The 286,884-nt window shown below is 38.0% G+C and overlaps 20 protein-coding genes, 6 long non-coding RNA genes and 1 pseudogene across 34 annotated transcripts; 17 read left to right on the top strand and 10 right to left on the bottom strand.

The window, feature by feature from the left end:
- Positions 1 to 10,210: 10,210 nt before the first annotated feature.
- On the top strand, positions 10,211 to 11,120 carry LOC112179049 (protein P21). The gene has a single exon (XM_024317364.2). It carries the CDS (start codon positions 10,266 to 10,268, stop codon positions 10,947 to 10,949), a length of 684 nt encoding a protein of 227 aa, XP_024173132.1. The 5' UTR covers positions 10,211 to 10,265; the 3' UTR covers positions 10,950 to 11,120.
- A 20,026-nt stretch (positions 11,121 to 31,146) lies between these two features.
- LOC112175361 lies at positions 31,147 to 32,318 on the top strand. 2 transcript variants are annotated; one of them, XR_002926421.2, is made up of 4 exons: positions 31,147 to 31,472; positions 31,766 to 31,857; positions 31,962 to 32,064; positions 32,294 to 32,318. It is a non-coding gene; the product is annotated as an uncharacterized LOC112175361 (long non-coding RNA). The 2 variants fall into 2 exon arrangements; XR_005804198.1 differs by lacking the exon at positions 32,294 to 32,318 and having other exon boundaries at positions 31,148 to 31,472; positions 31,962 to 32,156.
- A 6,492-nt stretch (positions 32,319 to 38,810) lies between these two features.
- Positions 38,811 to 39,695, top strand: LOC112179572 (protein P21). Its single transcript, XM_024318032.2, has one exon. The coding sequence runs from the start codon at positions 38,849 to 38,851 to the stop codon at positions 39,536 to 39,538; it is 690 nt and encodes a 229-aa protein (XP_024173800.1). The 5' UTR covers positions 38,811 to 38,848; the 3' UTR covers positions 39,539 to 39,695.
- Positions 39,696 to 55,265: 15,570 nt separating this feature from the next.
- Positions 55,266 to 56,210, top strand: LOC112179571 (thaumatin-like protein 1). The gene has a single exon (XM_024318031.2). The coding sequence runs from the start codon at positions 55,313 to 55,315 to the stop codon at positions 56,054 to 56,056; it is 744 nt and encodes a 247-aa protein (XP_024173799.1). The 5' UTR covers positions 55,266 to 55,312; the 3' UTR covers positions 56,057 to 56,210.
- Positions 56,211 to 68,999: 12,789 nt separating this feature from the next.
- LOC112175903 (elicitor-responsive protein 3) lies at positions 69,000 to 70,601 on the top strand. Of its 2 annotated transcripts, none has more exons than XM_040509876.1 (4): positions 69,000 to 69,303; positions 69,397 to 69,523; positions 69,624 to 69,738; positions 70,056 to 70,280. In XM_040509876.1, exons 1-4 carry the CDS (start codon positions 69,171 to 69,173, stop codon positions 70,143 to 70,145), a joined length of 465 nt encoding a protein of 154 aa, XP_040365810.1. In that variant the 5' UTR covers positions 69,000 to 69,170; the 3' UTR covers positions 70,146 to 70,280. The 2 variants fall into 2 exon arrangements, with proteins under 2 accessions (XP_040365810.1, XP_024169408.1); XM_024313640.2 differs by lacking the exon at positions 70,056 to 70,280 and adding an exon at positions 70,437 to 70,601 and having other exon boundaries at positions 69,004 to 69,303.
- Positions 70,602 to 87,049: 16,448 nt separating this feature from the next.
- On the top strand, positions 87,050 to 87,892 carry LOC112175426. The gene is made up of 3 exons (XM_024313100.2): positions 87,050 to 87,114; positions 87,225 to 87,706; positions 87,840 to 87,892. The coding sequence occupies exons 1-2, from the start codon at positions 87,067 to 87,069 to the stop codon at positions 87,693 to 87,695; spliced, it is 519 nt and encodes a 172-aa protein (XP_024168868.1). The 5' UTR covers positions 87,050 to 87,066; the 3' UTR covers positions 87,696 to 87,706; positions 87,840 to 87,892.
- An 882-nt stretch (positions 87,893 to 88,774) lies between these two features.
- LOC112177499 lies at positions 88,775 to 90,704 on the top strand. The gene is made up of 6 exons (XM_024315792.2): positions 88,775 to 88,968; positions 89,310 to 89,363; positions 89,708 to 89,752; positions 89,873 to 89,950; positions 90,140 to 90,256; positions 90,538 to 90,704. Exons 1-6 carry the CDS (start codon positions 88,834 to 88,836, stop codon positions 90,664 to 90,666), a joined length of 558 nt encoding a protein of 185 aa, XP_024171560.2. The 5' UTR covers positions 88,775 to 88,833; the 3' UTR covers positions 90,667 to 90,704.
- A 15,832-nt stretch (positions 90,705 to 106,536) lies between these two features.
- On the top strand, positions 106,537 to 107,854 carry LOC112176486 (elicitor-responsive protein 3). Of its 2 annotated transcripts, XM_024314427.2 has the most exons (5): positions 106,540 to 106,707; positions 106,822 to 106,881; positions 107,083 to 107,206; positions 107,314 to 107,437; positions 107,558 to 107,854. In XM_024314427.2, exons 1-5 carry the CDS (start codon positions 106,638 to 106,640, stop codon positions 107,582 to 107,584), a joined length of 405 nt encoding a protein of 134 aa, XP_024170195.2. In that variant the 5' UTR covers positions 106,540 to 106,637; the 3' UTR covers positions 107,585 to 107,854. The 2 variants fall into 2 exon arrangements, with proteins under 2 accessions (XP_040365851.1, XP_024170195.2); XM_040509917.1 differs by lacking the exon at positions 106,822 to 106,881 and having other exon boundaries at positions 106,537 to 106,707.
- A 1,509-nt stretch (positions 107,855 to 109,363) lies between these two features.
- LOC112176055 (elicitor-responsive protein 3-like) lies at positions 109,364 to 112,531 on the top strand. The gene is made up of 5 exons (XM_024313871.2): positions 109,364 to 109,522; positions 109,635 to 109,694; positions 111,759 to 111,882; positions 111,981 to 112,104; positions 112,233 to 112,531. Exons 1-5 carry the CDS (start codon positions 109,453 to 109,455, stop codon positions 112,272 to 112,274), a joined length of 420 nt encoding a protein of 139 aa, XP_024169639.1. The 5' UTR covers positions 109,364 to 109,452; the 3' UTR covers positions 112,275 to 112,531.
- Positions 112,532 to 122,899: 10,368 nt separating this feature from the next.
- On the top strand, positions 122,900 to 124,240 carry LOC112175980 (elicitor-responsive protein 3). Its single transcript, XM_024313729.2, has 5 exons — positions 122,900 to 123,056; positions 123,162 to 123,221; positions 123,446 to 123,575; positions 123,680 to 123,803; positions 123,945 to 124,240. The coding sequence occupies exons 1-5, from the start codon at positions 122,987 to 122,989 to the stop codon at positions 123,996 to 123,998; spliced, it is 438 nt and encodes a 145-aa protein (XP_024169497.1). The 5' UTR covers positions 122,900 to 122,986; the 3' UTR covers positions 123,999 to 124,240.
- Positions 124,241 to 124,529: 289 nt separating this feature from the next.
- Positions 124,530 to 131,942, bottom strand: LOC112175979 (methyl-CpG-binding domain-containing protein 13). Of its 2 annotated transcripts, none has more exons than XM_024313727.2 (8): positions 131,694 to 131,942; positions 130,556 to 130,693; positions 130,378 to 130,479; positions 129,744 to 129,914; positions 128,472 to 128,567; positions 128,202 to 128,354; positions 127,198 to 127,261; positions 124,530 to 127,078 (listed from the first exon to the last, which is right to left on the bottom strand). In XM_024313727.2, the coding sequence occupies exons 1-8, from the start codon at positions 131,775 to 131,777 to the stop codon at positions 124,767 to 124,769; spliced, it is 3,120 nt and encodes a 1,039-aa protein (XP_024169495.1). In that variant the 5' UTR covers positions 131,778 to 131,942; the 3' UTR covers positions 124,530 to 124,766. The 2 variants fall into 2 exon arrangements, with proteins under 2 accessions (XP_024169495.1, XP_024169496.1); XM_024313728.2 differs by having other exon boundaries at positions 129,807 to 129,914.
- Positions 131,943 to 132,793: 851 nt separating this feature from the next.
- LOC112179845 lies at positions 132,794 to 137,016 on the top strand. Of its 3 annotated transcripts, none has more exons than XM_040511708.1 (6): positions 132,829 to 132,945; positions 133,626 to 133,772; positions 134,256 to 134,499; positions 135,613 to 135,744; positions 135,845 to 135,961; positions 136,355 to 137,016. In XM_040511708.1, the coding sequence occupies exons 3-6, from the start codon at positions 134,257 to 134,259 to the stop codon at positions 136,694 to 136,696; spliced, it is 834 nt and encodes a 277-aa protein (XP_040367642.1). In that variant the 5' UTR covers positions 132,829 to 132,945; positions 133,626 to 133,772; position 134,256; the 3' UTR covers positions 136,697 to 137,016. The 3 variants fall into 3 exon arrangements, with proteins under 3 accessions (XP_024174099.1, XP_040367642.1, XP_040367643.1); XM_040511709.1 differs by having other exon boundaries at positions 132,850 to 132,945; positions 133,606 to 133,772; XM_024318331.2 differs by lacking the exon at positions 133,626 to 133,772 and having other exon boundaries at positions 132,794 to 132,945.
- Positions 137,017 to 137,506: 490 nt separating this feature from the next.
- On the top strand, positions 137,507 to 140,644 carry LOC112175383. Its single transcript, XM_024313055.2, has 10 exons — positions 137,507 to 137,674; positions 137,774 to 137,885; positions 138,227 to 138,354; positions 138,615 to 138,754; positions 138,882 to 138,950; positions 139,079 to 139,214; positions 139,433 to 139,495; positions 139,578 to 139,621; positions 139,985 to 140,086; positions 140,166 to 140,644. Exons 1-9 carry the CDS (start codon positions 137,578 to 137,580, stop codon positions 140,069 to 140,071), a joined length of 876 nt encoding a protein of 291 aa, XP_024168823.1. The 5' UTR covers positions 137,507 to 137,577; the 3' UTR covers positions 140,072 to 140,086; positions 140,166 to 140,644.
- Positions 140,645 to 153,117: 12,473 nt separating this feature from the next.
- Positions 153,118 to 157,876, bottom strand: LOC112177498 (F-box/LRR-repeat protein At3g48880). Its single transcript, XM_024315791.1, has 3 exons — positions 157,556 to 157,876; positions 157,209 to 157,349; positions 153,118 to 153,468 (listed from the first exon to the last, which is right to left on the bottom strand). The coding sequence occupies exons 1-3, from the start codon at positions 157,874 to 157,876 to the stop codon at positions 153,118 to 153,120; spliced, it is 813 nt and encodes a 270-aa protein (XP_024171559.1).
- A 2,561-nt stretch (positions 157,877 to 160,437) lies between these two features.
- On the bottom strand, positions 160,438 to 166,100 carry LOC112178606. The gene is made up of 8 exons (XM_024316768.1): positions 165,883 to 166,100; positions 165,706 to 165,792; positions 165,053 to 165,099; positions 164,723 to 164,770; positions 164,443 to 164,489; positions 163,764 to 163,828; positions 162,775 to 162,829; positions 160,438 to 162,661 (listed from the first exon to the last, which is right to left on the bottom strand). Exons 6-8 carry the CDS (start codon positions 163,797 to 163,799, stop codon positions 160,623 to 160,625), a joined length of 2,130 nt encoding a protein of 709 aa, XP_024172536.1. The 5' UTR covers positions 163,800 to 163,828; positions 164,443 to 164,489; positions 164,723 to 164,770; positions 165,053 to 165,099; positions 165,706 to 165,792; positions 165,883 to 166,100; the 3' UTR covers positions 160,438 to 160,622.
- Positions 166,101 to 166,655: 555 nt separating this feature from the next.
- LOC112178605 (probable DEAD-box ATP-dependent RNA helicase 48) lies at positions 166,656 to 171,492 on the bottom strand. Of its 3 annotated transcripts, XM_024316765.2 has the most exons (10): positions 170,531 to 171,491; positions 170,339 to 170,445; positions 170,135 to 170,190; positions 169,817 to 170,041; positions 169,522 to 169,728; positions 169,313 to 169,399; positions 169,007 to 169,102; positions 168,713 to 168,928; positions 167,482 to 167,664; positions 166,656 to 167,257 (listed from the first exon to the last, which is right to left on the bottom strand). In XM_024316765.2, exons 1-10 carry the CDS (start codon positions 171,394 to 171,396, stop codon positions 167,027 to 167,029), a joined length of 2,274 nt encoding a protein of 757 aa, XP_024172533.1. In that variant the 5' UTR covers positions 171,397 to 171,491; the 3' UTR covers positions 166,656 to 167,026. The 3 variants fall into 3 exon arrangements, with proteins under 3 accessions (XP_024172533.1, XP_040366875.1, XP_040366876.1); XM_040510941.1 differs by lacking the exon at positions 166,656 to 167,257 and having other exon boundaries at positions 167,497 to 167,710; positions 170,531 to 171,492; XM_040510942.1 differs by lacking the exon at positions 166,656 to 167,257 and having other exon boundaries at positions 167,531 to 167,664; positions 168,669 to 168,928; positions 170,531 to 171,492.
- Positions 171,493 to 178,997: 7,505 nt separating this feature from the next.
- Positions 178,998 to 179,461, bottom strand: LOC121050292. The gene is made up of 3 exons (XR_005802571.1): positions 179,428 to 179,461; positions 179,287 to 179,345; positions 178,998 to 179,141 (listed from the first exon to the last, which is right to left on the bottom strand). It is a non-coding gene; the product is annotated as an uncharacterized LOC121050292 (long non-coding RNA).
- A 29,636-nt stretch (positions 179,462 to 209,097) lies between these two features.
- LOC121050506 lies at positions 209,098 to 209,881 on the top strand. The gene is made up of 3 exons (XM_040510639.1): positions 209,098 to 209,509; positions 209,603 to 209,779; positions 209,865 to 209,881. Exons 1-2 carry the CDS (start codon positions 209,099 to 209,101, stop codon positions 209,639 to 209,641), a joined length of 450 nt encoding a protein of 149 aa, XP_040366573.1. The 5' UTR covers position 209,098; the 3' UTR covers positions 209,642 to 209,779; positions 209,865 to 209,881.
- Positions 209,882 to 213,533: 3,652 nt separating this feature from the next.
- On the bottom strand, positions 213,534 to 215,275 carry LOC112177497. Its single transcript, XM_024315789.1, has 2 exons — positions 214,024 to 215,275; positions 213,534 to 213,937 (listed from the first exon to the last, which is right to left on the bottom strand). The coding sequence occupies exons 1-2, from the start codon at positions 215,273 to 215,275 to the stop codon at positions 213,534 to 213,536; spliced, it is 1,656 nt and encodes a 551-aa protein (XP_024171557.1).
- Positions 215,276 to 228,571: 13,296 nt separating this feature from the next.
- Positions 228,572 to 230,516, top strand: LOC112176138 (short-chain dehydrogenase/reductase 2b). The gene is made up of 5 exons (XM_024313963.2): positions 228,572 to 228,676; positions 228,774 to 229,017; positions 229,136 to 229,198; positions 229,415 to 229,573; positions 230,010 to 230,516. Exons 1-5 carry the CDS (start codon positions 228,642 to 228,644, stop codon positions 230,388 to 230,390), a joined length of 882 nt encoding a protein of 293 aa, XP_024169731.1. The 5' UTR covers positions 228,572 to 228,641; the 3' UTR covers positions 230,391 to 230,516.
- Positions 230,517 to 245,161: 14,645 nt separating this feature from the next.
- Positions 245,162 to 245,884, bottom strand: LOC112177496 (protein disulfide-isomerase-like). Its single transcript, XM_024315788.1, has 2 exons — positions 245,834 to 245,884; positions 245,162 to 245,674 (listed from the first exon to the last, which is right to left on the bottom strand). Exons 1-2 carry the CDS (start codon positions 245,882 to 245,884, stop codon positions 245,162 to 245,164), a joined length of 564 nt encoding a protein of 187 aa, XP_024171556.1.
- A 2,944-nt stretch (positions 245,885 to 248,828) lies between these two features.
- On the bottom strand, positions 248,829 to 251,335 carry LOC112176140. Its single transcript, XR_005803812.1, has 3 exons — positions 251,269 to 251,335; positions 249,077 to 249,141; positions 248,829 to 248,919 (listed from the first exon to the last, which is right to left on the bottom strand). It is a non-coding gene; the product is annotated as an uncharacterized LOC112176140 (long non-coding RNA).
- On the bottom strand, positions 249,459 to 250,781 carry LOC121050765. Its single transcript, XR_005803810.1, has 3 exons — positions 250,193 to 250,781; positions 249,799 to 250,091; positions 249,459 to 249,563 (listed from the first exon to the last, which is right to left on the bottom strand). It is a non-coding gene; the product is annotated as an uncharacterized LOC121050765 (long non-coding RNA).
- A 1,810-nt stretch (positions 251,336 to 253,145) lies between the features above and the next one.
- On the top strand, positions 253,146 to 255,432 carry LOC112176137 (annotated as a pseudogene).
- A 1,557-nt stretch (positions 255,433 to 256,989) lies between these two features.
- On the top strand, positions 256,990 to 257,771 carry LOC112176139. The gene is made up of 3 exons (XR_002926817.2): positions 256,990 to 257,109; positions 257,382 to 257,480; positions 257,618 to 257,771. It is a non-coding gene; the product is annotated as an uncharacterized LOC112176139 (long non-coding RNA).
- Positions 257,772 to 259,736: 1,965 nt separating this feature from the next.
- LOC121050766 lies at positions 259,737 to 262,928 on the bottom strand. The gene is made up of 4 exons (XR_005803811.1): positions 262,895 to 262,928; positions 260,500 to 261,739; positions 259,976 to 260,247; positions 259,737 to 259,876 (listed from the first exon to the last, which is right to left on the bottom strand). It is a non-coding gene; the product is annotated as an uncharacterized LOC121050766 (long non-coding RNA).
- A 12,769-nt stretch (positions 262,929 to 275,697) lies between these two features.
- On the top strand, positions 275,698 to 277,633 carry LOC112177495 (short-chain dehydrogenase/reductase 2b). The gene is made up of 5 exons (XM_040511852.1): positions 275,698 to 275,802; positions 275,900 to 276,143; positions 276,262 to 276,324; positions 276,541 to 276,699; positions 277,127 to 277,633. Exons 1-5 carry the CDS (start codon positions 275,768 to 275,770, stop codon positions 277,505 to 277,507), a joined length of 882 nt encoding a protein of 293 aa, XP_040367786.1. The 5' UTR covers positions 275,698 to 275,767; the 3' UTR covers positions 277,508 to 277,633.
- The last annotated feature ends 9,251 nt before the right edge of the window (positions 277,634 to 286,884 follow it).

The following is a 286,884-nucleotide window of genomic DNA, read 5'->3' as shown; positions in this document are numbered from 1 at the left end:
TTCATTACGAAGCTGGGTGCTGATGCATGGCTTCTCTTGGCAGATAGTGCAATTTTTATTTTTTCTTCCATTGTTTTGCTTTGCAAGCTGTTTAATTATCTGGAAGTTGGGAAAATTTGAGGTTCTGCTTCAATTTTTTCACTTCCTTTTGTCTTTCTTTCTAGCTTTTGGGGTAGTCCCCCCCCTTCTTTAGGTTATATTTTATTTTTATTTTATTAATAAAATAAAAATAGGGGGACAGGCGGTGAGTTCCCAGAGTGTGGCAAACCCCTCTCCTTTGAGATAGAGGGTGGGACTTGTTCCCTACATCGTTTGCCTCCGATGAGCTAATACCGCCTAATCCCTTATTCATTAAAAAACAAATGCAGAACACCGGCCAAACATGTCAGATGTCATATCTATATTGATATATGAGAGCTTTCCTATACCTATACCAATAAGACCACCATCATTTCAAGTAAGAAATTGGCTGGAGTGATGTAAGAGGTAACGAATCCAAAATGTTATCAGAAAATGGCCTGCCCTACTCCCTTATTTTAGGACGTTGAAGGCTCTACTGACATATTTGGCATGCGTTAGTTCTACTTTTCTTAGTGTAACGATACTGCTTAGAAAATTAACTTCGCTGGATAGCTTTAGGGGAGCTGGCACTTAATATGTGCTGTGGAATATGGTGACCAGCCCACCAATCAGTCCTAGTAGAGTTGGATCAACTGTAATTAGATAACAGAGTCACTATGTTTTCTATACTTGATGCATAACTCTATTGGTCTTCATTACATATAACATGTTTTCGTACTTTCTTATCACTAGCATCTTGGAAGCATTTTATCAAGAGGTTCAAACATTTTACAGCAGACTATAACACGTAGTGAGCGGTAACTTCTAGTCCTCTATAAGCTTGAACGAATTGTTCAAAGACATCTTTTTCTAATTAGGTTGTTGCGATTATGACCTTGTAGTTGGGTTAGAGTCAATGAGTCTCGGAGCTTCTTGAACTTGACCCCATCAACACCATGCTTGCAAATGACACAAGAACTTGGTTCTCAGAGCAGCTTTTGAAACACTTGGAGATAAAAGGTCCACTCCATCAGGCCTTAAAGCAGGAACAGCTTAGCTCCCCCACTGGATAAACATGCCAATCCCGCAAAGCGGTGACACCAGACATCCAGCCCACTGCTTCTCGGTCGGTGTTCCTAGCCGCTTGCACCATAGTGACAGTTTCAAGTAAATAAACTTGCTTTTTCTCCGTTCAAATTGCCATAAAAAGAAGAGTGGCTCTAGAGACATCAAAATATTATACCAAATTTCAATCCCAAATGATGTGGCATTGCCACCTCATTCATAGTTATTTCAAACATGTAATTATGTCAATTAATTTTCATTTATATAGTTTCCATTATATATGCAATTACTTAATATTATATTAAATGAGAAAAATAATATTTCCCTGCAATCCCAAAAGTTGATCTTCAAATACCAGGGATATTCTCATATACCACCTGTCATCATCATCCTCATCTCATGCTGCACCAAAATTTGGAACTCAAGGGACGAAAAATCATCTAGGATTTGAATAAATAAAAGGTCTTGGCGTATGAAAATCCAAAATAAATAAGAAGATTATGAATATAGCAACCACAAGGCATAAATTGGCTTTGTAAATCACAATCACAAGGGATTATGATGAAAAACTGTCAGTTAGCTCTTAATAAAAGATTAAGAAAGATACAAATCAATACAGAAATTAATTTAACCAACTTGTTTTGAAATTTGAATCCACTAGATTGGTTCAAGAAATTAAAAGAGAGAACAACAAATTTACTTATTCTTCTTCTTCTTCTTTTTTTTTTTTTTGTTTACAGTAGAACAAAGAATTTACTGGTTGTGGATAGATGGCTGCGATATATGGAGGATGAGTTTTGCATTTTTTAGGGTTTATCAAGACATGAGTTTGCGCCCTTGTTGGGTTGATTAACTTCACCGAATTTTCTTCTTCCGTTTTTTAATATGTTAGAGATAAATAAACTAATTTAAATACATATTTTAAATATATAAAAAAAATGACAACTTGAATATTTTGAGGTTCATTAGGGCTGATGTGGTCAATGCCATATCATTTGGGATGGTTTTTTTTGTATGGAATTTTGAGATCCAAAGCATTTTCCTAAAAAGAAAGGAAAGAAAAAGAAAAAAAAATCGAAATTCCAAATCGAGTGTAGCAACAGCGCCAGCCTCGTTACCATTTCAGCAGCAAATTCAGCAATCAAATACTAATACAATCAATAATTGCAAACACATTAACTCGAATTCACACAAAATCAATCAAATAGAGCATTTCAGGTGAAATTTAAGGAACCAAATACTAACAAAATCACTTAAATGAACAAACTGCAATGATCCATCCAAAACCAATTAAAGAGAGCAAGATAGTCTTCATGCGTTGAATACCAATGCGATCAATTGAACGGTTAAGAGCATTTCCCATGGTAGGCTAAAAGCCAAATGGTTTTAGCCTACCAAAAATTTTAGCCTACCAAAAACAGAATATTCCCTCTAATATGCTTTTTTAGCCTACCAATAAAAAACAGTGCTGCCACCGTAGGCCAAATTCTGTTTGCCAAAATCAAATATCATCACATCTAACGACTATAATTTAATTTGATAATGACAAAAAAAACGGCTATTTTTCCCAGCTCAGAATATATTTCCGAGTATGGTTTCGTTGAGGCTATTAATAAAACTAGTCGATTTAGTTAAATCAAAATAAGTATATCATAAAAATTAATGGTTACACATTTATTTTAAAAATTCTAAACATATCAAATATTGGGATCATATTAAAGATCTCAACAAGATATTTACAATGATGTAATTTTAATATTTAGTAACATTATAAATAACCCATGTATATAGGAAAAATGATTTTTCTTAAATGTAAAATTTATGTTCTTAATGAAACAAAAACAAAAAAAAAAGTCAGCATGGCCCACCATTTGACTAACCAAATCTGAGCCCAAATTTGAGAAGGCCAAATTGTTTTCTTGGTCCTTGGGATATAGCTTACGGTGGGAGCATATTGTAGGCCATAAATAGGATTATAGATTACGGTGGGAGATGCCCTAAGAGGACTTTTGAACTTACAAGGATATATTAGAGGTGTCGGTGCGATGGATCTCGACGGATCTTTCCTTCGATGGCATACTGAATCCGGTGATAACTACTGATCGAAAACAACAACAAATCTTGTTCAACAAATCGATGCCAAACAAATCAAAAAATTTGCGGACACGGGTCCTAATCCCTTTCCTCAGTTTTCAAAAGGTAAGGTTGTAGAAAATGCTTTGTGATTGCTGATAGGTCAACGAGGAGAAGGACAAACGGTATGACTCTGGAGAAAATGGTTTGTGGTTTGTGGATAGACCAATGACGACAAGGAGGGAGGAGATGAAAAAATTGGGTTGTGGTGGCCGATGCGCCGACGAGGACGGTGCTAAATAAGTTTTACCCAAGAGAAATTTTTGTATGCTACCGTCAAGCCATGTCAACATATTGACATGGTTTGACGAGTAAATAAAATATTAACACGTGGGAATATTTATTAAAATGAGATTACACTTCATGAGCAAACTCACACACCGTTTTCCCAAAAACCAGTTTCAATCTCATTGCCTTCTCCACTCTTCCATCAATACCTTCAATTCTAACAAAATTCATTTATATCTTTTCTTTTCTTTTTTTTTCTTTATGCTCCCAGATCTAAACCCAACTCTCCAAAATTACCATCTTCATTGATTTTCTATTCTTATATTGATTTCATATATAGAATAACATTCAAATCGGTTTTGGGGTTTTGCACTTTTGTGGAAGGAGGAAGTTTCAAGTTAATTATTTGCAGAGAGAAAAAAAATGAACATAGCGAGTACCAAGATGAGTGAGAGATAGAAAAAGAAAAGAAAAAGAAGAAGGAATTAAGCAAATATAAACAGATCGATGAGGTGATTATATTCGTCAAGAGGCAAAAAGGTGGTTTTTATGAATAGAACACAATTATCCGGTCATTAACATAGGGTTTAGGAATACAATTAGATATAGGGTAAAACATTTGGATCTGGGTTGTGTTCATGAACAGACATTTGAAGACGTAGATGTGGCTATCAGGTTGGGAAGAAGAAGATGGCCGTCAGTTTGGTTAATTTTGAGGTGTAATTGTTAAAGATCTAAACTTACAGAAACACAAGGTTCACTCAACAATGACTGAATTACACCACTACATTAAATGACAACCAAGCTGGCTTAAATAGCCATTGCAAAACAGAAATTCAAAGTTGCTTGAACACGTCTCAACATCCCTGAGATCGTGCCAAAGACTCGGTCTAAACAAAACAAACTTGACTGACTCACTAACTCTCCTAAAACAAAGGAGTTTATTTTGACTAAATAAAAACAGTCCTAGACCAACAAGAACACATCTCAAACAATCCTTCCCCTAAACTGAAACTGCTGAAACCAGTTCAGTTTACTTCCTTCTTGTCCAGAACTCCAAGCATCTCTCGAAGTCTTTCAAAGGCTTCCAGCTTCAGAGGCTTTGTCAATATGTCCGCTAGCTGCTCACTGCTCCCACAAAACTCGAGTTTCACAACACCATTCTTCGTCAAATCTCGAATAAAGTGAAATCTTACATGGATGTGTTTGCTACGACCATGAAAAACCGGATTCTTGGCTAATTTAATTGTTGAAGTATTGTCACAGAATAAAGTAACACACTTACACTTATCATAACCAAGACTGGCAAGAACTCTTTGCATCCACACACACTGACAGGCACAAGCTGCAGCAGCCACATACTCCGCTTCTGTAGTTGACAAGGTTACAATAGGTTGTTTTCGTGACGACCAAGAAACTGCCCCAGCACTCAACATAAACACAAAACCAGTTGTGCTTCGAGAATCATCAATATTCCCAGCATAATCACTGTCACAAAAACCCACCAAGTCATCAAGCACTTCTCTTCTATAGTATATCCCCATATCCATAGTCCCTCTGAGATATCGTAGAACCCTTTTAGCTGCTGCCCAATGTGCTTCTTTAGGATGAGCCATGAATCGACTGATGAGACAAACCACGTACATAAGATCCGGTCTAGTGGCGGTCAAATACATGAGGCTGCCAATGAGTTGCTTGTATCGGGTTCCATCAACCTCAGCTCCACCACCTTCCTTTGACAACTTTGAACCTGGCACAATTGGATTTCTCACCGGATTACTATCTGCCATTCCAAATCTCTCGAGTACTTCCTTGGCATACTTACTTTGGCACAAATGTATACCTTTCTTGCTTTGCCTCACTTCTACTCCCAAGAAGTATTTCATCTCCCCCAAATCAGTCATCTCAAATTCACTCATCATGGAACTTTTAAATTCTTCAATCAAAACTCCATCATTGCTGGTAAAAATAAGATCATCAACGTAGAGACTAACGATCAGAATTTTACCTTCTTTTGTAACCTTCACGAACAATGTGTGTTCATAGCTGCATTTTTCAAAGCCTGCCTTGATGAAGTATCCCTCAATTCTGCTGAACCAAGCCCTCGGCGCCTGCTTTAGACCATACAACGCCTTTTTTAACTTGTAAACCTTCTGTTCTTCTCCTTTCTTTATGTAACCAAGGGGCTGATCCACAAACACCAACTCACTTAATTCGCCATGCAAGAACGCGCTTTTGACATCAAGCTGAAATACAGTCCAACCCTTCTGAGCAGCCAAAGCTATCACCATTCTTATTGTATCCCAACGAGCCACAGGAGCATAGACTTCATTGTAGTCAATGCCATGTTCTTGGGCATAACCCTTAGCTACTAGACGCGCTTTACACTTGTCAAGCTCTCCCCTTTCATTGAACTTAGTCTTAAACACCCACTTCACCCCAATTTTCTTTGCCCCTGTAGGTAGATCAACAAATTCCCATGTATCATTCTTGACTATAGATTCTATCTCCAGGTCCATTGCCTTTCTCCATTTGGCACTCTTAGTTGCTTCCTCATAACTCGTAGGATCTTCATTAGAAATAAATAAAGCCAAGTTTTCAAGGTCTTCAGCTAAATTCTCCACATCTTCTTCCTCTGAGAATCCTTCCCCACTTTCATAATCCACCATCCAAACTGGAGTTCTTCTATTCCTCACTTCTCGAACTGGTTCTTCTGGTGGACTTGAAGTGAGCCCATCTGATGAACCCCTAGTATTTGCTACTCCTTCATTACTATCAGCAACTACTTCTTCTTGTGTCTCACCTGCCTCACTATCATTTTCGATTTCTTCATCATCTCCCCATGTCAACACATCAAGCTCTACCTCTCCTTCACTTCTTCCCCAGTCCCAATTCTTGTTTTCCTCAAATACAACATCCCTACTGGTCACAACTCGGTTCTTAATTGGATCGAAGAGTCTATAGGCCTTTGACTCTTCGCTGACTCCAAGTAACACAGCCTTAAAACTCTTGTCTTCAAGTTTCGTTCTCCTGGCATCTGGAATATGCACATGACAAATGCAACCAAAGACCCTAAAATAATCGACATTAGGTCTCAAGCCACTCCAACATTCTTCAGGAGTTTTCTCCCTCACAGCTACGGTAGGACTTCGATTCAAGATGTGCACAGCCCACCTTGCTGCCTCTGGCCAAAACACCTTTGGCATTTTCTTTTCTATTAACAAACATCTTACCATGTTCATAATGGTACGATTCTTCCGCTCTGCTACTCCGTTTTGCTGGGGTGTGTAGGCAGTTGTGAGTTGTCTCTTAATGCCATGACTTGCACAAAATTCATTGAAATCATTTGAGGTGAATTCACCACCTCTATCTGTTCTAAGACAACGAATATAACATCCTAACTCCTTTTCCACCATATTCTTGAACACTTTGAACATTAAAAAAGCTTCACACTTTTCAGTAAGGAAATAAACCCAAATTTTTCTACTATGATCATCAATGAGACTCATTATGTACCTTTTCCCACCATTTGAAATAGGTATTATTGGGCCACATAGATCAGCATGCACGAGCTGAAGTCTTTCTGAGGCTCTCCACCGACTCTTTCTTGGAATAGGATCTCGATGCTGTTTTCCAACCATGCAGCTTGAGCACACTTTGTTAGCAGTTTTGAGTTGAGGTAGTCCATCTACTAGTTTCTTGTATTGCAAGGTTCGAAGATTTTTGTAGCTCAGATGACCGAATCTTTGGTGCCATAGATCCATAATGTCTTCAGTTGCAGTGTTGAGGCAGGCTGACTGTTGGTTTGCTATGAGAGCAAGCACCACAAACATTCGATTAGTTGTCATCTTTGTTTCCATGATAAGACCTCTTCTCTTGTGATAAACCTTGCAAGTTCCATCTCGAATCAAAATGGCTAGACCCTTCTCCTGTAATTGTCCGATACTAAAAAGATTGTTTGTCAGATCAGGAATATAATACACATCGGATATCACTTGCTTCATATCTCCAATTTGCAATCTCACACTCCCCCTTCCCATTACAGGCATTCTCATACTATTTCCAAGCTTAACTGAGTGTCTAAAGCTCTCATCTAGCTCAGTAAACCATTGTTTATTTCCTGTCATGTGATTGCTACAACCAGAGTCAAGAAACCACACACCTTCTCGACTTGCATTGTTGCTTTCAACATAGGCCATTAAAAGCAATTCTTCTTCTTCATCTAGCTCGGCATAGTTGGCTGCTTTCTCCCATTTAGGACACTCGTATTGAAAATGCCCTAATTGATGACATTTGAAACACTCGATCATTGCCTTGTTAAAGGCTCTGCCTCTGCCTCTTCCCCTTGCTGCACCTCCGCCTCTCATAATTCCTCGTCCTCTTCCTCGATTGCCTGCTTCATATGAGATTTTAAGTGCTTGCTCATCACCTCCATCCTTTCGAAACTTTTGTTCATGTACCAATAAGGAACTTCGTAATTCATCAACTGAGAGTCCATTGATATCCTTAGACTCTTCTATCGAGCAGACTATGTAGTTGAACCTCTCCGTGAGCGTTCTCAAGATCTTCTCAACTATCTTTACGTCTGGCATGTCTTCTCCGTAATTTCTCATCTCATTGGCTACTGTCATTACCCTTCCAAGGTAATCATCTACTGTTTCTCCCAGCTTCATCTCCAAGACTTCAAAATTCCTACGAAGAATTTGAAGTTGTGCTCTCTGAATCCTAGCATTTCCTTGGTATCTGATCTTCATGCAGTCCCATATCTGCTTGGATGTTTCCCTCTGTTGCAGGGTCTTCAGTACACTCTTGTCAATGGATTGAAGTAGGTAATTCTTTACCTTTAGATCCTTTAGCTTCAACTCATCTAGAGTTTTTCTCTGACCCGCTGTCACAGCTTCTCCTTCAGCTGGTTCTCTATACCCCGTCTCTATTAAGTTCCAGTACTCCCTGGACCTTAAGAGATTCTCCATGAGCAAGCTCCAATATTCATAGTCTCCGTCAAACTTGGGAATACTCAACAAGTTCTGTCCTTCGTTGGACATCTCTTTTCTCAAGACTTTCTTTCTACACTCACAGTGTTTCTCTTCTCTCAGCTTCAGGCCCTTTCGGGCTCTGATACCACTGTTAAAGATCTAAACTTACAGAAACACAAGGTTCACTCAACAATGACTGAATTACACCACTACATTAAATGACAACCAAGCTGGCTTAAATAGCCATTGCAAAACAGAAATTCAAAGTTGCTTGAACACGTCTCAACATCCCTGAGATCGTGCCAAAGACTCGGTCTAAACAAAACAAACTTGACTGACTCACTAACTCTCCTAAAACAAAGGAGTTTATTTTGACTAAATAAAAACAGTCCTAGACCAACAAGAACACATCTCAAACAGTAATCTCATTTTAAATAAATATTACCACGTGTCAATATTTTATTAACTCGTCAAACCATGTTAGCATGCTGACATGACTTGACCGTAGCACAGAAAAATTTCTCTTTTACTCAGATTAATAACGGTGAGTGGAATTGTCATTGCTGTCCCTCCGTCTTCATAGAAGTTGGCTGCGTAAGTTATTCTAGAATTCTCCATCTGTTCAAGGATCAGGACCTGTATATATGTCTCACTCTGAGCTAGGTAGGATGCAAAAAGGTTCACCTAGTATTTCTCTTCATCATTTTGTTTTTTGGCTGAAAATAATGATGCATGTGAATGAAAAGAGAGAACATCAAGGGTAACATGATCCAAAACCCTTTAAAGGAAAATTTAAAAGACAAAACCAAAACATATGCAAGACAAACTAGGAGTCAATTGAATCAGAGGTTAAGAAGCATAATTGGCCTCCGATTATGGGTTGCAAAACCAATATATATATTGCATTTTTCTTTATCATTTTAATTACTACTTCAAGACTAAAATTTGTACAAATTCAGACAATACGTGGAGAGGCCTAGGGTCGCACGTGCAAACAGCTCATCGAAATTAAGTCATGCAGCATACACGTACACTTCTGTCATACAAGGCCCGTCGAGGTATGATTGAGGTATAAATCCAAAGTCAAAACTCTAATGCCATCCAGGAATACAGACATCCAATTCAAAACCGACTAATTAACAATAGGTAAAGAGGTCCAAGATCTTATATCATTTACTTGCAAAGTTTAGAATATTCAATGTGAGGTAGAAACTGCGCTATAGATTTTGAGATTTATATGATAGAATTATCAATAAGCCAGTGGAAAGTTATATAAACCAAAATATCCTGTTACCCATGAGATGCCATAGACAGAAACCGCAGGTTATGCTGACAATTTCATTGAGACTTTTCTTCAAAGTGGACTGGAGAATATTCATTTTCCAATTAATCAATTATGTAACCCACAAATTTTTGCGTGATTACATACAACTACTCTATTTCTGTCTAACTTTTCTGAAAAGATTAGTACCACAAATGTTTGGTATTAACCGACCTAGTCCTCGATAGAGAACAAAGTCCTTCCAGTATACCAAGTTCCACGTACTAATTTCATGGAAACGTCTAATCTTATTTTTTCTTTGTGGAGATTAATGATCAAATGAAAATTAACGTTGTTCAGGAGTCAAGTCAAGAAAGAAATGTCATTTAGCGATTGGGAACACGTACCTGTCAAATTTGTCATGCATGCTTGTGTCTTGTATTGTTAGGCTCAATAGCTTACTTTGCTGCCCTATATAAACTCATCAAAGTCCTCAGAATTCAAAACACAGCAACGCATCGAAAAACCAATATTTTCACAAAATGAGATTCCACAAAAGACTCACAGTTTTGTCCATCCTATGGATCACCACCCTTTGCTTTGGCCCATCAACCATCAGTGCAGCCAGATTCGATATCCGAAACAACTGCCCCTTCACTGTCTGGGCCGCTGCGGTGCCAGGCGGCGGCAGGCAACTTAACGGGGGAGAATCTTGGCCCCTAGACGTGAACGCGGGCACTACAGGAGGCCGCGTTTGGGCACGAACTGGATGCAACTTTGATGCATCCGGACATGGCAGCTGTCAGACAGGTGACTGTGGCGGCCTCCTCGAATGCCAAGCCTACGGTCAACCCCCAAACACCCTAGCCGAATTTGGGCTTAACCAGTTCAACAACTTGGATTTCATCGACATCTCCCTCGTCGATGGGTTTAATGTCGCCATGGACTTTAGTCCCACTTCTCCTTGCGAGCGTGGGATCCAGTGTACGGCAGATATCAACGGGCAGTGCCCTAATGAGCTGAAAGCTCCAGGTGGCTGTAACAATCCCTGTACTGTGTTCAAGACTGATGAGTATTGCTGCAATTCTGGGAGTTGCGGTCCCACGGATTTCTCTAGGTTTTTCAAGGAGCGGTGCCCGGATGCTTACAGTTACCCTAAGGATGATGCAACCAGCACTTTTACTTGCCCTGGTGGGACTAACTACAAGGTTGTGTTCTGCCCATAGATCTTCGCTATAGTTAAGAACAAGATGTTTGGGATTGAATAAATTGAAGTTTGAGTGTGCTTGGGTGCACAAGTAATGGTGTGCATTATGTAACTCACAGCTTATTGAGTGAGTAGTAATAAATAATAATAACCGGGAGAGGATCCTCTCCTAACCTTCTAATCTTCCTAACCTACTTAAGCTTTTCATCACAAGATGCCACGTGGATAAAATCACATCTAATGGCTACTATTATTTGAACTCAATTTTGATTTTTTTTTTTCCACCAAAACTCAAATACAAAGTAGACTTGGTCTCTCTCTCTCTCTCTCTCTCTCTTCATTCATCGACGGCAACCGCTCCCAACCCAGCCATTCAGGAGCTGAGATTTTCGTCCAAGATATGGAGATTTTTGGTTTTCTAGCAATTAGTTGAAATCCACACAGATTCCAGCTTGATTTTGTAGAAAGATATTTATTTTTGTATATACCTGTTAAGTGTTTTGGATTGGAGAAGCTTTGATTGGGGAGAGTTGGATTAGGAGTTGAGGAGATTTCTCAGAATTTCGAAACTTTTCTGCATCGAATTGGCGTCGGGGTTTCTGGGTTAGGAACTAGTGTTGCAATTATGGGTGTGTAAGATTTAAAATTTTTGGGGAAATAGAAAATTGTTGGCTTGATTTGGATGCGGATAGTTTATGGGTTTTGTAATTTGAGCTTGGAGTGGTGATTATTCAATTGAAGAGTGTGGGTTTTGTGGTTGAGGGCAGAAGGTTGATTAGGTCGTAGTTTGTAGTTGGGGATATACTGCTTGAAGTATTGAGCTGAGAGAATGAAGACCAACACTTGCCGATAGTTAAGTGAAAGGATGAGAGGAAAAGAAAGAAAGGGAAAACCTAAGCCATTAGATGTTATATCTGGACACGTGTTAATTTGTTGTTCAAAGCTTAGGTAGGTTAGGAAGATTAGAAGGTTAGGAGAGGATCCTCTCCCATAATAACCATCCAACTTCAGGGCTTTGTGATCAGATTTACACTTTCAATCTTTTTGTTTCTTGACGTGGCTGTCAAGTAAAATCTCCTTCGCAATTGTGTCCTAAAATGTTAAAATATAACTTGTATTTAATTATATTTCACTTATATTTTAATTCAATCATTTCCTTTTCTATTAGAACTCAGTAAGAAAAAGAAAAAAAAAACACTATATTTGAGGCAAGAATCAAAGTTAGTAGAAGAAAGACATGAAATTTTGACGGAAAAATGCAAATTTATTTTTTCGTCCAGCTGCCACTCATGGAAGACCCGGCTCTTAGTCTAGCTAAGGAGAAGCATGGTGGTGGGAGTTCCCCACAATTTGAAATCATATTTCTCAATCCCCACATTTTTGGGGACATGATGCAAGAGATTTTCTCTCCCTTTATTTCCTAACATAGCAGATCTTGATTAATTCGTCACCACTCACCCCTTTTCTCTTCAATTTTAGCTCCATCGTTACTATATATACAACTCAACCTCCCTTAATTCTAAACATAAAACTTCATCTCCACCATTTCCCAGCACCATAACTCCACACCCCATCACTTCCACAACCGCCACCTCAACACTACAAACTATAACTAACTACTTTAGGTTTTATCATCACTACAACATTCAGTAGTTTGAGGACCAAGAAAGAAGAGACAACCAGAGGCGACCCTGAGGGAGTGCAGGTAGTGCCACCGCACAAAGCCTCCAAAAATCAGAGGCTTCCAACTTCGAGTTTCGAATACATATATATAGGTATAAGTAAATATAATAAATTTAGTTCCCGACATATAAACAAAAGCTTGTGTAGTCCAGTTGGTAGGCGCGCAAAGTCGCGCGTGGTTCTTTATTTCCTTGTCACGAGTTCGAGTCCCCGACTCTAGTTTTTAATCTTCTTTTTTCTTCCTTACTTTCGGTGTCCCTGATTTTTTTTTTCTTTATTTTTTTCCTGTTGTAAATATTATTATCTATGTGGATGTCTACGTAAATACTCATTAGTTATGTACTTTGATGTAAACCCTACCTCTATATAAAGGAGGCCAATGAGACTGAATGAGAACACTTCTACTTCCTCCTAACTATTTTCTCTCCATCTTCTCTCTATTTTATAACACGTTATCAGCACGCTGATCTATGAGTCTTATGGTGCAACTTTATTGCTTTTGACCATCTCTCACAATCTATGAGTTCCTTGTATTTAGATCCTTTCTCACAGCAAGATAATTTGCGAATCCTTTTATATATCTACTGTTGTTGTTCATTAGATTGTAAAGGATATAGATGTCGTGTTTTAGATATATATACATCAATCATACCTAACCCTCCCTTTGATTTCGAGATGCCATGCCATGTATATTTATCATACCATCATTCTGTGCCATATTCATATACGCATAATCCTTTCACATTATATATGAGTCACTGTTCATTCTTTAATACTCATATGGTCTTTTCTTTTATGCTCAATGATTAATAGAATACATGTAATTAGACTTGCACATGAATACCCTTCTATTTATGCACAATAATGGATCATTAGATCTTATACGTACTGTAGCAACGATTTCCTTGAAGCTACTAGATATTTCAAGTTAAATATTGAATGCAGGTATGATTTCCATTGTGTTCGAATTTGTGTTGTTCAATCTTGTCAATTTACTATGATTGTTAGAATAACAAATTTTTATATATAATTTTGAATTTTGTAATCAAAATTGATCGAGACTTGAAGTTTCTTGATCCGATTACAAGAGGACCTGAAGTTCCTTGAGAGTTTCATAATCAAAATTGTGACATGAAATTTTCTTCAGAACTTATGCAATTACGAGATCCTCAGATTTATATAATCAAGTATATGAACTCACATATTTTTTATCCCCAATAATTATAAGAGGGCCGGAAGTTCCTCAAAATGCTTGGGTATTGGGGTTTGCTCCTCCACACGACAATGTGAATTTGAAGTTCCTCACCTTATTTTGATATTATGTTCTTGTGCAATTAGAGGAGAGAAACAAGATTATCATATTTGTAAAGTTAAGAAGACCAGAAGTTCTATGTACTTTATTCATTCACAAAACCAGAAGTTTCCACTATTTATTTTTTTATTTCTCCTCGCTGCAATTTTCCTATTCTGTTATGTACTTTCATTATAGTACTTATCCTTAATTTTTTTTTTTTTCGTTATTCATATGGGCCAGCAACCCTATATCTTGAACATATGAATTTAGAGTGTAATATTTTGAACCAAAATTTCACAGTCGAACCTGAAGTTCTAACAGTAAAACTCAAACCAGAAGCTTTGAGTATAAAATATAAATTAGTTAAAAGTGAACTTGAAGCTTCACTTTACTCACCTCAAACCTGAAGTTTTGATTACCAAATTTATTTCTACCCGAAGTTCAAATTACGAAATTTTAGAACTTGCAGTTCATAGAAAAAATGTTTGAACCTGTGTTGGATCATAATTCATATACACATTTGTCCCCTAAAACATGGAAATTACTTGTTCTAAAGTACAAATTTAATGTTGACTAATCCAATTTCATTATTTCCCTAATCTTGTAGTTTTGCTTAATCTTTGTGTTTATTTATATATATTTATTATGTTTTCCGTCATGCTAGAAAATGATGGAGAAGAATGGAAATGCACTAAAAAGTCAACCTTAGCACATTTACTTACTCCGGCTAGGAGAAAGTGAGCTAGACAAGAAAGGAGGGGTAGCCGCTTGACCAAACGAATTCCTAATGAGTTGAAACTTTCCAGTTTCATCCTAGACATCCCAAGGATCATTGATTATGAAGAGTTCCAAAGCTAGTTTTGAGTGGAAAGCCTTCAAACAGTCAGTCCAATTTTCTGAAAAATTAAAACTGGAAAACCTGACCTGTACGTATTTCAGAAGCATTTACGGCCGAACCACAGTGACTTTAACTCTCAAATTTTACCAGGATGATCTCAACTCATGGAGGAACATTTTATATGAGGAAGTTAGAGGCCCATTCTGAATTCTTGGTGGAGATATAATTGAAGGACTAAAGGAGCAGAAAGTGAACCCATAATATCCATACTCCACCTCCATACTTCCACTATCATATTCCATCTCACTTATTCCACTTTCATTATTATTTCCACTATCATACTCCTCTTTCTCTTCTCTATATAAACATCCCTTCATCACACTCATATATGACCAATTCCTAAATCCATAACATCTTCTTTCTCTCTTCATCTCCTTCATAAAACCTCCATTACCACCACCACAACCTTCATCATATTTTCCATCTACTCATTCCATTTCATAGACAAAAAGCTTCACTACTCCACTATTTCACCACTTGATCATCTCTACATCTCATATTGTATCATCAACCTTTGAAGAAGAAGGAGAGGAGTCTAGCATCACATGAGTTCATCTACACCATCCTCAACTTGATTATCACTAGTCCCTTCTCTATCCCTATTTTTTAGTTTGATGTTCATAAACATGTTGAAGCTTATGTATTTGATTATGAGTGAGTAGTTAGTTTGTTGGGGCTAGAGTTGAAAGCCTTAGCCAAACTTGTAATGAATTGATGTTTGAGTCTTATTTGATGCATTCTCCATGATCATCTTCACATGCTAATTCCAGAAGTGAATGCTTGTATTTGAATCTAGCTAATTTGAATACTTTGTATTTGTCATTACATGAACAATGTTTAGAGAATAGCAATCTTTAGACATTGAAAGCATGATAGCACACTAGGTGTGTATGTGAGGGTAGTGAATTAAAATCACCTAGATCTAGGATTTGTTTGCTTGCTTGATTATCTAAACTCAAATCTTTATGCATCTAGGAGCAATGAATTGATACTTATCCGGTAATGTAATTTGTTCTTGGGTAGTTAGTTTCGCACTTATCCGGTGGAAATTGATAAAATAAAAGGAGTTTAGGCCTTAGTAGTCTTATCTGGATGCTAAGAGGGTAATTGGATATTTGGGATTGCATTACTTATAGTTTGAACTTCAACACATGCAAGGGAGACTATGGTGAACAACCTAAAGCTCTAACTTCCATCCATTTTATCACATCTAGTTTAACATAGCCTAGTTTACATTTCAAGTTTCACTTTGTGTTAATTTGATTCAAAACCATTTTCAAAGCCAAAAATCGAACCACTACACCATCTTGCATATATTCACCATGAACTTTGGTTCACTTGTGAGCTCTTGTTTATGACTTGTACATTTGCATATTCATCTAGCACCCTTTAGGTTTTCCTTAGCTAGAGTGGGTTTTCCGATCCCTTGGGTACGATATCCTCTACTCATAATCCCCTACACTATAACTTGGCCCTTATACTTGAGGGTGGCTATTTTGCTAACAACCTGAAGCTTCGATTACACATATAATTCATTCATAGTTTATTTGACTTTATATCAGCTCGAACTAGAAGTTTCAAGTAAATTTTTGTATGTCGATCGATACATTCTTCTTTGTGCTTGCTTAAAGCATTCTTACTATTTTCTTACATTAATTACTATTCCATAAGTTCACTCCACCTTAGAACCTGAAGTTCTAATTGTGCAGACTCGAGCCTTAAGTTTCGAGTGGATATATGGACAATTTATCGAAGAGTTTTAATCTTGGTCAACCTCAAACCTGAAGTTTTGAGGGAATATTGACACCAATTTAAAAGTAAGTAGATATTTAACCGTTGGTTTATGAAGAATGTGTATGAGTATACCCCAAAATTTGTGATCGTGACTTTTGTAATTAAAAGAGATCAAAACCTGTAGTTCCTTGATCCTTAATTACATGAGGACCTGAAGTTCCTCAATGATCATACTAACTAGATGACCATCTAAAGTCCTTCACTCATAAGCTATGGTCATGAAGTTTAAACTCGACATTTCGAGTATATTATTTTGGCCAGAAGTTCGAAATGCATTTGATGTTAATCTATATCAAACAACAATACAATAATTGAACGTCATGTTTTACCTGTATAACACGGACCAGAAGCTTCGTGTATATCCTATGAGATCCACTGTTCAATTCTTACAAATTTGATTTGTGTCACCTTCAAATTTATGTTTTGAATGACTTTCAGACAATGCAATTTATCCATGGTGTCCAGAAAACATTATTAAGGCTTATGCTTATGAGGCTAATATAACAATCATCTCAGATCTTACATATCTGATTGATGGCTCCAGAAGAGCACACATTATTGTCTTTTTGCATTCTGTGCCTCCAATATTACCTGAGATGTATAACGTCTCCCTATCATGGATCTCATTGTGTAGTAAGAAAGCTGATTGACATGGCTATACGATGAAATGCCACCAGAAGTAGATCATGGTAAGAGAGAAATCATGAGTCAATGTAAATACTGCCCTAGCATCCACACATGTGAGGAAATTGTAAATTAGGCGTGTGTCGCCTATGGTACACTATATGGTGGATGATTATCAAGCCACTTTTGAAATGGCACCGATCAAATTAAATTGCATTGACTAATAAGAACATTGAGATTCATTTCACATGTTTGAAGTCTTTTGCTTACAATAAGCAAATTGTAAGCATTATTGTGTTATTTCACAAATTTATTGTAACCTCTTCAGTTCCCATTGAAACTAAATGTTTCTTAATCCGATTGTCTAGGAACCTGATATTCCTTAAGAGGTTGTTATAAATTGAAAAAATTGAAACCTCAAGATTCTTGGATCTCTAATTATATGAGGGCCTAAAGTCCATCCTCTTTATGACTACACATTTATATGTGACACAGAACTTGAGGTTCTTTACGTGATAAAGTTACTCTATTATTATGGATTATAGTTTTCAACTTGAAAATTTTCGAATATAGGATTTTGGTCAGCAGTTCAAAATGAATTTGGTCCATTCCAATTATCAGTATTTCACAATTAATGTTTACTGAAGCTAACGTAACAACTTATATCAAGAGTTGTAGATCTTGATCTATGGCTCCAAATGAGCTACTATCATGTTACCAAATTTGAAATATTGACGCACTAAGTACCTTCAATATGGTTGGAGAAGATTTTTTTTTTTATACTGAGTCAACTTTTTACAGTAAATTGAGGCATATATATAATGTCATGAACCAGAAGTTCATTGAACCAAATACACTATTCGACATGATCGATTACGTCATATTTTGTCTACCATGTTGCATGGAATCACTTACAAGTTTTGGTGACTGCTAACCTTACTCACAAGCAAATTGCTTATTTACCACATATTTGCGAATTGTCACTTTAATGAGACAATCCTCCTGCCATAAGGGGGAGAAATATTGCTTCTGAAGAACGGTATGAATTGGTGGGAGACTTTTCCACCATGTCTCATCTTGAGCTTTGTACCTAAAGTAATAATGATATTACTTGCAAAAGAATTTACTTGTATTAAAATCCTTAAAGCATAACATGATTGCATAGACAATCTAGACCAACTATGCATGGTAGCAGACATGTTGGTCCAAATGATACAATCGTTTGAAAAGAATGACATAGACCAATGTTGGTCCCTTGTAAAATCGTTGTTGTCTTGGTGAGACTATTTATCAATGTAGTCTATGCTCATAAACTAAATGTTTTTGACCTAAAACTTGGTATGGGTTCGCCACCAATCAATAGATTTCTTCACTCTAAGGAAGTGATATTATCAAAAACATGTTTACAAGAGGTCACAATAAGAAAGTATCCCCGCCATTAGGGGCAGAGAAAACTAATGCTATTAAAAGAATGACCTGAATTTGTGTGGATTATACCCACTAGGTCTAAAAGTTTTAAGCTCCCAAAAAGGGAAGATCATACAAGCCTTATAGTGCTCGACATGAGATTATACGTAAAAAGATCCACATTCTACATAATTCATCTATGAGAGATGATTGTCCTGGAAGTGACAACGTATGCTCCAGAAGTGGCATGGGTACCCAATATCAATAAGCTCATTACAGCTAATGCATGCATATAAGAATGTGTGGGATCTATGATTAATGATCATCGATGATAATTTACATTTGGTAGCTACAAAAAATCATTAAGGGTTGTATTGACGCTATACCACATTAAATTATGAATGTCGACAAAGTATATTATTGGCCAAAATTGGAAAGAGGCAATTCCAATGAAATTGAATATTTGAAACATAATGAAATACTTGGACCTTTAACCCTACAAGTTACAAAAGGGTATTTGTCAAAAGTGAAGATAAATCACTATGACACAATGTCTATTTATAGAGATATGAGATTATGAATACCTTCCCTTATACGAATGACAATTTTCAATAAACACAGTGTTAATTTTAGTGACCGAGGGATCTAATTGACGTAAAGAATGAGAGAGAGCGAGACACAAGAAGTATAGTGGTTCGTCTCCTGCCTTAGCGTGAGACTACGTCCACTTGAATATTATACTATGTGTGTTTGGGCCTTGCGGCCCAAAGGGGATTACAAAGTGTGTAATGGGATGATGTTTAAGTGGGAGTAGGGGTCCCTTTTATAGGTAAGGGAACCCCTCTCCTTTACATTCTCTTAGATGTGGGATGCAAAACCACTATTCTAGTGTAAAAAGACCTATTATGGAGGCAACTTGGCAAGGCTGGGAAGGTGGCTTCCCAACGAAGTATTGGCCGTTTCCGACGACCATGGCATAGCTTGAACATTGGGCTACGGGATGCATGTCGCGGTTGGGTCCCACCTTGGCTCGTGGGCCCGCTAAGAGAGGGTTACTTATGGTTGATGATGTAACAAATCCTCCATAATATTGGAGGTATGTACATACAGTGTTACATATAGCTGTTATATTGACGAGAGATTTATGGCACATTGCCATCGTATATTATGAAGATCTTAAAGACACATTGCTAAAAGCAAAATCTCAATAGTAAAGTGTCATTATAAACGTATTGCTTATCAAATCCTGATAGGAGCGTAATTGTACATTATTTTTAGGATTAATTTCAGTTTACCCCTCTGAAGTTTGTGGGTATCATCATTTCACCCCCTTTACTTCAATTTTGAATTTTTACCCCCTAAACTTTCCAATTTCAATCAGCCGTGTCCAATTTCTACTATTCCGTCCAAATTGGATGTTAAGTTTGACCCTTGAGGACTAAAATGGTCATTTCAACATAAAAAATCTTTAAAAAAAAAAAAAATTCTTCTGTTTTTTAGTTTTTATTTTGTCTTCAACCTATACACCACAAGTTATAATAGGTTTATAAAAACAAAAAAAATACTCTAGGTGGTTGAAAGCTGCTCACTGGTCTACGATATTTGTGACATATCTCCGATAAAGTGAAGAATTTAGGATATATCCCCAATAAAGTGAAGAAATATCTGTAAAAAATAATTTTACACTTTATCTGTAAATAAATATCTATAAAAAATGATTTTACACATATATTTTTTCACTTTATTGGGGATATCTCCTAAAATTCTTCAATTTATTGGAGATATATCACAAATATCGTAGACCAAAAATGATTTTACACAGATATTTCTTCACTTTATTGGGGATACACAGATATTTACAGACAAAGTATAAAAATCATTTTTTACAGATATTTCTTCACTTTATTGGGGATATATCCTAAAATTCTTTCAATTTATTGGAGATATATCACAAATATCGTCGACCAAAAATGATTTTACACATATATTTATTCACTTTATTGGGGATATATAGATATTTATTTACAGATAAAGTGAAAAATTATTTTTTACAAATATTTCTTCACTTTATTGGGGATATATCCTAAAATTCTTCACTTTATCGGAGATATATCACAAATATGGTAGACCAGCGAGCAGCTTTCAACCACCTAGAGTATTTTTTTATTTGGAAAAAATTCTGTTTACTACCCTGTACTTTTAGGGGTTCGTCAGTTTAGTCCCAGCACTTCTAATTTAATCAGAAAAGTCCTCAAACTCTCCAATTTGATCAAATCAAGCCATTTCCTCACAATTCCATCAATTTCCACTGTTTAGGTTGCTGACGTAGAACTTTGCCGTCTGATATGTCAGATATGTGGGACCTTCCCACGTGCAAAATTCCCAAAGTACCCCTCTCATATATCTCCCTTCCTTTCCCACTCGAGTAGCCTAATTCCTCAGAACGCCGTTTTCAATTGCTGAAGAACCCAAAATTAGAACCCTAATAGAAACCGTCATCCCAAATTAGGACACCGTAATAGGGTTCTGTGAAGCGCAAATCTGATTCCCGTTTCCAATCTCGCAGCGAAGAACCCTAGAATCCTAAATCTCTCAAACTCAGAAGCACGAAACCGGGAAACCCAAAGCTAAATCCTCTTCCATTTGAGTCGAAGTTTCGAATCGAAGCTTCGATTGAAGACGTGGCCACATGGTAGGCAACGACCTTGACCTATGGATTCCAAGGGGAGCCGATATCGAAGCAGATGAGGTTCCCGATTATGGTGAGTTCTTTTTTAGGGTTTTGAAGCTTCACGGGTTTATGTGAACGGGGGCAAGGTATTTAAGCTTTCACGAGTTCGGGATCTACGGTTTCCATAAAAAATTTGGGTTATGGGTAAGGTTTTTCGATTTTGGGTTTAGGGCTTTGAAAATATAGCTCAGGTGTTTCCTTGTTTATATGGTTTCATGCTTTTGAAATTGCTGAATTGTATGTGCTCTCAGTTGGGGACAGATAAATAAATAAGTTTGGCGCCATGTGCAAGGTGGTAGTAAAGAAATAGGGTTGGTCTGCCATGTGCTTTCAAATTTGACATTGCTTTCTGTGTTGTAGTCCTAATGGGACCTAATATGCAAAGGAGGATGATTATTTTGGCTTTATTCTGTTAACTTTGGTTGTTGTAGAGTTTATGGCGATACAATGGTTGGTTTTTTTTTTTTTTTTTTTCTGTAAAGGGACCTTTGCAGAGGAAATTGGTTGTTGTAGACTGTATGGTGATCACGTTGTAGACTTTTATGGTGCTTACTAGTTGGTGTAATGCTTTTGTAAAGGGATGTTTGAAGCTAAATTGTTTTGCTCCTTGACTTTTTTGCAGGGCAGCCGGATTATTTTACAATAAAGGTGTTTCATGGGGGCTGTATAAGGGATAACAAGTATGTGGGAGGAAATGTGAATTTTTTGACTATGTGGATAAGGACAAGATGTCCCTCGTAGAGATAGACAATATGGTGAGCCAATTGGATCCAACATATGAACGGCAGAGAATAGATTATTGGTATAGGATTGGTTCCGAGGATGAAGAATTGACGAAGCTAAGTACTAATTTGGATGCCATAACAATGTGTTGCTGTGTACCTTCAATTAGGTTGGTGTTACTGTATTTAGATCATATGGAGCTGCATGGTGTGTATGGGGACAACTTGGATGAAGTGTATGAAATAGAGGACATCTTTTTTAGCCAAGCAAAATCTGGTGGGGTAGTTATAGAGGAACTGCCAGATAGCCCAAGAAAAATAGCAAAGAGAAATGCTGGGATAGTTATAAGAGAAGTCCAGGATATTGTGCCATTTCAATAGATGAAGGCTGCTAGTATTGGTCCAAATGACAAGGGTAAAGAAAAGGTTGATGAAAGGAGCAACCAAAACTCTAGCGGTATCGACTTTGATGATCTGCACGATATAGACATCCTAGATTTCATGCAAAGTTATGGTGGACAAGGGTTTGAAGATAATGAAGAGGATGAAGAAGATGATGGATCTGATGGGAATAATGATGATGATTACAACCCTGAGGTGGATGATGAAGATTATGACCCTTATGGTATAGATGATGATGATGATGTAGAGGGTATGGAAGGAAGTCAAGGAGCAGATGGTGGAAAGCAAACTGAAGATGGTGTAGGAACAAGCAGTCAAGGATCTGTATTGGGGAGCATAGATGCATATGCTGATTTGGAGGACAATGAGGACATGTTTGCTAATGTGGATTCGGATGAAGATAGAATGGGACCTGCCGTAAACTTTGATGGGGAGCCTGAAGATGAATTCCCAGAATTTAACCCGAACACAGACATGAAGAAACCTGAGTTCTGCAAAGGGATGATATTTGCTAATGTAAGGATATTAAGAGCTGCATTGAGGGAGAAAGCAATTCAAGGTGGCTGGGAATACGTGTACCTCAAAAATGACAAGCAAAGATTAAGAGTGATATGCAAGGAGGATGACTGCCCCTTCGAGCTTTATGCATCAAAAATGCAACATGAGAACACACTCATGATCAAGACATATGAAAGTGAGCACAAGTGCACAAGAAAGTGGAACAACACAATGGTAAGGTCTAGATATTTGACTGCAAAATTCAAGGACAAGATTCAGCTTAATGAAAATTGGAACACAGGTGAATATATACTTGTTTTTGAATTTGAATTGTAATGGTTTAATTGTGTACCAAACTTACTTCAATTATGTTTGGTGTGTTTGATATGCAGGTTCTCTTGCCCAGACCATGTCTACGAAGATCAAGGCAAGGGTATCAAAGCAAATGGCCTATCGGGCTAAAAGGGCAGCTTTGTTGGAATTGGAGGGCTCTATTAGGGAACAATTTGCAAGGCTCGCAGACTATGGCAAAGAGCTGCAGCGGGTTGACCCAGCAACCACGATAGATATCAAGTGTGATTTCTCACACTCAAGCAGCCAGCCCATTTTCAAGAGAATGTACATATGTCTGGGGGCCCTTAAGAATGGATTCAAGGCAGGTTGTAGGGCTGTTATAGGATTAAATGGTGCTCATCTAAAGAGTGATTTTGGAGGGCAACTCTTGACAGCCGTTAGGATCGATGCCAACAACACCACATGCGTCATAGCATATGCAATGGTGGAGAATGAGACTAAAGATTCGTGGATTTGGTTTATGCAGTTATTGGGAAAAGATTTGGATATCAATGATGGTGGAGCCGGGTGGACATTTATAAGTGACAAACAGAAAGGATTGATGCCTGCTTTTGATGACGTGGTCCCCTTAGCACATATCAGATTCTGTGCGAGACATATGTGGACTAACTTCACAAAGTTATTTCCGGGGAAACAGATGAAGGACCAGATGTGGAAGTGTGCTAAAGCAACCACAATTCCTTTCTATTTAAAAGAAATGGAAGATATGAAACAGTTGAACGAGAAGGCATATGATTGGATGAAAGGTATATGTAGTTTTGGCTTCTTATTTGTATTCAGCTTATGTATGCATGAATGTTTATTGACACAATGACTTGCTAACTGTTTTGCAGAACCTGAAAGGCCCCCAAAACATTGGTGCAGGGCTTTCTTTAACACTGCACAGCAATGTGACATTCTAATCAATAACTTGTGCGAGAGTTTTAATGGATAGATAAGAGACGCTAAGGGTAAGCCACCTCTGTCCATGTTTGAAGAAATCCGAGTGAAGCTAATGACAAGGATTCAGCTTAGAAGGGCAAAAATGCAAACTTACCATGGCAACATTTGCCCCAAAGCAAGGAAAACACTTGAAAAGAAGAAGTTGAAGGCCGCTACAGACTGTATTTCTACCTTCAATGGAGGTCACCAAGCTGAAGTTGAGAGCTTTGGTGGCTCTAAGAATACTGTGGACCTGAATCTAAGGACATGCTCTTGTCGAAGGTGGGACTTGTCGGGAATTCCTTGCAAACATGCAATCTCGGCTATTTTCCAGAAGAGGGAGGACCCGGATGATTATGTTGCTGAATACTACCTCAAGAAGACCTATATGGCAATATACAGCAACCTCATAATGCCTGTTAATGGTATGGATCTTTGGTTAAGAGGTGAAGGAGCAGCAATGTTACCTCCCCAATATACAAGACAGCCGGGCCGACCAAAAACTGTGAGGATTAAAGACTCTTCAGAGAAAGCTAAGGGATCTAGTACTAAACTAGGAAGAGTACATAAATCACTCAAGTGTGGCAATTATGGGGTCCTAGGTCACAATATGAAGACATGCCATCGGCATCTGCCACCAAAGGAGAAAAGTTCTGCCCTTAATAAAAGGAGGAAGCTAAACAACGGGGAGGGTTCTGAAACTCAGGTAATTGTATAACCTAAATGTTGTTTTCGATGATTTTTTAAGTGTGAGATTGTGCAAACCCTTATTGTTACTTTCAGCAGACCAAGAAGGGGAAAAAAACAACCTTGACAAAGAATGAATTGAGGAAGAAAGCCAAAGAAATAGCCGAGTATCAAAGGATATGATTAGCTCATTTTTTTCATTGTGTTTATGTGTACTCGACTCATTTTAGCTTAACTCAATTTCTTGCAATGAATTACCACATGTGTAGAAGAAGATGGCTTCCATGAAGGCCTCAAGAGCAGCAGGAACCAAATCTGCCCCAATTGGCTCAAGGAGTGTACCACCACCACCTGCCCCAACAAGGCCACCACCAACTGCCAGTTCAAGGCCTGTACAAAGTTCTCAAGCATCCAGCATCAAGGCTGCAAACCCAACTAGAACCTCGCAAAGAATTAGACAAAACTCCGGTACAGGAGGTGGGAAATAGTTGAACTCCAATTTCACATTAGCAAGCCCTGCAATTCTATTTTGTAAACCCTTTTCGTGCAATCTGTTGGTCTTTGCAACTCATGACATTTTTTTGTTAGATATGGTGTTTGAACAGATTATGGGGATATATTGTTGTAAGGCTCTATGTTTTTTTGCTTTTGTCAAGTTAGAGCTGCATTGTAGTGTTGTGTTCATGGGTTTGCTATTAGATGAAATTGGATGGATGACTTGGATGTATCTTTTGGTTATTATGAACATCAGTGGATGCATTTGAATCTATGAATCTATGAATTTATGTTGTTTTTTTTTTTTCTTTTGGATGCCAAAATTTATGTTGTTATGACTTTATGTTATGAACCCGTGCTTTGGTCAGTTGGTTCTATTTGATGAAGGGGTGGAGATATATGAGAGGGGTACTTTGGGAATTTTGCACGTGGGAAGGTCCCACAAATCTGACATATCAGACGGCAATGTTCCACGTCAGCAACCTAAACAGTGGAAATTGACGGAATTGTGAGGAAATGGCTCGATTTGATCAAATTGGAGAGTTTGAGGACTTTTCTGATTAAATTAGAAGTGCAGGGACTAAACTGACGAACCCCTAAAAGTACAGGGTAGTAAACATAATTTTTTCCTTTTTATTTTTATAAACCTATTATAACTTGTGATGCATAGGTTGAAGACAAAATAAAAAAATAAAAAAACGAAGAAATAGAAGAAAAAAAAAACTAAAAAAACAGAATTTTTTTTTTTTATGTTGAAATGACCATTTTAGCCCTGAAGGGTCAAACTTAACGTCCAATTTAGACGGAATAGTAGAAATTGGACACGGTTGATTGAAATTGGAAAGTTTAGGGGTAAAAATTCAAAATTGAAAGTAGAGAGGGGGTGAAATGATGACACCATCAAACCTTAGGGGGGTAAACTGAAATTAATCCTTATTTATATCAAATTCCTTTATATTTTCAGGGTTAGTTTGTAATATTTTCCAGTTATTTACTTTGTTTATATGTTTTGTAGGTATTTTAGAGCAAAGAAGAAGAAAAGAAGCAAAAGAGGGATTGAAAGCCAACATCAGCAAATCTGCATGTGCAGATCAGTCAACTTCGATAGAGTACAGAGAGCAGCTCAGGACGATCCAGATAATGATCTTTATATTGATAGAAAGCCTTGGATGTCTAGTTTCCAAAGCTTTTTACGGTTCATGAATATGATTTTTCTAGAAGAAGTTATGACCAATTTAGTATAAGGAGGTCAGGCTGCACGCGAATCTGAGTTCAAAGAATGAAAGATTGTTTCCTAGAGCTATAAGGGAAGAAGAATTAAAAGTCCTTCTTTAATTAGAGATCAAATTCCTTAGTTCTTGGAGGAGAAGAAATCTTGACACAATAACTATATAAAAAGGAGTCTAGGACATCATTGGAGACATCTTTGGACGCACAACATTAGTCCATAGCCGCCATCCTCTCATTCCTCTCTTTTCATGTTTTATTTTATTTCTTTTATGTTTTACTACTAGTTTTTGATAGTTAGGGGCTGCCTAAGCCCTAGACATGTGTAAACTAAGATTTTGGAGTTAATTTTATAGTTTCTTGGATATTGAATGTTTGTTAATTCATTGGTTTCTCATTGATAAATTCTGGTTTCGTTTATTATTGTTGCAAACGTAGTAAGCATGCTAGGATTTTATTGCTATGATTTCATATTTAGATCATCATGTCAAGCATGTTATCTAGAGTAGCACATGAGTGACTTGAGCCCCATTCATATGAATTAGCATCTAGGTAGATTAGGACAACATCAGTACCGAAATTGCCTAGCTTTATTCACAACCTTTTTGTTCTTAATGACTTTTGACTTGAGAGCTGTGCAAGAACATCACTCTAGGTTCCATGTTAGAATCTAGGTTAAGTTGAAGACATCATTCTCTTAACATATCAAGTATGAAAGGTTAATAGGTTGAGTTCAACACATCATTGGCTTAGCTTGAGTAAAGACATTCAATTGAAAAGAAGCATATAGGTTAACAAATCTTATGTGAAACATGGTCTAGTGGTGTATGGTTGTTCCTAACTATTGTTTATCTCATCTATTTTAAAAACCAAAAACAATTCTTTATTTTCCTCACTTTCTGTTCTCTGTTTTGTTTTATTTATTTAGTATAGTAAATCAACTCTGATTCCCCTGAAATTTTGTGCGAGTCGTTCTTAGTGTGTCTAGTTCATGTCTGTAAAATTTTATAATTTTTCGTTGAGTCTAGATAGGGTTTTTAATTTTATCTTTATTAGAGGTCAGTTTTAGTGTTTTGTCTGTTTTCAAGTCTAGCTAGATTTGCATATTAAGCACAATTCTCTGCGGGAGACCCCTTCTTTCCTATACCACGATTGACTAATCACTACTAGAATAATGTTAATAGACATCATGTCATAGACATCAGTCAGGAATTCACGCGATGTAAAAGAGATTTCTAACATCAGTTCTTGAAAATCCGATTTCTATTTGTATAATTAACATCGTTTATCATTTTGGACCGATGTCTGTGTTTTTTTCTAAAATTTTGAAAAAGCACGGAACGACTAAGTTACAAAATTGAGGGGCGGGGGAACACAATTTTTGTTGCCTCCAACACTTACTCAGTTCCCACTTGACTACACTCGGTCAATTTTCTCTCTCAAACCCTAAACACCACGACACCCGACGAACACCCGTCCTCCTCTTCCTCATCCTCCTTCTCCGCCTCCGCCTCCGCTATCCTCCTCCTTCTCTTCCTTTGGCACATCTGTTATCTCATCTCTCTTCTCAAATTCACCAGATCCGCCAAAGACGCAGTCCACCCTGGAGCTCCGCCTTGCCCTTCCTCTCAATTTTGCGCGCATTATCGCCATACATACTGTGGGTTTTAACGAAAGGACCAGCACGTCTGGAAAGACGTCGCTGCACCCACCCATTTGACAACCCCGAACCCAGTAGCGACTAAGAGTAACAACTAACAACAACAGTCCCAAAGAGAGGTGCGATCTCATGTTGGCCGCTCTACGCTCCCGATCGTCGTCCTCACTGCCTTCTTCGACAATGGAGGCCAGGGTTTCCATCTCTGCACTAGGCCTTCTCCTCCTCCGCAGCCAAGGAAGGCCTGCTTGATCTCCAGGAGGTCGAGATGGTTCTCAGTGAAGTCAAGGCTGACGACGTCAAGGTCATACCGACGAACAAGCACTGCGAGTGGGCCGATTTCATGGTCCTCGCCACCGGAAGGTCCACCTGGCACGGCAAGAACATCACCCAAGCCCTGATTTACAAGGCAGGTAATTCGGCTTCCAACTTACTAATTTTACCTATTTCCGATTGAATAGAGTAGAAATTGAAGCTTTAGTAGAAAAATTTGAGTTGTGAAATTTCCTATATGAATGACGAACTTGATCACTATCTGATTGGGATTCCACTTGTTTATACGAGTAGTCTAAGCAAAAGCAGAAAGGAGCTCAGCGCGTGGTGCTTCCCACTGTTGAAGGGCAAGAGGGAGGCAAGTGGATTGTCATTGACTCTGGTTTGTGCTCTGCTCTTTGGTGTATCATCGTTGTGGTGCTCTAAGAGCAATGTTGATTTTAAATTATGCACAACTTTGTTGGGTACAATTGCATAGACCTACATCAGAATAGTTGGAGAACTAAGAAGTTCATATATTCACATGGCAGCAATCTTTTCTGGCCATCGATATTGTGACTTTGAGATGGCATTAATAGGAAACAGTAGTTCTGTAAAGTGCATTCTAACTAGATATCAGAATAACGAATTCTATTTCTGTATTTTCTATTGTAAATTTCTAAAACTACTTTGAAATCTATAATATAGTGTTCACAATGAGTGCACAGTGATTAAGTCCCTCGCTGATGGGGGGCGATATGTTTTCTTTTTTTGGTTTTTTGGTTTTGTAATAGTCATCTTCACTTTTTCAGGGAAAGTGATAGTTCATGCTCTTGATGAGAATGCTAAAACTTACTACAATCTGGAGACTCTTTGGACAACAAAGCCGTCTGAGAAAGAACCAATTCAGGTATGGTTGAAGTTTACAAATTTGTTTTTTTTTGCAATATGTGCATCATATACTCATACTTTATACCATCCTAATCCATCTCATTACTGGAAAGCTCATTCATCGATCATGTTTTGGGAGATCAGATCACCCAATTAGTTTGAATTGGATATAGTGCTCCCTCAAAAAAGTCAAGTTATGAAGTAGCTACGCATGTTACTGTCATCAATTTGTTATTTGATGGTAAGTCCTCAGAAAGCATGCACATATTCAGTTCCACAAACCAATGGCATGCAGTAATAAACTATTATTTTCTCATTACCATTGGTGATGCAAATGTTTATAATGTTGCATTGAGGATGCAATCTATTTTTGGGCCGCCTTCGGAAGAATTATGTAGGATATAGTTTACTTTGTTACTTTGTTAATTTTCTCATTGTTGATTACAAATGTCCACTGGTTGTTTTCTATAGCCTGCATTTTTGGAGGATAAATCACTAATTCCTGTCAACCTTTGGATGAACAATGCTCAAGCTAGATCAAGCACTCACTATGATCCACACCATAACCTTCTCTGCTTAGTTTCTGGCTGTAAACAAGGTCAAATAATTTTCTCTAATCTTTTGAATGTATTGGGCTGCTTCCAACTTCATAGTCATTATATATGTTTATATAAAGAATGACTTGGATTGAATAAGAAAGAAGTTTGTTCAATTTTGCACAACTTTTGTCTATTAGAGTTCTCTTGGTTTTTTCTAAAACAAACTTGTATGCTTCACAGTGCTTCACAGTGAGCTTCTTGTTGCCAAACAAGTAATGTTTCCAGTTTTTGTGACTTGTATTAGTTTGAGATGATATAGTGGATGTTATACAGTTTGCAAAAAGCTTCATTTTCAGGGTTTGAAACTTTGAACACATTTTATTTGTTAGGAAGCAGATCTTGAGGATTTAAGAGAAGGTCAGAAACAGATGATGGCATTGTTCCATGAGTAAGGTTAGAATTTATTGGCTATCAGTTTGGGACTAATGTTGCAGTTTTTATGACAAGGTTGTTGCAGGCTAATATGCTGGCTGCTGGTCTTGATGCTTCCAATTTAATACTTTATGCATTTCTGTATACTCCATTAAAGCAAATTCACCCAGTAAATACATGGGTTGGCGCTGTTGTTGGTGCTATCCCACCACTTCTAGGGTAAAGTGTTCCCTGGTTCTATTTGAAATGTTCTTTCATTGAAATTCTTGCTCTGTTAGTAGCTTTAGTATCTTTGACTATTGAAAAAATGTGTTATGATAATGCTAAGTAGCTATAATCTAAGTGTTTGTGAGTGTGCGTGCACACACCTTGTGCAATTGCTTTCTGCTCTAGGTTGGGCCATTTACTTGTTAATCTCATTTTCTATGTTTCTTTCCTTTGTGTTCATTCAATTTCTCCATGCTACATTCTTATGCCCTTATGAAGTTCATGTGTTTGTTTCTTTTGGGCTCCTACTTTTTACTCCTACTTTTGATAATAGAATGATAGATTTTGCTTCGTATAGGTTGGGTACTGACGAGATTGTTAACATCTGATTTGGAGGTTCTCTTAAAAATGTTGTGAGCAAAAACATTTCAAGGGACTGCAGATTCAGGGCACTTACCGAGGCAAGTAACTCTACACCAAGCACAGGTCGACTTTATGTTTCCCATTTAAGCATGTACTACCTGATTTTGATCTCATGACATTCACTTAGGTTCACTTTTCACCACTACAGCGCCCAAAGGATCCTTGATATTCAGATTTACTTTTGACATTGTGTGATTGTTTATGGATGTGATTACTAGAATTATACGAATCAAAACTCTGTATTACAATATAGCACTTCAAAAGTAATCCTTTACAAAATTATCATATTTTTCATTTGAGGAATGACTTCTAAGGCATTGAGGTTTGAATGATCTCTTAAGTTCTTCCACTCCCTTGATTACTAATTGAAATTGGATGCTGGATTGGATGCATTGGGTGAGTTGGTAAGAAACCTCATTATCAAGTAATCATGTTTGCAGAACTTGGTGCACTGCTCTCTATGATCAGTTGTTGGGGTTGAAATTTTGAATGAATGGTGAAAAGGAAATTGTGTTTGGAAAGTATAGCTTAGGATTTTCATTTGTACTGGCACTGCATTATACTTTGAACTGGAGTGGCCTGAACACAGTTTCATGTGTGTAGTTTTAGGTTAATTTTTAGAATTGGATTTCCATATTTTGAATAGAGAAGATGGAATCGTGTATGACAAGTTTGGTTATTTTGATATTTCCCGCAGGTACATTCTCGATTCTCAACAAATACTTTCCCCAGCTGGGACCTTATTAGCCACAATGGAGAAATCAATACCCTTAGAGGAAATGTTAACTGGTAGGTTATGGAAATTGTTATTAAAGCATGCCTTCCATCGATAGCCCCCCTTAAGTTTTAAAATGTCATAAATGAATTCCTCACACATATATGAACTTACTCAGGATGAAGGCACGTGAGGGACTACTTAAGTGTACTAACTTGGTTTATCAAAAAATGAGTTAAAGAAGCTGTTACCAATTGTGGATGCCAGTTCATCCGATTCTGGTAAATTAGAGCACTTTCTGTTGCATGCACATAATTTATTGAAATTATATTGATGAGAACTAGTATGTGACCCTTATCGAAATAGAAGGAATTGGTTATTTTATTCATATCTAATGTGCATAAATTTAATTTTTCCTTTATCTGTATTCCCTTTATGTTTTTAGCATAGTGAGAACCACATTTGAAAAGAGATATTAAAGTCTTAACAAGTGTAATTTGTTTGAACTAGCTTCTCAAAAGATTTTACTATTCATTAGGCACACGACATACTTCTATTATGACGCCTCTTCAGATTCTTTTGGATGCCTTAAGAAAGGCATTCTTGACCATAGAAGCAGTATGCTTGATGGTTATGGATGAGTGCCATCGGGCTACCGGAAGCCACCCTTATACAAAGATAATGAAGGTTGATTTCGTTGTTGTGTTCCTCCCATTTCTTTGTTGTGATTTGTTAAGAGATATGCATAGTTATATCGTTTGTTGTCGACCAACTTGGCAATATTTTCTCTTTGGGTGCAGGAATTTATCACAGGTCTAATACTCTAGTATAAAGCCAAAAGTTTTTGGAACGACGGCTTCACTGTACTTCGGAAAGGTAATAAATTGCTATTATCTATTGTTTCTCGTCACTCTTGTTTCAATGTATTACTATGTTTTTTGTTAATATAGAGGATTGCTTTTTACATGTCCATTATTGATACAGAACAATACCGCTAAAATTTACGGATTAGGTGTCTCATCCACAATGGACTGTGAAGATCAAATATCTGAACTTGAAAGCATTTGATTCCCAGGTAACCACCTTTTTTTTTCTTTTTTCTTTTCTTTTTTTGAGTTGTCACTGTGAACTACTATTGATGGATCATATGTGGTGATTTACTGTGTTATAATTTGTTGTGATTTACTGTGTTATGACTTATGTTGTGTTATACATTTCTAGTGGGCGGCAAAGAGTCGGAACTCATATACCCAAGAGCAACTTGATGAGGTGCGCATTGAAGCGGCTGACTACTTGCAGACTTTGCTATAGCTAGATCTTGACAAGCAATATAATTTTGAGTAAGGCTAGATTTTGCTGACCATTTTGTAGTAGATGTAGTAATATCAGGATGAATTGTGAACAAATTATACTGCATGTAGTTATTGCAGTAGTGGTATCTTTTACACTAGCCTTAAAGTATGTTAGGGTTTATTGTGCAAAACTTTTGAAACTACCTCAAGCTCTAATTTTGGATAGAAATTAATACAATTCCCTAATATTTAAATTACATTTGAATTTCATGTTATTTGTCGATCAGCTTTCTAGTACCAAATTCAGCAGGAAAGGGATATGAAAAAAACATCAGTTACTGATGAAGAACTGATGTCAGAAAACAGAAATTACATCAGTTTGAAAACAAAAACCGATGTCAGAAAAGATAAAATACATCAGTTTGGAAACAAAAACCGATGTCAAGAATGCGAAAATACATCAGTTACCAAACAAAAACCGATGTCTAGCATTACTATGAACATCAATATATAAACAAAAACGATGTCTACTATAAATATAGACATCGAGATATAAACAAAAACCGATGTCTAGATCACTATGGACATCGATATATAAACAAAAACCGATGTCTGGTATAACTATGGACATCGATATATAAACAAAAACCGATGTCTGGTATAACTATGGACATCGATATATAAGCAAAACCGATGTCTAGAATAACTATGGACATCGATATATAAACAAAACCGATGTCTAGCATAAATATGGACATCAGTTCAAACTATACTACAGAATGTAGATTGAATGTCTAGTGAAATATTATGTACCAAACACACGAAAAGCTTATGAACCACAAGCAAAAATTTATGAGAACCGATGTGTAAAATATTATCAGACATCGTTTCTAAATCAGAAACGATGTTAAAATGGATAATTGTGTTGTTAGACCTATATTTCATTAAGCATCTAATGCCAAAATATGAAGGTTTGACAATAGCTAAACACACCAAAATGGTGATCACATTAACGTTTTTACATCGGTTCTGGACATTAAACCGATGTCTCGTTGCAAAATAGACATCAGTTGTGAACCGATGTCTTAGTTTTGGCGATCTTTAACATCACCCACTAAGACATCGGATTTTTTTTTTTTAACATCAGTTGTGAACTGATGTCTATGAACTTTATCCTAGTAGTGAATATTTGTGATTGCAGGGTTAAATTATTACTCCTATTTTAGGTGTATCAAATCATCAAGGGATTCAAATACATGAATAATTCAAATGCAAGTCCATGAAAGGTTGAAAAAGTCTGAAGCTCAGTACTCATGGAATCAAAGAGTCTTAAGCTAGCTCATATGTACTCATTCCGTTATAGTTAACACGACCCAAATTGGCTCGATGAGTACTATGACAAGACTACGAAATCGAATTCGAATTATGATTATAATGTTGCAACATATTCTAACTTTCGCAAAGTTATGAATTATTTAGAGAGCTTAGATGAGACGTATCAATACATAAACATATTGATATGTATGGCTAGGTATGCCATGATGATTTTTCAATATTTTAAACTATTCAAAGTTAAATGTGTCAATTTCATTATATTGTCTAGCTTTGTTAGTATTGCTTTAACTTTGCACGTATGAAAATTTGTGATGAGCCCCTATATGCAAAGCACACATGGTCTCACCTTAGTGATAGACACATCAAACCACTATACATGATACATGTAGCTTATCGCATACATAATTGAGGCTTGCAACAATCAGGGGGAGCATCCAGAAGTATGCTACCTATGACCATATGCGCGTTATGCTCTTTTTGTCCTTCAACCAGGGTTATTTTTGTCCCACTAGATTTTTGTTACCTGACAAGGTTTTTAACGAGGCAACTATAAGCGCATCCAATACCATCATTCATTAGTGGACATCTAAGGGAGAGTGCTGTAAATATTATTATCTATGTGGATATCCACGTAAATACTCATTAGTTATGTACTTTGATGTAAACTCTACCTCTATATAAAGGAAACTAATGAGACTAAATGAGAACACTTCTGCTTCCTCCTAACTATTTTCTCTCAATCTTCTCTCTATTTTATAACATTTCCTTCTCTTTTAACTTTTCGTGTCCCTGACTTTTTGAAAATTTATGTGTTTAACATTATTTGAAACTTTATTCGTTATCTTGATTAGCTGTTTGCTGAGTTTTTTTTTCCTGTTTTCCTTTTCTCTTTTAATCTTCATTTCTTTTTTTTTTTTTTTTTTAACCTTCCGTGTCCCTATTTTTGATACAATCCGTATTTAACATTATTTGAAACTGTATTCGTTATCTTGATTAGCTGTTTGAGAATAATTTTTATATTATTGAATGATCTTGTCATAACCTTTATTTTATTGTACTCATTCATTTTTTTTATAAGTCATTATGCAATAAACATAAGGACTCAGTCGAATTTTTGCACTGAGTCTCTGAATTCTCATGACCGGACCTGGAGACAACCACAATTACTACCACACTACGACTTAGGAGACCCATCTCCACCATCTCTTCCATTATCACTAGTCACTTCTCTTTCTCTAACTTTGTAATTACCATATCTAGAGGTTGTGATTATAGGATTTTGAACTCAAAATCCCTTAGCTAAAGGATTTAGTGGTAACCTCTATTAACCAGCCACCAAAGTTCCAAAAACTACTACTAGGCGTGTAGTGTCTGGAAGCCCTCAATTTAAGTCAATGCAATTACGAGCTAACTTATGTACTAATCAAGTTTACAAAATGAAATTCCAACTTTCAGACACATTGCACGTTAATATCGCATGTTAAGATCGTCTCTTTAAAATTTAAATAACGATCAGGTTATAATATTACTAAATTTTACTTATTTATCGAAGATATTATATCTATCCATTACAATTAGATGATCAAATGATTTATAATTTTCTTTTATTCTTTGCAAAGATTTTTGAATAACTTAATAAATGTTCCCATTATGTGGTGAAAATAAAAACTATTTTAAGTTTGTGTAGGGCTGATTTTCTTAGAAGAAACATCCTTATCCACTTCACATGTCCAACTTTTTCCTTATACTTTCCCTTACCATCATGGTTTTAGAGGAAGAAAAAATAAATAAATAAAATTTACTATTGACTTCTGCTGGCGCTTTAAACCAGAAGCAGACGCCCGGCATTGAAAAGTAGTGAGAAGAACTAGTCATTATATCCACGTGCAGTCATTGTCAGAAGGCTTAATCACATGATCAATTGGTCTCACTTCAGACTAGGACCAATGCCATTTAAATGTAAAATGCCTATCAAAGTCAAGTTCTATCATTAATTATGTCCACTACCTTTGGCACCAACCTATTCCCTCGTCTTTTCACAAATCTTATAAACTTTTACCCGTTCAAATGTACTTTCTTTTTCCTTTTATTTTTTTTTAATTCAAAGATGAAATTGAATTATAAAATTAAAAAAAGGGGGTGTGTATTAACAAAATAAGCTATGTAAATAGAGTTTATTTACATAGCTTTAAAAGAAAAAAAACTATGTAAAAAATTTCCCCTTTTCTTAAGACCAGCCTAGCTTTCTTGATTATATAACTTCATTTTGACCGCATTCGTGAAGCGTCTAAGATGAGAAGGAAGTTGCCCAGAGGGCACGTAAAGAATTAATGAGGGTAAGACTTCTTTATGGACTAAGCGAGCAATAGCGTCGGCGGCTGGATAATACAATAATCTCAAAGTATCCATTTCTTTGACTAGCTACAGTTATTGACCTTTATTGTTCTAGGTCCCATGTACCTTTACTGTTTTAGGTCCCCTGTGCCATTATGAGCTTATGAGTCAGGGCGGGAGGGCATCATCTGTTCCCTTTAATCTTGTGCCAATTCTGTCAGGGGGCCTTATAAGTTATAACATACCATCTGTCGTCTCACTTAACAGAGTTAAAGTCGTTTGATATTTCTGTTAAGGGCTCTCATATTCATCGATATTTATTTAAAATAATAACAAACAAAAAAGAAAAAAGAGACCTTCTGCCACCGTCCTCCACCTCGATTAATAAGGGTAGGACTTCGTTACGGTCAAGTAGTGGGCAACAGTCCAGGTTTTGCAGTCCTCCACTTCGATTGATCATTTGTTCAGGAGATGCAATTTTGCAGTCCAGGTTTAGTCTTATACTAGACTTGATAGTCCTATTAATTGGCATGGTTCGCTTATTGATTGGTTGGATTTTCTTAGTACGAGACCTACAGATAGTAAGGAGTCTTTAACTAATGCTTTAATGGTGCTTCGGTCTATTTGGAATACAAGAAATCAGTTTGTTTTTCAACAAAAAGAGGTTAATCCTGTTGCTACTTGGTTTCATGCCTTTAAGTTAGGATATCTTTACCACCAAGCTAACAGGCATGTTCACTTTGGTAATCGAGTTACAAATCGTAATATCAGATGGATACCTCCTAATAACAATTTTGTTAAATTAAATTTTGATGGTTCAGTTAAAAATGGGAAAACATCTATTGGCTTCATTATCCGTAATACTAATGGTAATTCTTTAGTTGCAGCATGCAAGGTATTGGGTTCTACAGAAATATTAACTGTCGAAGCTACTGCATTAAGAGAATGTCTTCATACAACTTATCTTCAAGGTTTCAATTGAATTATAGTGGAAGGTGACTCCAAGTTACTCATAGATTGCATATCTGGAAGGGTTACGATTCCTTGGACTTTGAAGATATTAGTCCGAGATATTAAAGATTTGGCTGTGAAGTTTCAAGACATTATCTTTCGACATGTATATAGAGAATCTAATTTTGTAGCCGATCATCTAGCTTCGTTAGTATATAACCTCCATAATTATAGAATTTGGTTTTTCTTTTTATCTATTTCGGTGTACCCAGCGTTCCAGTTGGATCAGCTGGGAGGGAGTGTTTTGCGTATTTTTTATTTTTCGTTGTAATTTTATTTTGTCATAAAAAAAATAAAAATAAAAAAGTAGTGAGCAACAGTGTCGATGGGTAGAATAATGCCCGAATCCCAAAATATTCTTTTCTTCAACTAGCTATGTTCAGTTATTGGCCTTTACTGTTCTAGGTCCCCTATGCCATTATGAGGTGGCCCTATGCCATTATGAGGTAGATGAGGCTCACCGCTCATAGTCCCTGCTAAGTCTCCGACCTAGCTTGCTCTTACTTGTTGAAACAAAGAAGATGGATGAATAATGCCCAGAATATCACTTTGGACATTTCTTCAACTAGCTAGCTAAAGTTATTGGCACTGGCGAACCCAGAGGGGGGCAAGTGGGGGCTCACGCACCCACTCATGTTTTGTAAATAATGTATTTAATCTAATAAGATAGTATTTTGTCTTCATATTTTGTAAACATGCCCCCACTTATCTGACTAAATCTAATACTTTAACAGTTATATATATATATATACTTTAACATACACGCCCCCATAGAAAAAGAATGATGGGTCCGCCACTGGTTATTGGACTCTACTACACTGCATGATCCCCAACATGCCATTGTGAGGTCCATAAGGCTCACTGCTTGACCGTACGTACCATTGAATTACAATCTCGATCTACCACCTAGCTTGTTCTTGTGGAAAAACAGAAAAAGAAATGGTCCTCCAATTTCCATGAACCTGATGTCATTTTGGGATGGAAAGTGATGTCATTCGGTGAGATCCCCAGCTCTATATAACCTCATGAACCACTTCATAAGATACACAACCACACTTAACCATAGCAATAAAATTGCTTATAAGCCAAAATCATGAGCCTTCTCAAAAACCTCCCTCATGTTCTGTACATCCTATGGATGAGTTCCCTCTACTTTGCTGCATCAACCGTTAATGCAGCTACATTCAATATTCGAAACAACTGTCCCTTCACTGTTTGGGCTGCTGCTGTGCCGGGTGGCGGCAGACAACTTGGCAATGGCCAAACATGGATACTAAATGTAAACGCTGGAACTAAAGGGGCTCGCATTTGGGCCCGAACAAATTGCAACTTCGATGGAGCAGGACGTGGAAGATGCCAGACTGGTGACTGTGGCGGTCTCCTCCAATGTCAAGGCTATGGTCAACCCCCAAACACCCTCGCCGAATATGCACTGAACCAATTCAACAACTTGGATTTCTTTGATATCTCTCTGGTTGATGGGTTCAATGTCCCAATGGACTTTAGTCCCACCTCTAACGGTTGCACTAGGGGTATCAAATGCACGGCGGATATAAATGGACAGTGCCCCGCTCAGTTGAGGGCTCCCGGAGGGTGTAACAACCCATGCACTGTGTTCAAAACTGATCAGTATTGTTGTAATTCTGGAAACTGTGGTCCTACAGACTATTCTAGGTTTTTTAAAAGTCGTTGCCCAGATGCTTATAGTTACCCTAAGGATGATGCAACCAGTACATTTACTTGCCAGGGTGGCACAAACTATAGGGTTGTGTTCTGCCCATGAAGCAAGTATGAGGTCTGGAGGCATACATAATGATATGTTTGTAATGCAATAAGAGTCTGAGGGCTTATAGCTCTGTGATCAGCACACGGAATAATGTGCCTTATTATGTAACACAAGGTTTTAGTACTAACCATCTAAGCAAACTATATTTCCTTAATTGATCTGTTGGTATTAATTACACTAACTTTCTAGCCCGCTTAAGTTTTTTGTGCTCGAATAAGTAGGGCAGTTTTTCTTGTTTTTTGTTTTCCTTATTGGTGTACTTAAGATGGGTAGTATGCCATTCTCAAAAAAAAAAAAAAAAAAAAAAAAAAAAAAAAAAAGATGGGTAGTATGAGAAATTTCTCTCAGTTTTTCTATTGATCCCTCATTAAAATTCAATAAAATAATTATTGACCATCGATAAACACTTTACTGACTCCTCAAGTATTGATCCTCGATAACTACTTTTTGTTGTTATCGAAAAAATGTTAAACAAAATTCTTATTAGGAAATCTAGAGATTCTATAAATTTATTGGGAAAAATTAATCTTTGTTCAAGGAAAATCTAATTTGTGTTTAGCCCAAACTCTAGGTTACTTGACCTAGTGGTAATAAGATTTAATTAGAAGGATCTAGAATCCTAATCAATGTAGAATTACTTTCCTTGTATGATTGAGATTCTATGCATTGTAATCCTCTATATAAAGACACCCCTATTATCAATGAGAATACATAGCGATTATCTCTCAATTTCTGATTTCCTAAAACACGTTATCAGCACGAGCCCTAACCCTAGCCCTAAAAACCAAAACTCTTCTCACCAAAACAGCTGCAAGCTCCTAGCCCTTGCTAGCCATGCCGTAAGCTGACCCTGCAGCCCTTGTGCACCCATGTGCCACCTACTGCCCATGCAGCATTGCAGCACTCCTGCTGCCCCTGCAGCATAGCAGCTTGCTCGTTCTTGTGCAGATCAGCCTGCTTGCACGCCCCTAAAAGTCTTGTTCGGGACCTCTGATCAAAATACTTTCTTCATCCAAGTTGTTCATCTCTATCTCCTCTATCTGACCTCAAAATTTCAGCCCTATTGGAGACGTTTTGAGACCTGTAAAGTATGTTGGAATTTTAGTTGATATTTGAAAATACACAACTATATGATGAAAGGTATTTGCCTTATTTTCTAAATGCCTCAATTTAAATTTTGGAGTTGTGAATTACAGTTTTGTTTTTAGAGCACTTATTGGGATTATAAATTACAAATGGACTCATATTAATATATATATTTATCATGATCATAACCCGTCTAGTAATTATTTCATACATGGGGGTTATAACAGTTACCCATTTTGTAACCCCTATATTATCAATTTATCATTCAATCTCTTTATGATTTGTATAATTATATTAGCTAGCAACTCTTTTATAAGCCAGAACACCACTTGCTCCAAAAGCGACAGATATTCTTTCTCTTTCATCATCTCTTTCAAAATTAGTCTTTCTCTCTCTCTCTCTCTCGAATTATTTTTTGTCGTAAAGTTTTGAGAGTTTTACTATTTTACATTTTGCCAAAGGAAAGAATCAAGCAGTTCTAGGATCCAAGTTTGCGAGTGTACGCTTACAAGGATTAACGGTTGTTGTACCCTGGAGGGTAGGGCGCCACAAACCTGCTACACCGAGACATTGTCTCCGAGGGGCGAAATCTACTCTTAAGGGCAGTGTTTACACGCCTCAACCTAAAACTCTTTTCGAGTAATGTGTCATTCGGAAGCCTATAAATTGAAGAGATAAGTTCTATAATCCTTGTTATTTTATCTATTATGACAATAATATTATGATTATTATTTGTTCCTAATATATTGTATTTTTGAGATCTTGTAGGAGGTGAAATCTGGAGAAAGAAGTAGCATCCATCGACCAAATTTTCCAACAAAGTATTCAAGGTGGGAGCTGTTCAGCATGCTCATTCCTGTGCATATCAGTCAGTTTGCAAGCCCCGAAACTTCTATTTCGGATTTTCAGATCAAAATTCTTCCTTCATTAAAGTTGTTCGCCTAGGTCTCTTCTTTCTGACTTCCAAATTTCAGCCCTATTGAAGACATTTTGTGACATGTACACCAATCGGAGTGGGAGCTGTTTAGAAGCGAATCTGCTCCGAATTTCAACAAGTTTGATTCGCCTAGAACTGAAGCTTGTTTGCAATCCTACAATGAGGATCGAATGCGATCCGCAATCCTAAGAGGTATGGTTTACTAAAAGTTCCCGTTTTTGAGTTTTTATTTCAATTTCTCTTCTTTTTCTCGGGGACTTGCAACCTCCATTCTTCTACCCCCCCCCTTTCTTCATTATAGGGGAGACCAAATTAAGCCGAACTGTGGGGGTTCGTGCTCACTCCAAGCTTAGAGATTATTGAGATCTCCAAACTTAGAGTTTGTAGAGAATTTATGATCGACCACTTACATCATTGTTTCGATCTAATCCAATATCTCTTGGAATCGAATTTCTTGGAAGCGACTACGCTCGGAAATTCCTAATTTCTTGGAAGCGATTACGCTTAGAAATTTAATATGTTTTCGTGGTCGCCTACTTCGCTCCAAAAATAACCCTAATTTCTTGTTCTCTTTCAGGATGAGTAGCCTGAACAAATTGGACTTTGCTCCATTGGGAACAACTGGCTCTGAATATCACAGGTGGGTTCGCGATATCCGCTAGAATCTCAAGGCCGATGGAATCTTGGATATGATTCTCGAGCCTAGCCAGGACGTGATAACTGTTGAGCAAGCTCAAGCTTTGGAAGCAAATAGAGCAGCCTTAGAGGCAAATAAGGCGAAATCCATCATCTTAATGACTCGTCATATGGATGATTCGCTCCAGTACGAGTATATGAATGAAGAAGACCCCAGAAGGCTGTGGGTCTCACTCGAAGAAAGATTTGGCAACGTCCGTGACTCCTTGCTTCCTGACCTAGAAGTGAGATGGCATAGCCTCCGCTTCTGTGATTTCAAGACAATCCTTGACTATAACTCGGAAGCACTTCACATTAAATCCTTAATGGAATTCTTTGGTAAAAAGATCACAGATGCGATGTTGATTGAGAAGACTCTCTCTGCCTTCCCCGTCTCTGCATTAATGGTTGCTAAGAACTATCGAATCGATGTAAATGCAAAACGGATCACAAGGTTTCATGTGCTCATTGGAGCTATGAATGTCGCTGAAAAGCATGATAATATCCTTGTGAAGAACTATAATTCGAGATCCATGGAAACAGAACATATTCCGGAATCCAATTATAGTCGCACATCTAAGAGAGGGAGCCAAGAGCGAAACCCTAATCTTAGGTATACTTCTGGACATTCTGATCCATATAATCGCTCTACTTAGGAAGGTAACCGCCAAAATAGGCGAACATGGAACCGAAGAGGTAAACGTGGAAAGAGAGAGGGAGGTAACGCCTCTGGCCATGTTGGTGGCTCCACCAACATTAAGAGCCATCTAAATGACGCTTTCAAAGTGCCTCAATCAATGGAGTTCGAGCAAAGAGATGTATGTTCTCGATGTGGAGTGCCTGACCATTGGGCACACATTTGTAGAGCTCGTGAAGAACTTGTCACCGCCTACAAAGTATATTGTGAAGCAAGAGAAGCTCACTATGTGGAACAAGAAGATCAAGAAGATGATCTAGAGTGAAGGGTTGAAGACTACAAATCTGGCTGGGATCAATAGATCGCCAATTCTGTTTAAGTCTTTATTTTCTAAGAGATGTAGGCGATTGCCATATTACTTTTTATTAGATTAGATTTTCTTTGATCAAAGAAACAATGATGTGCTCCGTTGGCTTATGAATAAAATTTCGATTTCTATTCATTATGACTCAATTTTGATTCTGAGCATATTACTTTGTGACTACGATGGCTGGGCCATCAATATTAATTCAAGGACATGGAATAGCCCAAGTTCCACTTCCCAAATGACACCTTGATTACTGCTGTCACAGAAAGTCTCTACGCTCTTAGGGTAAATCGTCCCTATGAATAGCCAACGAATTCCATGCGAACATGCATGTAGAGAACGGAAATGAGTTCCTTTGCATTACCTCTAATGATTACGAACATAGACGCATCTTAGAGAAGTTTATGTGTCTCTTTAGTGAATTCTATGTCACTATTCAAGCTATTAATCCAATAAAGTTATGAGAGAAGATCTCTTGGATTTAGACACATATTGGCTTTGTCACGATAGGATAGATCATCCTAGTCATGATATGATGATCCGTCTACAAAAGACTTCACATGGACATCATTTCTTTCGAGCGAAATGAAGCATGAATCAAAAGTTGATTCCTAGACTAAGTGTGACCGACGCTGTTGCCTAGGGCACCGCCTCTGTCCACCATCAGCCTAGGGCTGGCGTAGTCCATATCCATCACGCCATGGATAGCGTCCATCATGGTGATGGCGTCCCAGGTGATGTTGCAATCACCAACTTGCTTCACATAGCGTTTTGAACGCTCAGGCCTAACCAAAATACTTAATGGTTGATTCTAAGGCCTCTCGCTCGTTTTACAAAGCTCGTTCCTTAGGGAAACTAGGACTGAGACTGTGATGACCTGGATTTTCATTATGTAATTTTGGTAATTAATAATGGACTAGTTGTACGAATAATTGTTATTATGCTTTATTCGTAGGTTTTATGTGGAGTGGAATGATTTTCGTACGTATAAATAATTGAATTTCACAGTTTAGGGGGTCGTGTGAAGTTTGACTTTTTATATGTTGGGATTCTCGGAAAACCTCCTTCACGAAAGTTGTAGAGCGCGTCGATACGAGTTCGTGGACATGCGGAACGCGTAAATCGGAGTCCGTATGAGGAAGTTATGGCTATCGGAAGAAGTTTCTGTTTTAGTATATAAAGGAAAAATCAGAAAAATATTTCATTTTCCCCATTTTCCTTTTCCGGAAACTGCATACCCTCTCTCTCTTCTCTCTCGTCCGCTCCCTCAGTATCGAAAATTTCTGCCTGACCCGACCAGAACCCGGCCGATCCGACCCGACTTTTCCGGCCAACTGCGGCGGTCTCCGGCCTTGAAACTTGGCCAGCAGGGTCGCCTCCTCCGTCTGGTCGTCCCTCTGGTGTTCTCTTACGACGATTCTCCGTCTCGGTGGCAGTTCAAGGCGGTGCAGACTGGAAAAATCGGACCCGACCGGAAAACACAGTTCCGACGTCGGCACGGCTTCGATTTTCTTGGGTTGAGTTCAGAACAAGCTCCCTGGTCGATCCTTGGTGTTTGTTTCGACCGGTTTACGTGAAAATTCGATCAACTCGGATTGGATCACTGTTCACGGCTTGTGAGGTAGTTTTCGATCCCTTAAGCTTGTTTTCTGACTTCGATCCAGTTATGAAAGTTCACAAGCATGCTTAGATGAAGCTTTTTGATGTTGGGAGTTTTGTGAGATTTTGAGTTTTGGCCGGCGGCGGTGCGCCACCGTCTGTGGCGGCGTTCCTGCGGCGTTCCGGCCACTTAAGGAACTATTTCTGGTATTATATGTCTTCTACTTGTCGATACGAGCGTTTCGATATATAATATGCAAATTTTGGAGTTCGAATGGATTTGTTATGATTTTTGCCGTTTCATATCGGTGAATTTATTCGATCCGTGAAGATACGAGCGTCCGATCGACTTGTGGTTTGGTCACATCGATCGTGGACGTATTCTGAAGGCTTTGGGAGGTCTCGGATGTGGTTTTGCCTCGATTGGCACCACTTTGGGGATTTTAGTTCAAAAACAGGGGTTTCGAACTTAAATCAAATGTGAATCATTACTAAGTTGGAACCATATGTGATTAGGTACTTGACGAAGTATTCAGACGAGTGGTTGGTGATAGTTTTGGTTCGGTTCTGTATTGAAGACGCAGCAGGAGTTCAAGGTGAGTAAATCTCACAAGGACCTTTATGAACAGAAGTACCATTATTGTTTTGGCGTTAATTATTTAACTGCATACTATAGTTGGTATTAGTAGGCATTCCTGAGCGAATGACTACATATATATATTTAGATGAAATATATATACCCTTGTGAATGATTGTGATGAATAATAATATGCATGATGGTGTTCATATTATTGTTAAATGCGACTTTTCAGGAAACGATATTATAGAAAAGATGTTTCTATTGTTTGAAAAGTATTGAGCATTAATGTTATATTTTGAGTTAAGCGTGACTCATTTTAGATGTATTGGTCTTTGTACCAAGGGTCATAGATGGTGAGCAAGGACTAGGAAGGCCGAAGCTAGGTGCTTGTAACGTTTTTAGGTCAGATGCGACTTACTTAACGTTGACCTTAAGACCAGATAGGGTCTAAGAAGATCTTACGTCACAGATGGTGATAGATCATAGATAGTAACAGGTTGCAGATGGTAACCTTGATGTTTGACTTCATGACCAGATGGGGTCTGAAGATTATGAGTCACAGATGGTGACAGATGGTGATCAATGGTTGAGCTGAGACCAGATGGGGTCTGAAGATTATAGGTCACAGATGGTGATAGGTTGCAGATGGCGACCTTGATGTTGATTTCCTGACTAGACGGAGTCTGAAATCATATGTCTCAGATGGCGATAGATCACAGATGGTGATCAAGGCAGGAAATAGGTAATCACGTCCTGGTTAGGACGAGTGATTACAATTTTAATAGAGTTCTAGTTTACCTGCCATGATAGCTTATGGGAGTAACGGTCGAGGTTGCTTGAGACTCATAGGTATGCAGCTTAAAGGAGAGTTTCGATGGCATTCTTCTTTAATTGTCTAGATGAGACTTGAATTGCTACTTGATGGTTAAGTTAGCAAATAAGGCATGGTCATAGTGGTGACTCATGTTGTCTTCTCTGTGGAAAGGACATAGAATGTTAGAAGGAAATCATGGCTGCATGTTTCCTTAAGTAGATTGATGTGAGTTGTTGATTGATTTTCATGAGTTACTCATACGAGCTTGAAGAAGCTTACCGGGTTTGTTGTTTGGCAACCCCGGTGCACCATTGTAAATGGTGTAGGGGCTAATCCTGCAGGTCAGGAAAATCGTGGCTGAAGCTGAAGGAGCTTGTTGGCAGCAGAACGGGTAGGAAGCAATTTTTGTTGGCTTTGCCAATATATGACTTCCGCTATGCAGTAAGCTCTGAGGAGCATTTACGTTTTATTGTGATGACAATTAAATTCGTAAATTTGTATAATATATAACTCTGTGGAGCGAGTGTATGTTATCTTGGATGATTCAGTGTATCAGTAAGTACTTGTTTTAAGGGAAAGATGTTCCAGGTATTTGTATTGATGACTGAATATTCACGCATGTATAATTATGGGATTATATATATATCGATTTTTATTGTTGTAAAAATCAGGGGCGTGAAAGAGACAGTCCTATGCAAAGGATATGACAATACTCATTCTGTTCTTACAAAGAATCCGTAGGGATTTTGTGGATTAATTCAACCAACTTGCGGACGCTTAAATATTTTATGATGTTGGTTGACACGCAAACACGCCGGTCACGTGTTGTGCCATTGTCCACCTATAAATGCTGCTTATGCTACACTCCTAGCACATATCATATGACAACGGGCTCACTCCCCAAATCATCCTATTCAGTCAATTGGATTTGACTATGCTAGAGAGTTTACATCGAAAGACTTTCAATGGATATTGCAATGGACTTGATGTTGGACATCACATTTCCATGTACACACCCAATTGGTCTCGAGGAAATGACTACGATGGTAGTCCGAACATTGGTAATGCGCACCAATCTTCTTACATCTGCTTGGGATGATGCAATATCGCATGCAGCTATGCTAATTCGTCTACGACCTACCGCCACTCAATGTACCAATGCGTTACAGCTAGTGACTGGGTACACGTCTTTTGTACTTACGCACATTTGAGTGAGCCATTTATGTGCCAATTACGCCGCCACAGTGCTCTATGATGGGTCTTTACAGACGAATAGGCAACTACGTTGGATTTGAGACTCCAACAATCGTCCGCCACTTAATGCCCTTGCAAGGCGATCTCATTACCGCTAGATTTGAGGGTTGTCACTTTGATGAGATAGTCTTCCCGTCGTTAGGGGGAGATAAGAACACAGTTGTTCAACAGGAACGACAGGATTTGTCGTGGTCTGTTCCCACTATGTCTCATCTTGATCCCTATTAAAGTGACGAGATCACACAAATATGTTGCAAACATGCCTGCAAGGAAGGACGTCCCTACGAGAGGACGTAGCGCCACCCTACACGGAGGTAGGCATGGCGCCAATACCAAAGAGAGTGGCACTATGGCGTTACAGGCCATGGCCCCAGCTAGGATGCGTGGGAGGCCCGTGGGTTCGAATGATACTTTGGCACATTCCAATCCTTTGATCATCAAGACTCAAAATCCATCTAATGAGTATCTTCCGGGTTATGGTTACCGTTGGGGGACGCCTCAACATCAGAACCTATTCCTGAGAATATAGAGCTCTATGAAACTTACACTAGTGTACATGAGACGTGGGATAAAAACTCCATCATAATTGATGATGTAGTTGCACATTTCGTTGCGCATGAGTTTGTTGAGTCAGATGATATCGAACCACGCTCCGTTGATGAATGAATACCAACATAGAGAGTTTTTGGCCTAAATGGAAAGATGCGATCCAAGTTAAGATGGATTTTCAAACGAAGAGGAAGGTTTTCGAGCTAGAGATGCCAACACCTCCTAACATAAAACCTGTTGACTAATGGGTCTTCGTTAGAAAGCGTGATGAGAAAAAGATATGGCAATCTCTCCTTATGGCACAAGGCTTCTCACAAAACACCCTGGAATCAACTACGATGAGACATATTCTCTCGTAATGGATGTCATTGCACTCCACTACCCTGTCAGTTTGGTAGTTTCCGAATAACTGAACATGCAGCTTACAAATATGGTCACTACATATCTCTATAGGGATCTAGATACGGAATATACATGAAGGTTCATGGCGAACTTCATTTACCCAAGTCAAGTGGCTCTAGACCATGGAGCGCGTTTACAATAAGGTTGAAACGCTCACTAAAGTGACTACTGGATTGGGAAGGGATATGCCTATGCGTTTCTATGACAAGTTTCGGATTCTATTGCGGTTCATGTTGGACATGATCTTCATTAGAAGCCCTTAAAGAGTTAAGGGAAACCGCTAAACACTTGAAATCCGAGTTTGAGATGAAGGATTTTGGGAAAACACGATTATGTCTCGGTTTGGAACTTGAGCATCGTGTCGATAGATGCTTAGGCATTTTGACAAGGTCAAGCCTTCAAGCACACCCATGATCGTCCGTAGTCTTGATCCTGAAAAGGATCATCTTCGTCGAAAGGATGATGACGAAGATGTGCTAGAGGCAGAAGTGCCTTACTTAGTACAATAGGCGCATTATTGTACTTATCCCAATGCATAAGACCGGATATCTCATATGTTGTGAACTTGTTAGTTAGATATAGCTCTGCGCCAACGCGACGCCATTGGATTGGTGTAAAAGATATCTTTCGATACTTGAGATGTATGAGTGATATGGGCTTGTTCTATCCCTATGAAGAGATGATGGATTCAGACCCATCACACACCATGTACGTCGCCAACCCTGGCTTGCGTCCACTATCCCCATCCCAAAACGACATGTGTTTTGGAAGGTTTTGCTGATGTTGGGTATCTCTCTGACCCACACAAAGGTCATTCCTAATCCGGTTAAGTGTTCACCATGGGAAAAGACTGTGACATCTTGGAGGTCTACAGAATAGACCCTAGTCGCTATATCTTCGAATAATGCAGAGATCATTGCTCTTCATGAAGTGGTTCGTGAATGAATATGGATTGGATTCATAATTACGCATGTTCGAACAATTGTGGTTTGAAGTCTACCACAGATGAGCCTACGAGCATTTAGGATAATGCTACTTGTTTTGATTAAATGAGGCAAGGCTACATCAAAAGTGATAACACTAAGCACAATCAGCAACAACAGACTCTCCTCGAGATCAAAGTGAACTAGATTCAATCTGAGGACAGTAAGGCAGACTTGTTTACTAAGTCATTGCCCAAATCCACATTCGAGAAACATGTGGCAAGAATTGGCTTGCGGAAATTATCTGAACTCCCATGATCGTAGTCATCAGGGGAGACGCAGACATCAGGGGGAGATGTCTACATGTTCACCTCGAAACGTGAAGGGTGTGTTGTGCTCTTTTTCCCCTTTGACAGAGATTATTTTTGTCCCACTGGGTTTTTGTTACTCAGCAAGGTTTTTAACGAGGCAACGAGAGAAGCACCGCGTTTGGGCAACACAAGGGAGAGTGTTCAAGGAAAACCTAATTTGTGTTTAGCCCAAACTCTAGGTTACTTGACCTAGTGGTAATATGATTTAATTAGAAGGATCTAGAATCCTAATCAATGTAGAATTACTTTCCTTGTATGATTGAGATTCTATGCATTGTAATCCTCTATATAAAGAGGCCCCTATTATCAATGAGAATACACAACGATTATCTCTCAATTTCTGATTTCCTAAAACAATCTTAAAGAAATTTTAATTTGGAAAGAACTATAGTTACTTCCTTCATACGGCACGTTTATATGCCAGACCTCTTTGGATACAGTATGATTTTCTAAAGAGTTAAGAGTGGAGAGTGGCCTAACTTTTTTATTTAAGAGCAACTCCAACAGCTTCTCTATAATTTATGTATAATAGGGAAGCAAAAGTCAAAGCTTTAACATCTTTTTCTTGTCCAACTCCAACAGATTCCTTATTTTACAGCAATCTCTAAAATCTCCATATTCTTCCTTAAAATTTTAGAGATTGCTATAAATATAGGGAATTTGGTTTTCTCTTTCCTCACTTCCTCTAAAATAGGGATAGTTATAGGGAATTTGTTGGAGCAAAAGAGGCTTATTTTTCCCTAAATTAGAGAAAAATCAAAATATGGGGAAGATGTTGGAGTTACTCTTTAAATTATAGTTCATTTACCAATCTGAATAATAAAAGTAGGGGTAGTGACCTAATTTCTGGTGTTGACCAGATCATTACTAGCTTAATAAGATCTTCATAAATTGTATGCATGTCTCGATTTAGTCCACCCCTTCTCTGTCATTTTTTCCCTTTTCAACTTTATCTCAAATTTGCAACCAAACTCCGTCTTTAATAGTATACATAGTCATTAATGCATTTAATGGTGTACATGTCTCATAATGTACATGCAAGGGGGTGTTTTAGATATTCATTTTAATAAAGTAATAACAGGTTCAGCACACACTTAAAATTTTTTGAGTTTTGATTCGGCAGCCTTACTGCCACGTGGTACGTTTGCTCTATGTAAGAATTTCTCTGTGTTATATACACTATTCAAATATTGGAGCCGGGCGTGGAAGATGCCAAACTGGTGACTGTGGCGGTCTCCTCCAATGTCAAGGCTATGGTCAACCCCCAAACACCCTCGCCGAATATCCATTGAAGTATTGAACCAATAAAACAACTTGGATTTTTTTTATATCTCTCTGGTTGATGGGTTCAATGTCCCAATGGACTTTATTCTCATCTCTAACGGTTGCACTAGGGGTATGAAATGCACAGCGGATATAAACGGACAGTGCCCCGCTCAGTTGAGGGCTCTTGGAGGGTGTAACAACCAAAGTTTTAAATCTCTGCGATATTTCCGATATATCCCCCGATATCTCATTTTTTCGACGGACCGATATATCTAATGGGGTAAATATCTTATCTTTTACCGTTTCTGCAAAATTTCTCCGACATCATCAAATCTCCCCAATATATCCCCGATGAAGTGAAGAAATATCTGTAAAATTTGAGGTAAAAATAAAATAAAAAACTCAGTAATTCTCTAAATGAAAATCTGTGTGAAGAGAGATCTCCTAAAGGAAAATCTGACTATCTGAGTGAGGAGAAATCTTTTCAAGGTGAATCTAGGTGAGTAGAAAATCTTCTCAAGGCAAATCTAGGTGAGGAAAAAAAATCCCCTCAAGGCGAATCTTTACCCCGGAGAAATACCCACAAGACGATTTTGGGTGAGAAGTAATTCTCTAAAAGTCTAAATGCAAATCTGTGTGAAGAGAGATTTGGTACTATGTAGTCTATGACTATGTCTGTAACTCTGTATGTAGTTTGTAACTCTGTAATTGAATAATAGAAAGAAGATAAAACCATAAAGGTTCAATTATTCAAATGAGGCCAAATGACATTGCAAAAGGAAGTCAAGGAACCATATATGGATGACATGATGAGAAGATAATGCAGAGTATGGAGTATTAAATTTTAGCTATGCATCTTGAAAAAGTGAGGAATAATGAAGCTACTGTGTAGTTTATGAGTGTATAGTCTGTAGTTGAATAGTATAAAGAAACTAAAAGTTCAAATGTTAAAGTAACTATCAAATGGAATAAGTGAATAGGTATATAGATCTACTTCATGTTGCAAGCGAGCCGCTTGATAATGACATTGATCCACTTCATGATTGGATTATGCCTGCACACCTCGATGATGAAGCTGGGAGACCTCTTCCACAAGTTGTAGAAACTGCAACTAATGCTGGAATCAACGTAGAGAAAGTCTTATATGAAGAAGTTGTTAAAAACCCAGAAGATAATTCAGATAGTGATGATGCGTGGGGTGGTACAGCAACTCTAGATAGTTCTGATGATGGTGGAGAGGGTGGAAGCGGAACATGTGGTGGAGGTGAAAGATATGAATATAGACAATCTTCTGTAGATTGAGGATTCCAATTTACCTGTGAAGGTAATTTTGATCATGCCACGCAAGATGTAGACCACGGAGTGAGAACAGCTCGTCATAGTGCTCAAGAGAAGACCCGATATGGGAGGAGGACTAGAGGTGCAACTGATGATCAAAGTACCACATCTGATGTTTCTTCAATTGCCTTAAGTTTTGACACTATCAGTTTAGGCACAGAGCGCAGTGAGATCTCAAATGAATCTCATGAAGGCAACAATCAATTTGGTTATGATGCTTATGGATATAATCAATATGGAGAAGTATATGATCAGTCATCCAGTTGGGTTCATCCTTATTATCCCCTTATAGGGGAAATAGTCGGTAGCTCTAAAGAGATCTATAATTATCATGTTCATCACTACAATCACTATATGAGTCATATATCTTGGTCTAATTATTGCATTTTCGTAGACCAGCGAGCTGCTTTTCAACGGCCTAGAGTCTCTTTTTGGATGTAGATGAAGTTGACATTCATATGTATTTATATGTAGTTCTAAATTTCTAATAAATTGATTTTTTTCAAAAACGATATTTTCGTACCATGTATCCCCGATATTTTCGATATCTCCATTTTTCAAAGTACCGATATATATGAAGATACCGATATTTAAAACCTTAGTAACAACCCATGCACTGTGTTCAAAACTGATCAGTATTGTCGTAATTCTGGAAACTGTGATCCTACAGACTACTCTGGGTTTTTTAAAAGTCACTGCCCAGATGCTTATAGTTACCCTAAGGATGATGCAACCAGCACATTTACTTGTCGTGGTGGGATAAACTATAGGGTTGTGTTCTGCCCATGAAGCAAGTATGAGGTCTGGAGACATACATAATGATATATATGTTTGTGATGCAATAAGAGTTTGAGGGCTTATAGCTTTGTGATCAGCACACGGAATGATGTGCCTTATTATGTAACACAAGGTTCTAGTACTAATCATCCAAGCAAACTATGTTTCCTTAATTGATCTGTTGGTATTAATCAAACTAACCTTCTAGCCCGCTTAAGTTTTTTTGTGCTCAAATAAGTCGCTAGGGAAAGTTTTTCTTGTTTTTGTTTTCCCTATTGGTGTACTTAAAATGGGTAGTATGAGAAATTTCTTTCAGTTTTTTGATTCAATAAAATAATTATTAACCATCGATAAACACTTTACTAACCTTCAAGTTACTGACCCTCTATTATTGATCCTCTATAACTACTTTTTGTTGTTATCGGAAAAATGTTAAACAAAATTCTTTTTGGAAAATCTAGAGATCCTATAAATTGAATGGGAAGAATTAACTGTAAAGAAATTTTAATTTGAAAAGAATTATAGTTACTTCCTTCATACGGCACGTTTATATGTCATACCTCTTTCGAATATATAGGGGTACCAGTCTGATTTTCTAAAGAGTTAAGAGTGGAGAGTGGCCTAACTTTTTTATTTATAAGCTTTAGATTATAGTTCATTTACCAATCCAGAATAATAAAGCAGGGGTAGTGACCTAATTTCTGGTGTTGACCAGATCATTACTAGCTTAACAAGATCTTCATAAACTGTATGCATGTCTCGATGTAGTCCAGCCCTTTCTCTGTCTCATGTTTTCTTCCTTTCAACTTTATCTCAACTTTACAATCAAATTCCGTCTTCAACATGTATACATAGTCATGAATGCATTCAACGTTTTACATGTCCCATATTGTACATATATGGGGTGTTTTGGATATTTATTTTAATAAGGTAAGGATAGTTTCATAACACACTTAAAATTTGCTGAGTTTTGATTGGGCAGTCTAGTGGAAAATCCATAATGAAAATTTGGGGTGGGCTGATCCAAATCATGCTTATAAGTTTTTTTTTTATTCCAAGAAGAGACTAAATTTTAGAAGAAATACTAAATGGAGAATGTTGTAACTGTTTAAGAAAAACGAAATTGGGAAAGAAATTGTTGTGCTTTCATTGATAATAGATGTTTCTTTATATAGAAAATTACAAACATAGAATCAAAGTTGTACATAGAAACATAATTGAACAATGATTGGATATCTACGAATATCTCCGAGAATATTTCTAACATAAATCCTATTACAGCTTGCACAAGTAACCTAGAGTTTGTGTCAGACACATATTCTGGATTTACTTGAACACTCAACCTTATATCGCTTGATAAGTTTGCTCTATATAAGAATTTCTCTGTGTCATATAAAAAGAGTGATTAATAAGATTGCCCGTAGCCTTTTGTTTTTTTTTTCCTTTTCATATGAGGGGTATGGTTGTATGTCTCCCATGTGTGTATTTTTTTCATAAAATTTTAATCTTTAACTTACCCGATAATCGATCGGGAAACATTTTCCGTATGGGTTTCTTAGACTACGTACCATGCTTCCAATAATCAGCACAGTTATTGTTAGAGAAAGAGGAAGAAAGAAAGAAAGCAGAAGGCAAAAGAGATGAACATGTTACATGGAGAGACAATAATTTACTCTATCAGAGATGTTCCCCTGGACACTAGCTGACCAAGGATTATATGGTCAGTGACCGTCCGATTTCAATCGGACGGTTGACAGCTTTTATCTTTTAAAAAATTAGAGAACTGTCAACCGTCCGATTTCAATCGGATGGTCACTGACCATATAATCCATGGTCAGCTAGTGACCAGGTGAACGGGACATTTTACTCTATATGGCATCAGAAAATCAGAAATTGAGAAGACTAACGATAAGGGATGGCTGGTCCGTGTCAAAGGAAGACAGGAACAGCTGGTGTGCTATGTATAATATAAGGACTTAAGGAGCATATAAGGATTTGTCCTCTCTACATTATGATCTATTACAATATATAAAGGTTGGCGCAATCACGTGGCCGCCTCCCCCTAGCCATTCACTGAACATGTGCGCTTGTAATTATCTACATCAATACAAAAGCCGCCTTTACTTTATTTATCTATAAAAACTCCCTCGCATGTAGTTCACCAAAACACGAATTAAGCTTGATCTTGTAGCCACTATGAAGTCCTTGGCCAATTTCCAAATGCCCCTCATCTTCTTCTTTTTCGTGAGTTCCCTCTTTTTCATCATCTCCTCCAATGCAGCCACTTTCGTAATCCGTAATGAGTGCCCTTACACCGTCTGGGCAGCCGCCTCTCCTGGTGGAGGCCGTCGCCTGGACCGCGGCCAGAGCTGGACACTGAACGTTGCCCCGGGGACGGCCATGGCTCGCATATGGGGGCGTACCAATTGCAATTTTGATAGTAGTGGCCGCGGCCGTTGTGCCACGGGAGATTGTGGGGCGTTGGAGTGCAAGGGATGGGGAGTCCCTCCCAACACCTTGGCAGAATATGCCCTTAACCAGTTCGGAAACATGGACTTCATTGACATTTCCTTAGTCGATGGCTTCAACATTCCAATGGACTTTAGCCCAACCACCGGCAGGTGTAGGGGAATTCGGTGCACTGCGGACATCAACGGGCAGTGTCCTCGAGAGTTGAGGGTACCTAGTGGGTGCAATAACCCTTGCACTGTTTTTAAGACCAATGAATATTGCTGCACAAATGGGCAGGGGAGCTGTGGACCAACAAATTTCTCAAAATTTTTCAAGACTAGGTGCCCGGATGCTTATAGTTACCCTCAGGATGATCCTACTAGCACATTTACATGCCCTGGTGGGACTAACTATAGGGTTGTGTTTTGCCCCACAGGAAACCCTGGTAATTTCCCTTTGGAGATGATAACTGACAAGAGTGAAGAGTAATTTGACAGCCCAATATTTGTTGATATATTGGCCTATGAGTTTCCGTTTGGATCAATAATGTGTGTTTCTACTGTCTTCTTGTTGTTGTATGTTGTGGTACTTAAGTGTACTTTGTAACCAAAATGATTTCAAATAAACTTGCATATTCTACAAATTTTGATCGTCTCTGTTTACAGTTAGCTACCTCAATGTTGATGTATTTTTTACACACATGCATGTCGAAATGACTATCTTAAACGAGATATCTCTAGCTTGCTTGTTTAACCTTTCAAGCATGTGGTCTAGTCTCAGAAAAAAATGTTCGGAACAGATGAAAGAACTTACGCCTCGTTTGGTTCACGGAAAGGAAAGTAATTCCTTTGTTTTTCCCATGGGAAGGGAAATGAAATTTCCCAACAACTTTCCATTCTGATGTTTGATAACATAAAGAAAGTTATCAGGAAAGTTGTTAAAAAGTTTGTAAATAAGATAATAAAATAATATGTTGTGAGTAATAAATGTAAGGAAAAAAGGGAGGAAAGTGATTCATTTGAGATTTGGAAGGAATCACTTTCCTCCTTATTTTTCCTTTCTTCAGGAAACTATTTCCTTCCCTTTTGCATCCCAAACACAGGAAAGGAACAAATTTCATTTCCTGATACTTCATTTTCGTGAACCAACGTGGCCTTATGGTACTAACTACTAAGTGCAAATCCCACGACGTTTGAAGATTGAGTAATAAAGATCAATCAAGAGAAGGGTATTACTTCGCTAACTAGGTCTGCCTAGCTTAGGTTGACTACAGTCACTAAAGGACAGACATATGTCTATTTAAAATATTATAATAAATATATCAAACAATGATCGATATCCCTTGTTATGTCCGCTGAGCTGCAGATAAATTTGTTTAAATGGACATGTGTCCATTTTTTAGTGGCTGTGGTCAGTCTAAGCCAACAAGACCTGTTTAGAGCAAGTTCACCGGGCATCCTATTGCCCGGGCACCACGTCAAAAGCAGCAGAAATGGTGACCCAGCTCCACTATTCATGATTCCACCGGGCTTGGGGCAAAACCACAGTGGGAGGCCCAGGTCACAAACTCGGGTAGGAGGGTGACTGAGCCCGTGACCCAGGATGCCAGCGTGGCCCAAAAAGAAGAGGAGAGGGAGACGCGCTTTGGCAAGGAGTTGCTTTCCAGTTTCTTGTCCTCTAGCGGGGACAACCCAGCAGGCGCGTGGCATCCCTTTTTTGTCCTGTAGCGGCATCAGTCCACAGATCTGGACCATGGCTTTTGAATATGAAAATGGATCCTACGGTGAATAATTAAGGAGCAATTGAGGTGAAAAAAAAATCAGTTAAGAGGCAAAGGTTAGATTACAACGGTAATAAAAAAAATTATTACAAAATTTGCTCACCTCCTATTTTATCTCTCACACAAAAAAATATATCATTATATCATTTTTACTTCCTCATATTTTTTTGTTCCTCCTCCTCATAGCTTTCATCTTCCGAAATTTTTGTTTCCAAAATGTTCATCAATAGTATTTATTTACATCATACATTTCTTATTTACACTAAAAAAAATAATAAAATATTCGATGAACAGTAACTGACTGGTGACCCTGACCCAACGGGTGGAAGCAAAGATCCAGTGGCAGTGAATAGTTTCCTGCCCTGGTGACCTGGTGACTTAGTGACCGTGACCTGGTGACCCAACGGATGAACTTGCCCTTAGCCAAATAATATTGTTAAAAGAAAGATAAGTCAGGAATCAATAGATTAGTAAATTTCTTAGCTCTTTACATCTTATCAAATACTTGCATGCTGCATGGTCATCTACCTATATGGGCCCTCTCAGTATCAGATGGCAAAATTTTGAACATATCAGCTGATGGCAATCATTAAGCATGGTGAGGCTCAAATTAATTAATATCGGTAGGCATAAAGTTACTTGCACCTTTCTGCCAAACGTTAGGATACTCGATTAGTATCAGCTGATGGCAATCATTAAGCATAGTGATGGATTTTCCTATATCACTGCATGAATAGTTGAATACAATGAATTTGATTAGTACTACTATTCGGCGTTAAAGCAAAAATCAAATGTACATCAGGGCAACTCCAATCTTAGGGTTCAAAATCAAAATTTGATCAAGAGTTTTTTACTTCAACAGTGTCTCAACTCTTCGAGAACTTTTGAAATGATACCTGAACTTTCAAAGTGATCAAAGTGATACCTGAACACTAATTTTCTTGTCAACGGAGTACCTACCGTCAATTTTTATCACGGAACTGTTAACTATGACCACGTGTCAGGCACGTGAGGCACAAATAAGGATTAAAAAACTAATTTACCCTCAAAAGTATTTTATTATTATTTTTTATTCTTTATTTTTTTGCTTTCTTTCTTTCTTGTTTTTCTTTTTCAGCTTCTTCTTCCCTTTGCTTTCTTTCAGCTTCTTCGTCAGCGACCCGAAGGTCCTCCAAGTCGGAATCTGCGCCGCCCCGGAGCCCATCGCCTCATCCCCTCCCGTCTCCAACATTCCCCCCTCCGGAAACTCTCTCTCCCCCGTCATGATCCCCCCGCCACGTCACTCCTCCGACGCCGCTGATAGGAGCATTTTAATGCGGTATTTTAATAGTTAATTCCTCACATTTTACTTAGTTAATTCCTTAACGAATCGATTTTTAACTCAATTTCTATTTTCTTAGGTACATTGGAGTAAATGATGGTGAAATGAGCATTATGTCCACACTTACCTACAAATGGTGGAGATAAAATTGAAGTAAATGAGTAGGAAATCCATCATCATCATCACCCAAAAATATTCCATGTTTTAGGGTGTAATCATCATGTTTTCTCCATCATTTCTCACACTAATCCACCATCATCATCACCCAAAAACATTCCATGTTTTAGGGTGTAATCATCATGTTTTCTCCATCATTTCTCACACTAATCCACCATCATCATCACCCAAAAACATTCCATGTTTTAGGGTGTAATCATCATGTTTTCTCCATCATTACTCACACTAATTTACTCCATCTTTTCCAATTTCACTCTTCTTTCTCTTCCCTATATAAACACCTTCTCCTCTCACTCTAAAACATCTTCCTTCATCCATCTCATCTTCCTTGTCTCACCATTTCCTCTCCATTTTCCTTAGTCACATTCCTTCATCCATCTCATCTTCTTTGTCTCTCCATTTCCTTTCCATTTTCCTTTTCCATTCTCTAGTTTTAAGTTTCTGCATTTTCAAGCAAGGAGAGGAAGAAGAAGAAGGAGCCGTGAAGATCATATCCTCCATCATCCACCTTGAAGGCTTGCTTCCAAGATTCAAGATTCCAACGTTCAAGCTCTCCATCTCCATCTCCCCTCACGGTGTAATTCATTCTTTTTCCTTGTAATGATATTTTGTTTTCCTTGTTTGAATTCATATGAACTTGTTTCTAGTTAACAATAATGTTTAGGGCAAAGTTTAAGCCCAATTTCTATGTTTAAATAAAGTTTTCGAATTCCATAATTGTGATTCTAAGTTGCTTATGTGAGTTTGTTCGATTAAATTTGCTTTACAGAAAACTTTTATATGTTTATCTTATTTGGGTCGACACTTATAGGATTTGCATGTAATTGGTGCTAGGTTTAAGAACATGAAATCGACTTTTCGTTTTGTGTAACTTGAATCAAAAGTAGTAAAGGTTCTGGACAAGAATCGAATTTAATTGAAGAGGATTGCAATTAGGTGGACTTTTCCATAACTAAGTTGTACACTTGAGTTGATAGCCTTTCTCTATGTCTAATGCGTTGAACATGTCATGATTGACTAGCTTTCTAGAGCTTGATTGCATGTTTGATAGGATTAATCTAGGTGCTTTCGCTTAGGTTAATTAGCATTGAAAAGTAAAATATGGGAAATCATTTTCTTTCGAATGTTTCACATGATCAACTCCTCTCTCATGACTTGGAAGAACAATTATAGGGTTTGAATTGAATTTGATTACATGGAATTGATTTTGATCTTTGTTCCTTGCGTTCCACTCTTGTATATATGTTTTTATGTTTTCTTTATTTTATTTATTTTAATTTTAATTTTAAGAATCATAATCCCCCCTTATTTGTGTTTACTTGTATATATTTATTCTTTATTTTATTTTTGTAAATAATACTTTATTATTTTAATTCTTTATTTGTTTATACAATTGTATATATTTATATTCTTTATTTTATTTTTGTAAATAATACTTTTCTTTATTTGTTTCACAATTACAAGTGTACCCTCAATCCCCGGATAGAACGATCCCTATTTGCTTATACTACTAACGATATTTCAGGGTTAAATTGTGCGCTTCCCAAAAGCGACATCAATTTTTGGCGCCGTTGCCGGGGATTGAAAAATCACTTGCTAAATTGTATCATTTATTGTATATATTTGTTGTATATAAATTGTTTGAAACTTAGTTTAAATTAATTAGGATGTTATTTATATTATTGAACATGAATTTTAATTGTAGGTTGTAAATTGAGAGGAATAGGTGAAGTCTCTTTTGTTAATATTGGCCTAAACCCCTTACTGGTACCTAGCTCAGGTCCCTTAAGGTTGAGGGCGGCCTTTATTAACACTTGTTGAACTGTCTTCACACTTATGAACTTTTTCATCTTAGTAAGAAAGCCTATGTGAAATGGTGTCTAGGAAGGGGACAACGTTCATGACGGGTTTTTGAATCCAGAAGTGCTTGCAAATGGGCCTAAACCACTATGTGGGAGTAGCTCATGCCAAAATGGATTTTTCCTCTCGTGTTCGTCCTCCCCTACCTGGCCATTTCAGTAAGGTTGCCCAAAAGATTTGAAAGGGAGTTTGTGTCTAGGCGACTATACTTGGGCCGCACGTCCACTTGATTTACCGCTTGGAATTTGATTTGATATCAATAATGTTTATAACAAAAGAAATACTTGTGAATACTCTATACGTGTAAATTATTTTGTTGTTTCACACTTTAAACTTGTAAAAATACTTTTCACGTTTTATACTCACTTGAGTACTTAACTTGTGTCTTATGTACAATATACTTGTTAATTATACTTGTAGTTTGTAATTAATAGTTATACTTGTTTTTATTTTGTATTTCTTTGTTAATTATAGTTACTAACTTTATTTAATGTAGGTACCGTCTGGCTGCAAGACGTAAAATACAAGCGCTACTTGGGAGGCAACCCAATTTAGAATATAATCAGATTTGCTTTCTCTTTCCCTATTTCTTTTTATTTTTCATTTTTTCTCTATTGTTTTTATTTTAGGATTTGTTTTCGTAAATGTCTTCTATCTATGCTTACTTATTTCATTGCATGCTTTTAATTGATTACATTGAGGATAATGCAATATTTAAGTGTGGGGGAAGAGATTTATATTTTTGTCTTTCATTTTGAGTCCTATATATATATTTGTCTTTTATTTTTGAGTCATTTATATAAAAAAAATATAAAAAAAAATATATATAAAAAAAAAAAAATTTGCATTCATTCAGTCTTATTAAATTCAGCTATTTACAAAAAAAAAATAAAAAAAAAATAAAAAAAAAAATAAAAAAAAAATATATAATAATAATAATACTAAGCCATGTCTGCATCTCTGTAGGAGTTGAGACTGAGCTCAAGGGAAATGTGAGAGCCACCGCCATAACCGCCACCTCCCTCGGAAGCAGTCTTCATGTTGCCCAAGATGTCCTCACCATGCATGGGGAATAGTGGAAGGGTTTCAATCTCCTGGTGATATTCTCCTCGTTGTTCCATGATCGATCCATCAGCACCATAGCCGACACGTGACCCAAAGTTTAGATCAATGGATCTGTCAGTGGATCTGTCATTACTAGTAGAACCAGTGGAACCAAAATTAAGATCGAGAGATCCACCAACCGGAACGTTTTGAAATTCCTTCAACTTCTGCCTCTCACGAGCCTTGAGGTTCTGGAACCAAAAGAAGACGTTTTTGTCCTCGATCTGCCCATACTGTTTCAGATGAAGGCAGATCTCTTGAATCTGCTCTGGAGTTGGGTACTTAAAACCCTTATCATAGTAAAGGCCCTTGAGGATTCTTAGTTGAGGCGGTGTGGGAGCCCATCGGTTACTACTCCCGGCTGCTTGGATGCTTCCTCCCTCCTCGGTTGGTTGCTGGGCTTGTAATTCCATTTGTTGCTGGGTTTGTAACTCCATTAGTTGCAGAGTTCGTGGTTCCATGTTGATGAAGAAAGGATTTGAGTTTCGAAAGAAAGGCTGAAGGGTTAAGAGAGAAAGACTGGAACTCGGAAGAATTTTCTTTTGGAGTGAACAGTCGCTCAGAATGCACCTATTTATAGAACGAGTGAGCAGATCTCCACCGTTGGATCGACGATCTCTGAGATTAAATCTACGCGTTGGATTAAAGTCACCCGAAAACACGGAAAAGCTGTTGGCTCGTGAAGGACACGTGGGGGAACCAAACTGATCTCGAGGAGCTGTGACAGATAAGCTACAGCCGAAAGCAGGTTTAATTGCCGTGAATCAAGGAAAAGAAAGGACGCGTGGGGGAATCAAACGAATCTCGAGGATCCGTGACAGACAAGCTATAGCCGAAAGCATGCCATAAATCCAGGAAAAGAAAGGAATATTTACACGTGGGGGAGTTTCTTGGGCCGTGAACTATCATAACTCTTCTCCTTCCCGGAGAAGCTTTGTTAAAACCGTGTGCCTGTTGAGATTTCTACCCTATTTTGTGCTTTACATATACATCATTTTTTGTCTCCTCCAGATTTTACTAAGGTTTTTCTATGCGTGCAGTCTCAAATTCCTTCTACTTCCTCATGGCTCGAACCAAGGTTACCCCTCGCAGGGGCGTCAATCAACGCCGTGTTCTCTCTTTGGAAGAAGAAGGTCGTCAAGCGGCCACTAGAGCTGGGCTTACTGGTCCAGGGGACCATCATCCTATCCGTGAGCGTACCCGCAGTCCCCCTCCTCTGCCTCGTCGCTCTCCCAGACTGCATCCCGGAGAGTCTTCTTCCTCACCAGCTGCTCGTGCTCCTCGGCCTGTGGCCACCCTGGAAAGCTTGTCGGATTCTATTGATGATTTGCGCTCCTCTCTCCGCGATGGTATTATGGTGACAGATTGGAGAGTCACATGCATGATCGATTACATCTCTGAGATGAACTTCTCTTTGATCCGCTGTCACACTGCAATAAACAAGCTTGCTCAGGAAGTCAATAACTTGCAGAGTTATCCTCCTGGGTTTCCTCGCAAGGACGCTACTGCATCACAACATGAGGACCCGCCTCCGAAGGCTGAAACCAGCAAGAGGGCTGCCACTCGCCCGCATACCGCTCCTCCAAAGGAGTAAATGGAGGTACAAGTCTAGGCTGAAAGACTTTAAACATTAAGCGTTGCATGGGAGGCAACCCATTTCAACTGTATCTGTGGAGGAGCCATCAAACGCAGATTTGCTTTCTTGAACTCTTCCTTCTATTTTATTTTCATGAATTTTAGGTTGTTTTAGGTTTCATTGTATTAACTTTCTCTTCTATGCTTGATTTATGCTTTGCATGCTTTATATTTGTTATACATTGAGGACAATGCATGAATTAAGTATGGGGGAAGGATTATTGCTTTATTGTGTTTTTAGTAGTTAGTATATAAAAAAAAAAAATGAAAAATAGTTGATGTTGGAATGTGTTTTTATTGTGTTTTTAATTAATGTTGTGCTACACTAAGGTATATTGGATTAAACATAGTCTTGAAAAAGGGTAGCTGTTTCAGTCCTATTGCACATCGAGACTCCCTGTTCCCGTACCTAAGTGTTGAAATTAAATTAAATTGTAAAAAAAAAAAAATGTTGGTTTTAGAGTGTTTTTGTTTGTTTGTTTGAGTCTTAGGATGCTCCTAACGTCTAGGATGAACATGTCTCTGAATTCATGGCTGAAGGTTTTCACAATCAAAATAGGACTTAATTGAATTCTGTGGTTAATCAACATTGTGATGCTTGTATGAAGATTTGAGATAGGATTGTAACTTGGTTCATTAAGCATGCTAGGATTAAGTCTGATGCATTTGACCCAAGTGAGCTGTTGAGCTAAAATACTTTCTTTTTGAGTGCTTACTGATAATTTCAGAATTTCATGGCTGTATTTGCAAAACCTCATCATTCTTTGGAAATCCAATGATCATGTGCCATAGATTTTAATGGACTAGAGAGTACTAGAACTCGGCTGTTGTGACTGTCAAAACTTGTATGCCATAATATGCACTGATCCTGGATAGGATAGAAGGCATTAGGGTAACCACCATAGCCAAACAAGCATGTGTCCCCAATTGTGCCCGTCGTGGGACTCCTTAGAATGAACCCCTTTGAGCCTACGTTGAAAACCTTTGTTTTATCACCCTCACTACCCTACCATGAGCTTAGTACAGGATATCTCTACCCTTGTCTTAAGGACTTAGTAGAGCATGACATAGTATGTAGGGGTGACGATGAAAGACAAGTATGGGGTGGGGAAAATCCAAGAAAAAAAAAAATTTTGCCTTGAAAAAAAAAAAGAAAAGAAAGAAAAGCGGCAAAAGAGAAGAAAAATTGAAAAGAAAACTCTTGGGAAAATGTTGAAGTGTGGTTTTGGACTTGCAAATTTGTAGAAGGCTCAAAGTTGAAAATTATGCCTTTGTCCATTCCCATGTTGGTTAGAGTGAAGGTTTGGCCCAAAACAATGATATTTGGTCTACAAAAATGATGACATAAGGTGGTCCTTATATGCTCTGCTAGGTCCTTAGGATTTTTTTTGTATCCTTAATCTTCATTTCGAAAACCCTAGCTTAGCCCCATTACAACCTGTTTTAAGTGCTAACTTGATCCTTGAGATGGGCAATCTTTGGTTAGTGGAGTCAGTTACGCAGTCGAGCTTATGGTTTAGGTCTATTTGTGCACTTAGTCATTTCATGAGGTCTTTAAAAATTTCTTCACAAAATGTGTTTATTGATGAAATATGCAAGCTGTTTGTCGCCTTACAATTTGTTCTCTTGCATATACTTGAGTGTGAAGCTTTTAAGCATAGCCATTTCTGAGAGAAAAATCGAGAGTATGCCCTGTGAGTTTGGATTGGACTTGTTCGAAACATGCTATCATTCACTGTATAACTTAAGTTCTCCATATCTTGCTTAGTCATATGAATGTCACAGGTTTATTAACCATGGAATTATCTTTGTGATTTTGATTAAGTGTTTAACGTGAAAGCCATGAGTTTGGAGTCTCTGAGACAACAGTTAGGAGCAATAGAGTCATTCACTTGCTTTTTTTTGTCAAGTCTTTGTTCTGTTTTGGATTTTTTTTTGTTTTGTTTTGCTAAGAGACTAGCAAAAGCTAAGTGTGGGGGAATTTGATAGGAGCATTTTAATGCGGTATTTTAATAGTTAATTCCTCACATTTTACTTAGTTAATTCCTTAACGAATCGATTTTTAACTCAATTTCTATTTTCTTAGGTACATTGGAGTAAATGATGGTGAAATGAGCATTATGTCCACACTTACCTACAAATGGTGGAGATAAAATTGAAGTAAATGAGTAGGAAATCCATCATCATCATCACCCAAAAATATTCCATGTTTTAGGGTGTAATCATCATGTTTTCTCCATCATTTCTCACACTAATCCACCATCATCATCACCCAAAAACATTCCATGTTTTAGGGTGTAATCATCATGTTTTCTCCATCATTTCTCACACTAATCCACCATCATCATCACCCAAAAACATTCCATGTTTTAGGGTGTAATCATCATGTTTTCTCCATCATTACTCACACTAATTTACTCCATCTTTTCCAATTTCACTCTTCTTTCTCTTCCCTATATAAACACCTTCTCCTCTCACTCTAAAACATCTTCCTTCATCCATCTCATCTTCCTTGTCTCACCATTTCCTCTCCATTTTCCTTAGTCACATTCCTTCATCCATCTCATCTTCTTTGTCTCTCCATTTCCTTTCCATTTTCCTTTTCCATTCTCTAGTTTTAAGTTTCTGCATTTTCAAGCAAGGAGAGGAAGAAGAAGAAGGAGCCGTGAAGATCATATCCTCCATCATCCACCTTGAAGGCTTGCTTCCAAGATTCAAGATTCCAACGTTCAAGCTCTCCATCTCCATCTCCCCTCACGGTGTAATTCATTCTTTTTCCTTGTAATGATATTTTGTTTTCCTTGTTTGAATTCATATGAACTTGTTTCTAGTTAACAATAATGTTTAGGGCAAAGTTTAAGCCCAATTTCTATGTTTAAATAAAGTTTTCGAATTCCATAATTGTGATTCTAAGTTGCTTATGTGAGTTTGTTCGATTAAATTTGCTTTACAGAAAACTTTTATATGTTTATCTTATTTGGGTCGACACTTATAGGATTTGCATGTAATTGGTGCTAGGTTTAAGAACATGAAATCGACTTTTCGTTTTGTGTAACTTGAATCAAAAGTAGTAAAGGTTCTGGACAAGAATCGAATTTAATTGAAGAGGATTGCAATTAGGTGGACTTTTCCATAACTAAGTTGTACACTTGAGTTGATAGCCTTTCTCTATGTCTAATGCGTTGAACATGTCATGATTGACTAGCTTTCTAGGGCTTGATTGCATGTTTGATATGATTAATCTAGGTGCTTTCGCTTAGGTTAATTAGCATTGAAAAGTAAAATATGGGAAATCATTTTCTTTCGAATGTTTCACATGATCAACTCCTCTCTCATGACTTGGAAGAACAATTATAGGGTTTGAATTGAATTTGATTACATGGAATTGATTTTGATCTTTGTTCCTTGCGTTCCACTCTTGTATATATGTTTTTATGTTTTCTTTATTTTATTTATTTTAATTTTAATTTTAAGAATCATAATCCCCCTTATTTGTGTTTACTTGTATATATTTATTCTTTATTTTATTTTTGTAAATAATACTTTATTATTTTAATTCTTTATTTGTTTATACAATTGTATATATTTATATTCTTTATTTTATTTTTGTAAATAATACTTTTCTTTATTTGTTTCACAATTACAAGTGTACCCTCAATCCCCGGATAGAACGATCCCTATTTGCTTATACTACTAACGATATTTCAGGGTTAAATTGTGCGCTTCCCAAAAGCGACATCAGCCGCCCATCCCGTTCTCTTCTCTCCCGTTCCCCCCACCTCCTCCGGCCTCCGCGACTCCCTCGCCTCCTCTGACCTCTTCCCCTCCTCCTCCCCCACAACCTCCACTTCCTACGCCTACGCCGATTAATGTGCAGGAACTAAACGCAGAAGAAAAAAGAAGATTTATCTGATGTTTATATGTGTTAATTTGATGGGGATTAATCTGATGTTGATTTGATGGAGATTGGGGATTGGAGGAAGAAAAAAGAAAAAAAGATGAAGCAGAATTGCAGGAACTAAACGCAGAAGAAGAAGAAAGGTCGAAGACCAGGACAGAGAGAGAGAGAGAGAGGAGATTCTGTTAGATTAAAATCACCTAAGAACAGTATAAATAAAACGTTTGTAGAGATTATAACACTGGCAGCTCGTGCTCCAATGGTGGGGAGTTGAACTCTTGTGAAAGAGGTTGGGGGTTCGAATCTCATGTCTTCCAAGATTATATATTTTGTTTAATTATTCAGTATCTCCTTAAATGATTATAAATATAAATTTTGGAGGTTGTATATCAAGGACAGTTTGTGCTCTAGTGGTGGGGAGTTGAGTTGTTGTGAGAGAGGTTGGGGGTTCGAATCTCATGTCTTCCAAAGGTTAATATATTTTGTTTAATTATTTGGTATCGCCTAAAAAGAGTATAAATATAAAGTTTGGAGATATCATACTGAGGACAGTTTGTGCTCCAGTGGTGGGGCGTGGAGTTGTTGTGAAAGAGGTTGGGAGTTCGAACCTCATGTCTTCCAAAGGTTAATATATTTTGTTTAATTATTTGGTATCGCCTAAAAAGAGTATAAATATAAAGTTTGGAGATATCATACTAAGCATAGCCCAAGAGAGAGAGAGACGCACCGGAGAATGAAGAGGAGAAGGACGCGTGGAAATAAGAAGGGGGGAGGAAGAGCACGCGCGCAATTGCGCTAGAGAGAGAAAAGTGACCTGCATGCTTCCTGCTCTAGTGGGCCCCGCCATGCTGTGCTGACTGTTGGGACTTCAAAATGTTAAATTATATTTTTTTACCTTATTTAATTAAATTAAGATATTTTTAATATAATATTCATCAAAATTATACTCATATTATATTTTACTCAAGAATAGTGAAAATAACACCCCCCATATAGCACTTCATGGTTGGAGATGAGAATTGAGTCCTAAATGAATAGTGCAACAAGGGGGTGCTAAAATGAGAATAGCACTCCCAAATGGTGCCAATGGTTAGAGTTGCCCTTAGATGATAGCACGTGTGGTTCAAAAAACTCGTATTCTATGTTATATTACTCGAAAACTGATCAATAGGCATCTGACCGCATCTCAAGTTGAATACGTATTCAAAATTGCATCATTTGTTATATCGATCATGAGATTGAATTTGCTCACTACCTTTGATTAACTGGTGATATCATCACCTTATAAAATTTCGCTATATGTTTCTCAACATAACTATGATAACTATATTTATAAATTAAAATAAAGAATTATGTGATGTTATAATATTTAATTATTACATCCATTATCATGATTAATGATTCCATAGAAATAAAATAAGACTAAACGAGTTAAGTTCAAAGAGGGTCGCTCTTGTTATACAAAACTTACATCTAAACCTCCTATTAATGAACAGTAAAAACCTTCTTGTCATTTTTAGGCTAATAATTTGAACGGTAAAGCACTTGAGCCTACACTCACGGGAAGTGTGTCCTTCTTATCCACCCACCAGGTCCTTATTTGACTTGGTTTTAACAGCTATATATGTCCGGAACCCTAGCTGTAACCATTATCTGAAAGTTCAGAATCCAAGTTGGTTTCCCCTAGGGTCGCTTAATATATAAACCATTTTGAGACACAGGGAAAGAGATCCAACAGAAAAAAGGAGTTGAAGCTTGTCAGGAAACCCAAAATTCCGTTGCGATCTCTTTTTCTCTTGGGATTTTTGCTTCGCTCTGAAAAGTAAAGATGCCTCAAGGAACCTTAGACGTTCAACTTATGAAGGCCAAGGGTCTAAAAAACACAGAGTTCTTTGGTAAGATGGATCCTTACGTCATCCTCAAGTGCAAAAACCAGGAAAAAAGGAGCAAAGTGGCAGCATGTGAGTTTAATTTCGATCAATGCGAGAAATGATTTAAATTAAGTATATCTAGGTCTAAATTTGATAATTGAAAAAAAAAAAATGCCTGTGCAGCACAAGGGTCTAACCCAGAATGGAATGAGAAGTTTGTTTTCCGAGTAACTGAGGGTGTTACTGAACTCAAAATGACGATCATGGACAAGGACACTGCTACCAGGGATGATTTTGTAGGAGAGTTAAGGTAAATTGATATATGTGTATATTTGATTCGATTAATTATTTCAATTTCTTATTGTTTTTCCAATGTATTCTGACTTATTCTGGTTTCATGATGATTGCAGCATTCCACTAAAAACACTATTCCAAGAAGGGAAACTCCCACCAATGAAATACAATGTACTAAGGAACAAAAAATACTACGGAGAGATTAAAGTTGGCCTTAGCTTCACTCCTTCAGTACGTGCTTGTTCTTTCCCATCTTCGATCAGTAGTTAATTTTCTGCAGATATTTAAATGTTGAGGCCTTGAGGCTATAAACTTCATGTAAAGTAGTGAAATCCTGCACAACAATATATACGATTAAGCGTCTTCACAACCTTATTGCCATATATATTGCTAATTGTGTATGGGTTGAATGCTACGTAACGTTAACATAGTAACGAGTCGATTGTTCATATGCTAGACCAAACGGCCACATGTACTCTATATTATGCATACATATACTATAAATACTCTATATATATGTTGAGGCCTCGATGCGCTGCTGTTGCCAGACGAACACTACAGACATCCCGGACGGCGTGACAATTAAGGCGAAGGCTCAGGTGATCGGAGTCGAAGATATGTTTAGCAAGCTCGCCTGAAACTTCAAGCACCATCAAGGTCGACTTCGAACTCTTCATCGACGGGTCTAGAGACAAGAAGAGGCTCGACATCATAGGCCTGATTTAGCACCGGCAACAGCAGCTCTGCCATCGAGGCCTGATCGAGTTTTGAGGATGGATGTCTGCACTTTTGCATCTATGCAGACGTCCGCTTCTGATCCTCTCTGTTTATTTATATATATATATATATATATATATATATATTTGAATCGAAGTTCATAATTTATTAAGTATTTTTTGACTTACTTATTGCCCATTCTTGTTTATTAGGTACCCAGCAAAATACCCGAAGAATTCTTTGGCGGATGGAAAGAGTCTTCATAATAGTAGAAAAGGAAAATGATTTGTGACCTCAATTTTAGGTGTCATACTATGTTATCTATACACTTCATGTCATGTAATTCTTAAGAAAAAGACTATCTTATCCTTCTAAAATCTAACTACTCTAAATTATTTTGGCTTTCTTCTAAAAAAATATTAAAAAATTGGCTTTCTTTCATTTTTTTTCAAAACACTCATGCTTAGATTTAAACAACAATTTTTTCTTTCTTCAATCGAGAGTAGAAAAAATTTCATGTAATTCAGTCAATAGATTTGCACGTACATTTGATTAATAGATTTGTATAACACATGTATATGAATTCAACCTTTGTTGGGTTCCTACAAATTTTAAAAATATAATGTGAAAAATACATATTCATATGATTGTATATATTCTTTTGTTAATTAATTGTTTTTTTTTTTTTGAAAGAAGGGCCAGTGCAGCTGCCCTCAAGCCTTGATTAATGAAACTGTTAAATACAAGGGGGGGGACATTGAGCCTAAACCCCTTATTACAATAAACAACTAGAATATGTCCCGAAATAATATCAGGAATCTCTACACAATACTTGTATTCTAACAAACACCAACTAGCAAAAAGCGCTCTACTGACTGCTCCATTTACTTTGAAAGTGCAGTGACACAATGGAAAAATAACTCGATATGTAACACGATTACAACGTAGCATAATTGTATATATTCTTTTGTTAATTGTTTTCTCTTTATGTAGCTAGGGTTTAAACGTTAGATCTGAATTTATTATTTTTGGTTGTCTTTCCCTTATATTTAGATTGTAGATGTTAAATAATGGTTGCTAACGTGTAATTTTTTCTTACCTCTTAATTTAGACATAAGTATTTCCCAAATTCAATTTACTAATGCTATATTTTTTTTTAGATGAAATTAATCAATATTTAAAAAGAAAAGTTAACGTCTATTTCTTGACACATAATTCAATATATTAATGCCATTTGGGAAGAAAAATTAAAGGAGAGAATTTAATTAAATGAAGAAAAATATTGATCAAAGAATTTGTAGACACATCTCTTATTTTAAAATATAATTAATAGCTGATATTTTTTTGTCACATAATTAAATTCATTAATGTAATTGATTCACCCCTAACATCTAAAATGAAATGTAAAAGGGTAAAGGTGGTGTTGAAATAATATGATGTGGCAAAATATATTATATGGAATTGAAAATAAATTTTTATTTACTTACATGACATCACACCTAGGATTTGAGGCCACAAATCTTAAGTTTCATTGAGGCCGCTTATCATTGCCCTTTTGAAAATGGAAACAAACACTCTTGGTTTAGGATATTTCAGGGTTCCATTACTAATGTACGTACTATTCTCCAAGAGAAGAAATACATATATTCATTTTTACCATAGAATTTTTGTGCCTGATCAATCCAGTATTGTATGTTTCTTCTCCGTACAGTGGTCACTAACCAGTCCGAATTCAATAGTTACACAAAAGGAATTGAAAGGCAACCTGCATAGCCTAATCCGGCCAATACATGAACGATTTACAAAAGTATAACTGATCGAAAAGTCATTACCTAAAATATTATTACTGAAACAACCGCAAATTACAAATTATACGCACTGAAATTTGAAGCTTATGAAAGTGAAATGTTTAGTTTTGATTTTATATATAGTGACTTACAACTAAAGATATCCATTTATAAATAGAAACAAAAAAAATATTGGAGAAGGTTTTAGTCGAGAGAAAATTATTAGAAACGAAAAATTACTATTGCCACCCCTCACCAACAATTTGGAAGGGGAGCCAGCTTGGACTAATTTGGATTCGGAGGTAGGGAGATTCTGACATCGGCGCTTGATTGGGTCATTATCTGTGGGAGGGGTTGGCTGTCCAAAGGCTGGATGGCAGAGGTGCATATGATGGAGGCATTGATCGCGCATGCTTCTGCTCTAGCTTAGATTTGGGATTCTGGGCAGAACTCAGGTTTGAGTTGTTTGGGCTTGTGTTATGAGCTTTTAGAATATTTACTACTCAGTGATTTGGGCGGACCTAGCCGAAGAGTTGGACATTCTTGAGCATTTTGGGTCAACATATGGTCTTTAAGCCTATTTGGGTATGGAGGGCTTCTACGAGATTTCTGAGATGTTTCTAGCTTTCTTATATGTACCACAATTGTGTGCTTGATAGGTAGGGGATAGATGAATGATTTTATTATTATTATTATTATTATTTTTTTTTTTTTTGAGAAAGAAGGATGTTCTTGCTTGATTCACTTGCTTTAATGTGAGCATCATTTACACTTAAATGAGTTGCATTTGCTTAAATAGGTTTTTCCAAATTTTCTAGCCTTTAGCTATATATTGATTCCTAATGATGTCAATTTACTGTAAAAAAAATAAAAAAAACAAAAAAAAAACAAAAACAAAACAAACAATGGAGGGGGAGTAGACACAAGAAGGTGGTATGCTTCTTCTCTATCTAATTGAATGTGAGCATCCTTTAGACTTGAATGAGTTGCATTTGCTTAAATAGGTTCTTCTAGATTTTCTGGCCGAAATTCTTGTTTTTTTTTTTTTTTTTTTTGAAGGAGGGCCGGTGCGGCTGCCCTCAGGCCTTGATTAATGAAACAATAGAATACAATAACTCCATATTACAATAAGTAATGTATTCTAGCATGCACTAGTTAGCAAATAGTGCACAATTGACTACTCTATTTGCTTTGACAAAGCAATGACATAACGGAAAGATAACTCTACTAAGGAGAAACATCATAACAAAAAGCGCAGCTTTCCTACTATGTTGCCGTACGGAATCTAATCCGGCAACACTCTGTTTCATTCTGCCACTAGGAGGTTGCATCCATTTTAAGACAGATAGCCATCTCACTAGGTCAGGCAAGACACACTGAGTGTGCAGACTGAGACAAACCCCATGATCGCCAACCATGCTTTGATGGGGACTTATTGGAACCAATAAATAAACTAAAACAATAAAGCAGAAAAAAACTAATAGCAAAAGCCCACATGGGGCCCAAATGGAATGTCAAGGCCCAGAAAGCCCAGGTAAGGAGTTGGTGCCATCCCTTAGCCGAAGTTCGCATCTGCATCATCACCACCACACTCGCGGCACCACCTCCTAAATGAAAGGCGATCAAGGCAAAATGCCTAAATGAAAGGTGAGCAAGGTGAAATGCCTAAATGAAATACGATCAAGGTGAAATGCCTAAATGCGACCAAAATCAAATGACTAAATGAAATACAATCAACGTGAAATGCCTAAATGTGACCAAAATCAAATGGCTAAATGAAATACGATCAAGGTGAAATGTCTAAATGCGATCAAGCTGAAATGGCCAAACATATGATCAAGATGAAATAACTACAAGCATGGTTGTGTTAACATAGCCTAGCACTATCCTAGAAAACATCCAATATCACCATGAGCATAATTACGACACACTATCCTTTATTTGATATCGGGGAAAATTTTAGGAACAGTGTACGAAGTTTGGCCCACTATTAATTTTCATACATGAAGTTACAAATTATGAACTTTGGTACATGAACTTATAAACCCGACCAACTTTTTATACACGACGTCAATAACCCCGTCAGTGGGTATGTCATTATCCATATAATAAAGGGTAGAATAGGGTTTTCACCGCAAACCCATCTCTCTTCTCCTTCGCACAACCCTTCTCTATAATCCCTCCTCTCTCTTCTTCTTCCTACACCCTCCTCCTCTCTCAGCCCTCCGATCATCCCTCTCTCCCCACCACAGTCCCTAATGACGTTATCAACGTCAAGGCATCGATGCTGATTTGAATCGCAGTGACACAGACTCTCACATAGACAAAGCGAAAGAGAGAGCTGCATAATCACACTGGAAGAATCTGAATGATACATGCTGGAGAAGAACCACACCTTTTACGGCGTGTCGGTTTTTGATTCCACGGCCAAGAGTGGTTCGCCGCATTTGAGAACCAGAAGAAGAAAAAGAAGCTAGAGACGAAGGAGAAGCTGAAATTGCGGTGGATTGCGGTTGGAATCGTCGCCGTGGATGGGGAAATTTACGGTGGTATGATATTGAATTAGGAGGCGACGACGGCGAGAGAGAGAGAGATGGCGTACGCCGGAAAGAAGAGATGGAAAGGTTTGGTGGTAGGAGTCTTAGACCTGGTTCTGCTTTCTATGCTCGTGCCTCTTCTCTTCCTTCTCAGTATTCACAATGGCTTTCAAGGTGAGTGAAGCCTCTACTTCGTTCACACTCACTTAGATTTGTATCTTCTGTTTGTATCAGATCTGATTTGAAATCGATTTCGTGACTCTAGTTCTGGATCTCTCTCTCTCTCATTTGTATTACCTCTTGCTTTTTGTGTTTGCAATTTGCAGGATATGGTTGGGAGCAGCCGAATTCGCCTACAGTAAGGACTTAGTTTCTGGTTTGTTTTGGTTAGGTGGAGATTTTGTGCAATAATTTCCCAGAAAATGTTTTATAAGAGTTTTGAGAGAGATGAATCTGTGGAAATTGATACTGTGGAAATGGGAGGTGCTGATTTTGGTTTCGATTTGTGGGAGGCTGGTTTCGGGTTGGATTAGGATTATGGTGTTCTTTGTGGAGAGGAACTCATCCTGAGGAAGGGACTGTTATATTTTGTTTATGGGATCAGGAAGGCTGTTTAGAACTATATTTGGCTTGGCCTTATTTGATGTGTTGGCATTTCGGGTTGATCAAGAAGGGTGAGAAGGAAACAAATGGTAGAATCCAAATGAAGAAGAAGAACAATTTGTGTTGAGGTATGAAGAAGAAGAAAAAAAAAATCTGATATTGCAGAGAGAGGGGAGAGAGGTTTGGAGAAGATGAACAGTGAAAGGACATATTTACCCCTAAAAAATTGCCACATTTCACACCTTCTAATGGCGTCATTAACGTCGTGTACAAGTCTTTGGTCGGGAACAAATGTTCGTGTACCAAAGTTCATAATTTGTAACTTCGTGTACGAAAATTAATAGTGGGCCAAACTTCGTGCACTGTTCTTAAAATTTTCCCTTTGATATCTCCATGTGTTCTTTCCATTATATGATATCGGCATGGGTTATCTTTATCCAGTACACGGTATCGCCATGTTTTATCTCTATTATACGATACGATATTGCTAAGTCTTCTTTCCATTATACAATATCACCATGTGTTCTCTCCATTATATGATATCGACATGGGTTATCTTTCTCCAACACTCGATATCTCCATGTTTTATCTCTCTATTCTATATTACCATGCTTTATCTCCATTACATGATATCATCATGTCTCATCTCTCCATTACACGACATGATATCGCCATGTGTTCTCTCCATCATACAATATCGCCATGTCTCATCTCTCCATTAGACAACACAATATCGCCACGTGTTCTCTCCATAAGTACACTTTGTATCGAGTACACCTGATGCCATATGATAATAAACCCTAGTCCAGACCCTCTTTCCTAGGGCTTGGGGGACTGGTTACTCCAAGGAAGACACTCTTGTCAAATGTCCAATGAATGCTTGCCCCGTTTTGAAATCACCACCCGAGTCAAGAGTCCTCTTAGTTGGGGACTTGGGGGACTGCGGGTAATGGTTGTAAGGAAGCCACGTGGCAAGGATACTCACCTTGCACTTCTGATAGTTCTACCAAAGACAAACTCCCCACCCAAGCTAGAGAACTCTTGACCGGGGACTTGGAGGACTGTTGGTATAGATACATCTCAGGCACAAGTATCGGAAGCACAAGGCTCATTAGCCACTTAAAGTAACGCCAATAAAACCCAGACATGATGCTGATACCATACACAACTAGTCCAACATTGGAAACAAAGGGGTGACAAGCCCATTCCCATACTATAAATACATGTCTTCACTCATTCAAGGTAATCTACCATTCTCTACTAACTCCTACCTAGTCTACATTCCCACTTGTATCTGACTTAGGCATCAGAGAGTCAAAGGCTGGCTAGCTCGGTCTTCCCTCTGACCTCTGTTCATAGTTGACAGGTACCGGATCTCGGAGATGGAAGCTCTCCCCACCATCCCGTTTCCACCACTGAAACAATGCGAAACACCTGAAACACATGAACCTACCTCTTATTATAAATAGCTAGTCTTATTAATTGATGCATGCGATGCATGTGTGAAACATTTTATTTTTAGTTTTACTTTTTAGAAAAAAAATAGTAGGAAATTATCTATGGAAATTGTAGGTAAGGCTGTCAATTCTGACACGACCCAATAACACGACTCGAAATCAGCACGAAATAAAGCGGGTTGAACCCGCACGATTAAAAAGCGGGTCGGTCGTGGGTTAACCCGCCATGACCCATTTAATAAATGGGTTGGCCACGGGTCAACCCGCCAACATGAAGTGAACCCGATTATGCTATACTTCTTCTTGAAATTTTGGATGTTGGGAGTATTTGATCATATGATTAGACAATTTGAAATATTTTGCTTTATAATAATTGGATTTAATTATTTATGAATTATATATAATTATTTATATTTTTCGTCTTGTGGAGTTTTAAGTGAATTTAATCAATTTGTGCATTTTTTTAGTTAAATGGGTCACATTGTTAACCCTTAAATAATCATTTTGTCTAACACGACATGACCTATTTATTAAATTGGTTAAGCAGGTTGGAAACGGGTAACCCGTTTAATAAATAGGTTGGGTTTGAGTTTAAATTTTTGACACGATTATTAAATTGGTTGAGTTTGAGTTTGTATCTTGGGACACAACAAATACCTTGACCCGGCACGAACCCAACTTGACACGACCCATTGACAGCCCTAATTGTAGGAAGTTATATATGGAGATAGTGGGATTGAGAAGTTATATTTAGGTATAGTGGGATTGGGAAGTTATATTAAAAATTATTTTAAATTAACATATAGTCTAAGGATAGTTAAGATATTTCATTTCACCAACTGCATCATCATGTTACTATTTTGATATGAGGTATTGGGGGTGAGCTAATCAAATCGACTGTCGAACTATTGCATCTGTTGCATTATATCTAGCCATGCCATTAGTGTATCGGTGAATTATTCACTCATTTGTATCCTTTGAGGTTGAGATCTTGTTGAAACAAAAAAAAAAAAATTAATAATAAAGTTTTGAAAAATAGTCCCTTGCAAGATATTTGATGTAGAAGGCTTGGCATTTATCTACAGAAGTACAAAACTTAATTCTAAAGAAAAGAAGAAGATTGCCGGGGTTAGTTGAAAATTAGACCCCTAGCAATTTGCCAATGTCAAATGGGATATTTGCTGACCATGCAATTCAAACTTGTGTGAATCATTCAAATATTTGAAAATGGGGATTGGATTATCTAGAACATGACCAGCCTGCATCCTGAAATTAATATCCAAGTTCAAATATATGCATACAAGGTGAGAACTGTGGTTGCTCAAGACTTAGCCACGATGGAATGATAAAGAGATAAGAAGTTATCTATAGACGGTTGCTCAAGATTGGGGATTTGAAATTTAAATAATTTAAAGTTGAAGATGTAATCCCAGCTGATCTTGAATGCCTATATATAGTGTTCCTTCTAGCTAGGGCTGTCAAGGGGTCGTGTCGGGTTGGGTTCGTGTCGGGTCAAGGTATTTGTCGTGTCGCAAAATATAAACCCAAATCCAACCCATTTACTAAATAGGTTACCCATTTCCAATCCGCTTAACCCATTTAATAAATAGGTTATGTCTTGTTAGACAAAATGACTCATTTAAGCGATAACAATGAGACCCATTTAACTAAAAAAATGCATAAATTCATTAAATTCACTAAAAACTCTACAAGATGAAGAATATAAATAATTATATATAATTCATAAATAATTAAAAAGCGAAATATTTCAAATTGTCTAATCCTATGATAAAATACTCCAAACGTCCAAAATTTCAAGAAGAAACATAGCACAATTGAGTTATACGGGTTCATTTCGTGTTGGCGGGTTGACCCGTGGCCGATCCATTTATTAAATGGGTCATGGCGGGTTGACCCACCGCCGACCCGCTATTTAATAGTGCGGGTTCAACCCGCTTTATTTCGTGCGGGTTTCGAGTCGTGTTATCGGGTCGTGTTCGAATTGACAGCCCTACTTCTAGCTACAACAGGAGGAGAGGAGGAGAAAACGCTATACAGCAGAACAAAAGAAATACAAAGAAGAGGAGATGCACGAGAGAAAAAGCCACCAGAGAAAGAAAGAGAAAAGCTGCAGGTATACATATGCCTTCTTTGTGATACATGCTCCTCTAATTAATCCTCATATGTCTTATGGCCCTTCAAGACTCTAATAGGCCGTTCATGAACGACCACAACTATTAGAGTCTTCCCATGCCTGTCAAAATGACGTTGTTGCTGCCTCAAATGCTCAAGCATTGAAATAAAAGTGGTTGTTCATGAACAGCCAAGTTTCATGCTCAAAACTCCTCCGAAATGATGCTGCTCCTGCAAGAGTTATTGCATCAAAATGGTTGTTCACGAACAACCGTTAAAGTGCTAAAAGCTCCCTCTAAAATGACTCTACCATGGTCGTTCTACTAAAACTTATGAGAACTGAGGTCGTTCATGAACACGACCAAAGTTTTCTCCATGGTCAACCAACGGTTTCAGTTGATCGTTATTTGAAGTTGACAAGAAGTTGTTGCTGATCATGACGCATTTTTTTTGCTCTACCTGATACATATGAGCTCAAAGAAATACCCAAATTAGAAAGAGATAGTAAATATCACGACATCAAAATGGGATTCTCAAATGGCTGTAGAAAAGCAATAAAAACTGTTGGATACTTGGTATTTTAATTACCAACATTTTTGGTCATATATATAAACCAAATCAAGCCACTGCAGTCACCTAGTCACAATAATGGGAAGCAAAATAAGATAGCACGGTGGCATTAATCAAACAAATGAAGATGGCAATGAGCACTTTGAGAAACAATGTGGTCTGTAGTTGAATACCTACACGCCAAAACAAAAACCTACACCTAAGCATGAGGTTTGCATTAATTAAAGAAGCTTGCCTATTACATGAAAATTGAGTGCAGCATATCTCTTTTTGAAGCGGTGGTGCAATGCAAGATTAACTGGTGCAAACAAACTAAACTAATGGAAAACAAGATGTTTCATTAATTTTAATTTGAAGACCAGCACGGTGAAATGTCTTCGGTCATCCCAGTTTTATTGGGCCTCCTTGAAAACAATTGGAAGCAAGCCTATCTCACGTATCCGGTTCAAATTAAATGATCAGAATCTTCACCAATATTGCATGTCCACTGAAAGCGACACGAGTCACTGAACCTCCTTAAAAAAAAAAAAAAAGGGAAGCAAGCTCATCGACGGAGGTCTACTGCAAATTTTGAACGTTAAAGTTCGATTCGTCGAAAATAAAAGTAGTGACTCGACTTGAAAACTCAACCCTTCGCAATGGGTGTTCAGATCACTTTTTGAGCCCCGGCCCGACCGAGCTTGTTTGTCGACATGTAAAAGGGACAACACAAAAGCCCATTCCAGGGCCCATTACAAATGGCACATTGGGTGCCCAAATCAGATCAACAAGCACTCTACAACTTGGATGACTGCAAAAAGAAATACATTTGACTGATTCAAAAAATACATCCGTTGAACACAAAAATTGGTACAAAACCAAGAAATAACAATTCTTCTGAACTGCAATGTTTTGATCCCTTTATAGGATATGTAGGCAATTTAGAGCAACTCCAACAGCTTCCCTATAATTTTTGTATTATAGGGAAGCAAAAATCAAAATCTCCATAATCTTTCTGCTCTTATTCCAACAGCTTCCCTATTTTACAGATTTTTGCATTTATTACAACAATAAAATATTCTACATTTAAAACTAGTTTAAAATAATGGCTAGTTTATAACGGCTAGTTTCTAACGGCTATTTTTTAACGGCTATTTCTAACGGCTCGTTTACGTCAACTTCTTCTATAAATAAGAAAAAATCATCTATCACATTTTCTATCTCATTCTCATAATTTTGATTTCTTTGCTTCCTCATTTCTTGCTCACTTTGAAACTATTTTTATGGCTCGTCGTTCTTTGGCTAGTCGTTATTTAGTTGATACGTACATGAATGACGACGACGGTATTGATGAAGAATATGAAGAATCCTTACTTGTTCAAATAGAAGAAGAACGCCTTGCCAAGAAGAGTTCAAGGAGAGGTCATCGTGGTTCAAAATATCTCACTCTCAAGTTAAAACTATACCACAACTCAATTGAGTTTGCTAACTACAAGTCATCAGTCATTGATGTCAAAAGGGACTACATATCAGTAGTCATCAGTCATTAATATCAAAAGGGACTACATATCAAGTACTAATATAGTCTCATAGAAAGAAAGAGCATAAACATCCTATTCTCCACTGAAAATAAAGAACCAACACAAATGACTATTGATTTTCATTCCTACTAGCTCTTTTTGCCAAGATTTCCTTCTGAAGGCTGATAAAATATTCTGCTTGAAATGGAGGCATGACACTAGTATCCATAGACATTATTTTTGCATCCTCACTTCGGGTCTGAAGTTCAATTTCCTTTTCTCTAAGAGCAACTTGCTTTTGCTATGTAGCAAGCAGCAACTTAAATTGTTCTGCCTTTATACGGTCACTTTCTAATCTCCTTGTCCTCAACTCTTCCAACTCAGAACGGGTTTTTGTAGATTCATTCTCATTTTCACTAACTTGTTCTTTGGATTTTGCCTTTTTGATAGCTTCCTTTGCAGCCTTTCTCCCAATTGGTCTCTTCAAGCTTGCAGGTTCAGGAGCTTCCGTATCATCGTCTTCTAAATTGATAGAATATGCAGCCTTACTAGAAGGAGCCTTCCACTTTCTCTTACTTTCAATTTTTTGATGTTCATCCATCCATTTTTGCTAAAACCTCAAAACAACCCAACAATGGTCAAGTACAAATGCATGACCTTCCTCTAGCTTGAAATTCTCTTTTGCTTCCACTATCTGACAAAGTATTACAAAGAGCCTTAGTCTAACACATGGCAATTATAAAACAAATACCAGTTGAACAAGTAATGCACATTGATGCAGAATTCAAATAAGCCCCTGATACTGTCAAGAACAGGGGCATGACATTGAGAAAACTCGTAGAAAAAGGAGGTGACAGAATTATATGCTACTGGTATCTATCTTGAAATGAAAGAATATTGCATGACCACATATATGTTATATATATATATATATATATAAGTCTACAAACAATGTACCTTACAGAGTTACAGCTCATTTGTGATTTATAAGTCATGAATCAACCACTAAATGAATCTTGGAGGCTTGGAGCTACGTTGCAACATAGTGGTATAATATAAATTTAGGTTCTCATGCTTTCCTTTTTTTAAATTACATGGTATGAACCATGCTCTACCTAAAAATAGATTTTGTACAGAAGGATGCGAGTGTTGATCTTTTTGATACCTTTTCAGTTATATTAATATATGATTCATCTGTGTGTGTGTGTGGGGGTGGATATATATATAGTTATGCGCTTATAAAAACACACCACCACAAAAGGGATCTCAAACAGACAAATACACCACCACAGCTCCAGAAATAAAATCAAAGGCAACAATCCATTATGAAAATCAAAAACACAAAACTGAAAATAATGATATTAAGTCCTTATGTTTAAGTTCAGTTTCTTACCTTATCTTGTTCCGTATAACCATTTTTCCTTAAGTGTTCAATTTGAGCATAATGTCCACAAAACTTACTCACAGTGCTGCTGATTGTTGACCAACGGTTTGTTAATGATTTTTCACTCCGTTCAGCAGACTACTTCTTGTGTTTTTCAAAGTAATCAGTAATTCTTTTCCAGAATTGTTTCTTCTTTTGATCGGCTCCTTTCACTGGGTCTAAGCCAATATTCAGCCATGCAGATACAAGAAGTTTGTCTTATTCGATTGTGAAGTTGGCTTGTCTTTGAGCTTGTCTTTGTGCTTTCTTGCTATTAGGTGCACATGGCGTCTCTTCATTAGTGTAAACTTCACTAGTAGGTGTCTCTTCATAAGTGCAATCTTCATAGGGTGAATGATACTGACTCGCCGGGAAATCATATGTCAAATGTGGTTCATTGAGGTCATTGAAGACTGATTTATTGTTGAGGAGGTTAGTGAAATTCAATGGCGTCGAAGCCATGTGCAAAAAGGCAATTTGGAATCAATCCATATGGACAACAAATTGTATGAAGCATTATATTGCAAACCGGCATGAGTAAACAATGAAAAAATTAAGTTACATTATATATTGTCTGTAGATTGATAGAGATGTGTATATACAAAGTTATAAATAGTCAATCAATCTCTCTGCTATATATCTACTATAGCGCTATCTATCGATTTATTCCCGAATGTACAATGCAAAAGTAATCAATGCAAATTTCAACCTTGACTACACAATGCAAAAGCAAAATGGGAAACTTAAAAACAAAGACATGTCAAACTTCAAACTTGTCTGCATAATGCAAAAGAAAAACGGGAAACTTGAAAACAAAGATAAGGCTTGTAGTGGATGGTAAGAGGGGACCTTTTAAAATTGGCAAAAAAGAATAAAAATAAAGTTAGAGGACCAGTTATGATCTATCAAATACACAGTATCTGTACAAAGGATATCAAGTTAGAGGACCAGTTATAAACAGTGAAAAAAGCATTAACATATCAGTTATAGGACCAATTATAAGCAGTGAGAAAAGGTAACGAAATATAATTAGTGAGCAAGGAGCAAAAAGGATAACATTGTTCCATCAAACAAAGTGAGTCCAAAATTTCATCTGTTAACTCTTTGTTAACAAATCACGCATATCTGTTACTACTTAGAACCATAGTGGATAGGCTATACTGATCTATACAGGGACGGAAAAGAAGTGCATCGATTTGGAATTAACTGAAGCATAGGACACCGATTGCAAAACCAACCAATTCAGAAATTTAACCAACAAAACTCAAAAGCATAAATAAGAATGTCAAATTAGGATAAAAGCTAAATGATTTAATTCGCCAATAAAAATGCCATGCTGGTACTCCTTCAAATTTCAAAATAGTAATGCTGCAGGTCCATATGTACAGCATATGCAAAACCCAGAGAGGGCTTAACCAATATCTAAGATGATCGTTTTTACTGATAAGAAAAATGTTCAATTTTTTAGAGCAGCACATGAGTTTTAGATGACTCTAAAAGAGTATATTTCTGTTTTGGTATACCCTTCAACGCTTTAGGAACTGGGAATGTTTTCATGAAAGAAGTGTCTTTTCAAGGGAAATTATGAGTTAAGTACTCATGGAAAGTGGACTTGGGGGAATTCTTTACAATTTGATTAGAATAATAGTACAGGCATGACGGGAAAAAAATGAGATTAGAATCATTGCATTGTGGAAGTTCTTCATAGAGATGAAGTTGAGCATTTTGTCCATTCATATATAGTATGCTGTATCATCAAAATTTCATATACAGAGAACCAAAATTTACTGTAAATCCAAAAAAGCATAGAAGTGATAGAACCAATCACTCTAGGAACCCAGAACGCAAATAATACATAGATTATACAAAGCACATGCAATGAAAACCCAGAATCGATCATATACAGAGGAAAGTCTATACCTCGACAATTTGATTGAGAGGAGCAACCCAGATTTTTGCTTCTTGAATATATAAATATATAAATATATATATATATATATATATATATCTCTCTGCGGCTGTCAAGATGGCTTTCTTTCTACTCGCTTTCACTGAACCAACACCCTTCCCTCTTAGCCACCAAAATTGAGAAGGCAAGCAGTAGACCTACTCTTTCAATAAAACAACGCCCATCAGCATTTCGTTTTAGCAAAGAAAGAGGCAAAATAAGAACAAATTGGTAACATGTTGAGCCAATTTGGCTAGCCTCACACCATATCCAAGCACCAATTGAGACTGACCCAAATTATACCTATCAACAACTCACTCCAATAAGATTGAAATCTGATTCAATCGAAATTAGGAAAAAAAAAAAAAAACTCACACATGCCACTACCAGAAAATTGATCATTTACGACGCACATTTTACGGCGTGCATTCAATGTGCGCCGTAAATGAGTATCAATTACGGCACACTTCTATGTGGGCCGTAAATGATGTATGAATTAGTTCATTTACGGCATACTTTTGGAATACGCTGTAAATATCTCTTTTCATTCACGGCTTGCACAATATGCAGGCCTTAAATGAGTAATCTAAAGTCTTTTACGACATGCTTGTGAAAAGGCCGTAAAAGAGTTCGTGAATTTTGCGATTAGCGCGAAAATCTTTAGCTTTTCCCTCCATCCAGTTTTCCCAGCTTTCCCAAATACTAACCCGATATATAAGTGAACATGTTTCTTAAAAAAAAAAAAAAAAAAAAAGAACTGATCGAGATGAGAGAAAAGGCAACGAGCGGCGGAAGACGGTTTGCTCCTAATCTACATTGAGAAGAGTTGAAGAGCGGCCGAATCTACAAGATTGCAGAAGAATCGAACTTGCTCAAGACGATTGCACCGCTATCCACCACTAGATCCAGAAAAGTTATTGCACAATTTCAAGAATGGCCACCGCTTATTTCTGGGTATGATTCCTATATGTTCTTCCTTGCAATAATTGGAAAATTTTGTTCTCTATTGTTTGATTTTGTTGAAATCTTAAATGACGCTCTCAAATCTCAAACTGATAACCAACTCAAGAAGTCCCTCTTTGAACAACGGAGGTCCTCTTCTCGAAGTATTGGCTGGTTTGGTTTACTTAATCAGGGAGGTATAGTGTAATTGAGGTGGACCTGTTTGGGAGTACAATCAGTTTGGTTAATTAAGGTGCCGTTTGAACTTCGATATGTATCTAGGTGTTTGCCGAGGTCCGAGGGTGTCTTCTGTTGTGCCAGCAATAGGTTCATGATGATTCAAGTGTTTGGGAGTCGAGAGAAGAGGTAGACAACGCCAGAGGCAATTAAATTGAAGAAATGGTATTCGATAGTCAAAGGGTTCCCTTAAATCAGATGATTAAAGATCTATTCTTTGATAACTGACTTTCATATAAGCTTGAGCAAAGAGGTATACTAGGTTTCCACCCAAATAATAAGGATATCCTGGTTTATTCATTGTGATGTGCAATTTTCGTGTTAGTTCCCCAAACTTGCAGTCCATCAGTTTCTAAAATGGTCTACCCATTTGTGCTCCCATGGTGGCCAACACCAGTTCCTAGGCTCTAGATAAGATTCAGTTAATTTCATTTCTCTTGCAGTTATCTTATGCTTCTCAGTGTTGTTATGTTCTAGTAATTTACTTGTAGCATTTAATGGATATTAACTTATATATCATTAACATGACTGGAAGAGAACAAATCTGGCAACATATCACGGTAAATTAATTTCCATACACTTTTGTTTCGAAAAAATATAGCTCTCTGACCTTGTCTAGTTATAGTGTAATAGTTGGGAACATACCATGGCTAATAATCTTCCCTATAATCTTCTTTAACAGCAACATTATGTTGTTCATGAGTGGTGCAAGAAGCATATTTTTTGAAAAATGGTCAAAATTTGGAGAGATCATAGATCCCTTATAATGAAAGAAGTGATGGAACAAGCTGAAGTGGTAGGCTTACCACGTGCTACTGAACAACTCAAACCAGATATCGTAGATTCAATGGATGAGTGGCAAACTTTTGTTAAATCTAGAAGCACCGAAGAATTCCGGGTAACTTTATTGATTTGTGAGGTAGTGCTTAAAGTTAGAATTTAAATACATGCTTAGCCTTACAAATGTTTCTACTTGGAATTTTATAGGAAAAGTCAAAAAGATTCAAGTCAATGCGAGAAAAAAGAACTTTATTGCATACAACAAGTAGGAAAAGCTTTGCCTGCCTTGAGGCAGAGTTGGTAAGAATAATTTGATTAGTTTGTTGAGGTCATAATATCAAAATAACAGTCATAATTAATATGTGCTTCCTTATTCCATAGAAGCAACAAAGTGAAACGCCGGATGTAATATCAAGGTCTGATGTTTGGCTTCGTGCGTATGAAGCAAAACAAAAGAAAGGGTCAACTGAGGAAGCTGTTGATTCAGAAATAGTGGTAACAATGCAAGCATCTATAGTTAAATATTTTATTTCAAAATATATAATATATATACATACTGGTCTAGCACATTATTACTTCCAGCTTGGTCTAGCACATTATTACTTCCAGCTCAATTATGTCTTAGCCTTTGAATTACATAAATCTTCTAGCACTCTATACTTATATATTTAGTTATGGATTCTTTATATATGTAGAAACAAGTGAAAAAGTACAAGGAAGAAGAAGAAACATTTTCTGGACCGTCTTTTATAAAGAATGATGCTGTTGCAAAAGTAGTTGGTCCAGATCCCCGAGGACGAGTAAGAGGGTATGGGTTCGGTGCGCTACCTTCTAAAGTTGATGCTGAACTACATGTAAGTAACAAGGTCACAATGTTAGAGAATGCTCTTGCTGCTCAAACAGAAGTGGTAGACAAATTGCAAGAGATGGTGAGAGGCCTTTGTGCTCGGCTAGACCAAGGAGGAATTAACAATGTAAGTTTTCACTTACATTAGTTGATGCTAATACAGTACATATCTCACCTCTTTTTGATACATTTAGTTAGATTATTGACTGTTTTTTTTTTTTTTTGATTTCACTAAAGGAACACACTAGTGCACAACAATCTGTTACTGAGATTGGAAATAGAAAACGTAAAGAAAATCCAACTGTTAGAAGTACTGGTAGTGATATAGCACAGAGCAAACAGAAAGATGCAAGTGTTAGAAGTTCTTATAATGAGACAGAAAATGGCAGGCCAATTCAGCAAAGTTTTAATGGAAAGAAGCAACAAGATAACCCCAAAAAGGTCCAGAAGACAGGTTTGGGGAAACAAGTACAGTTGTTAAGTTGGTTTGCTAAAGAAGAAGTAGTTGTTGCAAGTGCTAGTATTATATCAAAAGATCCAGAAGTTGAGGTGCATCATGTGCCTCTTGGCCATGATTGTTGGAAAGTATCGGTGCATGAAGTTTTTCATGATATAGCCTTGTATCGCCCAACAAGCGAGTTTAGTAAACTTTATGCATCCACAGGAAGTATGATTGCATGGCCTATCAAGTACATCAAAGTGAATTAGGCATTTTGGAGGTAATTGCTTCTATTTTCTTATGATACATTAATTGCTAAATTAGAACCTTAGCTGCATGTTTTTTCCTTGAATGAAAAACAATATGACAGGCTACATTTCATTGCTCTTTTTGTGTTTGTTTTGGTTGTGCAGGTAAAAATTGGCACCATGCATGGTATGAAGATGTTCAAAAGGTCAAACCATGGCACTAGTACAAAAAGTTAATCACACAACACTAATCACACAACGGAACACAAATCATCTGTTGTGTGTTGAAGTCAGTTTAATCATACAACGGTGCTGGTTGAATTATGTTGTGTGAATGCCAACAAAGTGATAACTTTTTTATCAGAACTACATCACACAACGGAATTAATTATTATCCGTCGTCTGAGTCATGAAAATTTTAGCGGCAGATTTCCCTCCACTCTTGATTCTTGGTTGCCGCTTGAAATCTGAAATTTGGGGTACTTGGTACAACTGTGCCTGAGATTTCCGTTGTGTGATTGAAAACTAGAAGCCAAATTTTGAGGAAGCTTGCTTGAATGTGTTTCACTAGGTAAACAAAGTGCAAGTTGTAGAAATTGGACAACTGCAGTTATACATTTCTGTTGTGTGAAGTGGGAACATAGGCGGCAATATTTTGAGTGAAAATGCTGTAGGCGGTATGTTTCCCTCCATGTTTTGGTATTTTGATTTTATGTAGTACACTCAGACGACTGTTTATTTCAGTTTCTGTTGTGGGAGTAACTTAGAGAACATTTTGCTAGGTTTAATTGCCACATCGTGTTCGGAAGAAAAAAGCAAAACAAAACAAAACCCAGCAGTCCTCTCGAACCTGTCGACGCTCTCTCCACATTCAGTCCTCTCTCTCAAACCCTCTCTCAGTCTGAGCCAAAAGCTCAGAGCTTTCCCTTAATCCTCTCATCCAAAACCCTCAAATTTCAAATCCCCTAATCTTCATCTCATCCAATTGCTTCTCCGATTTGAATATCAACCTTCAATTCAACTCTACCATCTCCATTTCGCCGTTTTTTGCTACAAAATGGCATTCCCTGGCTGTTGTTACCCTTTTCTAGGTCGTTTTTCTTCGTCTTCGAGACTGCACTATACCAAAATCTTCACCTTCGTATTTCAATTTGCTCTTATGGCGATCCGCATCTCCCTAGGATTTTCCGGCTTCGTGGCCCATAACCTAGCCTCCTCTGCCAATATTCACGTCAATAATTGCTGTGGCATCCACAGGTGCTGGGTCAGGTCTCTGCTATTCGGCACTAACCAGGTAAAGATAAAAAGTATATTTTGTTTCCGTATCTCTAGATTTGAAACTTGGGGTTGAATTTGTATTTTATTTCGTTAATTTTTTCCGTATCTTTTGTTCGTGTTGAATCGAACTGCTTTTGTTTAATATCCTGGACGTAGTGAACGGAGTTGAGAGATGGATTTAGCTCACTGGCAATTTCACAGAATGATATTTGCTTAGTGGTTTGTTTATATAGGCTCGTTGCTATATGCTTAGCATAATGACTGTGTTTTTGTGTTGTTTTTGTTCTAATAAATTAGGGATTGTGATGTTCAGACTTATGAACAGATGTTGATTCTATTTATGTTTGAATTTTGCAGATTAGTGTCTTGGATGTGGGGTTCAATGTGGTTTTTAGCGACTTAAAGGCCCAGGTAATGCTCTTTACCTCTAATTATAATGTTATTGTCTTATCGTTTCCGTGTAGTTTAGTTGGAATTGTCTTGTTTTCCCGTTCTAGATTTGTGAAAGTTGAACTTCTAATTTGAGATTGGAGCATTGGATTTAATGCTGATGGCTATGTATAAGAATTTGATATTGTCTTATAACAACTTTCTGTTAATTATAAGAATCTATTTGGTTTTCTTTGGTGGACTATCATGGGGAAGAGAGAGGAGGAGGAAGAATTAAGCCCTTAGTCGCTGTTTCCATTTTGCCTTTTTATTTTAGTATGTAATGATGCGATCTTAGCCTGACCCATGTTCTGTAATGGTTTCAGTTGGAAGCTCTGGTGACTAACAATGCTAGAGAATCAGAAATCCAGGTACTGTATTTCTTTGTTCGCATATATAGGCTCCCATTTACTTGGAGAGTTCTCCATTTTGTACTCACTTGCATTTATACATTCGTATCTACATGTCCACTAACATAAATGTCAATCTAGGGAGTCATTGGTGAAGTGCCTGATATTATACTCAGATGTGTTAGTCGAGATGAGGCCGCCTTGGCTGTGGCTCAAAAGGTCAGTGCTACTCTTTCGAAGAAGTTTTTTTTTTTTTTTCATGTGTTCGCCTATAAAGATAATTGTGAGTTAGCTTGATTGTTTATGGAGTTTCTCTGTTGTGTTTTGAGCAACTGCCTGTTGTGTTTTGAGCAACTGCTTTAAATAACGTCCATTGATTATAAATTTGCTTTACTAATCTTCATACAGGTTTTCAAGGGTTTGTACGAGAATGCAACAAACCAGATTCATGTTGGCGCACATCTAGCAATGCTGACTGCGATTCGTGATGTTTGCAAGCTTGTCTTTACGCAGCTCAATAGTTGGGTATGCACTATTACACTGGCAGATATTGTTTACGCAGTCCGGCCCTCCCCTTTGAATCATGTTCTTTTTTTCTTGTTTCTTTTTCTCCAGAAGGTTTGAATGTTGATTTTGGTCACTCAACTTTTCAATGACCTAAGCGTTTAGTCTTAGTTGGTAAATGCTATTTCATAGTTCTATGATCATGTCACCTTGGTCACAATTAGAAACTGATATTGGCATATTGCTATATTTTTCCAATACTGGCCTTCGCTTGTAATACATTTATTTACAATTTCTTTCAGGTGATTTATTCTGATGAGGAGCGGAAGTTTAATAAAGAAATTACTGTCGGCCTTATACGCAGTGAACTGCTAAACCTTGCAGAATACAATGTTCACATGGCAAAACTTATTGATGGTGGCAAAACTTAACCAGCCTCAGGCACTAGGGATATCGGCTGCATTGAAATCAAGGGACTCGATCAGGTATGAGATACACACCTATACCTGCTACGTGTAGGTTTTATGCTGATGCAAATGTGAAAGCTTTAGTCTATAATTGCTTCTGCTGAAAGCTTTACTTTGCATTTTTGACTCAACATACATTATAGAGTTTAAGGCATTGTTTCAGTATCTTTGCGAGGATTAGGAAGCTGAAATATTTAGGTAGAATGCTACTCCAGCCCCACTGAAAATCTCGACATCTGTTCTCCCTATAATGTCCTGGCAAAAGAAAAGAAGAAACTTAAGGCAGTCTGGTCTACTGTGACACTTAAGTCACTCCTCAGATTAGAACTGCAGTGACAAGAAATTACTCACTTGGCTGCATCTGAATTCCTCACTTCTGATCTGATCCCCTGCATATAAGCACTAGCTTTCATTTCTTTCTTAGTTCGCACAAGAGAAAACTGAGAATTGATAAGTCACTCCTCATTTTTAGAAATGCAGTTTTAATGAGGGAAATCTGATGATCATCCCGGTTAATGATCAAATATCAATAACTGTTGTTAAGCAAAGTTTTTATCTTCTTGCTTTATAAACCAGAGTTTCTTTGTTGATGGAACTAGATCAATTGAAAGGTACTGAATTTGGCTATTGATATTTCATATTTATATCTTTGTTGTAGTCGCAGACTATAGGAGGAACTCAAATGTCATTGTTCTAAATTTATTATTGTCCACTGTATTATAGACGTTTGTTTTTCTTCTTTAATATTGTGATTTTTATTTAGCAATTCATATCTGTAACAGATGCCTCTGGGGATTTAATGTTGGAATTGATGTCAAGGATACCCACAATGTTAATTTAGATCAGTTTCCAAGTCTTAGCTATAGTCTGCGATTCGTAATGTTGGAATTGACGTTTGCTAGATTTTTTTGGTGAAGATTATGGCTATAGTCTTAGCTGTGCGATATACAGTTTCTTTTTCATTTGGGGATTCATTTGACTGAACTGACTACAATTGGAACAAAGTTTTCTTTTCAACTTCAATTCAGTTCTCTTTTCCTGACTTCATTTTTTGCAAATTTCAATTCTATTTTATATACTTCTTCTGCTTAATGGGCAGCAACATGGTTCGTGAATCGTGAACAATAAAAATCATTAATTAGTCTCGATAGACATGCACATATTTCCTTTCTTTCTACTTAGACATGCATATCTTCCATTTTCTTTATTCTCTTTTCTTTTTTTTTCTTTGTCTTTTGTTTGAAGTTAATTGATGAAAAGACATGAATATTCATTCCAGAGCCAAGTTCTGATTTTTTTTAATTCTTCAATCCATGGTCATCATAAGAAGTTTTTGAACTGATAGTACCATACCATTCAACGTTTTTTGTGCAGGAATTGATCTTTCTATTGATTTTATTTGATTGTGACCTTGGTATTTTGTGGTTTTAGCGTTTAATTGCTTCTGATTAAGTCAATACTTTGTGAATAAAGTTTGTATTCATTGTTTCAGGTTAGATGCAAAAAATTGTAGCTGTCATTCTTCTACTGCTGTTCCTCAGTCTGTTGTCCCTTCTTGTTTCAATCTTTTGCTTTTATTCAGGTTTGTTTTTCTATCTTTTCAGTTATTCGGGTTGCAATGTATAAATGAACTAACTATCTGTAACCATTGTTCCTCGAATTGTTATAATTGATTACATTCATCTTTTTCTATTCTTTGTTTGAGAAAGTGAACACCGGTGTTTTTATTCTGCAGATTTGAGGAACAGTTTGTTGTTGCGTTGTTTAGCTCCTTCAAATTCAGGTATACATTTTGAAATAGTATTAACTGCTTATACTCTTGCTGTGAAATTTATCATGATGTAGTGGAGTTTGATTTCTAATTGCTAAAGTTGTCTCTCTGTTTTGTTTATGTCATCTGATGTCTGAGGTACAAGTTTGTCAGTATGTTATCGAAGAGTAATAGAATTAAATTGGTTCAGGATTTGATGTTCTTGTTGAACAGACCTTTTGTTATAGCAGACATGTTAATTTTTTGTTGAGATAGATATGGTGTATTGGTTTATTTGGTGGCAATGAGTGCCCTTTTGTATTTGGACTGACGGTTATGATGTGTGGATGCAGAGTTGATCAATGTTGGGCAGAAGCAAGATGCATTGCAATCGCTTCATGATCTTATTACATCAAAGAGATATAGAGCATGGCAGAAGCCACTTGAAAAAATTATGTTTAAATATGTGGAGCTTTGTGTTGACTTGCGCAAGGGTAAATTTGGTCTGATTCAGTACCGTATTATATGTCAACAAGTAAATGTCAGTTCCTTGGAAGAGGTGATCAAGCACTTCATGCATCTGTCAACTGAGAAAGCTGAGCAGGCACGTACCCAGGCTCAAGCATTAGAAGAAGCACTTGATGTTGATGACCTCGAAGCAGATAAGAGGCCTGAAGATCTAATGCTGAGTTATGTCAGTGGAGAGAAAGGAAAAGATAGGTCTGATCGTGAAGTTGTTACTCCTTGGTTCAAGTTTTTGTGGGAAACCTACAGAACAGTGCTTGAGATCTTGCGCAACAACTCAAAGTTGGAGGCCCTTTATGCGGTACTGTATTTCTTGTTCAGATAAAGATTCCAATTGGTTGTTTTGATCATATTGTTCATTACCATTTGTGTTCATAAAGTTAAAATAGTATGTAAAATCTATATTCATGGGTCTCTATGGTTCTTATACTTTGCTTCCCTTGCCTTCTGATTATTTTGTGATCTCTATGCGTTCTCCAAGTTTCTGATACTTCTACAGTTCTACTGCTATTGAGAGGATTTGCATGGCTTGTTCACGGGCTCTAGTTTTTCCTTGTGCTTTGATGTTGTTTAGATTAATTTTTTAAGTATTAATGTTGCCATTTTTATGGCCTTCCACTTCATGGCTTATTTGTTTTTGTTTTTGTGTTATAGTTCGAGTCAGAATTCTCATTTAGTATCCAAGGCTACTCGTTTGTGGGAGTCGATATTAGCCCGTAAAAGTAAGTCCAATCATCATCCTTGTAGTAGTATTATCAAATTGTGTCACACAATTATGTATTCATTTATTTAGTTCTTTAATTTCTGGTTAGATTCATACTCAGTTAATCAGTTTGATAATTCAACTCAATCTCCATCACTTGTAGGTCAACATGAAGTTCTTGCTTCGGGCCATATCGAGGATTTAATCGCTCATCGGGAGCATAGGTAATATACTGTCAAATATCATTTGAATTCACTAGAGGTCAATCAGCAATTTACCTTTGCATGCATAATTTTCCTTTATAGGTACCGCATTTCTGGATCTTCTTTGCTTGCAGCTATGGATCAGAGCTCTCAGGCTCCTTATGCAGATGTCTTATCTGTCCAGTCTGGTGATTTTACTCCTACACATGTAGATGATAAAGAGCAGAGTGATGGTTCATATGTCAATATTAACAGAGAAAAGATGAAGAATACTTTAGATTCATCCCATTCACAAGTAAATGATGAAACTCTTCATCGAGCAGATGAGAGAAGTGGAAGAGTCCACCCAACTGTTGACGTGGCAGAAATTATCAGGCGTTGGACACATGCTTTACAGCGTATTCATAAACAGTCACTTCATATGGTAAGCACTTGGAATTATGTTTTTGATTTTGTTGGGAAAATGATTTGAAAGATTGCATTCTTTTAGTCGTGCTTATATGCTGACTTGGGTCTATAACCTCTCAGTAATTGAATCTGTATTGTGCAAATGGTAATTTGTAGGCAAAAGCTAATGAGGGAGAGAGTCCAGAAATTCTAAGAAGTGCGCATGAAGGCAGTTCAAGTGGTCATGCCGAGTCATTAGCTGCAACACTAGCTGAACATCAGCAGCACTTGGTTAGCTTTCAGGTAAGCTTATGCTTTAACTGAACTGGTTATGGCTAAAGTGCTTCCAGCTTCTCAGTTTGGACTTATGTAGAAGTTAGAACCAATTCTTGTCTAACATGGTAGACATCTAACATAAACTTGTAATGAAGTTGTTATTCATTTGAATATTCATATATGACATTAAATTAAGTATTTCAATTTGAGTTATTTTTGTTGGTATGAGGGGATGTGGGATAGTGAATCCTAGTATGCTTGGACTCCTAGAACTGAATAGACATCGTAAGGCAGGCAATTATGAAATTGAGACACAAGTGGTGGATACGCCTTCTGGAATTCCCGCGATGCAAAATTCATTTTTCTTGAATGTCCTTGTATAATCATCTGATGCCGTGCTGAGATTTTCCAATTGTAACTTGTATAGGTTCTCATTAATCAACTTAAGGAAGTTGCTCCAGCAATACAAAAGTCAATATCAGAACAGGTTGATCTCTTTACTTCTGCTTGTATTGTTATATAATTTCTTAGGGATGTTGTCTCTAACATAATGGATTCAAATACCTAGTTGGGTTTACAGCTGTGTCGTGTTAGTATTAACTTATCGGCCACGATGAAACATGTGACTGCAGTTTGCTGCTATGATCTTCTCACTGTTTTTGTAAGATACATGATAAGAAGGGCACTGTGTTAATTTTGTTCACCAGTACATGTTTATGGAATTCAAATCCATGCTATAGTCAACAGGAAAGCTTTTGTGTTGGGTGCCCACTTACCTGATTACAGTTCTTTAGTGACCCTTTTTCTTAGTTATTTCTGTTAAGTGGCCAGGGTCTGCTATAGATTTGCCTTCGTAGCATGTTGGTTTATTTCCTGCTGGAGTTGATTTCCCTAAAGTAGGCAATATGTATGTGTAATGTGCCAAGCAAACTTTTTTTGTCCTCCTCAGTATTCCGTATCCGCTTGTTCTCTTTGAGTATCACTGTTCTGATTATATTCTTTGCCTGTCATGCAGGGAAATTGCGAAACATCTCTCTCTTCCTCCAGTCAAGCTACACTGCAGTATGCTTGCTGAGGATGCCATCAAGGCAGCTGTTAAAGACTATCAAACAAAGCTGGCTAATGAAGGATTGCTTATCATCTTTGCCTACAAGAGAGCTTCTGCAAGAGCAAATGAAGGTGCGTTAAAGGAAAGCAGTAGTAATCTATGTAGTTTAGGTCTTTCTAGCTAGAACATTTTACAAGTACAGACTCAATCTCTGTTGTCCTTGCTTGAATTATAAGGATTGTAGTACTGTTTCTATGGTCATATATTGAGCATTATTTAAAAAAAAAAACGTTTATATGGATATTCTTCTTGTTGTCCAAGTTTCATTCATACAACACAATACAAAACAATGTGTTGTATGACTGTAAAAGAAAACAAAATTGTTGTGTGAACTAACAACCAACAACAAAAGAAAACAAAATTCTGTTGTGTGAGATTCATAACACACAACAGAAATAAATCATCTCTGTTGTCTGAGTGATCAACAGACAAAGGAGATAATTTCACTTTGGTTGTGTGTTACATGTCTCAGACAACAAACAATGAGTTATATCTGTTGTGTGTTATTAATCTCAGACAACAAAGAATGAGTAAAATCTGTTGTGTGAGATTCATAACACACAACAGAAATAAATCATCTCTGTTGTCTAAGTGATCAACAGACAAATGAGATAATTTCACTTTGGTTGTGTGTTACATATCTCAGACGACAAACAATGAGTTATATCTGTTGTGTGTTATTAATCTCAGACGACAAAGAATGAGTAAAATCTGTTGTGTGTTATATATCTCAGACAACAAAGAATGAGTAAAATCTGTTGTGTGTTATGAACCTCAGACGACAGCAAAATTTCTTTCTGTTGTCTGACTATGCCGCGGCATCCCCGCCCATGCCATGGCAAGCACATGCCTGCGCAAAATTCACACAACGGAAACTAGTATTCTGTTGAGTAAAGTGATATCACACAACGGTGAAATCACCGTTGTCTGATTTTTTAATCACACAACACTCACTTAGACCACGGTGAGTTTGGTCATCAGACAACAGAAATTCACCGTCGTCTGATGACCTTTTTGTAGTAGTGTGGATCACTATAGATTTATCTTTTGCAATGAACAAAGACAATTCTAATCTAAGATGCTCTCTAGTAATCTACAATGTTTTCTATTTTGGTATGCATTGTGATGATATTTTGTTGGTATCAAGTTGTTTCAATTCTATACAGTATTGAATTGCTATTGGCAATTAATTTACATTTTGTAATTTCATACTTCCAGTTTATTTCTACATTCTTATCTCAAAGGTTTGTGTAGTTTTATTTAGATTTTGAAATGGTATTGCAAAATTTACAGGAAAAAAAAAATTCGGCGCAAATATTACCCGCCACAAATTTTCAAAAACATTTATGTAAACAGGACGACATTTACGGCCTGCTTGCTAGTCAATCACGGCGTGCTTTTAAGATCAGTTACGATGTGCTTCTGATGTCAATTACGGCGTGCTTTTGACGTCAATTACGGCATACTTTTATATTTCAAAATCGAAATAAATAATTTATAGAACCCTTTTACGGCACGCTATTTTTGTCTTTTACAGCGTGCTTCTAAGATCAATCACGGCGTGCTTCTGAGATCATTTACGGCGCACTTTTTTGGTCAATTACGGCGCGCTTTTATATTTCAAAATCGAAATTCAAATTCTCTGAAACTCTTTTACGGCGCTCTTATTTGCCTTTCACGGCGTGCAGGCAGGATCTTTTACGGCCTTCTCTAAACACGTCGTAAAAGAGTTTTGTCTTTTACGACATGCCCATTTACGGCGCTTTTTTGTGAGCCGTAATTTGTCTTTTACGGCGTTCTTTGTGGGCCGTAAAAGACCATTTTTCTGGTAGTGTGCACAAAGTCTCAAACTTGAGAAATCGATTGAAACACCACACTAGTGATGACATCGGCTCAAGATGAATACCGAACTGAAATCGCTGAGATGGGAGGAGAGGGAGTGCAATGTCTAAACAATCCGTAGAAGAAAGAAGAAACCGATGGAAACATCTAGTATACCTTGGTCAATGGCAGCGTGAAATTGTGAGAAAAAGCAACGGTAGAACCGGCAAAACAACCTTCAATTCATGAACAGATAAATACACAATCAAGAACCATTAAGAAAACGAAAACCCAAAAAATCCAATCTAAAATAGATACATGCACAATCAAGAACGATTAAGAAAACGAAAACCCGAAAATTTGATTAAGAACAATCAAGAACCCAAAAATTCGACTAGCCTCTCATCAATCAAAACAAGAGACGTTGGAAAAAAGGAAAACAAATAGAGAATTGGAGTGAATCGACATGAACAGAGATGGAGGAGATGGCTTACCTGCACTACCGTCTTCTTTCTTGGTTGAGCTTCAGTCGGAGTTGAAACGTTTTGGGTCGTTGTGGGAGAGTGGAGCACGTGAAAAATTAATGACAGAAGCTATCGCTAAATTTTTAGCGTTTGCATCAAAATCTTTATTTTAGGGAAGGGTATAGGGAAGCTGTTGGAGCTGAAAAAGACTCAATTTTCCCTAAAATAGAGAAAAATAAGGAAATGCAGAATCTGTTGGAGTTGCTCTTAGCGACCCACTAGATGCAACCGCAAGTCCAAACAGAATCCCTGACTCCATCAGTCAAATTCATCAAATCCGAATCCTTGACCTCACCAGTCAAATTCACTCAAACTCCAGGAAAATTTAAAACCTTTCCAAAATTACCTCAAACACAAATCGAATCACTGGTTCACTTACACCAAATTAATCCAAACACTATTCCTATTCCAAAAAGTAATACCCTCCAATGGGTCATTTACCCATTGGAATTCTTGAACTACGAGTGGCTCGATCCCTTTCTAAGGGTACGTAGGCAACCCATTCAAATATCCGGGTGCAGCCGCAAAAACAAACAAACACATATCATCCACAATTGATTTTTTCATAAATGGAATCAAAGGGTGTTTCCCTGTAACAACGGAATATAATTAAGAGACATTCTGTCTTGAATGAGTCAAACTCGAAATAATTAAAACTCTAGTTACTAAATGAATACGAGTGAAATTAAGTTGGGTGATATTTTCGCTCATTGCGTGCAATTTTTACTCAACATGATATGAATCAATAACTTTTTGGTTAATTTTTTTTTCATTGTTGCTAAAGATTAACATATATAGAAGAATCAATAATAAATGTTCATATTTAAATATAAAAAAAAAAATTATAGCTCGCTACAACAACTAACGCACAGCCGCTCTAACGCGAACCAAAACCTAATCCAACATTGGCGATTCTTGAGCCAATCAACCTGCCTTCCCAACAAATCTCGATATGTCTGAGATTGAAGAAGTCAATGCAAGCTTTGCAGCGTCCATGGCGCTTGCAGGAGATGACGTCCTTGACATTTCACACACTATTGGTGCGCTAAATCGTCGTCCATCGCAATCTTACCTCTTGGCTCGCCCTCTGACGCCGAAACTGTTTGCGCTACAAGATCTCACGCGTCAATTCCGGCGTGTGTGCGTGCTAGATGGAAGGTTTAGGGATGAGGAAAGGCCCCAAAAATTTTTTGTGTTTGCATTTGATCTCAGGAGAGATTGAAACAGGGTGCTTTGGGGAGGGCCTTGGTATTTTAACCGGGCACCTATGATTATTCAGGACTACAATGATTTGGCTTCGATTCATACGATTGATATGGCATCTCTCTTCTTCTAGGTGCACATCAACAACATTCTTCCTACGTTGGAAGAGCTTGAAACCATCAAAGTCGTGGCTACCGTCGCTGGCAATTATCTTGATCAATGTTTTCAAATGCGAAAGCGAAGGCGAAGGCGACCACCTAGAGCCTCGCGAGGCGAGTGCCTCAAGGCATTGAGGCGTCGCCTTTCCCGTAATTATTATAATAATACACTACATTTATAAATAATATGAATATACTTAAATAAGGTTCCAAACAACAACCATATAGGAAAATCCAAAGAATCAAGCTACATTTTAAGCATTTCAAGAGTCAAGAAAGAATTAAGAAAGCAGCAGTTAATATTCCATACTTCCAAGAATACCATTGAATCATTATTGTGCATAAAATCAATACTATGAGATTCAGTTAACCTCAATTGATGTTGACACTTTCTTTTCACTGATCTTCTCATACTTCTGCTTTTTAGTTCCAGCCTTCAATCCCTGCCATGGAAGACTACCCAAAACACAAAGTCATGACATAATCGAATATGCAAAAGAATAAAAAGAAAAAATACCAGCAGGTGGAATATTTACCTTCCTCTTAGGAAGTACATAAGCACATATCCAAGTGACTCGAGATCATCCCTTCGGCTTTGTTCTATACATCAACAATTACAAGATCAGAGTCGGCAAAAACAATTCCTCACAAGAGACAAAATTTCCACTTGCACAAGTCCCAACATGGCTTTCTTTCTATTCCCAGAAACCAATCCCTCCCAAAATCACAAACTGATCAAAATTGCAAGGTCAATTCAGCACAAACTCATCATCTCAGCCCAAAACATCAAAGCCAAAACCAACAATTTCTCAATGCCAAAACGCAAAATTGAAAAACGCAAAGATAAAACTCACAAGCTTAATCGCAACCTCCTCGTTCGTCTGAATATTAGTACCTGCAAATCATCAAAAATCCCAAAAAACTTCATTTATAGAGCTTACCTTCACTTTTTTGGGTTCCAATAGAAATCGTACTTCAGATTCCCCGACGCCTCATCCGTCATCGTTTCGGTGTGGAACTCTTCTCGCCTTCCTTCGCTAGAAGCCACAGAGACCAGAGTGACCAGCGACTTGTCGGAGGTCGCTGACGACGAAGAAAAAGAGAGAGAAGGTTTGCTTCTCAATCTGATAGAAGTAGACTAGTCTACGACGATAGATATAGATGTCGACTTCGTATTGGGGAAATTAAAAAAAAAAAAAAAAGTCAAAACGACGTCGTTTTGACGGAAAGAAAAAGGACAAAAAGACACTCGCGTCTTCTTCTTCTTCCTCGCACCGCCGCCTCAGGCGCCGCTTCTGCAAAAAGCGAACGCTCCGTCGCCTAGGCGACGCTTTTCCAGCAGCACGCCTCATTTTGATCCGGCGAGGCAATTTCCGTTCGCCTCACACCGGAGCGCGCCCCGGGCGCGCCTCGGCAACGCCTTTGAAAACATTGATCTTGATATGGATGAGAAGCTTTTCAACACGAAGGGAACCATTCGAATAAGGGTTGCGCATGCCCTAGACAAGCCTTTCTTCCTGAAAAAGAATCTGAAGTTGGCACCAGGTATAATCAAAGAAATCGATTTCTTTTTTGAGAACTTGGTGGGTTTATGTAAGACATGTAATATGATATTCCTTGAGAGTGGGAAATGTAAGGCTTCTCCATGCTCAACCATGAAGCAGGGAGCATTGCAAAAGCAAAAACGGATAGAACTTCCAAATCCCTTCCAGAATGTAACCAATGGGGGCTTTGCAACTGGAGGATTCAGTTCTCATGGGGATCGAACCATCCTTTCAATCCCTCGTACTATCTTTGGAGTGAAGGAAACAACAAGGCTGTGGAAACCAGTGGTTATTAAGAAAGAAGCTATGAAACCTCGGAGAAGGAGGGAGATTGCCAAGCCTTAATACCAATTGAAACAAATATTGAAACAGAGAACATTGGTGAGATAGCACAATCTGCAAGTATGGACGCACATCAGGTAGGAGAATCTGCAAGTATGGATGCACATTAAGTACTAACTGTGGGTGCTAGTGTGAACCAAGAGCAGAATAACATGGGTGCATATGAACCTGAGGAAGTCGAGAAAGTGGTTGCTACCACCCCTGTTGTGGAGAGTGAAGTCGAGATACAGGAAATCACAACAGATATGCTCAGCAGGAAAAGGAGGGAGCATATGTGGCTGCTCAGGTGGACAAGAGGGGAAGGCCTACATCTCCCACTGTATCTCCTAAAAAGATGAAAGCTGGAAGTACCAAGCTGCTTGCTAGTCACATGGAGGATGACATCCCCATTAAAAAGCTGAAGATGCCGATTAGGTTTACCGCCAAGGTCCTTGGGCTGAAGGAAACCCCGGGAGGACTCCTAGTCTCAAAACTGACACCCCTACAGTCTGGTGGCAGTGTTTCAAAGAAGAAAAGAGGGCGTTTATTGTTATTACCAATCAGTATATGCAGTACAAACAGTGTGTGTGTGTATATATATATATATATAAACAAACATATAACAATTAAAACGAAATTGAAATCTAATAGTTGCAAATAGAAATTGAATTCATTAACTTGATCAGATAGAGGCCTGCAATGCAATAACCTAAGACAGAAATTCGCCCCAAGGCTCATCTATGACTTTTATATATATGCTTATTCCTATGGGAAACCCAAGAGGAAAAGCCCACCAAAGCCACCAAAGCCCATATCAAGACTTGTCATCCATTTAATTGATTGCAATTATATGGCCTTATTAAGGCTATCACCCTTAAACCTTTCTTCTATGTGGGACAAAAGTCCCATAAGTTCCCACAAGTTCCAACATCTACTTAGGGCGAGAAACAAAAATCCACCAAAGATATCAAAAGTCCCAGTTGAAGATGTTATGAAAGTTCTCTTTTCCAGCAACCCTCCTAACCTTAACCCGAAGGGCAAGGAGAAAATTTGAGGTAGTGTTTAGTTTCTACCCTACAGAGTGATGATTTGTTCTACACATCTATGTTAAAGTTCTTTGGTATACCACAATTGAGCGCATTGGCACTGAGAACTTTTCAGCTATTACTTTAGGTAGAATTTTTCTAGTCTGCTAGGTTTTTTAATAAAGGAGCGGAATTGTTTTCAAGTGTAATGACACCTATCACCCCATGTGGGAACTATGTATTGTGCCATTCTGACCTGTGTTTGCTTTGAATGAAATCGTAATTACTTCAAAAAAAATTTCATATTAATCTTCAAAAATATTGGTCCGCAGGTTGAATACTGGATAAGTAATTAACATAGTTAAGTAAGTAATTCAGCAACTTACTAAGCAATTGAGGGATTAGTGCTACGATTTGATATGACACTCCATTTCATTTAAACTTAGGAGCAAATTACTTCGCTAACCAGGTTTGGTTAGCCTAGGCTGACCATAGCCAGTAAGGGACAGACACCTGTCCATTTAAATTATTATATTAATATATCAAATAATAATATGAAGAAAGACCCCATGTTATGTCCCGTGAGCTGCAGACAAAATCTGTTTAAATGGACAAGTGTCTATCCCTTACAGGCTGTGGTCAGCCTAGGCTAACCAAGTCTGGTTAACGAAGTAATGTCCTTAAAATTAAGGGGAAATGATCATTTACCCAATTTTAGGCACCAAATTGCCCACTTGCTCCATTAAAATTTTTTAAACCCCATTTACCCAAAACACTATAAGGGATATTATTTCCCTAATACCTAATTAATTCTTTTTTATTATTATTTTTTTTAGGACTTTTTTTCCCTCTCCTTCTTTCTCACTGAGAGAGACTCTCTCTCTCTCTCTCTCTCTCTCTCTCTATCTCTCTCCCTCCACCCCTCCAGTAGGTCGCCCACGACGCTGGCTCTCGCCATCGCCGCACCGAAACTCGTGGTTGTGCTCTCCGCAGCCATGCTCGACGCCAAGCCGACGGTCCTCGTCGCTGAGGAGTTCGGCGAGGCCGGTTGGACCTTCTGAAGGAATCGACGATCGCCAGTAGAATCGGGTACGTCTTCGATTTGCTTCTGTCTCTCTCGCTGGCGACTGATCATCACAGAAATCGTCAACCGGAGTCAAGATTATTGGGGGCAATTATCTTCCTATTGGGGGGAAATAATGTGTCTTAATTGTTATAAATTCTCTATAATTGTGTTCAGTGATATTTTCCTTTGTGTTAAAGACTGCTTCTAATGTGTTTTGGTATTTCTGATATATTATTGGGCGGCAATAATCTGTTTATTGCGGGGTAATAATATATTTGTTTTGTTATTTTTTGCATGAATATGGGTGATCCTTTTGTTGTTAGGTGCATTTATTCTTGTTAAGAGGCCACCCGGGAGGCCTAGGGTGAAGCGGTTCAAGTGAAGTAGAGAGTGTGAAAAAAAGCCAAATCGTTGTGGACTTAAATTCACCAAGTATTGAATTTGAATACCTGTACTTTTGTAAACTAATTCAAAACCAAACTGAGTTACTGCTGACCATCTATAAAAAAATTATTGAGCAATAAACTTTTTATGACCCCCCAATAAACCTAATTATGTTGGTTAATGAATCTAGCAGCTTTTTGTTGAAATGACCTGTAATAAATGAACCATAGTTAAGACATTATTGCGGGCCAATAATCTGTCTATTGCCTCCCAATAGACCACCCCAAAATCACTAGTTTCTATCATTGACAGATTATTATACTTTAATAAACTTAAAACAACATAAGACTTATCAAAACTCTAATTTCAGTGATTAATTAACCATAGTAAAGAAATTATTGGGGGGCAATAATCTGTCTATTGCCTCCCAATAGACCACCCCAAAATCACTAGTTTCTATCATTGACAGATTATTGTACTTTAATAAACTTAAAACAACATAAGACTTATCAAAACTCTAATTTCAGTGATTAATTAACCATAGTAAAGAAATTATTGGGGGGCAATAATCTGTCTATTGCCCCCTAATAGACGACAATTTTGACGTTGTCCGAGACCTGCAAGTGAAGCCCAGACTCTATTCCGGCTTGGAGCTTCGGAGCTTCCCGGACATCTGACAAACAAAACTGGCGAAGCCCAGACCCGATTCCGGCGTGGAGAGTTTCTCGAACATCTGACGAACAAAACCGGCGAAGCCCAGAGGGGTTGGGATCGTGGAGTTGGATGGCTTCATCCTCTGGTGGTCCGACGGTGGGACAGAGCGGTGGCGGTGGAGGCCGACATCGACGGTGGAGTGGTGCGCGTGGTGGCTTAGAGAGAGAGAGAGAGAGAGAGAGAGAGAGAGAGAGAGAGCCTGAGATGAGGTTAGAGAGAGAGAGAGAGAGAGAGAGGAGGGGGAGGAGAGAGATATGAGTGTAATTTGTTAATTAAAATGAGGGCAATACTGTCAAACACTATTAGATTGGGTAAATGAGGTTAAAAAAACTCTTGGTGGAGTAAGTAGGCAATTTTTGGGCTAAAATTGGGTAAGTGGTCACGATCCCTAAAATTAATTATATTTTTATGGTAAAACATGCCTAATGCTCAATTTTCTTGGGGTCAACTCAATGAAATTTTTACCATTTGCATGTGATGAGCGTGTTTCTTCCACCTACATGGCTACATTCGAATGGTTAGACCGAAATTTAATTAATTAATTAATTATTATTATTATTATTATTTTGACTTTGTCAAAGGGAACTCAAAGGCTTCTTAGACCCAACATAAAACCCCTTCAGCGCATGTGAAATGCTCCAACTGTGCATTGTAGTACAGTGTCTGGCCACTTTGACAGCTTTGGGGTTCGAACCTAGGGTGAGGAGCACACCCAATTAGGCAAGAACCGCTAAGCCACTTGCAGTGGTTGACCGAAATTTAATTAGTTGGTCTAATTATGGAAATTATTCTATGCACCGACGGTGTAAGTGACCCAACCCTTATAAAATAATCTCAACCCTTGATATTTATTATCAACTTTATTTTTAATAAACAAAAAGTGTATTTAATGCAATCTAACCATTTATTTATGTTGGTACAAGTGCACGGCGGTGCTCTGAATAATCTCTCGTCTAATTATTGGATTACTCTTCATGATAGTAAATGAGATATCAAATTCAAATCTCTACTTAGGGCTGCACACGGATTGGGTTGGATCGGTTTTGACTTCAAACCGTCTCTATGCCAAAGTGAGCGGTTTAGGCATTTTGGAAAACTTGTCATAAAAAAAAAAGCACAATCCGACCCAATCCAATCCAATTAAAGATGGTTTGGTTTGGTCGGTTAGGCGGTTTTCACATATATAATATTAACATTCTATTATGAAAAAAATCATAGTAAAAATTCAATCTCAAGAATTGAAATTATGTTAAATTATCTAATTAAAATCCAAAACATATAGTCCAAAACTAAAACCTAAATTAGATTCAAAGTGATTCACTTATTTAATGACTTAGCCATCAATACTAGCTTAATATGATAGTATTAAAGGTCAAAGAATGAGAGATTGAGAAATCAGAGATGTGATATGAAAGGATCAAAAAAATTATAGCGATTATATACTAAGATTTTAGGCCTTTGGGCCTTGAATTCAATGTGATAGCATATCATTTTAGAATAAAGTTATAACTAGAGATTTAGAACTCACTTAGAACAAACCCGAAAAATAAATATATATATATATATATATATATATATATATATATAATCTCTTATATTTCAAACATACCGGTCGGTTCCGGTTCAGCGGTTTAAATACAAAAGAAACCAAACCAACCCAGTTCATAAATGGTTTGGTTCGGTAGTGAACCGATTTTCAATTTTTAAAGTTAAAAAACCTTAACAAAACCATATTAATCGGTCGGTTTTAGCCGGTTTGGCCGGTTTGTACCATCTTTTGCACACCCCTATCTCTACTACTGATTGATGATGATGATAATAAATGAACAGATTTCAAATGGTTAGAATCTATGATCTATAATTCGGACCATATATACAGTGATTCAATAAACATGCATGTACGTACATTGTGTCCACCCAGGCACCCACTTTGACTTGGCCGGTATATGGAAACCATGAATTATGATTGATTGATCTATCTTACTCCTAGCTTTTTTCCGACTTCTCCTCTCTACCTGAAACTTTAACCTTGGCGGTTACTTTGACTTGGCTTTCACGGCTACAACTCAGGCTGTATATGCTGGTTACAAATATATAAGGATTATAAGCCATTCATCTCTTACATATCATTCTTGTCTAAGACTCGAAGTACTTTGTAACTTTGTCGGAACTTTGTCCTCACTCACCTTTAGATTGATTTGTCCATTTCATCTTTTTGAGAAAATGGCGCCTCGAGGGGTCCTTGACGTTTCAGTTATTGGTGGAAGAAATCTCAAAAATCCGGATAAAGTGGGTAAGTTTTGTTGCTCTTTTTTTCGTTTCTATTTTCCCTTATAATAATTATTATTTTCCAGTTTTTGGGATACAACAATACAACATAATGTTACTTCTGCTGTTTATGGGATAGGTAAAGTAATGGTCATCGTCAACTATAAAGATCAGGAGCATAGGACCCAACCCGTAGTATGTAAGTTATCCTTTTTTTTCTTTTTGGACACGGGAATGTAAGTTTTCTAGTATCCCTTATATCTTGACATGATCTTATATATTAGTACCGCATAGAACTCTCTCTTGTTAGTGACAATACATACCGGTAATTGTTATGATATATATATATATATATATATATATATATATATTGAGAAATAAAAGAAGAACGTTTCTGCAGGTCATGGGACAGATCCAGAGTGGAATGAGCAACTTCTTTTCACCATAGCTGATTCAGTTGAAGATGTCAGGCTTCGGGTCCATGACGGGGATTACGTTACTGATGAAGAAGTTGGACATTCCTCGTATGTTGCATACAAATATATATACATACATATAGTTTTTCCTTTCCTTTCCTTTTTTTAATGTAGGATATTCAATCTGAAATTTCTTGTTTTGACAATTGTTGCAGTATTCCATTAAACACCCTACTTGAGTCGGGGTACGAAGCGCAAATCGAGGCCCATCCATATGATGTATCCAGGGGAGGTGACACCTATGGAGAAATTATCGTTGCCCTCCATTTTCATCCAGAGGTAATTTTTTTATCTGTTATGCGCAGGGATTGATAGTTTGGCCAATGGTAATAATATTTTCTTGTACTTCTTATTTCTGAAACCCAAGTAGTTTACATATTTACCCTTCATCTTTTTCAGCCCGGCCATGATAAAGATCAAGATTAGTGATGATATGGTGGATGGAAAGAATAAGCAGACCAGTACTTAGTGCCTCGTAATCTGATGATACTGATACTATCTATTTTTATGGAAATGGAATAAAAGGGGTGAAGAATAAAACGCTCCGGTTTTGGAGATTTCAGCTGTTCCATCAATGATACATTGTAATAATAAGGCTCTTATTCTGAGCTTGAGTGACTCTGCTTAAGCATTCCTTATGTACTACAGTACTAGTTATCAATCAAATAGTCTTTCAACCCCGCCTTATTTTCTTCTTGTTAAATGGCCCCCTGCTGCAAATTGCAATAATCACCCTAATATTTCTCTGGCAAATGGGCCAGCCAAGAAACGAATATATAACAAAAACCTGAGAAAAGAGAGGAGGGTTTTGAAGGCACCCTTAATCGCATCTAAGCAAGTTTAACTACAGCTTTGATGCGATCCACATCAGTGCACCCTTCAGAAATGCAATTTGTGCCAAAACCCTTCAGACTAGAATAACATGATTTCAGTTTGTGGAGGTGGGATAAGGATGTCAGTAATTGATAAGCACAAGATCAGATACTCCCCACAGCTGATATATGAAAGGTTTTCATTATATTAACAGCACCAATATCCATTTATCTGTCAGTACGTACAGCAGTTCAGTTTTAGATACATAGCAAAATGCGGTACGGACACATTTTACAAAATAAAGCACATTCAGATCGATTTTATAGCTATGCCACAAGAGACATACAGCTAACAAGTTTCGAAGGAGTATAAAGGATTAATAATTAGAAGCTGTCTAATAGTACAGAAAGGAGCAACCTTTCATTTAGGACTTCACCTTCCCATGAAAATCCTTCTTGCCTCCTAAGCAAGGGCTCTGTGTACCAACCCTACCCCAATTTGGCTGACCAATAGTTCCTGCAGGCCAGAATGAAGAATTCACGGATAAATGTTGGCTTGATCCAACCCCACTGCCACATGAAAATCTCAAATTTCCTGCAGGCAGTAATGAAGAATTCATGGATAACTGTTGGCCGAACCCAACCCCATTGCAATTTGACAAGCTCACATTTCCGGCAGGTGGCAAGAAGAATTCATGGGAAAACAGTTGGCCCGAGACAGATTGTTTTGTTGCATCGAAATGAGGTGATATGTCACTTTTTGGAAAATGTTAGGTGAGCCAAAATCTGGCAGTGCCAAGCTATATCTCTGATTGTGAGAAGTGACAAGGTTTTCCTGAAAGTAACCCTGAAATAAATCATCCTCTATTGGAATTCCACCCGTAAGGTCTTAAATGCAAAATCAAGGCATGAATCAGACCAAGTATCCAGGAAAGGGAATGAAATTTTTTGACACTGGATTCTCGACAGCTGCCTCCTCAATTTCCGGCCAACTCCCGGGGTTTCTCCTCAGGAACAGCTTGGTCCTTGAGAGATTTCTCAATCTTGTTCAATGATTCCTCATGAAGTAAAGAGTTTATAATTGTACACGAATCATAAACAACCTTGTTCTTTTGGCCAGCCTCAAACTGCTGAGATACTTCATGTGCAGAATCTACAGCTTGGAGGGCTTTACTTCTACAGGCACCCACTTTGACGTGGTCATTCTTTTTATTACAGCAGTAGACGGAAACCATGAAAGATGGATCATAAATCTTACTCCTAGCATTTTTTTGACTTCTCCTCACTACCTGACACTTTACCCGGCCTGGGGGTTGCTTTGACTTGGCTTTCACGGCTTCAAATCAGGCTGTGTATGCTGGTTACAATTATATAAGCCATTCATCTCTTACATTCCGTTCTTGTCTGAGACTCCAAGTCCTTCTCGGAGCTTCGTCCTCACTCACCTTTAGATCGATTTGTATATTTCTTCTGTCTGAAAAAATGGCGCCTCGAGGGGTACTTGACGTTTCAGTTATTGGTGGAAGGAATCTCTCAAACCCGGACAAAGAGGGTAAGTTTTGTTGCTCTTCTTTTCCTTCTATTTTCTCTTATAGTTATTATTATTATTATTTTCCCGTTTTGGGGACACAACGAAATGCAACTTCTGTTGTTTTATGGAATAGGTAAAATAATGTGCATCGTCAACTACAAAAATCAAGAGCATAGGACGGACGCCATATATTGTAAGTTAGCCACTTTTTTTTTGTTGCTTTTTGGATACCAGAATGTAATGGATATATAACCAAGTTTAGAGCACATCCTACTAAAATTTATGCCTATTGACAATACGTAGCGGTAATTATTATGATATATAGGGTAAATTTCGTAAACAGTACACCAAGTAAAAACCACTAATAATTCTTATACACAAAGTTTCAAACCAAACATTTCGGTACACGAAATCTGAAACTCGACCCACTATGAGTACACGACGTCAATTTTTGACACCAAAATGTCCATTATGCCCAATGTTTTAAAAGGCTGAGGCGTAGCCGAGGCGTTTTCGGGAGAGCCTCAGTAAGGCGTTCGCCTTGAGGCGTAAGGCGTAAGCCTTACGTATAAATGAGCTATATTTATGATATTTCTTTGTTGTCTCACTAATACTAGAACTTATTGTGCCTGCACTACACAACTTCAAAACTCATATCAATTTAAAGTTTTAAGCAGAACATCTAAGTGCTTATATCATAAACAGAACAACACTAATTAACTAAGTACTTATATATATCAACTTATATCAGCAACAAAACTTATATCAAGAAAACGTGCTTAGCAATTAATAGAACAATTGCTTAACAAAATTGCATATTTGGCACCTAACAACCAAAAATACAATACATTTTTATCTAGAGCAGTTAGAACAATTAATATTGCCCTACACACATCAGAACAATTGCACAGGTACATTGCACTATACTTTGCTACTTTCAGGACAAGGACCCATGTCGATATTGATGTTCTGACAATCAGATTTTCAGTGAGCAATACAAACATCTTCCCCACCACATCGAACGAAATCTGCCAAGAAAGAACCAAAGGAACTAAAAAAAAAAACAACAGAATAAACCAGATGAAAGGACATGTGAGATCCTAAATTAAAGTTGGCCGGGTAACCATTAAAAGAAAATTTTGATTACAATCCCTGGTTAATAGAATCCCCTTAATATGCTTACAATCCTACTTCTTATTGTCTCCATGTGCAGTCAAATTTCCAGTATATTAAAAAAAATTCAAGTAGAAGAGTACAAACTAACATGAACATGATGTTTTCTCCAGAATACAGTGGATGATATATATTATTGGAAAGGGACAAGTAGAAGCTTACGACCTTATCATGAATTACAGTAAATACAGAGGGACTGAGAGAGAGAAAGACTCACTTAAACTCTTCAAATCGAACTACAACTCCGAAAGTAATAAAATTTCTTGCTCCAATTCTGCAAACAGCCCACTTTGGAGAGAAATTCTTGAGAAAAGCAATGGGTCTTGATCATTTTATCAAATTTGTTGCTTGGGAATTGGGACTTGGGAGTGAAGGAATCGGAGAAGAGACTGCTTTGGCTGATTTGGGGCTTGGCTCGACTTTAGAACTGGACCTAAATGAATTTCTCTCCCAAACACCAAAACGACGTTGTTTTGGTGTTAAAAAAAAAAAATATCCCCAGGCGTTCGCACAAGAAGCCTTAAGGCTCGCTTTGGACGCCTTTCACGCCTTCAGCAGCGCCTTGAGAGCCTCTACGCCTCATCTGCAAAACAGAGGCTTTCTCTTATACGCTTCATGCTTTATGAGCCTTAAGGCTCGCCCGAGGCGCGCTTTTTAATACCTTGATTATGCCCTCAGTTCTTTTTTTTTAATAATTTTTTTTTCTGTTATTTTTTTTTTCCTTCGTTTTATCTCTTTCTTCTTTCTTCTTCTGGGCTCACTCCCTCGCTTCCAACGCCGCCTTCCTCACCTCGTATAACAGAAAAAAAAAATGTCTCGAGTCATTTATAAACGAAGGAAAAAAAAATAACAGAAAAAAAAATTATTAAAAAAAAAAGAACTGAGGGCATAATCGACATTTTGGTGTCAAAAATTGACGTCATGTACTAATAGTGGGTTGAGTTTCAGATTTCGTGTACCGAAATGTTTGGTTTGAAACTTTGTGTATAAGAATTATTAGTGACATTTACTTGGTGTACTGTTTGCGAAATTTTCCCTGATATATATGTATCTATTAAGAACTAAAAGAAGAACGTTTGTGCAGGTGATGGGACTGATCCAGAGTGGAATGAGCAACTTCTGTTCACCATAGCTGGTTCAGTTGAGGATCTCAAGATTCGGGTCCATGACCGGGATTACGTTACTGATGAAGAAGTTGGACATTGCTCGTATGTTGTATACAAATATATATAGGGTTCTTTTTTTTCCTTTTTTTTTCAAGAAGGATATTCTATGTAAAAGTTTGTTGTTTTTATGATTCTTGCAGTATTCCAATAGACAGTCTAGTTGAGACAGGGTACAAAGCGCAAACGGACGCGTCTCCATATGAAGTATGGAGGGGAGATGAAGTCTATGGAGAACTTACCGTTGCCCTCTCTTTTCATCCAGAGGTAATTTTTTTTTCTCTTATGCGCACGGACTAATAGTTTGGCCAATGGTAATAATACTTTCATGTTTTTTTTTCTTTCCTTTTTTCTTAAACCCAAGTAGTTTACATATTTATTCTCCATTTTTTCAGGAGGGCCATGATGATGAAGAACATGAAGAAGAGGATGAATAGTGATGCTATGGTGGATAGAAAGAATACTGGCATGACTTATTGCTTCGTTGGTCTGATGTTTGTAATTTTACTTGATACTATAACTATATATGTTTATGGAAATGGAATACATGGGGTGAAGAACGAGACGCTCCCGTTTTGGAGGTTTCAGCTATTCCATCACTAATACATTGTAATAATCTCTTCATTCTGAGATTGACTGACTCTGCTTAAGCATTGTATGTATGTACTGGCTATCAATCAAATAGTCTTTCAAACCTTCCTTGTTTTCTTCTTGTTAAATGGCACCCTGCTACTTGTAAAAGAAAATTGCAATAATCACCGTAATAATTCTTTGGCAAATGGGGCAGCCAAGAAATGAACAACACAAACCTGAGAAAAGAGGAGGATTTTAAAGGCACCCTTAATCGCACCCAAGCATACTTAACTTCAAATTTAATGCGATGCACATCATCGCCCCCTTCAGATTCGAAATGCATGCAATTTGTGCTAAAACCCTTCAGTTTAGAAACTTTAGAATACCATGCATGATTTCAGTTTGTGGAGGTGGGCTAAGGATGTTAGTGATTGATAAGCACAAGATCAGATACTCCCAACAGCTTAAAAAAAGGTTTTCATTAACAGCACCAAGAATCCAAGATCCATTTATCTGTCAGTACCTACAGCAGTTCAGTTTTAGATACATAGTAAAATCCGGTACCGACACATTTTACAGAATAAAGTTACATTCAGATCGAGTATCAAACCCTACGTCCGAGAGAGAAAAGTTCTCTCTCGTCTTGCTGTAGCCGTCAGGCTGTTTCCGTCTAGTTTCTTATCTTTGCCTTGTTCTCTCATTCCCTGCTTCCTTCCTTCTCCCTTAATCCAAATGGCCGGTGTTGAGGATGTGACTTAGAAGCTTGCTGCAGCCCTAGCCATTGGGGGAGACGAGTTCCAATGTGAGGAACCTGTGGTGGAATCGACGGATCCAACCTACCATTGGTTGGTGGGCCGCCTGGTCTCGGTGGAGCCGATGAAAGCGGCGGCGCACCGCTTCATGGCTCAAATTGAGCAGGTCTGGCCGGTTTCTGATCATGGTACGTTTGGTGATCCGTGAACGTCTGAACGGTCGATTTCTTTTCCGTTTTGTTAATCCGGCGGATAAGCAGCGGGTCTTGGCAAAATCTCCATGGTACTATCGCTCGGCAACTCTGGTTTTAGGGGATTATGATGGGGTGAGTGAAATTATGGATGTGCCTCTTGCCGATTTGGGTTCAGATAAGAGGGTTGCCGCCGGCCTACACTACATTGACTTGGGCCTGGAAGATTGGGGGGTGTCTGGGTTGGGTTGTTCATGTGGATGAAAGGAGATTGAAGCAGTATGAGGAGGTGAAGGTGTTGGCGGTGGTGAGTCTCGAGTGGCCCCTGCCAATGCATTTCAGGTATTCTTTTTCTGATTCTTTTGCCAAAGAGATTGATCTTGAATACTTGAATGTGCGGTGTTTGTGTTTGGTGTGTGGGTTCTTTGAGCATGGTGTGGGGGGTTGTGGTGGCCCTTCGATGGAGGAATGGGGTATGGGAGTGGCAGCGGCTTCTTCTGGGGGTGGATAGAGGAGTGTTGTTTTGTAGGGTGGTTCATCTATGGTGGTAGAGAATGTAGCCCGCCCCAGTGGGGTGCGAGTGCCACACTAATAAATGTTCGCTTGAACTAACCACACTACCACATAAGAATCTCAAATTTCCTGCTGGCAGAAATGAAGAATTCATGGATAATTATTGGTCGAACCCAACCCCATTTCAATTTGATAAGCTCAAATTTCCTGCTGGTGGCAAGAAGAATTTATGCGAAAACAGTTGGCCTGAGATAGATTGTTCTAGTGCACTTCGGAAAAAGTTAAGTGAGCCAAAATCTGGAGTTATTATTCTATGGTCCGGACTATGATGTGGTATTGCTTTGTGGTGGTCCAAACCAACAATATCACTCGAATTTGGTTGATACATTGCACAGGGTGAAAAAAAATTAAATTAAATTAATAGACCAACATGTTGTAGAGAATTGGAAAAAATGTATTGTATTCATCTCACCATGAGGTTTATATAGGGTTACATCATGTATACAAAAGGCAATACATAATAGCTATACTAATCAATCGCACATTACAAGTATGTCAATAGCATACATTACTAGTCTGTCAATCGCATACATTAAGCAATACCTATTGCATGAATAATCATTATCATTCACAACACTCCCCCTTGGATATTCCATGTCAATAGTGTTGCCTCTGCTATGCGCTTCTAAGTTTCCACGTCAAAAACCTTGCCAAGTAATAAAAACTCTGTGGGAAAAAAATAACCTTGGTCGAAGGAGAAAAAGAGCACAACGCAGTGAATGTGGAGTAGTCGACGTCTTTCAACACTCCCCCTTGTGCCGCTCAAACTCGGTGATGACATTTTGATCGTTGCCTCACTAAAAACCTTGCCAGGTAACAAAAACCCTGTGGGACAAAAATAACCCTGGTCGAAGGGCAAAAAGAGCACAACACGTCATTCACTCTTCGAGATCGAACATGTAGACATCATACCTCCCCCTGATGTCAAGGTCTCCCCCTGATTTCTACAATTATGGGAGTTCGGATAACTTTCTTAATCCGACACTCTTCACATGTTTCTCGAAGGTGGATTTAGGTAACGACTTGGTAAACAAGTCCTCTACATTATCCTCTGAACGGATTTGATTCACTTCAATATTTAGAAGTGTTTGTTGTTGCTGATTGTAAAAGAACTTAGGCGATATATGCTTGGTGTTGTCACCCTTGATGAAACCTAAATTTATTTGCTCAATATAAGCTGCATTATCTTCATAAATGCATGTAGGTTCATCTATGGTAGACTTCAAACCACAAGTTCCTCGAATGTGTCTAACTACAGACTTTAGCCATATGCATTCTCGCACGGCTTCATGTAGAGCGATAATCTCTGCATGATTTGAGGAAGTAGCAACAAGGGTCTGCTTTGTAGACCTCCAAGATATCGTAGTGCTTCCCATGGTAAAGACACAACCCGTTTGGGAGCAACCTTTGTGAGGGTAACAGAGATACCTTGCAACAGCAAAACCCATCAAGACATCGTTGTCATTTTGATGGGAGGGAGGAGGAGCACGAAAGGTGGCGTTTTGCCTTGTGGAGTCCGATCCCACACTTCCATTATTTATTTTCTCTCTGTAGGGATAGAACAAGCCCATATCAATCGTACCTCTCAAGTATCGAAAGATTGTCTTTATGTCAATTCAATTGAGACGTGTTGGCGCAGAACTGTGTTGAGCTAACAAGTTCACTCTGAATGAGATGTCCGGTCTTGTGCATTGAGCTAAGTACAATAATGTGCCTATTGCACTTTGATAGGGCACTTCACCCTCTAATAAGTCTTCGTCCTCATACCTTAGATGAAACGGATCTTTTTCAGGCTCAAGACTATGACCGATTATGGGAGTACTCACAGACTTTGTTTTATCTTCATTAAAGCGCCTTAATAATTTTTGAGTATATGCTGATTGATGGATCATAATCCCATCACTACGGTGCTCGAGTTCTAGTCCGAGGCAAAACCGTGTTTTCCCAAGATCTTTCATCTCAAATTCGGATTTCAAGTACTTAGCAGTTTCCTTTAACTCATCTAGAGTTCCAATTAGGTTCATGTCATTGACATAAACTGCTACAATTGCAAATCCGGAACTTGTCATCTTTATAAACACCCATGAGCATATTTCATTGTTGACATATCCCTTCCCAATCAAGTAGTCACTTAGACGGTTATACCACATCCGTCCGGATTGTTTCAATCCATACAGTGAGCGTCTCAATCTTATTGAAAACGCGCTCCGTGGTTTAGAGCCACTTGACTTGGGTAGTTGAAGTCCATTTGGAACCTTCATATATATCTCTGAATCTAGATCCCCATAGAGATATGCTATAACCACATCCATAAGCTGCATGTCAAGTTTTTCGAAAACTACCAAACTGATAAGGTAGTGGAACGTTATAACGTCCATTACGGGAGAATATGTCTCCTCGTAGTTGATTACAGGGCGTTGTGAGAAACCTTGCGCCACAAGGCCGGCTTTGTATCTAGCAACCTCATTTTTCTCATTACACTTTTTAACTTTATGGCCAACAGGCTTTATACTTGGGGGTGTCAGCGTTATAGGCCCAAATACCTGTCTCTTTGTTAGTGAATCCAATTCAACCTGGATCGCATCTTTCCATTTAGGCCAGTCTGCTCTTCGTTGACATTCTTCAATGGAGCAAGGTTCGATATCATCGTGTTCTATAATTGCTTGAGCAATAGAATATGCAAACACATCATCAAGGATAATAGAATCTCGATTAAACGTCTTATGTACACTAGTGTAATTCATGGAGATCTCCCTATTCCCTGGAATTGGTTCTAACATTAGAGTGTCCCCCAATGATGTTTCTTGGACATAACCATAATCCGAAATATGTTCATGAGACGGGTTATTTATGTCGATGATTAATGGATCTTTCTGTGCCAAACTCGCTGTCTTTCTCGGGTGAGAATCCATTAAACCTTTGGGCCTCCCATGTTTCCTTGCTAGGAGCCCGGCCTGAGCCACATTACCATCACTATTAGTGGTGGCGGCACCATGCCCAATACCCCTAGGGGTGGCGCCATGTCCATGATTTTTAGGGACATCAATCCTTGCAGGCACATTTGCAGCAGGTATATGTGATCTTGTCACTTTAGCGATATCAGAAAATGCATCAGGCATAGAGTCTGCTACATTCTGAAGATCGAGAATTCTCCGCACTTCAATTTTGGACTGTGCGGTTCGGGGATCAAGATGAGACAAAGTGGGGATAGACCACGACAATTCCTGTCGTTCCTATTGAACATTATTGTTCCTATCTCCCCCTAACGATGGGAAGACTGTCTCATCAAAGTGACAATACACAAATCTAGCGGTAAATAGATCGCCTGTCAAGGGTTCTAAGTAATGGATAATGGTTGGAGAGTCATATCCAACATAAATGCCCAATCGTCTTTGATGACCCATTTTGGTGTGTTGTGGTGGCGCAATTGGCACATAAACTGTACACCCAAATAGGCGTAAGTGTGAGACATCAGGCTCATATCTAGTAACCATCTAGGACGCAGAAAAGGGTTGAGTGGCAGTAGGCCTCAGACAAATGAGCACAGCTGTATGCAATATTGCATAGCCCCAAGCAGAAACAGGGTGATTGGTGCGCATAACCAATGCTCTAGCGACCATTTGAAATCTTTTAATGGCAGCTTCTGCGAGACCATTTTAGGTGTGAACATGAGAAACAGGGTGTTCAACCTTAATCCCAATGGACATGCAATAGTCATCAAACGTTTTTGATGTAAACTCTCCAGCATTGTCAAGACGAATTGACTTAATGGGATGATAAGGGTGGTGAGCCATTAATTTAATGATTTGTACTAGGAGTTTAGTAAATGCAGCATTTCTTATGGACAATAGCATGACATGTGACCATTGTGTCGATGCATCAACCAACACTATAAAATATCTAAATGGTCCGTAAGTTGGTCGAATAGGTCCACAAATATCACCTTGGATTCTTTGTAAGAATGAAATATTTTCCTTAGTGTCCTTTGCATAGGATGGTCTCGATCCTAATTTTGCTAAAGAGCCTTTGCAAAACGAAAGATGGGCTTTAGAAGCAACCATGGAAGTATCCGATTGAGCCACGAAGTCACAATTGACTTTAGAAGTAGAAAAAGGAACCAATGAGGTATTGGTGGCGTCAATACCACTTTTGGGCCGCAGGAGGTAGGCTGCGCCAGCCCTACCTTGGATCAAATTTTGGTTCTGACTTCTTTTCGTTTTGAAAAATGGATGTTCGTGTGAAGTTTTTAATATACGGATCATCATATATCTGGGTGTCCCAAACGGTCATGCCAAAGCCTATATGTGTCAGAATCCCATAAGTCATCTCTCATGACATGGTTGGATTCAATAATTTGAATAGTGGTTGCATACAACCCACTAGAGCGACACATAAGTTTCTCTAATACTCGTTTATGTCCGTAGTCATTAGAAGTGATGCAAAGGAACTCTTGTCCATTCTCACAATGTGTTTTCACATGAAAACCATTAGCTCTTATATCTTTAAAACTCAATAAGGTTCTTCCAGCCCTAGGAGCATATAGAGCTTCGGTGACATTAATACTTGTGCCATTTGGCAACTTAAATTGAGCTGGTCCTCGACCATGAATCAATTGTGATGGTCCAGCCGTCGTAGTCACAGAAAATCAACTAGGCGTCATCCATAGAAATAGTTGCCTATGTCGCAATATAGTATGTGTGGTGCCACTATCAACAAGCTAGGCATTCCAACTCTCCAGGAAACATATTGAAAAATAATAAAGTTCGGAATTAAAACATGTATGACATCGAATAAAAATACGATACTTTATTAATAAAGATAGCCAATGATTACATCAAATATCCCAAAAAGTCTAATCCAAAATAAAATCAAACTCAGACACATTGTAGTCACTCTATCAGTTTGGTAACTCCAATCAAATATGACCAGGAAAGTAGAGAGAGATGTTGGTGGAGCGAGGCTCTCTTAAGTACCATTAATCTCAGTGACTTTCCTAGACATCATATTTCATTGGGTGCACCACATAAGAAAGAGTTTAATACAATTGTTATTTATTGACTAAGGCATATTTCCATTACAAAAATTCTTGGAAAATAAAAGGACTATTCTAATCAAAGTCTGCAGCATCCTTGTGCACTTCATCTTCAGCTTTGAAGTCCTCTATGGTGGGATTGACATCTCAACCAATTCTTCTTCTTTTTCTGCAAGGTACACTTCTTGCACCCTCAGGTCCCTATATGCTCTGTATATTGAAACTAGTTGCTCGCTTGTCTTGCATTGCTTGAACCAATGCTCACTTGATCCACATCGATGACACATGTCATTGTGGTTACCTCCCTTTAATTGAGGTGCACGTTGTGGGCGTTCCCTAGGAGGCTTGGCGCCACCACCACGACCTATGGTGCCGCCACCACGAGCCATGACCCCACCACCACGACTATGGATACCACGACCACCTCTTCCACGTGTGGCATTGCCACCACTTGTATTTTCATCAAACCTGCGGTTTCCTTCCTTGTTAGGGCGGTTATATGGACTCATATGTCCCTCATATCCCTTATTCTTAAGGTTCCGCTCCTTGTGCCCTCTTTAGGGTGCATTATAATTCGCTTTATGAACGCTCTTAGTTCCAATGAGCCTTGAATTATAATTCCTCATGAGTATGTTATCATGTTTCTCAGCTACAGATATGAGATTGATAAGCTGATGAAACCTCGTGATCCGTCCAGCATTGACTTCAGTGCGGTATTGCTTTGATACCACAATGGTTGAAAACGGGGAAGGTGGAGAGAGTTTCTCAATTAGCTCTTGCTCTGTGATAGGTTGTCCACAAAACCTCAACATGGACTGTAGGCGAAGAGTTTCTGAATTATATTCAGCAACAGACTTGAAATCTGCAAAGCGCAGATTGTTCCATTGAACCTTCAAGTCAGGGAGAAGGGAATCTTGGACATTGCCAAAACGCTCTTCTAGCGCTACCCATAGCTCTCTTGCATCCTTGATCGACATATACTCTAATCTGAGCGTCTTATCCATATGGCGTCGCATCAAGATAACTGCTTGAGTATACTTTGTAGGTGTTCGCACCAACACACGATCCGGGTTAGGTGCCTGGATTATGGGTAATATTCCCTTTGAAGTGAGGTGGTTCTTAACATCGGTTACCCAACTGTGGTAATCCGAGCCTGTTGAGTCAAGGATGGGAAAGTCGAGTCTAGGTTCATTCGACATCCTGAAAATAAGAAGAGAAGATATATTAGTTTCGAACATAAACTTCCACGAAAACTAAAATAATAAGATTTCCGAGCTACGCTACCAAGAAAACAATTTCCAAGAATCTCATTTGGATTAGACCAAACAATAATGTTTTAATATGGTCACAATTTGATGCTTACAGACGCTATTAGTCCGAGCATTATGAACACTCTTAGTTCGTTAAGCGTGAATCCCCACAATTCCAGTTTATTAAATAATCGAACACATGTTCCTATATTGACAATCCTGCATAAAATAAAGGAATTTAAAAGACAAGAAAGCAGGAACTTTAATATTTAAAACTTACTTGTTACTTTTCGGAGCAGATTCGCTTCTGAATAGCTCCCACTTCGAATGGTGTACAAATCTCAAAAAGACTCCAATAGGGCTGTTTGGAGGTCAGATAGAAGAGGCAGAGACGAACAACTTTGATGAAGGAAGGATTCTGATATGAGGTCCGGATCAAGACGTTTCTGGGCTTGTAAACAGGTTGATCTGCACAGGAACGAGCGTACTGCAGGGGCAGCAGGCGTGCAACGATGCTGCATGGGCAGTAGGAGGCACACAGGTGCTCAAGGGTTGCAGGAGCAGCGCATGGTATGGCTAGCAAGGGCTAGGAGCTTGCGGTAGTTTTTGGTGAAAGAAATTTCGGGTGTTAGGGTTTTTTTCCTGGCTAGGGCTTGGGTTAGAGTATCGTGCTGATAACGTGTTGTCAATCTCACAATGAAATTTATATAGGGTTACATCATGTATACAAAATGCAATACATAATAGCTATACTAATCAATCGCACATTACAAGTATGTCAATCGCATACATTACGAGTCTGCCAATCGCATACATTAAGCAATACCTATTGCATGAATAGTCATTATCATTCACAACACAACAAAAAATAATTATAAATATATAAGAGCCAATTACACTAGTACGGACCACCTCATGTACCAGATTTTGAAAAATCTGGGCGTGCCAAGCTATCTCTCTGGTTGAGAGGTGACAAGGTTTTCTTGTAAGTAACCCTGAAACAAATTATCCTCTATCGGAATTTCACTTGTTAGGGTCTCTTATCTGCAATGCAAAATCAAGGCATGGATCACATGCAACAAGTATTTAAGAAATGAAATGAAAACTGTGACACTGGATTCTCGACAGCTGCCTTCTCAATTTTCAACTTCCGGGGTTTTTCCTCAGAAACAGCTTGGTCCTTGAGAGATTTCTCAATCTTGTTCAATGATTCCTCATGAAGTACACGAATTATGAGCAACCTTGTTCTCTTGGCCAGCCTCAAACTGCTGAGATACTTCATATGCAGATTCTACAGCTCGGAGGGCTTTACTTTTGCAGGCACCCACTTTGACTTGGCCATTCTTTTTAAGGTTAATAATGTTTTATATTCCGAACTAGGCGATCATTTTCAATTTCACACCCAAGTACCAAATTTGATCATCTACATGCTTCAACTTACCTCAATTAGTCATTATATATTTTCTATTACAAAACCCAGTTTGATGCTGATGTGATTGTTAAGTGGTGAAGTGTCCATTAACTCTTGACATGGCACTGTGTAGAACCCTCCCAGCAAAACCCCAACTCCGAATCTTCTCCTTCACCAAAACCCCATATTGACCATTTGCGCAAATTGATGCATGTTCAGAAATGGTGTGGAGAGAATGTAGAACAAGAAATCGAGCGTCCGTCTCTCCGGAAATGTCTTCCAATTCCAGATCAATTCGAGTGTCTCTTGGTCTTTATGTTCGCCACCTCCTCCATCTACGTCGCTAACTGGTTCATTCTCTCTTCTCCTCTCCGTTTTCCGATTTCGATCATCCCCAGATTTTCAATTTGAGTTTTAAAGTTTGGAATTTGATGTAGGTAGCAGGACTCAGAGAACTGGGTTTATTTGGTTGAAGAGCTTGATAGGATCACTGGGCAGGTGGGCATTTTTTGGTCTTGTATTTGAGATTCAAACTGTTGTGGATTTGGGGTTTCAATATTGAAGAGGAAGATGAATTTGAATCCACCATTTTTGTTGTTTGTAGATCTATAGTCATTTGAAAATTGATGATGTAGCTGTAGCAGGTTTCTATATATTTGGAACATTTGCAATGGGATTTTGCTTATGAAAGAAAGGAACATGGGTTCTGCTTTTGTGCTTGTGAGCATGTGAATCTGGGTTGGAGGCAAATGAAAGGCTGCCATTGTTGTTCATGCCATAAATTTCTTGACTTTGGAAGCTAGATGGTTTATGTTTGTTTAGTTGTACATTTAGGTGAAGAAGGTTAAGAGGGAATTAGAGCTTGAGAAGGGTTCTACAGGGGCTGGGAATTTGGGAAGATTTGGGTTCTGAATAGATTGTTTTTTTTTCTAATCTATGTGGCAGTAAGAGTTAACAACTACATCAGCATCAAATGACTAATTGAGGCAAGTTGAGGACTTGAGATATAAAAATGATAAAATTTGATACTTGGATATGAAATAAAAAAAATGACCCTATCGTTTCGGGGGTGTGGTAAAATGTAATTAATCATTCCTTTTATTACATCAGGAGATGAAGACCGTGAATTATGATTGATCCATCTTACTCCTACAATTTTTTCCCGACTTCTCCTCGCTACCTGAAACTTAACCCTGGGGTTACTTTGACTTGGCTTTCACGGCTACAAATCAGGCTGTGTATGTTGGTCACTATTATATAAGCCATTCATCCCTTAATTTTTATTATTGTCTGAGACTTAAAAAAGTCTTTATCGGGACTTCGTACCCACTCACCTTTAGATTTGTACATTTCATCTTCCTGTAAAAATGGCGCCTCGAGGGATGCTTGAAATTTTTATTTTTGGTGGAAGGGGTCTTAAAAATACAGACAAACCGGGTAAGTGTTATTGCTGCTCTTTTCCTTTTTATTTTCTCTTATAATTATTGTTATTTTCCCGTGTTTGAGAAATAAGAATATAAACTTCTGCTGTTGATGGGATAGGTAATATATATTGCATCGCCAGCTACAAAGATGAGGAGAATAGGACTGAACCCGTAGAATGTAAGTTATCGTGTTTTTCTTTTTGGACTCGAGAATGTACGGTTTCTAGTATTCCTAAAATCTTCATATGATCTTATAGAACTCTTTGAGATATATAACTAAGTTTGGAGTACATCCTACTAAAACTTATACGTACTGGTAATTTTTTCTTTCTTAACAATATGTATCGGTAATTATTATGATATATGTATATATTTAAAAATAAAATAAGAACATTTTTGCAGGTGACAATTCTGATCCAGAGTGGAATGAGAAATTTCAGTTCACCATAGCTGATGATGACATTGATGATCTCAAGATTCAGGTAATAGACGAGGATGAGAATGGAAATGATGATGATCCAGGATATTGCAGGTATGTTGTATACAAAATATATATATAGTTTATATATATATATATAATTTTTTTTTAAGAAGGATATTCAATCTAAAAGTTTCTTGTTTTTACACTTGTTGCAGTATTTCAATAGAAGGACTACTTGAGACGGGCTATAAAGCGGATATTGAGGGGACTGAATATGAGGTATTTAGGGGAGATGAAGCCTATGGAGATATTACCGTTTCCATGGCTTTTTTTCCAGAGGTAATTTTTTTCTCTTATGCGCACAGATTGATAGTTTAGCAGAACAACATGTCAATCAAGCATGTAGCTGGTAATAATATTTTCATTTTTTTTTCCATAAAACCAAGTAGTTTACATATTTATCCTCAATCTGTTTTTCAGGAGAACAATGATGATGAAGAACAGGAAGATCAGGAAGAACAGGAAGATGAGTGATGATATGGTGGATCGAAAGAATACGCATACCAGTACTTATTGCTTAGTGGTCTGATGTTTGTAATTTTACTCGATACAGTAACTATTTATGTTTATAGAAATGGAATAAAGGGGGTGAAGAATAAAGCGTGGGAGGTTTCAGCTGTTCAATCACTAATACATTTTAATAATAAGTCTCTTGAGGGATTCTGCTTAAGCATTGTATTTATGTACTAGTCATCAATCAAATAGTCTTTCAAACATTCCCTTTCTTCTTGTTAAATGGCACCCTGCTGCTAGTAAAAGAAAATGGCAATACTCACCCTAATAAGTCTTTGGCAAATGGGGCGGCCAAGAAACGAACAACACAAACCTGAGAAAAGAGGGAGGATTTTAAAGGCACCTTAATCGCACCTAAGCAAGCTTAACTTCGAATTTGATGTGATCTACATCATCTCACCCTTCAGAAATGCATTTTGTGCCAAAACCCTTCAGACTAGAATAGCATGATTTCAGCTTGTGGAGGTCGGCTAAGGATGTTAGTAATTGATATGCAGAACAACTTAAAAAAGGTTTTCATTAACAGCACCAAGATCCATTTATCTGTCAGTACCTACAGCAGTTCAGTTTCAGATACAGAGCAAAATCCGGTACCGACACATTGTACAAAATAAAGTTACATTCAGATCGAGTTTTTAGCTACATCACAAGAGACGTACAGCTAACAAGTTTCTAAGAGTATAGAGGATTAGAAGCTGTCTAATATTACAGAAATGAGCTACCTTCCGTTTAGGATTTCACCTTCCCATGAAAATCCTTTTTGCTTCCTAAGCAAGGGTTCTGTGTACCAATCCCACTCCAATTTGCCTGGCCCACATTTCCAGCAGGTAAGAATGAAGAATTCACGGATAAATGTTGGCCTGAACCAACCCCACTGCCACTTGAAAATCTCAAATTTCCTGCAGGCAGAAATGAAGAATTCGTGGCCAGTTGTTGGCCGAACCCAACCCCATTGCAATTTGACAAGCTCACATTTCCGGCAGGTGGCAAAGAAGAATTCATGGGAAACAATTGGCCCGAGACAGACTGTTCTGGTGCATCGAACTGAGGTGATATGTCACTTTGGAAAACATTAGGTGAGCCAAAATCTGGCAGTGCCAAGCTATCTCTTTGGTTGTGAGAGGTGACAAGGTTTTCCTGAAAGTAACCCTGAAACAAATCATCCTCTATCGGAATTTCACCTGTAAGGGTCTTAAATGCAAAATCAAGGCATGGATCAGACCAAGTATCCAGGAAAGGGAATGAAAACTGTGACACTGGATTCTCAACAGCTGCCTTCCCAATTTCCAACTCACGGGGTTTCTCCTCAGGAAGAGGTTCGTCCTTGAGAGATTTCTCAATCTTGTTCAATGATTCCTCATGAAATGAAGGGTTTATAACAGTACACAAATCATGAGCAACCTCGATCTCTTGCCCATCCTCAAACTGCTGAGATGATTCATGTGCAGAATCTACAGCTTGGAGGGCTTTACTTCTACAGGACTTTGCCGTTGCATTTCGAAGACCTCTTTCACTGGACATAGGTTTGGCCAGCAGCTCAGGTTCAAGCCCAGCCAGCCGTTTTGAAGTCCGATGAGGTAACTTAAGTTCTTTAGCTTTCTTAGATTTGTTCGAAATTGCCCTTGGTTTTCTACTGCAGCGCCCAGTTTCAAGTGTGTTCTCTTTTTGCACTGTATCAGCTGCAGGTTTCATAATAGATTTGTTATCCACAGCATCAGCTATTGGCAATTCGCCAGTAAGGGTTTTGAAGGCAAATTCTAAGCATGGGTCTGATCCAAACAGAAAGCAGAGCTCTGGTCCAGGCTTCTCAGCATCCATTTTCTCAGGTTCCAGCCTATGATGTTGCTCTTTAGGAACCACTTGGTCATCAAGAAACGTCTTGCCCTTGTTTAATGACTCTTCATGTGATGTACAGTTTATGTCAGTTAACCTATCATGTGCAGCCTCCGGTTCTGATGCATCCCCAAGCTGCAGAGATGCTCCATTGATAAAATCATCCAAAGCCAAACCCGCATCTCGACTTGCATCACCTCTACTAGACTTTCTAGTTGCAACGTGAAGAGTTTGTTCATTGGAAACCAAGGTATCTACAGGCTGTACTTCAAGACCATCAAATGGCCTCTTGACCTTGCTCACTGGCTCTCCTTGTACTGTAGATATCATTCCAGTTATAGTATGATGTGCAACCTCTGTTTCTGATGCATCCCCAAGCTGCTGAGATGCTCTATTTACAAAATCATCTAAAGCCAAACCGGCATCTCGACTGCCATCACCTTTACTAGACTTTCTAGTTGTAACTTGAAGAGCCTGTACAGTGGAAACCAGGCTATTTACTGGCTCTGGTTCAAGCCCAGCCAGTCGTTTTGAGGACCGACGTGGCAAATTAAGCTTTTCATTCTGTTTCGATTTTCTTGCATCTATTTGGGATCTCCTTGTGTTTCTCCTTTCCATCTGACTCATATGTGAGTTCTTATTCAAGGTGTTAGCAGCAGGAGTCAAAGCAGGGTCATCTTCAGAAAAAACCACTTTGCCAGGATCTGTTGAGGAGCCATCAACTCCAACCAATGCAATTTTATCTTCACACTTGTTGGCGAGTTCAGCTTTTGGCTGTAATGACTTGCTTGGAGAACAATCTTCCTTGGTTTTGGCACAATTTTCAACCACACTCTCACTTAAATGCTTATGTGGGACTGCCTCAGCTGAAGGAGCCAAAGCAGCTTTGCTTTCATCAGTTACCCTCTTGTCTTGCAACTTGGACCTTTTAGCCTCACGTTTGTTAGAGAGTACAGCTTGCGGTTGTGATGACCTTTTGCCTTCGTGTTTGCTAGATGGTTCAGCTTTTGGCTGTGATGACCATCTTGGGGAACAGTCTCCCTTAGTTTCTACACATTCTTCAACCAGATTCTCAGTGAAATGCTTCTCTAGAATAACCTCAGTAACTGGAGCCAAATCACATATGCTTTCAGCGGGCCTCTTGTCTTGCAATTGGGAGTTTTCAGTTTCTTGTAAGTCTAGGCCACTCAGTTCATAACTCTTTTTAGCTGTAGTGGTAAGTCAAAACTGTAGTTAGATATCAGGAATTTGTCATTTGCCCTTATTAGTTGGAGTCAAGCATGATAAGACAATTATTTCTACATTATGTTATATGTTGACCTCTCACCTTCAGAAAGCTGCTGCCTGGTGACAGGGTGCTTCAATTTTTGCTTTTTCGTTGCAGATGACAGCTAAAATAAAAGCAAAGAAGAATTAATATAGGAAATAAATAATGGAAAACCAAGTGCAATTTAAAGTTCAATTCTCAAGTGCACATTATTAATGGAAATCAACAATAGAAGCTTCTCTAGCTCCCACTTTGATCTGGTTATAGGCGTCAATTATGATGGTGAGGTCCTTGGTTTCATTTGTTAAGGGCATCTACTGAGGACATTCACTGAACACCTTTTTTTAGTTGAGACAGAAGGAAAGAAAAAAAAAAGTGAAATCAAAGGTAGTCCAACAGCTTTAATTATGGCTGTCGTAATTCTATTGTGAGGGCTGAAAAAGTGAGTATCTATCAACTTGACCCTGTAACGACATCAAAGAGTGCTAGGAAAGCAGAATCAATGTTCCTAAACAATTAAGAAAAACACATAAGTTATATGTTTTAAGCAGGATTATCAACATTTAGAAAGTTCCACAATGCAAGAATATTGTCAGTGCCTAATTCCTTTGGATGTAGGGTTTTATAAGTTCAGCATCATTACTAATAGTCTATAGAACCAAGAATATCAGAACGATATATAGAGAACTCATTATTCAACCAAAATTCCAACAGTACTCTATTTTAACTTGGAACAGGCATCAAAATGTTTCAAGACATTTTAGTCATTTAAGAAACTGAAAGAATATAACTAATGTGCATAACTTAGTTTCCAGTATACACAACTTATCTGGCTAAGATTTTTGTTTTTTGTTTTTTTGTTTTATGTTTATATGTTTTCCAACACAAGTTGTCAAGGTATACAACATCTTATTCTGATTACTGACAAGGTATAACTTCCACAACTGATATGATCAGAAAACAAGAAGAGAAAACATATTGGTGATGTTATTAGAGAACAACTAAATTAGAGGTCAAAAAGAACACCATTGATACTGAAAAAAAAAAAAAAAAATTGCACTTACTGCAATTTCATCATCAGTCAACTTTAGATCATTGGTGCCCGTGCCCGTGCTCTTTGGTTTGATTGTATGTTTACTGGTCTCTCCAGTTTGTAGGTAACGGATAACTTCCTTTTTGGAGCGGAAGACATATCCATGCACTGGATCAGTGTAATACTGTATACGCAATAGACCAAAAAAATTAATATAAAATTTATAACTGTAGACCTAATCAACATAACAGGAGCAGAATTAACATTTACTGGAATATGTATCAGAGTAACTATTTTATACCGGATCTCTTCTAATTCGATTTGCAACCTTTCTAACTTTGACCTCCAATATCCACCCTGGCGGTAAATCTTCCACATTATGCTTCTCAACCACAACCTAATAAATAATATCAACAATCAGAATAGCACACTAATTAACAAATGTTATAATATGAAATTTCTAAATACAGAAAGAAATGATTTTGAAGCTACAGCATGGTAGAAACTTTTTGCAATCAAGTGGTGCCCAAACACCAACACCCATGTATGGAAGAGACATATGGAAGAGACATATGGAAGAGACTTGTCATCAATTAAATGCCAGTTTAAGATTTCTCAAATACAGTTTACAATTTTCTTTCTCATAGTTAAAAAATAAATAAATAAATAACAAAAATCTTAGCCAATTTAGAATAAATTGGGATGCAACCTCTCAAACTTGCTTGCAGCACTAAAAAAAGAACCCATAAATTGACCTACAAAGGCACTCTCAGTGTACAGGAATTCCTGACAGAAACAAAAGTGCTACAAAACAAGTCTATGAAGGAACAAGGAGACGGATCAATTTCAGCAATTGGATGCTTGGCACGATGGACTCTCAGATTAATCACCATAGTCATTGGTAAGCTCTAATTGTGAAGTAGCATGTTGGACTACTGTTCAGGTTGATCCACAGAATAGTGGACAAAGGAGGTGAAATTTCAAAAAAAGCTAGTATGTCATCAGAAACGCCTGTCTCAATCCACTCAATTTCAACAATCATGGTATAAAGCGGGTTATGACTTTTCTATACCACTTCCCTTAGGTTTCTATACACTTGAGGACCCAACTCTAATAGCCTGAGCAAAGAACTTAACCATATGAGAAGTGAGAATAAGATCACTTTAGAATAATTTATTTTCTATTTTCTACGTGTAAATGTTTTATCCATCGTAGCGTGAAATGAAATTGTAGAAAAGAAAAATGCAGATTATCCAATCATGATTTGCATATGCTTTTTTTATTCTTAAAATATAATATCACATATTCACATAGAATGTCAAGTGTTCTCTACTTATGCTTATTCTTAACTCACATGCTTTCAATGAAAATTGCTTAGATCAGCTATTACTTTCACTTTCTTCTGGATACAAGGTCCTAATTCATAAATCTCAAAAGGTATCGCAAAGTAAAAATATATTCATAAAGATTTCTTTCTTGATCTTTTTATTTTTGTTTTTTTTATTTTAATTTGATTTTCCATCCAAACAATTAAGCAAGCATGCTAATAATCATAACATCAAAGGGAACAAACTTTGCTTGGCAACTGCACGGCAGTGACAGTCTTCGTTTTGATTATACATCTCTTGCGGTTTACCATTTTGTGACTTCTGGATTTGCAGCTCTTGCGCTTTACAGTTTTCAGGTATCGAAATACCTCTGGCTTGGAATAAAATGTACATTCCGTCAACGGATCAATGTAACACTGCAATAAGAAATAAAGAGAATCTGAGTCATGTTTAACTTCTCAAGTCATCATCTATTAGAAAGAATCCTCATACTTTCTTCATAATCTATGATCAAATTCAACAGTAAATTAGTATTTAGTAGCATCAGATAAGTACACCCTTTTTCTTTTTCTTTTTTACATTTGTAATTGTCATACAAAATATTACTTAACCCCCAGATTGAATAAAAAAAAATTACAATCACTTTATGGAGGGATGATGAAACTAGATACTAGAATTTAGGCGTTGATATAAGGACAAGATTCCAAGATGTAATGATTCTAGGAGTCTTGAGGTCAAATTAAAAGAGGCAGCCACTAATGATAACCATATAACAAAGAATGGAAAATAATAATAATAAAGATGTTAAAGTACAAATTCAGTAGATAACAATGGCAATATACCCAAAGCAGTAACTTCAAATACGTGTATATGTGTTACCTTGTACTCCCTTCCAACTTGAATTCCAGTTTTTCGAGTTCTCAATTCGACTTTCCAACCATCTGGCAACCATTCAGGATATTCATCTGTGCTTGCTGCCAGCTGTCGATAGCAAATAATGACCAACTAAATAGATGAAAGTAACAAAAAATTTCAAGAAAGGCCAAAAGAGACTCACTTGCGAATGACTTCTATCTGAGGGTTTTTTGGAATTTGTACGCTGAGGCTCTTCACCACGGTTGGTGGCTTTTTTAGTATAGCGTATAACATCGTCCTTGGAGAAGAACTTTTTCCCAGTTTCCAAATCCGTGTAAATCTGCAAATGCCAAAATAATATATGAGTGCCTAGTATCAGCACCACTACAGGATATTTGATTATAAAGTGTCCATATTGGTTCAGTAATATTTCCCTTGCTTTAATTTACTACAGAAGGTAATTACTTTTTCCATTTCCAATGTGACCTACTTTTATTTGCACTGCTATATTACGTTACGAAGACTGGAAAGGGCAAGATAGAGGGTACAATTTATCCACCAACATAGTGGTAAAATTTTTGCTTTCCTTTAGATTCCTTTTGTTTGAAAGAGAAAGGATCATATAAATTAGAATAAGTGAGAAAAAGAATTAGAAGAACCATTTTGCAACTGCTTCAAGTCCCAGAGTTCAGCGAGTACTGTGATGCACTCCAATTCTACTCAGCCCAGAGAGCATTCTCAGTTTATATTGGGTCACCAGTCATCACCAACTAAAGCTGTCTAGAATTTAGTTTTAAAATTATGCACAAAGAAACGATACAGATTCGAGAGGTTCCAAAATCCCGAAAACCAACAAACTCTTCCTTTACGAACTAGACTTTTGTTGCGGAGCAAATCAGTAACAGTACTAACATCTCTCTAATGTGCATTCATTACTCCAAAACACCAATCCTAAATCTGTCACCGCGAAAGTACCAAATACTTTCACCGACATGCAACCCCATTTCTTCATCCAAACACACATTTTTCACACAGCCATCATTGTCATCATCATCATCATCACTGATTCATCTTCACCATCTAACATGCAGCTAGCAAATAGAAATCGCACGACGCTAAACACACCACCACGGTCAAAATCAACTCGATCAGAAACCACAAGCATTCAATCTACGCAGCTAACTACCACCGACTCACTCACTCACTCACTCAACAACCGCAAGCTAACGAATTGAACCAATTGAAACCCATCAGAACTGAAACCGAGAATGAATGCCGGTAATTGAAACCCTAGAAAGCAGAAGCAGCAAGGCCAAAAAAAAAAAAGAATAAAATGTTACCGCAGTTCTGCGACCCCTGTTCTGCGCTCTGAATTGGACGCTCCAGCCGGCGGGGAGCCAGTCAGGGGAGCTCGTGACCACCATTCAGCCGGAATCGGGAACTTTCCGGTGAGGAATCGCCAGAATCGAATAGTGAGAGAGTTGGTCTGGGATGAAAGGTCGGGTCTTTTTCAGCTGGTTTTTGCTTCTGTTACTTTCTCTCTCCAACCCAAACAAGTAAACGGAAGCGAAAAGATGGATATAGCGTGATTTTAAAGAGAGATTATTCAGAGCACCATCGTGCACTTGCACCAACACAAATGAATGGTTAGATTGCATTAAATACACTTTTTATTTATTAAAAATAAAGTTGATAATAAATTTCAAGGGTTGAGATTATTTTATAAGGGTTGGGTCACTTGCACCGTCGGTGCATAGAATAATTTCCAGATTTTAAAAGTAACAGCTAAAACAAGTAAAGTGTGTTAATGGGTTTTGGATTGGGATTAGTGTGCCTAATCGCAGTCAACCTTTTCGCTTTGAAGTCTGAACTAACCACAGGTAGGTTTGGTGTGGTTGGACTTTAACCATGGTTAGTGTAGGTATGCTACATGTGGTCATGTGCCAAACGCCCAAACATATCCGCTGCATTCATATCAAGCTCATGTTTTGATTCTCGTTTTTATTTCAATATTGTTATTTGGAGTCTAAATAGGGAAAGTTTCCCAAAACTAATATGCACCGTTGATGTACATTTAAAAGATTTTAACGGATTTTTGAAAACCTCAAATTGTGTGAAGTTATTTTAAAAAATTTTAATGACACGTTTATCTGAAATGAATAGAAAATGTGTGTAGGTCTCACGTTAATATTAGAAATCGATTTCTAAAATATTTAGATTGTATCTAATTCATGAATTTCTCTATTCTAAATAAAGTAAAACGATGCCATAAAATTTGGTTCAGTCATGCCATCGAGCTAAATTTCTTTGGGAAGGAGTAAGAATGATTATTTTTTCACAAAATAAAATAGGTGAAATTACGACAGTACCCTTGAAAAATTGGTACAGATAAATCTGGTGAGGGAGATTTTGGTCAATGAAGAAAGTGAGATTCTAGGAATGGCTTGTCTATTTGAGTGGATAAACAACATAGAGCTTCTATTCTTCTCCCTAATTCCTACGAGTCTCTGTGTTCGATTTCCGACAAAGAAAAACCCTAAATCCATATATATATATCCACTCTGTCCTCCCATCGAAGCTTGTTTTGGGCAGGTTAGTGCTTCGAAATCTCTACCTCTATAACGTGCCGTTAATCTGATGCCTCAATTTTTTAGGGTTTTCGGTTTCATTTTGTTAGTTGTTTGATTTCTAACTAGTTGTGGGGCGGGTGGAATTAGCAGCGGCATTGAAATTGTTTTCGTTTTTAGGTTTAATTTTTGGGATTTCGGTTCTGATTATGGTGCTCCCTTGATTCATCCATGTGTATATTATGCTTTTTTCTATAAGAATTCGGTGTCTTTTGTGCAAAGGATGGACCTTGTTTCCAAGTTTTCGTTTTCGATAAATACTCAAAGTTCTTTGTTCTAAGCAACAAGTTTTGGTCTGGTAATTTAGGCTTCAAGAACCTGGGTATCATGTATGTTGTTATATGAGGTCAGTTACATGTAAAGGATCGGTGGAGGCGGTGACCTTTTTAACATCGTCATTCGATTTCATGGAGATAGAATGTTGATGCGGCTTGGATGTTGTGTTCTTAGGGGTTTCTCAAAGTAGATTATGGATTGAAGATTTTCGGATAAATGCATCTTTGAAGTTTTATGTTACTTTACCCAAATTACGTAATGCTGGTTGCTGGTTGCTAGTTGCTTGCAGTTTCCGATTTGAAATTTTTGTATGAACTTGATTTTGCGGTGCTTTTTTTTTTTAATACAGATATCCATATTCTTTGATAGGAGTTAATTGTATACAGAGCCGGCTTAGAGCAAGTGCAACATGAGCAACAGAACAGGGCCCCCAAATTTTGGGGCCCTACTTCAAGTTCTAAGAAGCTTTAACACATATAGAGAAGGGCCTCACTGCATAATCTAGTTGTTGTTCAGGTGGCACTGAACCTTTGTTTTTCCTCCTCTTTAGGAGTTCGATCCCCCCCTGCATGTCTCTTGCTTCAATTTTTTCTTTTCTTTCCTTTTCTCCCTTACCCTTTTTTTGTTTTTTGTTTTCCTTCTCCTTCCCTTGCCATACTTTCTTGATTTTATTTTTTGGTGGATACTGCAGGGCCCATATTGTATTTATCTTTGATAATTCAATTGTAATGTTGCTTCTTTTAATGAAATTTTTGTAACAAGCTTTAGTATGAGTTTTTGTCTTTTCAAGAAGTGAAAAGGTAATATAAGATAAAAGATTTTTTTAATATAAAAAATAATTTTGTATAATATTTTCTCTATATAACAAAAATTTTCAATGGCATATTCATACACGACCGCAAAAAGAGGGCCTCACTTTTTAATTTTGCACAGGGCCTCGAAAACTTTTGAGACGACTCTGATTGTATATGACTTCTAACTAGACATTGGTAATTGCAGGATGGCATTGCAAGAAAGCTTAGATAGATTCAAGAAGCAGCAAGAGAAGTGCCAGTCGACCCTGACCAGCATTGCCTCTAAAAAGGCCGCAGCAAACCCCAGAGCTGTTCCCATAGCAGCTGCTAGGGCTCCTGCTCCACCTATTAAATTTTCAAATGATACAGAGAGACTCCAACACATTAATAGCATACGGAAAGGCCCAGTTGGAGCTCAGATCAAGCGTGTTATAGACCTGCTTCTAGAGGTTCATATTAAACCCAAATATCCCCTTCTTTTCTTGATGCAAATGATTAGTATGTTGTTTTATTCACAACTCTCCTATGCTTTTTCTGTTAATGACTTGCTGTGTCCTATAGTAGGTCTCAGCTGTTCCCATCCTCCCCCACTACACACACTTAGGCTTAGCAAAAGAAAAAACTTGTAAATTTTGTGTCTTCTGTACCAGAAATTGATGTTATTCTGTTGGAGGTATATAAGCAAGGAAAGATATAGCTCGTATATAAGTGTCTACATATATGTGTAGTAAACAGATGCAAGTTGCCTCCATATTGATGCAATGGTGCTTGGACTCCTAGTTGGGAGATCTATTATCCCATCTCTTTATTGGGAAAAAAAAAATTCGAGATCCCTCTATGGTATAGGAATTTATATATCTGAGGCTGTGGCTTAAGGAAGGTGTTCTGTTGATTTCATATGGTATTCTGTTGATTCATATGTATGGATGCCAATAATAGAGTATTTGTCTGGTTGGGGCTCTGTTTGTGTGTGTGTGTGTATATATATATATATATTTTCTTTTTAAACTTTTTCATTAATGATGTTAGGAGGGAAGCAGTTTCCCTGTAGAATATTATGTGATAAAGCAAGATGGGTTCAGTTGGAGTACTAATAATTCTTGAAATGTGCTAGAATTGATAGATTATGAATGCTAACCACCATACTATTTTTGACTTTCCTGCTTAGACCAATAGACCTTTTATACTCCCTCCATTCTCCTGATGTTTCTTCCTTTGTCTGATCTGTCTCTGTGCGTGTGTCTAACTTTCATTAATGATGTTAGGAGGGAAGCAGTTTCCCTGTAGAATATTATGTAATAAAGCAAGACAGGTTCAGTTGGAGTACTAATAATTCTTGAAATGTGCTAGAATTGATAGATTATGAAAGCTAACCACCATACTATTTTGACTTTCCTTCTTAGACCTTTTATACTCCCTCCATTCTCCTGATGTTTCTTCCTTTGTCTGATCTTTCTTGCTTTGAGCTTTTTCCAGCAAGTAATATGCTAAGTTTGCTAGGACCAGTTGAGAAGGATCACCATCTGATGACTATGAGTCGTTATGTTTACATATTTTTGTAGACAAGGCAGGCCTTTACTCCAGAGCTAATCAATGAACAATGTTTTGTTGATGTGAATGCCAACAAAGCTGTCTTTGACAGTCTGAGGAATAACCCAAAAGTTCATTATGATGGGAAGCGCTTTTCTTATAAGGTAAATTTGAACTGTATCTACCAGCATGTCAAAGCTAGCACGCGTAAGTTTTTGAATTTTTGATTGAAGGATTACATTGACTTGTATTTTGTATGTGCAGTCCAAGCATGCTCTGAAGGACAAAAATCAACTCCGGTCCTTAATACGGAAATTTTCAGAGGGCATACCTGTCATTGATCTGAAGGATTCATACCCAACAGTGATGGAGGATTTGCAGGTATATGTTATTTGTACAATTTTCTTCTGTCATGAAAATGAAGTTCATCAAATAGAACTTATAAATAATTCAATATTAGGGATCTTAGTGATTTGCACCAGAAAATATTAGGTGCCTATGCGCACGTGTGTGTGGGTGTAAATAGATTAGTGTAAAAAGTGTTCTCAAGTTTGGTTGTAAGATGGACGTTTGATTAAGGCTGTCTTATTGTGTTTATTCCTCAATTGAAGTTGCAGTTTGTCTATGAAGGAAAAATGTCACATACCTGCTTTTTTCATCCAAACTCTTATGGTTGAAGTTTCAAACAATCTGGTATCTGTGGTGATGTGAATTATACATATTCTTTTGGATTACTGTTCTTACAAAAAAGCTTGAAATGTCCACTTTGTCTAGGCTTTGAAAGCTGCGGGTGACATATGGCTACTTTCGAACTTTGATTCACAAGAGGACATTGCTTATCCAAATGACCCCAGGTTGCCTTCTACTAAGGTGGATGATGAGCTTAAACTTTTCTTCAGGGGGATTGAACTGCCTCGTGATATGCTGGACATAGAGAGGGATCTTCAGAAGAATGGTATGAAGCCGGCCACAGACACTGCAAAGAGGAGGGCTGTTGCCCAGAGTCAAGGCATTCAAGCCAAATCCAAGCCCAAGAAGAAGAAGAATGAGATCAGCAAGAGGACCAAGTTGACCAATGCCCATCTTCCAGAGCTTTTCAAGGATTTGAAAGGCTAGCTGAAGCCATTACTGCTGATGGCTGACGGTCCTGTGCTGAGATACAATTATCCAACTTGTTGTTGCAAGAATTACGCTAATAGGAACTGTAAATTTTGGATCATAGCATTTACAATCTCCACAGGATTTCATATTACGTATGCCTACATCATGTAACGCACTCTTATTTGACGTTTGACTTTCTCAAAGATAAAATAAAGACAAGACAAAAGGTGGTGTTGTTTATGTTGAAATTGGCGTTTCGTATTTCCTGTATGGCAGAAATGATGTTCATTAAGGAAAATCAAGAAGTGGCAGTGTCAGCTGAGAGGTTTGCTTTATTTCAGTGCGATTCACTGGAAGTTAAAAGTTTTTTCGGAACTTCTGATCAAATAGACTATTTAAGCTTAAAGCTTTGCTTATGATGGACAGATGTATATGTTTGACAAGATCAAATTGAACTTATGTTTTGACATTACGTTTACTGTTTTATTCTTTCGATAAGAAAATCTTAAATTAATACATTTGACTGTTTAGTTTCTTTAATCGACATCAAGGTCATGGATGCTATCAAAAAAGATGAACATATATATTCCGCAGATTGAATAGATAGGTGTCCATCACTCAGACGACCTCACCCCTCCACTTCCATTAGGAATATCAAATCGGAAACAACACAACACTTGCCGGTTGTTTGAAATGCACAACATTGAGGGATAATTTGGTCATTCCAAATAAGTTAAGCGCCAAATTTAACCCACAAATTTAAAAGTTCGTTATTTTCCTTGTCCACCCATTTTGTACTGGAGGAGATTGGGGGACAGTTTTGATATAAAATCACGCTACAGAGACACTGAGAGATTAGACACAACAACCAAAAAGGGCTTTGCAGAAGCACCATCATGCTCATTCAAGCTCATTGCTCCACACTCTCTCCTGTTTCTCTCACAAACGCTACCCGCCAATTCCCTATCATCTCCCGCCCTGCCCCTTTTAATGGTACTATACATTTCAAATGTTCAATCTTTGCCCTTTTCGGTTTCCATTTTTACTGGAAATTTTTGTTTTTTGTCTGATATTTTGTGTTTCTCGGATCAGTGTATCGATCGAATGGAGCTGTGAGTTCGTGGCTGGGGAGGAAAAAGAACCGGGGAGTGATAGTTTCGGCTTCTGAGGAGCAGAGCTCAAGCCCCAATTTGCAGAAGAGAAGGTTCATAATTGTTTCTTCTATTCTACTCCAATACCCATTTCTTTTAGTTCAATTTTTCACTTTTTTTTCTTTTTTTTTTTTTGAGGGTTTAGGACCATAGGTTTTTGACCAAATTATGTTCAGGACCTGTTGATTTAGCATAGTATGACAATGCCCAGGAACCTCTGGAATGTGTTGAAAATAGCACCTGAGCACATTTTCGTTTAAGCTGGTTTACCAAGGATAAGTTCTACAATGTGTTTAGCACTGTGATTCCTCAAGCATTATTCTTTGTGTTTAGTTGTGTAAGCCCAATGCATATGGTTCCCTAATAATGTTACTCTAATTTCTGTTATACATAGAAAGATCATCGAACACATATGTCTGCTCAAATCGAAGGAGGATTTATCTGATGAGGAAGAGAAGGATATGCTGGATTATCTGTATACAACCCAGTATCAAATGAGAGGCATTGTTGCAATATCATTAGGTGAGCTTTACATGTCTGAGTCTAGCTCAAAGCTCTCACGAACATTTAATGAATCCATGATTCGAGAACGCCACTTTTGTTTTTCAAAAATTGTAAGATTCAAACACTTCTTTTGGTTAGTTTTTCAGTTGTCTAATTTGAATTGAGCATGGGCTTGTATACAGAACCTACTGACAAACTTTCCAAATGCTCATGCTTGGCCGTTTTCTTGTATATCTTGATTAACTTTCTTTGATTTATTTGCTCAAACACTTCTGTAGGACGTATCGGTAATCAAAATCCCGACAAGTATAGCTACGCTTTCTACCTGCGTTTCCAGAGAAAAGAAGACCTTGTAAAGTTTTACCAACATCCTTTCTACTTGGGAGTTCTCAAGGATCATGTATCGCCTTACTGCCATGTATGCCCTGACATGTAAACACCCGACACTCTTGTCTTCCATTTATTTACTTTTCTGCTGAACCAACTTTGTTTTGAGTAAATAAATAATTTTTCAACTTAAAAGAACTGACATTTGTACAAAACAGGAATTGCTAAATGTAGATTATGAATCTGAAGTAGAAGATGATATCCTGCCTATATTTCGAAAAGGAGAGGTTTGAAGCAACATCCTTTCTGATTTGAAATATCTTTCTGGTTCTAAATATTTCCATATCGTTTCTGTTTCTGGTTTCTGGAATCCCAACGTAATTTCTAAAGGAATCCTGATTATTTTTGCAATCAGGAATTCAACTTTGGTGTGGAGTTTGTGCTTCTGATTTCCTTCGTCAATAATGCATCTGATCATGTGGAAGATGCATTGGTTTCTTTGGAAGGGCTGCTGATGGGATTCCAATCCTTGATTGTCCAATCTACTCAAGGTTTGTTTGAACTAACAGCCATCATGCTACTGACAGTTCAGTAGTACATTTCTCTTTGGAAACTAAATAGCAGGTCAACCTGATCAGTAAAACAAGGAATTTATGTTTTCTCTTATTCTATCTTGTTTTACCTTGGCATCTGTTTATGCAATAACTATTCCGATGATATAGTAGGAAGATCTATTTGTGCTATGAAATAACTAGTATTTGATTGTCAGGTGTGAATTTTAACCCCAGCAGCAAGGAGTATACACATGGAGTAGTGATCAGATTTCGGTCGTGTGAGCTCTCGTTTTCATTTTGTAAATTCAGTTAAATGCTGCCTTCATTTTGTTGACTGTCATCCTTTGGTATATCTTGCAGTTGATGCTTTTGAGATATTTTTCGGAAGCTCAGAATACAAAGACGTAAGAAGCCAATATATATGTTGTTCTGCTTATTTATGTAAATTCTATTTGCTTATCCCCCGACCCACCAACTTCACTGTGGCCTTGCTTTTGAGACCTTGCACTTTAATCAATATTGATATGTTAGATTCTCATCTAGAACGTAGAGATTCCATGATAATATTAGTGTTTCTAATGTTTGAGCTATATGTTCTTAGCTTTTTTCAGCATTTTTCTTATACCATCTTATAGTTCTGAGTCCAGTGAACTGGAGGTTCCCAACTAATTTTATGGTTAACACATTTTAATATAGCTCTCGAGATTTTTCTCTTTTTCAGTAAAACAACATTCCTTTTCACTTTTTGAAATTCAATCACATTACAGTTATGGAAGTCAAAGTTCGAGAAAATCACTCAGAAAACACTTTCTGTCCATTTTCTAATTCAACCAGTGGGTAGTGAGATCATGTAGCGAGGATCCCATGAGGTTTGTTTACTATATTTTTCTAAGCCAACCCATATTGAACAGATCGCTTAATCTTATATTGTACATAAATTCAATGCAGGGTTTCAACAGGCATTCTTGCTCACTTTCTTCTGCTATTGGCAAGCATGTGCAGGCCAGTTAATCACCTTTTACTGAGTGCATTGATTTAAATAATCTGTATTTAGTACTTTTTTACAAACGCTGTCTTGTCTAAATGGAAAGATGTCGATTCCGTTTCTTCAAGGCTCTACTGGGAAATTGAAATTCAAGCAATATAATCAGTCCAATTCTTAGTGACTATAAGAGAAAACTGACTACTATTTGAAGATGTGAAAGTTCTGTGTGATAATTCTTATCTGTCTTCAGGAGTTCTGGGTAGGTCTGACTCAAAAACTTCCACAGTTCTTTCTCCCTAATTGAATAAAAAAAACCTTCTTTCCTGGATAAATATGAGTCGCATGTTGAACAATTTCTACCTTCTCATTTGTCCTTCCTCACATGGAAGTTACATCATAGAAACCTTCCAAATGTATTGTTTGACCTCATTGGCAAAAACTTAAAAACAAACATAAATGTTCAAACAGACTATGAATATTTTATATGTCAGCTACTTAACACTATTTAATACTCCACAAGAACCAAAAATTTCTGCCCCTACCATTCAGGCCAAAATCAATTAGATGCGTATGCATTTTGACTTGTTATGTAAACACTGCAGCCTGCAGCTCCTTTAGAGAAGTCACATACTTCTTGTTAGTGATGTTACTCCAATTATCATCTTTTTGTACCTTGAACCTTTCCAGCAAAAGCTTTCTCTGTAGGTTCTGAAACTTTTTCTGATTTTGAACTCTTTGATATGTCTAAGATATAATAGGTGGGAGTTCCCATCTAGAGAGGATGTCCTTTTCTTCAAAAAGAAAGTGAGAACCTCCTTATTCTACCAAATGACCATATAACAGAATAATCGGAACCGTTCATTGTTTAGATTTCTTTTCAAGAATTATCCTTGTAGAAAATCAGCCCAAACAGAGATTGTTCAGGTTAATACATTACGTATATATTCACAGCACCTAAGTTGGTATACAATATGTAATAATAGCAGCCCTATACAAAATTTCTGGAAATCAACATGATTGAACTTTAAGACCAAAAAAAATAAAATAAAAATATAATTGAACTTCAAGCAGCTTTTGTAGATTCTCCCATTCAATCAAGTACTGGTACAGACTTGCACTTTCTTCATAAACTCACCTTTCCTGACTGTATCTATTATACTATTACACATCTGTTTAGTAAAGAACAAAAAATAAAAGAGGAAAATGATTTACAAACTGCAAAATTTTGTATGACTAAATACACATAATAGCAAGAAGCTAATGATCAGTTGTGAAGTGGGTTTGGTCCTGCTGGAACTACTCGTAGAGAAGCATTACTAACCACCGGGTCAACCACATCTCTGTTGGCTCCCTCTGGAGCTTTTGCAGAGAAATGCCATGAAACCTGGGAATTGGATTCAGTTTTCTCTGTTTGCTTCGCTCCTTCACTTATCTTTATGTGGAGCTGACGAGAATTTGATTGCTGACTGATCATGAGCATGATCATGAACATCACAAATGGAAGTCTGAGATTCTGAAATCCCATGAGATGATCAAACTCTAGTATTCTTACAGAGAAAAGAAGGAGCAAAAGTTAAAACTGAGTTTGTTTTCAATTCTGAAATGCAAGCAGGTTTGGAGTCTTTTTAATATTGGGAATCAGGAAACTTGTGGCAAATAGAGCCAAAACTCACAATTAACTATACTAAAATGACATAAATGCCCAATTTTTGCCACAAATTTTCCGCAAGTATCATTTAATTTCCCAAATTGCCTAACCTTAGGAAAACCATCTTGCACTTACTATCCATTCTGCTCCTTTATGCATATTGCTGGTCATTTCGCCTACGGTTAAGGACCAAGCAGGTCATTATTCAGGAACAATTAATCTCTTTGGATACTTTAGAAAGCTTTGAGAATTGGACTATGTGATCCAGGTCTTTGTATTAGTTCTGTAATTTCTTTTACATTTGAGGCTTTTAATATATGAGCAGTTAAAGGCTAATATGGTCCTTTAGATGAATGATTATTTTTTTTGGTGACCCCTTTAGATGAATTATTAGTACCCAATGGAGTGCTAATTTGAAAAACGGTTTCTGAGGAGCTGCCGGAGTTGACTTTGGATTGGTTTGTTTCTTTCGGATGCTCGTTTAATTAGCTTGATAATTTTACTGGTGCTATAATTATTGGATGAGACTTGGAGTACTTGGTGCAAGATGCCACAGCCAAGTGGCACCCACTTTTGGCATGCATCCCATCACATGTTCTTGTTCCAAGCCATTGATATTATTCCAATTGAACGTTAAGGGCTAGCCATCAGATGATTGATTAAGTATATCTTCATGCAGGGTTATCAATAACATGAGGTTGTAGCATGTAGATACAAACACATAAAACCCAAATGTGGGCACCAATGGATACCTCATCAGTCCTTCAATCTTCGAATCATGAGTAATAGGACCTAAACGTACGCTATTACGGGGTCTCATGTACATTAACGGTTGATTGTTGTTCAAGCAGAGATGCTCAAGAGAAACAAATTTCATGAGCTATTTGCATAAGTAGGCAAAAGCCATCAAGTTTTGTAAGGTAGAGAGAGATTGTTACGGTCAAATCAGGAGGTTTTGATGTTTGCTTTCTGTGGCGTGTAGTCTGAGATGAACTTCACCCATTCAATTCATAGAAACGTCATCAGCCCTGGACTGAGTCATAGGATATCAATGTTCTGTTGTCACTTTTGAAGAAATATGAGTAGTGGCCGGTGATTTTACTAATGTCTATTTGCCTGGCTGATAACGGTGTTGCATGGAGAAGAGTTCACCCATTAAAAAACTTAGTATATATATTCATATGTTTTTTTCATTTTCTTAAAATTATAGAGTAATGCGTTCGATAAATCGTCTCAAAGAAACTAAGTAATAATTTAGACAAGTCTATCAATATAGTATAGATGCTTATAAATTTTACCCTTTAGGCGAAAATTCTTGAATCTTCCATTGTGGGACCGCTCTCTTCTTATATAAACACATACTAGGATTTTTCAAGTATAACATACGTACTATTGACGTTTCTACTAAATTCCTTGATCTAGACTACAATATCTTGGATGCTAAGAATCCAAATTTCAAACCCACGTCATATTAAAAGAAAATTTTCAAACAGGGAATCTTAAACAAAATCTGGCCGGTGATGGCGAAGTAGAGCTTTGGCTATCAGATTTTAGATTAATTTCAAAACATTCTATTTTTTTCCGTGAAAAATGGATATGAAAGTCTTGTTCATCGATCATTTGATTGGATGCAAGTTTAGAGTACAAAGACCAGGCATGGTCAACCATATCTATCTGATAAACTACACCACAGATTTTTTATTTTTTATTTTTTTGAAACGCTACACCACAGATTTAGAATAGCATAGTTTCATAGACAGCATGACAGGCTAGTTGAAACTTGAAATATTCTTTAATGACCTGTTTTGGGTCCTAATAATGGGGCCTAATTTCGATTACAGATTGAAAATTATGGACCAAATACTTGATTTGATTAAGATAGGGTCTAAAAATCCCTAATTTTGTTAAAATTTGGTGCTTCATGCAACTAAAAGTACATAAAAAAAAGGGTCAAAATCATCATTTTTGTTCTGACTGCAACAAGTACTGCTTTTAGCATAGTTGCTGTTTCTGTATTCTTCATGGATTAAGTCATGGCCACGTGTTTTGGTTAATATATAGGAATATTCTAAGTAACAGTGGGGAAAATGGGGATTTATCCGACGTCAATACAGTTTTGATCTTGAACTTATATGGAAGAATTCAGGATGTTCATATCAAGAACATTAGAAAATCAAATGATGCCCTGAATAATCTATTGCGGACTCCAAATTCAGAAAATACATATTACTTGTAGCAGAAGTTAAATAATCATCTTATGATTGCCTTCGGAGAAATGTTTTATTCAAGTTAATGTATAAGAATTTATAACTACCCCTAGTTTATGAATATCTTAGACTATAATTGATCATTCTGGGATCATTCTGGGTTCCTCAAAGAAATTAGATACTAAGCATATAGAAGTGACAGTAAAAGCATTCTAGCTAGAGCAGAAAAAGGATCATAAACTGAGTAGAGAAGATCGAGAATCTGATAAGGAAACAAAGCTGCATGCTTAAAAAGCTGTAACAACTACTAACAACAAACAAAGGCTTCATAGAAGTTCTTAAGTATGAAAACTAAGCAGAATGAACAGGAAATTGTGCATGAAAGAAACCAAATTAAGATAAATCATTCCACAGGTACAGCTCAGAAATTTCTTATTCTAACAATGTTCAGTTCACCATATATACAAGAATGGTTCCCCAGCAGACGGTTCCTTCTCCCATATCAAAGTGCTGCAAGTGTACTCACTATGTCCTTTCGCCAAATTCCAATGTCGGACCACCCAAGCTCCCTTCAGTAACAAGCATGAGCTGGCAGATACGACAGTAGTCTGAATTACAAAAAATATAACTTCTTCGTCCCTGAGGCCCATTCAGTGATAGAGTTGTCAAGGGCACACGCTATACATAAGCATAGCCTGGTGCTGGAAGATCGACCATCATCCACAAGAAGGCAGAAGGCAGTGACACAAGTTCAACACTTCCAAATTTTTCATGTTGTTCAGTATGTAAACCAAGGCTTCCTTCTCAACCAAGCTGCCCTGAAGACTTAATTAAGTTCAGGATATAGGCTGCAATGGTCTTGCCAAAGTCCACCACAAAGGGGCGCATAAGTTTGAGTTCAGAGAAATTAATTCTTGCAATGAGCACCGATCAACTTCACCATTTCAAACTCAAAGAAACAAAGTGGCATAGTCATTGACTCTTGTTGTGCCCAATTCTTTATAGAGTCTTCAAATCCAGCCGGTGTTAAAAGATTCCGTGGTGGGAGAACAGGTCTTTTCAGTTTCGAGGTTCTGCAAGAAAGATTGCATCACGCCATGCATCAATTTATCTTTCCAATGGCAGCTAGACCAAATCTATGTATTAATGAGTTAATACATTAATGTAGACTGGTCTATGTCACGAGCCACACTTAAGAGTAGTGCTATCGTGACACTCTGTGAAGGAAATGCCTAGAGGAGCGAGTCTTGGAGTCCAAGGGTGAGCTTGAAGCTAAATGGAGGGCGAGTGGCATTGTCGTAATTAAGTAGAAGTTCTGGTTCAGAGGAACCTCGGTGCCACATGGGCTAATTCCGCTGCCTATAAAGTCGGCCCGTGACAGTTGGTATCAGAGCCAGGTTGGTTCATTCGTGGGGAATGGCCTTCCATGGCAGGAGTGAAGATTGGGATCTCTTCCGAAGTGCTACAAAGAGGATAACAATTGAACAACGGTGAAGAAATCCAAACAAGCTAGTTAAAGCGGATGCATTGAGCAACCAGGCGTGAGTTGCAGCCTTGCTCAATTAGTGAAAAGTTGAAGGAAGGGCCGAGAAGTGCCCAAATGTTGAGGAAACAAGCAAGCTGGGAGCCGGAAGAAAGAAAGAAGTGTATTATCAAGTCGTTGGCACTTGTGATGGACTAGTGCAGCGTCCAATGAAGAGTCAAATGAGCAAATCAGAGGATAGAGACGCATTCTTCTTGAGATTATAAGTGATAACTCATAATTTCATATATTTTTATACCCTTAAATGTAAGATTCTCGGCTTAGTTCTTATCATTTTTGAGTCATTTACTTTGTGTTTGTGTTTTGTAGGTTAAATTGGAGAAAAGAAAGATTTGGAGCTTAAAATCAAATGCAGGATTGAAGGGTGCTTGCTATCCTGAGCGTCCAAAATTGTCTCTGCTTTGCGTCAACTTCACAGATTAAACTGTACCTTCTCAGAAGTAATTAGCAGGCAAGCCTTATACCATTGGAAAGATACGGATGTTAGCTTTCTAAGGAATTTTACAAAAGTGGATTCGCATTTTTCTGGAGGAAGTTATGATGATTTAAGTGAAACTAGTTCGGGAATGCAGATTCTGACGGATTTTGCATATCTTTTGGGAATCTGACTTGTGAGGCCCAAGTCCGTTGTTCTTAGCACTTGAATGGAACAAGGTTGAACGTGTTTGACATATGTGGAGTAATTTCTTGCATTGATTTTAATAACCCTGCGTTCCTTTGGAGAGAAGAAAGCTATTCCAAGTTGGACTAGAAGACCGAAGAAGCCCATGTCAAGTAGGTTTGGAAAGAGACATACAGGGCAGAAAACCTAGCACGTCTAGAGACACAAGAGGCAGTATATTCTACAGAGAACAAGGAGAAGAGAAGCTCTCACCATCGCTGGACCAGATCGAGTTCCTCAATTCTTCCATTGTTTGTTTCATGTTTTCTTCGATTCTAGTCATGTTTTTCATGGTTATGGATTGCTAAATTCCTAAGCTAGGGCTGAGATGAAGCCCCTAGTATGACTATTCTATTTGTTTAGTTGGTTGCTATTGAATTTCTAGATTTCTATGTTAAACTCTTAATCACCGTTTCAATAGAACTTTTATTCAAAATCTTTGCTCAGGATCAATAAGACCTAGGTTTTGTTTATGAGTTATTTGGTTGGAGAACATGATGCTTGATCAATGAGTAGATGTTTTCTAGGGTGCCAAAAGATAATTCAATCTTGTGATTAGAGAGTTGTGAATTGAGAATACAAGTGCTTGATCATAGTCGATATTCTTGTTTGCATGGTTTCCTAGTTCTTTTGTGCTTAATGGAGTTGAACATGTTTGCTTGGACCTGATCATTAAGTGGAGTAAATTATAGTTTGGCTACTTGAGTTCTATCAGGATCAATAAGTTGGAATTCATAGGTTAGAAGAACTTTGGCATATGTCTGGGATCAATAAAGCTTATGTATGGAAATCTTTAGCATGAAATCTAGAGAATTCAATTGTTATCAACTAGAGAATAGGATAGAAGTATTCGGTGGTTGATTCAATACTTTAGCATCTTCATAATTTGTTCTTAAACTTAAAGAAATCTCATTGCTCATTCTTGTCTTTAATTTTAGTTTTTCTTTCTTTAATTTTTTGTTTACAACTCAATCATCATAAAAATCAGTTTGTTTCACTTAAGTATAGCACATTTGTCATAGCAAAATTGTCTCAATCAGTCCTTGAGGGAATGACCTCGTGCTTGCACCTCTATTCTACAATTGATTCGTGCACTTGCGAGTACTAAATTAAACTTGACAACAATAAGTTGCGAGAGGAGAGCATTTCTCAAAGGAAGTTATATGCCGTCATTCTCCTTGAGACTATAAACCGCCAAGAGAGCGCATTTCTAGAAAGATCCTTGAGATCATAAGCCGCGAGAGGAGCGCATTTCGCCAAGGAAGTTAGAGCAGTTCATTGTTGCTCCGAATCGGAGATGGTCAAGTTCATGTAAGCCACAACAGTTAACATGAGTTGTCAGCTATCATATCAAGAGAAAGTGAGTTAAGCAACCTTCCTTCTGGTTTCAAGTGAGCTTATGCAATGACCCAAAGAAAGGTCGAACAAGTGAAGATCGGAGGCCATGATGGCCAAGTATATGAGGAAGTGCATGTGGTAAAGGCTGAAGAGGGCCTAGTGGAGGTGGATAGTGCCAATCACAGTGAGAGAGAAGATCGAGGACCATGGTGGTCATATGTCTGTACTCGAATGAACATGCGGGATGATCACAAGTTATGTGTAAGCAGAGTGCTACGTATGTGGTAGGCGAAAGAGAAAACCTTACCCAGAGGGGTGCACTTCCATCAAAAGGGGTGTAAGCAAAGTGTCATGTGCATAGTTTGTTGAAGGCTCTTGTCCGAGAGGGGCACACCCCATCAGAAATGTGTAAGCAGGGTGCTGTAGCGGAGAGCTGGAGAACCTCGTCCAGAGGGACACATTCCTTTCAAAGTTTGTGAGGATACCGCGTGGACATGGGAAGGAAGAATTGTACAAGGTGTAACCTGGATGGGCACTATTCCAAAACAAGTTTCAAGAGTGAATGTCGAAGAAAAGTGGGGGATCCCACAAAGGCCACAGGGGCCACAAGGCAGGGAGAGAAGCAGACTCTGAGCAACTGCGTATGTGCAAGGAGGTCTTAAAACAAAGATGGTTCAAGCCGGAAGACAACCCCAAAGGTGCAACTGCGAGAGTGCAGGGCGTCTCGCCAAAAGATGAGTTAGTGAGTAACAGAAAGGGAAGCTGGAAATCCTAGAAGAGGACCCAGCATGATTAGGAAAGAAGGTAAGAACACGTGTGGCGGTGGAATGTTTACTCTAGATGGCTGATGCAGAAGTGGTGTCGAGCACATGAGCAGTGTGTTTGTTATCTCTGGCCAAGTTCACAAATGAGCGCGAGAAGGTTGTGGAAAGACTGTCATCTGTCAAGTTCACGAGTGGGCGTGAGAAGGGTATGATGAGAGAGTGTCATCTGCCAAGTTAGTGAGTGGGCGCGAGAAGGTTGTGACAGGAACCATCTGCCAAGTTCATGTGTGAGCGAGAGAAGGTCGTCACGAGAAGTGATTCCAAGAATGGAGGGGCAGTAGTCAGTGAATGAAGCATCGATCTGTGTTTGCAAGCCTATAAAGTATCTGGAAGAAAAGAAGGAGCACACGTCAATGAGGGCATTGACATTATAAGTGGGGGAGGATGTCACGAGCTGCACTTAAGAGTAGTGCTATCGTGACACTTGGTGAAGGAAATGCCGAGAAGAGCGAGTCTTGGAGCCCAAGGGCGAGCTTGAAGATAAATGGAGGGCGAGTGGCATTGTCATAATTAAGTGGAAGTTCTGATTCGAGGTACTTCGGCTTGGAATTTGTAAAAACTCAAAATACGAGAAATGTCTGAGACGTCAAAACGAGTTCAACGCACTTGACAACATGCCATTTGGATTTTCTATGAATTAGTTATGGTATATTAGTCTCCTTAGCTATTTTGATGTTTCCTCCCAACTTGGTCATTTAAGCAAAATATGCTCTATAGGGGGAGACATGGTGTCAAGCTCTCCAGCACTCCTGGTGCTGGCCTTCATGCATGGGGCACTAAGAGTGAGCTTCTCCTAGGCACTGGTAGGGGCCTAGGGGGCCAGGCATGTGTCTTTAGAAAGGGGCAGCATATGTTTCCATGAGTCAGGATGTCTCGTGGACGGTATTGGTCGAAAGGCCGATATTGCTGGTCGGCGTCGAGGACGAGATTCGTATGAGGGGGATCCTTATGCCATCGGCATTAGACAAACATGTGGGCATACGAAAGATATGTCGGGACCCCGTGGTGCTCATTGGCCACGAACCAAGCGACATGGGCACATTGGGGTTCGACCTTGCCCAAAGCAAAGGGATGCCAGCAAGCACGGGAGGAGCAACCCCGTGCTAGACTGATGGAAGCTTAAGAGGGGCATCAAGGATGATTTGCTCACTTGAGAGGCGTGCCAACAAGCAAGACGGCATGCCCGCTTGAGGAATGGCCTATGGGCTAGAATATGCCTTGGAGCCATGACAGTCATCAAGAAGAGAACATGGTAGCCTCGTTAGGTGGGAAAGGCCGCCATACGACTTAGATGGTTATTAGGATGGCACACAAGGCTTGAGTACGTGGATAAGTGTTGCCCATGAGCCAAGTGAGTTATGCAAGTGATGCTCATGAGATGCAAGATGCGGGCATGTGCTGCCTAGGAGCCAAATGAGTTGTGCAAGTGACTCTCACGAGGCGTAGGATGCGGGCATGTGTTGCCTAGGATCCTAGTGAGTCATGAAAGTGATGCCCACGAGGCAAAGTATGAGGGCTTAGATTGCCTATAAGCTGAGTGGGTTGTAGAAGTGATGCCCACGAGGTGAAGTATGCAGGCATATGTTGCCCATGTACTATGTGGGTTGCATAAGTGATGCAGAAGTGGTGTCGAGCACGCCAGCATGCAGTGCGTTTGTTGTCTCTGGCCAAGTTCACAAATGGGCGAGAGAAGGTTGTGGAAAGACTGTCATCTGCCAAGTTCACGAGTGGGTGTGAGAAGGTTATGACAAGAGAGAGTCATCTGCCAAGTTCGTGAGTGAGCGCGAGAAGGTTGTGACAGGAACCATCTGCCAAGTTCATGTGTGAGAGAGAGAAGGTCGTCACGAGAAGTGATTCCAAGAATGGAAGGGCAGTAGTCAGTGAATGAAGCATTGATCTGTGTTTGCAAGCCTATAGAGCATCTAGAAGAAAAGAAGGAGCGCACGTCAATGAGGGCATTGACATTATATGTGGGGGAGGATGTCACGAGCCGCACTTAAGAGTAGTGCTATCGTGACACTTTGGAAAGGAAATACCGAGAGGAGCGAGCCTTGGAGCCCAAGGACGAGCTTGAAGCTAAATGGAGGGTGAGTGGTATTGTCGTAATTAAGTGAAAGTTCTGGTTTAGAGGAACCTCGGCGTCGCACGAGCTAATTCCGCTGCATAAAAAGTCGGCCCGTGACACACTGCATGGAGCTATGTATCAATGCGTTAATGCACAATAGAATTTCATTCCAATAAACCACTTTTTAGTACAATTTGGTAAGTAAAAACTAAGACGCACCTCTCAGAAGCATGGATCAATTGCTCATCTGTTATAGGGATGTAGTAATTGAAAATCAGGCAAGATATCTTTCCACGGCTAAGGTTTAATGCTGTATTCAAGAATCTCGTAACTTTGTTTCTGTGCTCCTCATCACAGAAATTATGTGCTTCTTGAGGAGTAAGAAAGAGTTTCGGAACCAGCACACTCATATTTAGGGTCTCCCACATGCAGGGTTCACAACAAACTGAATGCCATGTGCTACAGACAGCAGAAACACTGCAGCCAACCAAATCCATGACATTTAGAGCCATGAAGATCTTGAGCAGTATGCCTTGTTCCATATCACCCCAGTTTCTGTATTTGGATTTCTTGTTAATCATTGTATTTGAAGAGATTGTACCTGCAACCATCAAGTCAAAACCGGGTGATGAAAGTTATGCCTGATCAAAAGCTAGACTTAATTTGTTCTTCTCTAAAACTCACTGAGAATTTTCTAGTGCACTGTTGTTAGAAATAGAGAATGTTTTTTATATGAAAGCTGGCAGATGAAACTGTTCGAAGGCAGAAGACTCATAGAACCACTAAAATCTAATAGGCATTGGACTCGACAAGGTATCCAAAGCTCAAACCTAGGTAATCAGTAATTTAAACTTCCTTGTCTTTTTTTGGAATGTGACCTCTCAAACAACAAGAAGATCACTTCTAAGTAGAGGAAGCAAGATTAACATAAGAAGGGCAGCATGTACACATATACGAAGATATAAGCTAGCAAGAAAACAGAATAATAATCATTGCATTACGGAAACTTTTATAAGTTATATATACGAAATTTAGAACATACTATACTTGTCAGCGAAGCTTCGCAAACATACTATTATCAACGAAGCTTCGAGAACCTTCTAAATAATTTCAGAAAGAGTTGGACTTCAAAAGAATATAGTTTTACGATCTGCATTGTGTGCGATATTAATCTGGTAGCAAATATACCTACTTGTCTTTGTCATACAGTTGTAGTGCAAGTTTGGAGTCAGTCATTATAGAGTTCTAGTGTGAAGTCTAGTGGTCATTTCTTTGTAAGAGATGTTGCCTAAAACTCGTTGTAAGTAGTTCATTATTAATGAAGTTTTTATTTGATCAAAAAAAAAAATCTCTGATTAAGGAGATTCAAAATCTAACATGTTGGTTTTCTTAGTGACCGCTTTACAAAGAGAGAGCTTCTAAATTGTAATCAATCCATTACCACAAAATGAAAAACAGATTCTCATATAATCAATTCAGATCAAGCTAATCCAAAGGTGCGTGCGTGCGTGTGTGTAGACACAAATATATATAACAACCCAAAAAGAATAATACAAAACAGAACCGTACAGTTCATTCAGAAATCAAGGAAGAAATTAGTAAATCCAAGTAGCTGAAATTAGTGCCTAGCTTGAATTTCAGAGTTTGAAGAAAACAGAAGGGATAGACTCTCAGATTTCAGCTTTACCTTCTCACAATGCTGCTTGGTGCTCTCTTTTGTTCCGTTACACTTTGTGTCACCCTTATTGAAAATGTGACACACTTGGCTTTGAAAGTTTCGAAAAAATCACCCCTCCTTCATGTGCTCAAGCACAGGTTGTTAAGGAGGAACCAATGGAATTGTGACTATTAAGTCAGCAATTGAGAGTTTGTTCAGTCATCTCTGACTGGAAATTTAAAATAATCTGTTTCCATTTGTAACTGAAAATTAATGGTGCAAGCTTGCTTCCATAAATACTTTCATACCCTAATTAATAATGAATTTATGACAAAAAGAAAAAGGAAGCAATTCATTCAATATGAATTTCTATAGGCACATTTTTCCAGCAAGATGGTCAGATTTCAGATTTTTCTGTAATGAAGTGCATCGAATGTGTTTGGAGACATTTCTCTTCCTATTCACTACCTTGTGATTTTTGTTCTATACATGCATAGAAGATATATTTGGTGGAGATAGTTATCTTCCCTAACTGGATTTTCCTCTCTACACAGCCAGTTCATCGTTTATGAATCACATCGCGTTCATATCTTCTGAGTTAGAAAAAATAAGGCTGCAAAACACATCTGCCACCTTATGAACTCAAATACTTGATTCCTAGAAAAACCAAATGGACTCCTTATTCAATACCATATATTTATATAGGAAAATGACATTGTTTATGAAAACAAAGTTTAACATATAGCATGTCCTAGAGCTACAGCTCAGAAATTATTCGTTCTAATGAAGTTCAAGTTGTTTTTCCAAGATCAATGAGCAAGTGAGCTCACCTCATCCATTCTCCAAACTCGTTCTCTTCATATCTGCACATTCATACTTAACTGAAGCCTGCAAGTGTCGCAGCAGAGTCTGCTACGACAGAAAAGAAATTTCTTCAGCCATGATGCTGCTTCAATGACCACCTGATCAAGTTCACGGAGTACTACTATATATGTGGCGGTTTGGTGTTGGAGCGTGATCCACAATGTAGGAGTGAGATAAATTGAGCACTTGCAAATGATTCATTTGATTCAGTATGTGAAGCACAGCTCCCCTGGACACTTCAGCGCACCTAAGGCTCAAGACCTTTAAGTTTGGTATGTAGGCAGCAACTGCCTCTGCGTACTCCTCATAAAAATCACACATCAATTTCATCTCCGCGGATTTATTACAGTGCTTACCAATCACCTCCATGATTTCCACAAGAAAGTCACATGGAATGGTCAGTGACTCAAGTTGTGGCCAGTTCTTCAAAGCAGCTTCAAATCCAGCCACTTTTAAACTCTGTATACCGTACCAGTAGAACTAGTCTTTTTAGATTCAGTATTCTGCAATGAAGAGAGTGTATCAGTATGAATCCCTTCAAATAGAAACAAATTAACCTTTTTTAGTACAATTTGGGACGTAAAAACTAATACCTTTGAGAAACATATGGATCAAATAACTATTCCTCATGTAAAAGTAGTAGTTAAAAACCAGGCAAGTAACATCTTTACCACGACTGAAAACAGCATTCAAAATTCCCATAGCAATATGGCCTGACCTAGATTGAAGAAATATTTCTGAGTCCACCTTAGTTAAGTCTATAGTCTTCCAAAGTCTGGTATTGGAAGAAACTTCCCTCCAAGAGCAGCAAACACTTCCGCATGAGCGAATGACATCCATGACACTTAAGCTCATGAATATACGTGAAATGAGATCATTCCCCATCTCTCCCTGATTTCTGAAGTTGTACTCTTGTTGTTCATCTTCATAACAAAGAGATTTTTTCCTGTAACCATCATGGATCAAAATCAGGTACTATGTACTATTAAAAAAATTTAGCTCAAGCATTATAAATGATCCATTAGAAACGTTAGAACCTAACCTTTTTCTTACATATAATTATACAAATTAAGAGAAAAAATAGCAAGTGGCGAACCTCATTTTGGTAGATATATATATACTTAAGCTCATCTGTTCAAGTATCATATATATATATATATATATATACACACACTTAAGCTCATCTGTTCAAGTAATATATATATATATATATATATATATATCAGAATAACAAGATAGGAACATTTCTTCAATGTGGCACAGAAAAATCTTTATCAGTAAAAGTTAGAGCAATGGCTTTGAACAATTCGAGCTTAAAACAGAACGTTAACAAGATTAGACCTTCCGAGTCATGTCTATCACTTGATGCATGCCTTAGTTGATAAACAAATTCTAGAAAACTTAACAGATGTCCACTGTTTTTTTTTTGCATAGGATACACACGTACACATAACTTCAGGTCAATGCTCAAACCTATGAATTGATAATACATGATAAATGATATGCAGCAAAATCCTATTATATATGTTTGAGCAATAGGGTAAGTTAAACTACTGGATTGTTTCTTCTAGTATGCTAATAATTTACATGTGCTAAACTACAAACATTTAAGTCAAGGAGGCAAATTTAACATCAGGCAAGACTGCAGTAGCATAAACAAAGGTGATCAAAATCAATAAAAGAAGAAGACAGTAGTGGTTCTTTCTAGGTAATAATATAAATAGGGTCACAGCACTGATGTTACATAGCGATTCCAAGCATCAGTCTATAGTTTCAAGAACTCCAAAAGAGAAAACTTTTCTTGCTCCTAATTTTAATGACAGAAAGATCATGTTTTCCCTTCAAGCAAGGAGATCACTGCTAAGTAGGAAACAAGATTAACATGAGAAGTGAAGTACATAAGAAGGTAATATGCATTACAGAACCATAAAAGTCAATCCATATTGGAAATTTTATTCAGTTTTACGGCAATAATTAAAGCTTTGAGAACATACTACATATAATGTTCACTGTGCAGTTCGAAAACACAAAAGTCCATATATGACAGTGAACCTATGAAAGCACACTGGAAATATCAATGAAGGTTCAAGAACATAATTTATTATCGTCAACGAAGATTCAAGAACATTCTAAATAATACGACAAAGAATTGGATTTTTTGAAAAATAAAAAGAAAACATTTGCATTGTATTAATTAATGTTAGAATTTTTTAGAAAGTTCCTGCTATGTCTTCACAAGGAAATGGTTAAATTCAACTCGATCCTGTCCTGATATGATAAAATAATGTAATTCTTCATCATCAGTAAAATATAATCAGATGATAGTACCAGAGTTAGAAACCAGAATAATTTCAAAGCAGTCACTCATATTGAAAGAAGTTTATTCGGAATCTGAGGATCCTTAGTCAATCAATTTCCAATTCATCCACTTCAGGTTCAAAATATGATTTTTTGAGAAAATAGTAAAATCTATAGTAAACATTTCACAGACAACATGTGATATACCCGTATGAAGCATTTTGAAAAACTTTAGGGTGCAGGCTTTTTCTATCTCTAGTTGAATAGTACCTCATGCATTACTGAATTTCAATAAATTTTGATGCAAGTTCCTGGAAACAAATTGTCACATATCTGTCATATTCCATTATAACCCTGATAATCTAATATGAAACCTTAAATCTGGATAATTTTTCTTCAAAGAGAATCTCATGTGCTTAAAAATTAATGAGATTTGCATGTTGACTGTTTGCTTTACCAGAGAGGAGATTTCAAAACCTTGTATAATGATTTTGTCAGTGAAGCTTCTCAAAGGGAAGAACCTGTATCTACTGCATCATTCTTTATAAAAACATCATCTCCTAAAGAAATTAAGGCCAAACCAACCCAAATCCATTTGTATAATATCAAAAAGAATTTTAAAACAAAAGAAAGCACACCATTAATAGTTTACTAAGATCTAACACAAGAAACCAGTAAATCAAGGGTGATAATATATATATATATATATATATATATATATCTGTATCAAATTCCACTTTTTGAGCTTGAATTTCAAAGTTATGAAAAAGAAGAAGGTTACCTTCTCTTAGATGTATTTGGTGCTCTAGTCTCTTACAGTCTGAGATAACACAGAAATGAGCCAGCTGATCTTCATACAGGGGGGGGGGGGGGGGGGGGGACTTGGCTAATGAATTTACAGGAAAACCCTTGTAACAGCACACCAACCACGTTATAAATCCTTGAGAAAGAACCAACAGGAATATGCCAATTCAACATCTCTGGTTGGTTCAGTCATCTCTGACTGGAAAAAGAAATGAATTGGTATTCCAAGTGTAATTCAACCCTGGTTGAGATAACAGGGACTAAAAGAAAATGGAAACTCCATAAATGTTTTCTCACAAAGATGCACGAAAACAATTCAACTAAATCTGTGACAAAAAGAAATTTAATCAATATGCATGTGTCCAAGTGCATTGAATGTGCGAATTCTGCACTGGATTTGCTTGGATAAATTTTCTATCCAGTTCACCAACAATTGTCATTTTTGTTAACCAAATTCAAATTCATTTTATTTTTTTATGAACTAACAGATAAGGTATTTGGTGTAAATAATTATTTTCGGAAGTTGGATTCTCATTTTCCTTTTTTGCTGGTGTAATGTCTTTAGAATTTTTTTTCTCTGTCGAGATAACTGTTCTTGGCACTACCTTCCTTGTTAATTAAACATGTTAGTGGTTTTGCTATTTAAAATTTTTATGTCAAGTAATCATCAATTGTAATCCGCTGAAATTGTGTTATTATCTCATGATGATAAACTGTGATCTGCTTCTATGAACGGTTTAATTCATATGACATTATCAGTTTTTTGCAAATCCCAGATTGTCTCTGAGGTCAAAGACCATCAACTAGGAAGAATTGCTGGACTAGCTACCTCAAGGAATTGATTCTTAATTTTCTAGAACGAGAAAAAGAGACTTTAAAGAAAATATTTAAACTTCACTTCATAAATCGAAATCTGCAACATGTAAATGAAATTGTCTATAAAAGAAAATTTACATCATAGCATGCAATTGCACGACAGATACAGCTCAGAAATTTCTTATTCTAACAAGTTCAGCAACACAACAATGTGTCCCAGGATATGTTAACTCTTTTCTAGCTAGATCAATGGGCAAGTTTAAATATTGCAAGAAAAGTACAGCATCCCTGTGCACTCTATTGCACCGAAGACTTATGACCTTCAAACTTGGTGCATATGCAAGAATGTTCTCTGCACAATTCATGTCAAACCGGTGCATCATTTTCAGCTCTCTGAGGTTCTTGCAGTGCTGACCAATTGCCTTCATGAGTTCAATAGAAAAGCTACCAGGAATAGTCAATGACTCAAGAAGTGGCCAGTTCTTCGCAGCTTCTTCAAACTCATTAACTAGTCTTTTGAGATTCGGGGTGCTGTAAACGAGAGAGTTAGTCAAATTTACATTTCACCAGGTAACCTCTTTAGAACATTTTTGGGAAGTTTGAACTAATACCTTTAAGAAATACAAACCAAGTGCTGACTTGTTATGTATGCATAGAAGTGGAAAATAAAGCAAGATATAGTTCCACCACTTAAACTGAAAGAACTATTCACAATATCCATAACCCTCTGGCTAGACTGCTCACGCTGTTGGTTAAAGTTCTTGACCTCCAGCTTACTTAAGTCAATTGTCTTCCAAAGGCAGGGTTCCGAAGCTGCTTCAAGCCAAGATTTGCAAACAGATACCCCACGGATTAATTCCACAACATTCAGTGTCATGAATATACCTACAAGTACATCTTTATCCAGGTCTGCCCATATGTCAAATCTTGAATTTTTGTTTGTCGTCATCGTAGAAAACATGTGGCTGAAACCATCAAGGATCAAAGCAAGATACTGTGTATTAGTGTAAAAACCTCAGAGACCTAGCTACTTCAGTCCACTAATACAAAGAGCATCTGCTGCTGCATTTCATATTGTAAGAAATTTAAGATCATCCAGTCCTTTTCTTTTCTTTTTTCTTTTTCAAGGGAAAATACAACAAAAAAAACTTGGTAAATTTAAGAATCTACATGTAATTAAGAAAAATTTCAGGGACAATTTTGTTCAGGGAACCTGTTAGGCTTGGAGAAACGGCATTGCACTTATGGTTCATACAGAAAGCATATAAAAAGTGATCAAATTCGATTATAGGAGATAGCTATTCTCTGTAGTTTCTTTATTTTTCAGACAAAGAATGAAGAATTTCAGTTGGATCAGAGAACTGATGTTACAGTATGATGCCATACATAAATCTATATGTTTCTAGTTTTAAAGATGCATTTTGTTGCTTCCACTAAACAAGAAAATCACTACTGAGCGGAAGAAACAAGTATAACATAATAAATGTTGGAAGAATTGATAATCCTTCCATAAGGGAATAATGAGTTAAATGACAGACAGAGTCACATAGTAAAGAAATTAAAACTATTAGTCAACAAAGCTTTGAGAGACAAACTATAATTAGCAACGACGCTTCAAGAACATAATGTAAGCTTTGAGAACATACTATGATTGCAACAAAGCTTTGAGAATATACTATAGTCATTTACGAAGCTTCGAGAACATTCCTAATTTTGAGGTTTGAAATACTTGGATTTTATCAAGGATAACATATTACATAAAGACATACATGATCCGTATTAATTTGAGAAACGTTCTGTGAACCAATACCTGAGATTCTATTGACAAATCAACCGAGAATTTCAACTTGCCTTTCCTGATATGACAAATGAAATTCGTTATTGATCATTAATGAACTCTACTCAGATAAAGCAGCCATTAGAATTCGAATATACTCACTGAGGTCAATCACATCATATCTAAAGCAGTATGTAAAGAATCTCAAAATCCTTTAAAATCAATTAACCGAATCATCCACTTCAGGTTCATACAGATGATGACCGAGGAAATCAGCCAAAGAAACTACCACAATATTAAATATCTGTTTAAAAAATTCACAGACAACAAGTGACACTCATATGAAGCATTTTGGACAACTTGAAACTACAGGCTTTTCCTAAGTCGAAGAAGGCCTACATTATTGAGTTTCACTAGTTGTGATCTTTGTTCTTGGGGAAACAATAGCATATATCTGTGATATAATATCACTCTAAGCCTGAAATCAGCTGATATGCAACCTCAAAACATACAAGATTTTCTTTTTCCTTTTTTTTCTTGAGTGAAAGATTATCTTCTTCTAGAAAAACAAAAAATTCCAATTTCAGGATTAATTAGATTTGCATGTTTCTTTGCTTCAGCAAAGATGGATCAAAGTAATCCATATGTATATGCAAGAAAGAACGGAGAAAAAATAATCACCTACAAGTTCATAAAGAAATAACTCAAGAAACTAGTAAATCCAATTAGCTGAAAATAAAATATGAACAACATCAATCTATATGCATCAAATTTCACAGAGGTTTCAAGTTTGAATTTTAAAGTCTGAAGAAAAGAAGAAAGAAGAGACTCATGCAAAAATTCAGCTTTCCTCTGCTGAAGAGCTCTTCTGTTTCTCCTACAGTTTCAGATTACACATAGGAAATATGAGAAGGATTCTGATATGGGGGGAAGAGTGGGGTACTTGGCTTTCAAATTACAAAACAATCCCTCGCATTTGTAACGGCAGAGCAACAACCCCGTTTGCTTCTGAGGCTCTTCGGTCAAGTGAAACGTGACGAGTCAGAAGCTGATGCTGTCCGGTAAAACTCTTTGCATGAAATATGAGAGGGAACCATAAACGTGTTGCACTTCTGAGTCATTTGAGTTTATTTGGACTTGGATTTACTGTAATTAAGTGCATTAATTGAGAGTGCCGATTTCACTCAAAACTTTCTTTGGAAAAGCTTCCTTACCGGGTCGCTTTTAAAGATTATACGTTTTCCGATTGAGCTAATTCAGCAACTGGAAAATGAACGGTTCCGATTATTAAATTCCTTCTTTTTCTTTTTCTGAGATTGAGTTTCTGTGTTTGAGCATTGTACTCCCTTGTATTTATATACTAGATATTAATTGTTATTTCTATGCACTTAAACCTTCCTCATTCTCTTGTTAATGTTTTGATATAAACGTCCAACCATCGGGGTAGACGCAGCACAACATTATCGCACCCTGCTGCCAGTAAAAGAAGAAATTTGATCACTAATAATTCTTTGCCAGATGGGGCGACCATCCCCAGCTAAGAAACAAACCACGCAAACCTGAGAAAGGAGGGTTTTTAAGGATGCCTCATCTCTCCTAAGCAAGCTTACCTTCAAAGTTCAAACTTTGATGGGATCTGAGAAAACCGAACCGAATATTTTTGGTTCAGTTCGGTATTTTTAGTTCCAGAATAGGAATCTGAAAACTGAAAACCAACACAGCAGCTAAAATTCTTCAGCAAAATATGAAAATAACATCTAGCACACCGAATTAAACAAGATAACATCCAACACAGAAGGTTCAAATACCTTTGACAACTTAAAAGAAACACAAGCTGGATAGTTCAAGTGTTCAGCCAAGTAACAAACTAACAAACAGCATAAAAGTAAAATATGGATAGTCTTCCACTGATTCAGAATCAATCTTCCTGTTTGCCTCCGAAGCAAGGCTTCTGTGTACCAACCCCACTTGAGTTGGATGAGACCACATTTCCTGCTGGCAAGAATGAAGAATTCATGGATAACCGTTGGTCTGAACCAACCCCATTGCCATTTGAAAAGCCCTCAATTCCTGCAGGCTGGGATGAAGAATTCATGGATAATGGCTGGCTCACATTTTCCGCAGGTGGCAAAGAAGAATTCATGGGCAGCAGGTGTCCTGGGACATATTCTTCTGGTGGATCAAACATGTCATTCTGGAAAATGCTAGGTGAGCCAAACTCTGGCAGTGCCGAGCCATCTATCTGGTTGTAATTTTCCTGAAAGTAAGCCTGAAACAGATCATCCTCTCTAAGACTCTGATATGCAAGATCAAAGAATGGGTCAGAATCGGACCAAGTATCCGGGAAAAGGGATGAGAAGTCCAACTGTGGATTCTCGACAGCAGCCTTCTCAGTTTCAGACATCTGGAGTTGCTCCACATCAACAGCTTGGTTCCCATGAGATTTCTCAATCTCGTTCGAAGATTCCTCATGAAGTGAAGAGTTTGTTATAGTACAAGGATCATCTGCTACCTTCTTCTCTTGGATAGCCTCAAACTGCTGAGATGCTTCATGTGCCGAATCTACAGCTTGGATGGCTTTACTGCTACAGGACCTGGCAGTTGCATTTCTGCTGCAGCTCCCAGTTGCCTTTGGCACCATATCAGCTGCAGGTTTCAAAATAGGTTCGTAATCTATTGGCAATTCCCCTGTGAGGACTTTGACAGCAAACTCAAAGGATGAGTCTTCTCGAAGCAGAAAGCTGAGTTTCTCAGGATCCATTTCCTCAGTATCCAACTTATGATGTTGCTCTTTAGGAACCACTTGGTCGTCAAGCAACATTTTGCCCTTGTTCAATGACTCTTCATATGATATAGAGTCTATGTCATCTAAGGTATCAAAGAAAGACTCGGGTTCTGATGAAGCCCCAAGCTGCAGAGATGCTCCATTGACAAATTTATTTGAAGCCATACCCGCATCTCGACTGGCATCACCTCTACTAGACTCTCTGGTTGCAACTTGAAGAGTTTGTTCGTTGGAACCCAAGGAATCAACAGACCGCTGTAGTTCAAGACCTTCAAGTAGCCTCTTGAACTTGCTCAATGGCTCTCCTTGTAGTGTAGAATTTACTTCAGTTAGAGTATGGTCTGCAACCTCTGTTTCTAATGCATCCCCTAGCTGCTGAGGTGCTCTATTTTCAAGATCATCTGAAGCCAAACCTGCATCTTGTCTGCCATCCCCTTTACTAGACTTTATAGCTGCAACTTGACGAGCCTGTACAGTTGAAACCAGGTTATTTACTGGCTCTGGTTGTTGCCCAGCAAGTCGTTTTGAGGACCGACGAGGCAAATTAAACTTGTCCTTTTTCAATTTTCTATTGTCTACCTGGGACCTTCTGATGTTCCTGTTTTCCATCTGACTCATGAGTGAGTTCCTGTTATTCAAGGTGTTTGAAGCAGGAGTCAAAGCAGGGTCGTTTTCAGAAAAAATCACTTTGCCAGGATCTCTCAAGGAACCATCAACTTCAACTATTGTCATTTTTCCTTCAAGCTTATCAGAGACTCCATTTGGCAGTAACTTGCTTGGAGAACAATCTTCCTTGGTTTTGGCACACTTCTTAACCACACTCTCAGTCAAATGCTTCTGTGGGACAGCCTCAGCAACTTTGCTTTCAGCTGTTATCCCCCTGTCTTCACTCTTGGACCTTTTAGTTTCACATTTGTCAGAGAGTCCAGCTTTTTGCTGTGATAATCTTTTGCCTACTAGTTTGCCAGACAGTTCAGCTTTTGGGTCTCTTGGGGAAAAATGTCCCTTAGTTGCGATAGATTCTTCAATCAGATTCTCAGTTAAATGCTTCTCTAGGACAACCTCAGTTCTTGGAGCCAAATCTCCCATGCTTTCAGCAGGACTCCTGTCTTGCAATTTGGATGTTTCAGTTACCTCAATTCGTAGGCCATTCATTTCAGCACTCTTTTTAGCTGCAGTGGTAAGTTCAAAACTGTAGTTAGATATCAGTGTTTGTCAATGGCCCTTATTAGTTGGAGTCGAGCATGATGACTTTTTCTACATGAAATATCTGTTGACCTCTCACCTTCAGAAAGCTGCCGCCTGGTCTTTAAGCTTTTATTTTGAGTTACAGATGACAGCTAAAATAAGAGCAAACAAGAATCAATTCTTCAAGTGCATATAAATATGGAAAACTGATAGTCAAGAGCTTTATTATGGATGCAGTGATTCTATTGTGCAGGGCTGTAAATTCAGTATGGATAAACTTGACCTTGTGAAGAGATTAAAGAATACTACGGGAAGCAGAAACAATATTCCTAAACCAGATGAGTGCATACGTTTCAGTAGGATTATCAATCCAGAAAACCCCACAATGCAAGAATATTGTCAGTGTCAAATTCCTTTGTGGTACTGGAAGATGTAGCGTTTTTAAAGTTCAAGCACAATGACCAAGTACTCTATTGTACCAAAAATATCAGAAAAACAACATAGAGAACTCATCATTGAACCCAAATTTTAACAGTACTCTCTACTTGGAACAGGTTTCAAAGTATTTCAAACAATTGTCTTTGAAGCCGAAAGAATATCACTGATGCCTTCACATAACTTATCTTTCAGTTCACACAACTTAACTGGCATGGTCCACTATTTTTCAAGTAACCATATGTTTATAAGTTTTCCCACACAGGTTTTCAAGAGGTACAACAATACTTATTCTGATTACTGATATGGTGTAAACTTCAAAACTGATATGATTCTGAAACTGGTACACACATCATCGTACACTTGGCAAGAATCCTGAAACTTCCTTCATAATTACGATCAATGCCAATAAATCACTAGTAAAATTTAGTAGCATCCAATAGGCATATCCTTTTTATTTTTTACATTTGTAGTTGTCATACAACAAATTATTTAACCCCGATGATTGGAAAAAATAAAAAATAAACAAGAAAAAAAACATACAATCACTTGGTGCAGGGATGATGAAAAAAAGATGCTAGAATTTATGGGAGGAAATAAGGCAAGATTCCTGAATGAAATGATCTTGGCTGATGCCTTCATGATTGTTACCTCTAGGGACGAGAGTTGCACCTTCCCCCGATGCATTTACTCAAGGATGTGAAAGTATCAGAATACTGCATTAAGCATAGACAAAGTAATCAAATTCAATTATAGGAGAAATCTATTATAGGAGAAATCTATTCTGTGCAGGTTCTTTTTTATTATTCCGAAAGTAAACGCAGAATTTTAATAGAATCAAAGAACTGATGTTACACACTTACATATATGATGCCATATATGAATTTATTGTTACTAGTTTAAAGAGATATCATGTTATTAGTCTAATGCAGATATATCATGTTGCTATTAAACAAGAAGATCACTGCCAGGTGAAAGAAAATAAAAATAAGAAATGCATGAAGAAATGATAGTCCTTTCATAAGGGGGAAACTGGATGAGTTAAATACTTAAATGGACAGAGACCTCATATCATAAAGAAACTATAACTATCAACAAAGCTTCGAAAATCTAAGAGTCTGCGGCACTGTAATGTCTGAGATTTAATGGGGGTTACAGAAAACATACTATATTTAGCAATGAAGCTTCGAGAACATACTAATCACAACAAAGCTTCGAGAACTTTCAAAAGAATTAAAGTTCGAAAGAGTTGGACTTTATTAATGAGAACATTCTATAAAGATGTGCATGATCCTGTATTCAATGCAAGAAACTTTTTGTTATCCAATACCTGTAATTTTCGTTGATAAATCAACTGTGAATTTCAACTCGCCTTTCCTGATACGACAAATGAAATTCGTTATTCATCATTAATGAACTCTAATCAGATAAAAAGCACTTGAATATTTTCATTAAAGTCACTCATAAAATATCTAAACCAGTTCGCAGCGAAGCTTCAAGAAGTTTCCAAACAACTCACGTTCAAAAGAGTTGGATTTCATCAATGAGAACATTCTATAAAGATATACATGATCTGTATGAAATGTGAGAACCTCTCTGTTAGCCAATACCTGTGATTTCCATTGACACATCAACCGTGAATTTCAACTCGCCTTTTCCTGATACGACCAATGAAATTCATTTTTCATCATTAATGAACTCTAATCAGGTAAACAGCATTAAAATATTCTCATTGAAGTCACTCATATCAAATCTAAACCAGTAAACAGAGAATCTGAAAATCAAGTTTGCAACGAAGCTTCGAGAACATACTAATTGCAACGAAGCTTCAGGAACTTTCCAAATAATTCAATTTCGAAACAGTTGGATTTTAGTAATGAGAACATTCTATAAAGATATACATGATCTGTATCAAATGTAAACTTTCTGTTAGCTAATACCTGTGATTTTCGTTGAAGGATCAACAGTAAATTTCAACTTGCCTTTCCTGATATGACCAATGAAATTCGTTATTCATCATTGAACTCCAAACCAGAAAAAACAGCATTTGAATATTCTCATTGAAGTCACTCATATCAAATCTAAAGCAGTATACAGAGAATCTGAAAATCTTTTATCAATATATACATAATAGAGACAAATTATATATATATATATATATATATTTATAAATCTTTATCAGACACACACACACACACACACACACACACACATATATATATATGTTAGCTTTTCACAATAAGTGACAATCCTGTGAAATATTTTGAACAATCTAACAGGCTTCTAGTTGAAGAAAACCACAATACTGAATTTCACTAGTTGGAATTTTTATCATTGGGGAAACAATGCATGTATCTCCGAATATCTTTATATGCCTGAAATCAGCTCAGACCTAAAAAAAAAATGCCTGAATTCAGCCGATATGCAACCATAAATCAAGATTTTCTTTTTTCTAGACAAACAAAAAATTCAAATTTCAGGACAAATGAGATTTGCATGTTTTTTCTGCTTCAGCAAGTTGGATCAAACTAAACCATCTGTAAATGACATGCAAGAAAGAATAGAGAAAAACAAATGGAGAAAAGTCACCTACAAGTTGAGAAAGAAATAACATGAGAAACTAGTAAATCCAAGCAGCTGAAATTCTTGGTTTGTGAAACTATGATCAACAAGAGTCTATCTGCATCAAATTTCACAAATGTATTGAGCTTGAATTTCAAATCTGAAGAACAGAAGAAAGAAGAGAGTCATATGCAACAATTCAGCTTACCTCTGCTGAGATCTTTTTGTTTCTCCTAGAGTTTCAGATGACATATAGGAAATGAGAAGTATCCTCATATAGGGGGACGAGTGGGGTAATTGCCTTTGAAATTACAAAAGAATCCTTTGGTATTGTAACGGCAGAGCAACAACCCCGTTTGCTTCTGAGGCTCTTCAGTTAATTGAAAAGTGACATGTCAGCAGCTGAGGCTGTCCAGTTGGTCGTCTCTGCATGAAATATGAGGAAGGAATGGAAAACGGGTGGCACTTCTGAGTTATTTCTGTTTATTTGGACTTGGATTCACTGTAATTAAGGTTATTCATTGAATGTGCCAACTTTTCACACTGAAATTTGGATAAGCTTCTTTACCATATCACTAACTTTTCACTTCTCCTAATGTAAATTTAAATACTTGAAGTAACAGACAAAACATTTGCTGGAAATAAATTATCTACCTTATTTAAATTCTCATTTTTCCTTGTCTTTCATTTTCATTTTCTTTTGGCAAATGCATATTCATTACTCATTTATTAATCATGTCACATTTGGTAACAAATATATCATGATGTAAAAATCTACTCAATCTTCCTGATGTGAAAATCTACTCAATCTTGATGCTAGAAAAACCATGATAACAACTCGTTAGAGTGGGAAATTATATTCTTCACATAGTAACAGCTAAATATGTATTTTGATGCTGGCATTTTTGTTATTTAAGATTACAAGTTAAAGTACTAAGCAATCATAAAATGTTGTCATTGTGCTGAGTTGAATATGTGTAATAAAGCTCAACAAGGGTTAGGTTACTTGCTAAATTTCTTCATCAGAAAATTAAGGAAGAAGATGTAGCTTCAGATTATAATTAGAAAGGACAGAATACAGGTACGATGTACAATGCGGCATATACTTGGTGCCCAAACTACAGAGCAAGATGCAATACAAGCAAATAAGATGCTTCTGCCTAAAATTTCCATGGAGACTGTAGACCTTGGCTAAACCAGGCATGAACCATAAGACAAATTGAGAAAAGGAACAACTTGAACTAGCTGAACCTGTTTTACGACTTGAAACGAGAATGAAGGTCCTTCACTTCTTGTCTTCCTATCCCTGCCACCGCAATCAGCAGTTTGCTTATTCTTGTTCCAATTGTATGCTACTTTCGTATTTTTATGCCAGGTATATCTTTCAAACCCATCTTTAATGCTGTCTTTCTAAAGAGAGAAGGAGGAGTTTGCAAACCAATTGACTGACAAAAGAGGTTGGCTTGCTCAACAAGTGTAGTTTTATCCCTACCAGTTTCCCTGATCGAGTTGTAGTAGCCAAGCCAAGCATGATAAGCGGCTTCCTTGACACTACTGTCAACCTTGGTCATTGAATCCTCAATCTGCAAGAGTAAGCAAAATTCCAGAATTAGAGAGAAAAAACCCGCATACTATAATTTTAAACAAGTAAACTAGATTTCAAGTTTAAAAAGTTAATTTTGGTTTACAGTTTAGTCAGCCTGTAATAGAGTCGGAACTAAACAGTTTGATTCAGATACAATGAAGCAACACAAAGTGGAAAAGGAAAAAAAAAAAAAAAAAAAGTGGAAGCAAGTAATGCAAGAACCTTGAGTTTAGTGCCTGGATCCAATCGCAGTGAAGGAAATTTTTCAAGGGGCAAATCTTTTAATTCCTCCAGAAAATACTCCTCCCACGGTGCAAGCAACAATATGCCTTCTCCTTCTTTACCTTCCCGTCCTGTTCTTCCAAGACGGTGTATATATTGTTCCCGGTCAGAAGGAATACCCACCTTGTAACACCAAAACATTTCCGTGAGCTATATATGAAGCCTGTCTCTGTTGTTTAGAACTCCCCACAAACAGATAAATGAGTGATGAAGAATATGAGCAGAATATTTTAAGTCAGGATTTGGAAAGTAATTCAAATAAATCTAGGCTTTTATTATTAGGATTCTTATTATTATTAGGATTATTTCTTTAGGATTCTTTTAAGCATAGGGATATTCCTAGTTATTCTAGAATTGTCTGAGCCTCCCTATATATAGAAGCCTTTGTAGTCTTTTATTTTCAGATTGAAGATGAATAAAAATTGAAAGCTTTTGCTTCTCTCCAGGTTTGTGTGATGCAACCTAACCTTAGGTGTGATGCCTAAGTTCTCTGGGTGTGATGCCTAGAAACCCTACTGGTGTGATGCTAGTAGCTTTATCCTACAAACTTACTTGTGGGTTGCTGGTAGTTCTATCCTTTTCTTCTTAACTTTCTTATTCTAAATCCCTTTTCTTTCTAACAATCGAGACTTCTGCAAACAAACCCTAGTTATACAGTTCTTTGCTACTTGTCCTGCGTTAATGAGTGGTAGAAACTAAAAGGGGATATGACATGGGGGACACACTAAATGAGTCGATTACTTTAAACTGAGCTAGTTCTTCACATATGCATCCATTTGTTTCTTTTTACATCTTTGAAGAGAGCCAATTCAACAAGTCTCATTTACCCCAAAATGTGAGCAACGATTGTGGCAATTAGCACTCAAGGACATTATGCATTTATACTAGATCAGAGAAAGACCTCCATTATCAGTAACATAAAGACAGCTTTTTATACAATATAGATGCTACACAACAAAAAGGTGTGCCTTGGAATGCTCTGTAGTTCCAATAAGATGATTTGAACCACCTCACACTTAATCTAGTTAGAACATTTAATGTTGGTCCACTATATTCTTCTTGCACACAGTAAAACATCAATTCCGGAACCTTTGAATATAAATAGAACACCACCTGACAAAAATTACCTAAAGTAGAACTTGAGTTAACATTATCTCGGGCTTGTGAATACCTGAATGACCAATGTAACATCAGGATAGTTCATTCCACGTGCTGATACATCAGAGGTAACAAGAATCAATTGCTTTGATTCCTTGAATTCCTCAGAGATACGAGTTCGATACAGTTGAGGCTTTCTAGAATGTATCTCCCTAACATTCATTTTCATTTCACGGAGAAGAAGGTAGAGGAGGGATGTTACCATTCCAGTTGTACAGAAAACAATAACCTGATAGGTAAAACATTAGGCCTCTAGTAGATACAGTATAACTAATTATTTGAAACAAGATATTATAACAATATTAACCTTATAATCAGGTGATTGCCAGATATGCTCCTTCAAAAGATGATGAACTATTTGAAAATGAAAGTCATGTGGTGCAACAAGATATGACTGCTTAACCTGCACAGCAAGTAGAGATGGGATCATGATGCCCAAAGTCATATCCTGGGTTTAATGAATTATGAGACCAATTACAAATCATCACAAACATACCAACAAAAATGCTGTAGAAACCAGCATTTTAGTTCAACCGAGATGTAAAAGCAGGACTTCATATATTATCCAAAATGGAAATTAGTCAATTTACCACAACTGGTCAATGTTCAATACCTTAGCGTGAGTTTCCACACAGCCCAATCCCACTGTATCAATGAAAGCATGATCTTTTTTCAAAACAAGCTGTGATATGCGGCGAACCTGAACATTCATAATAGGGAAAATCTGAGTTTTCAGTAGTTTGATACAGCAATCTAGTGTTATCAAGTAAAACATAGCTACTCCTTTAAACTTTCAGAGTTAAAGTATAAGAGATGACCGACCTCTTTTGGGAGTGTTGCTGTAAAGAGCAAGGACTGTCTCTTACGAGGCAAACAATCAACGATTTTCTCTATGTCCTTCCGAAATCCTAGGTCTAGTAAGTGGCCAGCTTCATCAAGTATTAACATTTTCAGTCCCATCAATCGCACTGACAAGCCAGACCTATTCTCAATGTGGTCCAGCAACCTGCCAGGAGTGGCAACTATTATCTGCAAAATGTTTGTACAATCGACCTCACTCTATCAACAACCACACGAAGCAAGCAGAAAATTCAATGGCCAACAGTGAAATACAAACCTGGCATGGATTTGATTCTAGACGTTTCTGGTCCTCTTTAAATCTCGTGCCTCCAACTAATGTTTGCATGCCTATGCCTTCATGGTACTTCAACAAAACATTTGTTTCTGCAGCTATCTGACTTGCAAGTTCTCTTGTGGGGCAGAGGATAAGAACAAAAATTGGAGACACCCGTTGATTGGTATTGCCAGCCATACCCTTCACAACTGCTTCAATAGCCGGAAGCTGTTTGTGTTTAGCAATAGAATCCAAAAAAAAAAACATAGCCTAAACACACAATGAATCAATTCAAAAGAAGAAGAAGGCAAACTGATGTACCAAAAAGGCAGCAGTTTTGCCAGTGCCGGTTTTAGCTTTGACCAAACCATCCTTTCCTGTCCCAAATTAGACAAATCATCGGACATGTATCAGTTAATTATTATTATTATTTTTTTTCACTAAACAATCAGCAGCGCATTAACAAATTACGCTAAAGGTTGGTGCCTTGAACAAAATGACATACAAAACAACTGCCCAACTCACCCTCAAGGCAAGCCGAAATTGCAGCCTCCTGAACTCTAGTCATTCGAACATACCCAGCAGAAGACAATGCCTTGACTGTAAATGGAGATATCCCACACTCATCAAATCTGCGAGAAAAAAAAAAAACCAAAAATATCAACAACAAGCACGCACACATTTCAACTCGACAAAAACACATTTCTTTTGCATTACCTCTTCTCACTAAGAATCGACCCCTCCTCTTCACTCTCCCCTCTCTCAATTTCAACCTCCTTTTTCTTACCCAGCTCATACCTAATCGATTCCACCTGCTGCGCAAAATCACACTCATCTTCCAATGCATTAAGAGGCACTCTCCTCTTAATCACCTTCCTATCATACTTCCCCAGAGAAGCACTACTCCCCAAATTCCTCACATTTCTCTCCGATTTCGGTTTCTCATTCCCATTTCTACCCTCCCAAAACGGCTGCATGGCCTCATTATCGGAATCGAAATCCGAATCGTCACTCGAATCATCGTTCCTCCTAAACCTCCCTCTACTCTGCACCGAATAGCTTCTACTGCTAACATAACTACACCCCAAACTACTCAAATTTCTATCATTTCCCGCCAAATTTCGACCTTTCGGTATCAGCTTCCTCAGGTCAGCCGGAATCGATCTGGATTGCCGGCCCGACCCGACCGGCGGCTGCGGTGGCGGCTCGTGAACCGGGCCGTCCTTTTCGTTCCACAAGTCCTCGGCGCCTTCCTTCATGAACCGATTGGCTAGGGATTTGATGTGCCGGTCGGGGTCCATGGGGCTGTGGTTGGTTTCCGGACCCGGGTCGGAAAGCGGGTCGGGTTTTCCGACGAGGCTGCCCCGGATTTGGGAGCGAAGACGGGCCTCGTAGAGCTGCTTTTCTTGGTCCAAGAGGCGTTTCTCTTTGTCCTTGGCTCGTTTCTCGTGCGTGCGCTTCCATTTCCACTTGCTGACGCCGCCGGGGAAGGTCCGGGGTCCGCCGCCCATGTTTTGGGTCAGGAGGAGCCGGCATAGAAGCTTCGAGAAGATTCTAGGGCGTTCGATGAGGGCGGAGGACATTGTTTGGGTGGTGGTGAGTGATCGGAGAAGAACTGAAGAAGAAGAATTTGAGAGAGAGAGGCACGAGGGTTTTAGGGGTTTAGGGTTTAACAGGGATATTGGGCCTGTCTTTTTAATTTGAATCTGAGGTTGGGTTTTCATGGGCCCAACTTGGCCATTTTGTTAGGGTGTCCAGGCCCGTAAGGCACTTGGTGTTTCACTAGGACTCTTATTTGATTAGGGGTTTTTTTTTTTTTTGTCTTTCTAAATGTAGCCACCAAATTTCTATGTAGACCTAACAAATGTTTTACACCCAATAAAAAAAATAGAATTTATTATTGTACTCAGCAACTTTTCCAACAATACTCTTAACAAAACCCACACCCAGCAAAAGTCATAGTGACGAACACCAAAGTTTTTAGTGCGAAATCAATGTCTTTTACAGATATGGAAAAAGAAAGAAAGGAAGTATATGGTTTCTTACATCTAGAGAAGATCAAATTAAAGTCGATCACTTTAGAAAATTGGTATGACTTATGGGTATCGATCAATATCATTGGAGAAGCAAGATGATGATCGATGATGACAAGTGACAAACACCAAAGTGAGATGTGCATGTTCTCCAACCCACCAAAGTGAATGGACCAACCGACTTCTCTTCTGCCATTTCTAGACAGACGCAAATGCCCTGCAAACATATTCGTGATGGGTTTAAGAAGGGTTGGAATTTATGGTGCTTGCTCCATCAGTTTGTCGCCCAATCTCTCTGACATGACATTGAAGTGTGCAAACAAGGTTGCCCCCTCCAACTTCAATGTCATGTCAAGCAACTCACAGAAACACTTGTTCCACTACTTCAAACAAGGTTTTAAAAATCACTAGGGGACTAGCACCCAAGCTCCTAGGGGGCTCCTAGGCGGAAGCCTAGACGACGCCTAGGTGGTTTTTATTTTTAAAAGTTTTACTTTATTTTTATAGCAAATAGTTATATAAAATCTAGGACTAAATTTAGTTTGCCCCCTCCAACTTTAGGTCGACTTCACTTTAGTCCCTAATCTTTTTTTTTAATCATATTGGCTCCTGCAGTTTTCATTTCCATCACCCGAGTCCAAATTTCAAAATTGGCTCCAATTATGACATCATAAGTTGGTTGGCCCAGACATGAGGGCCCACTTTTTAGAATTTGAACCCTTAAGAAGAGCAAAATGGACATTTCTAATTTTATTTTCTTTGTATTTTCTCTCTTATCTTCATCACTTTTTTTTCTTTTCTTTTTTTGAGAATTTTGAACCCCTAGGAAGGGTCATTGGGTGCAAGCCAACACGCACCGCCTCCATCCGCCTTTGAAACCGGGTTATTGACGAAGTCGTTGCTTGAATCAAATCCAAACCTGAATTGAATGCCTGACGAAGCCTCTCTCTCATATCTAAAACCTCCTCGCTATCTCTCATTCTCAGCCACACTCGAGCCTGAACACCGCCTGGAGCTTCACTTTCACCAAAAAATGTATAGATCTTGAACCAGAGCAGAGTCGACATGGCGGAATAGCGCAGATGCCAAGCACCAAAAGGCCACCGTCTCTGCATAATAAGTGCAGATTCGATCTTCGGTAGCCCAGCCACTAGGAGGTCTTGATCAAATCCACCATCGAAGCCTTTCTCTCTCCGCCTCTGCCTTTTCATCTGCATCGTCCTCATCTTCTTTTCCGGTGATTGACTTCCGCTCTCTCCCTCTGCCTCCGCTGTTAACTTTGCCGAATAGCAGAAGATCTTCCAACTCCTACAGAGGTTGCTTTTGCAGCAGTCCACCATTACGACTTCAAGACAGTCAGGAAGAAGGATATCATGAGCAACAATCGGCCCTCGGATCTAATTACGTTTCAAAGAATTGCAGAAATTTCAATCATAGGGCTGACAGATTTGATGTGAATTTCAGTTTTTTTTTTTTTTTTTCTGGTGTGGATTTCTAGATTTTGCTTTCAAATATTAGTGATTTGAAGCTGGCTCATCTAGGTTTTAACATAGGGTCAAGTTGCATTGGATGTTTTTGCGATTTTGATTTTGGGTGGCGAAGGTGAAATGAAATCTAGTTTTGATGGTTTGAGTGGTGGTGGGAATGCCTCTCGAGAGTACAGAGAGTGTGGGTTTGGGGAGATTGGAAGATGAGGGAGAACAGAAAGAGTGTGTCGTCAGAGACTAGTTTTGATGGTGAAGAGGATTGAGAGCAGAAAGTGAGGTAGGAAAGGAGGGTTGGGTTGTGCTCATGGTGGTGGTTGAGCGGGTGTGGTTGCGTTAATGGTGGAGGTTGAGTAGAGTTGCAAAGGGATTTGGGTTTTTGGGGTTAGAGAGAAGGTTGTGGGATTTAGGAGATAAGAGAGGAGAAGAGGGTAGTTTGGACATTGTGTCCAAACTGAGGGTCAATTTTCTGAAAAGTGGGCCCTCATGTCGAGGCCAACTCAGCTTATGACGTCATATTTAGAGCCCATTTTGAAATTTGGACTTGGGTGATGGAAATTGGAATTGCAGGGACTAACATGATTTAAAAAAAAGATCAAGGACTTTAGTGAAGATCGACTCAAAGTTGGACGGGATAAACTGAATTTAATCCTCAAATCTAAATATATTCATCAACCCTCCTTTGACTTGGTCAATTACCATCACGAATGTTGCAAAACATGGGTATATAGTAGCCTAATATATAATTTTAGAGCTATTGTACCTGACATCTAAAGAATTAAAAAGCTTCTCTTTTTTTTTCACCATTTTAGCAAACACCTCCTTAATTGTCTAAAAAGAAAAAACAAACATGTGGATAATTTTTTAAGATTCCAAGTTTTTACTCTTTCTTTCCGTCCGACCATCTAAATTTCTCAGATCGATCTAAAATTCTCAAATGCCTTCCTCTTTCTCTCTTAGTTACTCTCTCACTAAGTCGATACTAAATTCTTAGATCCATTCTTCTCACCAAGCCCCTCTCTGCGTCTGGATCTTCTTCATTTTAAAACCCATATCTTTATTCTTGAATTTCAATTTCTTATGTTTCTCAAATCCTATGCATATATGGCTTCTTTCCTCAAAGATATGGCTTCTCTCTCAAAAGCAGCAGTAGGAATGATGCACTCTTGGTTACAAAAGCAGCAGCAGGAATACCCAACCCACCTACTCCGCTTAGCCCTTACAAGACAGCCTAGGCCACCTAGGCGCCCATCCAAATCCTGACCACCCAAAGCTACCGATTACACATTATTGAGTCGGGAAGCCACCGCCCAATGCCAATTTTTAGAACAGTGACTTCAAAGTTCAAATATCTAAAGCTCCAAAGATGGTTAATGTCTCTTTCATACTAGAGCAGCTAAGAGAACAAAACTGAAACCTTACTTTAATACATTTAGAGCAAAAGATATTGGATATCATGTTATCAACATGTACATATATATTTACATACACACACACACACACATATATATATAAGACATTGATGTGATCTATTATCTTGACTTACAATTTGACCCCATACACAAGCACTCGTGTGTGAGTATCGGGCCATTCTAGTACGAAATTTCTTTTTTTAGCCATTTAAAGGGATTGCATGTGAGATTCACTTTTCGATCACATATTGACATCTTGACCGTTTTTAGGTCTCCATGAATAGATCATTTATGCATATTTTCAGGGATCGCATGTGTGGCCTACTTTTTGATAACATATTGGCATCTCGACTATTCAAATTTTAGATCTCATGAGTAGATCATTTCTGCAAATTTTTAGCCAAATTGATGATCATTTAACATTCATAATTGTGATTTACTAGTATGAACATGAACGGTTCATGTTGGACAAAGGGTCCTGTTAAGCTGGCCATGAGCCCTGAAGGTGGACCTTCTGGCCTCTATTTTGACCAGCTTGAAGTCTCATCGTTTTGAATGAAAACATATATTGAAGTATCTATATGTTAGTAATGTTACATATAATAAAGATTAAAAAGGCACATATTGTCTCTTTAATTAGAATTGGGAAATTTATGGTTCTACTTGCACTTTATGGAGATTTTAATCTTAGTTTGTTTTTGGTGGGAAGGTTTTGATTTGGTCCCCCTTCCTTTCTTGTAATTTCTTTTGTTTTATTAATAAAAAAAATAAAGAAATGGGAGATGGGTTCCTAAGTGTGACAGCCCCCGCCCTCTTCTTCAAAAAGCGGATGGGCGCTTGACAATCCAAATTAATTTTTATAGAGACACAAATATGCCTAATCCTCTAAAAAAATTACTGATATAATTTGTTGGAGATAAAGATTACAGTTACCATTCCATACAGGCCTCAATTCTTTGTTGTGTCCTAAACCAACCCAATTCATGTGGATAATCTAATACACTTCGGAAATTCTCAATGTCTCGTTGCCAATCTGGGCTTATATATCCATTGTCTTGCCCCAAATTCGCGAAATCATATCCACATTCGTTCTATTCTCAATATGTCACTACTAAAAAAACTGCATCACACAACGGTGGAAATCTGTTGTGTGATGTGGACCATATCTGTCGTCTATCTCGATGTTGTGTGATGAGCACAATCACACAACGGTGAAACACCGTTATGTGAATATCATAGACACAACGCACTGCTTATAACCGTTGCACCAATTCTGCGCATGCCAGTGCCAGAAATTGGATGTGCCGTATTTTCGATGGTGATCAGACAACAGAATTAAGACACGCTGTTGTTGGTTAACTTCTCACACAACAAAAAAATAACACTCAGACAACAGAAACAAGTACACACTGTTGTTGGTTATATTATCATACAACAGAAAAATATGGCGACTGTTGTTGGTTGTTCCTTCACACAACAGGTATCATAAGTAACCGTTGTATGTGTGAGGCTCAGTGTTGAATTCTTCACAAGTCATACAACATCTTATTTCTATACCGTTATGTGATTTAACATTGGACAACTGATATGTATTCGTTCTGTTGTGTGAGTTTTAATGAGACAACAAAATTTAGTTGGTACCGTTGTGTGATTAAAATGATTTGTTGTGTGATTAACGTAATGTAATTCACTATTGTATGTTTATTATCAATTTTTTACCTGAAATATTTGCACAAATATAATATTCAAAATATATTATTTACTGAAGTTCTCTAATTCAAGCATCTAATGTACCAAAAGAGCTAGCATTTGTCAATCATCCATACATTCAAGTATCTATACAATGAAACAAAAAAAGAAGAAAGCAGCTTGATGACTGTTGCATTTTAACTAACAATGATAAACAACAAAAGTAGATACAATATATACTTGTTCCAAAAATATGCACATATGCAGCTGCTACATATATGGCTCCTACATAAATCGGTCACTGCTTTCCAATTGCTCAGTCCACTCCTACATATATGGCTCTTGCACGGAAACAAGAGCAAGCTCTTCAATTAAATGACCTGCCTCGTTTACTTCTCATAATCTTGTGCAGTGACATGAAAGACAAACTCAAAACATACTCTATTGTGCTTTCAATAAAATGTTAATGTAGGAGTATAAATGCTAAATCAATTACTTCTCCCTGTTTCAAAAATCTACCTCATCCATCTTGTACTAAAATCCCATCCAATCTCGACAGTTGAAGCCATTTTGCGGTAAAATGTTGTTTCTCGGAAACACTCTCGATCATAGAAGCAAGTTCCTTGTCCTAACAAGCATAATATGTTAACAAGATTAGTCAGTCACTCTGTTTCCCCAACCATTGATTGATTGAAAAAAAAAAAAAAACTAATGATCATTAAGCTGCAGAGGACACACAGTGGTTGAAGAATTAGGCCTGGGTTGGTTTCACATTGCATAATATCTACTTAAAGTGTGATTACAAATCCTGAATAACTACCATATGAGTACCTACATAACAGAACAATGGCGGAAACTAGCAACTTTCAAAACCAAATACAGATAATAAACTGAAGCAGGATAGATATGCATTACTGTAAACACCAAATGAATGAAAACAAGAGAATGTGAAAATTCCAAAGTATAAAGTTTCTGTCAATACCTGAATTCCAGAATTCGTGTTCTTTGATCATATAGGCAGAGCTTTTCTAGCGAACTCCAAATCTCCTATCATACATTTTTTACTTCCTAGCAATCCCCAGCAACATAAAATTAAAAAGCCAGTTCATATATTTTTGTACAAGGAACAAAATCCCTTCAATTCCTAAATTCTTAGCATTAATTCCTAGTATTGCCTATCCCCTACCCAGCCAGAAGAGACAAAAACCGCCATGCATATGTAGATTGAATCATTATAAGGTAAGCCACAACTTAAATACATATGAGAATCCTAAAAATGAAAACCTAACAAAACTGCAATTTATTATTAAATAAAGTGATTGACTGTAATTGGAAACTAAAGGTTTATTCCTCAAGCACTATGCCACTACACAAGATAAATAATAATCAATAGCCTAACTAAATGGGAATTCTGGGAATTCCAAACCTAAGTTAACAAACTTGTGAAAACCCAATATCATCGCTAACGAGAATATCATATTGCAAAAACTTGCACAATTTATTGAAATGATAATTGAAAGTGTAGAGATAGAGACATGAAACTACAACAGAAGGACTACTTGACTATACAAGGGAAAATCTATCCTCAATTCAATTTTTATTTCTTCAATAGAAGGCTGTTTACACTGTCCCCATCTATGGAATAACATTTGTACAGGACATTAAACAGTAAAACTCCCCCTCAGGCAGTAGTATTTACCTGCTTATTGTAAAAAATAAGGAGAACTGCAACTTTAAAGTTTAAACTCTTTCTCCTGCCAAAGGGTCAAGAACAGTAAGTTCAACAACACATAAATTTGCATAGATAAAACAAACAAAATAAAGATGTAAAATCTCAAGTACATGAAAGACAACAAATCGGGAATGCATGTGATGTTAAATAAAAGCAAAAGCATAAGGACATGAAAAGAGGTCCACTCAACCTTTAAGCTTAAAGAATATTCAATTTGGAAAACAAGATGCAGTAAAAAATGTGAGTTGAGAGAGAGAGAGAGAGAGAGAGAATCCAATCAAGAATGTGATCGACAACAACTCATATTACAAAGAATTTATTATCACGATTATCCGAAGTCCCAATAGACCTATTTCTCTCTCCAACATAATATCCCTCGCATCAAATTTCATTAAGAATGTTGCAGGCAACATCTCATATTACAATGTTGCAGGCTAGATATATATCAGTCAGATGCAAACCACAATAACAAATACAGATTTGTTACCATAGGGTTATAATAAGAAAGCTGTTAAAAATTCATGGTCATAACGCAATATAAGGATGTCTCAAAACTAAGTAAAGTGTTGTGGACACTGCTTATCCACAGTAAATACAAACAAATAATGAAAGAACAGTAAGGATTCAACTTCAACATCGTCATTTCCTCACATGGGATTGGCATATTACCTAAAACATGATGGAAAACAATGAATTCGCAATGGATAGCAGGGAAAATTTATGAACAAAGAATGAAAGAACAGTAAGGTTCCAAGCATGATTACAATGCCCCATTCTTTTCTTACTTCCTCTAGAATTAAAAACTTTATAGATAGATATCTTGCATTACCTTATATAGAGCAAACCGTGATTTATCCTCATTTAGGTATATGTGAGAGAGTCTTGTCACCAGGCCCATGAGTCTGAAGCCATTCTGCTGCAATTGCATCGTTTCCTAGAGCATCTTTGGCAACTTGACCACCACTTCCTGCACCAGAGCTATAATTGTTCTCCCATTAAGAGTAAAATAAATATGTCAAAGAGATAATGATTTCTAATTCGCTTCCGTCTAAGCATAATTTTAGCCAAAGGACTTGTTGTATGTAAAAATTTATAATAGATTGGGGTTGTTTGAGAGACCTACTTCTTGTGCCTCTGTACAAAAGGCGAGTTCTTCGCATCCTCCTTTGCAAAATTAGAACCCTGAAACAAATCAAATCAAAACCCTAGCTCACTGAAAGGGACTCATATTCACAGAATGAGAAAGAGAAATGGAGTGGAGTACCCAGTGAGACAGAGAGAGAACTTGGTGATGAGAATCCGGTGATAGCGAAGCCGACGAGGAAAGGCCAATTCCAATTCCACTCGCGCTTGAAGAACACAAGCCAAGCATTGAACTTTCTCATCTTCAATGACTTCTTCTTCTTCCTTTCTTACCAATCATCTCAAAAAGATGGGGCCAAGGTAAAAAAAGATGGGCGAATTTGGAGGATAAGAGAGTGAAACCTTGCCGCAGCTATGGCGCCGGAGGGGTCGAGATTTGCCTTCTGGTTGGTATCGAACAGGAGAGATCTAACCCAGCATTGGTGGACAACGTAGCCACTAGCGGAGGAGGCTAGGTTTTGGGCCACGAAATAGGAAAACCCTAGGGTGACGCAGATCCCCACAAGAGAAAATTGAAATAGGAAGGTGAAGATTTGGTGTTGTGCGGTCTCAGAGACAAAGAAAGACGACCTAGAAAAGGCTAACAGTAGCCAAGGAATGCCATTTTGGTAGCAAAATACGGTGAACTGGAGATGGTAGAGTTGAATTGAAGTTTGGGATTCAAATCGGGGAAGCAATTGAATGAGATGAAGATAAGGAGATTTGGAATTTGAGGGTTTTGGATGAGATGATTAAGAGATAGCTCTGAGCTTTTGGCTCAGAGGAGAGAGGTTTCGTGTTTTGTGAGAAAAGAGAGAGACAATAGGTTTTGTGAGGGTGAGCTTTTTTTTTTTATAAGTCTGATACACAACAGATAGATAAAATTATGTTGTATGAATGTATACATACAAAAATTATAGGGAGGGATTTTTTGCCGCCTGACTAGGTCTGGTGGGAGAGGTCAAATAAATTTGAGCCAAAATGAAAATTTTGCCGCCTATGTTCCTCGTTCAGACAACAGAATGATTACAATCTGTTGTACAATTTCTGCAGCATGCACTAGGTGTATCAAGTAGAAGACATTCAAGCGAGCTTCCTCAAAATCTGGCACCCAGTTTTTAATCATACAACGGAAATAGCTAAACCGTTGTACCTAGTAACCAAAATTTTAGTGTTTCAAGAGGCAACCAAGACTCAAGAGTGGAGGGAAATTTGCCGCTAAATTTTTTAAGACTCAGACAACGGACATTGCTTAATTGTGTTGTGCAATGTAGTTCTGAGAAAAAAATTATCACTTTATTGACATTCACACAACAGAACATCACTAATACCGTTCTACAATAGAGTTCACTTAAACACACAACAGTCAATTTATGTTCCGTTATCTGATTGGTGTTGTGTGATTAACTTTTTGTAGTAGTGTGTTAAATACTAGTTACAAAATTAATCACCACTACTACATAAATAGAAATTAAGTACGGAAGTCACACTATTTTAATTTTGTCTTAAAAATTTGGCACATTGTCCTATACAAATACCTTCCGTTGCATGACTGAACATTTTCATCGTTAGGGCAGTGAAATCCACAGTTCTCATTTTACGATTCACAATCCACACTTTATGTTTTATTTTTTAGCAACCTAAATTTTGTCTTTAGTGACTTGAATTTTGTCTCCTTATCAAAATTTCAACCAAAATAAGAAAAAAGTTCCTTTCAAAAAAAAAAAAGTGTGGATTTCACTCCCCAAAAAATATATATATTGCGTCCATTGTCTTACTTCCAACTTAAGCTTTTGGGTTTTGATGGTTGTCTAACATGTTGTATGTGTTCGAGCTTCTTCGAAATCAAAAGTAGAGAAGGAGCTAGGAGATCATGTTGTAGGCCTAAGTCGGACAGTAGAAAAAGTGGACAGGGTGGTTGAGGAGTTTCTAAAGGATGCCAAGGAGAATGTGGTGAAAAGAAAAAACTGGCCAACAAATTTCTCAGATTACAGACGTACATGCCCAAGACGGCTCTCAACACTTACAAAGAATTGTGGAGAAGAAACATCCCGAAATTGCAATTAACGCAGTTCATCCCGGATACACTAGCACAGACTTGAACTTTAATATTGGCCACTAGACTGTTGAATTAGAAGCTGCAAAGGGTACTGTCAAGCTGGCTAGCTTTGAGCCGCCATGGTGGACCTTTTGGTCTCTATTAATTTCGAGAAGTTAGCTTAATGGAAGTCTCAACCTTAATGAAGCTTGAACAGAAAGCATGTTAAATAAAAAATTAAAATAGAGATCGAGAGAGAATAAGAGAATAACTAAAGAAGTACTAATTAGTAGCACAGCTACTAATAATCCATTACCCTTGTTTTTATGGTGTAATGTGAATAAGAAAGAATCTACAAGAAGGACCCTCTAGGATGCCTGACCCAGTGCCTAAATTTGAGCCAAAAATACTCCTACTTAACTTAATAAGAGATTTTAATTTTCACTCACTTCATTTAAAATCAAAATGTTTATTTTAAGCTCTGAAAAATAAAAAATTACACCTGTGCCACTCTCTTTTTAAATTCACGGAGTCTCTCTCTCCCCCTGCGATCATGAACCTAGTCCACCTCCATCTTCAATCAGCGGAGTGCTAACTCAGTCAGCATCGCAGGAAATCTCTTCCTCGAAGCTCTTCATGAACGAGCGCTGGGATGAGATCGGAATCTGAGTAGTAATTCGATTCCAGACAGGATAAGGTCTGTGAGTTTGTGCTTACCCGTTCAAGCCTAACATCAGCCATAACGTCTATGGCGCCAGAATTAAAATCCTCTGAAGAAAACAAGACATAAACTTTGTGGGAGGTTTTCTGATATTACTTCATAATTGAAATTGATTACAAGCTTTTCCTATATATACACAGAGAGGAGAAAAAGAAACAGAAAAGCTGATCCTTGATTTAAGGGACAACCCAACCATAACTTAGCTAAACAACTCTAACAACTAAGGTAAGCTATTAACAGTAGAAAGTAAGGCTCTAGGAGAAATAGCCATATTGCAACCATACTTCCAATACTCCTCCTTAAGCTAGATCAAGGGGATTCATTGATCCAAGCTTGCCCAAAATTCTGTGAAACTAAGCAGTGGGAAGGGATTTGGTGAAAATATCAACTAACTGATTATGGCTTCAGGTTTAGTGAGTATCAATGATCTTGGATTGGACTTGATCTCGAATGTAGTGACAATCAACTTCTATATGCTTGGTTCTTTTATGAAAAACCGGATTAGAAGCAATATGCATTGCAACTTGATTGTCACAAAAAAAGGACATTGGTTGATTACTAGGAAACCCCAAATCAGATAGGAGACCTTTTAACCAAATGAGCACACAAGCAGTGGAAGCCATAGCCCTATATATTCAGCCTCTGCACTAGAGCGAGCAACAACTGTCTGCTTCTTGATACGCCCAAAATAGGCGCTCCACTTAACCCTGCAAAATGTAGTCGTTAGCAATATAGAGTAAGCAAGGATCGTTCGATGCCAGAGATTGAGGGTAACAAATTAATCACACAAAATAAAAACAAACTAATTTAAACTAACTAAAGCACAAAACAAATAATAAAACTATGAGAAAGAAAACGTCAAAGAGGAAAAAGAAAACATGGCACGACAAGATGGGGATAGAAGGGTGTGTTGCAATCCTAATCAAGAACAAATATTTTGGGGTTTTGGTTTTTGACGAAAATAAAAGGAAAACGAATTTGGTTTTTGATTTTGAGAAAATAAGATGGAGAATATGTTAGAGACTTGGAAATCCACCACCAATTACTTTCGAACAATTTTAAGTTAACCTAGTTTCAATTACTAAGGTGTGAACAGAAACCAACCAAGAAACAAGTCAGAGCAGATCATGTCCCTTATTAATGTTTCTCTAATTACTTGGTCTATGTGAACGCACAATAACTAAGCCTATCAAACATGCAATCAAGGTATAGAACACTATCCTATCAATAGCACATATAGTGTCAACATATTTGAGGCATTAAGATCTCATGGAAACGATTGGTTATAGAGTTGCAGTCTAGTGTGGAACGCCTACCTAGCATGCTCTTCTAATTGTTTAAAACATCAGCTTTTGTCCAAAGCCTTGCACACTCGTGAATTAGAAAACAAGACGATTAGGTGAATTATTTTCTAAACCTAGCTCCAATTACATGCATAATTCCTATGTTGGCCACCATAAAACAAACACATGCAAAAGTTTTCAATCAATCAGAAATAAACAACCAATTCACACCTTAGTAATTGAAACTAGGTTAACTTAATATTATTTGAAAGTAATTGGTGGTGGATTTCCGAGTCTCTGACGTCTTTTGCATATTGTTTTTCAAACTCTAAAATTGTTTTTACTTTCTTATTTTCCTTTTATTTTCGTTAAAAACCAAAAACCCCAGTTCAATTCGTTTTAGGATTGCAACGCCTTCTTCAATCCTCCTCTTTGTCCCTCCATCTTTCTTTCTCTTTCCTTTTTGTTCTGTGACGTGTTCTTTAGTGTTAGTTTTGTTTTCTTTTCTTTTACGTGATTAATATAGTTACCCTCAATCTCTGGCATCGAACGATCCTTGTTTATTCTATATTGCTAACGACTACATTTTGAAGGGTTAAGTTGAGCGCCTATTTTGGGCGTATCTGTAACGTTTCGTATCTTAATTTACCTGTTTACTAGTTATATGGACAGTAAACGAAAACAATTTTCACTTTTTACTTTGTTTCGATACTTTTGGTTGCCCTAAAAGTTGACTTTTTGTTCGGGTCAAAATTTGAAAAAATGTTCTTCACAAAAGTTGTAGAGAACATTAAACCGAGTCTGTGCATATGTACGTGGTACGCTTAAATCAGAGTTTGTATACAAAAGATATGACTAAAATACTAAATTTACTGTTCACGGTAACTTCCTATATATATATAAAGTTACCAGGGTTAAGTTTCCATTTCCGGAAACCTACCCCCTACCCCAGCTTTCTCTCTCTTCCTCTCCCTCTCTCCCCCGCGTCGATCTCTCACCTTTTTTCTCTCGATTCCCCGCCGTCTGGCCACCTGGGGACGAGTCACAGGTCATCACCGGCGCGCCTCATCCTCCTCCACACGCTAGCAGTAGTGGGTCACAGCGATTTGGCCGGAAAAGTAGGAATCGACAGCTTGAAGAAAACTATAGCAAATTGGGGTTTTCCAGCAATTCTTCCTATTCCGGCCATCTCCGATGATGAAACCAAGTGCAATAGGAGCTCATCGAGCCATGGAACATTCCCCATCAAGTTTCTAGCTCCAATTCTCAATGTGGAGATCGAATCGAAGAATTTTCGATCCTAGGGTTTGAGGAATTTTCTGGGTTTTCTTCACCCGCTGATTTCAAGTGGTTTAAGGTAAAATTGGAACTTGTTGTAATTTAGAAAAGTGTTGGGCTTGTTGAGATGTTATTGTACATGGAATTTGGTGGCCGGAGGTGAGGTGGCCGCCGGCGTGTGGGGCCCATGCGCTGCCACTGTTGGTGGCGCGTGGAGGTGAGTAGGGTAGGTTTTTAATTCCTGTTTTAGCCCAATTAAATCCTATAAATGTTGTGGAGCTTGTATGTGAAGTTTGGTGGAAATTGAAGGAGTTTTGTATCGATTGTGTAATTCCAAAGTTTGGGATGTCGATCATTGAATTACGAGAATCCGACTGTCTGATTTCTCTCGGTTCTGCCCTAGAACCTTTAAACTAATGAGTTGGTATTAGGGGTGAAGTTGGATTAAATTGGAAAAGAAATTGGAAGTTTGATAGAGGAGGATAAGATATTAGAATCGTATTTAAATGCCGAATCGTTATTCACTAATTATATTTATGTATAGGGCGACGTATTGAGCTATTGCTCGACGAAGAAACTCGTACGCGTGATCGTCTAAATAGTACTGTGAGTGGACTTTTGAGTTTAATTGATGCATGCAAATTAATTTCCGCAAATTTTGATTTTATTGATTTATCAATTTAATTATCGAGCATTTTAATTTGGTTTGGATTATTAATTGATTTTTTTTTGAACTTTTGAATTAAGATTCATCATGCTCGATTTGAGAATTTTGATTTATGTGATATTTACCTTATTATTATTCTGTGCTAATTTCCAGAAATTGTTATTATAATTAATTATCAATTCTTGAGATTTCAAGAGAGATTCGGAATTGGTTTTGGAATATATGATTATTATTTTAGAAATATGATTTACGTGATTTTTCAACGATTTATTTTACCGAGATGATTTCTGGATTACATATTATATTTAGTAGTCAATTTTGAGATATTCTGAAATATTTTTGGAAAGGGAAAATTTCGCAAACAACACACCAAGTAAAGACTACTAATAATTCTTATACATAAAGTTCCAAACCAAACATTTCGGTACACTAAATCTGAAACTCGACCCACTATCAGTACACGACGTCAATTTTTGACACCAAAATGTCCATTATGCCCTCAGTTCTTTTTTTTAATAAATTTTTTTCTGTTATTTTTTTCCTTCGTTTTTTCTGTTATTTTTTCCTTCATTTTTTCTGTTATTTTTTTTCCTTCGTTTTTATCTCTTTCTTCTCCCTTCTTCCCGGCTCACTCCCTCGCTTCCAACGCCGCCCTTGCCCTCCAATTGGTGAGATTTATGGTCCTACAACTTATATTTGTAACTCAGCCAATATTTAGTCATGTGAAAAGAAAGAAAGAGATAAAAACGAAGGAAAAAAAAAAGGAAGAAAAAAAAATAACAGAAAAAACGAAGGAAAAAAAATAACAGAAAAAAAATTTATTAAAAAAAAAGAACTGAGGGCATAATGGACATTTTGGTGTCAAAAATTGACGTCGTGTACTGATAGTAGGTCGAGTTTCAGATTTCGTGTACCGAAATGTTTGGTTTGGAACTTTATGTATAAGAATTATTAGTGACCTTTATTTGGTGTACTGTTTGCGAAATTTTCCCTTTTGGAAATGAGATTTTTCGAAGGAATTTGTGCTCGTACTAATTTCCGGGTTTGGTTTTGAATTTGAGAATATTTTGGGGTGCGGGGCCACGTCACTAGAGTATACTTATTGTTTTCTCGTGAGATATTTGGGACGCTTTATGGATTTACTAGTTTTCGATTTTTTTCCCCACCATACTCGCGTCATTCGATTAGTGTCTCTCCTCACTTACTTTGTGTTTATGAGTGGCAGTCGAGGATTCTCCTCCTCACGTGAGTGGTAGTCGAGGTTATTAGTTCTCCCCCTCACACAATCTATGTGTGAGTGGCAGTCGAGCGTAGGTAGAGCCTAAGGGGCTCATTTACCCGTATGGTGATATCTTTTCCCCATATCCTATTATTACTTGACTAGTGGGGCCTAGTCCGATTTCTCTTAACCAACGGGGCTGATATGTTTTCACGAGATTTTGAGTTTAAAGAAATATGTTTTATAAACGTTGCATGCATCGAGGTTCTATAAATTTAAATAAGTGGGAAAGTATTTAAGTTTGCTTTATTTAAATCATCTTAATTATTTATTTTTGTCCACTCACACTTACATGTTTTTCAATACTTTCCCCTGGGCCCTTAGGTTTTAAACGCCCAGTTTGCAGGCTAGAATAGTAGAGGTCGGTTTTACATGGAGTTGAGGCATAGCGAACAGCACAGCTTCCGCCTATCAATTCTATCCATGTTTTCCTTGTTTACATTTTATATTAGAATTGCTCTGATAACCTGTGCGAAGAATGTTATTCAGTTGAGATTTGTAATTGTGAAATGGGAGATGTTGAGTTTTGGAGAGCATGGTGGCTCCAAGAGAATAAGGATGGATGGTTTTGAAGTGTAAATATCTTTCTACATGTTTTGGGTAGTCCATTTTTAGGGGAAGTTCTGCTAAATTTTTGGTAGAATTTCTTCTAAGGTGGGCCCCGCAGGGCCACTTTGGATTTTAAGGTGAAATCTGGGGCGGGTCCTGTCAGTATCACTTCTTGCTTTTCCAAGTAACTAAGTTACCACCAACAAATGTGCTGAAACCGGTAGTTGATTTACCATCAAGAGAGTTCCCTGCCCAATCAGCATCTGTGTAACCCATGATTTGAGTGTTACCATTGTTTTTAATCAAAACACCTCTTCCAGCAGAGCCTTTGAGATAACGAAGAATTCGTTTAACAACGTGAAGATGAGCCAAAGTGGGAGAATGCATGAACTGACTGACAATGCTTACTGCATAAGCTATATCGGGACAAGTAATGGTAAGATAAATAGGCTTACCTACTAGCCTTTGATAATAGCTCACATTCAGAAGAGGCTCACCTTGTACATCAAATTGGAGCTTGCTGTCAAGAGGGGTGCAAGCTGGCTTGCAGTCCTGCAGATCAGTGTCCTGTAAAAGATCAAGAACGTATTTTCTTTGGTTTAGAAAAATACCTTTATGAGAAGTGGCCACTTCTATACCAAGAAAATATTTGAGAATGTCCAAATCTTTCAAAGCAAACCTATTTCGCAAAGATTACTTGAGAGTATTAATCTCTTCATCATTGTCACCTGTCACAATTAAATCATCAACATGGATGAGCACCACAAGCTTACTAGTTGAACTAATCATAACAAACAAAGAAGAATCTGCATTGCTTCTTTGACTCAACTTCCTCAAGTATTGAACTGAGCTTGGCATACCAAGCATGAGAAGATTACTTGTGAAGCTTGCATACCATCTCAGGATCATGAGATGGTATGAATAAAGCATGTGCAGCCAAAGTAAAAACACACTTATTGGCTCTAGGATCAAGTTTATCATGTTGATGAGGTGGTATGCAAGCTCAGCCAAAGACCGGGAGGAAACTTCATGTAAACCTCTTCTTCAAGATCACCATGTAAAAATGCATTTTTTACATCCATTTGATATAGATGTCCAAGCATGATTGACTGCAACTGATAAAAAAAACTCGCACTGTACTCATTTTAGCAACAGGAGTGAAAGTCTCCTTGTAGTCTACTCCATATGTTTGAGTAAAACCATGAGCTACCAAATGAGCCTTATGTCTCTCTATAGAACCATCCGAATGAAGCTTCGTTTTGTAAACCTAATCACTGCCTACAGCCTTCTTCCCTTTAGGAATTCGAACAACACTCCATGTATTATTGTCATGAAGTGCTTGAAGTTCATCTGTCATACATCAAGTTGATTAGCTTACTTCTATACATCAAGCTGATTAGCTTCCTCAAAACTTTGACGCTCATGAGTACATTCAAGTGCACTTAGAAAAGCAGAATGAGCAAAGGAAAAATTCTTATAAGATATCAAGTGTGTCATCGGATACCTTGCATTGTAGGTTTTATAGTCATTGAGCTTTGATGGAGGACCTCATTGTCATGGAGGATTTCTACGAAGAACAACTGCAAGTGGAGATACCAAAGGGTTTCTACGAAGAATAATTGTTGGTGGAGAGGAAGGCTTAACAACAGATTGCATATCAATTTATGAATCAGAGATTACAACTGGAACTTCTTGAACTGGAATATCAGGATTGATAGACGAGTTGCAATCCTCCTCAACAAGAATATCAAGATTGACGTCAGGATTGACAGGCAAGTTGCATTCCTCATCAACAGGAAGATTAGGACTTGGAAACTGATCAGATAGAAACTCCCCCTGACCAGTATCACATGGTTTCTTAGTGAAATATGGAGTTACTTCATCAAATCTCACGTCCCTGGAAATAATAAGCTTCCTAGTAGCATAGTTGTAACATTTATACCCCTTTTCAGTGGATGAGTATCCTAGAAAAACACACTTATTGGCTCTAGAATCAAGTTGATCATGTTGATGAGCTTGAATATGAATAAAGCATGTGCAGCCAAAGACCGTTAAGTGAGATAGATCAATCTTTCTCCCTTTCAACACTTTAAGAGGAGATTTGAAACCAAGCACTCTACTAGGAAGTCTGTTGATGAGATATGTGGTAGTGAGAACACCTTGAGACCAAATTTTTTTTGGAACATTCATTTGAAACATAAGAGCTCTGGTCTTTTCAAGAAGGTCTTGATTTTTTCTTTCAGCAATCCCATTCTGTTGAGGAGTACCAACATAGCTTGTTTGATGCACAATGCCTTGTGTGCTCAAGTATTGTGACAAGTTATTGGACATATACTCAGAACCATTATCGGATCGTAAAATATGAATAGATGATTAAAATTAAGTGGTGACATGTTTATGAAAATCCTTAAAAACATCCACAACTTCACTTTTTAGTTTCAAAAGATACAACTAAGTAATCCTCATAAAATCATCTACAAAGGTTACAAAATACTTAAATCCATCATAGGACTCAAGCATTGGACCCCAAATGTCTGAATGCACGATTTCAAAAGGATTACTAGTCCTAGACAAGGAAAAAGTAAATGGCAATCTAGAGGATTTTGATAAATGGCAGACTTCACATTGATTAGTTGTCTTGCACATATTTGGGATAAAAAAAGACAACACTTTCCCAGAAGGATGAGTCAAACGTTGATGCTACAGGTGATGATCTTGTGCTAAACTTGAGCTAGATTGAAAAGCCTTGGCGACAAAGAGTTTTTTTTACAGATAATAAAGTCCATTCAAGAAGAAACCTTCACCAATCTTCTTCTTGGTGATGAGATCCTGAAATATAACATTATAAAGAGAGAAAATGACAAGGCATTTTAAGGTATGTATAATTCTTCCGACGGATAGAAGTTGAAAAGGAAAGGAAGGAACATAAAGCGCAATTGACTCAATGAAACTAGAAAGTAGTTTTAGTTTTCCCTTTCCCAAAATAGAAACTCCTTTGCCATTTGCTACTAAAACTTTAGAAGGGATGGACAATTTTTCAAAATCATGCAAATTTTCGAGCTTATTTTTCATGTGATCCGTAGCTCCTGAGTCCTTAATCCAATAGTCATCCATAGCACAAATATTGAGAGCAGTTGAGAAGGATTTTAAAATACCTGAAGCTTATTCAAGAGGGACACAGTCAGTTTCAGCAAGAAAACCAGCAAACTTCCCAAGGAGTACAGTGTGACCTTCAATCCTAGCCATGGTTGTTTCTTCACTTCCACCATGTATCTGCTTCGTGCTGAGATAGGCAGCAAATTCATTTATTAGAGTAGTGGGATTGGAGGTCAAGTTCAGCATACCCTCAGAAGAAGTAGAAGAAGCCGCTGCAAGGTTTGCTTTTGGTGGATTCCAACCGTTTTGAAGACCTTTGCCTTCCTTTAGGAATTTTGGTTTCTGTTCAGGATGGAGAACCCATCATCTATCCTTAACATGTCCAACACCCTCACAGTAGCTGCATTTCAAGTCTGGTCTCTTGCCTTTGTACACCTTAGCTTCAACTTGCCTGTGATTGGAAACATAAGCTCTAGTTTCAGACACACTTGTCTTGATCTCCATATTCATGATCACCTTTTTACGAACCTCTTCTCTTTCAATGGTAGCACATACATTATTGAAAGATGGTAACTCAGCATTCATAAGAATGTGACTTCTTAAATCTTCATACTCTGAGTTTAAGCTTGCAAGGAGTTGAAAAATCTTGTCCTCCTCAGCTCTCTTTAACAAAACACTAGCCTCGATGGTATGAGGTCTATAAACATCTAGCTCATTCCACATGCTTGTAAGACTACCAAGATGTTGAGTAAAATGCTTACCTTCTTGTTGAAGATCAGCAATATCTCGTTTGAGTTGAAAAACTCGAGCAACATTATTCTGATTTTCGTACATCTCTTTAACATGTTTCCAAAGATGCACAGCGGACTCAGAAAAGCTGAAAATTTCTGCTATTCTACTCTCCATAAAGTTGAGTAGCCAAGACATAACCAGCTGATCCTTGCACAACCAAGGGTCATATGTAAGAGAGTCATCTTTAGGCTTTTGTATGACTCCATTGACATAGCCAAGCTTGGACCTTCCTCCAAGTGCAAGAGTAACAACTCTAGCCCAAGAAAGATAGTTGAATTCATTCAACAAAACAGAACTAAGACGTTGGTTTGGATTAAGCTCAACTTCTGAAGACATAAGAGGTTCCTCACCTTTAGAACCCGATTTCCCAGCCATGATAAGCTGACAAACTCAGGAACTCCATAAGATCAATTACAAAGTCAGGCCTTGAATTCTTGCTCTGATACCTTGAAGAAAACAAGACAGAAACTTTGTGGGAGGTTTTCTGATATTACTTCATTATTAAAACTGATTACGAGCTTTTCCTATATATACACAAAGAGGAGAAAAAGAAACAAAAAAGCTGATCCTTAATTTAAGGGACAATCCGACCGTAACTTAGGTAAACAACTCTAACAACTAAGGTAAGCTATTAACAGTAGAAAGTAAGGCTGTTGGAGAATAGCCATACTGCAACCATACTTCCAATATCCTCGCTCTTTACACTAGCCTCTGGCTGCCTACATTTAACACTCAACCTGCAAAATTGAGACGAATTTGTTAGCGAATAATCAAATTGAAGCCTTTGAGGTTTCAACGCATGTGATTATGTGAAACAAGAGAGAGAGAGAGAGAGCTGACCGGGTCGGACAGAGAGAGCTGGGAATGGGCTGAGTAGTGAGGGAAGCTCCGCAGAGAGAAGAAGGAAGAAAGGAAGTTGCTGGTAAGTGTAGAAATGAAGTCATTTCAAAGGAGGTTGTGCGGTGCTGGAGTGGTAGGTAATGGTTAGTGGTTAGTGGTTAGTGTTGGAACTTGTGGGACTTTAGTCCCACATGGAAGAAAATTTTAAGGGTTGTGGCCTTCATAAGACCACATCATTCCAAACAAGCAAATGGATGACAAAGCCTAGATGTGGGCTTTGGTAGCTTTTTCCTATTGGGTTTCCCTTGGGGCTCTCTTGACTAAATCTGATTTTATTTTTTGAATCATTACTCAATTACTCAGATAAAACCGAACCGTTGCAAACGGATGAAATCAAACAACGATGAAACTGCCGATGCAACTGTTCATTTTGGCTTCTATATATGGACAACCCAAGGTCGTCATTCATCATCAAAAAATCCTCTTCTTCTTCTTCCTCCTAAATCGTTTGTAAGAGAAGCATAAAGTAAAATTCGCTAGGGTCAAGTTCTTGTGCAAGAACTTGACCAGATAGTTGTATCTTCTAGAAAGACATCCGAAAACTACAGCACAAGTGGGGGCGAATTTCTGTCTTAGGTCACTGCAATCCAGGTGTCTATCTAATCAAGTTAGTAAATTTAATTTATGTTCGAAACTAGTTGATTTCAATTTCGTTTATTTGTTGTTATATATTTGTTTATATTCATATTATGTATTGTTTGTACATGCATATACTGATTGGTCCTAACAGTTAGGATCATCCTTTTCTCGTTCCCTGTTTGCATCAGATAATCTTTCTTGTTTAGTAATGGAGTATTGTCCTGGTGGAGATCTTTATGTCCTCCGGCAGAAGCAAGTCGGAAGGTGTTTTTCTGAAGCAGTTAGAAGGTAAACAAGTTAGAAATGCAATTAAGATATATCATTATTATTCATTTTGTTTCAGATGCTTATGAATTTGTGAGATAACCTGCAATTAAGCACTAGGGTGCAAAGATGTAGATGTCTAAGAAAAGTATACCATATCTAGATTTATTACTATTTCTGATTTAGACTTTTACACGTGTTAGTATATTGGTCATGCAATTTTTACGATAGGATGACAGTGACTCACCATATCTCTTTACAAGCTCCACCAACACCACTTGGACACAAACTCAAATCTAGATTTTACCAATTCAGATATTCACCTGCAGGAATGGATGACCGCGTCATTGTGTGTCTTAATCGATTTCTGCTTCTTGTTTTGTGTGTTTTTGGTTTTAATTAATTTAGGTTTTCATATTGTGAATTGACTTAATATCCTCGTGGGAACGACAACCCCTTCTCTTCCATTATTATACTACATCCACCCTGTATACTTGCAGGAATCACATCAAGTTTTTGGCGCCGTTTCCGGGGCTCGATGATTGATTTTGATTCTAACTTGATTACCAATCTTGATTTTATATATATATTTTATTTAGTTTCTATAATTTTTAGTTTTAAGTTTGCTAACATTTATCTTTTTGTGTTTCAGGTTTTGTATCTTCTTTGTGATGTAGATTCTGGACATCTTCCTGGATGTTTTAATAGGCTTATTGCATATCACCAGAAAGCTACACGAGTCTAGTTTCCAACGCACCAAGCAGATCATCATTCGGAGTTGTGAGCTAAGAGATATTTGAGAAATACTGAACAGTGCTCAATCTATGCGGAAATTTTTCCTGATGACTTATGCGATCTTTTTGACTTCAACATCGGCTTTGTGCTATTCTTCAATAAATCCCAGGGAGCTCTAAACTCTTCTCTTTACTTTGTTGTTTTTATTTTTCACTTATGTCTTCTCCATGCTTTTATGTGCATTGCATGCTTTAATTCTTTCAACATTGAGGACAATGTTAGATTTAAGTGCGGGGGAAGGGATTTTGATTCTTCTTTCTATTAGGATTGTTAGTTTTATGGGTTTATAAAAAATTAAAAATCGTAAAAATCAGAAAAATTTAAAAAAAAATTGTGTTTTCTTTGTTATTTGTGCGTCATTATTTTTGGTTTTGTTTTCTTGAGTCTTAGGCCTTTCAACAACTATAATGAGTATATATTTCAAAAATCATGGCTTAAGAGAATCATAAAATTGAGATGATGTTTGACTTTATTCTTTGGTTAATAAGGATGTATGATTGTCATATCTATGTGTAGTGGATGTGGTCTTGCTTACATGGTACAGAAAAAAGCATGTTAGGATAAGTTTTTTATTCATACATAACCTATGTGAGATATTTGAGCCTATTTGCCTTTTCTTTGTTGAGCGGTTAAATGAAAAAAAATATATGTCATCATGTTTTCTTGGCGATGATTTTGTTGGTCTCATTATTCTTTCATCTTGATTGATTAATTGTCATAGATTAAGTTTAATGGACTATAAAATGCTAGAATTCACTCTTTGTTAAAGTAAAATTGAGATTGGAATGGTCTACTCATTTCATTTCATAGTCCCTTTATATAGGGATAGAGTTACAACGGAAACATTAATTACATTAAATACATTGAATGCTGATTGATCTATAATTGTGCTGATTGATGGTAATCACTGATTCCTTGATTCCCTCTCCGTCAGTTGCTTTGACGAAGGCACACAATATGTTTTTCCTTTAACACTCCCCCTTGTGCCAAGTCAAAGATGAAATGGTGCATGATTTGTTGCCTCACTAAAAACCTTGCCAAGTAACAATAAAAACCTTGTGGGACAAAAATAAAACTTGGTCGAAGGAAAAGAGCACAACGCACCTTTTACATTTGAGTATGACATGTGTGTGTTAGACTCCCCCTGACGTCTACACCTCCCCCTGATACTTACATTAATCTAGGGAGCTTGGAAAGTCTTCGCATTCCTATGCTTTTCACATGTTTCTCAAATGTGTCCTTAGGCAATGATTTGGTGAACAAATCTGCCACATTCTCCTCAGACCTTACTTGATTCATTTGAATCTTGAGGAGAGTCTGTTGTTGCTGATTGTAGGACAACTTTGGCGATATGTATTTTATGTTATCACCCTTAAAATAACCTACCTTCATCAGTTCGATGCAAGCTGCATTGTGTTCGTAAATGCAAGTAGGCTCTTCAGTGGTAGAACTCAAACCACTAGTCCCTCGAATATGTGCAATGATAGTTCTTAACCATACACACTCAAGAATCGCCTCATGTAGAACAATGATCTCTGAGTGGTTCGAGGAGGTAGCCACAAAGGTTTGCTTGGTTGATCTCCAAGATATCGCTGTGTTCCCATTGGTAAATACATAACCAGTTTGGGAACGATATGTGGGTCAGATACGTATCCAGCATCAGCAAAACCGACCAAAACGTCATTTGGCGTTTTAGTGTAGTGAGTGGCGTTTTCGCCATCAACATTTCCTTTAGGGATTGCAGTTCCATCTGCGGTCCCTCTTGTCTCTCTGTAGGGAAAGAACAGTCCCAAGTCAATGGTTCCTTTTAGGTATCGAAAATGTTTTTGATACCATTCCAATGACGATGCGTTGGCGCTAAGCTAAATCTAGCTAACAAGTTCACTGAGAATGCAATGTCTGGTCGAGTAAATTGGACTAAGTACAATAATGCGCCTATTGCACTTAGATAGGGAATTTCAGCTCCCAACACTTGTTCGTCATCTTCCTTTGGACGAAATGGATCTTTCCTTGCATCCAAACTTCGACCGATCATGGGAGTGCTAGCAGGATGTGCTTTGTCCATGTTATATCGCCTGACTTTTGGACATATGCAGACTGGTGGATTAATATTCCACAAACTCGGTGTTCTAGTTCAAGACCTAGATAGAATTGAGTTTTCCCAAGATCCTTCATCTCAAATTCGGATTTCAAGTAGCTCGCGGTTTCTCTTATTTCATCAAGAGTACCAGTTATGACATATACTACTACAATTTGCAAATCCGGAACTTGTTTTCTTTATGAATACGCAGGGGCATAATTCATCGTTCTTATATCCCTTCCCAATCAAGTAGTCATTTAGACGGGTATACCACATCCGTCTGGATTGTTTCAATCCGTAAAGTGAGCGTTTCAACTTAATTGCAAACGCACTCTATGGTTTAGAGTCACTTGACTTGGGTAATGTAAGGTCATTAGGCACTTTTCATATATATCTCTGAATCTAGATCCCCATAGAGATATGCAGTAACCACATCCATGAGCTGCATTTCCAGTCCTTCGGAAATTACTAAGCTAACTAAGTAGCGGAACGTTATAACGTCCATTACGGGAGAGTATGTCTCCCCGTAGTCAATTCCAGGGCGTTGTGAGAAACCTTGCGCCACAAGGCGAGCCTTGTACCTCAGGACTTCATTCTTCTCATTACGCTTTCTGACAAAGGCTCATTTATGTCCTACAGGCTTTACACTTGGTGGGGTCAGCACTACCTGACCAAATACTTGTCTCTTTGTCAGAGAATCTAATTCTACCTGGATTGATTCTTTCCATTTAGGCCAATCTGCTCTTTGTTGACATTTTTCAACAGAGCGTGGTTCGATATCATCGTGCTCTATGATTCCTTGAGCAACAGTATATATCATCAATGTGTATGGAAGATCTTTCTATCAACTCATACGTACTCTCGTAATCCTTTGAGATTTCTTTGTTCTCTGGAATCATTTCAAACATCGGAGCGTCCTCCAGTATTGATTCATGGACATAACTATAATCAGAGACAATCTCATGAGAGGGATTCTATACATTGATGATTGGTTTGTGCCTTACTCACCCTCTTCTTCCTTGGGTGAGTGTCAATCGAACCAAGTGACCTCCCCCTCTTCCTTGGGGAGCCACGGCCTCAACCACACCTCCACTAAGTGCGGTTGCAGTGTCTCTATCTGCGGCACCGTGCCCCTTGTTGGGGACTTCTAACCTTGCAGGCACATTTGCAGCTGGTATATGTGATCTCGTCACTTTTACGATATCAGTAAACGCATCAGGCATCGAATCTGCTACGTTCTGAAGATCGATTATTCTTTTCACTTCACTTTCACTTTATGAAGTGCGGGGATCAAGATGAGACAAAGTGGGGACAAACCACGACAATTCCTGTCGTTCCCTTGGAAAATCCTTTTTCCTATCTCCCCCTAACGACGGGAAGACTGTCTCATCAAAGTGACAATCCGCAAATCTAGCGGTAGAGAGATCGCCTGTCAAGGGTTCCAAATAGTGGATAATTGTTGGGGATTCGTATCCAACATAAAATACTTAATCGTCTCTGAGGACCAATTTTGGTGCGCTGTGGGGGCGCAATAGGCACATATACTGCTCAACCAAATATGCGTAAGTGTGAAGTGTCAGGCTTATATCCAGTTACCAACTGGTACGCAGAAAATGGTTGGCTAGCTGTGGGTCTTAAACGAATAAGTAAAGCTGCGTGCAATATTGCATAACCTCATGCAGATATGGGCATGTTGGTGCGCATAACCAATGCCCTAGCCACCAGCTATAGCCTTTTGATGGTGGCTTCTGCGAGACCATTTTGTGTATGCACATGGGGTACAGGATACTCTACATCAATCCAAATAGATATGCAATAATCATCAAATGCTTTTGATGTAAACTCTCCAGCATTATCAAGCCTTATAGACTTGATAGGGTGATCAGGGTGGTGAGCCCTCAAACGTATAATCTCTGCTAGGAGTATTGCAGCATTTCTTATGGACAATAAAACGACATGTGACCAGATTGTCGAAGCATCCACCAGAGCCATAAAGTACTTGAATGGTCCGCATTCTGGATGTATAGGTCCACAGACATCTCTTTGTATCCTTTGTAAGAATGGAATGTTTTGTTTTGTATCTTTAGCATAGGAAAGTCTCGATCCTGTTTTTGCTAAAGAGCAGGCTTTGCAAAACGAGTGATGTATCTTTGAAATAGTCAATGAGGCATAATGGGAGGGAGGTAGTGCTTCTGGTACTTCAGAAGGCAATGATTGCATTTGAGCAATACTAGAACAAACACCTTACAGTGTGGCGGATTTTTCTCCCATTATTTTTTTTCACTCGAAAGAAGGGATGTCCGTGTGAGTTCTTGAAAAAATATGGATCATCATGTTACGACCTCGGTGCCATAGGCGGTCATGCAAAAGCCTGTATGAGTCAGTGTCCCACATTTCATTGTTGGTGACAGTATAGGGTTCAATGATCCAAATCGTAGTGAGGTACAGTCCACTAAATTGACTCATAAGTTTCTCTAAGATGTGTTTCCTTCCACAGTCATTAGATGTAATATCAAGGTATTCAGTTCCATTCTCACGGTGTGTTTTTACTGGATAATCGTTGGCACAAATAGCTTTGAAACATTAACAAGGTTCGATTAGCTCTTGGTGCATATAGAGCGTCTGTGACTTGAATTGTTGCACCATTAGGCAACAAAAATTTGGCAGTTCCTCGCCATTTTATTAGTTTTGATAATCCAATCATCGTAGTCACAGAGGAATTATAAGCTATTGGTTCAATGAATAATTGCCTATTTCTTAATATTGTGTGGGTAGTCCCACTATCATCTAAGCACTCAAGTTCTCCTCCATTCATTCCTACAAATAAATGGGAGGTATTTAGAAAATATAACTCATATTCTTTAGAGTATTTCTATTTGCGTAGAATGGTATTCTTTTCATTCTAATAATTTTTCTCTAGATGTATTGCTTTACATCTTTATAGTGCTATGTCGAACCATGTAAATATGTGTATAGTAAATAAATTTGAATAAATTCAGTGCTTCAGAATAACATTCAAAATTTATTAATAAGCCAACGATAATCAAATCAAGGTCTTGTTCAGAAATCTTATTCATCAATCCATGATTGAAAATAAACTTTAAGACCAAACAATAGTCTAATTAAAAATGAGGCATTATGCCTTCACAACTGTCTTTGGAAAATAAAATGAATAAAGCAGATCAGTCAAGATTGAGAGCATCCATTGACTTAGCAAGTTCCTCTTTGCCATTGGAGTCTGCAACTGTAAGGTTGACGTCTAGGTCATGACCTCCTTCTTCCATATAGTGAGCCTCTTGTTCTTTAGACTCTCTATATCTCTTGTAATTGGCTGCTACTCTGTTGTTTGCTTGGCAGTTCTTGTACCAATGCCCAATGAATCCATACCTATAGCATGGTTCATTATCAACTCTTTCCTTTGACATCTTGTTTCCATGATCCCCATGTCCCTTTCCACTTGGTGCATTGTTGCCACGTGGGTAGGGATCAGCACGTCTAAACCCCCTTGCATTGGAGTTATTTCCACCTTTCATTTTTCCATAATTAGCCTCGGGAATTTTCTTTGTCCCAGTGGGCCTGGCATTGTTATTCAAGAGAATCTTATTTTGTCTCTCAGCCACTTGCAGTAGGCTTATCAACTTATTGAAGGTTGTGATTCTTTTGTTGTCATAATCCAACTGATACTGGTTCGCTAGTATAAAAGCTGAATTAGTAAAAGTGGTAAGAGTCTTGTAGATCATATCATCTTCTGTGATTTCTCTTCCACATAAATTGAGACGTGCCTTTAAGCACAACATGTCCTTGTTGAAGTCATTGACATTTTTATAGTCAAGCAAGCGGATTCCATTCCACTGAATAGCCAGTCCTGGGAGCAAAGTATCGTGAATGTTCCCAAAACGTCCTTTAAGGGCATCCCACAGTGCTTTGGGTGTCTTCAACTGAAGGTACTCCCAGCGTAGGCTAGGATCAATATGTCGCCTCAGAAAAATTAAGGCATCTGCTTTCACCTTATTAGATAGTTCATCATCTTTGGGATCAATAATGGTGGCAGTGTAGTCTTTTGCCACAAAGGCAGCTTCCATATTGGAAACCCAACGATGGTACTCAAGTCTTTCTGAGTCCAAAATGTCAAACTCAGGTCGAGTTGGATCAGCCATCTACATAAAACAAGAGAGAAGATATAAATTACGCAGTCATAAAGACATCCACGTAAATTATTTTCCAAATATATGAATTAGATTTCAAGACCAAGATTCGTAATGGTCACATTTTTTCGATGCTATGTGAAAATACTTTATCACAGTAAGTGTGTGTATAATGCGCATGAATTTTCATTATCATGGCAAAATGGAATTTTATATGTTGTATTACAAAAATAACTATAACACATTTAATAATAAATAAAACATTGCATATATAAAAATAAACTACATGACATGCTCAAATTGCACAAATATACAACAAAATATATGCTACATATAATAATAGTAATAATATATCATGCGTAAAATAAAATATAAACAATAGCATAATATAAAGACATGCTTAGGATAGACATGCTTAGCATAATATAAAGACATGCTTAGGAATAATTATATAAGAGTAAATAAAATTCACAAAACATGCTCACAATTGCATAATAAAAACATAAGCAATAAAATATAAAGCATGCCTAAACATAATTATAAATCATGCTTAAATATAATGATATAAAACATAAATAATAAGGCATGCTTAAAACAATCAAAATTATCTAATTAAACATGCTTAATAACAAAATAAAATAAAAGCATAAACAATAAAGTATAAAGCATGCTTTGTTAAAATCATAAAAGAAAATAAAGAAAACATACTTGATTTCGAGAAAATAAAACAATCCTAGCGCACGCGCGTGTTGATGCAGGCGTGCGTAGCGATGTTTTTGGGCTTATGAAACTAGGCCGCTTCCTCTCCCTTTTCAGCAGTGGGCTTTGTTTTTTTTTCTTTTTATTAGCCTGCTTTTTTTTTTTTTTGCTTTTTCTTTATCTGGGCCGCAGGGCCTGTTTCTTTTATTTTCTTTGCTTGCTTTTTTTTTTCTTGGCTGCAGAGGCCTGCTCTTTTTTTCTTCTTGGGCCGCAGGGCCTCTCTTTTTTCTCTGGGCCGCAGAGGCCCCCTTTTTTTTTTTTTTGATTGGAAATTGTTGGCCCGGGTCCTGTTCTTTGGGCCGGTTTTTTTTTTCTTTTTTTTTTTCGCTTCTTTTTTTTTTTTTTTTTTTTCGTCTTCTGTTTTTTTTTTTTTCGCATCTGCACTGTTCTCTGCTCTGTTCTTCTAGGCCGGAGCCGGGCGCTACAGTTGGTAGGCCGCGCACAAGTCTAGAGGCAGAGGCTGGGTTGGGCAGGGCGCGGAGCCGCAGGTCGTCGAAGTTATGCGTGCGGGGCTGGGATCGGTCGGCGGCTGGGAGGACAGGCCGGTCTGGCTGGTGTGGGATCGAGTGCTGCTGGGATTTTCTTCCTCCTCCGTCTGATTTGCAGATGGGACTCTGGTGCTGCAGGCGGTGGCGGATTCGAGGTCGAGATCGGGTTTCAAGTGCAGCGCCTATCAGAGGGGATCAGTTTGGGTGACTTGCGGCCGGTGAGGGGAGCGCCGGTGAGGTGGACGGGGAAGAACTGGGTAGATCGAGGCTGGGCAGCAAGGTCTCCGGCGTGCAGGGCTTCGTGGTTGGGGCCGGTGCTGGGTGCTGCTGCTGTGTGCAGTGGTGAGGCCGGTCTGGCCGGCTGGACGGAATTTTTTTTTTTTTTTGTTGAGAATTGTTGTTGTTTGTGGCGGCAGAAAAAGAAGAATTTTTTCTGCTAGGGTTTTGATTTGTTTTTCGACGGAAAAGAGAAAGAAAATAAGAAAATTCTTGGCTATTTACTCTGAGCGTGCTGATAACGTGTTAAAGTAAAATTGAGATTGGAATGGTCTACTCATTTCATTTCATAGTCCCTTTATATAGGGATAGAGTTACAACGGAAACATATATTAATTACATTAAATACATTGAATGCTGATTGATCTATAATTGTGCTGATTGATAGTAATCACTGATTCCTTGATTCCCTCTCCGTCAGTTGCTTTGACGAAGGCACACAATATGTTTTTCCTTTAACACTCTTATACTTGTTTGTTGAGACTTTTATCAATACATGCTTGGACCTTGAAAAGGATAAAGGCACCCTAGGAAATTATTACCATTTCCAAATAGCCATATGTCCCTATTTGTGTCCACAAGATGTACATCCCCATAGTTAAAACCCTTCGAGCCTACATTGAGCCTTTTCTTTTATCACCTCATAATCCTTAACCCCTAAACCTTAGTATAGTTACAACCTTCTCCTATGTTCTAAAGATTTAGTGGAGTTAACTTTTGAGACATTCAAAAGGTTTTTGGCGTCAAGAATGAAGATGGAGAAGAGAATGAAGTTCAAGTGCGGGGGTAAGACTTGTCCATAGAAAAAAAAAATGCATGTATGTATATGCCGTGAAAAGTAAAAAAAGAAGAAAGAAAAGAAAAAAAAAAGAAATTGAAAAAAAATTATATGTGACGGCAATGAAGAAAAAAAAATATGATAATTGTTCATGGATTTTAGTCCCCCCAATGTGGATTTGGAGTTTGCTTTGAAGTGAAGGCCCATTCAAGAAAAAGTTTGGTCTTTGTCCGATTCACAAGCATTCAAAGGAAAAGGAGTCTATGACGTTTCTATTTGGTGGAATTTCAAGATTATCTCTCTACATCAACAAGAGCTCTACTAGGTTTTTTTGGATATTTTGTGATTTTCCTATCGCTTCGTTTCTATAGACCCTAAGCCTTGGCCCAATTACAACCTTAATTATAAGACCTCTTTGATCCTTGGAAAGAGCAGTCTTTGATCTGTGGAGATGAGTTATAAGAGTTGAACCTATGCCTTGGGTCTATTTGTGCAAGTAGTTGGTATCCTTCATGAGATCATACTTGAAAAAAAATATTTTCAGAAAAAACTTTTTCTTTCTATTATATGTGAGCTATTTGTTTGTCTTATATTTTATCTCTCTCACATATAACTTGAGTGATTATATGCTTATGCATGAGCCAATGAATCTGAGAGAAGAAAGAGGGTAAACCGGTGAGGATTTGAGTCATAACTTGTTTGAAGCATGCTACAGAGATTAATATCACCAATGTTGCCCCCATGTCCTACATGTTTATATGTTAAGTTATATGTTTTTGTTGACTCTCGAATAAATATTGGATTGATTATTAGTTGTTATGCTAATCTTGATGCCATGAAAGTATGAGATTTTTTATTACACACGTTTTTATGCGTGTAATTACGTTTTAAACACTAGAATTAAGCTAATCTCCAAAGTAATTATTATGTAATTAATATATTTTTATTTATATTGTAGTAAATAAGCAGATTTGTGGATTTCGGAAGAAGTGGCGCAAAATCGGAGTAATTTGAGATTTTTGACAAAATGACGAATCAATGATGAGTCGGTACCTCAACTAGAAAAGGTGGATGATGATCGCTAATAAAGAAAAGAGTCGAAGAAGGAATTGGGATCATATTTAATTAATCTAATTAGAGATTGGTATTAGCTTAATTAATAATTAAACCAGGTTGGTTTAATTACAAGGGGAGCTGCGTGCATGCATGGAAATGTTTCTATGGGTTTAATTAAGTTTCCAAAATAAGCTGCACCATCTTTTTAGTCTTCCTCTTCCAGCGACACGTGCCACCTCCACCTCCACCTCCATCACTCATACTTTCTTTCTCCCCTACCACAGCATGCCACATGTCCAAACCTAATCTCCATCCACTCATCCTCTCATTGAAGCAGACCAACACGACCCATATATATATAACACATTCCCTATCCTCTCTCTTCACTCTCTCTCACAGCAACCACACCACAAAACAGAGGCAGCCCTTTTGGGCTGCTCTCTCTCCTCCTTCTCCTCCATTTTTCCTCTTTTCTTTCTATTTTATTTTGAGATTTGAAGGATTTACTCACCCAAAGCTTCAAGAATTCATCAAAGGGCTCAACCTCTACAAGATTCAATATTTGGGTATTTTGTGGGAGTTGTCAATTTTTTAGACTAACGTTGAAAGGCTTAGTATGTTTCATTTGTTTAATTTGTTTTGTGTTTTGTGTTTTTTTTAGTTTTCTTTGTTTTGCTCGAGGACTAGCAAAGTCTAAGTATGGGGGTATTTGATGTGCTCATATTATCCTATATTTCTATGCCTTGTAATCTTAGTATTTATGCTTAGTCCTCCTTATTTAAAGTCATTTACGTTGTTATAGTGTTTTGTAGGTTTGTTTCATAGAAAGAAGAAAAGAAGCCAATATGAGCGAAAACGATTGAAACATGCTTTGCAATCCTGAGTCCCAGAATCTGTCTGTGCAGAACATCAAAATTCTCTGAATTACTGGGAGTTACCCAGATCGAATCAGATAATGAGCCTTATATCATTAGAAAGCTACGGATATCTACTTTCTGTAGAATTTTACGGATCTCGATTTCGATACTTCTGGAAAAAGTTATGATTATTTGAGTGAAGATAGGTTGGACAGGAAATCTGCTCGGGAATTTACAACCATTCGTGGAGAACTCAAGTTCCGTGGCACAAGATCGTCAATCCTAATGTTTTAAGGAAGTTAATTCAGATGAGGATTCAAAGAGCACATGTATTCCTACTTCTACAAGAGATATTTCAAGGTTTTCCCATTCCAAATGAAGAAAGGAATCTAAACCCAAGTTTTACAAGGAAACATGAAGCCAAAGATGAGCAGAAATTTTATCTACGTTTATGCAATTGCTTTTGTTTGGTTATGCAATTGCTGGAAATAATCTTGAGTTCAGACAAAAAAAGAAAAGAATATAGAAGACATCGTGAATATTCTTTCATCCTTATTCATAGTTGTGAGGGTGACTTTGTGATTTGGACTTTTTGCAGCAAGACCCTCCTAATTGTACGAGACTAGGCCCAAAATAGTTCAAAGGTTGACCTGAGAACAACTTCGTTGTAACCTGTTAGATGTAACAGCAGCTATTTGACTTGATGATAACAACAACGATTGGAGTTAATTTCATAAGAACAGAACTTATAGGTGGACATGGTGTGGGAGCTAGATGCATGAGAGTTTAGCAGAGAGGAAGAGTTCCAGTAGTGACATGATTTCTGGGTTTTGGGTTAAGGTTGGTTGGGAAGAATTGATGGCTAGAGATTCAGAGATAGAGCTTGATCTCTTGCTTGATGTTTCTGGGTTGTTGTGGCTTGGTTTCCTACGGCAATGAACTCGCCTTTTATAGCGGAGATAGACGAGGAGGATTTGTGCCAAGAACCAGAGGCTTTGAAAGGGTATTTTTGGTGGGATCATTCTAAATCTTTCAGCTTTTGTTTTCCCCATGAAACCAAAAGAGTGAAACCTTGCTTTGGCTATGAGGGTGAAGATCAGTGGCACAGGTATATGACGGTGATGGGGATCCCAAATTTTGTGCTGCTGTGATCTTTTAGGGATCCTAATCCCCTAATTTGTGCTATTGTAAATTGTGATCACAAAAATCTAAGGGTTATTGGAAATTGAAGCAGGATTTCGGAAGATGCGAATTGGGAAGCTTTTGCATAGATTTGGGGCTCTTACTAGAAAGGGTGAAGTAATAATCCCAGCAGCAGCTTGATGGAACAACGTTTCTAGTTTGGGGAAGACGATTCCAACGAGTTTTGGGCTACAGACTGGTGTAATGGACTTTGGGTAGGGAAGTGACTCTAGTGGGCTCTAAGTCTTGTTGGGCATGCTTTCATCTCTCCACTAGCCCATGTTAAGATATTGGCCCCCCAAGCATGAATTTTGGTTCCCAAGTTCAAAATTATCGACGGGCCTTATCATAACAATGGGCCTCACATGATCCGTTACCTTCCACACCACATCCCGCCGTATAAGCCTCAAACGTAGCTTGGGTCTACGCGTATCGCATAATCGTGTTGGCTCCTTTGGAAATGCTTGTCAATCATTTGAGTATTTAGGCATCTCGTATCGCTCGTTAAATAGAGAACTTCCTTTTGATGTGAAATGGGCTTGCTTGAAGGCCCAATTAGGTTACGAGGTCGATGACTCGTTCCCTTTGCCTGTCACTAGTTAAATTCGAACTTGTGGAAATTTGGGTATCAACATTAGCCCCCTTGATTATGTAGCTCGTGTGACCGTGTTACGGGCTACAGAATCAAAAATTCGAAGACTTATTGAGTGATTGTATATAACCCCTCCCTTTTTTGTGTTTGTTTTTATTTTTTTTTTTGAGTTGGGTTGGCCTGCGTATCTTATTTATACAATCCATGACTTATCAAGCTTTCCACGTGACAACAGATCTTCACTATCATTGGACTCCTAGTTAGAAGAGATAAGTCCTACTTTTCAGTTATTTTTCTTCTAGGAAAACATCATTGGCGTGTAGAGTCGTTTTCTTTTCTCCTCGTTTTCTTCCATATTTTGATTTGCACGAGACGCCTTTCTTCTCAAGAGTCAGACCCTCAATATAAGGAAAGAAGACTCATCTCCTTTCAAATTTATTTGGCTTGAGAGACTCCATTCCTGCTCCCTTACTCTCTCACGGAACAGATCGAGTGCACCGCGCTCGTTGCATAGCCGATTTGCGATTTCTTCCACGCTTGGTAAGCCTGGCAGATTGCATCATCTTTTGCTCGACCATCTCCATCCTTTTCTATCTTTGTCTCTTTTCTTCTCTCTTCTCTTCTCCTTTTTTGTTTTTGTTTTAATACCTGCCGTTATTATAATCTCATATTGGCCAACGCGATATCATATTACAAATGCGATTGCTTGTTGCTGGTGTGATATTGCTGATTCGCTACCGTGATTGACTCGTTGGATATCGCATGTTCTATTCTGGTGTTATCAATTCTGCTGTTGCAATTGCTTGTGGCTTTAGCTATACTAATTTGCTGTTGTGATCGATCTGCTGCTGAGATCAGATTTTGCTATTGTGCTTGATTTGCTACCACGCGCTTTGAAGGGTTCACAATCTGTAAGTATTTCTTCCCATTCCCTAGCCTCATAACGCATCCTGATTTGCTTCTATCTTTTTTTTTTCTTGGCTTGGCTTGGCTATATGCACTCAATAATCTTGGTTTTTGATTAGTTCTCTGCCTGATGTAATAATAAACTGATTCAGCATGAGTGACTTGATCTTTTGCTTTATGCGTGGAGTTTTTTTTTTTTTTTTTTATTGCTGTGATTGCCATTAAACATGATGGAGCTTACTGTTAGTTTGCTTGGTTTATCATGTAAGACGTGCTTATTAGCTTGGTTAGGGCTATGTGGATTCAATAGTTTCAACTTTAGCTTAGCCCTTTGCTTGGTGTGTGATTATGAATTGGTTGAGCATGGAGTGGCTTGGATTTTTTTTTTTTTTTTTGCATTATGCGTGGAGTCTTACTGCTGTGGTTGCAATGGAACATGATGTAGCCTGGTGTCACATAGTTTAGTTCATCATGTAAATTGTGCCTGTTAGCTTGGATTGACCACGTTGGCTTTGCGATTTTAATTTTGCTCGGCCTTTTGCTTGGCATGTAATAGTTAATTGATTCAAAGTTGATTGTTTGTGAATAGCGTGTTGTGATTCAATGGCTTGGCCTTCCTTTTTTTTTCTTTTTTTTTTTGTTAAGAAATACCTCATTGTATGTGCAGATTCCTGTATCTTCCTAATCACATCATGGCTCCTGAGGTATGTAGTCTAGTCGATCATCATTTTGTGCTTGAGGATGGCCTTAAAAAGGAGTTTAGAGGCAATTTTGAAGCCTCCTGAGATGTCAGCCTTGAGCAGATTTCCAGGCTATTGATTGAGAGGAGAGATTATCCGGCAGTCCCCATAAACTTTGAGTATCCTTGTGGTTTAGTTACAGGGTGGCCACAATGGGTTGACAATGAGCTAAAAGACGAGGCCACGAGAACTAGACTTTCAGAGGCTGCTGTCCTTTCTTCTGTATTCATCTCTGCTCGTTGTGATATTAACAGGGATGTGGAATCTCTTCATCATGTAGTTCGAAGGTGGAATCCTCACACACATACCTTTGTTTGCGAGTGGGGAGAGTTTACCCCTACTTTGGAGGATGTCTTCAACATTATGAGGCTTCCCATTACCGGTTCAGTCAACCCCATTGGTTTTGATTTTGACTCAGAGAAATTGCAGGTTCTTGTAGAAGGGGCCTCCAGTGTCAAAGGATGTAAGCGCAGTTTTTCAAATTGGGTGAAGCATTTTTTGGGTGTTACTGAAAATGGGGTGTTTGTCCCAGGTAAAGGCTTCAATTCTGGTTGCTGTCTGGAAGCAATGCTATCTCTGTGGCTAACGAAATTTGTCTTCATTGAGTTCTCTTATGAGTATATTGAAGAGCGCGTGTTTCCCTTGGCAATTGCAATAGCAGCCGGCAGTAGATTTCCTTTGGGACCAATGTTTCTTGGTCATGTCTATCGTTTGCTTGACTACATCGTTGTTGACGAGTTGGAGAGTGTTGGTCGGTTTGGAGTTACTACATTGGTTTCTACCACCTTTCTGCAATTATTTATCTGGGAATGGTTCAAAGGACTAAAGGTGGAGCCCTTGACCATGAGTCTATCCTTAGAATTGTACAACAATGACAAGGAAGGCAGCAAGCAAGCACAGACTGAATATTTGCCGCTGGTACTTCCTCTGTTGTGTCGCTGGTTCAAAAGGAGACAAGATAAGATAGTGTTTGCCTTGAGCATGTTGGATGATGTAAATAATTTCATCTGGCAAGCCCTATCTCCAGCCTTCTGAGTTTGAGACCTTTTCATTTTCTGGTAGAGAAGAGCAGTGTGCTACAGCTCTCTGTCGGGTTGAGCTCTACTTGACTATTTGCCAAAATTTTATCCCATCCATCAGTGAGGATAAGGAAGACTTGGATATTTTCCCTGTTGTTTATTCTCCTGATAGAGTGATGCGGCAACTTGGTTGCCTTCAAGATGTTCCCTCGCCTCCACCTCGCTCTCTTAACTCTAAGATCAGAAAATTTTCTCATATGGAGCGTAGATGTGTACTTGATTTCTCTGGCAGAATTGCGGACTTCCCATCTCAGTTGCCAGGGAATGCTGCAAATGCTAACGCTTCCCATACTTATAATTGCTATTGGAGGGGGGGTGTTGTGCAGGTTCAGGCTCTTTGTGGAAATCGGCAGTCCACAGCTAGAGTTGGGACCTATTACCAGCAGTAGGTTGGCTAACCCCAAGGCTGTACTAACTTATAACTTATGCTGAAAAGCATAATCTCACCTATACTGAAGTGTACAGCGATGGTACTAGAAAGATTGTCGGCTATTTAAAGGGTTTTGAAGCTAAGAAGGCGAAGGGAGAGGGAAGGAAGTGTGATAAGAAGGCGGGTGATAAGGGTAATGCAAAGGAACACAACACTCAGAAGCCTATTCGGTGATTCAAGCCCAAGGTGGATTTTGGTAAGTTTATGCATACGACCCAACATGGAGTCAAATTGATGATTCCCCCAAGCATGTCGCTTCAAAAGAACAAGGAGGTAAAGAAGAAAACATCCTCAACCTCCCGAGCAAGTGGTACTTTTCATGCAAAGCAAGCGAATGCTACAAGTTTTGAAGTGAACAAAGGGGTGAAGAGGAATGCTGGTGTAGATTTTGATGTCCCTCTTCGTCGAAGCAATCGTGTAAAGTCTATGAGTTCTCCTTCTCCTCGTGGTCCTCCAGTTTATCTTGAGTTGTCTGAGTCTGATCACGGAGAGGATTCTCAAGGGGGTCCAACTGATTCTTCTAAAGAGGACCATACTAATTTTTCAAAAGAGGTATCTGATCATCTGCTTGAAGTGCCTCCCATGGATATAATTAATCAAGATGGTGATGATCAGGTTGTTTCTTCTACTTCCTTCCCTTTTTTTTTTGTAACGACTTCTCCCCTTTTGTTTTTTTCAAAGGGAGCTAAAATTGCTTCTCTTTCGTAGGTTGTCGAAGATGAAGGCATGAGTGATGGTGGTAACTAAGTGCACAACATCCCTTTTTGCTCATCTACTGCTCTTTTTTTTTTCTTATTGCCAAGATTCTTTTTTTTTTTTTGTAAATCTGATGATGTTGCTTCTTCGCAGGCCATTGAAAACGGCGGTGTGAGTAATGACAATCAGGTATGTCCCAGCTATTCCTTTTCCTCTTTATTGTATTTGTCACATGCATGGAGATTTTTTGGCTCACAAAGTATATTCTTCTTAGGTTGATGCGGAATTCGAGCCTTTGCAGCATAGTCCGAGTGGGAGTGAAAATAATGATCATGTAGCTTGTTTATTTGAAACTAAAAGCTTGGATTTTTTTTTTTTTGCATTAGCGTGCTGATGTGTTTTTGAATTGTAGCTTTTGGCCTTTCATCTGCATGCTGCCTTGTGTTGGGAACACTTTCATGCATGTTCATCAGATCTTTAGCTTAAGATAATAGTATGAAAGAGTAGATAAATGAGTAATGACATGGAGATCGGATAGTTAAATAGGTTGATGTGTGTGTATCTGTATTGTAGTATGCATAATTATGTTTGCTAAACAACAAATGGGTATTTGAAAGGAATGAAATGCTTGGTGATTCAAAATCAATGTTTGGTTACTATAACTGAAGAGTGAAAGTATCGTGTTTGTTTTCTAAATTGTTCGTGAAACAAAATAAGGAGATCATGTAGTCAAACAATTAACAGAAGTAAAACTAAATGAAATGTAACATATAAATTGATAACGTCTGTATTAGTTATGTGAAGTGTGTGTCATGTAGTGCAGCAAGCATGACTTTTGTGTTAAGAATGGTGATAAAATACCTACAGCATCGTGTGAAAAATGACATAAGAGTGATGAAAAGAATAGGAGGAAACTTATAATTGAAAGCTCAGAGAGATTATTTACTGCCGGTAACAGCAACAAGAGTAGTACTCATGAGAAAGAAAAAGAAATAAAGTGTGTTTCAAAAAATCATGAGAACTAAATAGTGTGAACAAATAAATTTGCAAGTAAGATGAGTTATAATGAAGCAAGTTCTCAGGTAAAATAATGCATGTGTAACAAAATAGAAATGAAAGAGAGCAAAATTGGAATGAGATGCACCTAATGCTATGATTCTGGTTATTTGCTTGGAGTAACAGATTAGGAAATCACTTCCTTCTCTTGAGGTATGTTGCATTACTCATGCATCTGTTTTTGTGTCTGTTTTGATTTCTTTGTCTTGCTTGCATAGTGTGTTTGAGTATTGAGGACATATATTTTTTTTTTTTACAATCATGCAGCATGATATTGAAGTATTTATGCTTTTCCAGCCGCCATAGTTTGCGATAACACTGCATTTGATACTGCCGTTGTTACATGAGTTTTGCCCCTTTGATAATGTGAAATGTGAAAGGCATGTAATATTTTGCAGAATCATATATTTTCCTTTTCTTATGATTCCCTCCCCCCCTTTTTTTTAGGAGCAGAATCATCCTTTAGATGTTGGTAAGAGTAATGACGAGGTTGGTCATGACACGGCAGTACATGCCTTATTGGTTGAGTATGATAAGCATGCTCCAGGGATTGATAAGATGACCATCATTGAGACTCAAAGCCTTGACCCAAGCTTGCCTGCTAAAGGGTCAACTAGTGAGTGGGCGACCCATATGGACGACTTTATGATTCGATTTGCTTCTAAAGAGGAGTCCGCTCTAGGCATGGCTGATGTTGCACCAGTATTGAGCGGAGACACCGCTGATTTTGCGGGTATGAAAATTCCTTCAGAGTTAGCGGGTCCCTTGGCTAGATTTGCTGAGAGATATAGTGGTGGAGATATCTTTAACTTAATTGATCGAGACTATACTTCAAGGAAGAAGTGCGAGTTGATTAAAGAACTTGGCATGATGTTGTACAGCATGGAAGTTTGCTAGATAAAAGATGGAGAAGTGTTCATTATTTCGAGAGATGCTTGTCGTGATTTCATGGGGGCAGGTCTTAATGTTGGCTTCCTGCTGGATTCCTTAAAACAAGGTGCAAAGCACTTCTTTGGTTATATGATGAGGTCTGAAGGATCAAAGAACCAGTGTGTTAAAATTCGTGGTCTGCAGGAGATGGTTTCTCAAACCAAGAAGGAGCTTGCACGTCTTGAGGGAGAGTTGCGCAAGGCTCAAGATGATCTGAATTTCAGTTTGCATGACGTTCTTACGACTGCTATGGAGTGTGTACTGGAATCTTCTTGGAAGGATGACAGTCACTTCTTTCATTATTTATACTAGGATTTGGGTTTATACTGCTTTGTAGTATAAATGCAGCTTTTGCTTTAATTGGGCGTTTATATATGGAAGTTCACTCAGTAGAACTAAACTTTGCAGCATGTATGAATACCTATCTTTATTTATTGTTAAGGATTGTTCTGGTGATATTGCATGTCTTGCTTGTCATTCTTTTTTTTTTTTTTTTTCTTTTGAAAAGGTTGGAGCTAAATCTTGAATAGCATTTTTGTTTACTGCCGGAATTGTATTATTGCCTTACTGCTGGGATTTCAGGCTAGCGTTGACCCTTTTTATTTTTTTTTATATTTTTTTTTAGGCTCACGGAAGTCTTCAGTTAGAGCATCTCGGTTTTGGCAAATGAGGTAAGGAAATGGTGAATATATTCAGAAACACCTCTTCATTTCACATTGCAAGCTTCTTAATATAGATTTAGGTATCATCATGGTGACATACCTTACCAAAGCTTCTGAATGATAAAATAGAAGATGTGTCTTGCAAGTGACTACAGAGATTGATAGAGGTATATATATATATTTTTTTGGAAAGGAAACTAAATGATAAGATAGGGACCTTCATGTATTAAGGTCTAACAGTAGTAAGGCTTGAGCCATTTGCCATTGATAGGATCAGTCAGCTTATCGTTGTTAGCATGAACAAAGCTGTAATAACCACTGCTGTGAGACTCCTTAACGACAAATGGTCCTTCCCACTGAGCTGCAAACTTAGAAGGGCCAGGCATCTGTCTTCTTACCCAGTCAACGGTTCTAAGAACTAAATCCCCTTCTTTGAAGCTTCTCTCTTTGACTGTTCTGTTGTAAGCTTTAGTCACTCTTTACCCATATGCTTCTGCCCTTGCCTCTGCTTGTCTTCGTCTCTCATCTGCTGCTTCAAGGTCCATCGTTCTCCACTTAGCACAAGATTCATCATCCCATTCCAGATCATTAACAGTTAGCACTCTAGCCATCAGATCATAAGTTTTACTGGTAAAACTGCTTCAGATCGATAAAACAGGTGGCACTCCTAGGTGAGGTGCGATAAGCCCACAAGGCATCCGGTAGATGAGTGCTCAATCCTCCCTTGTATTCATGTACCATCTTTCTTAAGATCCGGATGAGCGTCTTGTTTGTAGCTTCAGCTTGGCCGTTTCCTTGAGGATAATAAGGAGTTGATCTCCTGTGCTTGATTCCATATCCCTTGAGTGTTTTGCTTACTTCTTGATTGACGAAGGGTGTTCCATTGTCAGACACAATTTTGTAAGGAATACCAAATCTGCAAACGATGTTCTCCTTTATGAAGTTTGAAATTGCAGCTCCTGTGGCCTTACGAAGTGGAACTGCCTCCACCCACTTGGTGAAAGACTCAGTTGCTATGAGAATCCATATGAAGCCCCCAGAAGGTGGGTGAATGGTTCCTACCAAGTCCAACCACAAGTGTGGAATGGCCAAGGTGTTTTCATGTCTTGTAACAACATTGGTGGCTTGTGTCTCAAGTTTCCGTGTGCTTGGCATGTATGACAGTTCAGGACCGTGTTATAGGCATCTTCACGCATGTTAGGCCAGTAGTATCCTAAGTCTAACAGCTGGCGGTAAAGCTTCTTTCTTCTTTGATGCTCTCCACATTCCCCAGCATGCACTTCTTGTAGAACTTGTTAACATTCAGTAGTCCCAAGGCATCTTAATGGATCACCATTGAATCCCTTTCTATACAACGTGCTCCCATCCACAAAATACCTTTTCATCGTCTTCTTGACCTTGTATGCATGCTTACGATCTTCCGACAATGTTTTACTTATGAGGTATTTCAAGTATGGTGACCTCCAATCTTCAGTAATTGCTGCTGTAAATCCTTCCTGCTCTGACAAAGTCAAGGAGCACTTAGAACATGAGAGTTGCATCTCCGCTGCTTGTTTCTTCATGTCTGGCCAGTAATAAGCTCTATGTTGCAACCTCCGGTATAAGCTGACCACCTGCTCAACCCCACAAGTGGCCTCATGTACTTCTTGCAATCTCCTCTGAGCTTCTTTTTCATCTACACAGCGGGCTAATACTCCTCCTGGAAGACACTTGTACAACTCTCCAAATATCAAACTATAGTCTCCCAGTGTTCTGAGTCTGTCTTCTTTGTCCAATCTTTCTCACTTGATGGGCTTGAGAAAATCATAGCTTTTACACATGGCTTGTTGTTTTGGATTACAGTGATGTTGGGTTGCTCCCTTGTGAATGAAAGCTTGGAACCAAGGGTAGCTAAAGCGTCTGCATATCTGTTAGTGTTGCCGGGAATGTGCTTAAGAGTTATTTGCTCAAACTTCTTGATCAACTTTTTTGCCAAAGTCCTATAGGGTGCCAAGGTTGCTTCTTTCACTGCAAAATCTCCCTTTAATTGGCTAATGACTAGGTTTGAATCCCCGGTCACTTTGATTTTCTTGACTCTCAATTCATGTGCAGTTGCGAGCCCAGCAATAAAAGCTTCATACTCTGCCACATTATTGGTGCATGAGAAGTTTAGTTTGAACGAAAGGGGTTTGGCATGCCCCTTAGGGTCAACGAGTACAACTCCAGCTCCTCCTCCATTAGCCGTGGCTGACCCATAGAAGTGAAGGGTCCAAGGCTCCTCTCCTTCAACCACTGCTGTCATTCCAGGTAACTCTCCGAGTATGTCATGAGAAACATCAAATCCTTCTTCTTCTGGGAAGAGAGTGATCATGTCGATCACGGCTTGCCCCTTAATAGCCCTTGGTGTCGTACATACAATGTCGAACTCAGACAACTGGAGCAGCCATCTTGCCAACCGCCCTGACAGCACTGGTTTCGTCAGCAAATATCTGACCAAATCAGTCTTCACCATAAGTTGAAGCTTGTGAGCCAAAAAATAGTGGCGTAACCTTTGTGCTGCATAGACAAGTGCTAAACAAAGCCTTTCTGCCTTAGGGTAGGGTGATTCAGCTCTTCTCAAAAGCTTGCTCACATTGTAAATAGGAAATTCTTCTCTAGCTTCACCATCTTGTGTTAATAATGCTCCCACTGCTGCATTGGTGGAGGCCAAATACACTTTTAAGGGGACGCCTGGAGTTGGTGCTTTCATGGTTGGGAGCTTGGTGATGAGCTGCTGAACCTTCAAATAAGCCTCCTCGCATTCAGCGTTCCACGTAAATTTGTTCCCTTTTTTCAACAGAGGTCTGAATGCTTGGATAACAGCAGCTAAACCAGGTATGAAGCGTCTTATGTAAGACAATCTTCCCAAGAAACACTTCAATTCTTTCTGACTTGAGGGTGGTGGAAGAGATGCAATGGCCCGGATCTTGCTGGGATCAACATCAATGCCTCTACTATGCACCACAAAACCAAGAAACTTCGCTGAAGACACCCCAAATCCGCATTTTTTTGGATTCATCTTCAGCTTATATTCTCTGCATCTTTGTAGTACTTTCCTCAAGGTACCCTAATGCTCGCTTCTAGTCTTGGATTTCACCACCAGATCGTCGACATAATCCTCCACTTCTTTTCCCATCATGTCATGGAACGCCGCCGTCATTGCCCTTTGATAGGTAGCGCCAGCGTTCTTTAAGCCAAATGGCATGACTGTATAGTAAAAATTTCCATATGGTGTGCGAAAAGCCGTCTTTTCAGCATCTCTGGTGGCCATTTTAATTTGGTTATAGCCACTGAAACCATCCATGAATGATAGCATCCCATGGCCTGAGGTTGAATCTATGAGGACATCCATGTTTGGCAATAGGAATTCATCTTTAGGACATGCTTTATTCAAATCCCTAAAATCAACACAAACTCGTATCTGACCATTCCTTTTCTTTACAGGAACAATATTTGCCAGCCAAGTAGGGTGCTTGATTGGCCTGATGAAACCAGAGGCTAAGAGTTTTTCAACCTCTTGCTTGATTTGCTGCTCATCATTGGGATGGTAATTTCTTCTTGGCTACACCACTGGTTTCGCTCCTAACTGTACATTCAGAGTGTGACACACCAGATTCGGGTCTAATCCCGGCATCTCCTTATAGCTCCAGGCAAAAACATCTTTATATTCTTTTAATAGAGAGATGAGGCAGCCTCTTTCTTCAGGTGACAAATAGGTGGAGATGGAAATATTTTTCTGAACAGTGGGATCATCACTCAGGTTGACTTCTTCCATTTCTTCTGCCATAGCAGCACTTCTGTCCTGCATACACTTTGGCGCCGGCATTGCCTTTTGAAGGGGAAATCTCTCAGGTACCACGGAAGCCCCTTCTGCATCTTGAACTTGATCATACTCCATGGCACCTGCTGATTTGGGGTCTTCCCATAATGAACGGTTAGGCCCCGCATCCAGTCATAAGAGATATATGGTGCGGCCATCCGGCAGCACCACTCGAGAGTATTGAGGCTGCTGTGCTTGAGCATAGACGCTTTGTTGCCTCACCAACATTGCAAGCTCGTCGTTGCTGAGATCTTGAATGTCAAGCCATGAGGGTAAAGGAGTGCCTGCGGTTTTGGACGGATCGCCTCCTTCTCCGTCAATGAATTCATCATAAAATTGTGCCTCAGCGTGATGACTTTCTGACAGGTGGAACAGTACTTGATTTCCTTGCAACCTGACAGGCTTGAGTCCAATCCTCCCCTTAACACACTGGTGGTAAGTGGAAGGCACGAGCTTATGCTTGTTCAACCACGAGTGTCCCAGCATTGCATGGTAACTAGTGTCAGCATCAACAACATAGAATCTGGTAAGAGACTGAATTGGTCCAACCTTGAGGTTTAGTAGTATGTATCCCACAGCCTGCTCACTTCCATTTGCAAATCCGGTAATTGCCATGTTTGCCTTCACAATTTTAGTCAGAGGAAGTCCAGCGGCATTGTGCACTTGAAGAGATATAATGTTCAAGGAAGACCCTATGTCTACCAAGGCTCTTCTCATGAATACACCATTTACTTGTGCTTCCAAATAGAGTGGTCTTTGGTGATCTGGGTAAGAAACTTCCATATCTTTATCGGTAAACACAATAGCATTGTCACCTTCTAGTAAGCTCCTGCCCCTTTGTGTCTCAGTCCCGGCAGCAAAACATTGGGGGCCAAATGCTTCAGATACGTCCATCAGGGCTTCAGCAGCAGCTTGCCTAGCTTGGGGCCCATACTTTAGCTGATCAAAGAGTGACTTGAACTTGGGGTTTTGCTGAAGAACTTGTGCAGTAGTAGGCTTAGTACATTGCATTAGGGCTGGCTTAAAATGCCGGAGCTACAGAAACCGGCCGAACCGCCGCAGTCGGCGCCGACAAAAGTGGTAGCCGAAGGTCCGGTTCGGTTCTGCCGAACCGTATATACGTAGCCGGCTTGGTAACGGTATGTCGAACTATATATATACGGTATTACCGACCAGCCGTATATATATACTTTTATTATTTTATTTATTTATTTTTAATAGTACCTATGTTTTAGGCCGTTGATTTTAGCATCTATGAATGGCAATCGTTGGATCTTAGTAGAGACCACGCAATAACCTAAGGGGGTCAGTCGAGTTAGGTCATTTGTTCGTGACTTTGTGCAGCCTCTCTCTCTCTCGACCCTCTCTTCTTCTCTCTTCCTCTAAGAACCCAGCCACAATTTCTTGAATCCAGCCCCAATTGTATCAAAACTTTGCCCAATCGAATCCCAAAAACATGATCTAGTGATTTACGCAAGATGAGAACCTCACCAACATAAGTTTCAACCCAATATCATTTTATTTTTGAAATCCCCAAATCCTTCGACCCAACCCTAGATCAGCTGATTGTTCTCAGAGGCTTATACGGTGTTGAAGTGGTGGTTCAGAGCACAAAAATTCGGTAAAATCTATCTCCTTTTAGTCTTGTACTCTTGTTACTCCTTTTAGTCTAATTTGTATGAAAAAAAATGTAATCTGTGTTGATTTTTTTAATGGATTGTTTGCAAGTGATCGTGGTTATCTAATATATATGTTAATATGTGTTTTGGTAGGAAAGTCCTTTGAAGCTTCAATGTATTGACCATGGATTTCAGTTGAGAGTTTATCAGTTTATGTAGAGGCAGAGAGGTGATCGAGGTCTTTGATTAGGTAACTAAACTTGTGTGTGCTTCGATGGGTTTTGATTCTTTCATACATGCACTATCTGATTATAACCTGGTGTATAAGTATCTGATTATGACTTTGTGTATAAGAAGTATGTGATTATGGGTGCTAAAATTTTACTTTGCATTCGATCAACTCTTATTACTGTGACTTTCTGTGAAAACTCTTATTACTGTGACTTTATGTGAAAAAGTGTGTATGAATTGAACATTGAGTATTGAACTGCTTTGTGAGAGTATGTGTGAATATGTATTCATGTATTGTGAATTTGTGACCGTCTGAAAATAATGGAATTAAGTATGAACTGAACATGATTGCGAAGAAGTATTGTGATTTAATAATGGAATGCATCTATTGGTTTTAATTTAAGTAGATGGAGTTATCATCATAGAAAACAGAATAAATGTCTCTTACATAAAACTCATCAAAACTGAACAAATTTTTTTTTTTCATTGTAGACCATGGCTTCTACAAGTAGGTTAGGAAGTCATTGTTGTTCATCCCCTTCCATAACTTCTAACATGGCTACTGCAAGTTGTCAATCAATAGGTGTTCCCCCAAATAATAACCAAAACACTATACCACCTCCACAAAACATTACCCCTAACTCAGTTCCTATTCCAACCCCAACTGAAAAACCAAATCCAGATACTCAATCAGTAGAAGCTACTGCGGGGTTGGCGAAAAGAAGGTGTCAAGATAAGACCACAAAGGGTAGGAAACAGAGTCGAGTGTGGGACTGTTTCACAAGGCCTTTACTCCCTGATGGCAAGCCTGACCCCGATAATGCACAATGTAATTACTGTAAAGCAATAGTTCCTGCATCTAGTTCAAAGAATGGAACCAGTTCTTGCTGGTCACATGGAAGAAATTGCAAGGTTAACCCTTTATTTGAGAAACCTATCGAGAAAGGGCAGACTATATTATGTAGGGATAATGTAACCGGGGCTCCACAATATCACAAATTTAATCAAGGTAGGATAGATGAGAAGCTGTACAAGATGATCATAAGGGATGAACTTCCCTTTAGGCATGTAGAGGGTTTTGGGTTTAAAGAGTTTTTGTATGAAGCTCAGCCACAGTGGATTCAACCAAGTAGGAAGTTAGTGGCCAAGGGAGTGTGGGAATTGTACCAATCTGAGAAAGGAAAGATGATGTCCATCTTTGCTCAGCATGCAAAGAGAGTTAGTGTAACCACTGACACTTGGACATCAATTCAGAACATTAACTACATGGTGGTCACTGCCCATTTCATGGACAGCGACTGGAAGTTGCACAAAAGGATTATAAACTTTTGTTCAATTACCAGTCACAAAGGGGAAGATATAGGGAGGGTTTTGGAGCAGTGTTTGAGGGAATGGGATATCAATAGGGTGTTCACTATCACAGTGGACAATGCTAGTGCAAATGACCTAGCCGTTGTATACCTGAAAAGAAGGCTGAGGAACATGAACACTTTGAGCTTCGATGGGGACTTTTTGCACCTTCGATGTGCATGTCACATCATCAATTTGATAGTCAAGGACGGAATAAAAGAATTAGAGAATGGGATTGATGCAATTTGGCATTGTGTCAAGTTTATTAGGTCAAGTTCAAGCCGATTAGACAAATTTAGGGAGTTTTCTGTCCTTGAGCACCTGAATAAGAATGCTAATGTTCCCCTAGATGTGATCACTAGGTGGAATAGCACTTATTTAATGCTTGATGCAGCATTAAAATATGATTAAGTGTTTGGTAGGATGGCTGATGAAGATGCTCAGTTTCAGCATTACTTTGAGGAGAAAGATACCAAATGTAGGAAGAGGACAGGCCCCCCTGTAGAGGAAGATTGGAGAAATGCTCAAGCATTTGTGCATTTTCTCAAAAAGTTTTACGAGGCAACACTCAAATTGAGTGCTTGGAAAACTGTGACTGCAAACTTGCAGTTCAAAGAGATGATCGGCCTTCAAACAGAGATTGATAAGAAGGCAAGTAATCCCTCTGATGAGATTTTGCAGAGAGTGGCAGTGGGGATGAAAGCCAAATTCGACAAATATTGGGGCAGCTTTGAAACCATGAATCAAATCATGGTGATTGTAAATGTCCTAGACCCTCGTTGGAAACTTCAATATAAAAAAAAAAGCATTTGCAAGGGTGGGACTCAGACCTGCCAAGATTGAAATCATTACTAGGGACTTGAAGAACATTCTTTTGAGAATGTATGATGAGTATAGATGCTGTGAGGCAGGTTTAAGCCAATCAAACCAATCAGATGGTGTTGCAGCAATGGAGAGGCTTGAGCTTGATGATTTAGAAGATGGACAAGCTGAGATACTTGCTGATCTCATGCAAGAAAGACTTGAAAATGAACATGAAATGATATCCAACGAGGTTGACAAGTACCTTGCAGATAGATATGTCAATCCTTTAGTAAAAGGCTTTGATGTTTCACAATGGTGGAGGGTCAATGCAGTTGCGTATCCTACTCTTTCGAAGCTTGCAAAAGACATTTTTGCAATTCCTTGCTCTACTGTGGCAAGTGAGAATGCATTTAGCTTGGGAAAAAGGGTAGTTGATCCCTTTAGGAGTTCACTCACTCCTCAAATGGTTGAGGCACTAGTCTGCACTAGTGATTGGTTAAGAGCTGAGCAGCCTAATTTCTATTCCTAACCAACAACGGATGAGCTGTCCTTGTATAAGGATCTAGAAGAACTGCAGAAAGGTATACAAGTTCAAATTAATCTTGTATTAGCTTACTTGCATTTTTTTTTATATTTGCATCAACTTATAATTGGCTGTTTATATTCGTTTTCTGTGTTTTTACTTTGAAGCAACTGCTGCGCTGCATTTGGGAGGTGCAAACTCTTCTACAACAACTGCTGTATGAAGATTTGGATGCTGCAAACTATTGGAGCTGAAGCCTGAAGAGATAGAGCTGCTTGTTTTTTGTCACGTGATTGAAGTCATCAAATCAGTGAATCAGAAGCAGATTTTTGTTTATTTGTACTTCCTATTATGAAGTTATGTAATTTAAGTAGGTTTAGACTTTGAAATCAGAATTGCACATGATTTCTAAACTTGTATTCTTGATTTCTTGTAATGTGGAACTGGAAAAAGGCTAAAATAGACAGGGGACATCAAGTCTACAACTCACATCTCTATAAGAAGGTGAGAAATAGACTTGATGAAGATATATTGTTGGTGCTGAGTTGAGTAATTGGTATCCATTGAATAACTGCTCAGAAAAAAAGGACCTAACACAGTTTGATTGAGTAACTGGGCTGAAAATTTTCAATATTAGTTTGGCCCATTTGTTCACTTCGGTTGGGCTGTAACCGAGCCATAACCGACCGGATTTCCGGTAGCCGAAATGTGCGGTTACCGATTTTGGCGGGACGGTAGTGGTTTGAATTTTTGAATTACCGCCTCATTCGGTACGGTAGTCGGCATGGAAGAAAAAAGTCGGTTACCGTACCATGGCCAGCCCTACGTTGCATCACATCAGTTTCCACAATCTCTTCTTCTACCTCAGTCACATGATAGACCTGATCCATCGTGTTCACAAAACTCTGACCACCACTAGTTCTCATTCGGCCCTCCATAGTTGAGCTGCACTCATCATGGAAGAACCATGGATTGTCATAGTCGTATGCCCTGAAGTATTGTTGCCAAGAAGGTTGGTCAATAGGGTCTTGATATTTTCTTAATGCCCAAGATCCATTATCCTGATGCATGGCATCATCTCCTACGCCAGTGACAACAGAACATATCCCTTTCCCATGCTGTTTTGGCAATGGATCATCATCTATAGCTTGCTTCTTTGATAGGAGCTCGAGAGTACCTTCATCAATCTTTGCGTGAAGGATCCTTCGCAAGGTTTGACAGGCAGGGGTAGGATGTCCCACTATTTGGTGATAACGGCAGTAGCGTGGATTTTTCTTATCTTCCCTGGTGGGGGGCTTTTCTCGTTGCACGGGCTTGATCACTCCATCAGCAAACAATGTATCAAGAATAGCATGAAGTTCCTCATCAGTACAAGGGACTGCCGGGACTGTTCCAGACCGTTCCTTCCTCTTCAAATATCTTTCATCCACCATTAGAGCTTGATGTCAATCCCTCTGAGTTGTGTCTTTTTTGTCTCTCCAACTCCTCTGACTTGTGGTGGTCTTAACAGACCTGCTTGTTTTCCTTACAGCTTCAATTAATCTGGAAAATTGAGTAATGCTGATGTTCTCCAAATAAACCCTGTATTTAGGCAGGATATTGCTTATGCAGATTTCCACCAATGACTCTTCATCCTTTTCATCATAGCATTCCAAAGCTAAATCACGAAAGTGACGAACAAAATCCACCAGGTTTTCTCCCGTCCTTTGACGAGTGTTGTTCAGCTGTGCAATGGTCACCCTTTCCTCATATTGGAAATATTTTCTACAGAACTTGCCTGCCATTTCTTCCCAGCTTCGAATGGAACCAGGAGCTAGGGTGGTGTACCAAGTATATGCACGATCAGTGAGGGTTTTGGAAAATTCCCTCAGCCTGAGATTATGATTGCTAGCATGAGGGCCGAGAGCATCGATAAATCGACTAACATGCTCTTTTGGGCTGCCTTTTCTCCCATCGAAAAGAGTAAAGGTGGGTGTTTCATAATTTTTGAGATAAGACAAATGCAATATGCTTGAAGGATAAGGGGGTTGAGGAGCATACTTCCAGTCTTCAGAGCCACGACACAATTCTTTTTCCAGCATGGCAACAACATCGTCTTGGGTAACAAAATAAGGTGCCTTCTGATTGTCTGATGCTTTTGCAGTAGAGTCTTCATGGGAAACCTTCTGTGGTTGCTCTGCATCATTTGGTTGCTCAAGCTGTTTTGTTGCTGAGATTGAGTTGACCAATTGTTTCATGGTGTTAACCATCTCCTTTTGAGTCCTACCGAAAGCGCTGAGAATGTGTGCCAAGTCTGCAGGAGTGATTTCCACCTCCTCTTGCCTTTCTTCCTGATCTTGTTTCTCTTCATGCCTGGAAATAGAATCAACGTGCTCTTCTTCCTCTTGGGAAGGCATACTGCTGTTATTCCTCTTTCTTGGCGGTGGAGCCATCTCACAGGTCACAGCCTAGTCCCCAGTGAAGTCGCCAAAAATGTGAGGGTGACTTTGTGATTTGGACTTTTTGTAGCAAGACCCTCCTAATTGTGCGAGACTAGGCCCAAAATCGTTCAAAGGTTGACCTGAGAACAACCTCGTTGTAACCTGTTAGATGTAACAGCAACTATTTGGCTTGATGATAACAGCAGCGATTGGAGTTAATTTCATAAGAACAGAACTTATAGGTGGACATGGTGTGGGAGCTAGATGCATGAGAGTTTAGCAGAGAGGAAGAGTTCCAGTAGTGACATGATTTCTGGGTTTTGGGTTAAGGTTAGTTGGGAAGAATTGATGGCTAGCGATTCAGAGATAGAGCTTGATCTCTTGCTTGATGTTTCTGGGCTGTTATGGCTTGGTTTCCTACGGCAATGAACTCAACTTTTATAGCGGAGATAGACGGGGAAGATTTGTGCCAAGAACCAGAGGCTTTGAAAGGGTATTCTCAGTTTTGGTGGGATCATTCTAAAGATTTCAGCTTTTGTTTTCCCCATGAAACCAAAAGAGTGAAACCTTGCTTTGGCTATGAGGGTGAAGATCAGTGGCACATGTATTGGACGGTGATGGGGATCCCAGATTTTGTGCTACTGTGATTTTTGAGGGATCCTAATCCCCTAATTTGTGCTATTGTAAATTGTGATCACAAAAATCTAAGGGTTATTGGAAATTGAAGCAGGATTTTGGAAGATGCGAATTGGAAAGCTTTTGCATAGATTTGGGGCTCTTACCAAAAAGGGTGAAGCAATAATCCCAGCAGCACCTTGATGGAATAACGTTTCTAGTTTGGGGAAAACGATTCCAACGAGTTTTGGGCTACAGACTTGTGTAATGGACTTTGGGTAGGGAAGTGACTCTAGTGGGCTCTAAGTCTTGTTGGGCATGCTTTCATCTCTCCACTAGCCCATGTTAAGATATTGGCCCTCCAAGCATGGATTTTGGTTCCCAAGTCCAAAATTATCGACGGGCCTTATCATAACAATGGGCCTCACATGATCCGTTACCTTCCACACCACATCCCGCCATATAAGCCCCAAACGTAGCTTGGGTCTACGCGTATCCCATAAGCGTGTTGGCTCCTTTGGAAATGCCTGTCAATCATTTGAGTATTTAGGCATCTCGTATCGCTTGTTAAATAGAGAACTTCATTTTGACGTGAAATGGGCTTGCTTGAAGGCCCAATTAGGTTACGAGGTCGATGACTCGTTCCCTTTGCCTGTCACTAGTTAAATTTGAACTTGTGGAAATTTGGGTATCAACAATAGTGATCATCTGTAGTAAACTATTCTTTGTGTGCATGATAGTTCTAAAAAGCTCCATTTGCATTATGCAATTAAATTAGATTACTTAACATTTTGTTCAGTTTTTTTACTCTGGATAAAAGTTTTATTAGGAGATAATAAATTTTTGGGTTAAATACTATTTACTCCCTGAACTTTCAGGGAAAAAACAGTTCAGTCCCTCTTTTTTTAACTTCACACGTTTACTCCCTGTACTCCAAAATTTCAGACCAATAGGTCTTTGCCGTCACCATTCGTCCAAAAATCTCGTTAAAGTGCTGACGTGGAAGTTTTTCTGCGATAAAATAACTATTATACCCTCACTTTATTTTTTTAATTAATTAATTAATTCTTTTCTCTTTTTTTTTTCTTTTTTCCATTTATCCTTTTTTTTAAGGGTTGACATCAGAGCTTTCTGATTTTACCTTCTTCCTTCTCTTCTTCCTCTCTCTCTTCCTCCATCACTTGTCACCATGCTGCTGCGCCGGAATCTCTTACCCAAACATTTCTCTCCTCTACTCAATCACCACAATCCCCTTCTCCACTCCTACTCCTCTATCGTCGGGATCTTAGCTTCGAATTGCTCTGCATTTCTAAGTCCAGATTCAAATTGCCCATGGCTTCAACGGCAAAGCCATTGTCTCGGCCATCGAAGCCTTAAAGCTGAGACCCCTTACGTACCTAGCGACCCAGAGCCACCAAACAAACCTGACCCGCCCCTACTCACCCACTGGTGCAGCCATCACAACTTCAACACCTTCGTCGATCACATCGATTCCCGTAGCTCCTACACTGCCTCCGATTCTGACGGTGACGAAGGTGGAGCGGCGACGGAATCATTTCTCTTCCTACAAAGGTATGCCAAGGTCGGCGACAGAATTTAAGGTGAGCTTCTGGGTTTTGAATCGAGAGATGAGTTTGATTGTTTGAGGCTCACCTGACTCCACCAAATCGACTCAACCCCACAAATTGACTGATCCCAATTCACTGGCTCATCCCTGAAATGAATTGGGTTTTCGCTACATTGGGTTAATTTTGAGGGAAAATTGAGATTTAGGAATTGGAATTTCTTAGTCGTGTTGGGTTGGAAGAAGGAGAAGGGAAGCTGCTGTTGCCTTTTCTTAGTTGTGTTAACTTGAGGCCGGTGCTATAATCCTTGACCTTGTCGGTGAAGGAGAGGACAAGTTTGGATTTTGGGGCTAATCTAATTCAGTTTTGGATTTTGGGAAATTGTTTGTGATTTTGTGGAAATTGTTTGTGATTATGAGAGTTTATATATGAGTTTTGGTAGAAAGAGAGAAAAGTAGGGGGGGGGGGGGTTAAAGGAAGTGTGGGTGATAGTGGCGGTGAAAGGGTGGCAGTGCAACGTGGGTAGTGATGGTGGTGGAGACCGTGGCAGTGGCACAAGCATGGAGGGGAGAAGAGATAAACAGAAGGAAAAAAAAAATGAACTAAGGGTATAATAGACATTTTAATGGGGTATGGATTGCCACGTCATCTAGTTAACGGAGCTTTTTGACGGAAAGTAACGGAATGGACCTATTGGTCCAAAATTGAGAGAAAAGGGAGTAAACGTGTGAAATTAAAAAGGGAGGGACTGAACTGTTTTTTCCCTAAAAGTTCAAGGAGTAAACAGTATTTAACCCTAAATTTTTTTATTATGGTCAATAAAACTTTTATTAAAGGGGAAATGATCATTTACCCATTTTTAGCTTAAAAATTGCTCACTTACCCAAACATTCTAAGAGATTGCCCACTTACCCAAACACTCTAAGAGATTATTTCCCTAATACCCAATTAAGTATTTTTTTTAATTCATTTTTTTTATTTTTGGGATAATTTTGCCCTCTCCTCTTCTTTGTCATTTAGAGAAAGAAGTCATTGGAGACCTTGCTTAACTCCGGTGGCGGACTCCGGCTACCGGTGACAGGAATTCAGCGACCTGAATCCTGCAACTGATGACCGGAATTCTGCGACCGGTGACAGGAATCCTGCAACCGATGACCAGAATCCGGCAACTGGTTATTAATCTTTTTCCATGTATGAGGTTGATGGCACATGGGGCTTGATGATGATTAATAAAAGGACTAAATTCTGCTTACTACCCTGTACTTTCAAGGGTTCATCAGTTCAGTCCCTGCACTTCTAATTTAATCAGAAAAGTCCTTGCACTCTCCAATTTCATCAAATCGATCCAATCAGTCACTATTCAGTCAATTTTCGGGGAAAATTTCCAAACTATCCATCTGCATTCACAACACTGACGCGTCGGCGGGCTGTCTAGAGATGGGTAGTTTGAGAATTTTCCCTGTGAGAAGGTCCCACGTCATTTTAACAGCGAAAATTAACAGAATAGTGACGGATTGGATCGATTTGATGAAATTGGAGAGTGCAAGGAAATTTCTGATTAATTTAGAAGTGCAGAGACTGAACTGATGAACCCTTGAAAATACAAGGTAGTAAGCAGAATTTAATCCTTAATAAAAACTTTTCCTATCATGATTATCCATTTTTCTCTTGTTATCCTTTCACCCAATTGAAGCCTACTAGTGATTACAATAGTACTGTGATCATCAAATTACAAAATCTATTCACCAAATTATATACATATCCCCACATATCACTTGTACAAAATAAACACCTGCATCATTTGATGAACAAACTTAACGACTATACTAATACACATTTGAGTTTGAAGTAGTTATTGAGAAAATATTTCTTCAAAAATTGAGTAGTACCATATTATGATCAATGTTTAAAACTCTTCTCCTCTTGGCGATCATTTTTGTGGATTTATGATCGGTTGCAGGTGACGCAGAGTGTTGCGTTGTCGGCCTTGCGCGTGACGTGGGCAAGAGCTTGCTCGCACACCTCCCACCTCTAGCCGGAGGTAGGGAGTGAGAGAGAGAGATCAGTCTGCAGAGAGAGAGTGAAAGCTGTAATTTTATAATTAATTGAAGGTTAAAATTGTCATTTAATACTGAATTGGGAAAATGGGGTTAAAAAACTCTTAGTGGAGTAAGTGGGCAATTTTGAAGCTGAAATTGGGTAAGTGGTCACGAACCCTTTATTAAAAGGAAATAACAACATTTATTGAGGGTCAACAAACTTGCATTGAGAGTCAATAAATCTCCTAAAACTTTTATAAGATCTCCGAGGACCTTGTAAAACTAAATACGTAAGTGAACCTTTCATGTTTTGTGTGTAGTGATTATAAAACAAAAGTGGTAGTACATGGAGTAATTTGTATACATAACTTTTATTATAAAACTCGATAAACTCCCCCACCCCCCCCCCCCCTCCCCCAAATAAAAGATTAATAAGAGATTGTGAATTGATGCAATATCCTCATATTCTTCCTCAATCAAAGTTTTATTTATCTAATTTTAAGGAAATTAGTTCCCTTCCCCTCAATAAACTTTTATTGCCTCTCAATAAAAAGTTTTTATTGACCTTCAAAAAAGACTTTTTATTGGGAGGCAAAAAAAATTTATTAGGGGCAATAAAAGTCTCCGACGAGCTCTTTAAAGACTTCTAGCTACCGGTGACTAGTGACGAGATTTCGAGGTCTAGTGACCGGATTCCTGTAAGTCTCCGACGAGTTTTCTCTCTTACACACTCTCTCTCTATGTGACAAAGGGAGAGGGCAAAATTGTCCCAAAAACAATCATTAAAAAAAAACTTAATTGAATATTAGGGCAAAAAATATGTAATTTATTGGGTAAGTGGGTAATCTTGAAAGATGTTGAGGTAAATGGAGTTAAAGTAGCTAAAATTTGAGTAAATTGACATTTTTCCTTTTTATAACACCCTTTTCCAAATGTGTGTGCATATGATTGGAACCATGCAAATTCGTGTATCATAGTCTGTACACTTCGCAAATGATAAATGATTTGAAAAAGAAGAGATGATGCATACAAATTTTCCTGTCAATTCACATAGAAATGTATACAAATTTTCATGTCAATTTACATGTGATTTGAAAAAGAAGTGATATAATGCATACAAATTTTCCTCTGATTTACATAAAAATTAAATGTCAATTTACATGAACATGAGCCAACAGTTTGTGATCAGCACTTGCGTCATTTATTGATCCCAGTTGATAATGATGATGACTTTGAAGGACGTCATTGCATACGTGACCAATACGTACTCAGACGTAAGGTTGCTCTAAAACTATAAGTAGCTCTAAAACTATAAATAGCTCTAATTAACGACACTGTGTGGTCCTTGTAAACATACATAGTTGTATTGGTCCTTGTAAACCATCTTCTAGATATAAAAATGGCGGAAACTACCATCAATTTTGGGTCAAAGAAGTACATCTCTCTCTCTTTCTCTATAATTACCATTCTATAATATATAGCTTCTTACTTCTGTTTCTTTTGTCATTTGTACTTTTTCCGGTGATATTAGGATTGCAGTTGTTACTGGAGCCAACAAAGGGATTGGACTTGAGATTAGTAAGCAATTAGCTTCTAAAGGAGTTGGGGTGGTATTAACAGCAAGAGATGCGAAGAGAGGAACAGAAGCAGCTGAAAGCCTAAAGGCTTCTGGTTTCTCCGATGTGGTCTTCCATCAGCTAGATGTAACTGCCCCAACTAGCATTGCTTCTTTGGCAAACTTTCTCAAAACGCAATTCAGAAAGCTTGACATATTGGTATTTGTTCCTCTGGCACCATCATTCGAATATTTTGACATGATCTATTTCTTTTTCACTTGAGTAACCTCTTCTAACACACTTTTTTCTCTTCTCAATATCAATGATTCAATTGAAGGTTAACAATGCAGGAGTCCTTGGATCTGTATTCCTCGCAGACGACATAGCTGGGCCTGACAATGTAAGTCGATAAAAATTGAGGTTTCGAGAGAGAAGTCTCGTAAGTTTGCACTTTATTTTGTTTAACCTGTGCATCCTACATGACTATCATTAAGGTTTCAGTTTCATGAATTTAGGATTTCATCCCATATTGTGAAGGCTTCACCTTTTTGTTATAAAATCTGTCTTATATGTTCTATTTGTTATATCAAGTGTTAATGAATGATGGGATGTGCAGGTTAAACAAAATACAGTGCAAACTTACGAGACAGCGGCGGATTGTTTGAAAACAAACTATTATGGAATCAAGCAACTCACAGAAGCACTTGTTCCACTACTTCAAAAATCAGAAGCTCCAAAGATAGTCAATGTCTCTTCCACACTGGGACAGCTAAGAGTACAAAACTGAAACCTTAATTACCTTAATACTTATAGAGAAAAAGATTTTGTATTTCATATTATCATGCATGTACATATATTTATAAAAAAACACACACACAAACATATATATATATATATATATATATATATGTATGTTTGTATGTGTGTGTATATATATGACATTGATGTGGTCTATGGTCTTGACTTACAATTTGACCCCACCACACGTTGATAAACAATCTTGTTAAAATGAATAAAAAAAATGACTCCTCCCTAGAATGACCCAGTATATACCGTCAAATTGTAAGTCAAGACGATAGACCACATCAATTTCTTCAATATATAGTTTAGGTTGTCAGTCTAATGGCATAACATGACATATATTAAGCAAGATACACAGTATTACCAAATTAATTGGCAGTCTAATAAATGCATTACCCTTTGGATTTTAGCTTATTTCAAATGAGAAAGCAAAGAAGGAGCTAGGAGATGCGGATAACCTCACCGAGGAGAAAGTGGACAAGCTAGTTGAGGAATTTCTAGAGGATGTGAAGCATGATTCGATAGAATCCAAAGGATGGCCTTTAGATATATCTGCCTACATTGTATCGAAAGCAGCTCTTAATGCTTATACAAGAGTCGTGGCAAAGAAGTATCCCCACATTGCTATTAACGCAGTTAGTCCAGGTTATACCAAAACAGATCTCAACAATAATACTGGGATTCTCACAGTTGAAGAAGCTGCACTTGGTCCTGTGAAGCTAGCTTTGATAGCCGAAACTGGAATTTCAGGCCTCTTCTTTGACCGGACTGAAGACTCAACCTTTGATTGAGGTCATTGTGACCTCGATGAACTAGATTATTTTGTGTTTTATAAGATTTCGAATCTAAATCCTTCTGGTTGTTCGATTTTTAGAATATGTTTAATAAGCACAAATAATACCCTATGGTGTTGTATTTTTTTTTTTTTTTGAGAAGATGAAAATTCCATTAATAACCAAACAGATTACATAGCATTAGATCCATAGTTACGGGACCGTCAACATGAGTGACTTTCATGAGCCAAAAAGACCTAACCCCTAACCAAATTTTACGCTCATACCCGCGAGCCACAATGAGTAACCACCAAACATGTATCGATACAACCCAGCCACCAACATTATGATGAACTGTTTTCACCCGTTCGGACACCGCGATCCAAAACAGCCAGACCACGTGTAAGGGTGATTCACCATCACGTTGATAACCAAAAAGCACAGACAAAAGACCAGACCATGACACACCCATGAAACCAAAACAACCTAACCCTCGCTCAATTGAGGAGGGACTTATTATACCTAAACAAAAACCAAAACCTAAAAAACCTAACCAAAAATCACAAACTAAAAACCTAATAGAAAAGAGAGTTCGACCACCGCAACACGCTTCCAATTTCCTCGACATCAGACCCCAACCACCAACAAACCACCGCCTTAATCCCAGCCGCACAATCTCACCCCATTGTAGCCACCCAAGCCCGCCGTGTGGCCTTCCACCTCCACTATCTACATGGTCTCCGACCAGATCTAGGACCAAAACTGGACCATTGACAAAGAAGAACACTGAAAACAATGAAAGAGGGATTAATCTGCACCGCCACCATAGGACTGGATCTGCTGACCACCACCGCCCTTTGACTCTCCACCTTCCTATCCCTTCCACCTCGGAGTGAAACCATCCCAGCCGCTCACACCCATCAGATCCATAGCCAGGATCCTCCATCCCTGTAGTGACCCAGCCAAAAGCCTGAGAAAGAAAACATCGTCGTTCGATGCTGCAGTCGCCGAAACTCTCTCATCTCAGAAGAAACTAATAAGTCCACCACCTGTCCGGCAACGTCCACCACACACCGACACAACCAGAAGCAGCCATCGACGTGGGAACGCCGACGGACAAGCCACAGCAACAAAACTATGTTTTCCAACCCTAGGTTTTCTTCCGGATATCGTGGAGTCCGGAGAGAATTACCCTATGGTGTTGTATATATATTATGATTAATAAAAGTACGCACTAAGATTTTTTATATTGAGACTTGAGGACAAGATGATTGTGTTAAAATCCTGTTACAAATTACCAATACTATGTAAGAAGAAAAGAAGTATGGCAGCCGAGCATTTCTGAAGTATAACACCTGAGTTAATCATAATGATTTCGAATTATGATTTTTTTTGTACAAATAAATTTTAGGCAGAAGAGAAGGCAATTCTCCTACCAGAGTCTCGTTGAACTGCCACCAGTAACCTGACTTTCAAACTAGGGAATACATGCAACACAACATATGAGAGGCGGCGGTAGGCGGTAGGCACAAGGCCACTTTGGACTTTGGGGAATTTGATCCTATACCCAAATTCACACACCCCTTTTAGAATAAACTCATCCATAAGAGTGTTTTAATATACACCCAAACCAATTAATTAGGTTTATTCAAAATAAAAAAAACTTATTACATAGGATAAATATTAAAACCCAATGTTGTCAAGAATTACTAAAGCTGCCACAATCAAATTCCCCATTCACCTATTAAATAGGATTAATATTTAAATCCAGTCTTGCTGCGGATGGAAGTCATGAAACAGCTGCCCATAGACATTGCCCGGAATTACTCAACCCTTGATTCCAACAATTGAAAACTCTCATCTGGGTTTGAGGTTATGTAATCTCCACATTCAAAAGACTAATCTCTACATTTAAAGCCGGTATCAATATCTCCACAATCATGCGATTATGTTTTTGATTTCATGCATGTTGTGATTGTGATATAAATGGATCGCACAATCAGAGGTTGGTGGGTTGCCTTTATTCAACTGCATATCCGTTTAATCCGATTGGCACTGTTGGTGAGCACTGTGTTTGCTACCTATTCAATAGTTGTGTGTCTTCCTGATGAAGAGGTATTTGTTTTGTGATTTTTCAGGGTTTATGCTATTGAATAGGTATAATGGACTCTACAAGTTCTTGATTGCATGTTTCTTTTTCTTCTTATTGTTTCTCAATAGATTCTACAAGTTCTTGATGGCTAAAGAATACTCCCACCTAGAGTTTAGGTCCTATCTAAAAATAGGTATATCTCCACAAAAGGGCGTTTAATCACGTTGAGAAATCTACGAAATCTAATAGGAATATCCTTTTTTGAATCATGCCCACGGGGCGAATTAGTATATTCATCACAAACCAGAATAGGCTGTTACATACCCTTCTGCTGTTATTTAAGGACATAGACAGACAAGAAGGTAGTGGTAGTACCCACAATGGTATGTAGAAATAGACCCACTCATTGTACATTTCAGATCGTAGAGATAGCAGAGATCCTCCTTTGGTACTACGCCGGATGCACTAGAGATCTAGGTTCCTAATACAAGGAAATTTATTGAATTTAGACAAAACTAAAAACATAGAGTTAGACCAAGGGCCTAAACCCTAGCCCAATTGAGAAGTTACTGGACCAGGGTCAAACCCCAGCCCATAAACTCAAAGCCCAAATAGGATGTCCATCAGCAAATTAAGGTCCACCCAAGGCCCAAGCCTGGTCCGGTCCAGACCACCTGCCAGCCAAACTCCATCCCCGTCGCACATACCAGCCAGCCAAGCTCTGTCCTCCATACTCTGCCACGACCAGCACCATTCCAATCCGTGCCCCACGATCCACCTCCTGCGACCCAATACCGCATGGGACAAGCCACCACGACCTATATCGCTCGATCCGGGCCTCCATAAGCATACCGTCGACAACCCAAAACCGCACGAGCCTCGTCGCTAAAAGCCACGTCGCCGCAGAGAACAAACCAACCCCAAGCCACCGCCAAATAGACAGATCAGTGATGCCGACATCAGGATTCGATCGCCGGATCCGCTAGCACGACCACCACCTCTGACTCCATCCCAGCCGGACCATCCACAAGCCTTGAGCAAACCCCTCATTAGACGCCATCCTATTAGCAATAGCCCATCCAATACCCGTCAAGCAGCCAACCTCGTGACGACGGTGAGGCCAAAGGCCAGCCAGTGAGCCCAGGCGCCGCCGGACGAGGATGATTTTCCAGAACAAAAACCGGCCTTTAGGGTTTCCGAGAGAGAGAGAGACAAAGATAGAACGTATTTAGCAGTACTTTGTTTTTTAAACAAATAAATCCCCTATCTAATAGGAATATCTACACAAACATATCTACTAAGGAAGAGATATACAATAATTAAGGCAATTAATCTTTTTAAATAAGGAATATCTACACAAACCATCTCCTAAAATATGGCATTAGTTATATACTATAATTAAGGAGATTAATCACGTTGATATATCTAATAATAGGAATATCTACACAAATATATCTACTAAAAATGACAAATATATAGATCAAATCAGAAAGGAAGAGATGTACAATAATTAAGGCAATTAATCATTTTTAAATAAGGAAAAATAAATTGATGGTATTAGATTCTAATTTGTGTTTATAACTAATGCCATATTTAAATTCAAAAAAAAGAGAGCTATATTTGAGGAATATTTTCCTTATTCAAACTAAAAAAAATAGTCTTAAAAATAGTCAAACTAAAAAAATGTGAAAAAACTTAATTATAGACTTAAAACCTATAAAGAATGTTTAATTATGTGAAAAGGGTCATTGACTAAAAGCCCCAAAATGAGCCAAAGTTATCTCACTTACCCCAACAACAGATTTTTATTCCCACTAACCCAATTTAAATTGAAATGACTATTCTGCCCACTTCCTAATTAAATAACTACAGCTACTGGTACTCTCTATCTCTCTCTTCCCTTCGATCTCTCTCTCTCTCTCCTCTGTGTGTCTCTCTCCAGACTCTCCCCTTCTCTCTCTATGAAACCAAAACTCTCTCTCTTTCTCTCTCTTTCTTTTTTCCCTCCGATATGTAGACCGGAGCCTGTTTCGCTCACCGCTCTCTCTCTCGTCTGAGTGCTGGAGTCTGAGTCGGCAGTGGAGACTTCGCGGTAGAAGTCTATGTGGCCCGGTGAGTCGATGAAGGTGACGGAGTGGTCGCGGTGGTTGATGGAGGAGCTCTTCATGGTGATGGCCCGACGCTACTACTCGAGGAGGGAGTCCATGAAGATGAGTCGGCCGGTGAGCTTGGGATGGATGATGCCTCTGACGGAGCCGGAGATAAGGTGGTCGTAGATTATTCTCACCATTAATTCGTGGGCTGTGCTGGGTTGTGGATCCGAACTTGTGAGATAATGGTCATGATCGATCCAATTTTTGTTTGATAGGATGAAGATAAGGATGTGGTTTCATGGAATGCTATGGTTACTGAGTTATTCTCAGATTGTTAGATTTGAGAATGCTATTAGTTTATTTGAAAAGATAAGGGAGTGGAAGATTGAGTTAAATGTTGTCAACTGGAGAATGATGGCTTTGCATGGAGGTGTTTTGGTAAATGATTGCTTGTGGCTCAGAGCCACATGTTGTTAATATCTGCACATCAATTTTTTTTTTTTAAGTAATGGGACAGAAAACAAAAAAATATTTTGAATGTCTATTGGGGTCAATAGACATCTATTGGAGGGCAATAGACGTTTTGAATTTATATAATCTTTTTTTTTCTTTAACCAAAGTTTTATTTATCTAATTTTAGGAAGATTAATTCCCATTCCGGCGACCGAAAATTCTATTGGGGGTAATAGACGTCTATTGGGGGACAATAGACTATTGGGGCAATAGACGTCTATTGGGGACAATAAGAGTCTATTGGGAGGCAATGCATGGCTGATAGTCTTCTATTGGGGGCAATAGACTATCGGGGCAATAAACGTCTATTGGGGGCCAAAAAAAACTTTCCGGTGAGATTTTCAGCAAATTCCGGTGGGCGGCGGCGGCGGGTGACCGGAATCCACCGACCGATGACAGGAATCAGGCGAAAGTTGACCTGATTCAAGCGGCCGGTGACCAGGCTCCGGTGAAGTCTCCTTTGGTTTATCTCTCTCTCTCTCTAAGCTTCACAGGGGTGAGGGTAAAATAGTATTAAAAAAATTAAAAAATTAAAAAAAAAAAATCTTAATGGGGTATTAGGGATTTAAATTTAGAGTTTTTGTCCATTTACCCCATTTTTAGAGATTTTTTTCCCACTTACCCCATTAAGTTTTTTTAATTCCCTCTTACCCAAAACACTCTAAGGAGGTCTTCCCTAATACCCCATACCCCATTAAGATTTTTTTTTTGTTTTATATTTTTTTTAAATACCATTTTACCCTCACCCCTGTGTTACTTAGAGAGAGAGAGAGAGAGAGAAAATGGAAGAGAGAGAAACAATAGGAGACTTCGCCGGAGTCCTGTCACAGGCCGCCAGAATCCGGCCAACTTTCGCCGGATTCTGGTCTCCGGCCGCTGCCCACCGGAATTTGCTAAAAATCTCACCGGAAAGGTTTTTTTTGCCCCCAATAGACATCTATATTGCCCCATATTGCACCCCAATAGACATCTATTGCCCCGATAGTCCCCCTAATAGACGTTTATTGCCCCCCAATAGACGACTATCAGCCATGTATTGCCCCCCAATAGGACTTTCAGTCGCCAGAACGAGAACTAATCTCCCTAAATTTAGACAAATAAAACTTTGATTACAGAAAAAAAAAAAAAAAGGAGATTACATCAATTCAAAACCTCTATTGCCCCTCCAGTAGACATTTAAAACTTTTTTTTTCTTTCCTTTTGTCCCATTACTTAAAAAAAAAAATTGATTTGGGCACCCAGTCTTCTTCTTCCCCCTTCTTTCCCGGTTGCAGACCTGCAGACCATCGAATCCCTTTCTTCTTCGTTGTTTTCCCCAGTTTCAAAATTTTTTCCCATCATAATTTCTTTTGATTGATCTGCACCCACAAAATCGTTCAATCACAGCCTTAGATTTCAAAACGAAAGGAATCAGCAACTGAAAGAGAGTGAGAGAGAGAAAGAACAATCGCAGAACATGACGCGGCGATGCAGAAGATGACGACGGACGACGTCGGTACTGGAAAACTATAGGGAAAGAGGCCGACAGAGGGATGAGTGCAGGGAAGAAGGCTGGACCTTTCGTCTTCAGGCCATCGAACCTGGCCAACGATGGAGAATTGGTCGCAGACGAAAGCTGGGAGGAGAGAGAGACGATTTCTATGACCTCATCGCAGCAGCGTCATCGCACTCTCGCCGCCTCAGATCTACAACCAGAGAAAGTGGAGAGAGAGAGAGAGAGTGAGAGGGATAGAGAGAAATAGAGAGAGTTTCCGTCGGCCAGAGACGGAATGGGGAGAGAGATCTAGAGAGAGAGATATTATTAGTGGTATGTGTGTAATTTGATAATTTAGTTAAACCTAAAAGTGTCTTTTTCTCCTACATTGTGTTAGCGGGAATAAAAATTTGTTGCTCGGGTTAGTGGGATGATTTTGGTCTATTTTAGTGGTTTGGGTCAAGGACCCTAAAAGAAAATATAGGAATGAGTTTTTCTTAATAGGAGCTTCATTTTTTGGGTTTTTTTTTTCTAATTTTCTCATTGTTTTTCACTCAACTACAGTCAGGCCACCTGAGGTAAGGCCCAAAAGGTTGGTGCCTCAGGCCCATTCCATCTAAGAGCCCTAAAAAGCCTATGTTATTAATGGAATAATTAATAAAAGGGAGTCTATAAAATTAACAATGTTATAGATGCAGCACAATTGGTTATGGCTTCTTTCGTGCAGACCATATGCTATATCACTCTGTGTTCGATTCTCAATGTTGTCTTTAATTTTTCAGCTTCGTCTTGTATTTTTTTGTGGAATTTTAATCAAGGTCTAATTTCGTAGACTATTGAAAATCCGATAATTTTTTTTTGTTAATTGCGGTCTATTGACTATTTGTTCTATCCAATTTTCCCTTTCACGTCAAGAAAGGAAACAAATTTAAATCACCTAATATTGTAATTTTTTTTTGTTATTAATGTTTTTAGTTTTTCAAATTTTTTAAAATTTTAAAATTTGAATTCGTGCATTATTAATTATACATAATCATTCTAAAATTATAAATCAATATAAAATGAACATAACTGAACAATACAAAACTTAAAACATCAAATCAACCTAACCACGAGGTATAATTAAACTCTCACAGCCTACGTCTTCTTTGAGCCCTAGCCAACTTCTGGCATCCAAACAGTGCTCGTTCGACAGTGACCGGCATCAGTGTCGCTCTTGTAACGCTATTAGTGTGTGCTGCTGCCGGACGTGTGGCTTTTTAAGGCTTTGTTTCTCGGGATGGCTTGGCACAATGGTTGAACGATGAGCGCTAGTTTTGTTATGGTTAATACATCGTTGTGGAGGGTTGTGACCACCAACTGGGGCGAGCGGACTAGAAGGGTCCAGCCGGTGGGGAATGGGCTTCATCGAGGAGGTTGACAACAATGCGGATGGAGGGATTTGGGTCTGGCTGCTTTTCCAGGTCGTTGCTTTGTCCTCTAGAAGGCAGAGGCTATGCGGCAGGTTGTGGTGGCGGTGGTTGAACGGTGTGCGACGAGTTGCAGCACTGTGTTAATTGGAATGAACTTGGGCCTTAGTTGGTTGTCTTGTGGGCCTTAGGCCTCTAGTTTAGTTTTAGCTACTTTTTTTTTTCCCCAAATAACTCCCTATATTTTTAGGGACCTATGCTTGTTAGTTTCTTACGAGCACTAATGAGTATAGTTTTAATTAACCTATTCACTACTGTAGCTTATAGGCTCGCTCTTATGTACCACCGTGGTACCCTATAACCTCTTCCCTGTCTAGCTAATGACAGCGGAGGGGTATGTAATAGTCATTTTGGCTTCAGATCAATATATTGGCTATGCCTTCATTTGAAAAAATAAAATAAAAAGAGGTATAATTAAAGAACTTGAAATCAATTTAACCAAAAAGTATGCAAGCATGAATATTTTACCTCATATAAAGGTATATATCTTCACCTCGCAAAGAGAAAATATGGTATGTGTAGTATAAACCTAACCAAAAGATAGAAAGTGAAGAATATTTAATCAACCTAAATACAAGGTATATATAACTATAGAATACAAAATGAACTTTAAAAAACAATATACAACTAGAATTTTTAACCTCATATAGAGGTATAATTATTTTCACCTCATAAACAGAGTTAAGTTTTTTATTCATATATCACTAGAAATTTTTCATATGATGTGTATCATATACTACATAACAAATGTATCATATACTACATAACAAAAACATGTATGACTCACTTAAATATTATACCTATAACACATATTTAAGTGACCATATATGTCTAAAACAAAGGTAAAAGCTTAACCATGTACTATAACCCCATATGCAGATACATAATTAGCAAAAATTATATTTACATGACAACAAATCTTCAATCCATTGATAAGATAGAAATGATCCATGTAAGAGAGTAAATATAAAATGAAGAGAAATTAAGTCAACATACAATTTTACTACATATATTAGGCCTGCTCACCTAAGAGACAGTTTTTAAGGGACTGTGAGGGACAAGTGAATCTGACGGCTGAAAATAAATGTACATTTTTAAATTGTTATAATTTCTACTTTTATATTTAATACATGTGGTTGAGATGCATTTATCCCTCACAGTCCCTTAAAACTGTCCCTTAGGTGAGCAAGCCTGCTATATTTATATACATATACTATAAAATATAAAATGAAAAAGTACATGTAGCATTTACCTCTATCAATTCGAATATGGAATAATAAGAAAGGAGAAGGAGAAGAAGGAGAAGGAGAAGGACATGAGAGAAAGAAGAAGAAGAAGAAGCAGAAGCAGAAGGAGAAAGAGACTGAGGCAATACGTAATAGGCAAGATCAAGAAAAATAATGTCTTAATATATATAGAATTATCAAGAAACTTATAACATAAATTAAGATCAAATCATCTCTATTTAGTCAAATAAGACAAGCTATGAAGAATGAATTTTCTGATATATTATTACACCAATTTTGTGGTATATATAAACAGATTACAATCATACTACAACTATTGTGTACTACTGTACTACACAACATATACAAGGTAAGTAGTTACAATAATATATTACCTTGTTAGTCTATTCCTAATAGGGAACTATGACTCACACTAACACTCCCCCTCAAGTTGGCGCATATACATCAACCATGCCCAACTTGCTTAGTGAGTCATAAAACGCCTTCCTGGAAACTCCTTTGGTAAGTACATCTGCAAGTTGCTCTTCAATTGGAACAAAAAGAAAACTAATAATTTTGGCATCTAGCTTCTCTTTTATAAAGTGACGATCAACCTCCACATGCTTAGTACGATCATGTTGTGCTGGATTCTGTGATAATAATTTTGGCATCTAGCTTCTCTTTTATAAAGTGACGATCAACCTCCACATGCTTAGTACGTTCATGTTGTACTGGATTCTGTGATATGTCAATGGCTGCCTTGTTGTCACAATACAACTGCATGGTACTCTTGAGTTTGAAACCCAAATCACGTAACAAATTTCTCAGCCACAGCAATTCACACACTCCGTGAGCGATACCCCCTATACTCAGCCTCAGCACTAGATCGTGCCACAACTTTCTGTTTCTTACTGTTCCATGTAACCAAATTACCTCCCACAAAGGTAAAGTAACTCGATGTTGACCTCCTGTCTATAATGTTTCCAGCCCAATCTGCATCTGTGAAGCCACAAACCTCAAGAATGTTGTTATGTTTAGAAAACAGTACTCCCCTTCCTGGACCTGATTTTAAGTACTTCAAAATTCGCATAACAGTATCCATGTGACTCTCACTGGGTTATGCATGAACTGACTCACCACACTCACTGCATATGCAACATCTGGTCTAGTATGAGCCAAATAAATCAAGCGCCCAACCAACCTCTGATAGCGAGCTAAATCAGTAGGTACCTGATTTCGATACTCAGCTAAATAATGGTTCTGCTCAATAGGAGTATCAACAGGTTTGCAATCCAACAAACCTGTCTCTGTCAGCAAGTCAAGAACGTACTTCCTCTGGCGCAGATAGATTCCTTCTCTCCCCTGGCTACCTCAATTCCTAAGAAGTACTTAAGTTCACCCAAGTCCTTCATCTCCAACTCAGAGGCTAGCTGTCTCTGCAGTCTATCTATTTCAACAGTATCATTGCCAGTGATTACCATATCATCCACATAAATAATTAGAGCTGTTACCTTCCCTTGTTGATGCTTAAGGAACAAGGTATGGTCTAAGTTGGTCTGTCTGTAACCAACCTTCTGCATGAACTGTGAAAATCTTCCAAACCAAGCACGAGGTGACTGTTTAAGACCATACAGAGATTTTCTCAATATTGCATACAAAATCACCTGGAGAAGCAACTACATACCCAGGTGGAAGGCTCATGTACACTTCCTTAGCTAACTCTCCATGAAGAAATGCATTCTTGACATCAAACTGTCGAAGTGGCCAGTTTAAACTAGCAGCGAATAAGGGCAGAACCCGAATAGTGTTCATTTTGGCAACAGGAGCAAACGTTTCATCGTAGTCTATACCATACGTCTGAGTAAACCCCTTTGCTACAAGACGTGCTTTATATCGATTCACTGATCCATCTGCATTATGCTTCACGGTAAACACCCAACGACAACCTACAGCCTTCTTGCCTTATGGTGGAGGCACAAGTTGCCAAGTATTGCTCTTCTGCAACGCCTCCATCTCTTCTTCCATTGCCTTCCTCCACTTTTGATCCCCCAAAGCATCTTGCACTTTGTTAGGTACTGATACAGCAGATATTTGATTCACAAAAGATTCATATGACTTAGACAGCCTCCTAGTGGACATATAATTGGCTACTGGGTATTTTGATTTGGCAGTAAGAGTAGGTTCATATCTTTTGGCTGATTGACCCCGAGTGGCCCTATTTGGTAACACATATTGCCCAACATTAGACTCATTACTACTAGTACTAGTGAGTGGACATACCTCAAATGAGTGATCTTCAGTACCAGGAAGCTGTGGGCCAGGGGTAGAAGCAATGGTAGGAGGGACAGTTGTGTCTTCAACATCATTTTGGCCAAAGAAACTGGTACTTGGTGTTTGCAGATTCTGCTTCTAGAGGCGGCGAGCTAATGGTCTCAACTGGATCCGTCAAAATACCACCTGCTTCTTCTCCTCCTTCTGATTCCTCCCCCTCTCCATGATACAGCTCTTCAAAAAATGAATTCTCCCCCTGAAAGTTGTATCTGAAGAGGAAAAATAACTCATGTCCTCAAACAAAGTAACATCCATAGTGACATAGTACTTCCTGGTAAGTGGATGAAAGCACTTGTACCCTTTTTGATACCATCCGTAGCCAACAAACACACACTTAAGTGCCCGGGCATCCAATTTAGACCCCTGGTTCTTAGGAACCTGGACAAAAGCAACACAACCAAAGACACGAGCTGGAAGATTATGAAATGAAGGTAAGGAGACATGAGATGCAAGAACCTCAAATGGAATTTTTCCCTAAAGGACACTAGAGGGAAGACGGTTGATAAGATGGGAGGAAGCATATACAACATTACCCCAAAGATACTTAGGCATATGGGCACTAAAGAGAAGGGCATGAGCCATATCAAGTAAATGACGGTTTTTCCTTTCAGACACTCCATTTTGTTCAGGTGTTTGTGGACATGTGGTTTGGTGAACAATCTCATGGGTGTTAAAAAACTCATGGAAAACATGATTAACATATTCCCCCCCATTTTCAGAACGAAGGACTTTAATGGTGCTACGGTACTGTGTTTGAACAAGAGTACGAAAAGTTTGGAAAGCTAGAAAGACTTCATCTTTGGTTTTAAGAAGGGCAACCCATGACAATCTCGTACAATCATCAATAAACAACACAAAATATCTCATACCCGATACAGTGGGCTCTCTAGAAGGTCCCCAAACATCAGAATAAATCAACTCAAAAGGAATAACACTTTTATTAGACACTCTAGGAGAATAAGTAGCACGATGACTCTTAGCCAAAACACATGTTTCACAACGTAAAGCAGACTCATTCACACCAATAAACAGAGTAGGTGTGGTTGTTTTCATAAGACTAAAAGAATGATGCCCTAAACGGCGATGCCACAACCAAATTTCACTTATCTTATCAGAATTCGAAGTCAAAGCGACTCGGGACTGTACTCCTGGTTTCTCTCCTGCATATGTCTGATCTAGATGGAACAACCTACCCCTCAGATACCCTCGACCGACTATCTCCCTGGTGAGAAGATCCTGAAAAATCACATACATATGATAAAAGGTTACGGAGCATTTAGACTCAGTATTCAACTGTGGAACAGATATCAAGTGATGAGACAAGTCAGGTACATATAACACATTATGAAGCTCTAAAGTGGGAGTAATACGCACTGACCCTGACCCTAACACAGGAAAAGCCTCACCATTGGCATTAGTGACATAGGACACTAGTGGGAAAGACAAGTCAGTAAAATACGATTTATCATAAGTCATATGATCGGAGGCACCAGAATCAATAATCCATGTATCAGAACCAACAAAGTTAGAAACCTTTAAAGCCATACCAATCTTACCACAACCAGGTATGAAGGCCGTAGGAGCAGCCCTACCTGCAGTATGATGATCATGTCCTGCTGCCATAGAAGTCGGGTTCTTGAATCAACTGAACCGCAGCTGTCTTTGCCTTAGGACGATAACCTTTCTTTTTGGGGAACCCATTCAGCTTCCAACAAGTCTCCCGAACATGTCCAAGGACATTGCAATAAGAGCATTGAGGACGAGGGCGGTTAGTGAAGCCTGGTAGAGGACCTGGCTGATGTAGGGGGAGTGAACTCTGCTGCTGAAGGAAAGGTGCAGGCAACTTGGCCTTTGTACCATTGAGTTCCGTACCCCCAAAAGAACCTCCATCTGAACTTCGCACAGGCACCTTAACCTTCTGGACATCATTGACCTTGGAACTCTGATCTTTACTGTCATCACCACCCATTGCAATAATACAATAGAGGAAAAACACACAAATCCCAAAGTACGCAGCGGAATTAAGAAGAATAGAAGGCTCCAAAATTAATAACAACAATTTTTTTTTTTTGGAACCTGTTAGAGTTGACTCAGAGATCTAGGGTTGACCGAGTTAGGTTGATTGAGTTGACTCACTGATCAAGTTGACCAACTGAAGAGATCGGAGATCGATCTCTGATGTAAGAGGCAGATAAAGGCGGTTTGGACAAGAGACGAGGCTGGTTTGGTCTAGAGAACTGACGGCAGAGCGAGGAGCGAGGATCACCTGTTCTAGGTGAGCGTCGATCTCTGGTTGTTGGGCGACGGAGCTGAGCGAGCAAGGATCGCCGGTTCTGATCTGAGCTGGGATCGCCAATTCTGGGAGATCTGGAAATCGACGATGATGAGCTCCTGGAAACCGACTGTTACGGTTCTAAGTGATTCGAAGACTGACGGATCTGCTCTGATGCAGATGAAGATCGCCGGGTATGTTCTGATGCGGAAGAAGAAAGGAATCGGGTCCAATGCAGAATAGGGGACTGAAGCCTTTGATGCCGGATCTGATCTGGAAATGATGTCGAGGAAGTCAAAGAAGAAGACACTGGTCGTTCTTTGACAGACGCTCAGGATGCAGACAAACGACGATAATAATAACGTTGTTAAGAGGTGAAAAACCCTAACAACGGGGTTCTAACTCCTCAAGTTTGAACAAAAACTAAATTTAAAACAACGAGACAAAGTCCTTTCGGATCTCTACTCTGATACCAAGTCAAATAAGACAAGCTATAGAGAATGAATTTTCTGATATATTATTACACTCATTTGTGGTGTATACAAACATATTACAATTGTACTACAACAATTATGTACTACTGTACTACACAACATATACAAGGTAAGTAGTTACAATAATATATTACCTTGTTAGTCTATTCCTAATAGGGAACTATGACTCACACTAACATATTTTTTTTCTTTGGGCTACAGTTTCTAGTTTTAGAAAAATTCTTGCGTGGGGGCTGCCAAGTGGTGGGGCCGTGCGGCCCTCCAATCAAAAATCTCAAACTTTTCCCTCCTTTCTGAAACTGCCCCTGATTTTTAATATGCAATATCCAAAATACCCCCTACTTGGACACTGATTGGCCCGCCCCACTGCCACGTGGTGCGGGTGCCGTACATAAGACTCCCTCCTGAAAGCTGAGCTATGAATCAGAGACGAAGGAAGAAGAAGATGAGAGAAAGGGAGAGAGGGAGAAAACGTGAAAACAAAGAGTACTACATTGTTACTGAGTTTATTACAAATTACAGTTTTACATGGACTTATATATCAGCTGTTCTACTACCAAAGTTACCAAAATACCCTAATATACTCTTAACATCCCCCCTCAACCATAGGCTTGGGTACAAGCATATGGTTGGAGCAAATGTGAAAAGTAAAACCCCATAACCAAATGATGGAACTGGTGCCTCTTCTTCAGAACAAGGACGGGTGATTAACTCCAAAATCAAGGGCAGTAAATACTCAGAACATAGCATGCCTCAAAACCAACTTCACTCTAATCAAACTCATTAGGAACCCTTCTTGCAGTGTCCACACCATGGAGCATAAAACTAGAGTAGCACATTTTTCCCAGACTTGAAAATAATGTCCTGGAGGCTCTCAGCGACTACAACTTTAACAGGGTCATCGTTCTTCTCAAGGATGGGTTCAGACTTTTTGTATGGTGATACTTTCCCATCCTTGTATTCCTTCACCCTAACTGAAATATGATCTGGCTCCAAATGTGGTTTCAAAAACTTTTGTCTGTCATTGGTCTGTATGATGATGAGAGGCACTTGGTCTTCTTTAAGTCCAAAGTACTGGAAGGCACCTTGACTAGCCTCTAGATCTCCAACTAAAAAACTTATGCCCTCTCCTTTGTATTTCTCAGCTTCTTCACGATACTTTGATTTAAAAGCATCAGCAACATCACTGCTGAAGTTCAGAAACAACATAGCCTTATCATTTGGACCATTGAAGAACTTGATAACAAAAGGGTGGTTGTCTGGGTCATTGTTGAATTCTGTAACAACTGCCGAGCTAGATTCTTCAAGGAACTTCTCTAGAGCCTCTACATTGAATTCCTTGAAATCAACAAAAGTTCTGATAGTAACAATTTCATTTTCACCACCATGTTTTCAATAGCTCCATTGTTTCTCAGTGGATAAAATCTTGTCATCTGCTCCACCTGCATAACTCTACTTCACTGATGAACCTGAGACCCTCTGGTCTAATGAGAGTACTTCCTTCACACTAGAGCCATTCTCACAATCCAAAACACAATCAGCTAACATCTTCTACTATCCCACTTGTCAAGTCAGAACCATCCATCCAAAAAGAAAACAAACTTCAATATTCTACTAATTCTTGTTCTGTAACATTCACTTAATACTTCTTCAAAAATTCATTCAATTGTTCTTCAAACTATATACAACTAATCATCTACTTCTTCAAAAATCAATCAATACTTCAAAATTCAACTCAACTCTTCTTCTTCAAAAATCCTTCTTCTTCTTCAAAAATTCATTCAATTAATTGTTCTTCAAACTATATACAACTAATCATCTACTTCTTCAAAATTCAACCAATTCTTCTTCTGCAAATTTCACTCACTTCTTCTTTCAAAATATTTACAACTAATTCTTCTACTTCAAAAACCAATCAATTCTTCTCCATCTAATTCAAAATTTAATTCTTCTTCAAATATTCTATCAATATACTTCAACATAACAACGTGCAAAGTAGACGGATGAACAGAAACGACTTAGGGAAGATCCAATAATAGACTAGCACATCAGCAGTATGTATAGTGAAGCGGAGCAACAAGAATTGCAGAGAGCAGATGAACAACGTGTAGAGATGAGTGAATCGGAAAGAGATTACCAAACTCTGTAATTGTATCAAACCATGGACATGAATCCGCACTAAATTCCGGTGGAGACTGCCGGAGGGAATCGCTTGTCCGCACTCGAATCGAAAAACGACGTCGCACTGAACAAGGCCATGGAAGCTTGATATCGATGAGTTTCGGATTCCAGAACAGAACAACGACAGTGAAAAGCTCAAGCTTGGGGCAAGGATCCATGGCAGAGGGAGAAACTGAATTTGGGGGTTAGGGTTTGGAATTGGGGAAAATCAAAATTGAATGAAATTGATAACACGAAAGCAAAAAATAGAGGAAGCAAGAACATCTAGGTCACCGATCGACCTGAGCTCCTGATACCATGAAAGCTGAGCTATGAATCAGAGACGAAGGAAGAAGAAGATGAGAGAAAGGGAGAGAGGGAGAAAACGTGAAAACAAAGAGTACTACATTGTTACTGAGTTTATTACAAATTACAGTTTTACATGGACTTATATATCAGCTGTTCTACTACCAAAGTTACCAAAATACCCTAATATACTCTTAACACCTCCTAGTTTTAACATGTAGAGAATCTCATGTCCGATCCTGACTGCAATACACCATCAGTGGACCCATGGATTCTGATGGGGGTGACTAGAGTCGTACGCTTCAACCAAATTACTCAGAGATTATTCAGAGCACCGCCATGCACTTGCACCAACATAAATGAATGGTTAGATTGCATTAAATACACTTTTTGTTTATTAAAAATAAAGTTGATAATAAATATTAAGGGTTGAGATTATTTTATAAGGGTTGGATCACTTACACCGTCAGTGCATAGAATAATTTCCACAAATTACTCACCAAGAAGAGACTGTTGATAGTGGCGATCAATCTTGAATTGGGGATCAAATACAAGCACGCCCTTACCAACTGATTGGCTGAAAATATTATGTTTTCAGACTCTAAAATGTTACGAGTTATTACTTAATACTTGCCAACTGGAATTTCTGGCATCTAAATTGAACTGACTGAAGAGTCAACCTTTGATTGAGATCAATGCGATCCACGTGAATTGTATATTTGTATTAATACTGCAATATTGCTTTAAGTTGATGAGACTAGCTTGTTCTGGTTATCTGATATTCAGAATGGCTTTAATGAGGCACTAGTACCACGATGGCCAGCATGTATTATTTGGCTCTGTTTGGTCATCTATTACTGAGGTAGATTAACATGATTCAAACTTTAATTTCTTCCGTTACATAACATCTTTTCTTCGAAGTTTCTAACAATTACTTGGCAGAAAACGCGAAGATATACCGGCACTCCTCCTTGCTCTGAATGCATGGTACTTGCATCAAACCTGGCGTAATGATTCAGAAATATATATTATTTGAGACTCCGTTAGTCTCCAGCATGGCGTTAAATATTTTTTGCAGTCAATTTAATTTGTAATGGTTTTTAATTAGTCGTCGTTGTTAACTGAGGGTCATTGCATACGACCACTACTACAAAAATTGAATCAGACGACGGCTAAAAACTGTCGTCTGATATGGAGATAAAGCGTCGTCTATCAAGGCGCCGTCTGATGAAGATCGATTGTAGGGAACCGTCGTGTGAAGGGCTCGGCAGCATGGCGCGCAGCATGTCGGCAGGCTGTCGACAGCATTAGCTGTTGCGCGACTATTCTTCAGACGACAGGCGACTTTAGAAACTGTTGTGTGAAGGCAATTCAGAGGTCGCTTTATTTTATGCCCGTTGTGTGACTTTCATTCAGACGACAGTTTTTCAAAGTATCCATTATCTATTTTACATTCAGTCGACAATTTTTATTTTTGGGTCATTGGTGCACATACGACAGTTTTTTTGTGGTTATTGTTGTCCTAATAGAATGATTCAATGCATTATATTTGCAGGATGTGGAATAAAAAAAGACCAAATTAACTGATCAATATATATATATATACAAGAAATTGTTATAATTTACATCATGCACCAAAATGGATTGTCCAAAGTTAATCTTTTATCCCCAAAAGGAGTACATCTAATATTACTAGTAACTTTATCTTCATATTCTGAAACCACATCTTCCTTCTCATTTTTGTTCCTTGTTGCTTGAAACCACATCTTCATTCTGAAACCACATCTATGATCTAACACAGTCGGTGGTTATATTACCTTACAATTCCTTGAGGTTCAAAAGGAGCACCATTTCGGAAAGGTCCTTCATATGGGGAATTCTCATTGCAAGCCTGGCAGTTCAGAGTACATACACAAGTTAAATATGTAAACCTGACAGTGTTATAATATCTTGATGATCAGAAAGTGATTAAACAAAAGAAAGAAAGATAAAGTACATACTTTTGATCTTTTCCAAGCTGGATGCTGATACACATGATTGATTCCCAACACTTGTCCATCAATGTATCCCACTACATTACAAGGAGGATCCAGTTCTCCTCTAACGCCACAAGATACCTGAAATTGAAATGGACGTTTTCACTTAAAGAAGTGTGATATAATTTAATATTTTAAACTCCAATCACATACAAAGTTTCCCAACTCAATAATTTTCTAATGATTTTCAGACATGCCAATTATTTATAAGTATGTGATTTGAAAACCAGAAGCTTACAGTGAAACTCTTCCCTTAATCACTATTGTCTCTGTCAAAGACGGTAAATTTCCAATCAGGAACATCTGTCCCATAAATAACAGCAAAGTAAGTAGTGAGAACACATGCTGCAATCAGCCTGCTAGGTGGCACATCTTTGGTTTGTGCAGTTCTCAAGAAAATTTCTATCAGTGCCACTACCAGATATGCAAGAGCAATTCTCTACAGAGGGTGACTATAATTACTATGTACTGCCATGCATCTTTAAACGGAATTATGTAATCAAATACTAGCAGATACCTATGAATATCAATAATCAATCTTACCTAGAGAATCCCGCACCATCTTATTTCTTTCATGTCAACACCATATGTTAGTTTGTCAGGATCATGGTACCTTCAATGATGCAGCAAGGAAGGTATGGTGCACCAAGTAAAAGATTGAGCCACCAATAGCTCCAGCTAGATACAACTTCAGCAAAAACTCAGGCCCAAAAGTGAAATCCAATCTGGTCAATATACCAAAGTCAGTAAGCAAGATTGAAACTGATTGAACTCGCCATTTCATAAAGATTATATTAACAAAATAAGTTGAGCAAACTTAGCTTTATGATACATGCTTCAACTAAACTGATTCCATAACAAATATAGTAGCATACAGGAATCCTTTAGGATATGTGTGTTTAAGAAAAATTGGAACCAGTAGCACGCAAGAGAAATAGCTTATGAGGAAGCTGAGCTTACATTGATCCCAAAAAAATACAGTCCAATCATGTTAGAAATGATATGCCCAATATCAACATGACTAAATGTAGAAGTTATCAATGTGTGAAGACGTCCACTTGTAAAATTGTTTAATGAGATCTGCTTAGAGAAAATCAAGAAGTTAGGAAAATGAAGTAAGAAATGGAATATTATGAGACAAGAATACTAAGCACCTATAAAGAGTTCTGTCCGTCAACACATTGTTTCCTTGAGTTGTGCACTAGTTACTTAAGTCACTTATGAAAAGCCAATGGGTACACATAATCAAGCAGCTGCTCCAGAAGACAGAGCCCATAAATGGTCAGGAATTAAAGATTAAATACAAAAAAGTTGACAGCACTTAATAGCACACAAGTTCAAATTAAGAACTCACAGTAAAATTCTTGTACATGAATATAGGGTCTGCTATCCTCCATAAAGGAAAAATAGCAACATTAGCTACAACCAATCCCAAAACCATGTCACCGCTTGATAACCTTCGCAACCATGTTCTCCTGCAAACAGAACATATAAATTATTCACAAAAAGGATCTTGCATGTAGTGTGTTAAACGACAAATATGGAGTGACGAGAAACTCAAAAATCTGTTGTTGTGTTTGATAGTATTCTCTTTTCAATATGTGTTTCTTCAATAAGTGAAATCCGAGATCTTGTAAGTGTACTTATTTTGTAGCAGTATCGAAGAAACAAGCTGAACTAGAAACTGCATATCAGATCTATACTTGATTCGTAATTCACAACATGACCACAGGTCCACAAGTAACTTAATACCTATAGTCATATGCAGTAAGTCTTGCAACTGAACAACTCATCGCTACCAGAACTCGTTTTTTATTTTAACTCAAAAACACAGTAATTTCACATTTCCAACTCGAAGATGATATCTCATAAAAAAAAAATTAAAAAAGGAAAAAAACTTGAAGACGGTATGAAGGCATATCGAATCCCAGACTATTCTGCCCACTGATGTTTAATACATAATAATGTAAAACCCAAAACCTATAACTCAACAAAAGTGAAAAAATTTCCCAAAATCAATCACAAACAATGAGAAGAATCGAGAGAGAGCAAACCAAATATGGAGAATGCCCAGAAATCTCGAATGCAGCCCACAAAGCTTCGGTAGATGAAACACAAATCCTTGGAAGCAAAATAAGAAACAAAATCAGCTTGTACTAGACTTTGCATTTGTCAAATTTGACGAACACAATTTTCAGTCACAAAGAGATGAATGTGAAATACAGCTTGTACTAGACATGTTTCAAAACAGATCCAGGTCTCGACATTTTATACTTTCCTTGTTTTTTCAATGTTCATGTCAGTGGTATTTGACATGTAAATACATGAAATAGGATTGTGGATGGCAGTACAAACACATTTTGTGTTCATATATATGATGCAGAGAAGAAAATAAAATACAAATGCTTTTTAAAATGAAGATGGCTTTACCTTACAGAGGTATATTCCCATAACTCTATTGGTATGATTCAGAAACCAAAGTCCAAAAGTATGTTGGTAGCTTTCATATGTCAGTGGAATGGAGATAAAGAAGTCCTTTGGCAGAAGCAGTAATAACACAATTCGATTAATGATATATCATTTAGTCATAATACATTGAACCATTCAACAATACCAGCATGCCACACACATTTATGTTACATAGAAACAACTATGTTTAAGTGAAGAGTCACTCCGCGGAACAGCAAAGTGGATCCATTTATGAGTTCAACTTCCGATTGATAAGGTTCAGACTAAACTAACCTTGTTCAGAATGAGAAGGAAGAAAGATATGTATCTATAACGTACAAAACTTACCCTATGGTTCGCTCAATTTCTAAACAAAACAATATGAAACTCTCTCCATTTAATTGCTGCTTATCTCAAGAACATATGATTTATAGATTTAGACAATAAGTGCAAGTTGCAGGCAATGATTAATAATTCAGGAGTGCAAACTTCATACCTTCTCCCCTTCTTCTTCACAGTATCCTACCAAAGAGACTGATTTTGATGGTGTGGTCTTCATCTCAGTTATCGGTCAAGAATTCTTCTTCACCTTATAGGATTCCTCCTTCTGCACTTTTTATGGCAATAGTAGAGAGATGGATTCCATGCACATCCAAGATGGGGGAGAAAGAGAGAGAGATTAGAGATAACAGAGAGGGGAAAACGCAACCAAACCAATCAAAACGCAAATTCTCAAGACGGATTGAAGAAAACCAGACCATAAAAATAGGATTTTGAAACTGAACAGATTAGGGGAAATCAAAAATTGAGAGAAAGATGAAGTAGATAACCTGGTCGGAGACCTCAGAGAGCACCTCCGTTTCGAGGAATTGAGCCAAGCTTTCGATTGAGATGACACGGGTTTCTCCGGTGTGTTTCTGGAGTGCTTGTAGTGCTGAAATCCCTCCTTGTCCCTTACTACAACAAAGAATACAATCGCTCAGAATCCCTATAATTCAAAAACCCCAAACCCATAAGTTCACACAAAAAACACAATTCAATTCCTAGGTCTCAGAAACGAAACAAGAAGACGGCGATGAAGAACAGGCATCGAAAATTGCAAGAGAGACGTCGTTGTTACCAGAGATTGTTGGATTTGATGTTGGCCTTAGCGCGGTCGGACTAGAGCTCGGAGTTGTTCGGGTCAACAACGATTGCCTGGGTAGAGGTCAACGGCGACGACGAACTCAAGTGGTTATCGATGTAGGCCTTTGCTATTTCCCAGATCGAATAACCCATTAGGTTTTGGTCTGGGTTTGTCGAGAAGAGAGAGAGAGAGAGAGAGAGAGCTTTGGTTGGGGTTGTAGAAGAAGAGATAGGGTTTGACGAGAAAGGGTTTGTCAGTGGGAGAGAGAGGTCGGGGTCTGTCGATGGGAGAGAGTGTCGGGGTTGCCAGTGAGTGTCTAGTGTGAGGCAAGTCGAGAGAGGGTTTTGGTTTTGAGTTTGGGTCTGTCGAGAAGCCTCAGTCGAGAGTAATTTTATTGTTTTTCGTCGAATGTTTAATACATGTGTGGGGGGGGGGGGGGGGGGGGGGGGGAATGTGGAGTTTGAGATGAGATTGGCACCATACACATGGCGGAAAATTTGCCGCTCAATATTTTTAGGGTCATACAACGGTTCTATCCTTAAACGTCTTCTGAACTAATTCTCAATTCCTTATCAGACGACGGATTTTATAAAAACGACATCTAAAAAAAAAAACAATCAGACGGCGGAAAACTAGGATGCGTCGTCTGAGAGGTGTCGTCTGATTAATTTGTGTAGTAGTGGACATATTTGCGCCACAGATTGATCAACACAGTGGAAAAGGAAAAGGTATAAATACCAAGAAACCAATAGTAGATGTATACATCGATAATCGATTAAAGTTAGCTTTCATACCTCGTCTCACTTATAGTTAATTTGCTTCATATGGCCGAAACAACCATCGATTCTCAGTCAAAGAGGTAAGTATATACACACATATGTTCATAGATTCCCATAAACACTTTCTTCACTGAAGGCTAAGTATTACATGTGTCTTGTCGATCAAATTAATATCTGAAATGTTATATGATTCCATGATTCTATCTAAGGTATATTAATGTATATCAAAATAAATTAGTTTGATTCAGACTTTTAGAAGTAAACTAGCTCCATGCGCGCATTAATAGATTAATTTGAGACTAATAGTCTATTTCTATATATATCATAGATTTATTAATGAAATTATGTTATATTGCCAGACTATGAATTAGGACAAGAAATTCAGACATGCATGTCTAATTCTATGTAATGTTACAACCGTTTGGTTCAGAGCAACCTGACACATCTACAAACTTAAGCAGAGACAATTTCCTTAATTAATTACTAACTTAATTGTCTTGATTCTCACAGGCAAAAAATACTTGTTCTCTTTTTGGTTTCAGAATTTGTGTTGTCACCGGGGCCAACAAAGGGATTGGATTTGAGATATGCAGGCAACTAGCTTCTAATGGGATCCTGGTAGTATTAACTGCAAGAGATGTGAAGAGCGGACAAGAAGCTGTCGAAAAGCTCAAGCTTTCTGGCTTGACTGATGTAATTTTTCATCAACTAGATGTAACCGATGCAACTAGCATTGCTTCTTTAGCAGATTTCATCGAATCCCAGTTCGGGAAGCTTGACATATTGGTACTTTATTACCTCTCTATCAGTATTACTTGACTTTCAATTCCTATGATATAGTTAATGACAAAGGATCAAAAAGCTCCTCCACAAAGAAAAGAAATTATAATTTGACTTGCTGGTTTTTATATAGATACGTTATACAGTTTAATACACTGTTCTGTAATACAGGTCAACAATGCAGGAGTTAACGGAATCACAGTGATCGGAGGGAATGCAAAGAACATAACTTTTGATTATGAGCATGTAAGTTTATGTAATATAGAGAGAGACATTCTTAACTTTTGATTATGAACATGTAAGTTCATGCAATATAGAGAGACATTAAATGTCCTGGAGAATTTAAATAAATAAATATACGCGCGCAGATATATATAAAGTGTGTCTATATATATGTATATGTATGTATATATCTATGTATATTTGTAACATCAATAACTAGTGGAGATTATGCTGCACAGATGTTTGGTTCAAAAGCTGGAGACTTGAAAAAGCATCTAGAGCAAACATACGAAAGGGCAGAGAAATGTCTGAAAACGAACTACTATGGAATCAAGCAAATGAGCAAAGCAACTATTCGACTTCTGCAAAAATCTGGTTCACCTAAAATGGTCAATGTCTCTTCCATCGGAGGACAGTTAAAGGTACAAAACTGGATTAAACTCCTTAATTAAGGCAAATATATTTGAAAAATTCCTTTCAAATATAGCCGATCAAAAAATAATTTTCTTTTGAATAATGCTACATGGATCATATTCTTATATTGTATAAATTGTGTATCACATTACTAATACAGATGATATTAGGACATATTGGACGTGTATCACATTAGTAGTGTTGTCTACACGGTTTTTAGAAGTTCCAAACCCCATTCCAGAGCCTACTTTTTAGTTATTTAGTATAAAATAATTGTTAGCTTGATATAGATTATCGTTTCAATCTTTATAGTTGACTTTGTTCGTAGCGATGTAACACAAGAAGGGGTACATGAATGTGATCCAAATTGACATATAACTTAATTTTTTTTTTTTTTGTAATATTCAAATGTTTGTATGTGTTCCAGCGTGTTACGCATCAGAAAGCAAGGGATGAACTAGGAGATGTTCAAGGCCTCACCAAGAGAAAGTGGACAAGGTTGTTGAGGAGTTTCTGAAGGATGCGAAAGAGAATTTGGTTGAAGCTAATGACTGGCCTATAAACTTCTCTGCTTACGTAGTGTCCAAGGCAGCCATGAATGCTTACACCAGAGTTCTGGCAAAGAGCCACCCCGAAATTGCAATCAATGCAGTTAGTCCTGGCTACACTAGCACTGACATGACCTTCAACGTTGGCGGGCACTCTGTTGAAGAAGGTGCAAAGGGTCCTGTTAAGCTGGCCTTGAGTCCTGAAGGTGGACCTTCTAGCCTCTATTTTGACCAGCTTGAAGTCTCATCGTTTTGAATGAAAATGTATATTGAAGTATCTATATGTTACATATAATAAAGATTAAAAAGACAAAGATAGTCTCTTTAATTAGAATTGGGAAATTTATGGTTCTACATGCTCTTTATGGAGATTTTAATCTTAGTTTTGTTTTTGGTGGGAAGGTTTTGATTTGGTCCCCTTCCTTTCTTGTAATTTTTTGTTTTTTTTTATTAATAAAAAAATAGAGAAATGGAAGATGGTTTCCTGAGTGTGAGGGCCCTTGCCCTCTTCTTGAAAAAGCGGATGGGCACTTGATATTCCAAATTAATTTTTATAGAGACACAAATATGCCTAATTAATCCTCTAAAAAATTACTGATATAATTTGTTGGAGATAAAGATTACAGTTACCATTCCATACATGCATCAATTCTTTGTTCAGTCCTAAACCAACCAAATTCATGTGGATAATCTAATACACTTCGAAAATTCTCAATGGCTCGTTGCCAATATGGGCTTATATATCCATTGTCTTGCCCAAATTCACGAAATCATATCCCACATTCGTTCAATTTTCAATATGTTAAATCTTGGTTACAAAATTAATCACCATTATTACATATATAGAAATTAAGTACGGAAGTTGAGCATTTCTATTAGAGTAGAACAAGTTGAGATGAAGCCACACTATTTTAATTGTCTTAAAATTTTGGCACATTGTTCTATACAAATACATTCCGTTGCATAACTGAACATTTTTCATGGTTAGGGGAGTGAAATCCACAGTTCTCATTTTACGATTCACAATCCACACTCTATGTTTTATTTTTTAGCAACCTAAATTTTGTCTTTAGTGACTTGAATTTTGTCTCTTTATCAAAATTTCAACCAAAATAAGAGAGAAGTTCATTTCAAAAAAAAAAAAAAGAGTGTGGATTTCACTCCTCTAAAATTATATATATTGCGTCCATTGTCTTACTTCCCGCTTAAGCTTTTGGGTTTTGATGGTTGTCTAACATGTTGTATGTGTTTGAGCTTCTTCGAAATCAAAAGCAGAGAAGGAGCTAGGAGATCATGTTGTAGGCCTGAGTTGGACAGAAGAAAAGTGGACAGGGTGGTTGAGGAGTTTCTAAAGGATGCCAAGGAGAATGTGGTGAAAAGAAAAAACTGGCCAACAAATTTCTCAGCTTACAGACGTACATGGTATCCAAGACGGCTCTCAACCATTACAAAGAATTGTGGAGAAGAAACATCCCGAAATTGCAATTAACGCAGTTCATCCCGGATATCACTAGCACATACTTGAACTTTAGGAGGAGTCTGGAATGAACCAAAACAATTGTAGACCAACAGATGCCGTGAGGATTTCCGTTAGATTGACCTCGTCAACTCACATATGACAGGAAAGATGAAACTGTAATTGGAGTTTTTACCATAAGGGGTTTTAAGGGAGAAGGAGAAAGGCATGTGCATCGAGGAGGTCGGAGATAAAGGTCCAGTTTGAAGAATCAACACACAGAGACTCGTAAGTATCACTGTTCTCAATCTCTCTGCAATTTCGCTTGTTAGGATTGTGAATTATTCCATGTCTGGAAATTGGTTGTTAGTGTTTTCAGGTTGAGATCTATGAGGATATAACGGTAATGCATGCGAGCAAGGACGAGTTTGCGGCTCTGCTCTCAGATCGATGACCAATATGTGTTCACAGCATTTTATCATAGATTGAAACGTACGGGTGTGTGTCTTCTCTCTTTCTCTTGCATCTTCTTTTGGGATTTTTAAATGTGAGAAATTTGATCATCCGAAGACAAAATTTGTGATCAAGTTTAGCAAAGCAGGAATGTTCTATTGATTTAGGTAGAATTTAACCATTTCTGTAAACTTTACTCTCGAAACTCTTAACTCTGATGTTTGCATAATTGCATATATGAGATACCCATCACTCATGCACCCACCCTTCATCTGTTTATTCGTACATGACTAGAAGGATTCCTATGCTATGTGCAGATCCATGAGTACCATAGGAGACATCCAGCTGCACGCACTAGTTGTTGATGCCAATGAGGAACATGAAGCACTGCTCAAACAGGAGCCTCAAGTGGAGAGGTCAGTCTATATCTTTTTACACATCTGTAAACAATGCTTGAGGTTACAAAGACGAGGGAATTTACTATTGCTTCAGTCTTTTCTCTTTCAACATGAGATTGGAAAATCGATTACCAGTGAAATTGCTAAATTTTCAGATGAATGATTGATTCGCCTTCAGTGAGATTGGAACTTATCACTTGCCTTCAGACGATTGATAGCAACAACTATCCTGAGGTACTATCTATACGAACATCTTTTGGTCTATATTATTTTTGTGGACAACACAACTGTGAGTTTTCTTGTTTTCATTGCAGATTGTGAATTGTATGTTTATCATTAATGCTGGTTCTGGTTTTATAGGATCCAGCCAAATTGTTCAAGCATAAAGCATGATCAAAGTAATATGAAACAAAGCCAAAACCTCAAGATTTGGGACCAAAATATCAAAATCATGATAGTTCTCCATTGACGTCACGACAGTAAAACTAATAACAGATGCCACCTTTTCTGATACATCACAATTATGTACTGTAAGATTGACAATTAAACAAACAGTAGCTGCAGTAAATGCTTGCTTGGCCTAAAGAAAACTATACTTACCTTGCCTTAGCAGAACCAAGGCTAATGCTTGAATCGACCTGCTCTCGGTTGTGAACAAAATCCCCTTTCTAGTTGTTCTTACCGAGCGGAAAGCACTGAATCATTGCATTGCAAGGAGAGGTCACTCGCTTGATTTGCAAATTGATCCGACTCGTAATTCACTTCGCAACTCCCCTCCCGTTTGAAGCCCAGGGGGAGGAGCTGCCAAACGCCCAAACCAAATGAGTTTTCGTGGTTTTGATGAACAAGATACCAACCCAGCTGCATGTAAACCTCATCCCAGACATGCCAAAATACCAGAAACTCCTCATCCTTTTACCATGACAGCACAAAAATTACGGTTAATGTCTCATTACTAGTCAACAAAAAATAACCAATTTGTGAGGATGATAACTGGCCACGTCAGTGGGGCCCCTTTGGTGCAAAAAGTTTTGGTTCATTGCAGCCTACTCCTGAACTTTAATATTGGCCACTAGACTGTTGAATTAGAAGCTGCAAAGGGTACTGTCAAGCTGGCTAGCTTTGAGCCGCCATGGTGGACCTTTTGGTCTCTTTTAATTTCGAGAAGTTAGCTTAATGAAAGTCTCAACCTTAATGAAGATTGAACGGAAAGCATGTTAAATAAAAAATTAAAATAGGGATCGAGAGAGAATAAGAGAATAACTAAAGGACTACTAATTAGTTTGAGCCAAAAATATTCACTTTTTTTTTAATAAAAAATACTCTCACTTAACTTAATAAGAGATTTTAATTAAATCTCACTCACTTCATTTAAAATCAAAAAATCAAAATGTTCATTTTAAGCTCTGAAAAATAAAAAATTACACCAGTGTAGGGATGGCAAAAATCCCCATCGAGTAGGGTACCCATAGGGTATTCAACCCTAATGGGGAGAAATTCGGGGAAAATCGGGTAACGGGGATGGGGATCCCCAGTATTCGAATTTTGAAATCGGGTATGGGGCGGGGATGGTATTTTGATCCCCATCCCCATACCCACCCAATAAGAATTATAAGAAATACATATATATATATATATATTTATTATATATATTTTTTGATATTATTTATAAATAAATATTTATGTAAACTTAATCTTTTTGTCAATATTTAAATTCTGTTAATAAATATGTTAAAAAAAAGGAAGATTCTTTTAATAAAAGATCTTTATCAACATGTTAATTTTCCTTGATTGAAATAAGAAATTTATTTTATTTTGATGTTCAATTTTAACTTCATATTTTACAATCCATAATTGTTTGTATAAATTTTTATATAATAAATTGGTAATATTGTTAATGGGGATTGGGGCGGGTATGGGGACCTAATCCCCAATGGGGACGGGGACGGGGAATCCCCAGTATCTTATTACGGGGATTGGGGAGGGTATGGGGATGAAAAATGAAGTCGGGTATGGGGATGGTAATTTAATCCCCTTACCCTACCCTCCCCATTGCCATCCCTACACCAGTGCCACTCTTTTTAAATTCTTGGAGTCTCTCTCTCCCCCTGCCATCATGAACCGAGTCCACCTCCATCTTCAATCGGCGGAGTACTAGCTCAGTCACCATCGCCCGAAATCTCTTCCTCGAAGCTCTTCATGAACGAGCGCTGGAATGAGATCGGAATCGTCGAGTAAGTCCAGTAGGTCCGAGGTTGTCTCTGATCGAGTAGTAATTCGATTCCAGACGGGATAAGGTCTGTGAATTTGTGCTTACCCGTTCAAGCCTAACGTCAGCCGCAACGTCTATGGCGCCAGAATTAAAATCCTCGCTCTTTACACTAGCCTGTGCATGCCTGCATTTAACACTCAACCTGCAAAATTGAGACGAATTTGTTAGCGAATAATTAATCAAATTGAAGCCTTTGAGGTTTCAATGCATGCATGTGAGAGAGGGGAGAGAGAGAGCTGACCGGGTCGGACAGGGCGAGCTGGGATTGGGCCGAGCTGTGAGGGAAGCTCCGCGGAGAGAAGAAGGAAGAAAGGAAGTTGCTGGCAAGTGCAGAAACGACGTCATTTCAATGGAGGTTGCGCGGTGCTGGAGTGGTGGGTAATGGTTAGTGGTTAGGATTATCCTTTTCTCGTTCCCAGTTTGCATCAGATAATCTTTCTTGTTTAGTAATGGAGTATTGTCCTAGTGGAGATCTTCTTGTCCTCCGGCAGAAGCAAGTCGGAAGGTGTTTTTCTGAAGCAGTTAGGAGGTATACAAGTTAGAAATGCAATGAAGATATATCATTATTATTCATTTTGTTTCAGATGCTTATGAATTTGTGGGATAATTAACCTGCAATTAAGCACTAGGGTGCAAAGACGTAGATGTCTAAGAAAAGTATACCATGTCTAGATTTATTACTATTTCTGATTTAGACTTTTACACGTGTTAGTGTACGTATTGGTCATGCAGTTTTTAAGATAGGAAGACAGTGACTCACCATACCTCTTTACAAGCTCCACCTACACCAGTTGGACACAAACTCAAATTTGGATTTTACCAATTCAGATATTCACCTGCCGGAATGGATGACCGCCTATGTACGTATTTGTGTTCCTTTTGTTTGGTTATGCAATTGCTGGAAATAATCTTGAGTTCAGACAAAAAAAGAAAAGAATATAGAAGACATCTTGAATATTCTTTCATCCTTATTCATAGTGATCATCTCTAGTGAACTATTCTTTGTGTGCATGACAGTTCTAAAAAGCTCCATTTGCATTATGCAATTAAATTAGATTACTTAACATTTTGTTCAGTTTTTTTACTCTGGATAAAAGTTTTATTGGGAGTTACTAAATTTTTTATTATGGTCAATAAAAGTTTTATTAAAAGGCAATAACAACATTTATTGAGGGTCAACAAACTTGCATTGAGAGTCAATAAATCTCCTAAAAATTTTATGAGATCTCCGTGGACCTTGTAAAACTAAATACGTAATTGAACCTTTCATTTTTTAGTGTGTAGTGATTATAAAACAAAAGTGGTAGTACGTGGAGTTTGTATATATAACTTTTATTATAAAACTCGATAAACTTTTATTCCCCCACCCCAATAAAAGATTGTGAATTGATGCAATATCCTCATATTCTTCCTCAATCAAAATTTTATTTATCTAATTTTAGGGAAATTTGCTCCCTTTCCCTCAATAAACTTTTATTGCCTCTCAATAAAAAGTTTTTATTGACCTTCAAAAAAACCTTTTTATTGGGAGGCAAAAAAAAATTATCAGGGGCAATAAAAGTCTCCGACGAGCTCTTTAAAGACTTCTAGCTACCGGTGACCAGTGACGAGATTTCGAGGTCTAGTGACCGGATTCCCGTAAGTCTCCGACGAGTTTTCTCTCTCTCTCTCTCTCTCTCTGTCTCTCTCTCTCTCTATGTGACAAAGGGAGAGGGCAAAATTGTCTCAAAAACAAACAAAAAACAATCATTAAAAAAAACATAATTGAATATTAGGGCAAAAAATATGTAATTTATTGGGTAAGTGGGTAATCTTGAAAGATGTTGAGGTAAATGGAGTTAAAGTAGCTAAAATTTGAGTAAATTGACATTTTTCCTTTTTATAACACCCTTTTTCCAAATTTGTGTACTGATGCGCCTGAAAGCAAGCGCACAATTTAACCCTGAAAATATCGTTAGTAGTATAAGCAAATAGGGATCGTTCTATCCGGGGATTGAGGGTACACCTGTAATTGTGTAACAAATAAAGAAAAGTATTATTTATAGAAATAAAATAAAGAATATAAATATATACAATTGTATAAACAAATAAAGAATTAAAATAATAAAGTATTATTTACAAAAATAAAATAAAGAATAAATATATACAAGTGAACAAAAATAAGGGGGGATTTTGTTTTTGGATTTTCGAAAATAAAACTAAGTTAACAAAATAATTAAAATGCAAAAACATAAAAATAAAATAGAGTGAGAGAACAAAGATCAAAAACCGAAACATATGATTAAAATTGATTCAAACCCTAATATTGTTCATCTAAGTCATGAGAGAGGAGTTGATCATGTGAAACATTCGAAAGCAAATGATTTCCCATATTTTACTTTTCAATGCTAATTAACCTAAGCGAAAGCACCTAGATTAATCCTATCAAACATGCAATCAAGCCCTAGAAAGCTAGTCAATCATGACATGTTTAATGCATTAGACATAGAGAAAGGCTATCAACTCAAGTGTACAACTTAGTTATGGAAAAGTCCACCTAATTGCAATCCTCTTCAATTAAATTCGATTCTTGTCCAGAACCTTTACTACTTTTGATTCAAGTTACACAAAACGAAAAGTCGATTTCATGTTCTTAAACCTAGCACCAATTACATGCAAATCCTATAAGTGTCGACCCAAATAAGATAAACATATAAAAGTTTTCTGTAAAGCAAATTTAATCGAACAAACTCACATAAGCAACTTAGAATCACAATTATATGAATCTAAAAATTCTCAATTAATCATAAAATTCCAGAAATTAATATTCATTCAAACACATATGTCAACTAGAACAAAACCAACGAAATCAAAGCAAAGGTTACAAAGGAGAATCGGATTACACCGTGAGATGGAGATGAGATGAACGAATTGAGGATGTGGTCTCTTGAATCTCGAAAGCAAGCTTCAAGGATGGTGATGGAGGATGATGCTCACGGCAATTCTTCTTCTCCCTTGGCCTTGCTTGAAATGTTGAATGCACTAGAATCACAATTATATGAATCTAAAAATTCTCAATTAATCATAAAATTCCAGAAATTAATATTCATTCAAACACATATGTCAACTAGAACAAAACCAACGAAATCAAAGCAAAGGTTACAAAGGAGAATCGGATTACACCGTGAGATGGAGATGAGATGAACGAATTGAGGATGTGGTCTCTTGAATCTCGAAAGCAAGCTTCAAGGATGGTGATGGAGGATGATGCTCACGGCAATTCTTCTTCTCCCTTGGCCTTGCTTGAAATGTTGAATGCACTAGAGGATGGAGAGAAAATGGAAAGGAAATGGAGAGACAAAGAAGATGGAATGGATGAAGGAATTGGTTTTGAGAGTGAGAGGAGAAGTGTATTTATAGCCCAAAAAATGATGAATGGAGGGTGGAGATGAACATAAATGAAGGGCTAGATATGTTAGACAAATTTGTAAAAAATATCTTCCCACATGTTTATCACTTGTTCAACTTGAATTGATTTTCCTCCTCAAGTTTTTCCACTTGGTTGCAACTTTGATTTTCCTCCTCAAGATTTTCCACTTCCTTGCAACTTTGATTTTCCTCCTCAAGATTTTCCACTTGGTTGCAACTTTGATTTTCCTCCTCAAGATTTTCCACTTCCTTGCAACTTTGATTTTCCTCCTCAAGATTTTCCACTTCCTTGCAACTTTGATTTTCCTCCTCAAGATTTTCCACTTGCTTGGAGGTCCTAAAAAAATAGAAACTAATAAGAAAAATAGAAACTTTCCTAAAATGAAAAATGGCAACTTACTAAAAATGATAAATAGAAACTACAAAAATATAAACTTTCTACAAATAGGAACTTTCCCAATCAAAGAATGGAAACTTTCCTAAACAGGATTTTAATAAGGAAATAACGTAAGAAATGTAGGGAAATGCAGTTAAAACGTCGCATTAAAATGCTCCTATCATGTACATATGATCGAAACCATGCAAATTTGTGTATATTTGTACACTTGCAAATCTTAGATGCATAACAACTCAAAGGTGATAAATGATTTGAAAAAGAAGAGATGATGCATACAAATTTTCCTGTCAATTCACGTAGAAATGTCAATTTACATGTGATTTGAAAAAGAAGAGATATAATGCATACAAATTTTCCTGTGATTTACATAAAAATTAATTGTCAATTTACATGAACATGAGGCAACAGTTTGTGATCAGCACTTGCGTCAATTATTGATCCCAGTAGATAATGATGATGACTTTGAAGGACGCCATTGCATACGTGACCAATACGTACTCAGACGCAAGGTTGCTAAACTATAAATAGCTCTAATTAACCGAAAATTCTTCCATGCTCAGAGCATGAAGTGCTCGGGCACATCACCACACTTTCTAACCGTCAGATGTGTTCTCACAATCCTGACCACTCATTTATATAAACCGGCTTACCTGCTAGCTCGTTTTCTGTTCAAGAAATCACCATGATCATTTTACTCTTTTTCTCTTGGTAAAATCTCTGTTAACAATCGTCCAGATTGAGGGTGGCTAGCAGACTGGGGTGAATTAAGTTTTACGCAAACTGAGTGGAGTTCTACCTGGTCTTGGCTAGATTGTTTTGTCACTTTTTAGAAGTGCATCTTGGATATAGTTGTGTAAGAGAGGAACCCGGGTGTTCATCATTCACCATGCTCCTCAACCCAGAAAACTCTTTTTCACCGTCCCCTGCAGAATTTAGCTGGGATTTGGGATTTGACGGATTGAATCATTCTGATCTTGATTTTCCACACCAAATTCAATTCCCTCTTCAATATTTGACCAGCAAATCGAATCTGGAACAAGTAAAAAGGGAGAGACAATATAAAAAAAAAAATTTTAAAAAAAATCGATGCTCCCTAGCTTTTTTTAATCAACATATGTTTGAATGATCTGCTGCCATGGGCTCCGGTGAATCTCTGGGCTGCTATCGGGATCGCGTTTGAATGATCTGCTAGGTCCATTTCCAATCCTATTAGCACAGGAGCCATCATTGTTGCTAATCTCAACACCATCCCCATCATCAGCATCAACACCACGGGACACTGGTTCTGACTTTACATGATTATCATCCACAAATTCACTCCCAAAACCCATAAACCAAAACTAACAAAAACCCAGAGTTCCCAATTCAATTAGATCAAGATCGAGAACAGAACCATCATTCAAGCTCATGCCCCAAATGTACCAAACATCAAAATTCCAAATCAAAATTTGATCTTTCATTATAAATCAAACCCATGCTATGCAGCTAGGAACTCGAGTACTCGACCTCGACCTCATTATTCAATATACCGCAACCACATGCCCAAACCCGACCCCATCCCCCACCACCCTCCTCCACCTCACTTTCAGCCAGGACCACACTTGCTTCTCTACCGCCACTGACTCCGGCTTCCGCGTCTACAACTGTTACCAACAAAAGACGAACCAGTTCCAGTCATCGAGAAACTTGACTCAGACTTGGGTCACCTAACCTCTGGATCCAGTCCAGCCTCTGAATTTCAACACCAGGTTGTGCTTCACTGTCGATTCCATGATGAGATTTGAGAACTCCATACGAGGGTCTGGAGGATGTAGGGCAGAGACAGTCAAGCCCAGGTTTCTGGTTTGATCGGATATCGTTTTTCCGGCTTGTATATCAGTTAACGAGATATGAAGGGTGATAGGGGTTGACAGAGTGGCGAGGCCACGTATGTGATGGCTTTTCAAGGTTCGAGGCTTCGAGCCACGTACTAGTGTTTTTCGATTTTTTTTTTTTTAGAAGTACTGTTTTTGAATCGAGAAATTTTAAATACACACCCCAAACTACTTAATACACATCCCTATTATTTTATATTTCAAATAAGATTTTATAGCTAGATTAAATGACCAAAATAGACATCTATATATTAGAAGAAAAATAATAATAATCATATATTCCTTATATGATTCTATAATTATAAACACAATAAATTTCTATACATGCATCCTCATTTAAAACAAGAATAAAGTTAGAAACCATCTAATTTAAATTTTCCTTAAATAAATTGTAATTAAATGGAGTGACAAACCATATAATTTAGAATTTCAAAATCAATGGCTTTAAATGTTTTTAAAACAATTCGCTTTACACCTTTTTAGTTTTTTTCTTTTCTTTTTTAAAAGCTATGATTAGTCAATTTATTATCTAATATAAAACATCACAAGTATAAAACTTTGTAATTGTTAATTTGTTTGACTATCTAATGACAATTTCATAGTTCCACCATTGTGGATAAACTCCTGATACAGTTTTGGTTGAATGTTCGACTCAAAATTTTATACTTGATCAATATGGTGTTTGGTGGATGAGAACTCAAATAATACAAAACCTATTTCAAAGCATGTATTTGAAGGGAACAATAATGAATCCTTATGGATTTCCCAATAACTAACAGAAGTAATTAATTAAATTAAATAGCAGCCTTAATGTTGTTAAATAATAGTGTATTTCATGATTTGTTATGTTAAGGATATTTTAGGTTATTTGGGTTGTGTATTTAGTAAAATATTAGAATAAGAAATTAAATGGTAGGTGTATTGAGTAAGGAGTGTGTATTAAGTAATTATGGATGTGTATTTAAAACTTCTCTTTTGAATCGGCTTGTTATTTGGTAAAGAGAAAATTTCGCAAACAATACACCAAGTAAAGGCCACTAATAATTCTTATACACAAAGTTTCAAACCAAACATTTCGGTACACGAAATCTGAAACTCGACCCACTATCAGTACACGACGTCAATTTTTGACACCAAAATGTCCATTATGCCCTCAGTTCTTTTTTTTTAATTTTTTTTTTCTGTTATTTTTTTTTCCTTCGTTTATAAATGACTCGAGTCATTTTTTTTTTTCTGTTATGCGAGGTGAGGAAGGCGGCGTTGGAAGCGAGGGAGTGAGCCCGGAAGAAGGAAGAAGAAAGAGATAAAACGAAGGAAAAAAAAATAACAGAAAAAAAAATTATTAAAAAAAAAAGAACTGAGGGCATAATGGATATTTTGATGTCAAAAATTGACGTCGTGTACTGATAGTGGGTCGAGTTTCAGATTTCGTGTACCAAAATGTTTGGTTTGAAACTTTGTGTATAAGAATTATTAGTGGTCTTTACTTGGTGTAGTGTTTGCGAAATTTACCCTTTGGTAAAACGTAAGTCGTTGACTTAAAGGATCGGGTTATAAATATAGATGAAATTGGATCAATTTTAGATTGGAAGTCTAAAATAATGTAATTTTCACATCTAACCGTCGGTGTCTCAAAACTTATTTTCATTGACGATCTCACTCTTTGGAGGGTGTAGTTAATAAAATAGGATTATAAAACTTTATTCAGTTGACTTAAAGGATCAAGGTCGAAATATAGATTAAATTAGATCAATTTTGGACCAGAAGTCTAAAATAATGTAATATGTGAACGGTTGGTGTCCCAAGACTTGTTTCCGTTGACGGTCTTTGCCCTTTGGAGAGTGTAGTTAATAAAATAAGTTTGGATGCGGCTATTGCCATTTTTTCATTGACCATAGCCATTTTTTCTTGTCTTGATAACATCGATTGATTTTGATAAATTTTATTTCCTCCAACTTGTTGGTTATGGAAGACATATTTCTTATAACTAATAAACAAGTTATACCACATTAGTATGCATATAAGAATTTTGTGCAATACAAAAAATCGAAATTGAAAATCGATAAATTTGACATTATTTATCTATTTAAAGGGTATTATTAGATATTGTGTAAAAAAATTAACACGATCCACCATTATTTATAAGTCAAATAAATCTCTTTCAAAAAAAAATAATAATAAGTGAAATAAAGCAGTTAACCACTTATACACTAATAACTCCCTAAGGGGAGATTAACCACGAGTAGATAAACTGTCTGAAAATTTTACATTACTTGATATAGGTCATAGCCATGAGAGTGTGAGAGTTGACAGATCGGAAAAAAAAATTATGGGTGAGCAGTTATGAGCATATTAGTTCTATGTGGTATTTAGGGTTTAGGGTTGACCTAATAAATCGAGACCTAAACAACTTCGAAAATAGCTGAAATTTTGACCATAATTATATATTCTTATCATGATGACATCCAACGGTTGATTTTCATAAAATCTATTTCTTCCACGTTGTTCCTCGTGGAAGGTATATTTTTCAATACAACTATTAAACAAGTTATACCACATTAGTAGGCATATAACGATTTCGTGCGATCTAAACAATCAAAACTAAAAATTGATAAATTTAACATTACCCATCTATTTATAGCGTATTAATAGGTATTGTGTAAAAAAATTAACCCGATCCCCCATCATTTCAATATCAAATAAAGCGATCAATCACTTATACACTTATAACTCCCTAAAGGGAGCTTAACCATGAGTAGATAAACTTCCCAAAATTTTTACATTAGTTGATATAGATCATACCCACGAGAGAGTGAGAGCTGACAGATCGAAAAAGAAGTTGTAAATGAGCGGTTATGAGCATATTAGCTATATGTGATATTTAATGTTTAGGGTTGACCTACTAGATCGAGACCCAAACGACGACGAAAATAGCTGAAATTTTGACCATAACCATTTCTTCTTGTTATGATAACATCCTACGGTTGATTTTGATAAAGTCTATTTCCTACACATTGTTGCTCATGGAATGTATACTTTTCATTACAACTAATAAGCTAGTTATACCACAATAGTAGACATATAAGAATATTGTGCAATCCAATAAATCGAAATTGAAAATCGATAAATTTGATATTACCCATCTATTTATAGCGTATTAGTAGGCATTGTGTAAAAAAATTAACTCAATCCGCCGTCATTTAGATGTCAAATAAAGCGGTCAACCACTTATACACTTATAGCTCCCTAAGGGGAGCTTAACCAAGAGTAGATAAACTTTCTCAAATTTTTATATGAGTTGATATAGGTAATAGCCACAAGACTGTGAGAGCTGACAGATTGAAAAAAGAAGTTGCGAGTGAGCGGTTATGAGCATATTAGTTTTATGTGTTATTTAGGGTTTATGGTTGACCTAGTAGATCGAGATCCAAACAACTTCGAAAATAGCTGAAATTTTGACCATAATTATATATTCTTATCATGATGACATCCAACGGTAGATTTTGATAAAGTCTATTTCCTCCACATTGTTCCTCATGGAAGGTATATTTTGCAATACAACTAATAAACAGTTAAACCGCATTAGCAAGCATATAAGGATTTCATGCGATCTAAACAATAGAAACTGAAAATCGATAAATTTGACATTACCCATCTATTTATAGCGTATTAGTGAGTATTGTGTAAAAAATTAATCCGATCCGCCATCATTTAGTTGTCAAATAAAGCGGTCAACCACTTACACACTTATAACTCCCTAAGGGGAGCTTAACCACGAGTAGATAAACTTTCTCAAATTTTTATATTAATTGATATAAGTCATATCCACGAGAGTGTGAGAGCTGAAAAATCGAAAAAAGAAGTTGCGAGTGAGCGGTTATAAGCATATTAGTTTTATGTGTTACCTAGGGTTTATGGTTGACCTAGTAGATCGAGACCCAAACAACTTCGAAAATAGCTGAAATTTTGACCATAATTATATATTCTTATCATGATGACATCCAACGGTCAATTTTGATAAAGTATATTTCCTCCACATTGTTCCTCATGGAAGGTATATTTTGCAATACAACTAATAAACAAGTTAAACCGCATTAGTAGACATATAAGGATTTCATGCGATCTAAACAATCGAAACTGAAAATCGATAAATTTGACATTACCCATCTATTTATAGCGTATTAGTAGGTATTGTGTAAAAAAATTAACCTGATCCGCCATCATTTAGTTGTCAAATAAAGCAATCAACCACTTACACACTTATAACTCCCTAAGGGGAGCTTAACCACGAGTAGATAAAATTTCTTAAATTTTTATATTAGTTGATATAGGACATAGCCACGAGAGTGTGAGAGCTGACAAATAGAAAAAAGAAGCTGTGAGTGAGCGGTTATAAGCATATTAGTTTTATGTGTTATTTAGGGTTTATGGTTGACCTAGTAGATCAAGACCCAAATAACTTCGAAAATAGCTGAAATTTTGACCATAATTATATATTATTATCATGATGACATCCAATGGTCAATTTTGATAAAGTCTATTTCTTCCACATTATTTCTCATAGAAGGTATATTTTTTCAATATAACTAACAAACAAGTTAAACTGCATTAGTAGGCATATAAGGATTTCATGCGATCTAAACAATCGAAACTGAAAATCGATAAATTTGACACTACTCATCTATCTATAGCGTATTCATAGGTACTATATAAAAAATTTAATCTGATCCGCTGTCATTTCGATATCAAACAAAGCGGTCAACCCTTTATATGCTTATACTTCCCTAAGAGGACCGGAACCATAAGGAGAGAAACTTTCTGAAATTTTCACAGTAGTTGATATAGCTTATACCCATGAGAGTGTGAGAGCTGACAGATCGAAAAAATAAGTTGCGAATAAGCAGTTATGAGCATATTAGTTTCATGTGATATTTAGGGTTTATGATTGACCTAGTGGATCGAGAACCAAACGACAACGAAAATAGCTGAAAATTTGGCCACAACCATTTCTTCTTGTCATAATAACATCCAACAGTCGATTTTGATAAATTCTATTTCCTCTACCTTGTTGGTTATGGAATGTATACTTTTTCATGTAACTAATAAACAAGTTAGACTACACTAGTAAGCATATAAGAATTTGGTGCGATCCAAATTTTTTTGGATGTTCACCTTATCGTGATTTGGCTCATTTTAGGAAAATATAAGCTTTTATAGGGTTGACCGTTTTCAATTATGGTTAAATTTTTTTTACATTATACCTATTACCACCCAATAAACACTTAGAGAATTTAAAATTGCTTGACTTTTAACTTTTTTTTTCCTTTGGATTGCCCAAAATATGAAGAAATATTCCAACATTTTTCATCACGCTTTTTTCGGAAATATTAATTCGTTGCGATTTTATTTCTCCTGTGAAAATATTATAAAACGATCAATTTTTGTAGTCATTTCTTTAATTGGGGTTTTTTTTTTTTGGGGGGGGGGGGGGAATTGGGAAGAGGATCCCCAATCTGTGAGCCGCAAAAAATTTATTGAGTTTAAGTGAGATAGTGCGAAAATTATTTATTGATTTCGATAAGTGTAAAGGCGCTCGAAAATATTTTTCAAAAATTTTCATGCAGTGAATTCCTCAATTTAAGGATTTGATGATAAAGTACACGATGTCACGAGTCCATGGGTATTTTGAGAAAAATTTTCGGACACCTGATCTATTTATTGTGATTTTTCCAAAGTTTTAGAATTTTGAGAAACTATTAAAGAAAATTCCAAAATCACGTGGTGCAGTCTAAACCGTCGAAATGTCACCTCTTTATCAGGACCGTTCCAAATTAATTAAAGAGAGACTTTATATCAGCCTTCGATCAGATCAACGATGTAGAGGGATCGAGAGAGATCTAGAGTCTCTGACCCGGTATTGCGACCCTTACCCGAGGGCCGAGGGCGAGACCCGGTCGTATTCTCACAGTCAGGCCATCTACCGGAGGCGGAACACCGGCGTTAGCTTCGAATCCTTGACGCCGACGTCTTCCCGATCTCAGATTGTCCATTCAAATACGGACGACGAAGGTACTAAGCTAGACAGCTTAAAGCTTCCACGGCGGTTCTCCAACTTTTTCCGGCGACTCCGGCTACGGATTGAGCTGCATTTGTATGAAACTTAATCCTCTCATTTTGAATTCGATTGGGTTCTGACGAAATTGTGTTTTTGGGTGACATCGGATTTCACTGTGATTCCGGTTTCCGGCAGCCATTCCGGAGTTTTTGATTCGTCTCCGATAGCTATTGTTGGGTATTGTTGCTTGCGTTCTTCCCATGAGTCCTATCTGATCTTGCTGCACCAAACGAAGTCAATCACTTTCCTGTGCTGGTAGCTAATCGATTGCCACACAGGTCGGACCTCTAAACCAGAGCTACTGGTGAATTCCTAATCTACCTCAGGCCATGTCCTTGAAAAGGAGATGAACAGAAGTATAGGTCTTTAGACTTCAGAGGAACCTAGCAGAGTAGCAGTCGGCTTAAGAGAATGGGGTTGTCCAGTCATGGGTAGAAATCTTTTCACTTAACGTCAACCGGGAACAGGCTAAGCCTTTCCCATCAACAATTTCCTCTTTATAATTTGACATGTGAGCTGCACGTGTCTGGGCCCAAAGCACCGAGCATGCAAAGCTCCGAGCATGGAAGACGTCGTTGTTAACTGAGGGTCATTGCATACGACATACTTGCGCCACAGATTGATCAACACAGTGGAAAAGGAAAAGGTATAAATACCAAGAAACCAATAGTAGATGCATACATCGACAATCGATTAAAGTTAGCTTTCATACCTCGTCTCACTTATAGTTAATTTGCTTCATATGGCCGAAACAACCAACGATTCTCAGTCAAAGAGGTAAGTATATACACACATATGTTCATAGATTCCCATAAACACTTTCTTCACTGAAGGCTAAGTATTACATGTGTCTTGTCGATCAAATTAATATCTGAAATGTTATATGATTCCATGATTCTATCTAAGGTATATTAATGTATACCAATACATCAAATAAATTAGTTTGATTCAGACTTTTAGAAGTAAACTAGCTCCATATGCGCATTAATAGATTAATTTGGGACTAATAGTCTATTTCTATATATATCATAGATTTATTAATGAAATTATGTTATATTGCCAGACTATAAATTAGGACCAGAAATTCAGACATGCGTGTCTAATTCTATGTAATGTTACAACAGTTCTGGTTCACAGCAACCTGACACATCTACAAACTTAAGCAGAGACAATTTCCTTAATTACTAACTTAATTGTCTTGATTCTCACCGGCAATAAATACTTGTTCTCTTTTTGGTTTCAGAATTTGTGTGGTCACTGGGGCCAACAAAGGGATTGGATTTGAGATATGCAGGCAACTAGCTTCTAATGGGATCCTGGTAGTATTAACTGCAAGAGATGTGAAGAGCGGACAAGAAGCTGTCGAAAAGCTCAAGCTTTCTGGCTTGACTGATGTAATTTTTCATCAACTAGATGTAACCGATGCAACTAGCATTGCTTCTTTAGCAGATTTCATCGAATCCCAGTTCGGGAAGCTTGACATATTGGTACTTTATTACCTCTCTATCAGTATTATTTGAATTTCAATTCCTATGATATAGTTAATGACAAAGGATCAAAAAGCTCCTCCACAAAGAAAAGAAATTATAATTTGACTTGCTGGTTTTTATATAGATACGTTATACAGTTTAATACACTGTTATGTAATACAGGTCAACAATGCAGGAGTTAACGGAATCACAGTGATCGGAGGGAATGCAAAGAACATAACTTTTGATTATGAGCATGTAAGAGATTATTTCCCTAATACCCAATTAAGTATTTTTTTTATTCATTTTTTTTATTTTTGGGATAATTTTGCCCTCTCCTTCTTTGTCATTTAGAGAAAGAAGTCATTGGAGACCTTGCTTAACTCCGGTGGCGGACTCCGGCTACCGGTGACAGGAATTCAGCGACCTGAATCCTGCAACTGATGACCGGAATTCTGCGACCGGTGACAGGAATCCTGCAACCGATGACCAGAATCCGGCAACTGATTATTAATCTTTTTCCATGTATGAGGTTGATGGCACATGGGGCTTGATGATGATTAATAAAAGGACTAAATTCTGCTTACTACCCTGTACTTTCAAGGGTTCATCAGTTCAGTCCCTGCACTTCTAATTTAATCAGAAAAGTCCTTGCACTCTCCAATTTCATCAAATCGATCCAATCAGTCACTATTCAGTCAATTTTCGGGGAAAATTTCCAAACTATCCATCTGCATTCACAACACTGACGCGTCGGCGGGCTGTCTAGAGATGGGTAGTTTGAGAATTTCCCTGTGAGAAGGTCCCACGTCATTTTAACAGCGAAAATTAACAGAATAGTGACGGATTGGATCGATTTGATGAAATTGGAGAGTGCAAGGAAATTTCTGATTAATTTAGAAGTGCAGAGACTGAACTGATGAACCCTTGAAAATACAAGGTAGTAAGCAGAATTTAATCCTTAATAAAAACTTTTCCTATCATGATTATCCATTTTTCTCTTGTTATCCTTTCACCCAATTCAAGCCTACTAGTGATTACAATAGTACTGTGATCATCAAATTACAAAATCTATTCACCGAATTATATACATATCCCCACATATCACTTGTACAAAATAAACACCTGCATCATTTGATGAACAAACTTAACGACTATACTAATACACATTTGAGTTTGAAGTAGTTATTGAGAAAATATTTCTTCAAAAATTGAGTAGTACCATATTATGATCAATGTTTAAAACTCTTCTCCTCTTGGCGATCATTTTCGTGGATTTCTGATCGATTGCAGGTGACGCAGAGTGTTGCGTTGTCGGCCTTGCGCGTGACGTGGGCAAGAGCTTGCTCGCACACCTCCCACCTCTAGCCGGAGGTAGGGAGTGAGAGAGAGAGATCAGTCTGCAGAGAGAGAGTGAAAGCTGTAATTTTATAATTAATTGAAGGTTAAAATTGTCATTTAATACTGAATTGGGAAAATGGGGTTAAAAAACTCTTAGTGGAGTAAGTGGGCAATTTTGAAGCTGAAATTGGGTAAGTGGTCACGAACCCTTTATTAAAAGGAAATAACAACATTTATTGAGGGTCAACAAACTTGCATTGAGAGTCAATAAATCTCCTAAAACTTTTATAAGATCTCCGAGGACCTTGTAAAACTAAATACGTAAGTGAACCTTTCATGTTTTGTGTGTAGTGATTATAAAACAAAAGTGGTAGTACATGGAGTTTGTATACATAACTTTTATTATAAAACTCGATAAACTCCCCCACCCCCCCCCCCCCCCCCCCCCCAAATAAAAGATTAATAAGAGATTGTGAATTGATGCAATATCCTCATATTCTTCCTCAATCAAAGTTTTATTTATCTAATTTTAAGGAAATTAGTTCCCTTCCCCTCAATAAACTTTTATTGCCTCTCAATAAAATTTTTTATTGACCTTCAAAAAAGACTTTTTATTGGGAGGCAAAAAAAATTTATTAGGGGCAATAAAAGTCTCCGACGAGCTCTTTAAAGACTTCTAGCTACCGGTGACTAGTGACGAGATTTCGAGGTCTAGTGACCGGATTCCTGTAAGTCTCCGACGAGTTTTCTCTCTTACACACTCTCTCTCTATGTGACAAAGGGAGAGGGCAAAATTGTCCCAAAAACAATCATTAAAAAAAAACTTAATTGAATATTAGGGCAAAAAATATGTAATTTATTGGGTAAGTGGGTAATCTTGAAAGATGTTGAGGTAAATGGAGTTAAAGTAGCTAAAATTTGAGTAAATTGACATTTTTCCTTTTTATAACACCCTTTTCCAAATGTGTGTGCATATGATTGGAACCATGCAAATTCGTGTATCATAGTCTGTACACTTCGCAAATGATAAATGATTTGAAAAAGAAGAGATGATGCATACAAATTTTCCTGTCAATTCACATAGAAATGTATACAAATTTTCATGTCAATTTACATGTGATTTGAAAAAGAAGTGATATAATGCATACAAATTTTCCTCTGATTTACATAAAAATTAAATGTCAATTTACATGAACATGAGCCAACAGTTTGTGATCAGCACTTGCGTCATTTATTGATCCCAGTTGATAATGATGATGACTTTGAAGGACGTCATTGCATACGTGACCAATACGTACTCAGACGTAAGGTTGCTCTAAAACTATAAGTAGCTCTAAAACTATAAATAGCTCTAATTAACGACACTGTGTGGTCCTTGTAAACATACATAGTTGTATTGGTCCTTGTAAACCATCTTCTAGATATAAAAATGGCGGAAACTACCATCAATTTTGGGTCAAAGAAGTACATCTCTCTCTCTTTCTCTATAATTACCATTCTATAATATATAGCTTCTTACTTCTGTTTCTTTTGTCATTTGTACTTTTTCCGGTGATATTAGGATTGCAGTTGTTACTGGAGCCAACAAAGGGATTGGACTTGAGATTAGTAAGCAATTAGCTTCTAAAGGAGTTGGGGTGGTATTAACAGCAAGAGATGCGAAGAGAGGAACAGAAGCAGCTGAAAGCCTAAAGGCTTCTGGTTTCTCCGATGTGGTCTTCCATCAGCTAGATGTAACTGCCCCAACTAGCATTGCTTCTTTGGCAAACTTTCTCAAAACGCAATTCAGAAAGCTTGACATATTGGTATTTGTTCCTCTGGCACCATCATTCGAATATTTTGACATGATCTATTTCTTTTTCACTTGAGTAACCTCTTCTAACACACTTTTTTCTCTTCTCAATATCAATGATTCAATTGAAGGTTAACAATGCAGGAGTCCTTGGATCTGTATTCCTCGCAGACGACATAGCTGGGCCTGACAATGTAAGTCGATAAAAATTGAGGTTTCGAGAGAGAAGTCTCGTAAGTTTGCACTTTATTTTGTTTAACCTGTGCATCCTACATGACTATCATTAAGGTTTCAGTTTCATGAATTTAGGATTTCATCCCATATTGTGAAGGCTTCACCTTTTTGTTATAAAATCTGTCTTATATGTTCTATTTGTTATATCAAGTGTTAATGAATGATGGGATGTGCAGGTTAAACAAAATACAGTGCAAACTTACGAGACAGCGGCGGATTGTTTGAAAACAAACTATTATGGAATCAAGCAACTCACAGAAGCACTTGTTCCACTACTTCAAAAATCAGAAGCTCCAAAGATAGTCAATGTCTCTTCCACACTGGGACAGCTAAGAGTACAAAACTGAAACCTTAATTACCTTAATACTTATAGAGAAAAAGATTTGTATTTCATATTATCATGCATGTACATATATTTATAAAAAAACACACACACAAACATATATATATATATATATATATATGTTTGTATGTGTGTGTATATATATGACATTGATGTGGTCTATGGTCTTGACTTACAATTTGACCCCACCACACGTTGATAAACAATCTTGTTAAAATGAATAAAAAAAATGACTCCTCCCTAGAATGACCCAGTATATACCGTCAAATTGTAAGTCAAGACGATAGACCACATCAATTTCTTCAATATATAGTTTAGGTTGTCAGTCTAATGGCATAACATGACATATATTAAGCAAGATACACAGTATTACCAAAATAATTGGCAGTCTAATAAATGCATTACCCTTTGGATTTTAGCTTATTTCAAATGAGAAAGCAAAGAAGGAGCTAGGAGATGCGGATAACCTCACCGAGGAGAAAGTGGACAAGCTAGTTGAGGAATTTCTAGAGGATGTGAAGCATGATTCGATAGAATCCAAAGGATGGCCTTTAGATATATCTGCCTACATTGTATCGAAAGCAGCTCTTAATGCTTATACAAGAGTCGTGGCAAAGAAGTATCCCCACATTGCTATTAACGCAGTTAGTCCAGGTTATACCAAAACAGATCTCAACAATAATACTGGGATTCTCACAGTTGAAGAAGCTGCACTTGGTCCTGTGAAGCTAGCTTTGATAGCCGAAACTGGAATTTCAGGCCTCTTCTTTGACCGGACTGAAGACTCAACCTTTGATTGAGGTCATTGTGACCTCGATGAACTAGATTATTTTGTGTTTTATAAGATTTCGAATCTAAATCCTTCTGGTTGTTCGATTTTTAGAATATGTTTAATAAGCACAAATAATACCCTATGGTGTTGTATTTTTTTTTTTTTTTGAGAAGATGAAAATTCCATTAATAACCAAACAGATTACATAGCATTAGATCCATAGTTACGGGACCGTCAACATGAGTGACTTTCATGAGCCAAAAAGACCTAACCCCTAACCAAATTTTACGCTCATATCCGCGAGCCACAATGAGTAACCACCAAACATGTATCGATACAACCCAGCCACCAACATTATGATGAACTGTTTTCACCCGTTCGGACACCGCGATCCAAAACAGCCAGACCACGTGTAAGGGTGATTCACCATCACGTTGATAACCAAAAAGCACAGACAAAAGACCAGACCATGACACACCCATGAAACCAAAACAACCTAACCCTCGCTCAATTGAGGAGGGACTTATTATACCTAAACAAAAACCAAAACCTAAAAAACCTAACCAAAAATCACAAACTAAAAACCTAATAGAAAAGAGAGTTCGACCACCGCAACACGCTTCCAATTTCCTCGACATCAGACCCCAACCACCAACAAACCACCGCCTTAATCCCAGCCGCACAATCTCACCCCATTGTAGCCACCCAAGCCCGCCGTGTGGCCTTCCACCTCCACTATCTACATGGTCTCGACCAGATCTAGGACCAAAACTGGACCATTGACAAAGAAGAACACTGAAAACAATGAAAGAGGGATTAATCTGCACCGCCACCATAGGACTGGATCTGCTGACCACCACCGCCCTTTGACTCTCCACCTTCCTATCCCTTCCACCTCGGAGTGAAACCATCCCAGCCGCTCACACCCATCAGATCCATAGCCAGGATCCTCCATCCCTGTAGTGACCCAGCCAAAAGCCTGAGAAAGAAAACATCGTCGTTCGATGCTGCAGTCGCCGAAACTCTCTCATCTCAGAAGAAACTAATAAGTCCACCACCTGTCCGGCAACGTCCACCACACACCGACACAGCCAGAAGCAGCCATCGACGTGGGAACGCCGCCGGACAAGCCACAGCAACAAAACTATGTTTTCCAACCCTAGGTTTTCTTCCGGATATCGTGGAGTCCGGAGAGAATTACCCTATGGTGTTGTATATATATTATGATTAATAAAAGTACGCACTAAGATTTTTATATTGAGACTTGAGGACAAGATGATTGTGTTAAAATCCTGTTACAAATTACCAATACTATGTAAGAAGAAAAGAAGTATGGCAGCCGAGCATTTCTGAAGTATAACACCTGAGTTAATCATAATGATTTCGAATTATGATTTTTTTTGTACAAATAAATTTTAGGCAGAAGAGAAGGCAATTCTCCTACCAGAGTCTCGTTGAACTGCCACCAGTAACCTGACTTTCAAACTAGGGAATACATGCAACACAACATATGAGAGGCGGCGGTAGGCGGTAGGCACAAGGCCACTTTGGACTTTGGGGAATTTGATCCTATACCCAAATTCACACACCCCTTTTAGAATAAACTCATCCATAAGAGTGTTTTAATATACACCCAAACCAATTAATTAGGTTTATTCAAAATAAAAAAACTTATTACATAGGATAAATATTAAAACCCAATGTTGTCAAGAATTACTAAAGCTGCCACAATCAAATTCCCCATTCACCTATTAAATAGGATTAATATTTAAATCCAGTCTTGCTGCGGATGGAAGTCATGAAACAGCTGCCCATAGACATTGCCCGGAATTACTCAACCCTTGATTCCAACAATTGAAAACTCTCATCTGGGTTTGAGGTTATGTAATCTCCACATTCAAAAGACTAATCTCTACATTTAAAGCCGGTATCAATATCTCCACAATCATGCGATTATGTTTTTGATTTCATGCATGTTGTGATTGTGATATAAATGGATCGCACAATCAGAGGTTGGTGGGTTGCCTTTATTCAACTGCATATCCGTTTAATCCGATTGGCACTGTTGGTGAGCACTGTGTTTGCTACCTATTCAATAGTTGTGTGTCTTCCTGATGAAGAGGTATTTGTTTTGTGATTTTTCAGGGTTTATGCTATTGAATAGGTATAATGGACTCTACAAGTTCTTGATTGCATGTTTCTTTTTCTTCTTATTGTTTCTCAATAGATTCTACAAGTTCTTGATGGCTAAAGAATACTCCCACCTAGAGTTTAGGTCCTATCTAAAAATAGGTATATCTCCACAAAAGGGCGTTTAATCACGTTGAGAAATCTACGAAATCTAATAGGAATATCCTTTTTTGAATCATGCCCACGGGGCGAATTAGTATATTCATCACAAACCAGAATAGGCTGTTACATACCCTTCTGCTGTTATTTAAGGACATAGACAGACAAGAAGGTAGTGGTAGTACCCACAATGGTATGTAGAAATAGACCCACTCATTGTACATTTCAGATCGTAGAGATAGCAGAGATCCTCCTTTGGTACTACGCCGGATGCACTAGAGATCTAGGTTCCTAATACAAGGAAATTTATTGAATTTAGACAAAACTAAAAACATAGAGTTAGACCAAGGGCCTAAACCCTAGCCCAATTGAGAAGCTACTGGACCAGGGTCAAACCCCAGCCCATAAACTCAAAGCCCAAATAGGATGTCCATCAGCAAATTAAGGTCCACCCAAGGCCCAAGCCTGGTCCGGTCCAGACCACCTGCCAGCCAAACTCCATCCCCGTCGCACATACCAGCCAGCCAAGCTCTGTCCTCCATACTCTGCCACGACCAGCACCATTCCAATCCGTGCCCCACGATCCACCTCCTGCGACCCAATACCGCATGGGACAAGCCACCACGACCTATATCGCTCGATCCGGGCCTCCATAAGCATACCGTCCACAACCCAAAACCGCACGAGCCTCGTCGCTAAAAGCCACGTCGCCGCAGAGAACAAACCAACCCCAAGCCACCGCCAAATAGACAGATCAGTGATGCCGACATCAGGATTCGATCGCCGGATCCGCTAGCACGACCACCACCTCTGACTCCATCCCAGCCGGACCATCCACAAGCCTTGAGCAAACCCCTCATTAGACGCCATCCTATTAGCAATAGCCCATCCAATACCCGTCAAGCAGCCAACCTCGTGACGACGGTGAGGCCAAAGGCCAGCCAGTGAGCCCAGGCGCCGCCGGACGAGGATGATTTTCCAGAACAAAAACCGGCCTTTAGGGTTTCCGAGAGAGAGAGAGACAAAGATAGAACGTATTTAGCAGTACTTTGTTTTTTAAACAAATAAATCCCCTATCTAATAGGAATATCTACACAAACATATCTACTAAGGAAGAGATATACAATAATTAAGGCAATTAATCTTTTTAAATAAGGAATATCTACACAAACCATCTCCTAAAATATGGCATTAGTTATATACTATAATTAAGGAGATTAATCACGTTGATATATCTAATAATAGGAATATCTACACAAATATATCTACTAAAAATGACAAATATATAGATCAAATCAGAAAGGAAGAGATGTACAATAATTAAGGCAATTAATCATTTTTAAATAAGGAAAAATAAATTGATGGTATTAGATTCTAATTTGTGTTTATAACTAATGCCATATTTAAATTCAAAAAAAAGAGAGCTATATTTGAGGAATATTTTCCTTATTCAAACTAAAAAAATAGTCTTAAAAATAGTCAAACTAAAAAAATGTGAAAAAACTTAATTATAGACTTAAAACCTATAAAGAATGTTTAATTATGTGAAAAGGGTCCTTGACTAAAAGCCCCAAAATGAGCCAAAGTTATCCCACTTACCCCAACAACAGATTTTTATTCCCACTAACCCAATTTAAATTGAAATGACTATTCTGCCCACTTCCTAATTAAATAACTACAGCTACTGGTACTCTCTATCTCTCTCTTCCCTTCGATCTCTCTCTCTCTCTCCTCTGTGTGTCTCTCTCCAGACTCTCCCCTTCTCTCTCTATGAAACCAAAACTCTCTCTCTTTCTCTCTCTTTCTTTTTTCCCTCCGATATGTAGACCGGAGCCTGTTTCGCTCACCGCTCTCTCTCTCGTCTGAGTGCTGCAGTCCGAGTCGGCAGTGGAGACTTCGCGGTAGAAGTCTATGTGGCCCGGTGAGTCGATGAAGGTGACGGAGTGGTCGCGGTGGTTGATGGAGGAGCTCTTCATGGTGATGGCCCGACGCTACTACTCGAGGAGGGAGTCCATGAAGATGAGTCGGCCGGTGAGCTTGGGATGGATGATGCCTCTGACGGAGCCGGAGATAAGGTGGTCGTAGATTATTCTCACCATTAATTCGTGGGCTGTGCTGGGTTGTGGATCCGAACTTGTGAGATAATGGTCATGATCGATCCAATTTTTGTTTGATAGGATGAAGATAAGGATGTGGTTTCATGGAATGCTATGGTTACTGAGTTATTCTCAGATTGTTAGATTTGAGAATGCTATTAGTTTATTTGAAAAGATAAGGGAGTGGAAGATTGAGTTAAATGTTGTCAACTGGAGAATGATGGCTTTGCATGGAGGTGTTTTGGTAAATGATTGCTTGTGGCTCAGAGCCACATGTTGTTAATATCTGCACATCAATTTTTTTTTTTTAAGTAATGGGACAGAAAACAAAAAAAATATTTTGAATGTCTATTGGGTGTCAATAGACATCTATTGGAGGGCAATAGACGTTTTGAATTTATATAATCTTTTTTTTTTCTTTAACCAAAGTTTTATTTATCTAATTTTAGGAAGATTAATTCCCATTCCGGCGACCGAAAATTCTATTGGGGGTAATAGACGTCTATTGGGGGACAATAGACTATTGGGGCAATAGACGTCTATTGGGGACAATAAGAGTCTATTGGGAGGCAATGCATGGCTGATAGTCTTCTATTGGGGGGCAATAGACTATCGGGGCAATAAACGTCTATTGGGGGCCAAAAAAAACTTTCCGGTGAGATTTTCAGCAAATTCCGGTGGCGGCGGCGGCGGGTGACCGGAATCCACCGACCGATGACAGGAATCAGGCGAAAGTTGGCCTGATTCAAGCGGCCGGTGACCAGGCTCCGGTGAAGTCTCCTATGGTTTATCTCTCTCTCTCTCTAAGCTTCACAGGGGTGAGGGTAAAATAGTATTAAAAAAATTAAAAAATTAAAAAAAAAAAAAATCTTAATGGGGTATTAGGGATTTAAATTTAGGGTTTTTGTCCATTTACCCCATTTTTAGAGATTTTTTTCCCACTTACCCCATTAAGTTTTTTTAATTCCCTCTTACCCAAAACACTCTAAGGAGGTCTTCCCTAATACCCCATACCCCATTAAGATTTTTTTTTTTGTTTTATATTTTTTTTAAATACCATTTTACCCTCACCCCTGTGTTACTTAGAGAGAGAGAGAGAGAGAGAAAATGGAAGAGAGAGAAACCATAGGAGACTTCGCCGGAGTCCTGTCACAGGCCGCCAGAATCCGGCCAACTTTCGCCGGATTCTGGTCTCCGGCCGCTGCCCACCGGAATTTGCTAAAAATCTCACCGGAAAGGTTTTTTTTGCCCCCAATAGACATCTATATTGCCCCATATTGCACCCCAATAGACATCTATTGCCCCGATAGTCCCCCTAATAGACGTTTATTGCCCCCCAATAGACGACTATCAGCCATGTATTGCCCCCCAATAGGACTTTCAGTCGCTAGAACGAGAAGTAATCTCCCTAAATTTAGACAAATAAAACTTTGATTACAGAAAAAAAAAAAAAAAGGAGATTACATCAATTCAAAACCTCTATTGCCCCTCCCAGTAGACATTTAAAACTTTTTTTTTCTTTCGTTTTGTCCCATTACTTAAAAAAAAAAATTGATTTGGGCACCCAGTCTTCTTCTTCCCCCTTCTTTCCCGGTTGCAGACCATCGAATCCCTTTCTTCTTCGTTGTTTTCCCCAGTTTCAAAATTTTTTCCCATCATAATTTGTTTTGATTGATCTGCACCCACAAAATCGTTCAATCACAGCCTTAGATTTCAAAACGAAAGGAATCAGCAACTGAAAGAGAGTGAGAGAGAGAAAGAACAATCGCAGAACATGACGCCGGCGATGCAGAAGATGACGACGGACGACGTCGGTACTGGAAAACTATAGGGAAAGAGGCCGACAGAGGGATGAGTGCAGGGAAGAAGGCTGGACCTTTCGTCTTCAGGCCATCGAACCTGGCCAACGATGGAGAATTGGTCGCAGACGAAAGCTGGGAGGAGAGAGAGACGATTTCTATGACCTCATCGCAGGCAGCGTCATCGGCACTCTTCGCCGGCGCCTCAGATCTACAACCAGAGAAAGTGGAGAGAGAGAGAGAGAGTGAGAGGGATAGAGAGAAATAGAGAGAGTTTCCGTCGGCCAGAGACGGAATGGGGAGAGAGATCTAGAGAGAGAGAGATTATTAGTGGTATGTGTGTAATTTGATAATTTAGTTAAACCTAAAAGTGTCTTTTTCTCCTACATTGTGTTAGCGGGAATAAAAATTTGTTGCTCGGGTTAGTGGGATGATTTTGGTCTATTTTAGTGCTTTGGGTCAAGGACCCTAAAAGAAAATATAGGAATGAGTTTTTCTTAATAGGAGCTTCATTTTTTGGGTTTTTTTTTTCTAATTTTCTCATTGTTTTTCACTCAACTACAGTCAGGCCACCTGAGGTAAGGCCCAAAAGGTTGGTGCCTCAGGCCCATTCCATCTAAGAGCCCTAAAAAGCCTATGTTATTAATGGAATAATTAATAAAAGGGAGTCTATAAAATTAACAATGTTATAGATGCAGCACAATTGGTTATGGCTTCTTTCGTGCAGACCATATGCTATATCACTCTGTGTTCGATTCTCAATGTTGTCTTTAATTTTTCAGCTTCGTCTTGTATTTTTTTGTGGAATTTTAATCAAGGTCTAATTTCGTAGACTATTGAAAATCCGATAATTTTTTTTGTTAATTGCGGTCTATTGACTATTTGTTCTATCCAATTTTCCCTTTCACGTCAAGAAAGGAAACAAATTTAAATCACCTAATATTGTAATTTTTTTTTGTTATTAATGTTTTTAGTTTTTCAAATTTTTTAAAATTTTAAAATTTGAATTCGTGCATTATTAATTATACATAATCATTCTCAAAATTATAAATCAATATAAAATGAACATAACTGAACAATACAAAACTTAAAACATCAAATCAACCTAACCACGAGGTATAATTAAACTCTCACAGCCTACGTCTTCTTTGAGCCCTAGCCAACTTCTGGCATCCAAACAGTGCTCGTTCGACAGTGACCGGCATCAGTGTCGCTCTTGTAACGCTATTAGTGTGTGCTGCTGCCGGACGTGTGGCTTTTTAAGGCTTTGTTTCTCGGGATGGCTTGGCACAATGGTTGAACGATGAGCGCTAGTTTTGTTATGGTTAATACATCGTTGTGGAGGGTTGTGACCACCAACTGGGGCGAGCGGACTAGAAGGGTCCAGCCGGTGGGGAATGGGCTTCATCGAGGAGGTTGACAACAATGCGGATGGAGGGATTTGGGTCTGGCTGCTTTTCCAGGTCGTTGCTTTGTCCTCTAGAAGGCAGAGGCTATGCGGCAGGTTGTGGTGGCGGTGGTTGAACGGTGTGCGACGAGTTGCAGCACTGTGTTAATTGGAATGAACTTGGGCCTTAGTTGGTTGTCTTGTGGGCCTTAGGCCTCTAGTTTAGTTTTAGCTACTTTTTTTTTTCCCCAAATAACTCCCTATATTTTTAGGGACCTATGCTTGTTAGTTTCTTACGAGCACTAATGAGTATAGTTTTAATTAACCTATTCACTACTGTAGCTTATAGGCTCGCTCTTATGTACCACCGTGGTACCCTATAACCTCTTCCCTGTCTAGCTAATGACAGCGGAGGGGTATGTAATAGTCATTTTGGCTTCAGATCAATATATTGGCTATGCCTTCATTTGAAAAAATAAAATAAAAAGAGGTATAATTAAAGAACTTGAAATCAATTTAACCAAAAAGTATGCAAGCATGAATATTTTACCTCATATAAAGGTATATATCTTCACCTCGCAAAGAGAAAATATGGTATGTGTAGTATAAACCTAACCAAACGATAGAAAGTGAAGAATATTTAATCAACCTAAATACAAGGTATATATAACTATAGAATACAAAATGAACTTTAAAAAACAATATACAACTAGAATTTTTAACCTCATATAGAGGTATAATTATTTTCACCTCATAAACAGAGTTAAGTTTTTTATTCATATATCACTAGAAATTTTTCATATGATGTGTATCATATACTACATAACAAATGTATCATATACTACATAACAAAAACATGTATGACTCACTTAAATATTATACCTATAACACATATTTAAGTGACCATATATGTCTAAAACAAAGGTAAAAGCTTAACCATGTACTATAACCCCATATGCAGATACATAATTAGCAAAAATTATATTTACATGACAACAAATCTTCAATCCATTGATAAGATAGAAATGATCCATGTAAGAGAGTAAATATAAAATGAAGAGAAATTAAGTCAACATACAATTTTACTACATATATTAGGCCTGCTCACCTAAGAGACAGTTTTTAAGGGACTGTGAGGGACAAGTGAATCTGACGGCTGAAAATAAATGTACATTTTTAAATTGTTATAATTTCTACTTTTATATTTAATACATGTGGTTGAGATGCATTTATCCCTCACAGTCCCTTAAAACTGTCCCTTAGGTGAGCAAGCCTGCTATATTTATATACATATACTATAAAATATAAAATGAAAAAGTACATGTAGCATTTACCTCTATCAATTCGAATATGGAATAATAAGAAAGGAGAAGGAGAAGAAGGAGAAGGAGAAGGACATGAGAGAAAGAAGAAGAAGAAGAAGCAGAAGCAGAAGGAGAAAGAGACTGAGGCAATACGTAATAGGCAAGATCAAGAAAAATAATGTCTTAATATATATAGAATTATCAAGAAACTTATAACATAAATTAAGATCAAATTATCTCTATTTAGTCAAATAAGACAAGCTATGAAGAATGAATTTTCTGATATATTATTACACCAATTTTGTGGTATATATAAACAGATTACAATCGTACTACAACTATTGTGTACTACTGTACTACACAACATATACAAGGTAAGTAGTTACAATAATATATTACCTTGTTAGTCTATTCCTAATAGGGAACTATGACTCACACTAACACTCCCCCTCAAGTTGGCGCATATACATCAACCATGCCCAACTTGCTTAGTGAGTCATAAAACGCCTTCCTGGAAACTCCTTTGGTAA

The sequence above is a fragment of the Rosa chinensis genome, chromosome 7 (genome assembly GCF_002994745.2).
Source record: "Rosa chinensis cultivar Old Blush chromosome 7, RchiOBHm-V2, whole genome shotgun sequence".
In the NCBI taxonomy this organism is placed as follows: Eukaryota; Viridiplantae; Streptophyta; class Magnoliopsida; order Rosales; family Rosaceae; genus Rosa; species Rosa chinensis.
Note: the sequence above shows the minus strand (reverse complement) of the source record. Positions and strands in the feature narration are given on the sequence as shown.

What these genes read in the sequence shown, in the direction of transcription:
- LOC112179049 (XM_024317364.2), top strand. Translation starts at nt 10,266, where the DNA reads ATGAGATTCCACAAAAGACTCACAGTTTTGTCCATCCTATGGATCACC.
- LOC112179572 (XM_024318032.2), top strand. Translation starts at nt 38,849, where the DNA reads ATGAGCCTTCTCAAAAACCTCCCTCATGTTCTGTACATCCTATGGATG.
- LOC112179571 (XM_024318031.2), top strand. Translation starts at nt 55,313, where the DNA reads ATGAAGTCCTTGGCCAATTTCCAAATGCCCCTCATCTTCTTCTTTTTC.
- LOC112175903 (XM_040509876.1), top strand. Translation starts at nt 69,171, where the DNA reads ATGCCTCAAGGAACCTTAGACGTTCAACTTATGAAGGCCAAGGGTCTA. An exon ending in AAGGAGCAAAGTGGCAGCAT is followed by an intron (nt 69,304 to 69,396) that starts GTGAGTTTAATT and finishes ATGCCTGTGCAG; the next exon opens with CACAAGGGTCTAACCCAGAA. An exon ending in GATTTTGTAGGAGAGTTAAG is followed by an intron (nt 69,524 to 69,623) that starts GTAAATTGATAT and finishes TGATGATTGCAG; the next exon opens with CATTCCACTAAAAACACTAT.
- LOC112175426 (XM_024313100.2), top strand. Translation starts at nt 87,067, where the DNA reads ATGGTGAGAGGCCTTTGTGCTCGGCTAGACCAAGGAGGAATTAACAAT. An exon ending in ACCAAGGAGGAATTAACAAT is followed by an intron (nt 87,115 to 87,224) that starts GTAAGTTTTCAC and finishes ATTTCACTAAAG; the next exon opens with GAACACACTAGTGCACAACA.
- LOC112177499 (XM_024315792.2), top strand. Translation starts at nt 88,834, where the DNA reads ATGGCGATCCGCATCTCCCTAGGATTTTCCGGCTTCGTGGCCCATAAC. An exon ending in TGCTATTCGGCACTAACCAG is followed by an intron (nt 88,969 to 89,309) that starts GTAAAGATAAAA and finishes TGAATTTTGCAG; the next exon opens with ATTAGTGTCTTGGATGTGGG. An exon ending in CCTTGGCTGTGGCTCAAAAG is followed by an intron (nt 89,951 to 90,139) that starts GTCAGTGCTACT and finishes ATCTTCATACAG; the next exon opens with GTTTTCAAGGGTTTGTACGA.
- LOC112176486 (XM_024314427.2), top strand. Translation starts at nt 106,638, where the DNA reads ATGGCGCCTCGAGGGGTCCTTGACGTTTCAGTTATTGGTGGAAGAAAT. An exon ending in GAAGAAGTTGGACATTCCTC is followed by an intron (nt 107,207 to 107,313) that starts GTATGTTGCATA and finishes CAATTGTTGCAG; the next exon opens with TATTCCATTAAACACCCTAC. An exon ending in CCCTCCATTTTCATCCAGAG is followed by an intron (nt 107,438 to 107,557) that starts GTAATTTTTTTA and finishes CATCTTTTTCAG; the next exon opens with CCCGGCCATGATAAAGATCA.
- LOC112176055 (XM_024313871.2), top strand. Translation starts at nt 109,453, where the DNA reads ATGGCGCCTCGAGGGGTACTTGACGTTTCAGTTATTGGTGGAAGGAAT. An exon ending in CTCAAACCCGGACAAAGAGG is followed by an intron (nt 109,523 to 109,634) that starts GTAAGTTTTGTT and finishes TTTATGGAATAG; the next exon opens with GTAAAATAATGTGCATCGTC. An exon ending in TAGGACGGACGCCATATATT is followed by an intron (nt 109,695 to 111,758) that starts GTAAGTTAGCCA and finishes ACGTTTGTGCAG; the next exon opens with GTGATGGGACTGATCCAGAG.
- LOC112175980 (XM_024313729.2), top strand. Translation starts at nt 122,987, where the DNA reads ATGGCGCCTCGAGGGATGCTTGAAATTTTTATTTTTGGTGGAAGGGGT. An exon ending in TAGGACTGAACCCGTAGAAT is followed by an intron (nt 123,222 to 123,445) that starts GTAAGTTATCGT and finishes ACATTTTTGCAG; the next exon opens with GTGACAATTCTGATCCAGAG. An exon ending in GATGATCCAGGATATTGCAG is followed by an intron (nt 123,576 to 123,679) that starts GTATGTTGTATA and finishes CACTTGTTGCAG; the next exon opens with TATTTCAATAGAAGGACTAC.
- LOC112175979 (XM_024313727.2), bottom strand. Translation starts at nt 131,777, where the DNA reads ATGGTGGTCACGAGCTCCCCTGACTGGCTCCCCGCCGGCTGGAGCGTC. An exon ending in ACAGGGGTCGCAGAACTGCG is followed by an intron (nt 130,694 to 131,693) that starts GTAACATTTTAT and finishes TGGCATTTGCAG; the next exon opens with ATTTACACGGATTTGGAAAC. An exon ending in CAGGCAGCAGCTTTCTGAAG is followed by an intron (nt 127,079 to 127,197) that starts GTGAGAGGTCAA and finishes TTACCACTACAG; the next exon opens with CTAAAAAGAGTTATGAACTG.
- LOC112179845 (XM_024318331.2), top strand. Translation starts at nt 134,257, where the DNA reads ATGGCATTGCAAGAAAGCTTAGATAGATTCAAGAAGCAGCAAGAGAAG. An exon ending in GGAAGCGCTTTTCTTATAAG is followed by an intron (nt 135,745 to 135,844) that starts GTAAATTTGAAC and finishes TTGTATGTGCAG; the next exon opens with TCCAAGCATGCTCTGAAGGA. An exon ending in CAGTGATGGAGGATTTGCAG is followed by an intron (nt 135,962 to 136,354) that starts GTATATGTTATT and finishes CACTTTGTCTAG; the next exon opens with GCTTTGAAAGCTGCGGGTGA.
- LOC112175383 (XM_024313055.2), top strand. Translation starts at nt 137,578, where the DNA reads ATGCTCATTCAAGCTCATTGCTCCACACTCTCTCCTGTTTCTCTCACA. An exon ending in CCCAATTTGCAGAAGAGAAG is followed by an intron (nt 137,886 to 138,226) that starts GTTCATAATTGT and finishes TGTTATACATAG; the next exon opens with AAAGATCATCGAACACATAT. An exon ending in CTATATTTCGAAAAGGAGAG is followed by an intron (nt 138,951 to 139,078) that starts GTTTGAAGCAAC and finishes TTTTGCAATCAG; the next exon opens with GAATTCAACTTTGGTGTGGA.
- LOC112177498 (XM_024315791.1), bottom strand. Translation starts at nt 157,876, where the DNA reads ATGACGACAAACAAAAATTCAAGATTTGACATATGGGCAGACCTGGAT. An exon ending in ACATAACAAGTCAGCACTTG is followed by an intron (nt 157,350 to 157,555) that starts GTTTGTATTTCT and finishes GAACTCATGAAG; the next exon opens with GCAATTGGTCAGCACTGCAA. An exon ending in ATAGAGTGCACAGGGATGCT is followed by an intron (nt 153,469 to 157,208) that starts GTACTTTTCTTG and finishes TACGGTATACAG; the next exon opens with AGTTTAAAAGTGGCTGGATT.
- LOC112178606 (XM_024316768.1), bottom strand. Translation starts at nt 163,799, where the DNA reads ATGCATCGGGGGAAGGTGCAACTCTCGTCCCTAGAG. An exon ending in TGCAACTCTCGTCCCTAGAG is followed by an intron (nt 162,830 to 163,763) that starts GTAACAATCATG and finishes CTCTTATTTTAG; the next exon opens with CTGTCATCTGTAACTCAAAA. An exon ending in CAGGCGGCAGCTTTCTGAAG is followed by an intron (nt 162,662 to 162,774) that starts GTGAGAGGTCAA and finishes TTACCACTGCAG; the next exon opens with CTAAAAAGAGTGCTGAAATG.
- LOC112178605 (XM_024316765.2), bottom strand. Translation starts at nt 171,396, where the DNA reads ATGTCCTCCGCCCTCATCGAACGCCCTAGAATCTTCTCGAAGCTTCTA. An exon ending in GTGTGGAAACTCACGCTAAG is followed by an intron (nt 169,103 to 169,312) that starts GTATTGAACATT and finishes CTTGCTGTGCAG; the next exon opens with GTTAAGCAGTCATATCTTGT. An exon ending in ATCCAGGCACTAAACTCAAG is followed by an intron (nt 167,258 to 167,481) that starts GTTCTTGCATTA and finishes TTACTCTTGCAG; the next exon opens with ATTGAGGATTCAATGACCAA.
- LOC121050506 (XM_040510639.1), top strand. Translation starts at nt 209,099, where the DNA reads ATGCATACGACCCAACATGGAGTCAAATTGATGATTCCCCCAAGCATG. An exon ending in ATCAAGATGGTGATGATCAG is followed by an intron (nt 209,510 to 209,602) that starts GTTGTTTCTTCT and finishes TCTCTTTCGTAG; the next exon opens with GTTGTCGAAGATGAAGGCAT.
- LOC112177497 (XM_024315789.1), bottom strand. Translation starts at nt 215,275, where the DNA reads ATGAATCCAAAAAAATGCGGATTTGGGGTGTCTTCAGCGAAGTTTCTT. An exon ending in GATTTTCTCAAGCCCATCAA is followed by an intron (nt 213,938 to 214,023) that starts GTGAGAAAGATT and finishes AGTGTCTTCCAG; the next exon opens with GAGGAGTATTAGCCCGCTGT.
- LOC112176138 (XM_024313963.2), top strand. Translation starts at nt 228,642, where the DNA reads ATGGCGGAAACTACCATCAATTTTGGGTCAAAGAA. An exon ending in ATCAATTTTGGGTCAAAGAA is followed by an intron (nt 228,677 to 228,773) that starts GTACATCTCTCT and finishes CGGTGATATTAG; the next exon opens with GATTGCAGTTGTTACTGGAG. An exon ending in CCACACTGGGACAGCTAAGA is followed by an intron (nt 229,574 to 230,009) that starts GTACAAAACTGA and finishes TTTGGATTTTAG; the next exon opens with CTTATTTCAAATGAGAAAGC.
- LOC112177496 (XM_024315788.1), bottom strand. Translation starts at nt 245,884, where the DNA reads ATGTTAGCTGATTGTGTTTTGGATTGTGAGAATGGCTCTAGTGTGAAG. An exon ending in ATGGCTCTAGTGTGAAGGAA is followed by an intron (nt 245,675 to 245,833) that starts GTACTCTCATTA and finishes GTTGATTTCAAG; the next exon opens with GAATTCAATGTAGAGGCTCT.
- LOC112177495 (XM_040511852.1), top strand. Translation starts at nt 275,768, where the DNA reads ATGGCGGAAACTACCATCAATTTTGGGTCAAAGAA. An exon ending in ATCAATTTTGGGTCAAAGAA is followed by an intron (nt 275,803 to 275,899) that starts GTACATCTCTCT and finishes CGGTGATATTAG; the next exon opens with GATTGCAGTTGTTACTGGAG. An exon ending in ACATAGCTGGGCCTGACAAT is followed by an intron (nt 276,325 to 276,540) that starts GTAAGTCGATAA and finishes TGGGATGTGCAG; the next exon opens with GTTAAACAAAATACAGTGCA.